The sequence below is a fragment of the Silurus meridionalis genome, chromosome 13 (assembly GCF_014805685.1).
Source record: "Silurus meridionalis isolate SWU-2019-XX chromosome 13, ASM1480568v1, whole genome shotgun sequence".
Lineage (NCBI taxonomy): Eukaryota > Metazoa > Chordata > Actinopteri > Siluriformes > Siluridae > Silurus > Silurus meridionalis.
The window spans coordinates 22,964,635-23,250,596 of record NC_060896.1 but is presented as its reverse complement, the minus strand read 5'-3'; the positions used below and the strand labels follow the sequence as shown (position 1 = coordinate 23,250,596).

The 285,962-nt window shown below is 38.5% G+C and overlaps 9 protein-coding genes and 1 long non-coding RNA gene across 17 annotated transcripts; 6 read left to right on the top strand and 4 right to left on the bottom strand.

Annotated features, from left to right (window-relative positions):
- Window positions 1–9,646: 9,646 nt before the first annotated feature.
- capn12 (calpain 12) lies at window positions 9,647–31,102 on the top strand. Of its 4 annotated transcripts, none has more exons than XM_046864741.1 (22): window positions 9,647–9,663; window positions 10,595–10,849; window positions 11,402–11,471; window positions 13,037–13,155; window positions 17,314–17,447; window positions 17,903–18,074; window positions 19,786–19,869; window positions 19,984–20,069; window positions 20,202–20,279; window positions 21,001–21,170; window positions 21,339–21,592; window positions 22,237–22,248; window positions 22,335–22,543; window positions 23,936–23,972; window positions 24,061–24,135; window positions 24,228–24,273; window positions 25,381–25,442; window positions 26,245–26,313; window positions 26,625–26,703; window positions 26,899–27,015; window positions 27,808–27,860; window positions 30,437–31,102. In XM_046864741.1, exons 2-22 carry the CDS (start codon window positions 10,652–10,654, stop codon window positions 30,461–30,463), a joined length of 2,151 nt encoding a protein of 716 aa, XP_046720697.1. In that variant the 5' UTR covers window positions 9,647–9,663; window positions 10,595–10,651; the 3' UTR covers window positions 30,464–31,102. The 4 variants fall into 4 exon arrangements, with proteins under 4 accessions (XP_046720697.1, XP_046720696.1, XP_046720695.1 ...); XM_046864740.1 differs by lacking the exon at window positions 9,647–9,663 and adding an exon at window positions 9,794–9,873; XM_046864739.1 differs by lacking the exon at window positions 9,647–9,663 and having other exon boundaries at window positions 10,464–10,849.
- A 15,840-nt stretch (window positions 31,103–46,942) lies between these two features.
- Window positions 46,943–50,599, bottom strand: LOC124395861. The gene is made up of 3 exons (XR_006927689.1): window positions 50,273–50,599; window positions 50,059–50,182; window positions 46,943–47,392 (listed from the first exon to the last, which is right to left on the bottom strand). It is a non-coding gene; the product is annotated as an uncharacterized LOC124395861 (long non-coding RNA).
- A 1,488-nt stretch (window positions 50,600–52,087) lies between these two features.
- Window positions 52,088–58,573, top strand: fosb (FBJ murine osteosarcoma viral oncogene homolog B). 2 transcript variants are annotated; one of them, XM_046864478.1, is made up of 6 exons: window positions 52,088–52,386; window positions 52,537–52,724; window positions 54,070–54,402; window positions 54,534–54,641; window positions 55,473–55,814; window positions 55,954–56,157. In XM_046864478.1, exons 1-6 carry the CDS (start codon window positions 52,323–52,325, stop codon window positions 56,017–56,019), a joined length of 1,101 nt encoding a protein of 366 aa, XP_046720434.1. In that variant the 5' UTR covers window positions 52,088–52,322; the 3' UTR covers window positions 56,020–56,157. The 2 variants fall into 2 exon arrangements, with proteins under 2 accessions (XP_046720434.1, XP_046720433.1); XM_046864477.1 differs by having other exon boundaries at window positions 52,089–52,386; window positions 55,473–58,573.
- Window positions 58,574–63,943: 5,370 nt separating this feature from the next.
- Window positions 63,944–72,022, top strand: c13h19orf47 (chromosome 13 C19orf47 homolog). 3 transcript variants are annotated; one of them, XM_046865282.1, is made up of 8 exons: window positions 63,944–64,020; window positions 66,651–66,738; window positions 66,932–67,046; window positions 67,616–67,697; window positions 68,671–68,784; window positions 68,982–69,128; window positions 69,283–69,365; window positions 69,896–72,022. In XM_046865282.1, exons 1-8 carry the CDS (start codon window positions 64,002–64,004, stop codon window positions 70,448–70,450), a joined length of 1,203 nt encoding a protein of 400 aa, XP_046721238.1. In that variant the 5' UTR covers window positions 63,944–64,001; the 3' UTR covers window positions 70,451–72,022. The 3 variants fall into 3 exon arrangements, with proteins under 3 accessions (XP_046721238.1, XP_046721237.1, XP_046721236.1); XM_046865281.1 differs by having other exon boundaries at window positions 68,647–68,784; window positions 69,899–72,022; XM_046865280.1 differs by having other exon boundaries at window positions 68,647–68,784.
- A 3,169-nt stretch (window positions 72,023–75,191) lies between these two features.
- Window positions 75,192–107,020, top strand: ttc9b (tetratricopeptide repeat domain 9B). The gene is made up of 3 exons (XM_046863823.1): window positions 75,192–76,059; window positions 102,861–103,043; window positions 104,320–107,020. The coding sequence occupies exons 1-3, from the start codon at window positions 75,606–75,608 to the stop codon at window positions 104,412–104,414; spliced, it is 732 nt and encodes a 243-aa protein (XP_046719779.1). The 5' UTR covers window positions 75,192–75,605; the 3' UTR covers window positions 104,415–107,020.
- Window positions 107,021–111,592: 4,572 nt separating this feature from the next.
- map3k10 (mitogen-activated protein kinase kinase kinase 10) lies at window positions 111,593–151,892 on the bottom strand. The gene is given in 12 exon segments (XM_046864601.1): window positions 111,593–114,291; window positions 116,567–116,869; window positions 116,872–117,094; window positions 118,275–118,501; window positions 119,643–119,752; window positions 119,873–120,011; window positions 120,216–120,338; window positions 120,438–120,684; window positions 121,426–121,601; window positions 121,937–122,085; window positions 122,505–122,685; window positions 149,665–151,892. Coding segments are annotated over 12 exon segments (3,150 nt in total). The 5' UTR covers window positions 150,542–151,892; the 3' UTR covers window positions 111,593–113,896.
- Window positions 151,893–158,069: 6,177 nt separating this feature from the next.
- On the top strand, window positions 158,070–255,007 carry sipa1l3 (signal-induced proliferation-associated 1 like 3). Its single transcript, XM_046864314.1, has 22 exons — window positions 158,070–158,238; window positions 189,252–189,332; window positions 212,257–213,817; window positions 217,253–217,383; window positions 220,474–220,662; window positions 222,452–222,626; window positions 223,599–223,702; window positions 227,924–228,081; window positions 228,297–228,882; window positions 229,890–230,164; window positions 240,529–240,762; window positions 241,976–242,137; window positions 244,607–244,728; window positions 245,084–245,196; window positions 246,184–246,641; window positions 246,813–247,034; window positions 247,681–247,843; window positions 248,181–248,370; window positions 248,495–248,644; window positions 248,906–249,032; window positions 250,101–250,182; window positions 250,282–255,007. Exons 3-22 carry the CDS (start codon window positions 212,479–212,481, stop codon window positions 250,423–250,425), a joined length of 5,124 nt encoding a protein of 1,707 aa, XP_046720270.1. The 5' UTR covers window positions 158,070–158,238; window positions 189,252–189,332; window positions 212,257–212,478; the 3' UTR covers window positions 250,426–255,007.
- A 1,500-nt stretch (window positions 255,008–256,507) lies between these two features.
- Window positions 256,508–263,986, top strand: qpctla (glutaminyl-peptide cyclotransferase-like a). Its single transcript, XM_046864956.1, has 7 exons — window positions 256,508–257,266; window positions 257,519–257,665; window positions 259,628–259,921; window positions 261,156–261,317; window positions 261,403–261,502; window positions 262,117–262,233; window positions 263,211–263,986. The coding sequence occupies exons 1-7, from the start codon at window positions 257,030–257,032 to the stop codon at window positions 263,354–263,356; spliced, it is 1,203 nt and encodes a 400-aa protein (XP_046720912.1). The 5' UTR covers window positions 256,508–257,029; the 3' UTR covers window positions 263,357–263,986.
- A 933-nt stretch (window positions 263,987–264,919) lies between these two features.
- Window positions 264,920–268,849, bottom strand: six9 (SIX homeobox 9). The gene is made up of 4 exons (XM_046864957.1): window positions 268,598–268,849; window positions 267,956–268,377; window positions 266,760–266,923; window positions 264,920–265,724 (listed from the first exon to the last, which is right to left on the bottom strand). Exons 2-4 carry the CDS (start codon window positions 268,364–268,366, stop codon window positions 265,529–265,531), a joined length of 771 nt encoding a protein of 256 aa, XP_046720913.1. The 5' UTR covers window positions 268,367–268,377; window positions 268,598–268,849; the 3' UTR covers window positions 264,920–265,528.
- A 2,123-nt stretch (window positions 268,850–270,972) lies between these two features.
- Window positions 270,973–282,737, bottom strand: six5 (SIX homeobox 5). 2 transcript variants are annotated; one of them, XM_046864729.1, is made up of 3 exons: window positions 280,913–282,737; window positions 275,691–277,171; window positions 270,973–275,530 (listed from the first exon to the last, which is right to left on the bottom strand). In XM_046864729.1, the coding sequence occupies exons 1-3, from the start codon at window positions 281,605–281,607 to the stop codon at window positions 274,836–274,838; spliced, it is 2,871 nt and encodes a 956-aa protein (XP_046720685.1). In that variant the 5' UTR covers window positions 281,608–282,737; the 3' UTR covers window positions 270,973–274,835. The 2 variants fall into 2 exon arrangements, with proteins under 2 accessions (XP_046720685.1, XP_046720686.1); XM_046864730.1 differs by having other exon boundaries at window positions 270,973–275,512.
- Window positions 282,738–285,962: the final 3,225 nt, after the last annotated feature.

Below are 285,962 nucleotides of genomic sequence, written 5' to 3'. Positions count from 1 at the left end.
TTTTCTCGATGGAAACATTTGTTGCCCTAAAACTTACATGCCATTCAGCGTTAATGGAGCCTGATTGAAGCTGCTTTTCAACATACCACCAGAGATGAGGCTTTTTGAACTGAGCACTGAAAACAAGCCAGATAGTCCCTCTCCTCTTTAGTACAGAGGACGTGGTGTGTAAGGTTTCCAAAAAGAAATTAAAATTCAGATTGGTCTGACCACTGAACAATTTTCGACTTTGCCTCAGTACATTTAAAATGATTCCTCTTTGCATCAGAATCAGAATTAGAATCAGGTTTATTGGCCAAGTGTGTTGACACACACAAGGAATTTGGTTCCAGCTGTTTGTTACTCTCAAAAGTACAGACATAAATAAAAACCTATAGAAGACAAAACAGACACGACAAGACAAAAACAGACTATACAAGACAATACAGACAATATAAGACAGTATATACAGTGTGGGTAATAAATAGGGATACAGACCAGTAATGTACATAAAGTGTGGGAGTGCATGGTAGTGCAAATGACAGTATTGTGTGCCAGGTATGATGAGAGAGTTTACTATAAAATTTTGTCATTTGCATGATAGATATTTAACCTGCATTTGTGGGTGACATGGCAAACTGTGTATACAGATTTCTGGAGGTGTTAATGAGCCCATGCAGTGATTTGCATTACAGAATTATAACTGTATTAAAAGAGGGGCTGAAGATCACAGGCATCCAATAATTGAATTTCACCCTTGTCTACTGTACACACAGAAAATTGTTCTGAAATTGATGAAGCTCTTTAATACCCAATTTTCTTACTGACCTGTTGACTAATTAACCTAATTAGTTGTGAAATGTTTTTCCAAATGTTTAATTTTAATAGCACCTGCTTTTTTTCAGACTTTTGTTGCCCTGTCCCAGACTCCTTGAGACATGTTGTGGCCATCAAATTCGAAATCACCTTTTTCCCCCTGTTTTTCCTCAGTTTAGTTTGTTATATTATGAATAAAATATGTTTTTAAGAAATTTGCATTGCATATTTTACACAGCATCCCAACTTTTTTGCATTCAGGGTGGTATATACTCCAACAGGTGTTTTTGCTATTTAATATATTTACAGTGCAATATCTACCAAAGATATACACTACTGCTTAACATTCTAAATGAAATAATATGCATTTAGGAGCATAAAATATATATAAAAATTGGTTGAAAATAAAACCAAATTCAGACTGATATTCAGCATTATTCATTCAGCAGATAGTCACCATTATTAAACTAAAGCTATAGAGCCATACCAAAGACCTTAGACAATAAACAACCTTGTGAATAATATAGAATAGAATAGAATAGAATAGAATAGAATAGAATAGAATAGAATAGAATAGAATAGCCTTTATTTGTCACATATACTGTACATTGCAGCAGGGTGAAATTCTTCTCTTGGCATATCCAAGTTTTTTTAAAACCTGGGTTCGGAGTGCAGGGTCCGCCATGATACAGCATTCCTGAAAAAGAAAGGGTTAAGGGCATTGCTAAAGGGCCCAAGAGTGGCAGCAAGCTTCCAATCAGTAACCCAGCGCCTTAACCACTGAGCAACCACTCCCTACAATACATATGTAATAAAATGTTTCTAGAGAAACAAGATGTTTCAGACAAAAGTCTTTCAGCTCAGCAAGCAAAGTTCTTCTGCAGCTGTAGCGTAGTGTACACACTTAATGTATTCACCTTCAAACTTTCAGATTGTCTCTGATTCTTTAAAAAAGAATTTTCCTCCTAAAAACAATTCAGACCCTTTCAATTCATTGCTAAAGCACAACTGGCAGTAATTACAGTCTTTTTGATTCTGATGCTCTAAACTTGGCACACCTGCAGGTCCTCTTTGCAGGACCCTCCACACCTCCACAAAATATTCAACTGGGTTAAGGCCAAGCTCTGTCTAGACCACTCAAGGATCTTCACAAACAATTCATGAAGCCTCTCCTGCCTTGTCCTCCTTGTGTGTTTCAACCGTATAACTTTGGACCTATGTTTAGCTCACCTTTTTCTACAAATTTGACTGTGTTATGATCTATTTATGTAACACTAACCACTCAGACCAAAGAGTTCAAACACACATTATGTGCTACATTAGAAATGTAGTTAAGAGAAGATAATACCTCATAAACTTCCCTTAGTTTATATATATACTATTACAATACCTTAGTTCCACTTTTTAAATTAGTCCTACGTAAGTAAAAGTGGATTTGTATATTCAGATCACTCTTCAGTGATCAGAATGATCATCTGGTTCTTCCTGGCCACTTTATTAAACAAACCAAACCCAGCGTGTGTTAATTGTCCTCTAGGGCTTCATCAGTGTCAGTCTGCAACCACAACACCAGTTTTTTTGTTGTTGTTTTGTTTGGTGGACTGTTCTTTGACCCAGCAGTAACTATGAATGCCAACAGTGCTCCTGCAAAAGACACACTAACATGTCTGCTAAAAAAAAGATGCACCATGAAATTAGAAAAGAAAATAATCTTGGTAGTGTTTGTTGTGCAATTGTCCCTTTCCACTGGTAGACAGAGTAGAAAGGGGCTACACAGTGACCTGCTGAATGAAACTGAGAGAAAAAGAGAGATTCATTTTCAAATTTTAACTTTTACAATCCACAATCCAACTGATCTTTAATATGTTCAGAGAATAGAATGAGATGTGATCGCTGGCAGAAAAAGAGTATTAATTCATTTAGAGGTCAAGATGGGAGGTTACTGTGGTGTGACCAAACCAGAATCCCAGGATTGTGGGAAAGGATGTCTGGACAGGGTGCTGGTGCGAGTTACAATAATGGCCGTCTCCTTTGTAATGGGACAAAACCACCATGACAGCATCTTCAAACCAAACCCCCCACATCCTAACCCACCCCACCCTGTTTCCATCTAATGATAGTGCTGCTCTATGATCCCTATAGCTCATTAACAAGCAGGCTTTTTAATGAGCTTTCAGCCTGGACTGGGGGAGGCTGAGTAGCAGGGACCATATGTAGCTCTCACCCCGATGCCCAATTATCACTGCGTCAGAAGAGCTACAGAGGGGGAGGCGTTGGGCAAGCACCAAACCGTGTCATTTATACATCTCCAGTTTAGCCAAATTCCTTTCACTGGTTCTCTTCAGGGGAGGGAGAATTACAGGTGAGCATCCTGGGACCTGCACCACTCTTACTTCCCCATCAACACCCTCCATCCCCATGCACACACACACACACACACACACACTAATACAGTTCGTTGAAAGCCGCACAGTTCATACAACACCATTTGGTGACCACACAGACCTAATTACATAATGTAATGTGAGAATGTGAAAATGGAGATAGCCCCTGGTGGGGCTTCCAAACCTTCCCAGGTGCCCTTTGTCTCGGGCTGAGCGGCATCTCAACGCCATTACTGACTACAGAGCTCAGCAAAGCTGAGACTGGCCAGTCTCACTTTAACTAATCTGAAGACCGCACCTCTCAGCCCTGAGCTGCCCTGACTAACCTACAGGTGCGTGCGTGCGTGTGTGTGTGTGTGTGTGTGTGTGTGAGTGTATGTGTTTGTGGACTTTGAGCAACATGCCTGCGAGTGACTACACAGTCCACAGGCCTTTGTTTGATCCGTCGGGTGAGGCCTCCGCAGGTGTACAGGTCACATTAACACACACACTGTTGTCGTCTGAATGTCAAGAGAATGTCTGGAAGCAGTGATGTTTGAACAACTTGATGCTTTTTAGTCTGGTTTTCTGACTTGAAATTATCCCAAGCTTAGGACAAAAGCATAATTTCCTAAATCAGCAGGCCAAAAAGTATTCAAGATTCTTATTTTAAAGACCATATTTATATATGTGATTATATACAGAGCATGTTAAAAGTTTTGTCAAAAAGTTTTTTTAGAGGGTTTTTGTTTATATACTACGTATATTATGTAACAGTTAAGTATTAAGTATGTCATTTATATGGAATGTAGATTTACTCTGACAAAACTAGATAGACTTTATAGACAAATCTATAAATGTAGAGATGTGAAACTTTTTTTATAACATTGAAATACTTTGCCGTGCCTCTTGTAAAACCTTTTAAATGTGTTCTTTATTAGTTGGACTTTTCTTACTGGCCTTGTAATTCAGTTCATCATATATCATAGTGTAATAGTATTTAGGTGCATTAACTGGGCAGAAAATTCCCCTTATTGACACTCCAGCTGACTGTTTGCTCTCCAAATAACATTTACAGAGCTTGCACGCATGCGTATGGTTATTGTCTTTTTTATTGAAGTAGATTCCAATTAGACGGAATTACATGAAGTATGGAATGGTGGCCTAATGTGACAGTTGAATAAAATAGATTCCATATAAACAAAAGAAACATGCGTCTTTCAAAAACACTAAAAGACTAGAACTTAGTAGTGTATATACATATTTAAACTTAATATTTAAAAACATATTTTTCAGACAATAAAATATCCCTTGAAATTCTACTAATTGTTTTGTATAACATACACGTTATATTAGCATACATATTGTAAAGGGAATGAAACATTTTATGAGAGAATTTATACTCTGATACTCTGATGTAGTAGATTTATATAATGCTTACATTTAAAAACAAATACAGCCACATTACAAAAAGAAAGTCTTAGCAAGTGAAAGGATTTTAAATATATCTAGTACTTTTATAAGACTCATGAATTGAGTATGTATGATTCTAAAACATTTTTTATACATTTTTATTAATATTATGTTTAGAAATTTCTAATAGTTAAATTTTTTTTTTTTATGGTCTAGAAACAGATTTAATGTTAAATCTACTTAATTTTTATTCCGTAATAAAAAATTATATATACATTGGGCACAATTCAATATATTTTCACCTTTTCTGTGCAGTCCTTTGTTTTCAGTTAAGTAAAAACAAGGGCAAAGGTCAACAAGTCAGCTGGCTTAAGGTCATAATGCTCAACAAACTTCAAAGATTGACTCATTAATTTACCTACATGTAAATATGTTCAGCACAGACAATAAGAACTACACATTTAACAATGTTGGTTTAAAAGAAAAAAACATGTACGATAAGGCTTATTTATTTGTTAATCTTTCGTAACAGCTTTATCTAAGTTGGGCCATTGTGGATCCAAGTGGTTCTGCCAAATTTAGCATGAGTTCACAACAAATTATTATAATCGATAAAGTCATTTATTGTTGCTTATAATGTGTAATTCAATCCAACGACACAGAAGAGATGGGTTCCTTCATGGCATCTTGTTCATTTCTTGCTTGATTTCTGTATACTTTTGTTAGATGTGTGTTATGAGTAAACATAAAGTGAACTAAATCACAAATCAAGGTTGAGCCATTAGCAAAATAGCTCTATAGGTTTAAACAGGATTTTTATTAACGAGTGCAATTTCACTTAATATTGTTATAAAGACCATATCTTTTGGCAATTGCATACGTTTTACATACAGTATAAATTATTTCCTCTTACAAATAGATATTATACTCTTAAGATTCTACATAACAACAGATGGCCTATAGGCTGTATACCTATATGGTAGGTGTACTAGATGAAACAGCAGCACGGTGTATACTAGGTGATTATCATGGTTCATCTGTGCCCACATTGGCAATTTGGATACAAATAATAATTCTTTCTGTAATTAAACTATAGCTGACCTACTGCTGCTGAGCTCAACTTACTCAAACCATTTCGATAACAAATATCGCACACAATGACATGGAGGTTCCATCAAATCAGTATTTGTGTGTAATTAAGGGTTCGAAATTATTAAGTTACAAGAAAGCTTGCGCTCAGATCTGCATGCACAGCACTTTCTGGGGACTCGACAAATGTGACGGATGATCTTTAACGAGCTTTCAGAGATGAAATGCACACTCCGATTTATGTGCTTACATTATAAAAAAAAGAAAGAAATTAACCATTCCTAATTGCGAAAAGAAGCTTGGATGTTCGTTGTTTGTTTTGTCGTCCCTTTTTGTTCTCCTGTGACAGAGGCTGAAGAAGGTGCAATAGACGAGAAGAAACACTGGAAAGAGGACGAAGAACATGTTAATGTGCTAAACCACAGAACGGTTCTTTAGTGCTTTTTTTTTTTTTTTTCTTTTTTATCCTTCATCCCAAAACCTGAAATCCCACCCTGGTTCTTTACCCGGACCACAGAGAGAAATCTGAAGCCTAAAATTACCCCCCTTCTCCCCACGGGAGGAAAACACAAAGGTCCAGCTGCCTTACACTGGACTACACATAGACAACTATGCCACAGAGGTGTAGAGATGAAGGCAGATCTGGGTTTATACAATGATTCATTCTTACCACAGATGACAGGGCGATGTGGGTTAAACCTGTTGTGGCTTGCACTCCAAGATGCATGCATTCCTAGGGGGCTGTGCATGGTGTGGTCAAACGCTACGCCGCTTTGTGGAGATCTCCATGAGGACCTTGTAACTGAAAATTCACTAGATCTTAGATTTGAAACTGGAGCTGTACCACAAAAGAGGCACAATCCCGGAGATTTGTGATTAACAACGGATCGATGTTTTGAGACCATGACATGTTTGCATATTCATGAACTTCTCCAAGTCCTTGACACACATCCTGCTTCCCTGCCGACACCAACTTGTTTTCTCACCAACTAAAAATCATGGTTTCGCTAGCTATTCGTGCTGCCAGATATATCGCTGCAAAGGTGAGAACAAGCATTTGCACCTCCACAAAACTGCCACAGATAAAAAAAAAACAACTGGAGCCAGCACCGAACACATACCCGAAATTGATAAAAATGTCTAAATGAAACCCTCACACCTTTACACACTCGCCACGCACCTTGGCTTGAGGTGTTACTCCTTTACAACTGCAACAAAAAAGAACTGTTATCCTGCAGAGAGGACGTGACAAAAACAACAAAATATGTTCGCACAGCATATGGTGCCCTCCAAATCTATCATCACACACACACACTCACACACACATACACACATAACTCACTCGAGGTTCCCAGCAATGGATGGACAGACTGGTTCAACTGGCCTTGTCTCAATACAGAGCAGGCAGACCGCAGTTATGCCCACATGCCATGACCTGCCCTATAGCACTAACCGGCACTGGTGAGTTATAGCTCTCCACGTTGCAGGAAGGAAGCAGTGTTTTTTCAGTAGGGGGCCTCTCTTATGTGGGACAACAGAACTGGATAAACTGGCATTAAATCTTGTTCGGCTGTCACACTACTATAACCTTGTGGTAGATTTTTTTAATTTATACTCATATTAATTACTACTACAACACAATCAACACCTTTTTTTTTAACCTTTCACTTATCTTTGAATAAACTTAATACTTATATATATAATCTAGGACCAACTCTTCCGTCAGGAACATAAAAGGTATTTTCAGATGCTGACATCAGATATGAGGTCACGAACAGCTTCTTTGAACCTCCAACTATGCAAATGTCCAACTATTTATTTTCTTTATGCTTTGATGAATTCTATACATTTTCGTCACACCTTGACTTCTATTATGCATTGTATAGTGGTGTTCAGAATGTGTTTTTTTTAACATGAATACATTTACTGATCATTTTAATGGCCTTCAAATCCTGCAATTTCCTACCTCAGTGATGTACTTAGACCACATTCTGCTTCGGCTTCTGCTTCCGGGTCTATAAGATTCAGTCATTCCAAAAACCTGACTAAGACTGAAGAGTTACAGTGCCTTTACAATCACTACCCCAAGGATTTGTAATAACTTAAAGCTTTTACATTAGATCTTTTTTGCTTTTTTTGATCAATACATATTTTTGGTTATATAAAGTATATACATATGACTTGTTATATAAGATGTACAGCACTTTGGTTTAAACATACATACTTACAAATGCTACCTACATACTTAAATACCCCCTGAACAGTAAACTACTTTATATGCCCAAACCATCAGACCCATATAAGCTTTTGAACTCCCTAATCAAAATTACGTCCCTCATTACTTTTCTAAAAACCTCCACTTTTCTGGTAAGACTTTCTAAAAGATTTTTAGAGCATGGCTTTGGAGATTTACTCCTTCATCCTCAAGAGTATTTGAGAGGTCAGGCATTGATGGCAGGCGAGGAAGCCTGAGGTGTTCCAGTTCATCCCAAAGGTGTTCACTGGGGTTGAGGTCAGGGCTCTGTGCAGGCAACTTCATGTCCTCATGGCACTGACTTTCTGCACACGGTGGAACAGTTTTAAGCCAAATGCAGTGAAAAGAAATTATAATGCTGTAGTATAAAAACCATTTTATAAAAGTGTGTGCTTTGACACTTGCAACAGTTTGGGAACGTGCATATGTAGGTGTGATGGTCAGGCCTCCATAAACTTTCAGGGTACGTACTGTATGTCTTTCAAGAATTTTGCGCTTATGACAGGGTCATAACATAACACAGCTGTTAACATTAGTATAGTAGTGAAAACATTAAGAACATCCAGAGCTGACGTATTTCATATTAATACTGTAGCAATATCAAAGATAAATGTAATAATAAGTGTATAATAAAGAGAGTATTGTGATCTAACATATACCAATTATACTATCATAGTAAAATCAGGATAGAATCCAAGAAAATGATGAATGTTCATAAGGGGGACATATCACTCATATTGTATTTGTGGACATCAACAGGTGTAGCATGTGACAACGCATCGTATGAGCGTTCCTGAATCTGACAGTTCTTCCACCTGCATTGTAAAAAGTGCCATATAATGTGTTATGAATTCAAATGAATTAAATTAAATATTTTGTTATGCATGGATTTTTATTTTTGTACATTTAATTAACACAATTATTATTATAAACCGTATAATATAATCAGTTTAACAGTTGAAACCACTATGACTCTGACCGACTTCTGCAAGTTTTCGCTAAGTTAAAGTCTAAACCATGCAGTGAAAGTCTAAACTGTGCATTTTCATGGACAAACGGTGCGATATAAGTCCATAGAAACGGTGTGGAAAAACCTAGCAACACCACCTCAATTTGTCTGGACTTATTTACTTAATAATAATTAAAATAGCGGAGATATTTCCCCATTCCTTTCTGCGTGCAAGTGAAATAGCAAGGAACAAAGAGGTCGGAGGAAAAAGGAGTGTGATGTGATGGTCAAACAAGCAAGACCAGTAGGTTTCCATTTAGTATTTGACCTCCATTCACCTTTAACTGGCCTGGGAACATGCAGGTGCTAATTGATGCTGGTGTGATTGGCCCTAGCAAAAGGGTCATGAGGTCATTGTGGTAGTGGAGTCCTGAAGGAGTGTCAGGGGTGGTTCAACGACCTTTGTCGTCCTGCTGCACAATTCCCTGAGTAATCCCTTAATTCAAAAGACCAAACAGAGATAATAGAGAACAATAATAGAGTTCAATTGGGACGATTAGAAGCGTTTAGATCTGTCTCCCAATTACACAAGTGTGTCCTTGAAGACTCAAACTGCCAGGACAAACTCTCGTCAATCAATCCAATTAATTACATTCAATTAACCGTGGTCGGGCTTGAAGACCTATCATTGTCCCCTAAGTATCTGACACAGAGTCTAGTCATTCAGTTAAATAATTTAGCTCCACACTGTGCAGTCTTTGACTTTAGGAAGTCTCTAAGGGATTTTGGTTGTTTGGTTGGTGAGTGTTTTCTTCTTGATCTTAGCTCACGTCTGTGTTTTTACTTAAATATATTCTGTATTTAATCAACAATCAAGAAATATTACATATTTTATTTTCACAAACCAGGGTACCGTACAGTGGACGGGATGATGCCGATTGTAACTGTGTGCTGCCATCTAGTTGTGAAATTGGGTCATAATCCGTCCAGTGCAGAAGTGCCAGTGCAAGGTCTTGGACATCTGCTCGGAAGGGTTAAATCCCAACACTGATAAGCTGTCTGTCATTGCTGGGCCCTTCAGCAAGGCCCTTAATCTTTAAATAATAAGTTGTATAAATGAGATAATTTAGAAAAATGTTTTTTGGAAATGTTTGTTTTGTTGCTAGAGCTTTTGTAACAAACCCTTCTGCATTTAAAGTAAATATGATAAAAAAAAATGTATGTATATATATATATATATATATATATATATATATATATATATATATATATATATATATATATATATATATACTGCTCATTTACAGTTTCTGTGCAGCAACAGAAACAGTAACAGTAAGTAACAATAAGTCTTGGGTATTCTGAATATTTCTGTCCAATCAGTCAAAATAATAGCTATTAATAGACTACTACTACTATAATCATAATAAAAATAATAACAATATATTATACATAAGAACTATAATTAATTTGTTCATTTGTTTTGCATGCTTCATTATGACGAGGGTTACTAGATGCAAGTTTTTTAAAGTCACAGAAACAATTCAGAGGTGATGTAAAAAAGAACTGCATGAGAAATTGACTGAATGTACCGGAGCGCTTTCAGCACTTTTTTTGCGCTCTATTGCCGCATTTTAGTATCAGGAATGCGCAGAGCTGGGCGGACACCAAGGGCAGGGTGGGACACTAAAACTTTCTACAAACTTCTCCCCCTTACTCACATTTACCCAGAACTTTGCGCTTCACTGGGAAATCCTCACCTGTAGCTGACTGAGCTCCTGCTGAAACATGTCGGACAGCACATCCGACCCGGGCTCCATTACCAATCCGAAGAAGTTTAAGAATCAGGACTTCTTTTCTCTGCTTGATGAATGTCTCAAATCCGGCAAGCTGTTCGTGGATCCGAGCTTTAGTGCCGATCAGAACTCTATTGGCATGCCGGCAGATCCAGACCCCAAACTGGCCATCAAGTGGCTGAGACCCAAGGTATATATTGTAATATTATATAATATATTATATTATCAAATATTATATTATATTGTTCTTGTATCAGTGTGTGTGTGTGGATGTGGGTATATATATATATATATATATATATATATATATATATATATATATATATATATATATATATATATATATATATACACACACACACACACACACACACACACACACACATATACATATAGTGCATACTGGGTCTCTGTGCTGATTCTATACAACCTTTTGCTGTTTAGTAAACCCATAAAACATATATAACTCAGGCGAATTCAAGAAGGAACTAGTGTTGGGTAAGGGTGAACTCTGATTGGCCAAATTATACCACATGCTCCACATCTGGGTGCGCAGGGAATCATATATATCCACTGATTCGTATAAATATATATACTGGTTATACTGTACATACAATGCAATACATACAATACAATATATACATTGATTCTGTTTTGTTTGCTGTAGTGCCTGTATTCATCTAGGAAAAATATATACCTAGTTCATATATTGCTTGACATTTTATTATTTTTACTCACACAGGAAATCAGCAGCAATGCTGTCTTTGTGGAAGGAACCACAGGCACTACTGATATCTGCCAGGGCCAGCTGGGTAAGTCACTGCCCAAGTTCTCGTGATTTTAAACTTAAGTCTAATGGGATAAGGCTTGGTCACATCTTAGGAAGGAAAACACCACTAAAGATTGGCCTTTGGGCATGAGCACAATCAGAGAGACATCTGCCCAGGCGAGAATCTCATATCTAGTCTTCCTCTTATCATGCAGATTTTCTCTCATCCTTTTCTCTCGCTGCCGTTCTCATTTTTTCCTCTCCTCATCTTTGCTTGATCCCTGTTATAATGTTTAATATCCCATTCCCGTATACACCCTCTAGCTGTGAGGCTTATGCAGGTCTCCAGCTTCCTTCTGAAGACACCCCGCTGAGAGCTGTAAAACAGAGCCTGCCTCAGGGCCTTCACATCAAAACTAGAAAGGAGGGGAGGCAGAGAGGGATGGTTTGGCATGCATATGCTCCCTTCCCTCCTCCCATTTCAACTTTAACAATTATTTTGCCCTCTTTTCTCTTTCTCTCACTTACTCATCCCCCCACTCGCACTCACTCGGTCTGCTTTTGATTGCTGGTAAACACGCAAGCTCTGGAAATCTTACAGAATATTTGCGGCATTCCCCCTTTTGAACAATGACAACTGTTATATGTAGAGGAAGTTGTTGCCAGTCAGTACAATTCATCTTCAGATGTACAAAACACACACACTTTCTACCTCAAGTATCAATAAAGCACCCATTCTCAAACACTCACATCAAGAGGATAGCGGAAAAAAACGTTCGAAATAGGTTATTGATAACATCTCAGGACACAATATGTTAAGTAAACATTAATCAGTATGGATATGCAGAGAAATTGTAAAAAATGAACAAGTGAACAGAAGAAAATCAAAAAGTAAATACACTAAGCATGCATTTGGTTCAAAATACAAATAGTACAAGTTGTGTGTGCTTTGTTTAAATAAAGCAGCTGGCCAACTGTGATAGCTATATGACAGTACTGTAACTGGGTGGATTCATGCATGCAGGCTGGTGTCATTATGTATAGTTTTGCTTGATAATCTTGGACAATGCAATGTCAATCATAAATGCTTATTAGGATTTCAGGTCATGCCCAGACAGTTCTATCATCCCTCTGATGCCATATGGCATCTTAATGCTTATATCCAATAAATTAGAGTAATTGTGGATATACTGTGTGGTGTATGTGTGCATGTTTGTGCAACAAAATAGAAAAAGTGTGCAAAATGTTCAGACAAATTGAAAAGGCATTTCTGGGTAAAAGTGTAAAAAATAGGGGGTAGTTGAGTAACAATTCTGGAGGAAACCTGGTGTTATTTAGTTAAACAGTTGACCATCTTTAAACCCTTCTAGGCAGATAAACAGCTGTTTACTGTTACACAGGAATGTTGATGTGTGTCCTTATGTGTGTCTGTGTGTGTGTGTGTGTGTGTGTGTGTGTGTGTGTGTGTGTGTGTGTGTGTGTAAACCCATCACAGACTTTGTAATATTTGTTGTAAACCATAACTAATATTTGCTGTAATTTTTATAGCAGTAAATTGTGATGGGCTTTTTTCATGCTAATGTTCATTTAGCTGCATGTGTTCTTTAGGTAACTGCTGGCTGCTTGCTGCTCTTTCCTGTCTCACTATGCATCCAACTCTGTTTGAGAAAGTGGTCCCATCAGAACAAACCATGGACGCGTCCTATGCTGGAATCTTCCGTTTCAGGGTAAGGCAGACAAATGCAAATTGCGACAAGAGATTCACTGACCAGACAAGTCAAGTGGACGTCCATAAATTCAGACGTTGCTGTTTATTAGCATATGAATATACAGGGAGAAAATGAATGAATGGAATCGTAGACTGCGAGTGTGTCAAAAGTCAGGCATTTACATAAAGGATCTCATTTGTGAGCTGGAGTGGGGATTGAGGTTAATTTTTCATGTGTGCGTGTGAGATTTAGACAGGGGTGCTAATAAGCATTATCTGGCTCTTCTTCCTAAGGGACTGGATAATGCTTGCGGGGATTGTTCCAGATACCGCTTTACTCCCCCCCTGAACATCCCATCATCTCATGCTGACACACATCCCCCTACCCCCATCAACACACATCCCTCACATGCTATCATTATTCATTCAGAGGCAGTCTTAAATATGGCATTGTTGTGTTATTCCTGTGTTTGACACAAGCCCTGCACTTCCATCCAGGTAGTTCAGACTTTTTGACATGTTTACTTAAATAAGTGCTTTAGGGCAAGGTGGGGGGAAAACCGTAAAAAGTGCATTCTGCTCCTCATTATTGCAGCCACAACAACTGACTTCCTAAATAAAACAGTATGTTGATGTAACTGAGCTGCCTTCTGCAATAAGAAAGCAGCTGGTGATACACTTTAAAGGCCTGAAATGCGCATTTACACAGTTTCTCCTTACAACAAATATACACTGTATTGTAAGAATTGGGTCACCTTGTCATAAGTAGGGTATGTGTTTTTTGAGCATAACATTCCACATTTAGTCCCAATTGCTCTTATAAATCCTTCCACTCTTCTGGAAAGCTGTTTCACAAAATTTTAGAGTGTGTTTATGGATTTTTGTGTTCATCATCCACAAGGGTATTACGAAAGGCACTGATGTAGGTGAGGAGCCCTGGGGTGCAGTCAGCGTTCCAATTCATCCCAAAGGTGTTCAGTAGGAATGGGATGAGAGCTTTATAGCAGGCCATTCAAGATCTTCAAGTTCAAGTAAATGCTAAATTTTATAAAGACGTCCTATACATTTGAGTGCCCCCAGCTTTGTGGTAACAGTTTGGAAAATAACCACATATTGCTGGAAAGGTCAAGTGACCCAATACTTTTGGCAATATAGTGTATTTCATGTATTTCATTATGTTCTGTGTCTGACATTTGCTTAAAGTTTGGATTAAACCCATTCAATTGACCAGGGATATTTACGCAACTGAAACCAAATGTAAAAATCTACAGATCTCTTGGCTTTTCTACTCCTAGACCTCACATTGAGAGAATATAGTTAAGTAATTAAAACCTGACCCCAAATCTGTTTTCTGTAAGTACAGACCTAAATATTTACATACATACCTTAAACAATAGTATATGGGTCCGAATGGAAAAATTGAACTATATCCAAGTGCTATAATTTGCATATCTTTAGGACAAAAATATATATATATATATATATATATATATATATATATATATATATATATATATATATATATAAAGTATAGTGTAAGGCTACTCCATCACAAACAATCTGTAATCACATGTGCTCTTTATAACTGCCTTTAATATTTAAGATATTTCTGTTCATTTTTGTCTTGCTCGTTTAGATTGTTGTCATTGAAAAACATACCATTTTTTAAGTACAGACCTAAATATTTACATACATACCTTAAACAATAGTATATGGGTCCGAATGGAAAAATTGAACTATATCCAAGTGCTATAATTTGCATATCTTTAGGACGAAAAAAAAAAAAAAAAAAAATATATATATATATATATATATATATATATATATATATATATATATATATATATATATATATATATATATATATATATATATAAAGTATAGTGTAAGGCTACTCCATCACAAACAATCTGTAATCACATGTGCTCTTTATAACTGCCTTTAATATTTAAGATATTTCTGTTCATTTTTGTCTTGCTCCGTTTAGATTGTTGTCATTGAAAAACATACCATTTTTTATATACTGAAATAATAAGAATAAACAACAACAACAATAATAATAACAATGATAACAGTTATTATTATTGTTGTTTTTATTGCTTTTTTGTTTTAGTTTTTTTTTTGTTAAATGTTATTTTATTGCACACACTAATTGGTGAGGAGTGACGGAGCTTTGAAGGTATTAGGTTATTAGTCATTTTTGTATTTCCAGTACATATGTGCTATTATTTAAGAACTGGATGTGGCTTAAAGTATAATTTCCTAAAGGTTTTTAAGTGAGCTAGTCCTTCATTACTCAACTGAACAAACTTGTTTTCAGTAGTAGTGCCAAAAAACGTTATAAATGATTTTTGCATAAGTTCGTAAGGCAGGTCTGAGAGACAGATGTAATGTTTGCTGTTGTCTTTAACAGAGCACAACTTATATTATTGATATAGTGATGTTTTCTGGTACCAGACATTTGATTTAGGAGTCTACTGTTAATGTCAGTTTACCACCACAGGAAGTTTGCTATTCTATTAGAGGAACAAAACACTTGAGGACATGCTCATATCAGAAAATATTCAGGTTATATTGGTTCATTAATAATAATACGGTTTCATGTCACGCCACAGTACAAAAACAATCCATGACTATTTTTCTACATCAGCATTCTCACGGGTGTGTTAATCTTTAATCTTGGCATTTGTGGATGCATTTTTACAGGTATTCTTGTGTAAACTGTGGATGCTCTTTGAAAATAACAGTTAAACTTCAAAGCATAGTTGAGCCCATGGTGGGTCATAAAGTTGAGGGAGAAAATGCAGGGAAGACCTGAGTCCCTCTTATTATGTTTTTGGTTTACTGGTGAGAGAGAGAAAGAGAGAAGGAAAGAAAGATAAAAGGAGGGTTAAAAAAAGGTGCATGTCTGTTGTGCATGGTATTAGGGCATGATGATTTAAGCGTTCTGACATGTAGCCATACCTCAAGGGCATGAATGCACAGATGCAGCCAGCAACATTCATACCCATCAACAGGTCAGCACAAGCCAAGCAATTCCATAGACTTTTAAGTGACAACCTCCACTGGCCTGCACAGAAAACTAGTGGATGGAGTGCTGACAACAAGAAACAAATGCACAGCTTAGGAGTTTTATACAGCTAAAATACATCAAGTTAAACACAAAAGATGGCCTTTTCAAAGAAGATGAGATATGGTATAGAACTGCATTATTAAAAAAAGGAAGTGTGATAATATATAGGAGTAAATTATGTAATGTATGTATTAATATTAATAAAACTACTGTTACTGCAAAATGCACCGAATAAATTGGTTCTTTGACATTATATATATACACCGACCAGGCATAACATTAGGACCACCTGCCTAATATTGTGTTCAGTCCTGACCCATCAAGAATTAACATCATTAACTTCTTCAGCAGTTTGAGCTACAGAAGCTTGTCTGTTGGATCTTACCAAACGGACAAGCCTTCGCCCCCACGTGCATCAATAAACCTCGACCGCACACGACCCTGTCGCCGGTTCACCACTGTTCCATCCTTGGACCACTTTTGATAGATACTGAGCACTGCAGACCAGGAACAGCACACAAGAGCTGCAGTTTTAGAGATGCTCTCACCCTAAATGATCTTAGGCAGTCTTCTGAATCTTCTTCGCATTCCCAGTGTGATTTCTTTCTGAATTTTGGTTACATGCTGGTAGCTGAACTGAAATTTCCCTCATGTGTGGATTAGCATGTGATTGCATGAGTATGTGTATGATGTCCTGTGATGGATTGGCATCTCTTGCAGGCTGTTTTTTCCTCCTTGTGCCCTATGTTCCTGGGAAAGGCTCCAGATTCACTGTGATTCTGATGAGCCGATCCAGGCATTTTTAAGTGTAATCCAATGCTAGTATGAACAGAAGCATAATTGCCTGATTAGAGTGCCTGATTTATATCAATTCCTTGCTTTCAGTTTTTAATATAAGTCTTTTAAACACAAATGGTGCTATAGAAAGTGTTCAAAAACAGTGCATCATTAGAGTTCCAATTAAATTCATAGTTTGATATTAGAAATGGAATTAGTCCTGCTATTAACCCAATTATCTAAATTATCCGATAATCTCTCTCTCTTTCTCTCTCTCTCTCTCTCTCTCTCTCTCTCTCTCTCTCTCTCTCTCTCTCTCTCTCATAGTTCTGGCAGTATGGTGAGTGGGTGGAGGTGGTGGTGGATGACAGGTTGCCCGTGCGAGGAGGCCGTCTGCTTTTCAGCTACTCACGCACTAAGAATGAGTTCTGGAGTGCCCTGGTGGAGAAGGCTTACGCCAAGTCAGTGGCAGCATATGTGTGTCTGACTGTGTGCGAGTGTGTAAGATAGAAGGGCACCAATGACATGGCTTCCTGAAGCTCTAAAACCACTTTTACAATTTAATTGAGTGTAAACAAATGACTGTTGAGGTTGTACCCGGTGTCTATGTGTCATCAAAGAGCAGACCAAGTCGAAATGTGTGTAATCGGAATCAGTTTGTAGATTCAGATATATCCAGATAGAAAAAAATATATAGGAACTGCATTTTTAATTTAAAAAAATTTTTAAAAAAAATACAAAAAAGCCTACATTTTACTTTAAAAACTTTTTAGTTATCAAAGCATTAACTAGCTGCATTAATAATTATTTACAGTATGCCCTCACTAATATAGTTATAGAAATATAGAGTAACTGTGTGTGTGTGTGTGTGTGTGTGTGTGTGTGTGTGTGTGTGTGTGTGTGTGTGTGTGTGTAGGTTGATTGGGTCCTATAGCAGTCTAAAGGGAGGCAATATATCTGAGGGGATGGAAGACTTTACAGGCGGCATTGCTTACACTCGTCCTGTTTCCTCTCGCACACCTCCCGTCTTGTGGAGGACTCTTACTGCGGCACTGTCTAGAGGTAGCCTGCTCAGCTGCTTCATACAGGTAAACATGTGCATACACACACACACACACGCACACACACACACACACACACACACACACACATGTTCCTGTCAAGGTATCTTTTTTACATTGTCTCTGGGAGTTTTTCCATGTTTATCTTCATTATTGTTAATATTCATGACTTGCTTCATTATCATTATCTAAATCTGCATCCGTATTTTTATTTTTATTTTTAAATGGGCTCAACAAACTAAATTGAATAAAAAATGTAGGATTATAGGAAGATATTTTATAGGAAGTATTAATACACCTGACCTTTCCAGCCTTATGTGGTTCTTCACCAAACTGTTACAACAAAGTTGGAGGCGTACTATTTTCTAGGATGTCTGTGAAGGTCGGTAGCATTAATTATTTCCGTTACTTGGACTAAGAGACATAAACCTGTTTCATCATGACAGTGCCACTGTGCACAAAGCCAGCTCCAGGAAGATATGCTTTACATGGGTTGAAGTGGGAGAACTTGAGTGCCCTGCTATAGAGCTCTGACCTCAACTCTATTAAACACCTTTGGGATGAATTGTAACACTGCACCCCAGGCCTTCTCACCTCACCTACATCAGATCCTTCTGTTACTAACAGAATCAGCTGAATCGGCAAAAGTCTCCACAAGCACACTCCAAAATCCAGTGGAAGAGTGGAGGATTTTATAACATCAAATGGGGCTAAACATTGTTCAAAAAGCACAAATCTTATGGTCAGGTGTCCACAAACTTTCTGTCTATTTAGTGTATTTATGGAAATGGTTTGAAGTATTTTTTTTTTGCTTTAACCTAATCTATGAATAAACATTTTACCAAGTGACCTCACTGGGTTAGAAACAGTAGCATTTTATCTACTGAAGCTGGACCCACGCTCTTCCTTGTAGTATATTTTTAGTTTATGTATAATTAGTATTATTATTTACTATAAAATAATGTCTTAAGTGTGATGATTATACATTCAGTTTCCCCATTTAATTTCATTTTAACCGTTAGCTACGTCAACATTGTAGCTTCAGTGCAAAGACACCAAACATGTGCTGATCAACTACAAGGAGAACGAAAGGTGTAAATCTTATCACAATCTGAACTGCAATTGATTGTGATGTACATGCTTTGTTACATAGCAGATGATTTCTAAGTAATCATTAATGATAAGAAATGTTAATGCCATACAATATTCAATTTGTATATAAAGGCAGTGTTTTCAGTTTGGCTAAGAGTTCAAATGCAAATTCAAATTTTAATTGTCACACATTCATACAGAGTACGACATGCAGTGAAATGCTTTATAAGACTGTCCAACATTTAAACATGAAAAATAAATAGTATATAGGGATAAAACAATATGGATAAATATGGATTTATTTTATGGATAAAATAAAATAAAGTAAATAAATAAAAAAGTATAAAGTATAGATGTTTACTAGTTTAGTCACAATCCCGATTGACTACCTGCTGATACACTTGAACAGCTCAGCATCCAAAGATTCAAATATTCTACTAATACCAAAAGCATGATTGTTAATTGAGCTGAGTCTCTTAATGGAAATGTAACTCCAGTGTTTACTCTCTTCATGCCTTCTTCCTCGTCTACTACTCTTTCTTCTCTACTTTTGCTTCTTGGATTGTCCATATTTCTCATAATTTCCTATTGTTTGAAATTCATGTCATGTCATTCGTTTGCGACGATGCATATTGTTTGCTTGCAGGCCAACAATGTGAAAGAGATCGGCAGCGTGACTCCAGAGGGGCTGGTCAAAGGTCATGCCTATGCCATCACCGCCACAGATAAGGTAAGACATCAAGCAGCCTACAGTCATGTAGCAATGTTTCACAATATTTTAAGATGATAAGTTATAACTTGTTTGTATGTTTGTGTGTATGTGTATGTGTGTGTATGTGTCTAGGTGCAAAAAAAAGATGAAGAGGTGTTACTTGTGAGACTGAGAAACCCCTGGGGATTTGTGGAGTTCTGTGGACCGTGGAGTGACAGGTGAAAAATGGCTCAGTTCTCATTTCAGTGCTAAAAATGATGCTCCCCTAACTGTCGCTAACTCTGCTGTGTGTGTGTGTGTGTGTGTGTGTGTGTGTGTGTGTGTGTGTGTGTGTGTGTGTGTGTGGACAGGTGTAAAGACTGGGATGGCATAGACAGTGCCGAGAAGGCCAGAATCAAATTGAAAATTGAAGAAGATGGAGAATTTTGGTATAAAAACATCAACAGTACACATCTGTACATCACCATTTCCCACAAAATGTTCCACGTCAAATACACACATAACAGTGATGTAGATTTTTTTTTTTACTTTTGGCTCGGCGGATTTTTGCGGACATTCTAATGATTGAAGGGATTGTGAGTACAGATTTTAAAACCACCGCAACTATTGATGGGATAGCATTCTCCTTTGTTAGTCACTAATGCATGGGTTTGTGTAGCAGTTTCCTTCAAGTGTGTTACACTGCACTGTGATGCAGCATGAGCAGTAGATTGCTTGGAGAAAACGTGTGGTAACAGTTACCTTCTGCTGCAAAGTTGTCATTTAATGGGGAAAGCTGACTGAGGTAATAGGAATTGCCACATGACAAAAATGAGGAAGAAAATGGGCAGAATAAACAATACTAAATAGCATTAGCAGTTATTAGCTCATTAGGTAAAAAGTGTTTAGAAAAAAATATATAGTAATATGGTGTAACATTCTGTAAGGAGGCATTAAGTGGCTTGCTAAAAGATTTTTCTCCCAGGAAAGCCCAGGGATGGACTAAAAATTAGTGTTTTTGTGTCATAAACTATATATGCATATATACAGCTGACCTAAGCTATATATTATTTGCATTTAATATTACATTAGGTGTAGACTCTCGACTGTGTGTGTGTGTGTGTGTGTGTGTGTGTGTGTGTGTGTGTGTGTGTGTGTTTGTGCACATAGGATTGGGGTGGAAGACTTTTGCAAGCTGTTTGACACAGTGGAGTTGTGTAGTGTGGATCCTGACTGTGATGCTGGAGAGGAAGATAATGCCACCCCCTCCTGGTCCTTGACCTCCCACAAGGGGTCCTGGGTGCCCATGTGCTCTGCTGGGGGCAGCCGCAAAAGTCCTCGTAAGTTTGTGTGGAGTGTGTGGTAATGATATTATAATGTACCAAGTACCATAGACAACGAACGGGATTCATGAATGACTTTGTGAACATCACTTTTTTTTTCTTTTTTATCTTTATGGGTTTTTTTATAATAATTTTTGTTAAATTGTTGTTAAATATTTCTAACAGGGACTTTCTGGAAGAACCCCCAGTTCCACTTAATTCTGTCGCAGCAGGACCTAGAGGACGTGGAGATCGACGAAGATGAGCAGGATGCCGGAGATGATGATGATGATGTCAGCAACTCGACTCAGTCAAAGAGCTCTGTGGATAAGCAAAAAGAGAAGATGAAGAAATGCACAGTGCTGATAGAGCTGCTGCAGAAAAACCGTCGCATGCAGAACAAAGTCAACTTTCTTTATATTGGCTACCACATCTACAAAGTGAGAACCTGATGCACTGTTACACATCATAGGCTTGACATTAGCAAAAGTTTAAAGGTGAAGTAGTCAATATTTAGCATTTTTTACTAATATGTATGAAGTGGAAATACATGTCTGAAAACCAAAAAATTGGAAACTTGCCTTTGTATCTGGAATGATTATTTGGTTTTTGGATTAGCTTCTTGTCAAACCCACCCCAATTTCCCTTCCCCTCTTCATAGGTCATCATGGGAAAGTTACATTTATATAGAATACAGTATATAGAGTATGTATACATATGGCTTTAAAATAGTTAAATGCCTAATTATGCTTGAAAGTGACAATGTGGTGGTCCCAGCTATCTCTAAATTGCACCATAATCTAGAAATTGAGCCTGTGAAGAACAAATTGTTAAAATGTTCACTACCCAAATCCTTTATTTTAAGTCCTAAGTGGCATTGTATTGAATAATATAACCAAAAAAGTTATCACATTTTACAAAAATCTATAAATTTTGTATTATTGCTGAAATATACCATAAACCACTTCATGATAGTGTACTAATGTGTGTTGTAATAATAATATTAAAACTGAGAAACACATGAGCCCAATCTTTTCTTTCTGTCTCCCTGTCTTTCTCTGTGAACTTCCTGTTTGTCTTTTAGGTGCCCCCTGAGGTGAGTATTGCTTTATTGCTATATGTCTGATCGGTTGTAACTGCATAAGCATTAAACACAGCCCACTACTCTATCTATCTCAATAGCTGCAGGACAGCACTGGTTCTTTCAGTCAGGCATTTTTTGATGCTAACCCAGTGGTGGGCCGTTCTGGGAAGTATCGTAGCATGCGGGCTGTGTGGAGGAAGGTGCACTTGGACCCGGGGCACTACATCATTGTGGCATCCACACAGAGGCCCAACCAGCCTGGGGAGTTTTTCCTCCGCATCTACGCCAAGAACGGCAACACACTGGGGTATGCTGGAGTGTTGTACATAGCGAGGGGGGAGAGGAAATAACACCTGCATGGTATTTCATACAAGTTTTCAAGTTTTAAGTAGTGAAATAAAATGAGGATTTTTTTGCCTTTTATAACCTCTTTTATAGTCTTTTATAACCTCGAGCGCTGAAATTACAGATGCAAACCTATAAATGCCTATAAATGTTTTTTCTATTCTTTCTGACTTACTTTAACTTTACAGTAAATTTCACTTACGTTTTATCCATACCATTATTTGTTTAATTTTTTTCTCTTCATAACCTTTCATGTAGCATACAACATAACTAGCAATCAATCATTTACACTGACTTTCAGTTTTTTACATTGAGTTTTTGGTTTTTAATCTTTCTAGATGCTTTTAGCTAAATGTATCCTTGTAAACTCTAAACTTTCAGTAACTATTCAGTAACTATATTAAAACTCACACCGAATGTATGTACTTACAAGAATGTGGAAACATCCTGGCCCACTAATGGAGCCTGTTTAAAAGGAATTTATTGACTGTAAAGCATTTGCACTTTAGTGAAATTTCCTTTCATTGTTACATGATCTTAGTTTCTCCCCCCAATTTGGTCACCTGTAGATTCCCATCCATCAGCCTGCTCTCGCTCTCCAACAGGTCTCTGCTGGGAAAAGAGAAAGCGTACAAGTTTGCAAACCGAGCACATGGATTTGAGCTTTTGCCCAGAGGGTTTCTGCCCTCTTCTACAGACATATATAAGTGTGATTGGCTATAGTTGCTGTGATTGACAGCGGAGAGAGAAAGTATGCAGTATAAGAAAGTATCTCTAAGTATAAGAATAAAGTAGAATAAACAGTATAAGAAAGTATGGACACAGACAGATGTTGCTCCTTTTTGTTTCCTTTTTTCATGGTTTCAAGAATATGTTTTCCATATGCTGTCTTCCATTGTTATTTTGACCTTTTCTATTATGCAATTTCTCTGTTTCTTGTCTTTTCCAATTTTATAATATTAATATCACAACTTAAGGAGTTTTATCCATTTTCATATACGTACCTTTCTCCATTTTTATTCTTTCTAAAATTTCTATTTTGTGCATATAAAATATATTTGTGCATCTTGGCTTTTTAATTTCTCCCAAGAGAATCTGCGCTTTTTTGGGCACCCATCCTTGATAATAGGACCAGCACATTTCTGTAAATTGTAATGCATAGAAATCATGAAATAATTAGTTTGTTGCATCTCACAACTTTACCCTTGTAGTCAGGTGTGTTATAGACTGAACGATATTAAAAATCCAAATGCAGAATAATTATTATAATAATGATTGCAAATTACAGACCTCTGTATTAACTCATTATATCCACCTGACTAGAAACAAGAACTTTCTTCTCCCTCTGTCCCAGGGTTCGTGAGATCACCTGCCCTACTGCTATCACCACGGTGAGTATGAGTGTGCTGCTAATCGAGATAAACACAGCTAGAACAGTCTCACTAGTGTCCCATTAACATGTAAATGTCTGTCCTGAAGACTGTCATGTCAAGTCCTCCATCACCTGAGGATCAGATATTGGTGCAGAAGTGGTTTGATGAGGAAGCTGAACTGGTAAGTGTTAGTGCAGACAGAATTTACATAATGAATTGATGATACAACATGGTGCATATAAAAGCTTTCACTGATGTCGTTTCTCTCCTCAGGATGACAAATTAAATGCGTTGGGGTTCATGAAGTTGCTCAACACAGGTTTGAGAATTAGAATTCTAATGTATATCAAATGCAAACATCAAAGTTCATTTTTGATTGTTTTACTTTTTTGTGTACACGTACATCACTGCCCAAAACATGATGTGCAATACACTTGCTTATATTGTGAAGTATTTGAGACAAAGATCATTCATTTTTATTTTAGATCACTTTGCAGAAAATTATAAATATGTATACAGTAAATATTCAATCATTCATCTTCAGTAATCTCTTTATCCTGGTCAGGGTTTTGGAAAATCCAGAGCATATCCTGGGATCGCCAGGTGTGAGATACAGCAACATTTACATTTATGTTATTTGGTAGACACCCTTATCTATATATTTTACAATAATACGAGGAATATTAATGATGTTTCATTCTAAACTCATAATAATATACAATAATATAATATTTTGTTGTTCCTGCTCACTCTTTTCATGCCCTGCACTTTATTTGGAAACCGGCTATTGCAGCTATCCCATGTGATATGTTCCTGCATCCAGATGAGGCAGAAACATCTGCACAGGAATTTTGGCCTATTGGGAATATATAATACTTTTTTGAAATCATAATGAAACAGAAAAATAATATTATTCACCAGTTCTGCACATTTATAAAATAATGTTTTGTCCCTAGAACAGTGTAAACAGCTATATTTACACTTATATTTCTTTCTTTCTTTCTTTCTTTCTTTCTTTCTTTCTTTCTTTCTTTCTTTCTTTATTTATTTATTTATTACTCCCAGATATTGTTAAAACCTCATAGGCCCAAAAACATACAAGCCTGTAAATAATGTCTAATATCGAGGTATAAAACGCTCTATGGCTGCAATAAATGAATATTCAATGCTCTATGTTGACTACTTGATTTTTAGAAGGCATATATGGATATACGTTCTGGGGGTGTCTGTGGATTTCATTTTCATGGATACAAAAAACGCGTCTGTGCCAATAATGGCCACCAGGTGGCGGCGTTGATCAGACCGAGTGCTGGATATGTGCGTGATCCTGGTTCATGGACTGAAACAACCTCATGTCGCCTTATTATAAGCACATGTTCACCACAGCACTGTGGTGTTCTTCTCACTGTTTCTCTTTATGCCGCAGTGCTGGAGAAGGACTACCATATTCCTCTGGAGACCTGCCGACAGCTCATTTTCACACAAGATGTATCCTTCCATCTGAAAGTATCTTCTCTTTCATTCCACTACATTTCATCCCCTTTTCCCCTCCAATTTAGTGCTACGTATGCAAAGTGTGTGTGCAGCTTTTATTTGCTTTCTTCATTTTCTTATGTTCATTTATTCATTTTCCATTTGTGTTAAGTTTGAAGTTTCATTCTTTTTCCATGTTTTCAATCTTTACTTCATTCTTTCTTCCATTTACGTTTCTTGTAATGTCTTATTCTTAAGCGAGTGTTTTCTTTCGTTCTTTCTCTCTCTATTTTGTCATTTTGTATTCTTTCTTTCCTTCCTCCAAATTTCACCTTTCTTTCTTTCTTTCTTTCTTTCTTTCTTTCTTTCTTTCTTTCTTTCTTTCTTTCTTTCTTTTTTCATTCTTTCTTTCTTTCTCTCTCTCTCTTTCTTTCTTTCTTTCTTTCTCTCTTTCATTCTTTCTTTCTTTCTTTCTTTCTTTCTTTCTCTTTCATTCTTTCTTTCTTTCTCTTTCATTCTTTCTTTCTTTCTCTCTTTCTTTCTTTCTTTCTTTCTTTCTTTCTTTCTTTCTTTCTTTCTTTCTTTCTTTCTTTCTTTCTCTCTTATTCTCTTTCATTCTTTCTTTCTTTCTCTCTTTCTCTCTTTCTCTCTTTCAATCTTTCTTTCTTTTTTTTTTCTTTCTTTCTTTCTTTTCCAACCCCTATTTCTTCTTTCCTTTTTTTATTTGTTTCTACTGTATGTCCTTTTTGCCCTTCCTCCTTGATGTGTTTTACTCTTCGCCCCTGCTGGTTAGTTTCCTAAATATGAATGCGAGTAGACTGGAGGTCGAGGCAGGCTGAGTCGTGATCAGGCCAATAATCTCCTCTCATCTCTGCGCAGTCTGCAGGTACCTGAGTCTTCTCTCCTAAACTGATTTGCTATGGTAACGCAAACATCATAAATAGCAGAAATACCACATATGACGCTGGAATAGTTTTGGGGGGAAATTGCTCTCATTTTTCTGTCTCCCTGTCCTCTCAATGAACTGAATGATTTCAGGGCTTAATAAAGTATGTTTGGCTAATCCACACTCCCAGCCTGCTGTTCTGCACAGCTGGAAAGCAGAGATCTAGCGTGTAGCGAATGGCTTACATTCCATTCCTGTGGCTTCTCTGTTTACTGGAGATGTAAATATCCATTTCTGAAACTTTTTTCTAGTCAATCTTTCTTGAGTATGACGAGGATTCATCTGGAAATATGAATCCTTTCGAGTTCAGTCAAGCTCTTAATGCAGCAGGTATGTCTCCCAACACACACACACACACACACACACACAAACACACAGATGCACAGAAACACCTGTACAGGACCCAAGAGAAAACCACAGATTAACATAACATGAATTACCACTTTTCCCCTACTCTCTCTCTCTCTCTCTCTCTCTCTCTCTCTCTCTCTCTCTCTCTCTCTCTCTCTCTTCCCCCTCTCTCAGGTGTGCAGTGTGATAATAACATACTACACCTGCTATGGGAGCGCTTCGGCTCGGGGGAGCAGCAGCTACCTTTCTACATTTTCGTGTCGTGTGTTACCAGACTGCAAGTCCTCTTTGGTAAGCATCTTCATTTCTGCAGAACCCCCACATGGATTACACAATCCAAACACACACACACACACACACACAAACAGACTGTAACATTTAGCAGTTAGATCAGATACATACGGTACATAAGCTCATTTACAGACATACTTTAAAGTATCACAAAACGTAAAAAAGCTTAAGCAGAATAAAATGCGCATTCATTTTAATATGTGAACACGTAACACGTATTATCGAGTCTTAAGTGTTGTAGTTTTACTAAAGTATATGTTTTGATATGCTGGAATTACATTGGTATAAACATGTGCCATTTGAAATCCTTGATGCAGAGAAAAAAATTATTCTATAGCACCCAAAAAATAGAAAAAAAAACAATCAGGCTGAATTCTAAACGACTTCCACGTGCAGTATATAAGGAATAAAATATGACACGGTTATTCGGTGTAATGCATTTCCATAATGTCACACTTTTTATCTGTTTATAGTTATATGTTATGGAACTTCCTTGATACAAGTTCCAGTTCCTGTTATTACGTAGATCAGAGCAGTTAGAAACAGGTGTTACCAAAACACAGTTTGTCGTGTAACCGAATGCTGTCGAAATGTTCAACTGGTTTGTGTGGATCAGATCACAGATATCTAAGCGTTGTATTTTTTTGTGTTAATGCATTTTTGGGGATTAGATTACAGCATTAATGTAACAGGATGAGGGTAGCATTTACGTCATTAGCACAGTGATATACCGGTGTTAAGATGTTAATTAGTGGTATCGAAGGAGTTTGACTGTCACACACTTCCCCGCAGCTCTGTTTGACTCAGAAAGCAGCCTGGAGGTGAAGAGCAGAGGCATAAACACGGTAAGATGGAATTCCTCTTCAGCTAATCTCTTCTGTTTCTGATACCCTGGTGCCTCAGGGACTGGAGAAATTAAATCTAGACTTTTGTAGTTGTTGTGCAGTCTCTTATTGGTCGCTCATGTTTAACATTAATTAAAATTAATTGTAGAGGTAGTAGCACAGTGGTTAAGGCTCTGGGTTTCTGATCGGAAGGTGGCCCTAGAAGCCCTAGTATCGCCAAGCTGCCACTCTTGGGGCCCTTGGGCAAGGCCCTTAACTCTCTGTGATCCAGGGGTGCTGTACTGTAACATGGCTGACCCTGCACTTTGACCCCAGTTCCTAAAACCACTGGGATATCAGAAGACAGAATTTCACTGTGCTGTAAAGTACATGTGTATATGAAACAGTATTAAAATAAAAATGAGGGAATACGCCACAAGAGGATCATTTTATTGATTTTATTGCGGTGGATTAGCCACAACGTAAAGCAGAACACCTAAAAACCCCCATTATGATAAATGTGTTTAATGTATTATTAATGATATTTGCAATAAACACTTCTCCTACTATGCAATCTAGTTTGTTAGCAGTGAGCTTTTGTTGCGAAGCAACATAACAGGTAAAGATAAGGGCATTAAATGTGCTGAAAGAAATGGCTTAAGTGGAATTTGCTTGAACGTTTTAAAACCTAGTCCATTAACGGATTTCAGTTCTGTAAAGCTGCTTTGTGTGTTCATTGTGAAAAGCTGTACAAATAAACTTGAACTGAACTGAACATACACTTAGATCCTAGAACCAAAACACTCAGTTTAAAGCTCTTTTTTAATTATATATCGAGTGCGCATGGGAAGAGTTTTCTTAAATACATAGTATCTATATAGCTAATAATTAAAATTGTGATTATATTTATAGCTACACTTTATGAACAGTAGTTTTGGGACACCTGACCTTCCAGCTATATGTGGTTCTTTCTCAAACTGAAACCAGAGTTGGAGGCATACAATTGTATAGAATGTATTTGGGTGTGGTAGATTTTTCCTGCACTTGAACTAGAAGACCCAAACCTGTTCCAGCTTGACAATGCCTCAGTGCACAAAGCCTGCTCCCAAATCTCCCAAATCTCCACAAGCACACTCCAACATCTACTGGAACACCTTCCCAGAAGAGTGGAGGTTATATAACAGGAAATATGGAATACATTTGGAAAGGAATATTTAAAAAGCACAAATAAGAATCTTATAGTCTAATTTCCATATGATGTCTTTATATTTGGTTGGAAAATGTTATAGAAAAGTGAGAAATTATACTTTGTGAAAGTTTTAAGGGCAACAATTGTGTCAAAGCATAAAAGTATGTATGTGTCGTATTATGTATGTCATAACTTTTTAAAATGTGTAAAAAGATTGTTTTGAAGTTTTTAAAAGAGTTTTTTGTTTTGCCAGAAAGCTTTACTAACCCAATGAAATTTGATAATTAATTAGTATCAGAAGTGTCCTGCATCATTTATCATCATGTACATAACTAATATTTAATATTTATTTAATATATTACCTAGAATTGGGCTTCCTGCCTAGCCACTTTATGTTAGCTGTTAAAATCACTGCTAGCATATCTAAACAAGCTTCTTCTTATTATTATTATTATTACCGCAATATTTTTTCTGATTAGTTACAGTTGATATCTTCTAGAATGGCAAGAGACACCTATTAATATCTGAGTGCACCAAACACCAAGGGGTTCATCATTGAGTTCCACTATGCAGTCTGGTGTCTGATCCATATTTAGACACATACAGAAATCTATAGTGCTAACTGCATTGTGCAGCAAGAGAAAGCAACTGAAGAATACAGATTAGAGCATGTCTACATAAAAGGGTTTTTCTAAGTTCATGAATCTGACCGGATGCTAAACGGAGTACATTTGAGTTCTCTGCGGGTCTAAATAAAAATGTAATTAGTAAATGTTCTGGTTTGAAATGTAAAATATACATGTATTCAGCGTATTCACTTATACTCAAGTAAAGTATAAACATTACAACATGATACATAAGAAGCGTACTAATTATATAAGTATTTTTCACCTCTCTGTGATGTATGTAGTGAATAACAGTGGAGGACAGTTGTAACCCCACACATACCCGAGACCACAAGCATAACCCTACTCTTCTCAGGAGAGTAAAAGTTCTTATTGCATGCCTGTAACAATAGAAAGCTTGAAAAGGTGGGCTGTACATAAGAATAGAACATTGCATTTCAGAAATTATTGAAATATAGTTTTCATAGGTACAAAAACGAGTATTTATTTAAGTAGAAATGTAAAAGAGAGTACTTTCAGGAAGAAAAATTCTGGGAACTTGTTCTTTTTCTCAAGAAAAGAACAACCACTTTACTTTAACCAATACTGGTGAATATTTTTTACAGGTTTATTTATTTATTTATTCTTATAACCTAGGGTTAGGGTTAGCCTAGATCTTAGAAATCCTTGTTTTGGGTCCAATTCAGAGCTGATACTGGTATTAACTCTGATCCATTTTGAAGCTGCTGGTTATTAATAGCTGTACGCTGTGTAACGGTTTGTGTCTCTGGCCTTTTCTACAGTGGCTGCTCAGGCTGCTGGCTGTGTGAGCACGCTCAGATGTGACACCTCAGCAGGACAGACCTGTACGGCCAGGACTATACAGACGTCATCCACCTGGACCCGCGTTATTTCTCTCTCACACCCACTCTCGCGATTTCATTTCATTTACATCACACTCTCCCTGGGCCTCGTTCGGATCGCTTCCACCCACTCATCCACCCGTCCCCACTGTCACGCAGGTCATATGGGTCGTTCCTGATTATGGTCCAGACACACGTGCTCTGCCTATGTGTTTTAAAATAGCAAGCATTATAACCACTATACTGAATATACTATATTTTGTGTTAATCATACAACCATATTTTGGATGATCTATCTTACGTAATATCTACCAGTTATATTTAGTGTATTTGATTGATAAAAATTGTATTCTAACCAGTCTAATTTTGAACATTCTCTGTTGTTGATTCATGTATATGCTACACACCCATAAAGGCCAGAAGTTACAGATTGTTCTTTATTAACGAAAATACTTAACAGTTGCAGCTATAATTCCAGTACAATGTACAGTATAGACCTGGATTAGTAATGTAATTATATAAAAACGATGAATATAGTAAATTGATTATAAATGTACCAGTGTGAAGCACATGAATTTAAATATCCATAAGGGTTTGTTAGCGCTTCCAAGTTGTGCCATGTCTTTTTTTTTTTTTTTATCAAATGCTGAAGTTACCAAAAAAACAAAATACAAACCAATGCATCCCAAAAGGTACCTGGAATTAGTGTCAGATAATATAAATTTTTTGGTGAACATTCATCAAATATATTAAGAATTAAACACATTATATTACAATACCATCATTAGTTCAACCAAAATGTCTTATTCTATAGTCAAAAATCCAAATTTATTATGAGAATCTAAGACTGAAAATTGTGGGTTGCCTCATCTTGTCCTTTTAGTCTTCCTTCCAGTTGGCATGGGAATCAATGATCTTCCAAATAAATCTAAGCATCCATATATAAACATGGATGTTTCTTATCATAGTGGATGCGTATACATACCTCCACACACACACACACACACACACACACACACACACACTCTCACACACACACTCACACACACACACACTCTCACACACACACTCACACACACACAGGGCTAGGGGAGTGAGAGAGACTGCTGGTATTAAAAGCGATGTCTCAGCAGCGCTGCACGCATCGCCTCTATTCTTGTCGCTCTGACGCCATGCACCGCGTCATCACGCCATCGCTCACTCCTCCGCTACGTTCTCCCTCTCTCCCTCCCTCCATCTCTCTCTAGTAACTGGCTTGGTCTGCTGCCTCCTCCCCTTGTTCCCTTTCCATGCTCTTGTGCTCTCTCTCTCTCTCTCTCTCACTCTCTCGCTCACTCACACACAGCCACACATGCTCACTCACACACTTTTCATACACTCTCATCCTTTTTCCTGAAACCCTATTTTTAGATGTGTATTAATGCAGGATGGAGCAGAGGTTGCCCCCGGCAACAGGCCAAGCATTTCTGGCAAGGAACACCTGTCAATCTGCAAACAGCTGTCTCAATCTTGATATCTTCTCTTCCTAATGTACCATTAGCTCAGGGCTCTTTTGAGTCTCTGGGCGTCTGTAGTTTTGTGCATGTGGATCTTCCTCTCCTCTGCCTGGCTCTCTCTGGCTTTCTCCCGCTCTCTCCGTCTGTGTCTAGCTATGCACTCCACAGTTGTCAGGCCACACACAGGGGAACTTCCTGTCATCTCCCGGGACATATACTTCCCACAGAGCAAGATCAAATTCGCTCTAATTCGTGGTCATACCATCACACTTATGCCCCAGCAGAGTCTGTATAAACAGCATGGATCAGACAATTGTCTCTCTCTCTTTTTCCCTCTTTCACACACAGATGCACAGACACACACACACACACACACACACACACACACACACACATATACGCTCACCTACCTGCAGACATTTCACCACAACCACTCTGACTTTCCACATAACCTTTAGGTGACCTTGATAAATTGTCAGATATAACAGTTTTATGCCATGTGTTTCTTTAATAAAAAAAATCTTCTAAAATACTCAATGCATTCTAAATGTATTCGAGCTACCACTAATGAATCAGACTGGTTTAGTTAATTCCAGCCTGATGATGGAAAATGTTGGCCTTCAGCAGATGATGTGAATCAGTCTGTCGCAAAACACTGAAATGAGAGCATTTCCAGTTATGTAGTCCATGCCCACCCTGAAACACATTAAATACTGGTGCTAATCTGTTGGTCTGTGCTGTATTTTCATTATTTCATTATTAAAGGTTGTGTGACTGCGCAGAAGTCACAAGTGGGCACTGTTATTTCTTCTAAAGTTACATTGGCCTTTCAAATCTCAGTTATAATGAATAATGTATGGGGTTCTTAAAAACCCCATAAAACAAAAGAGCAAAAAGCTTATTTTCTCATTTACCATTTTCCACTGATCTTTACTATTGTATTAATAAGGAAATCTGAAACAGGCATAGCAGGGACAGTGCAGGATGGATATCTGAATGTTTGGATTTGTATTAGAGGTTACCAGGTTACTATTGTTAACAAGCTAAGGAAGCTAAGGCTTAGCATTAGCACCTGGTTCAATATTATCTGTGTAAGACCAATTTGTAACCACAAGAGTCCTTAGCAGCTAATATCAACAATCAACACACATTTCCCTCAAAAAGGCATATTTAGGCTCGTTAGTAGCATTAGCATATCAATAAAAGGATCTCTGTATCAACATAAAAATCACAGAACTATATTGTTGTCGAAATTAACTGAAATCAATCTAAATGAAGTCTTTAAGCTTTGGACCTCTAAAAGATAGACCCCCTTCATGAGTCTGATGTTTGTTTGAGGTGATACCAAGGAAACTTATTGATTAAAGTGACTGTGTGATGGTTTAGTCATAGAATGTTACTATTTAGCTAAATAACCTTCAAACCTCCATCATCACTACATTCAAGGGAACATGATCATTGTGAAAATTTATTTATTGACTTATTGACAGTTTTTTCTTAATAGAAACCATCATTTTATGTTCTCTTTGTTGCAGTTAGCCTGGCTGTTGCATGAAAGATGGAAAGAGAAACGTAATTAAAGTAGTTTAAATCTTTTGCATTAATCATAGCCTGAGCTCCTGAGTAATTCATCTGTATCCCAGATGTCTGTTCTAACCGTTACAGAAGTTGCTACTGGCCTTTCACATAGCGTGATGAAGCTTCTTCTGAAGTATGTGCAGACTGCATTGTATGTCATATACTGAATGTCGTGTACGGCAAAACGCCAAATCAAGAATCACGAAATCTTAATTAATTTGAAATGTGACCATTTTCCTCCAAACTAGACTGGAGTTTCTGTGGTGTTCACTGATTCACGTTCTGGGGGGGAATAAATAGATTCCTCCAAACCACCTCCCTCCATCTGTGTCCTCCTTGTCCCCCTCTCATCCTCCTGTCCTTCCACCCACTCCGTTTTCCCCCTTTATCATAGCCGTTGCTGGGCCGCAGTGACATGGCACAGCGCCTGTTCCTGCCAGCGAGAGTAATTCGGCGCTGTTCCACCGGGGGTGGCTCCAGGAATAGAGCCAGATTTGTAGTGCAGTGTGTGGGGGTGTATTCATCAGCCTTGAAGGGAGGGAAAGGGGGGGGGACTGTGGAAGTCATACATCCAGAGGGACCAGAAGCTAAGGAGGAGGGGGAAAGTTGTGTAAAGAATCTGCCAAGATGCAAATATAGCTCGGGCTGGCATGTCGATGTTGATGAACACAATACTAGTCAAGTCTTCTGCAGGGTGTATTTAAAGATGCAATGCTTAATGTATTTACAAGAATGCTAATTGCCTGAATTTTTTTCCCCCACAACGAATGCCCAAAATGCACTGCGACGCCTCTACGCTCCGTAAACTTGCATCACACTCAGAGCTATTTACCAGTCAGCGCAGTCAATCAAACCCATGGCAGTTTTCTATAAATGACCTCTTTCATTAGAGGGTGTATGGGAGTCAGTGCTTACGAACGAGAACAACAATATGGGTAAAATGTCAGCATATTGGGTGTGAAGGCATCACTTACTGACTAATGCATCACTCAAATTCAATTTGACTGCTTGCCCCCACACTGAATGTTCAGCTGCATTAGTGAACATTTTACGTCAACTCTGTAACTACCCTGGAATTAGACTACCTATAACAATTATTCAAGTTCCCATGTTCATACTAGACATTTACATTTACATTTGTGGCATTTAGCAGATACCCTTGTCCAGAGCGACATGTAAAAATGCTTTGAGTCTCTAGCAATGAATAAATCTACACTGGTAAGCGAGATTACAAACAACAGATAAATCAGCCTATACTACTACAATTGTTTTTTAAACAACTCACACTTGGAAAGTGTTAGTTTAAGTGTTCCAGGAAGAGGTAAATCTTCACCCGTCGCTTAAGGATAGCCAGGGACTCTGCTGTTGGGACATTTAGGGGAAGTTCGTTCCACAACCTGAGAGAAGGTGATACCAGTCAAGCAGGGATGGAGTGTATAATGTTAATCATACACAAGGTCAAAAGACACACATAATTTAAAGTATAAAACATTAAAGATTTGTGTAGGTCTTTTTTCAGTATGAAATGTTAGCTAGTAAGTTTGTGTGCTTCAAGGCAATAGCAAAATCTACTTTTTGAAGATTCAATGTCTCTCTACTACCAAAATGGATCAGCAATGTTCTTGTCAGATTTTCTGTCCAAACAAATGCTCGGCAAGGCATGTGTCCTGCCCAAAACATTGCCGGTATAACTGTCAAACACGGCTAAGACCAGGGTGTGAGGTAAAGTTAAATGCTGTTGACTATTATAAAAGAGGGAGAAACCACTTCTTGTGTCCTGCCTTGACTTCCTGTTACAGTAGAAATTATGTCAACACATCAGATAATGCTGCATATTCCAAGACACTTCACAAGGATTTTAAGCTAATGATCGTGGCTGTTTCTGGTTTATTCACACCTGCCCTTAGATGTTCAGGTAATTCTGCTGCATATGTTACCTAACAAAGATGTGTGACTGAGTTCATTCTCCAAAACACCAATAAATATATTTGTAGCCATTCCATTTTTGATGTAGTTTCTGGCTCACATTATGTCAGTCATACCAAACAATACAAATCATTTCTGTACTGCATGATATATGTTATACTGTGGTATAATTAGGCCAATATATATATATATATATATATATATATATATATATTGTTTGTTTTCAGTCTGATCTCTTTATTATCTCAAATACAAATTAAAAAGATTATTGGCAGCCAATATGAAAAGGAGCACATATTGGAATATAAAAATAATTACACATGCACTCAGTAATTTGTGTGGCTCAAATGTACTAGGATTTTGTATAGTTTTATTTCCACATGTTCAAATTGTAGAATTAATTTTAATAAATCACTAAAATTCTTCCGGTAATATGGTCCACTCCTGGTGCACAGAACACTAACCTTCTTTACAGGCTTGTGTGTGGACTTCATTAAATTTCCAAACAGTATATATATATATATATATATATATATATATATATATATATATATATATATATATATATATATATATTTTTTTTTTTTTTAATGATGTGATAAACAGGATCTAAAGAATCTAAACTGTGCCATTCTACAGCTGTGATATTTGGACTCTTTATTCTTTCTTTCTTTGTGTGGGAAATACACTACTCCTGGGATCAACTACTAGCAAGTGTCCAAGTATTTTACAGAAGTGCTGCTTTTGTATTCATTTTTTATCTCCATTACCTGATTTTGGAAATGTCAACAACCATCATTATCTTTTTAGTCAGAAGATCTTTTGTTTTCCTGTGGTAATGGATGACACGAGATTTAAAGTGTGGGAAACGTTGGCTCTATGAATTTCTAGAATTCATCACAATGAGATGCAGGGCACTGTGGACAAGATGCACAAGCCAGAGGAAACCTACATAAACATAGAGAAAACATGTGTAGCTCCACACAGACAGAAACCTGAGCTCAAAATCGAATGAAAGATGTTAGAGCTGTAAGGAGGGGATGCTACCTGCTGCACTACAATGCCACCCACCTCTGATGTTCGAACCAGGTAGCACATCACAATGAAAAGCAACAATAGTAAACTGTAGATTAAAAGCAATTAAAAAAGCAATAATCTTGCTACAAGATAATCTTTTTACATATTTTTTAAAAGTAAAATTGTTATTTTAAAAGCAATTATAGTAAATTAAAAAAAAGAAAGATAAACAGTTTTCCTACTGATGGATTTAGTGTTTGTGTTTATTTTATTAGAGAATCCTTTCTCTTCATCTTAATAATAGGTGCCAATAATTGAGGAGGGAATTGTGTATGGTGCAGTGCCAGTGAATTATATGCTGTGCTATATCCTATGATGAATCAGACTGGCACCACAGGTGTGTTGCTCATTAATGAAGTGTTAGAAACACATCGGCAGCCAATCATCTAGTCACGATTCTGTGTGCCATAAGGATGAATGCTAATATTTAGACGCTGTAACAAGAACTGTAAGAATGACGTCAAAGGATTAGAATCAGGTCTAAAATTACGGTTTAATATTTGTACAATTCAGATAAAGTATGTTGTTATAAAGTAATACAGTTATTGTATTTATTCTATTTATATTATATATTTTTCCATATTGTAAGATCCGCAATTATTATAATTTATAATTATATATGATTATTATTATTATTTAATTATTTTTATTAGTAATGTAGTTCAAGTTTGTGATTATTTTATTCACTCATTGATTTATTCATTTAGTGTTTGGTTGTGGTCAGGGATATGGTGGAAAAAGGGGATATGGTAGAAAAACAGGTCACAAAGCATTCATTATGGACAAATATTCAAACCAAGTGGCAATGTAGAACCTACTGATTTGTTTTGCGAGCTGGGAAAAAAACCTAACAGCATGGGAAACCTCAATCAAACAGTTACCCGATCATAATAGTACAGGCTACATTGATTTTTGCATACATAGTGACAAAAATATTTAATAATTGAATAATTAAATTATTCATTGAGAATTAAAATCTAGATAGCATAAACCTTGACCTAAATATGAATGAAATTAGTCACTATTTGAACTGTATAGACCAAAAAGCCAAAAGCTTCACTCAAAATCGTGTCTGTACTTTAGTTTTTGTCAGGCTGTGACCTGACTTGGATCTTTGTAGTGTATAAAACGCAGAACTTCCCATTATGATGTGCTCTTTTGTGGCCTACCTGCAAGATGAATCCACTCAAGCAGTCGGATCCAACCTGACACTCACATTTAGCTCTACAGATGCCTTTACTAGTAGTATATATATATATATATATATATATATATATATATATATATATATATATATATATATATATATATAATACGACTTTTCCACAGGCCACCCCAAAGCATTTCAAAGCATTTCAATGTAATTTAAGCAGTGCTCAAACCGCATCCAGTTCTTTAGTAATGTCTTAGTAAAGACACAGACTTGCTGATGTGGTTCAGGACACAGCATGATTTAATTAACAAAATGTTATAGTACATAAGCTGAAAAAAAGCTGAACATTGTAACATTATTGAGCGCAGCCATTTTGGACAACCAGAATAACAATTTCCTCAACTTTTTTCAGTGTTGTATCCAGTCCACCTTCTGCTTTGCAAATCTCAAAGTTGGACTTCCCTACTATTTTACATATCAGTTGCATGCAGTTTTTCCTAGAGAGGGTTGCTTTGGCAACAGGACGAGTCAATCCAAACATGTTTAACCCCAACCACAGATTTCCAGCTTCTCATGGGGAATATTCAGATATTCCCAAACCAACTGTGGGATATAATCCTTCTGACATTTGTATGAGGACTGCTGCAGAGTCTATGTTCAGTTGTGTACATTCCTGGAGCTTGCCTCAACCCTCTATTGGCTGGTCTTAATTCACATGAGAGGCAGCTACAGTATACCCCAAGGCTCTTCTGGACTTCATTATTTTAGTCTCTAACCACAGTTTGTAATCAGTTCATTCCATTCAAAATGAAAAAAGTAGACTGATCAATAAACAAAGAAACTGTTTCTCCTTTCCCATCTCTCAGACTGTTTCCAAGACTGTTGATCCTTTCATTTATCAATTGCTCTCTCTTTCATATCCTTATAAATAAGATCCCCTAAGTTTAAATGAGCATATTCACTAGATCTACATAAATAGGTATTACTTATGCAGCCTAATGTAACTTGAAATTTAGGTTATGTGCTGCCAGAAAAAAATTGTAGTGTGCCACATAGTCATTGCTTATCAGCTGCTGGACATATGTGGACATCCTATTTCTTATCAATGTTCTTTGGAATGAGATGTTTTCAAAAAACATTGGCATTAAAATCAAGTAACTCCTCCTTCGCTAATGTAATAGCCTCAACTCTCCTAGGGTGGCTTTCCACTAGATTTTGGTCCATTCACCCAAAAAAGCAAGAGGTTTGCAGTGAGGTTTACAGTGATGTCAGGCAAGAATGTCTTCCATAAACTCTGTGAGGTGAACTGGCAGTCAGGTGCCGCTTAGTTTCAGTAAAAAGAAAATTTCAATCTGGACAATTGTTTAAATATATTTTTAATTCTAGTTCTCATTTAGATAAATGTAAGACGAATATAGCAATGATGTAAAGTAAGAGTAGGCTCAGGACGTCATTGATGTGCTACTGTAGAGTGAACTCTATATGAACTGGTAAGTCACTAGTAGGAAGTTAAAATGTTAATTATAATGTTGATGGTTGATGGTTTTCAGTTTTCTAAATGGGTAGAAGAAAAGACAAGCACAACAGGAACCACAAGAAAGTGTTGATGAAGAGGTAGACAGGTAAGGCAATTTGTTTTCTGCATGATGTCCACCTCTCCATCTTTCCCTTCCACCTGTTCCATCTCCCTTTCTCATGCAATTCTCTCACATCCTCCTCCAGGAAAATTGGGCAAGCGTTGCATAAGCGCTGAAGGAATGGTGGGGTGACGGACGTGGATAACTGAAGAGAAGGTGGGGGTTGAGGCAGAGTGGAAATTGATGGAAATGCAAAGAGGAGGATGGGAAAGCATGCCCTTTCTCCCCCTCATTCTCCCTCTCTGGTGCTGTCTGGCATGCGTCCTGCTGAAAGTAGGCTATGTTTGACGCGCTTGAGGGTAAGGCTGAGTCATAATACGGCACTGAATACTAAACCCACTGATTGCATTGGACTAAGGTTTTAGCCGGCATCATTGCAATATCTTGCATGATACAATATCAGTCCATCATCATCATCTTCTCCAAATGATGGAGTGCCAGTGATGGCAGGATTAGTAGAGACAATTGCGGGCGGTGCTGAATAATAAACTCGGTATGACGTTTTATTCCCAGTAATGCCAAAAGTATGTTTGGTATCCAACAATGATTCATTTTATTTCCTTAAAAATTGTTTAGATTGAAGAATGTGGAATTCAGTGCTCTCTTTGACAATGCAGGCCAATATCATAGTCCTGCACAATTTCCTGTTTCTCTGTTACTTCCTGAAACTCTTGGACGATGACGTTCCTGAAGGGAAAAAAAGGGCATAATGGAGAAGTAAAAGCACACGTCACTGCATATGAACTTAACTGTAATCAATGAAACCTTTAATATTATTTTGATAATGATTAGTTACAATCAGTTTTTTATTTCTTACAGAAGCTTGTTTTGCTGTGGTGTAATGACAGTCAAATAAATGCAAAGCCTAAAAATTCTGCTTGCAAATTTCTTATAGTTTGGGGTAATGGAATGATATTAAAAAGACGTTTTTTAAGTCATTAATATCAAGATGGATGCCTTAATGTTGAAATTTAAATGAAAATCAGCTTTTTAAGCAAAGTGGAAGATAAGAAATATCAGTAGCGTGGACACAAACTAGAACCTTGCCTACCTTTGCAGCTACATGGCAGTAGAAATATGTACAAAATACAGCAACCCAGTACCCAATGACTTACGACTTGTATAAAAACACTTGCATCTTGGAAGCACCACACTGTCAGTCTTACATATTTTTTTAGCACAAGCGCTGTTCACGATTTGTTTATGTTGCCAGGGAGATGCACTAGTAATGAGGTTGTTTTGGTTCTCTATTCAAATTTTTATTACCTTATAGGCACTTGCTCCCCTGTCCTGAACACCTTTCACCTTCATTCTGACTCACACATGTCTAGCTCTTCTTTATCCCTTGTTTTGCCTTTTGTCAACAATTCCATTGGTACTGTTGAGAGTTAATTAAAAGCATAATTTGATTTAAAGAACATGATTTGAATTAAGGAACTGGAGGACATGGTGACAAATTACATAGCTCAAATTATTCCAAGGTACAGAGAAAGAAAGACTGCATTAGTGCATTTGCTACTGTGAGCTACTTAATTCAAATATCCAAAACATTCTTTGCATGCTAGTTTTTTCTTGCTAGCTTACCAACTTGATTAGCTCACATTTCATTAAACACATCAAATAATAGGATGACTAAACTATGTCAATGTCACAATTAATGTATAAGAAAAATGGGAAGAAAACCAAAAAGATTTTGTTACTGTGGTATACTTGGCATGTCTTACTGATGCTGCTACAGAATTTATTTAATCATATATGCATATTCCTGACCTATAAATACTTGATGATTAAATTTAATACCACTTATAGTAAATGCACATCCTTTCATTCTGCATTATAAAATAAACAATATGGTAAATTGTTCTAATTGTACTGAAACACTTTCAGTCTCAAGCTGTGGCAATATGTGTGTATGAGTGATGTGTAGTGATGCACAAGTATTTGTACTTTTTCCAGAGTATTTTTTTATTTGAGCAACCTTTACTTCAGTACATTTCAATGCATAATATATCATACTTTTACTCCATTACATTTCAGAAAAAAGCATGCCGTTTCTTGCGACTTTGAAGTGTACACATAAATTGCGTTAAATGAGCACCTGTCACAAAACCACAAGCATTTCACATTTCTCATGTGAGTCTCCGTGGAATAAACATACTCCCACTGTGTTCCTGTAACAATAGAAATCTCTCTTCTATAAGGGTATGATTTTTTAGGAGAAAAGAAAACTGAATTGCATAAATAGTGAAAATATAGTTCCTATAAAGTGCCTTCACTTGTAATACTTAAGTCAATTCAAAAGACAAAACCTTTGTACTATTATTCAGATAGAAATATAAAAGTATATTTAATTTAGTAATATTTAAGCCAGGGATTTAGGTTCACTTAAACTAAATAGGGAGACTTAATTTATCAATGTATGTGATTGTACAAGTCACAGGATAAAATGGACAAAAATGATAATATTTTAAATGTATTTAAATGTACAGTACAAAATAGAAAGGGAATGATTCAACAGTTCTATGTACAGTTATATGATTGTATGATGGCAAATTAAATGGAAAAACCTTAACCACTTCTTACATTGTTTATATAAGCCAGAGCCATTACAATACAAGTATTTTGGGAAAATCCATGTTTATTACCTCCATTGGTCATTAAAAAGTGCTGAGCTGTCTTACGTCTGTTTTCCCTTATCGTCTTTTACACCATTGTAAGAATCACTTCGACACCCGGTCTCCAACTTCCAGTAGCTTCCTTAGAATTAAAACAGTCATGGGGTTATGTGTCTGGCCACAAAAAAAAAGTATGGATGATTCGAGAAGCACGACTGTCTGCTATGTGACCATACTTCAGCCAAATATCTCAGTTTTCCACACATTCCAGACCAGGAGCAGACACACATGGTGAGCCAGTGAATGAGACAGCATAAGAGGCAAAGCAGTGACCTCATGCTCCTGGACATGCCAGATGTTTCCAGACACGACCAAGTGTTTCCCCACTTATGAGTAACCCGAGAGACTAGAAGATTATCGAGGAAGAGAACACACAGGCGCTCTGACACACTGACTTAGTTTTAGTACAGGGAGAAGACTGCAAGTTCAGAAACTCGAGTGGAACTAATTAATAATATTTTTTTTTTCACAATACTGTTGAATAATTCATTTGGTTGGTCTGCTATTGTTTGCAATGTAATAAAAAATGCAATACACCTCATTTATAGTTTATCTAATATTATAGTATCTAAATCTAATAGTATCTCATTTTTTTTCCATCAGTGGCTTCATTAAAAATTCTGGCTTCAACATGAGAATTTAATATAGTGTCTCCTTCTTCAGTGTTATACCATGTGCAATTTGTTTGAACATTTATTTAAGAACAATAATATTATTATATAAAATTTGTTTAAATATTATGCAAATTTGTTCAAAAACTTTACATGAACTATTGTTGACTCATTTTCTTAATATTAATGCTCAAGATAAAACTGTGTCAGGAGGTAATACTATACATAAAAGCACATACTGTAATCTAATCTAGTCATAAACAATATTGTTTTGTTTTTTACTACAGACAAATGTAAACTCTTTGATATAGTGAAATTTGATCTAAGGAAATGTTTATGTAACATTTATAAAAGGAGTCTCAGTTTCACCACTTTGCAGCAGTAAATTTCCCACCATGGAAAAGCCCTCGAGACAAAGGCACTTTCCAGGTTCTGTGTACCACACGAATTATCTATAATGAGAGAAAAAAAAGAGAGACCAGTGAGGGAACGACTGCACCACACAACCTCACACAACCACACATCTCCCATCCTTGTTTTTCTATACAGTGCATGTTAAAAGTTCAGAAATGCCTGGTCTTTGATTGTTTTTGAGAGACACGTGTATATACCTTTTGTTTATATGCAACAAAGAAGGTAAATTAGCAGTAGGAAGATGAACAGTGGCCAAGCAAATATATAAATTATAAATATACAGATGTTAAAACTTATTTTAATTGAACAAACAAGTATGCATTACACTTTATATGAATTATACTGAAATACTTTGGCATGCCTCTTGTAAAATTTGCCAAAGATGTTCTTCGCTAGTTGGAGATTTCTTTCTGACCTTATGATCCAGTTCATCCCAGAGCAGTTCATTAGGATTTGGGTGCGGTGACTGGGCAGGCCATTTTATTATAAATAACACTCCAGCTGACTGTTTGTAGTCTAAATAACACTTATAGACTTTGGGCATATGCTTATGATCATTGACTTGTTATATGGAGAATTTGGTTCCAATTAGCCGCAGTTAAGAAGTATGGATTGGTAGCCATGATGGTTTCACCTACCAGTATTCCTTTCACCCGGAATAAGTCTACAACCTTCCTAAATCCAGAACAACCCTAAACCAATAGGGTTTCATGTCTGACTGTGGGTGTGAGGCAGTCTGCTAAAATCTTTCCTCCTGTTCTCACTCGTACATTTGTTCTTCCGCTAGACCCAAAAATGTCAAACTTGGACTCATCTGTCTACAGAACTTTCTTCTAGTCATTCAATGTCCAATTCTTGTGTGCTTTTGCCTTTTACTAAGTTTGTTGCATATATAAATCGGAGCATTCATGCGTCTCAAAAAGACTAGATGTTTCCGATTTTTTGACAGAAACTATATCGACACACCACATAGATTATTAATCCCTACATAATTTGCTGTAGTTAATTTATTTCTCTATAGGTTAGGGTCAGTTTCTGAAAGAAACAGTATGCTGATGATGTGCAGTACTAATTTGTAATTACGATTACACAATGCTATTGGACATTATCAGAAGTTCTTTTATGGATTAAACGATTGCCATGTTGACGTCAGTGAATTACAGTCTATTAATTTCGAATTTCCTGGGTGTGACAAAGGAGCAGTTGTTATAACAGCAGTTACTAAGAGTAGTTACGTGTGTGTATTTGCAGTAGCTCTAATCACTCGGATTGAGACTCTAGAATATAGCTTAACATAGACTCGCTGGCAATCATGCTGGCACCTAAGGAAGAAAAAGCACTTAATGTTTGGTAATAAAAGGTTGTCGGTTTATGTATATGCTTAGTTTGTGTGTGTGTGTGTGTGTGTGTGTGTGTGTGTGTGTGTGTGTGTGTGTGTGTGTGTGTGTGTGTGTGTGGTTTGATTACGTCACTTCAGGATTATTGTAGCAAAAGTAGTAAAATATACACAAAGGTATTCTAAAGGATTATATTACTGCTTCAATCTATGCTCATTTCATTTGCAATAAGTACTTGACTACATTTCCTGAGTATTTTGCTTAACACTGCACAGAGGCTTTCTGATTTGATGAAGATCAGCTCGTATGTAAACTTACTGCAATACTTTTGTTTATTTGTGCAAAAGGCTGTCTCTGATGTGCCAGTAGAGTACAGCAGGACTGTACAAACAAAGCCAGAATAAACAGGAGGTAGGACGGCATACAGCCAATTTTACTTCAGTATCAGCACGCTTGGACTCTGTGCAGCTTTGTGTGTCTGTGTTGCACACAGCGCTGTCCTGAAAGTCAAAAAGTGTGTGCAGGTTTACATACCAGAAGTGAAGAGTGACAAAAAAGTTGACAGAACAAAAATGTCCTTTTCTAATATCCAAGTTCCTTTTGGATGCATTTTATGTTTGTGCTGATAGGAAGTTTGAAAGCTGTGGTTATGTAATGGCGTCTGTGTGAGCAGCCAACAGGGGTGTTTCCAGAGCAGAGCTGTAGTAGGATGGGCCTGACTGTTGCCTGGTTACAAATATTTTGGGCAGGGGAAATGGGCAAACAAGTCCTGCCTCCCCAGGAAATGGGCCACTCTTGTGACTGCTGCAGGGGGCTCGGGTCTCACCGACACCACAGAACAAAACAGGAAAACTGAGAGAATGCAGTAAACAAAACCTGCTGTTTGGGTTTAAACATGCTCGTTCTTGTGAAATTACAGACACACATAGTTGCAACTTTCTGCTGCTGCAAATATGTGTGTAAATGAAAAAAGCTTAAATAAAATAGCTGAAAGTACAAACATTAAAACATTGATATGAGTTAATGAAATAGATTTAGATACATATGATTTCAGTGAAAGATATATATATATATATATATATATATATATATATATATATATATATATATATATATATATATATATATATATATATATATATAAAGCTTATATTAAATATTACATTAGATATGTATAGGTATGTATTGTTGATAAGCATTGGTCACATGTTGATCCTTTTTATGTCTAGATTTTCAATGTTTTCGAGCACTAATTAAAGTCAGACTTCAAGAAGCTGAACTTGATTTGCAGTTACATGAGAACGCCTGCATACAAAGAAACCAAAAGGACGTTTGACATTAACACAAATGTTTTCTTTACATCATGAAAACGAACTTGCCAGTAAATCATTTATTAGTAAATTAGTAGCGAAATGTAAAAATAAGCTTTTGTTCCACTTCTACTCCTATCGTTGTCTCTGCACTTTTCACTGTTGGATATATTATTCATCTACAGTAACCGGTTTATCCTGGTTGGGACTGCGGTGGATCCGGAGTCTACGCTGGGAACAATGAGTGAAACCCTGAAGCACGTTCTGGGTGGGACACCGGTTTACCGCAAGACACCATACCATGCACAAACACACACATATCCATCCACACACTCACACCTAGGAGCAGTTTAGCGTAATCAATTTATGTACTGGCATGTTTGAGGGAGATGGGAGGAAACCGGAGAATCTGGAGGAAATTTGATATCTTTGTCAGCCATTCTGTAAAAGGTCATTCATTTATTTTCTCTTTCGAGTCATGTGAAAACTGTTTACATAATCCTATTGACTTTTAGTTTCACTGCTCATGGCACCCTTTTTACACCTTGAAAAATCTTTTTTTTTTTTAATCGACTGAAAAAATGTACTTGTCAATGTATTAACAAATGGCAAACCCTTTGATCTTGAAGAAATACATAACTGCTGACTTAAGCAAGGTTATTATTTGTTAAAGTGTGTTTATAATCCCTATTGAATCCTACCTGAATATTATCAAATATATAAAGTTACATCTAAACCAGATTAGCAGATGAAGAGCCTTTAATAATAGATCATTAAATACAAAAAAATTCTTACATTTTACTTGTTTGATCAATCAGCATCACCTGAGTGAGTGTAGAAAAATACAACACATTTTTAGTTTCATTTACACCTCATGTTGCATGATTTTTTTTTGCCATCTACCTATTGGTGGCTTTCAGAGGAGAGTTGTGGTGATTTTTTTGAAAATTTTCATGTGAAATAAAAAAAACTCTTCCAGAGATTTGTCATCAGCCATGCTTAGTTGCAGTGGCACTTAATCAGTCGCTGGTAAACACGTCTCAATGCAATACAATCCAACCTGTGATGTGTAATTTCTGTCTGTGAGAGGAAAATCATAGTGTAAGCCCAGTTTAAGTTGCTGTAATGCTAAAACCAGGGTTATAAAAAAAATATATATATATATATATATATATATATATATATATATATATATATATATATATATATATATATACAATGTGCTCCTATATTTTTCACACTTTAGCTTTAGTCTCCATTTGTTAAAACAACCTCCACTCTTCTGGGAAGATGGTCTACTAGATGTTGGAGTGTGCTTGTTGAAATGTATGCTAATTCAAGATACAGGGTTGGTAGTAAAGCCAGTAAGGGGCATGAAGACAGTTTCTAATTCATCCCAGAGGTGTTTAATAGGGTTGAGGTCAGAACTCTATATCAGGCTAGTCAAGATCTTCCGCTCCTTCTAAACTTCAAGGAGATTAGATAGATCCTCTCCACACAGTCTCACCCCACATCGTCACATATCGACGTTGCCTCGGATGGCGTACACATCCGACGCAGAAGGGAGCCCCTTTGCTTCGCTTTTCAACGTAGATGGCCGTCCTGTACACTTCAATGCAAATCCCTCATCTTCGGATTAGGGTTAGGGTTAGGGTTTGGGTTGGGGTTAGGGTCCGGGTCATCTTCGGATTTGGGTTAGGGTTAGATTAGATAGATAGATAGATAGATAGATAGATAGATAGATAGATAGATAGATAGATAGATAGATAGATAGATAGATAGATAGATAGATAGATAGATAGACAGACAGACAGACAGACAGACAGACAGACAGACAGACAGACAGACAGACAGACAGACAGACAGTGTTCAGTATGATAGAATTGTACTCAAAGCGAATTTTAACTGCTCTAATACAAGATTCACACATTTGTATGCTCCTGTCAAGCAGACAAAAACTTTGCATGGCTATACTACATACAGCTGTTATCACTGATGGTGTACTAACTTTAGTTGCCAGCTATTTAGACAATAATGGCTGTATGTTGAGTTATTTTTAGAGGACAGTAAATCTATACTGCTATACAAGCTGCACAATGACTACTCTAAAATATATTCAAGTTTCATTTCCTTGGTATTGTCCCTTGAGAAGATACTATAATGGACGCTAAAATGTGAGGGGTGTGGTGACGTTTGTGAGATACTGTATTCAAGCATGTATCGAAATCAGTCAACCTGTAATAAGCAGATACAGTTACAATAGTGGTACCTTTCAAAATATACTTTTCCACCCAAACTATAAGGTTTCAAACACCTGACCCTTTGGTTTTTACATGTGACTTTACACTAGATTTTGGTACATGGGAATTTGTGCTCGTTCAGCAACTCAGGCATTAGTGAGATCAGGTACCGCTGTCAAGTAAGTAAGCCTGGGATGAACTCAATGTTCCAATACACCCCAAATATGTTGTCAGGGTTCTGTGCAGGACACTCTGAGGTTTTTCAGTCCAACCTTGGGGTCTCATGTGCACAAGAACATCATTATGCAGGAGCAGGTTCAGGCATCTTAGTTCCAAAAGAAATTGTAAAGAAACTTTTTATACAGCTGTGCCTTTCTGACTTTGTGGCAGGTTTGGGGTGTGATGTTCAGGTGTGCAGAGACGTTTAGGCCTTTTGTTTACTTTCAGTCTATTACATTTAGTGGTGTGTAATTATCTTTGCTTGCATTGTATGCAATTTTTTAATACACAGCAATTTAGTGCTTAACTCAGTGCTTTAGTCTAAAAGCAGGAGATTTATTTATTTCACTATTACTGAAGTATAACACAGACACTGTAACTTGTGTGTAATTTCATCTGATTAGATGTTTTGGTGTTAATGAGGTCCACTATATCTGTATTAAATAGTTGTACCATAAATCACTGATACGTGTCCACCGAGCACTAAAAGAAGAGACCTTTCTGCTCATTATTATTATTATGAAATAAATGTTTGCAAAATAAAAAATAAAGAATTTTTTCATTGTATATTTCCCCCCATACCTCTCTGTACCTGAAGCATTTACTGAGTTCAGATTTTACATTTCCCACAGTAATAAGAAAAAGGGACTTATTTTAGTTATTGTTGAATACTTATCAGTGATTTATGGAACAGATATTTCAGACAGATATGGTAAAGCTGCTTTGGGGTCATGTGCATTGTTAAAAGAGCGATACAAATAAAAGAAATCATACTGAATTTAACTTTATTGCATTGTGTGAAGTTGTCAATACACGAATAGCTGCAGGTCAGTGCTTCGAAATAAATAAAAAAAACTAAAACATCCCATACTGAACTCAATGTTCAATCTGAAATTAAAGCAAAAGATCAGCGTTTTCTTGCACAAATATGTGATTAATATATAATATGATCTAAACCAGATCACTTTTTAGCAGTAAGCAGACCAGTTCAGCCTCCAGGAGAACGCTTTCCAAGTAGTGCAAAGGTTAAAGCGTGCTAAAAATCCAGTTAGCTATAAAAAAACATCTAGTAATGCATTCATTTCAAATTACTAACTATTACTAAATACTTTCTATAAAAAAAAATAAAAATAAGAAAGAAAAAGAAAAAGATCCGCGTTCGGTTCGCGAAAATACTCGCGAAGACGAGGCGACAAGAGGTTCCGTGTCTGCCAATCCCTCCTGTGGCGCAGTGCCCAATAACTCATTGCTCCCTTTGCAAGCGCACTACACAGGGCGCGACAAGCAACGGGCCTCCGCCGCCATGTTTAGTGCACTACGTAACACTGGTGAGCTCCGTTCGGGTGCTGTCGACGCGCGACGCTGTTTTGTGTGTGTGTGTGTGTGTGTGTGTGTGTGTGTGTGTGTGTGTGTGTGTTGCGCGCACGCGCGGCCCAGGGGTTGCCACGGGACACGGTTGCCGCGCAACGAAAACAAAAAAAGCCTAACTCGTCATGACGTCGTGGCGTCAGACGTGCCGGAACGGCGTTTCCATGACGACGTACACCGCCTGAACATACACATGTGCAGATTTCTGGGTTGTAAGGAGCAGCACATGGGGACTCATGGTGCACTTACTATGGATATAAATGAATGAATGAATGAATGAATGAATGAATGAATAAATAAATAAATAAATAAATAAATAAATAAATAGGCGCATAAAATGCGAAAATATTTATGGAGCTTCATTTTATTTTATTGTAGAACTGCACTTGGATGGACCAAAATAAATTAAACGCATTTTGTATTATATTTTGTATGGTACTCGAAGCCTCGACCTTCTAATCAGTAGTACAGAAGATCTATCTTTATAATGAACAATATAATATGAAGAGCATCTGAGAAACCTTCGTACTGCTGTCTCAGATCCTCCTGCTTCCTCTGCATCACACATAAGGATCTATGATGCGCTTTTATGTTCTGACGTAGCCCCAGGTCGGCAGATCTTCACCATCGGTGAGGGTTTTGTGGCTAATTGTGCGGAGAGAGAGATATTCCTGGTGAAAGTCATGCACGTCGTTGTTAGTCATGCTGGTTAGAGTAGTGGAGATCTTCTCCTACCTGCCGCTGGACAGAACAGTACGTTCCCCGGCCGTGACGTCATCCTGCTGACTAATTGTTGTCGTCCTCAGTGTTGACATTTTCGTTCAGCCTCGTATTTTCTTTCGACTCACAAAAGAGCTCTCCTGTAATTTCCTCTTGCTTTCTATCCCCCCTCTCTCCTGCTTCCCATTTCCGATCCCAGGCAACTCACGTGGTCGAGCAGCACAGGGGGGCAAAGTATGAATGAAACTTTCTATTCATTTCTGAAGTGCTGCACATGGCTTCCTGTACACGCAAACAAAAGGAGCATTGTGGATTTCCGGCATGTTCGGCTTTTGTTAGGTCATAAATGTCTGTATTCAGTGTAGGCTGATGTAAGAAGTTATAATGATGATGAGGAAGGATGATAAGGAGGAGGTCCTTCTTGATGATGCGTTATGATGGAGACTATGATAATATCTGGTTCGAGTTCTCCTTTGACTGCATCCCAATAATCATCATTAATATTATTGTAATTATTATTAATGATAAAAATGAAGATAATAAGTATGAGGTCCTCCGTGATGATGAATTATGACGGTCATTATAAGAATGATGATCTGGTTCCAGATCTCCTTTAACTGCATAATCATCATCGTTGTCATTATTATTATTATTATTATTATTATTATTATTATTATTATTATTATTATTATTATTATTATTATTTTGTTGTTATTGTTATTGTTGTTGGTGTTTTTATTATTATTGTTGTTGTTATTATTATTGTTATTGTTGTTGTTAATGATCATAGTAAAGATGATGATATATGTTACCATTATCAGCATCACCATTTCATTTCAGGGTTTCTGTTTGTTGTTTATTTTGTTGCAGTAAAAGTTATTTATTTTCCCAGGACAGTTAGAAAACCACGTCTGGCTCTAATATTACACCATCAGGGAAGTTTATAATGGAGAGTTTGTGTTCATCTAAAGCACATTTCCACAAGCCCTTCTGTCACCTGCATGACAAACCATATAGCCCTGCTCTGTGTGTGTGTGTGTGTATGTATATATATATATATATATATATATATATATATATATATATATATATATATATATATATATATATATATATATATATCCTAATATATTTCGTTTTCTTCTGTGTTTTTTTGCAGTGAACATTTGCATGATGTGACTCTATATCTTTTTATGTTTTTTTTATATTTGTAAGACACCATGTGAATAAAAAAGCAAGAATTATTATTATCATAAATACCTAGTAATTATTAGTTAAGTATTATCATAAATACCCATCATAAAACACAGTGTTGTATTTAATGCAGTTGCTTATATAATAGATATTTTTTCATGACAAACCTGGTCATATATGTGTATGCAATCTTCATATATATATATATATATATATATATATATATATATATATACTTGTTTAATATATGTATATATATTTGTTTGCTTGACAAACACCTTCCGTGGCAACAGATATCATACAAGCAATAAAAAAAATAACATACATGCCGAAACCTTTTTATTTTTTTTCTTTGACGCATTTGCGCCCAGAGATAAGTCTAATAGTGTCTTTCCCTCTCGTCTCTATTTTTAAAAAGAATACATGCAATCAAAAATATCTCCTGTGGAAGCTATAGTAAACTGCTATTCTCGACAGTGCGCTTTTTTTTTAATCTGCGGGTGAGGGAATCCCTACACGTCATCGCCTAGGATACCAAAAAACAAAAACACCGCTCCATGAACCATATATGGGCACGTACGTCAGCGGAACTCCAGTGAGGGGCGGAGACAGAACTCTACTTTACAAAGCGAATTCAGATGGCTGCGCTCAGAGGACGAGAGACGCCGGCTTCCGAACACTGCTCATTACCGCTGAGAAGAACATCTTCCGAGGACATCTCTTCACGTTTCATGGATTTATAAAAATGCACGCCTCGAAATAAAGGAACCTTAACCGGATTTATTTATTTGGCTCTCGGACTTTCTCCGCTTTGGAGTTGTAAACTTGTTATTTTTTTCCTTCTCCTGCGCAGAACTGGATTGCCATCTTCATGCAACTTTTTTGGAAAGACACGAAAAGCTTCTTGACTGACTCTCCGAGTAAATCTTGTTACGGTAAGGCGCTGAAATCATGTCATGATGTATAACCGTGTACAGAGTTTTGAGGGATCTCTGTTGCATGCGTTCACGCTAAAGTGCATTGTAATGATGAGGCTCAGAACGCATAAATATTCAGAACGCATAAATGTTCTCCCTGCGCGCCAGGTGACGTGCCATTTTCGCCGGGAGCGAGCGCTTTCTCGTTTCCGCTCGGCTCGGCCGGGGAGATGTTCCAGGGGTTCCCCGGAGACCCGGACAGCGGCTCCCGTGGAAGTTCCTCTCCGTCGGTCGAATCTCAGTACCTGTCTTCGGTGGACTCCTTTGGGAGCCCCTCCGCCACCACTGCACCACAAGTAAGTCCTTTGAGTTTCCTTAATGCATGCATGACCTGGCATTGTGCTCGGTGCTCGCTATGGAACCGTACGAGAAAAAAAAAAAAAAAAAATATATATATATATATATATATATATATATATATATATATATATATATATATATATATATATATATATATATATATATATACATTATATTATTATACATTATTATATTTAATATAATATACAATATATATAATATATATATATATGGGAAGAAACTTTGCTCTCAGAATGTAGTCCGAGTGCAATGAAGTCTGGTAGCAGTGCGCGCGCGCGCGTGCGCGTGCGCCAACACGCGGCTCCCTGGATTACAGCGGTGGAACCTCTTCTACGTGCCCGAGCTAAGCCCCGCCCCCTCGCTCCGCTCTCCGGATCCCTCCTCGTCGCTCTGGCCTCGACGTGACGTCAATGCGTTCTATTTTGGAGTGTTACGTCGCGTTGCTAAGAGGAGCACTGAAGGGAGGCGGAGGGAGGGGGAGTGACGGCGGAGGCGGGCCGTGACAGAGAGGGGGCGGGGCTGTCGGAGGGCCGGAGCGCGCTGATTGGCTGACGCTCGCGGAATCTCTTGCTTGACACGCCGCCGCGTGGATGAATATTAAACGAGCCCGCCCCGAAATTGGCGCGCGCGCGCGCTCGGGAGGTGCCTGGGCTCCGGGCATCACCGACAGCCTCCGCTTCTAAATAAAGAAGCGAGACGGCACAGATTGTGCGTCCTGAATCTAATAATAATTATTAGAATGCTATTATAATAGAATTCTAAAGATAACACACTACGCGAAATATTAAACCAATAAAATAATAAATATTAATGAACGTTTAATAAAACAGCCTGTAGCTAATTCACCAAAATCTAAAGACACTATCCTTATTGCTCGTATGTTTATAGCATATACAGCACTGCATTGGGCACAAGTTTTTTATATTAAATAATATTAATATTAAAACCTGTTCCTTAACAGCCATGATATAGAGCAGTAATAACATTGTAATAACAGCATTGCAATAACATTATTATTTGATAGGACATGGGCTGTACTCTTTAACATAATTTTAATAGTCAATAAAATATATATTTTTATATGTTGTGCATTAATGTACATTATCGGCTGAAGCTCGTTTTCTTTGTTGCAAATTTCTTAAGACAATTCTTTGATTTCATTTTCTTGTCTTGTCTATAAACTAGGCAAACATTTTGCATTCATCAGGCTGGTCATAGTGTATAGGGAACTCCATTATGTGTAGAAGTGTTCATTTAAACCTATTTAATGGAACAGTGCTTAATCTAGATCACACTAATCCTGATCCTAATGTTTCCTAGGAGTGTGTATCTGCCACTGGAGGTGTAGGAGTGGGTGGCGGGCTAGTAAGCAGCGCTCCAGGGGTGGACATGCCTGGTTCCTTTGTTCCTACAGTGACTGCCATCACCACAAGTCAGGACCTGCAGTGGATGGTGCAACCCACCCTCATCTCCTCTGTGGCACCCGGACAGAGTGGTACAGGTACGACCACAATGACCCAGTCGGTGGCCCTGGACCCATACGACATGCCAGGGCCAAGCTTCTCCTCTGGCTCGGGCTTTACCCCTCCCAGCTCGGACACTCCAGGTCCAGTGCGCCAGTCACGGAGCCGCAGGCGTACACGTGACGAAACGGTAAGCAGGTTGAACTGAACGGTTTGTATTCATCTAGGATTTTATTTTCGCTTCTTGTGCATGTGTGGATACCATTTTTTAATACACATATGCAAATATTGAACCTGCTATCTTTTATCCATTTTTTCCAGCTGACCCCAGAGGAGGAAGAGAAGAGGCGTGTGAGGAGAGAGAGAAATAAACTGGCTGCCGCGAAGTGCCGCAATCGACGGCGTGAGCTTACAGACAGGCTGCAGTCGGTGAGCATAAAATAAATCATAACTTTATTTGACCATATCCATCGTGTAAGTAAACTTGGTCAGAGTGAGAGTGGTAGCTCAGTGGTTAAGGTGCTAGGTTACTGATTGAAAGGTTTGGGGTTGAAGCCCTGGTATCTCCAAGCTGCCACTCTTGGGCCCTTGAGCAAGGCCCTTAACCCTCTGCGCTTTGACCCCAGCTTCCGAACAAGTTGGGATATGCAAAAATAATAATTTCACTGTTCTGTTATGTGTATGTGACAAATTAAGGCTATTCTTTTTAGATATACAAGCATTATCTTAATCACAGCATGGTAAGTGTTATGGTGATGTAGTATGTGACCTATAATAATGGTTATTATTCATGCAATTATTCAGTTCAATTCTCACTCTGTTGATTTGTACCTAATGCTCAAGCTGAGCATCCTTTAAACGTTTTTAGTGCTTTGACTTTATGGTATAGAGCTATAAAGAATAATTTATCATTTCAATAAAATACTTCATAATTTAATAATCACACAACCTTGTGTCACTATCTGGTTGAGTTCACTTTTCAATCCGGATTCTTTAAAGGTTTTATCCTTGTTTTTATTCCTCTCAAGATTTTCTGTCACCTCTGGTGTATTAAGGATATAAATCTACATCCAGATTCGTGTTTTTAAAAGAACAAAATTTGTTGAACTGAATTATATGAGGAAAGTTACACAGATATTATACATCTGCTCCAGTATCTAATAAAGCATTTTGACCAAAATAAAATTACGATTTTACACACACAAAAAAATAGATCTGTTTTTCAGTGTCTCTCACTCTCACTCGTCTTCATTTTTCCAGGAAACCGACATACTGGAGGAGGAGAAGGCTGAGCTCGAGGCTGAGATCTCAGAGCTGCAGAAGGAGAAGGAGCGCCTGGAGTTTGTTCTCATCACCCATCAGCCGAGCTGCAAAATCCCTTACCAGGAGGAGCAGCAACAGACATCAGCGCCTCCTCCGCTTCCATCTTCTTCTGTGTCAGTGGTGGGCTTGACTGTAAAGGAGGACTCGTTCTACCTGCCTCCACCTTACTCTTCCCACCATCACCACCACCACCACCAGCAGCACCACCACCAGCAGCCAGCGCCGCAGCAGCAGCCAGCGCCACAGCAGCAGCAGCAGCAGCAAGAGATGATGCAGGAGGTAGCCTTTTCTAGTTCTTTCTATGGGCCGAGCCAGCCGGCGCCGGGTGGCCCGTGCCTTGTCGCCGACTGTGGCGGTAACCCTGACGCTGGCAGCCACAACCCCTCATACACATCTTCATTTGTGTTCACCTACCCAGAGGGAGCCTGCGGTGCCAGTGCTAACCAGCGAACCAGCAGCAGCGAGCAATCCTCTGACTCCATGAACTCCCCTCACTTCTCGCACTCTGAATGCCCTGACCTCTCCTTTCCTCTATTGCCCTTTTTCATACACACATACAAACACACACACACACCGCAATCATTCAGTTCACTAGCATGCGCAGCACAGTAAATGTGCTTAGCCTCTTTGCCAATTTTCGAGACCATTTGTTATTGCATATCTACGTTTTACATTTATATTTATTGCAAAAAAAGATCTGACAGTCTCATCACTCCAGCTGAATGGTTTTTGCACTGGTTGCATATGTAGTATCAAAATGAGTCAGCACCTGTGACAAACCCCATCACACACGCACTTATGACACCTAATAATGCACTTAGGTATATTCATCTCCTCCTGCCCTCTCTCTTTCTCTTTCTCTCTCTTTTTCTCTCTCTCTTGGTTTCTTTTTTTCTCATTTCTCACCTGTTGCTTTTACTCACTGCTGGTGTTTGAGCTCTTTTTTCCTCTTTTCATGCTGATCCTCTGCACAATGTATTTGTCTGAGCTGAAAAAAGGGACTGTGGCTTTAGTATTTTTCATAGGCAAAAACCCGTAATCCACCCACGTCTGCACACATCATCCTCCATCTAATCCTTTGCTTCCTTCTCTATCGTTGTGCCGGGACTTTTAAATAATGAGGGACATCATTTCGATCAACAGTCAATCAATCAATCAATCAGTCAATCAAATCAATATCTATCTCTTTTTCTTGTCTCCTGCATCGTCCATCTGCCCATCTGTTTCTCCTCTCTTCTGTCTCTATGTGCCTCTGGTATTCTGTGAAGCCTTCAGCCCCTGAGAGCCCATTGGACCCTGAAAGCCCGTGGAACCTTGATTGATGGCCGGGCCACCCCAGCACCACAGACAAGCCCCCTTTTTCCCTCCAGCATGGACCGACTGCCACACTGCACAGAAGAAACCAGGATTAAAAAAGAGAAAAAGAAAAAGAAAAGAAACCAGGCAAATGTACCAGCTACAGCACACAGTTCAAAACCAGGAGTGAATGGCATTTCATAGCAGGCATTGTGTTCCGTTTTGCTTTTTTGAAGATCTGGAAATTGACCTGATAGACATAGAAAAGGTCTTGGAAGGTCTATGCTTTAGGAGAAGCTTTTAGAGATAGATATATTTTCATGCCCTGGAGTAAGGAAAAGCAAAAAAAAAAAAAGCCACACGAAAAACGAGCACTTAATTAGTGTCCTGCCAAATGCCATTTCTTTACCGTTATCTTCTACAGACCATTTTTTACAACCCTATGCCAACTCCCTTTATCAAAGACTGTTTTCAGTGGCTTTTCGTCTGTTTCTATCCGCAATAGTATTAGCTTTGACCTGGAAAAAAAGTGGCTTAAACGAACGTTACATGTTGAAAAACTGATCTTATTGTGAGTGGCACAGTTTTTTATTTCAGTCAGTGCTTATTACAGTTTGTTACATAGTATAGTTAAAACGCCTTTTAAAATGTTATTAACCTCTTTAGAGTTTGGGCTAAAAGGCCTCTTTGTGGCTGGATGTTGTCTTTGGGTAACAGTTCAGCAGGCAATTGTGAAAGAGCATCACTGAAGCTGCTTCTCCAGTTTATTCCTTTTTTTAACTTGGTGAGAAAGCACAACTGTGGGTCAAGACAGATCAAGGAAGACAAAAAGGAGTCGTGAAAAAGTTTTTTCCTGTGAATTTGTTAAATATCATTTTTTATATATTTTTTTTAGTTGAGGATATATATATATATATATATATATATATATATATATATATATATATATATATATATAATTCTTTTTTTCTTTTTTCGTTATGCTTTTCTCTCGCTTTTTGACTGTGTCGTTGCTGCCAAATGGAGGAACCTTGTGGAGCTTTGCTCCTTTTTACTCTGTTACTGTTGTCTTATTGTAATAAGTATTGTTATTCTTTTTTTATTGTTATCTTACATTTGGCAACTAAAAAGACATGTTGTGCACTATGAACCTTTTATATGTCCTATAAAGTAACCTAAAATGCTCTATATTATGTATGCATATATATAAATATATAAATATATATATACATATTCACTGTGTATATATATATGTACAATGATTGTAATGTATGAATGTGCAGAAATGTAAAATGGTTATTTTTGTTAATGAAGAAAAAAAAGAGGGTGAGCTTGGTGTGGCTGGTTTTGGTTTAAACATAGATATTTTTCTAAAAGAACAAAAAAGTATATTATGATATACAATAATAGCCCGCCTTTCCTTCAATATGAGAAGCATTGTCACTGCCTTTGCTCTATTGCTGTGTATTTATATGTTCTATATATAAAAACACATGATATGTATGATGAGTGTATTCTGTGGTGCATATAATGGTCGATATGTATCATGGGTTTCTAGAGGTGAAACTGTGCTTTTTGCTTTTTATTTTATTTTTTTTATTTTTTGTTCTTTGTCAGTGTGAGGTTGGTCCCACAGTCGTCTCTCAGCCATAACAACCCCTGTGGACAAAACACACTGGATAGCAATTAAATAAAAAACAAATATAAGAAGAAAAAAAAACCAATAAAACCAAGTGAAGATATGAAATGTCTCAATGTGCAGAAATTCCTATTGGAAGGTTGTGGTTTGAGCAATATGAAGAAATATTCCAGGAATATTTCTGGATTGTTTTCAACATTCCAGTGTGTACTGTCCAATGTGAAGTTGCAAACACATGCACACATGTATATGCTTTTTTTCACCCTCATATGTGCAACATTTTAAACAAGCCGGATAGAAGATCAGGGATGATCTTGATACAGAGTTTACAAAGCAGCTGTTTAATGTTCTCTTTATTTGTGCATTCTATTTTATAGAATGTATCTCAGAAAAAATGTGAGGCTTTCAATACTGCACCATAATGCATGATGATACCGAGATCATCTTCGACTGGCTCTGTGATTAAAACTTTCAGTTTGTAAACGGACATAAAAGCACTTTCTAATGTAGAAAGTGAGATTTTAGCATTCATTTAGCACAGGTATTTTTTTGTGTATGTGTGATGACCAGGATGGACAGAAATTGCACAAAATGTCAAACACAGGCACAGTGTGTAAAAGTAACGAGCTTGAAGTTTAACATTAGCTCAGAAAATACAGATTGCGTCCTCTGTGATGTCTCAAGGGTACGAGACGTCGCGCTACTGCATGCAGAACTTTGAAATCTGCTGCCATTGGTGCTCATAGTATGCTGTTGGTGCTTTTGTTATTCTTAAGCCAAAATATAGTGTTACTGTATCCGTTACTAGACGCGACACAACACTAATATGGGTATTGCATTGGGAATGGAGCATGGTGGGGATTCAGATATTCAGATAGATATGCAGATGAAATTCAGAAGCCAACATTGCTGCAGTGATTGTTTTTGGTGGTTAGTTCTTTTTATGCATTTTGAATGCAATATAGATTTTGAGATTGATTATCTGGGCAACACTGGCATGTAGCACAACGGCTAAGCTGCAAAAAAATTGCTTTTTGTAATGTTTAATAGTGTCATGATGTGGGTGAATTCAAGGCTTTGCCTTAGTGGATATGTTCTCATCGATGAAGCTTTATGTCTCTTTGATTTCCTGATCTGCCTTTGTCAAATCCACAATGGTCTTTTTTAAAATAATGCCAACAAATCCAAACATACAATAGTGATTACTCTTATTAAAGCAGAAAAACAATATGCATTTAATTATGTCTCTATTAGTCACATCGACAAAGCACTTCGGATGAATTCAAACCAGCCCCTTATTGATATTTGTACATCTATGTGTATTTTAGTGACAGAAAATGTGTGTTGGAAATGTATTTGGACTGAACTGGTTGGCATATTTTAGGTTCAGGGATGCTAGTTCTGTAGTACAGAACATTTTATCCCCCTCACATGACCACCAGTCCTGGCCTTTGAGCAATTCGTATGATCTCGTGTGTATCTTTTTCAGTGTCAGTGGCTCTTGGGGGCTGTAACAGCATACTCCTTATATTTATCTTTCTCAATTTCTATTACTATCTCACTATCTTATTAGCCCTTTACAAATAAAATTGAGAAGGACTTTTTACTTCGTTGCATAGGCTGTGAACCCTGAGTGTGATAAAATGTCTGGATCTCTTCGTATGACCATCATTTCTTGTTTTTCATTTGTTAGTTTTTTTTTAAGTGGCATTAAAATAAACTGAAGCATATTGAATATTGTATCTCTGGGGGTTTATTTAACATGTCTTAAAGATTGTTAACTGTGACTGTATTCCTATGAAAGAGTGATGAAATCAGCCACACGTAGATACATTTTCACCTTTAATCATTCATTTATTATCAAACAGAAAACCAAGTTATATACATGATTATTAGACTTATATCAGACAGACAGACAGACAGACAGACAGACAGACTGAAAGACAGATAAAAATATATCTATATAAAGATCTATACATGTAAAAGAAAAATATGAATATGTGCGAGATGTTTGCTCAGCACAATTTATGTCAAGAAATATGTGTGTGTGTGTGTGTGTGTGTGTGTGTGTGTGTGTGTGTGTGTGTGCGTGTGTGTGTGTGTACATTCGAGATGTGTACATTGCATTACAACAGTACCCAAGAGAAAACACAGTGCAGATAAGATCAACTAGGATATGCTACAATTATATAGAAATATAATGCTATGATTATATAGAGATAATAGATAATGCAGAGTGAAGAAGAACTGCATGATGATTACAATAGCAAAATCTGGAGAGACCCCAAGCCTTGTGCTGCAAATGTGACTTTGCAATTAACATTATTACTGTTATTATAGCCTATTTTATTAGCTCTTTTATGTGCTTTTCTCATTGGCTAGCACTTTAATCATATATAACCATGGTGGAATTCGATTCTGTTTAAGCATACACAATCATTTCTAGCACTCTCTTGACATTTATTGGCTTCCCCTTGATCCCTAGCTTCTCAGTAGGGGTAACAGATACAGTAGTGTTGATAATAGGAAGTGTCATTATCTAACATCATGGGGTCTGTGCTGTATATCCAGGAGATCCCTGACTGTATTGTTTTCATTGGTTATTTTCAGACAATGGAATTACTATTAACTAGTATCAGTGTTTTCTCAGTTTATTATTATAGCTGTTAAACTATAAGGTCACTTGAAAGCAATTACTCAAACTGCAGTACATAAAATATGTAATGTTAACATAAACTACAATTTAAATACAACTGAGAAGTGATGTATATGTGATACACACTATGTAATAACAGAAAGTCCAGGAATTATAAGTTTATAATGACATGATTAAATGTTCGTGATAGTAAATATTCTGATCTTAAGATGTGATCATAAAGAGGGTTTTTAGAACATCTTTAAACGATCATCTTTTAAAGCGCCTGATCTTTTCAATGTTGCATGCCGAATTGGAATATGCTGACATTGTCATTTACAAAGTATACAATAATTAGGAAAATCTAATCTAGACTTTTATTTTTAGATTATTGCCTGTGTATTCAGTTCTTAGATTTGCATATGGCATTTACACAATTGAATTTAGGCAGCAAATTTTTTTTGTTTTTTTTTTTATATTTTGTATTTTTTATGTTGTATTGCATTAGGTTGAATCAAATTTAGTAAGTGATGTGGTAAAGCCTGTTTTTATTTTATGCATTCAATTAATTTAATCCTCTACTTATTGCAAAGGTACATTCAACATTTCAATGATTTCAATTCCTTTTCACAAATGTGTTAATTTTTTATTTTATTAATACTATTTTAATTGCTCAGATGATTTAATAGCAGTCGATTAACTCCCATCTTAACCGATCAATCTAAAATGATGTTATATATTAAATATATATTATATATGAAATAGGTAAGTTTCTAGCACAGATCTCTTGTGATGCTAGTATTGCAGAAATCTGATTGTGGAGGTAATAAACAGTCTGAAAGCCATTTATCTTAAGTGTTGACCAATAATTAATAATATTTCCGTCCGGTCTCTGTATTGTTGTATAATTTGAAACTGAGATGGCATAAAGGTATAATCTAAAATGTCCTTAAAATGATGCCAAAATGATCTAAATTCAAAATGTATTCCCAGATAATCCTATGGAGGGATTCCTCCTATTTCCAACTTCACCAGAAAATGAGCAGCTACTATAAAGTGGAAAACTGTATGTCCATTGTGTCCTTTTAGTGGCTGGCATCTCATTCTGACTGTATGTCTGAGTCACACTCAGTGTTACTGGGTTAAGCTCCAGATCCACCACGGCAATGAATGAATGAATAAATAAATGGTATAGTTAATTGTGTAAGTGGTTATCTGGAGCAGGAAATTTAGATGAAGGAAACTTTTTCCGAATCTACGAGCTGGTGAGAAACTATTAAAGAAGATTGAATATTTGAGATTGTACTGCACCCTAGTGGTACAAAAGAAAATTACACGCGCACCAAATCAAAGTCTGTGATTTGAGAAAATTAATTATAAACGGTATTAGTTTATTTCCATATATAGGTGCTAGGAAATTCACTACGTGTCCACTTTTTTAGAACCATCCACCGTTATTTACATGTTAACCAGTTCTCTTTTTTGTTCATATTACCTTGTTTCATCAAACACTTGTGATCTAAATCAATCTAAAGCCAAATCAGAGAAAAATGTAAGCTGTGTGTGCCAATTTAAATGTAATTAGTAACAGTGGATAATGTGATTCCAGAGTATAGAACCCTATAGAACTCTACATTACACCGCTAAAGCACTGATGGCCCACTGATGCTTTACTGATTCCAGTAAATGAAGTAAAACCAGTAATAATACATGCAGTTTTGGTCCACTCTGTATTGTCCGTATCATTCAGACAATCGGGATAACTGTATACTGTAAATTCAAAGAATTTCCTTGACACCTTAATATCATCAAGGACTCCTCACATTCCAGTCACAGACTGTTCAACCTCCTTCCATCAAGAAGGAAATACAGGAACACACTGTATGAACCAGAACCAGCAAGATCAAAGGCAGCTTTTTCCATTCCTCCTCACCCTACTGAACTCCAAACTACACCATTATTACACGGATGGCTCATTTTTAATTTACTGATTCTACTGACAATAATCATCATGCAATTGTGCTCCACTATGTACATTCTATATAATTTCTGGATAATTATATCTGTATATAATATTTGTGTTTATATATATGAGATCATCTTCATATCTATATATAATCTGTATATACACTGTGTATAACTTTGTGCAGTTGTACATACAATGTACATATTCTATATTCTAATTCATATATGCCACAATCTTTACACAAAGTGTGCCTTACACACATCCTGCACTAATATAACTTCATATACATGGGCATACATGGCTCATAAACCTTTTATCACAAGTCAAATTAAAGAACTCCATTTCAAAATTGGTCATAGATATTACCCATGTGACCTTCTTTCGAGCAGATTTTATTAAAGTGTTTCTTCTTTTTCTGTTTTTTGTAATACGATGAATGATCCATTCTTCTTCTCTTTCTTCTTTTTTTGCTATTTTTTATTCACCAAGTTCTTTTTATTAGATTTGCATTTAAAGGATCTTAATTTTGATTATACTGTTGTATTACTTTGTCACTGGTTAAATTTCTATTCTATTAATTTCTAATCTATTAATTTTAATTACAATTAAATCCGAAATCCCGTTAAATTAAACCTTAGAAACTCAAAGACCTCAAGAACTTATTTATTACTTATATAATTATTATTCTTAAATCCATTGTAAGCAACCTTACTTTTTTAAATAATGACAAAAGTGTACTTTTCTATGTCTTTGTATTATCTGCATGTATATCCTTTTTTTCTTTCTTTATATCTTGTAAATATAAATATTGTTTTTGTTGTTTAATTTTAAATAAAGCGGGAAAAACAGCTTTCACAGTTCGAAAATCCACCGGACGTTACGTCATTGTAGTTCCGCTTTGTCTTTTTTTCCCCATTTCCTACAGAAAAAATGGCGTCTGTAACAACAGGTGAGACAAAAAAGGGTTTCTCCGTCTATTCCTGAGTCTTGGTTACATTTTTAGATGTTTTTTTTTAACTTCGTTAAGGTTTTTATGTGTTTTCTATTTCATTACGTCGGTACCATACGATATTATCATGTTTAATGCAGTGTTTTCATCCAAAAAGGCGTGCTAGGATAAGCTAATCGGCTAACAAGCTAGGTAACATATATATGCATATGGCAAATATACACAAAACAAATCAAGTTGCAGATATTATAACGACACGTTTATTATTGTACTATGTTAAACTACAGGGTACTAGTTAGTTAGGCTAGTTATAGTTGCGTTTTATTAGTGGAAAAAAAACGAACCCGGCGAACTCGGGCCCTTTCATCGATCATGGCACGTGCAGTTTGATTTTAATATTATAATGAATAACACGGCATAACCGTATGAATCATAATAAACACTTCTCTAGGTTGTATTTATTTCTCCACGTACTGTGGAACAAAAAAAAAATTAATGAAACCGATGCCGAGTCCTGACTAGCTCATCACTTCCTATATAAGGTCACTACATAGGGTGTGAAATCGATATAACTGGATCTTTCCTTGATATAAAAGCAATCCGGGTCATGTTTCATGTCATAAACACGTGATATAAACAGCTATTCGGTTGTCCTGTTAGTTCTTGCTTGCTTGTATGATGTAAAACTAATGAAGTTTGGTGTGATCATGGCCAATAGTTTATAAATAACTCCCAGCTGCTCCTGAACATCAGATACTGTTCTGTATGGCTCACTGTGGCCTACATGCAGCTTTTCTACATCTCATAGGAAACCTAGTTCTGTACAAGTTCAACAAAATCACAGCTCGTTTTAATAATGCAGGGCGGTGGTGTAGATAATGATCTGAAATTGACACACTTAAACCACCAGGCATGAGCAAGGACAGAGGAAATGTGAGAACACCAACGTTCAAATAAAATTTTATTTGTCACATACATACAGAGTACGACATGCAGTGAAATGCTTTTTACGATGGTCCGGCATGAGGGAATAGGATGAGGAGAAAAATAAACAAGAAAGACATTCAAAACAAGAAAGAAAAAAAAGGCAGATAGAGTATCAACCATATAAAAATATATAAATATATATATATATATATATGTATGTATATATATATATATATATATGAGAAAAAAAGTGTATATACAAGTGTATACACTGTTTTTACAGTGTGTGTGAATTATTCAGAGAATAACCTGCTTAACTATGAAATGAACATGGCTAAAAGAAATTTTATTTTTCTTACTTTCTGGACGCCTCCTGTAGGACTAATATTGTTGTAATAAAAAATATAGCCAATCAGAATTATTATTATTCTTTAATATAAACACAAGCTTGACATCATGTCAGCAAAATTTAGCAAACTGTGGTGTAACAGTAGCAGCACTGATGCTCACAACTGATTCACTTTTGTATTACATTCTACTACGGGTGTAACAGTACACAGGGTTCATGGTTTTGTACATACCTTGGATTCTGTCATGGATCTGTTCAATTTTGTTACAGTTAAACAAAATTGTTTGTTTTTATTTTTAATTAATGCAGTTTATTATTAACATTTGTGAGCATCAACAGTTTACATTTCAAATTTCATTACAAATAATTTTCAATAAAATGTCTCTCTGGTAAAATATCTAAAATATCTTATAGATTTTATAAGATAGAATAAATCAAATTAATGCAATACAGTTTTCCTATTATATTGATTACATTTATCACTCAGTTAAATTGGCACAAATAAAATGTATGAAATAAATAAAAAATTTACTAGTTTACATTTGTTAGACCTTATTTGGGTAATAAAGATGTTTTTACATTTAATATAAAATTTTCTAAAGATATGATATATTTAACGGTTTTATTTATTTCAGCATACTTTTACAAATGTTTTCATTCCTTCCATCCTTCCATGGATTTGTCAGGATTTAGTTTTTTTTTTTTAAGAGAAATATTTGAAGCTGTTCATAAAATGCTAAAGAATACATATCGGTTGTTTTGGCAATAAAGAAAGTGGCCGCAATTTCAAGTATGCTCAAAACAACGCACTACAAATCGTATTTCTGGTACAGAGTGAGTGGCCACAGTGACCCTAGTTTCTTTTTTTCTTTCTTTCTTTTTTTAACCCCTGGCATTATTGTTGTATTTTATTTAAAAACAAAAAACAGTGATGCTGCACTTAAAGTTCAAGGCAGAGACTAAACAAACATGCGGTCTGCCATTTAATACGTTTGTGAGGGAACTCAGATGTTCCGGATGTAAAAAAGATTGCATCTGTTACACGTGCACCGAACCAAAAGCCCTGTACCGAAACGTTTCGGTACGAATTCGTGTACCTTACATTCTACCCATGAATGATTTATATTCGGTTACATAATTTTTGTTGTAGGGTTAGTGAACGACATGGAAAATATAAAATACACTTAAATGATGGTCCATGATCCATGTGAGCACTCGTGTTCCAGCTTTGCTTATCAGTATATTTGGCCTCCAGTTAGGCAGAGATTTCTCATTTTCTATACTACTTTTTGACAGTATACTAGGTTGTATTGCAGTTTTTGTAACCTCTTTTTTTTTTTCTTTCTCCCCACAGCCACATCTGAGTGGATCCAGTTTTTCAAAGATGCAGGAATCCCACCGGGTATGGCTGCCACCTATGCCATGTCTTTTGTAGACAACAGGTAAAACCATAGGCATGGCAGAGACACAAATCAAATGATTGGAGGCTAAATTGTGTAATATGAAGCTGTCTGATATCATTCATTCAATATTAGTCTTGCGGTTCATAGAACAGAAATAATTCTCACAGCATTCAGAACAATGTACCGGCCCCTTTTAGAGTTCCTTTTTATTAGGTGTCTGTGTGTTGTGCAGAATTCAGAAGACCATGCTGATGGATCTCAGTAAGGACATCATGATAGACCTGGGTATCACAGTCATTGGAGATATCATTGCCATCCTCAAACACGCCAAGCACGTCTACAGACAGGTGAGTAAGGAGTCTGTGATTGATGATTGGAACCAGATGATCTTTGCAGTTATTGTTTGGAGATCACCATGATCATGACATATTGGCCTAGATAGGGATTACCCATAATGATCAGAAAATAATTGGGTTAGCCGCTTTCTTGCTTCATTGGCATTTTAATAACAATTTCAACTTGACTTATTTGATATATAAAGCTTTTTAGATATCTTTAAAAAGGAAAAAAAACAACAACAATGAGACAGCATATGGCACACTCACTGAAGATAATTTCATGCATCTATGCAACCCGTCAATCATGTGGATGCTTTTCTGTTTACCACGGTTGTAAAGAGTGGTTATTGAATTTGCTGTAAGCTAGAGGTTGACTGATAGTAGATTTTTGCCTAAACCTAGTTTGGATCGTACTCGCGGATAAGGAATTAATCAACCGTTTTTTTTTTAATGGATACAGGATAAAAAAAAAAATGTAACACATAAAAGTAAGAAAACAGAACTGACTCCTGAATTAAATCATGGTTTAAATGTTGTGAATGAGAGGTAACGCTTTCCCCACGTGTCGCTTGGTTTAGGATATGTGCAAAATGGCCACCGAAGCGATTTCTTCTGGCCAGACCAGCGTTCAGGCTGAGCTGAGGCGCACTGCCAATACTCGTGAGTATATCATCTACTCCGATGATCATCTCTTATAAAATAAATTTTTTTGTAATATAAAGTAAATACAGATTTATTCTTTATGTTGTAGCCTAAAGACAATTATTGGGAGGGGGGGGGTGTTTAAGTGTCTATACACTATGTGGAGCAAAGAAAAAATGTGTGCTTTTTGAACATGCAGTTTCACATTTTAGTCCTAAATTTCTGTTATAACAACTTCCACTGTTCAGGCTAGATGCTAATGCTGGGACAGGTTTGGGTTAGTTACATTTATTGCCACGGCATCCAAAGATGCTCAACCCTATACACTTGTGTGTCACCGACTTTGTGGTAACCATTCAGGGGAATAACCATATATGGCTGGAAAAGTTAGACGTCTCACTATTTTTGTCTCTATTGTATATATCAAAAAGAGAGCTGATTGTGTTTATGAAACCACTAGAGTTTTTGTCATTTGTGTCATTATTTCTTACCTTGGTCATGAAGAAGAAAATTATTTTGACATTTTTTGTTTTTAGCTTTTAATCTTGATCATTTTAATATTGTTACAGAGTAAATGTTGGAACCCCACAGACACTGCTTAGATACTTACATTTGCAGTTGTTAATCAAATAAAATGTGATGTACAGTTAATTCTGTAGAGGAAGGTGATTTAAACTAGTGTCCATTGGCCTTTGGACTACTTAAGTGTTAACTGTTAATAAGAGAACAATTAATTGGTCAGTTTACAAAATGTTTTATAAAAAGTGATTTCAAATTAAAAGACTTTTATTTTAAAATGAATACAAATGTAATAACTAGTCTTCTGTGTCCCTTTGGGTTTTGGGTTCTCTTTGTTAATAATAATTTTCTGGGTTCTGAGTTCCTTTTTTGTTTGCATGTTTTCACGGTTACATAACTGTACATTTCTTTTCCTGTTATATTGGAACACAATGGTCCCGAATTATAGTTCAGTACTCCTTTTCCTGTTCAGCTGCCACACGTATGATCGCCAATGCCTTGAGTCGAGATTCCCCACCGAGTACGCCTGCACGTCGCCCTGACAACCGGCTCTCTGTGACCATCTCCAACAAGGGCTCCAAAACGGGTATGGCACGCCATCCGTTAGCAGCTCGTCTCTTGTTCGCTCTGCCATCACCATGTCACTGGGTGTTATCTTACTGTAAATGTTTATTTCTCAGCGAACATGCCTGTTACAGGCGCAGACATCTGGTCTGTGCCCACACCTCGTGGTTTTTCACACTTTTATTTTTTTCCCTCCTTTTCTCTCCCTTGTTCTTTCAGTTCCCAGTCAGCCTTCACAAGAGGGGAACGGATCGTCAGGGAAACGCCGGCGAGTGACTTCAGAGATGGAAGGGAAGTACGTCATCAGCATGCCAAAGGGCACCACAGCTCGAAGCCGTCGACTTCTGGCCCAGCAGGCCAAGAAAGGTTAAGGATCACACTGCTGTCATCACCATTTTTATTATTACTATTAAGTTTTCCATTTGCTTTAATGCAGTCGTTATTAATGTCATCTCAAAAATTGGTCTCTTTTTAAGTTTGTGTTCTGCATTTCTAATTTATAGTTCTCTTGTGTTTATAGTTACAGCCAAGAGTTTAAAACGTACTTCTGTGTTCGAGAGACTCGGCTCAGAGTCTAAGACAGACATTGCAGCCGCCAGTAAGGTGAGGCTTGTAAAATATTAGGTAAAAAATTTATTTTTACACCTGCCAGGTGTAACATTATGGCATTATAACATTATGACCAGTGAAGTTTTGCCAAATTGTGATGTCTAGATGACTGGGTCAGGGCATCTCCAAAACTGCAGCTCTTGTGGGCTGTTCCTGGTCTGCAGTGGTCAATATGTATCAAAAGTGGTCCAAAGAAGGAACAGTGGTGAACCAGACTACAGGATCATGGGCTCATTGATGCGCATGGGGAGTGAAGGCTGGTCCGTGTAGTCCGATCCAAAAGATCAGCTCCTGTAGCTAAAAATGTTGAAGTAATGATGTTAATGCCCAATGTGTCAGGACTATTTTGGCAGCAAAAGGGGGACCAACACAATATTAGGCAGGTGGTCATAATGTTATGCCTGATCAGTGGCCATAAAGTTGTTTCTGGTCTTTGTATTTAATATTTAAAATAATTTTTATTTGTTTTATTAGGTCTTAGTTACATTTTTGCTTAATTTTTTGTCTCCATGCCCTTCCTGCAGCAGGTAACAGGTGTGTTCAGCCGTCTAGGCAAAGGGAACGAAGATGACGATGCAGATGTGGAAATGGCAGAAGGTTCTACTGTTGTCGAAGACGAGGACAGTGAAGGCGAAGGCTCTGTGCTTCAGTATGCCGGCGTCCTGAAACGGCCCCTTCCACCTTCTAAAAAGAAAGAGCCCATCACTCAAAAAGCGAAACCTGCCACGCTGTATCGTCTAGGCAAGAAAATTAAACTCCCTCTGCCAGAGAGCACTCCTTCTGCTGTTCCATCCTCTACCTCTTCTGGCCAGGAGGGGGCGCCAAAACGGAGAATACTAAGGAGGCTGGGTAAAGCTCCCACAGCCAGCCCTGCCCCGGCATCTTCTTCCAGCTTAAGATCCAGCCAATCAACAGAGACTCAGGATAGTCACGTGACCAGCAGCAAGAGCAAGGCGAGCTCTGCTCTGGCCAGCCCTAAAGTGAGCAGCAGTACAGGGACAGGCAGGGACTCTCACGGGGCTCAGATGGACGCTACCACAGTCAGTGTGTTCAAAAGACTTGGGGCCAAGAAGGTCTAATGCCCACAAACCTGCACCTGAACACATTGGGTGGACTTGAAAGACTTGAAATTTGAGATTGCATTGTTGGGAAGGAAACCTGATTTTAATTATTTACCTTTCTACAAAATAAGGTACCTTGGAAGACCTTTTTTTTTAATGCTGCTGGATTGCTGAAAATATCTCGGGTGTTGAATATCTTCAATTCACCCACTTCAACATGCCTCACTTCCAATACTGAAAACAAGAACGATGTACTCTGATCTCCACTTAACTCTCCACTGACCTTCCCTTATTCATACCATGTAGGCATTAAAATGCAGTATATGTATATAAAAGTGCACACCGTACCTCATACAGTCTCTGTCAACACCCCCTGACCTCAGTTGTTACTTTAAAGCCCTCCGTTTTCCTTCTTCTGAGTTAAGCCATTTCAAGTGCTCAGATGTAATGAGTGAGCAAAGTGTCATCTCCCCCTGCTGGGAAATGGGATAATGTTGCTAGGCAACACACATGGTGATGGACCCTAGAGTGGAGTTGTTTATCACTAATGTTTTTGTTTTTAAAAAGAAAAAAAAAAAACCAACCAACTTTTTGGTTTGAAATATACCAGCAACTACTGACCACACTATTGTCCCAGGCATACACATTTTTTTACCTGCTCCCTCTCAACCTGTCAACTGGTTTTTATATAATAATTTTGTTTATATTAATGTCTTCAAAGTATACCTTTTATTACACAGGTTTAAAGCAGGGGAAAGAAAAAGTATGCTTTATTTTTAAAGTGGTTGTATTTGCAATTTATTGACCATAAAATGGGAATGGGAAACAAAACAGTATTCCTTTTTTTTTTCTTTGAGACTTTGAATTGACCAGCTGGACTTCTCGAGCTACTATCAGGCACCCTAATAACTATTAGACATTTTTACATCAGTTTGTTAATATAAACCTGTGGTTTTCCCTCAAGCAAGAAAAACTTATAAAGAAAATGCAATCAGGGAAACAAAAATGTAATAGCATCTTATACATTTATATAAAAGCTAGTTTAAAACATTTGTTTTTATCTTTGCTGTGGATCATTGATGAAGCCAAGGTGGTGTGGCCTGGACTGCTGAGGCAGTTGGTGCCCCTGCGCTCTTGAAGGACACTCAAGGTTTTTTACTTCAAACCTGACAAGCCGTGACTTAATGGAGCAGAAACATAGACGCCATCAGTAGTTCAGATTGGAATTGTGATTGGTAGAAGTGCACAGAAAAGAGGATCTGTACACGATTCAAAGCATAAAGCTCATCAGTAAGTAGGCATGGGTGAAGTGTGACATCTGAAGCTAACCTAATGATGTTACCTAATGGTGGTGGCAGCAGAAAGAATTCAGAAGTCTACAGATAATTCTGTCTGCCAGTTTCCAGAGAAATGCATTCAGTCTAATTGGAAGGAACTTTTAATGATTGCAAAAAAAAAAAAAAGTTGTGATAACTGTTTCAGTTTTGGTTACTGTTGCTTGTGACAACTCGGGTCTCATGGGAAATTCCTGCTTATGTCTGTGCCAAGCTTACAAACTGAATAACAACCAAACATTCAACTACTTACAAATCTTTGTGTTTTTGAGTGGTTAATTTATAGGACACTGGTCATATCTGAAATAACTAACAGTATAGATATCACAACTATAAACCAAACACATTTTTTTAATGTAATTTATAACCCTGTGTTCCCCTTTAGAACAATTCCAACCTATAAGCTTTTATTAAATAGTTGTTTTTTTCACATTTACATTAAAAACACAATTTATTGAAGTTTGAAGGTTATTTTAAGCAACTTGATAACTTTGAGGAGTATTTTTGTCGTATTAGCAGTTTCATCATGTCTCAGAAATACTTTGGAAATACTTTTCATCAATCAATGCAGCAGTCATTAAAAAAAAAATCATTCTATAGGAAACTAAAGATTTAATTATATTGAAGCATGTACCTGATTATGAATGTCCTGATGGTAGCTTAGGGCAGTGATTATACAGTGATTGCATTACAGTACATTTGAAAATTCTATTCAGTTCTGGCCCACATTACTTTACAAAAACATTGTTGATTGAAAAAAAATCAAATGACAAAGTAATGAAATGAAGGTGTGGCTGTTCACTGTTGTGTGTTTTCTAGATGTCACTAATGAAGAGCAATACAATTAGTGCTTTCTTATTTTTTCCAATGGTGTGATTGTGTTAGGGGCAGAATATTCTCCTGATATAAAATAAACTTACATTCTCCTTTTATGCAGGCTTCACACCCTAACCGTATACAATTAAGTTTACCTTTTTTTTCCCCGAATAGATCTGCTTGTGAGATCTTACTTCTTTAGGGTCTTAGATCATGTGTTTCAAATAGGTCACTAGCTTCTCTGTCTAGATTTAATCAGACCTCTAGCCACTTTATCTTTAACACAATAACAAGTCCCCTTTAAAATGGCAATCAAGATAATGTCCTTTCTGAAATAAAAGGTGTTGTATTTAATAAATACCCAGTACAGTGGAACCTCAATACTCACAGCCTCGATAGTTCGCAACTTTTCTTTTGGAACCGGATTAAGAGTAACTCGTGAAAAATCTGATAGTTCAGAGTAACATTTCAAAACTGTTTGTAATCAATTATATCAAATGTTCGAAAAATTTTAATAATTGTATTATTCATTTAAAGTAGTAAAACATTAATGATAAGTGATTCACAATTTTTGTTGAGTACATTACATGTGCAATTCCCCTTAAAAAAGGAAGCGTCAAAACCTTGTGATTTTTTGCGAGAGGTAATAGAACGTGACCCCCCATGAGTATCAATGTTGCATTTGTATATTGTTGTACACATAAATAATGTATGGTTATGTCCAAAAAAGTAAGAAATACTAAAGTGAAAGGAATTCATATAATACTTACAGGGGTCCTGGCATGCAAAAAAAAAAATTTCAAAGCAGAATCAGTCAAGTTATAAAACTGGCAGTAACTGGTAGTCAACATCACTGCTCTATTATGAAAATAAATGATAAGATCAGGAGCCTCTGCTTACATGTCAATAACCAATGGGTTTTCCAGACCCCACTTTAAAGACCTGGGCTTTAGAAAACCATTGTCCAATTTTTTTATTTTTTATTTTGTATTCCCTTGGAGCCAACATTCAATCAATTTCACAATCCATAAATCCGGTAAAACCTCATAAACCATGGCCTGGTCACCACTATGAAAGTACCACCAAGCCATTGGTCATCCATTATCAACTATTAAACCATTAGGAGCTTATAGTCTTATATCACAATTTATGACATAGCATCCTGTTTCCAATAGGGTCTGACCTAATGACTACTTATCCACATTCATACAAAATAACATCATGAGAATAGTCCATATCTGTGCTTTTAGGTTGCCCTTACATGTAATTACACTCTGGTGATTATTATCATTGAAGCATGAAAAATGAACATTGCATTTCCCATGGAGGAAGCAGGTGTTCCATTTTTATTCCACCAAATCAGAAATCTAGGTTGGTGTAATATGCAACCGGACGTATAATAATTGTGGGCAATTTGGCATAGGTTTTTTTGGATAGTAAGAGGAAACCAGAGAACTCAGTGGAAACCTATATATAGTATCCCAAGCTCATAGCTGCTGGGTTGGGCTGCACCAATGTGCTGCCATTATTATTAATAATAAAAAGAAGAAGGTCTTATTGGTGTGGCCATGCTTTATGCTAAGGTGGCACTGACCTCTTCTTTGCTACACCTATTTACTTGTCTTTTTTATTTATTTTGCACAAGTGGTTAATCCAAAATGTGATCACGATGACCCATTCAAACACTTGATAATTTAGGTCCTGCTGTGAGGTAAGAAGTATTTTTTGTCATATTAGCACTTTTATTATAGTTCATTAACCATAAGTTCTTCAATCAGTGCATTTATCTGATTATAAATGTCCTGAGTGTAGCTTAGGGCAGTAATTAGACAGTGATTGCATTTCAGTGCGGCATGGATTTGTTACAGTGAAGAAAGTACACGATCTGGCATAACATTATAACCACTTGTCTAATATTGTGTTGGTTCCCCTTTTGCTGCCAAAACAGTCCTGATCCATCGAGCATCAACATCATTAACTTCTTCAGCGATTTGAGCTACAGAAGCTCGTCTGTTGGATCGGACCACATGGGCCAGCCTTCACTCCCCTCATGCATCAATGAGCCTGGCCGCCCATGACCCTCTCACCGGTTCATCATTTTTGATAGATACTGACCACTGCAGACCAGAAACACCACACAAAAGCTGCAGTTTTGGAGATGCTCTGACCCAGTCGTCTAGCCATCACAAATTGGCAAAACGTCACTGGTCATAATGTTATAATGCCATAATGTTACACCTGGTTGGTGTAAAAATACATATTTTACATAATAATTACAATCCTCACCTCACTGGCAGCTGCAATGTCTGTCTTAGACTCAATCTCTAAACCAGTCTTTAACTTTTAAAATGTTCACAGGTGCCATGATAAGATAATCAGTGTTATTCACTTCACTGGTCATAATGTTATTATGCCATAATGTTTTGCCTGATCGGGGTAAATTGCAATGCATTAGAGAATTTGATTCAGTTCTGGACCAATTTCCTTAAAAAAAAATTGGTGATTTTTAGAAGTCAATAATGAAGAGCAATACAATTTGTTCTTTTTTTATTGCTTCTAATTATGTGATTGTGTATGGGACAGAAAATTCTCCATGCTAATATAAGATCAACTTAAGGCTCCTGTGATCGTGATGCAGCATCAGCAGCTTTCTCGCAGCTCGTGCTCTTTCGTTCCCATGATACCACACGGCTTAAGGTGTCTCTGATCGTGGTGCTGAAGCTGCGTGTACCAGAGAGAGAGAGAGAGAGAGAGACACGAAAAAAGGGCTGAGCTCAGTTCACGCATGAGGCATCCGTGCGTCCCTCCTCCTCTTCATCCTGCTCTTCCTCCACAGCATCATAACGAGAAAATAGTCCAGGGAAACCGCACGAGTCAGAAGAAAAAGGGAAAAAAATCTCTGGCTTGTTTTCCCCCTGTTTAAAATTCCCTTTGTTGTGTCTGGTGACTGTTTAATCCTCATTTCTTTGGATTTTGCTTTTGTTTTGTGCGACCTCGGCGTATCTCAGTGCACCGCGTCCTTTATGCACAGCACGCTTCTCCAGCCTGTAAAGCGGAGCCAGGCCGCGGGTGGAGACGGAGGCCTTGGCGGCGGTGGTGGTGGTGGAGGAGGAGGAAGAGGAGGCGCAGGAGGAGGTTGTTGTGCAACTGCTGCTGTTGCTGGAGGAGGAGGCGGTGGACCCGGAGCACGAAACGCGGAGATGGAAGCCAAAATCCAAAAGGCGATCGATTTCAAGCTGGAGGGTCACCGCTGCTACAAGGAGAAGAAATTCCGCGAGGCAATCGGCAAGTACCACCGCGCGCTGCTGCAGCTGAAAGGCGTGCAGGTGGCGGCGGGCGGCGGCGGCGGTGTTGGAGGAGGAGGAGGAGTTGGAGGAGATGTGGAGCTCCTGAACCGGGCCACCAGCGAACAGCTTTCCGAGGAACAGCGGCGCGCTGTCAGGAGCACCGAGATCGAGTGCTATGACAGCCTGACAGGTCGGTCCCTGAAAAGATCCATTGCTGGTGCTGATGCTGGGGCATTGGGATCCATAGTTACGGGTTAAAACATTAGCTCAGGATTTGGTAAAATAATGGGAATTATGTAGGATGGATAATAAACACATTTATGGGTGCAATATCCTATGTCCATGTCCTGATGCTCAGACCTGGTGCCCGCCTCCCCGCAAAACAGGGAAATGAGAGAAAAAGCTTTCCAAAGGGTCATAATAATTGCATATAGCACCCACTTAGATAGATAGATAAAAAGATAGAGAGATAGGGAGATAGAGATGACTTTGGTGTTTTGTAGCCTGGAGCATCCCTGGTGGTCTCCCAGCTTCATGGCGTTTTGTGGTCAACACTTCTGGTTCCAGGAACAATGAGGATAGCAGTGCACTTTGTGTGCCAGTGTCTCCTTTGCTTTGCCAATGTGCCTTCCCTGTCATTTCTCATCTGCTAACATTCCTTTGTTCATCATCTTGCATGTAAACAAACCTCATGTGAACCCACCAGTAGAAGGGTTGTGAACGCCTGTTAGGTGGATGCAAACGAGCAGAAAGATGCTTAGCTGAATTCAGCTTTATGTTGATCATCCTAATGATTGACTTTAAGAAGGAAACATTGCATCAGTCCACCATGCTGGTTTGAAATGCTCTTGAAACAAAATCGGAGCAGATTCGGGTCATTTGGTGTATAGTCTATAGTGCTGTCAGGTTATGGTTGATTGCATGTGGACTATAAGGTGTTGGATTCCTGCATGCTCAAAAAGTATATTTTTCAGGTTGTGATACTGTCGGCGTCAGCAGTCGTGCTCGGGTGGAGTGGTCACCGATGATGATGTATGTCGGGGGAAGGGAGGGGGGGGTTGATAGAATAGCCTGCTGTTAGTCCTGCCAGACCGAGTCAATACAGATGTTGCTCTTGTTGGTGTTTGTGGAAGAAAAGAAAAGAAAAGAAAAGAAAAGAAAAGAAAAGAAAAACATTCAAAGCTGTTTGTTGTGGTGAAAGGACCAGTTTTCTTTTCGTATTGTTTGACCTAAACCAGACAGCAACGTTTGAAGTAAGAAAGCATCTAGTAGTACTAATGAAACACATTGAGTGTGAGGCAAAGTGATTATACTGAGATGCACCCATGAAATCTACATTAAACCCTGAACTGCAAAACACAAAGGTGATTAGTTCAGAAGTGAAATACAAAAAAAAATGGATGATCTTTGTAATGAAATGACGATGAGTTCCACAATAGTAAATGAAACATTAAAACTCGTTCACTGTTGTTCTTTTGTTCAGACTGGACTGTACTAAATGATAAATGGTCTATCTGCAACCCTTATTAAAACACAGTCTCAGGAGGAAACGAGGCTTGGAAGAGTTTGTAACTGGGTTACTGGTAAATTTTCAGACTTTTCTGATTGAGTACATTACAAGTTTTTCAGGGTCTATCATTAATCAGGCTCCAAGCCTTTTCAGACATCACTCAGAAGTTAAATAGGAGCTGATGAAATATGTATATCTTTCAGAGGAGTTTTATAATTGTGTTATCAAGTGAGTTAGTTAGTATTTTGTAGTGGAAGTTATGCTGATACAATTCCTGTGAGGTTTTTAATAATCAAATTAAGACATTATTACAAAAAAGCGCATTTATTCACTTTATTTCAAAGAGTTTCATAATAATAAAGAGATCTTATCTATGTAGAACCCTGAAACAAGGTGTTTTTGTATTAGAACTGTCCTCAAAGAACACGTGAGGAACTCTGCATCTCTTCAGCAGAGTGTTTTCCTATTCTAGAGTGTCCCAAATAAAAAGAACTAGTTTTTTATCAGCTGAACTAGCAGCTCTCAAAATGCCCTCTCTGAAAATACTCCTACGCAGACACAGCATGATCAAAACAAAGAAAAATGCATAGTGTTCTAAAATCTTTTTAAAATCACCAATAAAAGGCATTAATAACAAGTGATTTTTGCAGCAGAGCAGCACTGAAGTGATTTCTTCCACACCAATGTTAGCATGAAGAGTTTGCTGGAGTGAGGAGATAATAATATACATTTATATGTCACCATTGACTTTTTTCTCATGTAATGATAAAGAGACTGATGTGGATGATGCTGATAATCAGTCAGAAAAAGGAGGGGTGTTTTTTCCAATGGGGGGATTAAAAATGAATGTAACATAGGTGGGGCATATTTCTGTGAAATTGAAATGACCTGTTTAAGGGGAAGTTGCAGTTCACTGGTTAAGATGTTGGACTTCTGATCAGAAGGTTGTGAGTTCAAATCTTAGCACCACCAAGCTGCCACTGCAGGCCAATTGAGCAAGGTCATGTACACTCAGTAGCTCAGCAGTGTAAATGTGTACATTTTTTTAAGATCTTTTGGTTAAGATACATGCAAAAGAAAAACATCATTTCTTCTTTCGGCTGCTCCCATTGGGGTCGCCACAGCGGATCATCCGTCTCCATACCCCCCTGTCCTCTACATCTGCCTCTTTCACTCCAACTACCTGCATGTCTTCCCTCACCACATCCACAAACCTCCTCCTTGGTCTTCCTCTTTTCCTCCTTCCTGGTGACTCCATCCTCAGCATTCTCCTACTGATATACCCCATGTCCCTTCTCTGCACATGTCCAAACCATCTCAATCTCGCCTCCCTCACCTTGTCTCCAAAATGTCCTACATGCGCTGTCCCTCTAATAGTAGTTAAAAAAAAGATTCAGCAACTTATATTTTAAATCAACAACAGACCCAAATGTCAAATATCTACCAGTAGCTGCCCAAAGCTTTTATATTAAAGCCAAACACTCAATTATTAGCCATGAATCCTTTTAATACAATTTTACTAAATGACTGAAATCGAAATGTTATAGTTTTCTTGTGCGATCCTCATATCAGTGGAACACATCAGAACAGCTGGTTAGGCTAGTGAAAATAAATTGGAAGTTAATTGAGGGCTTGTGGCAGCCAGATCTCTTGAAGTTGGCTGTCTGGTGGCCTGGCAAAGCATACGCATAATATTTTCTATATCAGGAATGAATGACTAGCAGAGGGGGGGTTGTTTGGTGCAGTAACATTTTGGATATCTGTTGCATCAGCAGCATCGAAACTAATTGGAACCTCTTGCATATTACTGACATGGATAAACAGGTTTATTCGTTATTTCTGTACACTGCAAATATTTTATAGTTGAACTGTCAAGTCTAGTGTGTGTATGTGTATATATCCAGGACAGGAAATGGCTGCAGGAAGAGTGGGCTTATCATGCATGCATTTTTCGCTGATGCAGAAAATCGTCAGCGTTTCATGGATTGCGATTCTGCTGCGATGGTGAAGATGATTTTCTATTGTATTCCTATAATAAACCAGAATGATCACTCGACTCCTCTGTGATGAGCATTTTCTCTGCTAGGTTCCTTCAATGAAGCCAGAGGAGTCTGTTCATTACATGGAGACTTTTGTAATTGGCAGAGTGTGTAGATTTTTGTCACAATTTTTCTATGATTTTTACAATTCTTGGTTCTGCTGGGTAATTATGAGAAACTGGATTAAACAGGATTTAAGATATAGACATGTTCTAAGCCTCCTCTCTCTCTCTCTCTCTCTCTCTCTCTCTCTCTCTCTCTCTCTCTTTCTCCCTCTCTCACTCTCTCTATTTTTCTTTCTCTCTTTCCCTTTCCCTCTGGAGAGAGCAGATAGCATTATATATTTCCTCTCAAGAAGAGAGCCTTATCAACATCCCAGGAGCCAATCATAGGAAAGCAAAAAAAAAAAAAAATCAAACCCCATTATGCTTTAAAAAAAATTTGTGCTGTGAGTGTGATGAACTGATGAATGGGGTTGGGGAGTGGGGGAGGTGAAGATCTCACATGGTCCCCAAGCTGTGCTGCTTGTGAGAGTGGTAAAGGCAGCTGGTGCCAGGTCCGCAGATGGTAGAGCATCTCTGTGCGGTTCTACTGAGAACAGACCCTACTGTACAGTACTGTATTATAACATAACAGCACCATACACCACAGAGACAGAAGAAATAATAGCATTGAGTGTCAGAAGGAAGCAGAATTCTGAATTAGACAGAATTAGACATTTAATACTTAAATGTTTTTTGTTGTGTAAGTATTCTGTAATTTAATTGTAATTATTGAAAATGAAATTCTGCTGATATAACAATTGTAGTAATAATTTTTTTTTTACAAATAATGTATTATTAATGTATTATTATCATTATATATATATATATATATATATATATATATATATATATATATATATATATATATATATATATATATATACACAAAAATAAGCCTTTTTAAATTTGCCTATCCTTAAATGATAATTATTTTTTCCTTTTTAAAAAAAATGAAACCACATCCAACATACAGTTAGGCCAAATCCCAATTCCCTAAACTTTAATAGCCAATAGAGCTTCTTTTTCTATTTCTGTTCATTTCTATTATTTTATATGTAATTATTTTATTATATTACATGTTTTTATTGAATTAATTAAGACATACATATAACACATATTATAATATGTATATAAAGATATACCCTAAGCTGGAAATATAGTTATTATTAACAGTAATCCACTTACAATTCCATGTGATTTTCTGTGCATAAACATTATACCATTTAAAATAGTATAGGTTCGGCTGCCAAAAATGAAGATGCTTGTAATTCCTCTAGCTTTGTGAGTGATTTATCATTATTACATTATTTTTATTTTTTTAATAAAGGAAATTGCCACCAAGGCCAAAAAATGCTGGCAAAGCAGCACAGGGAGCTGTCATCAAAGAAAAGGAAATTTTGGCTTAAAGGGTGGAAACAATAGAAAAGCTATCTGATGGGAGAGTGAAACATCCAGACATAGAATTAAGTTGCATAGATGTCTCTACATGCAGAATGTTGGCATTTATTATTGCCATCCTGTTCAGAAGCGTAGCATTTAACCTGACACATTCATATTCTGAGATCGTTCATACGCCATTTGATCATTAAAATGTTTTAAATGGAGGTTTAGTGATGGTTGATGTAATTGTGAGCTCTTTTCTCAGGCAAGGTGACTGCACCGGCTTGTGATGCTGAGTCATTTAGAGTATGCTGGTGGGCGAACATGAACACATCCTGTGCATTAGTTTTTGATGTTCCCTTAAGGCCAGTATGGATTAATCCATTACATTATAGAAAAGGATTTAGACAAAAATATAACTAGATATTGTACATGTGAGATTTAGAATAAATCATATATTCATACTCAACATACACAAAAGCCCGACCACCCACTTTGTACTTGTAAATTTATTTTCTTACTACAATAAATAAACTACTTAACAGACTGCCTGCATTTGTTTGCTGATAATGCTGTATTTATATATATATATATATATATATATATATATATATATATATATATATATATATATATATATAATTTTCATTTTCTGCTCCGAACTGATGGCTTTCCTCTTCTTTTTTTCACTACCAGCAGGAGACATACTTGGGTGCTTTTTAAGACATGTTTTTATAACTAAAATTGCTGTTTAAAACCGTAAGAAACAGAAAAAAAAATGCACACTAACACTGAGACAACTTTACTCCGTCGACCGCTAGCGAAAGTGAGGCATCCAACGTATCGTACATCAGACGCTGCTGCCTGTGCCTGTTACACGAAATATAAAATATTTTAAATCTTTTGTCGTATCGTCATTGTAAGATTGAAAAATAGCAATTCGAACCATCGTAACTCGGGGACCATCTGTAGATTGTTCTCTTCTGCTTTTTATTTATAGTCAAGCCTTTTCTTATATACGTGTCTGGAACTCCCTTTTCAGTTTTTAAAACTTTCCTCTGATTTCTTAGTGTTGAGCTGACTAAGTAATAAAATAAACATGATCTAGTAGTAACAGAATTTTTTTTTTGTAGTAACCGACATCTAGAATGATACAATTTTCATATTACATTTTCCATATTCCTACTAGAGATTCCCTGTTGTAAAGAAATCCATTTAGAGACAGCCCTTTGTAAAAGGATGTAAAATACTGGTAAATTCAAAACACAGATATAAACTCATAAAAAATCAAAAAGAAAATTATATTTGTTATCTACTTGACTTGACTTGTCTTGACCAACTAGGAAGCCAATTCACAGAAAGGCTCCTGCAGAAATAAATAGTAACAGTGCTTGGTTATATACTCAAAGTTCTGTTTAGTGTAGAAATGCCAAAAGTTTCCTCACTTTATTCTAGAAGTTACATCAGTGTTTCTCTAGGAAAGTTGCCCATAGTCAGAGTTGGGTTATGCAGCTGCTTAATAAATTGTGAAAAGCTATTTGCTTATTTTTTATAGCCCTTTTGATACTGTCTGTCTTTTCACCAGTTTGAGAGGTGATCCAGAGCATAATCAGATACAAAACACATGTTTACTAGCTGTAAAAAAAAAAAATGTACTTCAGGTTTAAGCAGAGGTATATTTTACACCTGAAGTCAAATCCTTCATCTGCTATACACAAAAAAAGACATTGTCATAGATAACTGCTCTCAGGGCAACGGTCTAGGCCAGGGGTCACCAACGTGGTGCCCTCAAGGACCACAGGAGTAGCCCGCCGGCCTTTTCTAAAAATAGCTGTTTCCTACTTTGTTAAATCATTGATTTTTATGAGGAATCATTAACATGATCTGTTTCTTCACATAGATGAATATTATTAATTATTAATAATAACATATAATAAAACGTAAATTGAGCAAATTTGTTATTTCAGATCAAACTGAAAACTGTGTGTATCAAACTGGTAGCCCTTCACATTAATCGGTACCCAAGAAGTAGCTCTCAGTTTCAAAAAGGTTAGTGACCCCTGGTCTAGGCCTTCATTGCCTTTTGTTATTTGCTCTCAGGGTGCATTTTCTGAAATTTGGTTAGTAACAGTAAATAGTAAAATGTGTTTCATGAATTGATTTGTGGTAGTGTTATTGATGTAGCCACCATTTTCAGCATTAATCTTGCAAATATTTAACATATAATCAAATTTAACATAATAATAATCTGAGCTGCATGAGTTCAAAATGACCCTGCCTCAATGCTTCAGGATCCAGTGCTTCTTATTTACAGTACAGTGATCTGAGAGCTGATGCTTTTGTGATAAAGAAAGAAAGTGCGTAAAGACACTGACATCTGCACTAGCACAGCGCCAGATACGTGCTGGGGGAATTAGCTATTAGCAGATTAAGCAAATAAATTATTTGAATGTGATGTCACTTATAGAAGGTCTACGGTTGAGAGATTTCAGTTTAGATTAGATTTGTAGATACTTGGTGCACTTGAATGCTATTTCTCTTTTAACTAAGGTGTTGGCCACCGTGACCAAGAGAGCTGCCAAGAACTGTCACCATAGTAAATACACTCTTGTTGAGCTGTAAGAAACTTCTGCCATTAAAGAATGGATGGGAAAGAAAAAGTAAATTATCACTTATTCCAGTCATATAAAGACAGGGAAATCCATATTTCATTTTCACAGGAGTCTTTTGAAGATAATAGGTGAAAAGATCCTTATAAGTTTTTGTCAATGGGACCTCAAAAAAGTAAAGTCAAGTTTATTTCTATAGCACTTTTCACAACAGACATTGTCTCAAAGCAGCTTTAAAGAAAAACAGTCAAGGTGAATGGTGTGCATTTATCCCTGATGAGCAGCCGTGGCGACTGGCAAGAAAAAACTCCCTTAGATGTTATGAGGAAGAAACCTTGAGAGGAACCAGACTTAAAAGGGGAACCCATCCTCATTTGGGTGACATCAAGAGTTTGATCATAAATTTTTCAACAATACAGAACACTGGAGAGTGAGAACTAACATAAGTACAGGAGTATAAGATTATAAGTAATGTTCTTTCTACAGTCTTAAACAGTCTTTATGGTTATAAAACTAGGAGCTACTGAGCTCAACATTTGTGATCATCACAGATCGAGCACCAGCTTCTCCATGCCAGAGCCTTTAAACACTCCAGGAGGTCCAATGTCAAAAAATGCCAATTGGCACTGGTACGTCTCTAGATGGTACGGGATGTTTGCGAGTTCGGCATCTACTTCTTCAAAGGTCCATAATCTTCATGAGGTGGGACGTGACTGGAGCTGGCCAAACCTCAGGATGCCTCGGGATGAGGAGAGAAAAAGAAGCAGTAGAGAGAAATTAGCGTAACTGCTGTTCATGATATAAACAAGCACAAGTTAGTGTAAAAAGATAGTGTAGTTCAGTGATACACTAGACCTTAGGTTCCGCACTTGTCTAAAGTCACTTGTTTCTGTAAAAAGATGGCACCAAGATGCACTGTGATCTGAATGTAAGTTCTGGGCAATGCTCTGCTGGGATTTATGTGGATTTTACTTTGACACATACCACCTCCATAAACATTGCTGCAAACCAAGTACACTCTTTCAAAGTATTCTTTATTGGCATTGGCCCGAACCCACACTGTAAAAAGTGTTCCTGAATGGTTTGAGGAACAAGACAAAATGTTATGCTGTTTTGGCATAAAGGGAACCTACACAATTTTTTTGCAGGTAGTTTTAAAGTTATGGCTAATCAATGGATATTGAAAATGACAAAAAGCAGATTGTTGCTCCTATTTCCTAGCACGTATTTGTCTAAAGCAGAATTTTGGCACTACAGTACATTATAGTGTTATACAGATAGATTTTGTATCCCATCTTTTATTCTTGAAATTAAGACACTTTGTGCACCACTAGGGACCTAACTGAGGAAAAATAATATTCTTTTTCCTGGAGGGAATATGGGTCAGATATTATTTCTTTTCCACTTATATGCAAAAGCAGATTGAAAAGAGGCCAGGAATAGTTTAAAATAGAGTAACAGCCAAACTATTAATTGGATAACGTTAGAGAGGGTAGTATTATATTTTTAGCCTTTCTTCCCAGATACATTGCATCCTGTAAAGAAGAAAGGGGAAAGGAACCTCCTAGCCATAGTTTTCTGACCAGTATTTTAATGCATACAGTATGATTATCTAAAATGGGTCAAAAATGGAGGAAAGCTCAAACAGAACCGTTCTGCAAAAGATGCAGAAAAATGACTGGATAGGCTAATTGTAATCAACAGTTGATCTGTTTTTCTAGCCCAAAGATTAAATACAGTAGACCCTGATTGTTGGCCAAAGAAAGCAGTGCCATTACTGTAATTCAAATTCACAACCTCACAAAGATAAGGTTAATTGCATGCTATAGAGACAGTTGTTTGTCCTGATTGATTGGATGTTTTCTTCGGTTTTACAGAGCTGTGCAATACGAGTATGAGAAGAACTTCTCCTAATATTGCTATTTTCTTATTTAAAAACCCTGACTGCCTATTAAATTTGTTTGTTATTGATATCCTTAATTTTATTTTTTAGAATGTATTAAATGAATAAAAAGTATCATCCCTCTATCTTTGTGTAATTTGAAGACATTCTTGCTTCACCACATTCTTGTGTTTGTTGGCATTCTGTGGAGCTTCCACTGGATGTCTTGCAATGTTGTGTGTAGGTGTTCCTCTTGTATTTTAGGCTCCGGTGCTTTTGCTGCCTGTTTCTAGGCAGGCGAGTCAAATGAGAAACAGCCTGCTTCTCCCCCTTCATTAACATCAACACCTCAGGTCAGCAGCACAACATGTTTCCCACCAAGTGAAAGCCTGCTTTTATTCCTCTGCCACATTATCCAAGATTTTAGATCTCATGTCAATCAGAAAATGTCATTTCTAATGATCATTTGAAAGAAAATGTAATAATAATTAAAAAAAATAAAGAAAATCTAAACTATCAGCTGTAATCAGATTCTATCTGTGGTCTCTTGAGAGACATGCCAGCAGACAAAGGAGACTTTAAAAGCATGTGATGGTGGGTTATACAAAAGGATGTACAGTATTTATGATTAAATATAAAATAGTATTTTGACATTTGTATTTGATATGGTTGATGAAAATGGCTTCATATTTTGTATCAAAATACTTTAGTGTTTTGTATTTTTGTAGTTTAATAATAGTGTAAAATTATTTGTAAGGAGTCTATTTGATGACATAAAAATGCAGCCTCTGATTGGTTCCTACTTAGTAGCTTGCCCAGACTTGTTAAAATCATAACAGAAAATGTATCCATATGGAAGAAGAGGGTTATGGTAAGAAACGCGCAGGCTTTCAGCTTTCAAATTGTTAATTTAATAATTGTTAAAATGCCAAAAAGTTTTTTTTTTAACTTCCAAATGTGGTGATTGATAAATAAATATTTGATTGCAGAATATTGTACTCTAATTGAAGTAGCTATTTAGTAGGATCATGATTTTGCAATCCATTGGCACATAACATATTATTATATTTATGATTTACAATGAAATGATCATATAGTTAGAAACTGCTAGCTATGAATACAGGTGCCATCAGTTGCCTTCTTATGAATGACATGTTTGTCATTGAGTCAGTGTTGCTGAGGCAAAGTAGCCCTTTCGTTACCAAACACCAAGTTATTTAATTAGGATACAATTATGAGTCATTTGCCAAGTGTTAAATAATAAACTGTTTTTTACTTTTAAACTAACCTTCATCTAAGGCATAACAGGTATATGTATGTGAATATTTAATATGTTAACTGGTTTCATATGTTAGATTTATGGCATGACTCAGCCAGAGAAAAATCTGTTGCTATCAAACATTGTTTACTTAACCAACTGAGTCAGTGTCATGCTGAAGGAACAGATAATAGAAATAGGCCAATTGATGGAAGGTTTGTGAAGAAATTTCATGCTCCCTTGTAAAAGTATTTAATAGTATTTTTAAACTAAATAAATACAGTAGTTTTTTTATACATGGTGTGGCTGCTGTATTTTGAAGTTTATATAAGTTTGATACACTTAAATTTAAGGTATTTTGTATTTTATTTTAAAATACATTTTGATGTATCTTTGCCCAACCCTGGTTATACAAGTGTTGCTTTACTGAGAGTGATTTTGGAAGAAAAAAGGTTCTGCCTTGCATAATTCCTTCGAATATAGACGCTGCCAAATATAGTCTTGTACTTTCCAATAGTGTTCATGTTCAGAAAAATAGAAAACTCCTCTTTTTCTTGGAGTAGTGTCCTTATCATTTTTTAAACAATAGTGCATATTTTTCAGCCAGACTTCTTGTAGCTCTAACACGATTTCAAGCTACATACTTTGACCATTTTCAGAGTAAAGCTTAATATATACACTTTGGACACTTTTCTAGCAAAACAAAACGTACATAGGGTATATGGTTAAAGCTAAAATGTATAAAGCAGCATTAATATTTCATTGGAAAGAAAGGATTAAATCAGAACTAACAGTTTAAGCAACATATATTACATCTGCATCTGCAAGAATTTACTTTCATTAAGGACAGCATTTGTAATTAAAATGGTCAAAGTCATAGCACAGTGTTTCTCTCAGGAAACTGCACCAAGTACTGACTAAGGCTAACAATCAAGTTATCTTGTATACAGCATAATATAAAGGCAGCTTGATTATGGAAACAAGACAAAATTGTCAAAAATATCAACATTTCCCTCAGAAGTCAACTATTAAGAAGAAAGCGCTGAAATGGGACTGCACTTATACTTAGCATAGATTGCGACCAGTCTTTATTTGTACTTCTTAGCATGAGACAATGTGTAATTTTCTTGACACACAGATAACATGTCCCCATTTCAGCATATCAGTAGTCCGATCCAAAGTGGACAAACACAAACAGGGGATTCTGAATGTGCTACATATACAATGCAATCTGATGTTTTCCTATGACTCAAAGTAAAGTCAGTTTGAGTGTGTAAATCTTGCACTCATGTAGATTCAGCAAGTCTGTATCCAAGGGAAGCATTACTGGAAGTCTCCCTTTTATTAAAACCTCTAATACTAAGTTCTTGCCATCCTTGCAAACATCTTAGTAAGAACTTTCGTTCCAAATACACACATATGCCCAGTAGTCAAGAAATTTTCAGCAGGGATTAAAGATACTTAGCCATGCCATGATTGAATTTGAAGGATTAGCTTGGTATGCAACTGCTTAGTTGGATTATTTATTTTGTTAGGTACTATTGGAAAGTGGTATTCACAGATAAACAGCATTTTGGTTAATCATGGAGCTAGCTGGTTATGTAGTTAACAAAGATGGCAAGTTAACCTAGCTGGAGTACAGCTATATTTTGCATGTTACAAGGCTATGATGAATGTTTCTGTTGGACTATCACTAACTTAGTCTGTTGTGTTGGGAACTGTTGTCAGTGACGCTGCAACTGAAAGCTTTGCTCAGCCATCTTTGTTATTGATCCCATAAACTATAAAACCACAAAGTAATGCTGGGTTTATCCCTTACTCCATCAAAATGGCAATTTGACTCCTGTTCATTTGTAATCTAGCCTTGCATGGAAAATAACTGGCAAACAAGTGATGGCTACCTCTTTGTTTCCGGAATGGGTAATATAGCCAGACCGTGCTGAAATGTTTTTTAGTTGCTGATTACATGCCTAAGGGTAGAAACCAGAGACATTTCCATTTCACAGAAAATCCAGATCTGGATGTGAGGATGTAAGGACATTTTTTTATATGAAGTGTTCTTAAATTTGCTTACAGAAGCCCAATTGGGAATTTGCTCAGCCTCACTATGCTCCTCTCTGCCTAACCCTGTATCAGAGTTTGGTGCATGGATATAACAAGCCCCACATGGTTTGATTAGTTCAGAGACACAAGTGTCTTCTCAGGCTGTCTGTGGCAGTCATGGCTGTGCTGTCAACAATGTCTTTGCTTGTAGCAGTGATTGGGACTGGAGTCTGAGTCACAGCCTAATGAATAATGTAGCAGGGGGCTGTTGATCAGCCTGATCTGTTCGAGGGAGTGTGTTCGAGGGAGCTGTGGGTAGGCAGTCGAAGGGATACCCCATTAATATTTCATCCATCCCTCTTGAAACATGACTGGAGTCTGCTTCTGTGGCTGCACGAGCCCTGCTCTCTACAAGCCGATCTGACTGAGTAATCTAGCGCTGTTTCACTATCACAGCGATCCCTGCTGCCCTACGGGTAATCCATGCAGATAGGGTTGATGTGACGCTGATTTCCAGGGACGATAAGCATTGGTGCTGGTAATAAGCACTATATGCCATCCGGGCGGTGTAATTACTGTGCAGTAAGCAAAACACCTGCTTTTTCTTTTCTTGTGCGAAGGCAAGCTAACAGATCGAGAGATACATTCTCAGAAATGCATAACTGATCACACAAAAGCATCCGTGAAAGTCAGAACATGACAAGCAAGCCACGCTGCGATAATTGCACAACGGCTGCATAATAAGCACCCTGGGTGGAGTGTCTTATTCGTTTAGGTGCCAGTTTTAGTCGAAAAGAAGTGTGAACTATAATTGCAAGCTTCAGAAACACATTCACCCACACTGTGTTGTGTTACTTGCTTTTGGATGGACTTCCATGAATCGTTATACTGCTATATCTATACGTTAATAGTTTCTCCTGTAAAAATTGTATTCAAATAAATGTAGAAAATGTTTGTGACACTGAAGATTAATTTAAATAATGACATCATTAAACTAACATATAATAAAACTAGTAAATTCAAGAAATATGAATAGTTTCTAACTAGAAGCTATTTCTTGCCTAATCCGAAGTGTGTGGGTGTGTCAGATCCCATACTGATTAACAGTTTTGCTGACAATGTAAACAGCTTGTGAACAGTGTACATGGGAATGACAGAAAGGTGCTTCCAAGTGCCTTTGTTTTTACATGAGTCATGAATGCTGCATGGTGTTTCGTTGCATTTTGTACATATGTCTATTGCCATGGTTCTCACAGAAAGCATCGTTTGGCAGTAAATGGCTTATTAACTATTTAGGCTATTTTTACTGGCAAGATCAGATAAATTTTATCAACTTTTAGACACTGTAGGCATGTCCTCTCAGTGTTCCCACATTCAGACATAGCTTTTTACTATATAGATCATGATTTTGTTCAGTCCTACTGATTCCAACAGTATATACAAAATACTCTATAAACTAGTTTATATTAAATTATATATATTCTAACAAGATTCAGTTCCTACTTTTTTACTCATGCGCAGGCATATTAAAGGTTGGAAGCAGGAAAGCCCCATGTTTTCTTCTGATATTGGGGTAAAAAGAAAACAAGCATTTAAACAAACAACCATTTCTGATTGGTATTTTCATAGGTCTGGTGTTACCTCGATCAAATCTTCTCAATACCCAATTCTACAGTAAACCAGAGAAATAAAAATTGAAGAACAATAATTCTTTCTAATAGGTACAGAAGTCAAATTTCTTTCATTGGCTAGTATTTTTTTTTTACTAAAAACATCAGGGACAGCGACTGAACAGGCATGAAAGAATTAAGGGAAAAGATTAGGATCAATATATATGTATGTATATTTTCATAATAGTACAGTATAACTAAAATATTGCCCTCATTTCACCATAATTTTTGCCAGGAAGATGTTCAATGTGATTAATTGTTCAATATGAACTGTTCTGTAAATGTTGAGACACCAGGCCACTGATCACGCTGGTGTGAATCTTTTCACTCCTACAGTATTTCACCCAGTGTTGGAGATGTGATTGGTTAGCCGTGCTGCATCCATTCGTGTGCAGTTATGGGAAAGCTGAGTCATGCAACCTGTCGACTGTCCACATAAAAACAAACATGCTGATGTGGTTCAGTATTCAGCGAGTGCAGAAAGGAGAAAGTAGATGCGAGGGAAAAAGAGGAAGACAGCATGGTGTGATTAAATATGGAAAAATATTACAATGGATTTGGGATGAATGTCAAGAGATGGTGTTGCTATGCAGTTCTGCAGCAGCTTCAGTGCTGGAGTTGTTTGGCAGCGTGTGACTACGACCTTAGCCATGGTTCACTCGTTGAGTTTAGACTTCTTATATGCACTTACAGAGTAAGGAGGAGATTAAAATGGTTTTACAGTAAGTAGAGGGAAAAGAAGAGATAATTTTTAATATAAAGATCCTAAATAAAAAAAAAGGATTTAAGGCATCCAAAGGTGTTTGACATATAGATGGAGAGATCAAGACAGAGAAAGAAAGACATTTGAATTGGCTTTGTCTACAACTGCAGGCAATTCCTTGTGACTCGGGATTCTCGCAATGTCCTTCAAGGCGCAGTGAACTGAGTGACAGCGCATTAGCGACATGGTTCCGAACGCAGCACAGAAACTGCCACTCGGCACAAAGGAAAGAAATGTTTAAATTATATATGCGGTCACAGCAGTGTCCTTGTGACTCTTTCTGACTTACTGAGCTACTGTTGTTTAGCTTCCTGCCTACAGTGCAGGTCATGTTGTTGTGATTGGATTTTGAAAACATCAGAAGCAAAGTGTCATGGGCTCCTGTCTTTTGCATTCTGGGTGACATGGTGATGACGTTTACTGGCTTGGATACGAGACGATGTTCAGAAATCATGCTAGGACACAAAAATAGCAGTGAATAGCATCAGACAGTCAGGGTCAGTGACTACAAATACACACTACAAATCTCCCACATCCACCACAGACAGAAATTACGTAGCAAATATTGATTTTTTTTCTTATGTTCTTAGTTGCTTGTTTTTTTATACTTGTTTGAGTTGGTCTCCAGGACAAGAAAATCATTTATAAATGAATACACAGATATAATGTAATTCATTAGAAACATCCTACAATCTATATGAGATTATTGTTGTGTCTGGCATGTGTCTTTTAATGTGTCTGATAAATATTGCATTGTATTCTGTACTTTATGTTTATTGTTCTATTCATGGCTTATGAATCTTTTTTATATCATTTAGGAATGTTATGTGATGCAATGCCTCATGAGATTTTTGCTCTATTGGTTCAAAAGAACAGTGATGAGGCTGTTTTTCTAGAATCTGGGGCAGCCATTTTGTGAATTTTACACGACTGATTCAGAATGATTAAAACATTTATTCTTAAGAGGTTTATGATTAAGTTTTAGTGAGAATTTGGCACTTTTATTGTTAAAAAGTTTATTAGGTCTTAAGAATTTTAAAGAAACCATAACATTTTGTGATTTGCAATCCATCATGACCCAGACCAGGATACATTTTTCTCTATTTACAGCTTATCAGTGTTTTTAGTACTATTGCAATTCACCTCACAGGTAACAGAGAGCTCTAAGATATTCATTAACTGTAAAAAGTCCTCTCACTTAAGACTCTCAAAAAGAATGCTAAGCACCAACCAAACCAAAAGACATTTGCTGTACGTGTCTTCTTCTTCTTCTTTTGGCTGCTCCTGTTAGGGGTCGCCACAGCAGATCATCCATGTCCATACTACCCTGTCCTATACATCTGCCTTTTTCAAACCAGCCACCTGCATGTCTTCCCTCACCACATCCATAAACCTCCTCCTTGGCCTTCCTCTTTTACTCCTGCCTGGCGGCTCCATCCTCAGCATTCTTCTACCAGTATACCAAATGTCCCTCCTCTGCACATGGCCAAACTATCTCAGTCGTGCCTTTCTCATCTTGTCTCCAAAACAACCTACATGCACGGTCCCTCTAATAAAAGCATTTCTAATCCTGTCCACACTCCGTCTCCATTCCTCAGGCATCCTATCCCCTTCTAAAATTTCGTTAAATAATTTTGTTAAAAACTTCACTGCCATCTCTCCTAAACATCTCCACGCTTCTACTGGTATGTCATCTAGTCCAACCAAATTCCCACTCTTTATCCTTTTAATACAATTCATCCTTTCCATCTGCATCCTTTATTGTTCTAACTTGTACCGCATCCTTCCCAGCTCGGTCTCTCTGCCTGGCCAATCAGTACAAATCCTTTTCTCCTTCCTTAGTGTCCAACTTTTCATACAGCGCCTTATATGCATTTTCCTTTGCTTTTGCCACATCCCTCTTTACCTGCTGCCGTATCTCCTTGTACACCTGCCTACTTTTCTCATCTCTCTGCCGATCCCAATTCTGTTTCGTCAACCTCTTTCTCCTTATGCTCCCCTGCACTTCCTCATCCCACCACCACTTCTCTATCATGTCTCCCTATGCTCCTCCCTTTTCTTACAATATGTATTTACCGCTGCCATTTCCATCCTTTTTTAGAAAATCTACCACCATCTGCCCTTCAAAATTCCTCTCCTTAAGGCCATACCTACCATTATCTCCTCATCATGGTTCCCTTCACCAACATGTCCATTAAAGTGTGCCCCAATCACCAATCTTTCATTCCTAGGTACAATCTCCACCACTTTCTCTAACTCACTAAAGAATATTTCCGCTTCTGGAGCATAGGCACTGATGACATTTATCATCACCCCTTCAACTTCCAGCTTCACATTCATCACCCTATCAGAAACTCTCTTCACCTTCACTACACTCTTACTGTACTCTTCCTTCAGAATCACCCCTACACCATTTCTCTTTCCATCCACACCATGATAGAAAAGTTTAAACCCACCTCCAATGTTCCTGGTCTTACTCCTCTTCCACTTGGTCTCCTGTTACACACAACATGTCTACCATTCTCTGCTCCATCAAATTAGCTACCTCTCTCCCTTTACTAGTAATAGTGCAAACATTTAAAGTACCAACCCTAACTTCCACTCTCAAACACTTCTCCTTTCCCTGCTGTCTCTGTAGATGTCTTCCTCCTCTCCTTCTCCTCCTTCAGCCAACAGTAGTTCAATTTCCGCCCGTACCCTGTTGGCTAACAATACCTGTGGCGGTCGTTGGTAACCTGGGCCTCGACCGATTCAGTATGGAATTTAGGTTTGTAATCTGCGTATTTGATTTGGCACATTTTACGTTTGATACCCTTCCTAACGAAATCCTCCTCACTCATCCAGGCTTTAGACCAGCACTAAGAGTGCACTGGCTTGTACAACCCTAATGGCTTGGTTGTGTACATGTGTAAAAAAACAAAACAAATCATAAAAACTACAACAGACTAATAAGAATATAGTAAAAGTACCAGACACAGAGAGCATGGAGATGGAGGGCAGGTGTGGGAAATGGAAGGACATGTAAAATATAGCATAGCCCAGAAGGGTGAAGAAGGGCACAATGGGAGCAGAGACGTCAGGAAGAATGATGGGACTTTGCATCGGCCATTAAGCTCCCGGAGAACGAATTACTGCCTGAGTGACAGCAAGGTGATCAGTGACGCCTTACACTGGCTTTAAATTAGCTCCTTTAACACTCCGGGTGCAGGACCTGTCAGAGAAAAAAGGAGTCACGAAGCAGGATTGGGCATGAGGAAAAAGCAAGCGAGATGAGGGCGGAGAAAGAGCAGTTATGGGACAGCGACAGGGCAGTGTTGTCAAGTGAAGATGGATGTTATAGGACCAGGGCATTTACAATCGATTACCCAGGAGGTCTTACTCTCTCAACTGCCTTGCCATTTGTACCGAGCATTCCTGTATCTATTCTGCTGTCTTTATCTGTTATCTTGCTTCGTCTCTGTGCGTCCTATTTAGCTTCTCCAGGCACCTGATACATCATGCTGGCTGTAGGGGGAAAGATTTTGCACAACATTGGCACTGTTCCTGCAGTGGGAGTAGTCATCAACCTGTTTGATTTATCTAGCAGTGAAAGAGAGAGAAATAAAGTTCTCAGGTTGGCTGTTCACCCTAATAGCTAGCTGTCTTGCAGTGTAGTGCAACAAAATAGGCTGTTTGCAAAAACTGTGCCAGAAAAATGGCAGCCAAGTTAGTTTGCCTGGTCCTTCCCTATCCCTTTTGCTACATCTATGGAAATTAGGAGTTTCTTAAGCATTCTTTAAAAGGTTAGTGGATTTAGGTTTTATAAGAAGTTCTGTTTAAAACCTATACAGAAAAGGAAGTGGTCTTTTGTAGATTTCTGGGTAAGAACATACCATTTCCCTAATTTGTGCTATTTATTGCAAATACCTTTAACAGTACAGCGATATAATACATGTAAGTGCTGTTCTTTTCTATCTCACTGTTTAGTTAAATAGTTTTTCAACATGCTAATGATAGCACTATTCTGTTTTTTTTTTGCTGCTTCTGTTTTTGTCATGCTTCCAGACTACTGCCACTCCTTGTTTTTTGTAGAATTATATACTGGCATGCAGATACAGAAAAACTGAATGTCTACAATCAATTATTTGGGGTGGTTGGTTTTGGTTTAGCACTAGTTTGATGTTGGCTTTGTGTGTCAAGGTCAGGGATGTTTCTGAACCTTTTGGTGCCAATATTGTTCCATTTTATATCTATCCTAGTAACAATCATGGTGCTCACCATGCATAAGCACTTATGTCATCCAGACATTGTTGTAGATTAAGAGGTTTTTGTCTAATCCATTGATGAAGGAACATGATGTAAGGAAATCCCAAGCATCTGCTGCCATTTAACTGCTTCTGCACCTTAAGAGAACTTTTAAGACCTCAGCTTATATGTTTTAAGCGCAGTAAGAAAGATGGTTACTCCCAACTTTATTCCCACTAGACTTTAAATGTATCGATGTATCATCCTCATAAAGTTAGACCACTTCTAGATTTCTCATCTTAGTCTTGTTTTGTAATCTTGGCCAGAGCTTTAGATGAAAGTGCAGTAGACCCATTAATGTGTGGCCCCCGATGCCATCATTATTTCACTCAGCGCACACTTAAGTGCAATTCCCTGTATCTGCATTGTGACACCCTATCCATTTATGTAATAACTTAGTCTGTTGCAGCATATTTGTGAATGTGGTAAAAGTTTGTGCACATGCACCAAGGCTTGGGTGGAGCGAGCGAGGTCCAGAGAGAATGACGGAGAAAAAATCATAACAATAAGAGTTAGATCCATTAGGCATTTATGGTTTGTAACCTAATACAGAAGAAGCTCAGCAGGATCTGGGGAGCTTAAAGCGGCAGGAAAAAAAAGAGAAAGAAAGTGATGCGAGGACGAGATTGAATCTGACAAGCGTTTACTGTTTCACCAGGCCCATGTAGATCCAACTGGGGGTCATGACAGGACATGAATATCTGAGACAGGGTCATGAAGATGAAAATGCGCAGGATGAGCTCAGCTGCAGTGCACTGGACCCCTGAACTGGGCTTGCAAATGGAAAATTCATGTTACATTTACAGTTAAGTTATCCAAAATGACTATTTGAAAATATAATTTAACCATCCAAAATTACAATGCACAGTCACCACTAAAAACTACTGTACATATAAGCAGTGATGCAGGTGAAAAGAAAAGAAAATTATGGAAAATAAAAGAGTACATTAAAAGGATAAAGAAAATGCCAGAGGGCACAATGCAGTTATGTGGGAGGAGTAGAGCTGTGAAAAAAAAACTATAATTACGTTAACTTGTGTGATTTAATAATCCGACTAATAGTTGAATTGGAATAAAAAAAGTAATACACAAATCTAAAGAATCTAATGAAATTGATGAAATGAAGTTTTTCCTCTCAGTTGTTGTTGAAATTTCTATTTACATATCTTTTAGAGTTGTACTGTATGATGCTTCCCGCCTCATGCTCTCAATTGGAATGTGCTCCAGACCAACATTGATCCTGACCAGGATAAAGCTGAACTTACTAAAGCAGAATGAATGAATAAATAAATGATCCACAATATAGAAATAAATAATACCGGAATACAAGAATAAACTGTGATGCATTGATTAATTGTTTTACAATTTAACTGTTTATATGATTTTGGTAAAATGCTAAATTTTTCATATTGAAATGAATAAAATTTCTTGTAAAAGCAGAGTAAAACCTCCCTCACGTCATCAGTGTAGTCATTTTGTAGCCCCATCCACATTCACTGTGCCATGGTTGGGAAGGGATTTGTATCACATAATTAAATTAAGCTTATTTTCAGTTGACTCTCTTTAATGACTCATTACCAATAATAAGTAGCATCTTCTTCTATTCGTAATCACTTCATCTGGCCGTCCATATTTCACCCAGATTTTGATTTGAGCATTTCATTAGTGACACGGGGATCTATTTGACTGCATAAGCCTTTCTAGTACATAATTAGCAGCCTGTTATGAGACATAAATTTATAAATGCAATTCTGCAATGTGCATTACAAATTATAAATGCAAAAATATCTGTTGTTTTAACACAAATAATATCTACTGTGTAAAGACTTTAGACTGAAATTTCTTTCATTTCAAGTGCACTATGTTTCACAGATAGCTTTAAGATGACTTCATTTGATTTATATATAGATTTATATGAGTATATTTCTACCTCACATTGTTCTCAGGATAAGCTTCAGATCCACCTATACCCTGACCAGGATGAAGTGGTTATTGAAAATGAGTGAATGAATAAATTAATGAATGATTTCTGACCACAGGACTGGTTTTGACAGAAATTAAATCTATAAAGATGCAAGAGAAAGGTATTTAGTTTTAATTGCAAATGCGAATTAATAAATGCAAATGCAGAGTAGGTTTGGGACTGTATTAACAAAATTAGTTTGCAAACCCAGGAAGTCATTCGCAAAACAGTCAGGAAATAATAGCAGCCAGTTCAAGATCCAAACATGAGAAATTTAAAAATACTCAGTGCCGGGGAAGCTGTGAATCGGTCATATGGTTGGCTGTCTGATGTGGGAAAGATGATGAATTGTTTTCCTTTGTTGTCACTGCTCATGTTTGTATCATTTTTACAACCTTTGTTTTGTCATTTTTTTGCCATTCAATGTACTTGCAATTTTACATTATTTCTGGTCACTCAGTTCTGCACTTTGTGAATAAATTGAAGGTGTGTAGTGTATTTTGGGTTGATTATATGCTGTATTTCTATATTGGAATATGAAATGTTTTCCTCAACCTGTTACATCTGGATATTACAGCTGTTTCAGCCCAGAGGGCAGATGTTTCTTTTTGAAGTAGTTTTAAATGACTACACCCAACTGCTTTTAGATTAGTAATCAGTGATCTCAGCCAGGCTGAGAGAAGAGGTGACCATCTGTGAGTAACAGTATGGTTTTCTGCTGAGGAAGAGCACTATGGATGCAATATATGTTTTGAGTTTGTTGATGGTGAAGTATAGAGAATGTCATAAGAAGCTGATTTGTGTTTGTGGATTTGGAGAAATCGTATGACAGGGTGCCGAGAGAGAAGTTGTGGTATTGTATGAGAAAGTCAGGTGTGTCAGAGAAGTATGTGAGGTTGATGCAGGATATGTATGAGGACAGCGTGACAGCAGTGAAGTGTGCAGTAGGAACAACAGACTGGTTCAAGGTGGAAGTGGGATTGCATTAAGAATCGGCTCTGAGCCCTTTCCTGTTTGCAGTGGTAATGAACAGGTCGACGGACGAGGTCAGACAGGAGTCTCCATGGACTATGATGCTTGAGGGCTGAGAAGAGCTTGGAGAGCTGGAGGTATGTGCTGGAGAGAAGGAGAGTGTGTTAGAGAAGTGAAGAAAAGAGTGCAGGAGTGGGTGGAGAAGAGTGGCAGGAGTGATTTGAAATGGAAAGAGATTCTGCAAGAGGGAAAGGGAAAGTTTATAGGACTGTGGTGAGACCTGCGATGTTGTATGGTTTAAAGACAGTGGCATTGAGTAAAAAGAGCAGAGCTGAAGATGTTGAGGTTTTCATTGGGAGTAACGAGGATGGACATGATTAGAAACGAGTGTATTAGAGCGACTGCGCATTTAGGAAGTTTTGGAGACAAAAAAGCGATAGTTTGGACATGTGCAGAGGAGGGACATGGGTTATATCGGTAGGAGAATGCTGAGGATTGAGTAACCAGGAAGAAGGAAAAGAGGAAGGCCAAGGAGGAGGTTTATAGATGTGGTGAGGAAAGACATACAGGGAATTGGTTTAAAAGAGGCAGATGTAGAGGACATTGTGGTATGGAGACGAATGATCCGCTGTGGCGACACCTAATGGGAGAAGCCGGAAGAAGAAGATTCGTGATCTCCCGTGTGAATGCTGTTCTCTTTATCTCTCTTTTTCCATTTCTCTTTATCTCTCTCTATCACTTTCTCTGGCTTTGTTGCTGTCTGAGTGTCAGCAGCAGATGGAGAGATAGTTTGAGGACTGAGAGCGGAATGAAGGGAGGAAGGAAGGAAGGGAGGAAGGAAGAGAGAGAGTGGCACCATGTGGTGGTCAGTCAGCTATGCTGTCCTCTGCGCACTGCACATTTACGCACATTAACCTTGGCCAGGGTCAGACCTTTGCCAGTCTGCCAGGCACTCGGTCGGAACCGGTGACTCACTAAAGGGAACGCTGCCTTTTACTGAAACACCACTCATCTAAATGCTAATAAACACCAGATCGGAATCTCCACCACAAAAGAATCTCACACTAGAAGTGTTCATTTAAAAATTGGATAATCCAGACCAATCAATACTTCAATCAGTAAATCAGAATGGAGTACATTTAGGCCATTAAATCCATTTTGGCTGAAAAAATGTTTAAGTGGTGAGATTCATTCAGTTCAGTTCAGATAACAATGATGCTCACACAAAATATTGACACTTTGGACAGTTTTGACATGCACACAGGGTGTGCTGAATTTTGTTGCCAGCTATTTTGACAATAATGGCTGTATGTTGAGTTATTTTTAGAGGACAGTAAAATTGTTCTGCTATACAAACTGCACATTAACTACACTAAAATATATTCAAGTTTCATTCCTTTAGTATTGTCACTTGTGAAGATATGCTACAATGGTTGCTGAAATGTGAGGGGTTCACTCACTTTTGTGAGATACTGTAAATATATTATTGTGTAATGGTACACAAAAGTCATACCTCAGTTTTTTTAGTCACGGTTCGGTTCAATTTCGATATGGTTAAGGGGATGAAATGCAAAACAAAAAAATTGCTTGTCGTTTTTTATTAACACGGTTTATTATTATTAACATTTGTGAACATTAGCAGTTTATATTTTGACAACAATTTCAAATAAAATGCCTGCTTGGTTAAATATTATATAAACTAATATTTTATAATATTTTATAAAAAGTTTAGTGAGCTCTCCCTTCACCCAGACTCAACGCGTTACAACGGCTTGTATCTAAACAGTAGCCGACCAAGTAAGTCATAGTTCACCTCCTTCCTTTTACAACTATTTCTCTCAGGAGTTTATCTTTTGGCATCGTCGTGCGTTTAAAAAAAATGTTTTTTCTCCCAATGCCGTGCAGCTCAGAACACAGGTGAGGTGCGTTTTTTTCGTTTCCGTTCGGAAATTTCATTGGTCTAATGTTATGTCGCTCAGTTTTTTGGCTTGAAGTTTGTGAAACCGGGAAAAACCCAGGAAAAATACATAAATTAGCCGCGTCGTTGTTTAAGCCGCAGGGTTCAAAGCGTAGGAAAAAAGTAGCGGCTTATAGTCCGAAAAATACGGTAAGTGTGTGTGTTTTACATTTAATATACAATTTTCTAAAGATATGTTCTACTTAACTGTTTCCTTATTTCAGCATACTTTAACAAATGTCTTCATTCATTCACTCCCTCGATATGTGGAATTGTCAGGATTGTCTTCTTTTAAGAGAAAGTCTTGAAGATGGACATAAAATGCTAAAGAATCCATAGCGCTAGCGTTAGCAGCTAGCCACGTTTCTGACAGAACTCAGATTTTATCTATGTTCCACAAATAAAATGCGTTGCATTTGGTACCGAAAGCCCTGTACCGAAAAAACTTACACGTCAGTAAAAAATTCATTACAATTTCAGAATAAAATTAGATTACAAAACCATACAGATTTCCCACTACAACACGTTCAATTAAATCCTACAACACATATAATTCCACCGGTTCACTTTGGTGACACAGGACAGAGTACAAACCCCGATTAATTTGCAGTGCAGATGTTCTTTCAGGGTCCAATGCGTCTAATTTTACCCTTTCACACAGCTATTAATTAGCTGTACCATTTTTCTTTTCATGCTGAAGACCTCTAATGTTTTATTCATTCAACTTGGAAATAGAGGAGGAAATGGGATTTCAGCTGTCGAGTATTTAAAAAGAAAAAAAAAAAATGACCTTGGATGCTTTCCACCAGCTTTTATTAAACTGCGGAATTCAGATATAGATATATTTTACATTTATATAATATGTTCAGTGAAACTGATAATAATGCTGTGAAAAGGGCAGGATAGTTTACTACACATCACTGATTAACAAAGTTTAGTAATCATGAAACAATTACGAATTATGAGTCCAACCCAATACTTATTTGTTTGGTGGAACCTTAATGGTTTGGGGTGTTTTAGCAAAGTGAAGGTTGGAGACCAATTCTGGGTGAAAGGATGAGCAAACATACAGCTGGAGTGTTATCTATCATGGAATGACCTGCACAGTCACCGCACCTAAATCCGATTGAGCTGCTCTGAGATCAACTGAATCAATAGTTCCGAAAATCTTTAACTAACAAACACCTTTGTAAATAATAATAATAATAAAAAAAAAAACAGTTTACCAAGAGGGTGTGTAAAGCTGTTATTCATGCCAAGAGAGGATTTTATTTATTTATATTTAATGAAAATCAAGTTTTAAATCAAGTTTTAAATGCACATTTATATATATATATATATATATATATATATATATATATATATATATATATATATATATATATATATCTCTTAAAGAATTAAAGAAATATTGACTATATGGACAAAAGTTTGTGGACATCTGGCTATAAGAGTATGTGCTTTTTAAGTATTCTATTCGACATTTGTTTCCCTTTTGTTGTTCTACTAGATTTTGTGTGCTTGTTGGACATTTGTGCTCATTCATTCAGCCACAAGAGTGTTAATCAAGTCAGGTTCTGATGTAGGGTGAGGAGGCCTGGTGTAGCATCAGTGATTCAAATCATTTCAAAAATGCTCAGTAGGTTTGAGGTCAGAGCTCTATAGCCCACCGTCTCAAGATCTTCCACTCCAACCCACTGAAATCATATTTTTTCCTGAATCTGGCTTTGGGTTTGGCTCTCCTAGTTCAAATGAAGGGAAAATGTCATGCTACCACACCGAATATGTCCTATACATGTGTGACTTCAACTTTGTTGTAACAGGTTGGGAAAGAACTTCAGTTAACACCATAATGAGGGAAAAATGTGATCATTTTTGTTGATGGCTGGGTTGAGCATTTCAGAAACTGGTGATCTCCTCACTGGTGAACTGGTGAACTCATTGAACATATGACAACTTAAGTCTACATTAGTTTTCAGTCCTGTCACCCAAGAAAAGGAATCTAAGATTATACTAGAGACAGACTTAAATATTCGAAAAAACGAAAACTGGGCTTTCATTTGTAGCAGTTGTAAATGAACAAATATTAATATTCTTCTCTGAAAGAAAGGGCAGATGTACTTGCAGATAAAACACTTGGCTCCAGTCTCTGTTGCTCATCTCACGAAAGCTAAAAGGTGCAATTAGATCTTCATGCTGGGATAATGAACATATCTGCAGTCTGATTGAAGCAGAGAACATCTCAAGCCTTCCTTATAAATAATGACTGCTGTAAAAAAAAACTAAACAAAAAAAACACTTAGTGTCAAAATGTTTAGCTATTTAGCTGGTCTTATACATCTATTATTTTTTAGCTGCACTTGATCCCATTTTAAATTCTTTTTTTAAAGATGAGATTTGATTACGCAATTATGATATTGTACTTTATAGTCTGGCGTTTTCTATACATCCATTCCATTTTCTCTCTTCTCTCTCTCTCTCTCTCTCTCTCTCTCTCTCTCTCTCTCTCTCTTTGTATATTATACTTTACCTTTTCTTTTGCAAATTTTATCCAGGAAATGAATGGTTTCGAAGTGTCATTCACACCACATTGCTCCTTCTCTCTATCTCTCCATAGCGTGTCTGCTCCAGTCAGAGCTGGTGAATTACGAAAGAGTGAAGGAGTATTGCTTGAAAGTCCTTGGACATCAGCAGGACCATTTCAAAGCCATGTACCGTGCCGGCATCGCCTTCTACCACCTGGGAGACTACGACTGCGCTTTGCGCTACCTCCGTGATGCCAAGAGCCGTGAACCCACAGGTAGGCCTATTTTTGAGGTGCAGCTGATTCGTTTACTGTTTAGAATAACTGAGAATTAATAATCATGTTCTCTTACGTGTAGAAAATATTGACAATTTGGAATAAGTAATGCATGCACTGTGCATAGATAAGTGATAACATTGTATGCTGTAAGGATAAGATGAAGAAGCCAATTTAATTTAATTTAATTTAAATGCATGCACGGCTTCACAGATGTTGCGTAATTGACCAGAAGGATCAAATATACATTTTTAAGGTGTTATCTTATGTTCTCTTATTGTTCCCTTTCCAAAATCAAACAAGGACTAAACGCTTAATGCAGATAAATACAAAAATACTACGTAATACTATATTCTATAATATAAATACATTTATAATTAAAATACTCTCCATCTACACTGCCGTTTTTCAAATGTTTTCCAAAAATCTCTCGTAACACTAGAATGTCTGAAAACAGCTCTATACTGCACTTTCATCTGCATCATCCATCAAATGTTTATATACTTCGAATTGTTGCAAGTGAACGTTCCATCTTCTTTGAAATAATGCAATCTGATAGTTGTAAAAAAAGTAACATGAATTTTTATAAATGAAACTGGAATGCAGGCACAACAACTGCACGACAAAATTGCAAAAAACATTGTTCACTATCTTGTGATTTTTAATTGAAAATGTCATATGACAGCATCACACCAGAAAAACTAAATATACACTATTGTTTTTGAATAGCTCTGTTGTCTCAGTCCACACTACAGCATGTAAACTGTATTTTCAGATTTATCCAGTTGGTAGAGAACGATTTTTTTTTAAAAGCTCGGCTTTCGATGGACAAAGTTTCCAAAACCAAAACATAGAGAAAACATGTTTATAGATTTATCCAGATTAATGTGGATTGATTGATCAGAAATTGAACAGAACTTAACATATATAAATTATGTTTGAAACAATAACATTGCTAATCATTTTATAATGTTAAACATTTACCCTGTAAATGTTTTTGGTGTACATTTTTTACCTAGATAGATAGATAGATAGATAGATAGATAGATAGATAGATAGATAGATAGATAGATGGATGGATGGATGGATGGATGGATGGATGGATGGATGGATGGATGGATGGATGGATGGATAGATAGATAGATAGATAGATAGATAGATAGATAGATAGATAGATAGATAGATAGATAGATAGATAGATAGATAGAAAAAAGTTCACAAAACATGAAAGAAATCTATGCAGTACCTTTTTTCTTTTTTTTTCTCCCTGTTGCAGACACAAACGTGTTGCGATACATCCAGCTGACGGAGATGAAGATGAGTAAGAGCGGTCAGCAAATGCGGGAAAATAACAAGGAGGCTTTGGGTTAATTGCTACCCATTCCTCTGTTCATTTGGCCATCCTCTCCACTGACCTCTCCCTCCTTTTCCCGCTGCACCCCTCGTACTATGGACTATCAGGACCCCTGTACTGTGCTGTTTAGTGAAGACGAACTGCTTTTTGGCACAGAAGCCCCTTGACTCGCCCTCCCGCTCTGAATCCTCTCTCTGTCCCTTTAAAACCAAACCGTCCCGGTGCTTTCAGTTTCCCAGGTACTGACTGACAAATCAAATAGGGAAGAAAAGAAAACCGTCAATGCAACAAGAATCACTGGAAGTCTGTAGGATAGAAAAAATCTTTCTAATCGGGGAGGTGAAAGAGCAGTGAAGTGTAGCTATAGAGAGGTGGAGGTGTGTTACTGTGTGGCTACCATTTTTAACTATAAAAGAGCACACATATCAAAGCCACAGTGCTGCGCCAGAACAAATGCTAAATAGGGCCTAGAATCAAGCGGATGATCTTTGAACTCAAGCGCAATCCATCGCACACCTCCTTCTTCCTAGCCGTAGGGAGCAGGAGAGAAAATGCAATTCCGTCTCGACGGATACTACTGATCTCTTTGCCTGCGTTTTTTTATTTACTCCCGGTTGCGTTTTTTTTTTCTTTCTCTGTAATTTCTCTTTCTCAATTTGGCTGTATCGAATACTTTTTTAACTGTTTCAATATTCAATTCAAGGGCTAATTCTGAGGTTCGTAATTCGTCCTTTTTTATTTCAAGCACATTTTTTTTTTCTTTCCGTTCGCTGCCTGTTGTACAATAGTAGCATTTGTTTGAGCAAATTTGAATTTGTGATGTTGTGGATTATTTTTTTTTTGTCTTTCTCAAAGAAACAAAAAGCATACCTTGAAGTTAACAGATGTTTTGTGAACCTGTGTCATTGCTCTCCTTTAGGTCATGGCAGAACGTCAGACCACGCCCCCTTTCTTTGATTGAACCTTGACAGTATTTCTGAACGTGACAAATCCTACAGAGTTTTCTAGCCAGCGTTAAAATACAGACTTGCTCGTATGCTCCATGCTTTATGTAGTCCCATCTGTACTCCTGTGTGCCATTTGATCAGAAAAAGCCACCGATAATGTTTTGTCCTGATTTGTCCACTTTAATATAGCTATTTCTGTAAATTGGCTTTCTCTATCACTTCAAATGTCAAATTTGAGCAAAGAAAAAAACATCCTGAAAGATCGCAGTGGCTTTAGCAAGGCTTTATATTTAATCCAGATTTGATCATTTTCACCGTCCTCACACTTAAAATTACACAAGCTGAACGCATCCATAGATCATCTTAAGCTCTGTTTTTTATTCTCTCTGCAAACAAACTGCTATTTGCTGTAAAATCACAAATAACATGCGTGTTAATATGGAGGAACTTCTTAGTGCCATCACTCCCAGTTTCCAGTTTGTATTAGGAACCAGTCAAGACATTAATGTGTCTGACCTGATACAAGAGATATAATGGTGTCAACGTGACTCTAGGGGACGCCGAGCATGAATTTAGCCCAGGATCGAATTTGTTGAGGTGTAGAGCATCGAGACTCTGAGATATAAAGCTAGGACGTGATCAGAACGATTGCTTTCAGCTCGGCACAAAGTGACCCGAGTAACACAACTCTCGCTTGCTTTCCCAACAGCTCCCTGACTCTGCAGCTTTTCTAGATTTCTCTGTATCATGTTTGCCACCCTGAATTTTTTATGCCTTTACTTAGTTATTTATTTATTTTTATTTGCCAATGATTCAATTTTTTATGTAACGGGCAAAGATGATAGCGATGCATCAGTGGAGTCTGGGTTATTAGCTCTGTTAAACGTGTCTCTTCTGTCCCCGTGTGCTGGCTGTCCTTTTGGTAATGCGGTTTTGACACAGGATTGTGTGATTGTTGTCTCCTGACAGCATCATAAGCACAAGCTAAGAGGTCGGTCAGACGAAAGTGAAGCAGTTAGCCGTGCTCGTTTTCTTTGATGTCACTTGAGGTAGGTGTTTGTTGAATGTTCAAATAGATATGTGTGGTTTAAAGACAGATGTACAACAAAAAAAATTAACAATGGTTGTGGAGAGCTTTACATTACGAAAATGTTTTATCGATATATGAGAAAGAATATTAAAATGAGAATATGGAAAATATATATATTTAAAGATCAAAAGGGGGGCAATTTGTATTTGTGTATATGTTTAAAAAAAATCTGTTTATTGCCTTTTTTCTGTGATGTCAAATCTTTGGTCTTGTCTAAATCGCAGTACAAGGGTTTGGGGGTATGACCTTTGACCTCCCAAGTTGGAATCTAATAATTAAAAGGGTTTGGTTATAATATTAATAATAAAGAAGGAATTGGTTGGAAGGGGTGAGGGTACCCTGCAGACCTGAACACAATTAAACAACTCATTGGTCTCTTTTTTTCTTTCATTCGTCTGTTCTAGAGAGAGCGATTCTGACCTTCTGTTTGTTCTGGTCCTTATCACACCGTCTTGCTGGTTCATGTTTTTTGCCCCCTCAGCTAGAGAGAGTCTCATAAAAGACCTGAGAACTGGTTACATTTACCTGCAAGCCCAGGAATGCACTATTGATATGTATTTGAAGACAAATAAACTTTAGAAAAATAGAACGAGCGTCTCGTCTGGTTTTTGTTTTATTCCCACACCTGCTGCTAAAATGTGAAACCTGGAATGGTTCAAATCAGTGCGGCAGATTTGCTCCTTTACACAATTATAAATGTACCAAATACCACCTCCATACTCTTTTTCTCAGGAGCTGGATGTGAGAAAGCTTATTTTGGATGTGAAAGTTGTGAACATCTTAAAATGCCTCCAACAGCATACCTACACTCCATAACCTGTGCGCCCACACCAGATCAATACAGCAACAGGGAAAAAAAAAAAATTCATCTGGCAAAATAAAAATTATTTTGCTTCAGGAGAAAAACATAATGTAACTTTGGATGTTATATGATGCTCCAAGTTCATTGTGCTAATTTTGGTATTATTATTATTATTATTATTATTATTATTATTAATTTAATTCAATTTCCCCTGACATCTCATGAGCCATAATATGCACAAATTAAATTGAAAAATTGAAATAATAATAATAACAAAACAACAACAATAATAGAAAACCCTGCATAATTATAATAGTGATGCGTTTCATGAACCACTAATATCATTAATATTTATTGTTGTTGTTGTTTTGTTATTATTGTTATTATTATTATTTCAATTCATTCAACTCATTATGTGTATAAGAGAACAAAGAAAAAGAACATGAACAACATCCCCACTGTCAAACATGGAGGAAGAAAATTATTTGGGTACAAGAAGACTTCACCACATGAATGGGGCCATGCACTGTAGAATCTTTTGGCCTCAGCCAGAACACTGAAGATGGGTCATGAATGGGTCATGACAATGACATTGACCCAAAAACATATGGCCAAGGCAACAATCTGATGGTATTGTAGCCCATTAAATCCTTGTGCAGGTCTACATTCTTATCCATGATGTCCTTTGACAGCGATTTGGTCTTTCTAATGGTGGTGGAGAAGGTTTGAATGGAAGATGTTGATTCTGTGATTGGTGTCCAATCACAGTGTTTTATAATGAGTTGATATTAGGAGTACTTTCTTAAAGGGACAGGACTAATTTGGGTCTGTGGGAGTCAAAATTGTTGTTAATTTGGTACGGGATTAAACACTTATTTCACTCGATCAAATACAAATTAATTCATTTGCTTTCTTTAATTTTTATATATATATATATATATATATATATATATATATATATATATATATATATATATATATATATTCTCGGTTAAAATAAACCTACCACACAAATTCTAGTCTGTTTATTTCTGTGTAAGGGGTGAACTCACAAAATCAGCAGGGGATCAAATCCTTATTTCCCCCCTTGTATTTAGGGATAAATTCATTGGGATAAACACATTAGGGACACATTAATACATAAAATACATACATTAAAATGTATACTCTAAATCTATTTATTGTGACAGTGTTGACCATTAAAAGATCTATACAAATAAAACATAAGTGGATTGAATTTATATCATTATTATAACTGTTCAAAGGGCAGAATTAATAACTTTTAAGAGGCAGGATCAATAAAGTTCGAAGGGCAGGATCAATAACATTCAAAGGGCAGGATCAATAATGTTCCAATATCTGTCAGAAAGGAAGTAATAAAAGGAGATAAAATTGCAAAGTATATAACAATCTGATAAAAAAAAAAAAAGAAGCTTGACTAAATATTGCAAAGGTGCTGGACCTAAGCAGCAGTTATGTATATGGATGAGGAAATTGTTTGGTAAAAGGGAATCGGTAAACATCAGACGACCCTGGTGACTCTGACCTCTGGTGGACAACATCCAAATGCTCTCATGACTAAAGCAATGGTAAGTCAAAACTCTAAGTACATGCAGTATGTATATAAAAACACTATATGGAGAAAAGTGACCACCTGGACACCTGAACATGTGCTTTTTGAAGATCCTATTACACATTTAGTCTCATTTTGCCTTTATAATATCCTCCACTTTTTCGTGAAGATCTTCCAGTAGATTTTGGATTGTGCTTGTGGAGATGTCTGCTCATTCAGCCACAGGGGGAACTAATGTACCAGACAGGGTTCCAGTTTATTCTAAAGATGTTTCATAGGGTTAAGGTCAGAGTTTTACAGAAGGCCACTTAAGATCTTCCACTCCAACCAATGTGAAGCATACCTTCATAGAGATCTTTGTGCACAGGGGTTTTGTCAAGCGAAACAGGTTCAAGCGGAAGGAAAATTAACCACATTCAAAGACATTCTATACATTTGTCCAACTTTCTGGTGAAGAACCACATATGGCTGGAAAAGTCAGGTGTTCCAATACTTTTATTCATATAGTGTATTTCATGCACCATGATGATTTACAGCAACATAAAGAGAAAGCTGTAAGGAAAGGTAATTAACTTTCCAAAATATAGTGGTATACAGTTATTGCTTTAGAAATGACTGAACAATAAAGTGTACGCTTATTCAATGACATTTTCTGTGAATTAATAAAAGGAAGAGTAAATAATAAGAAGATATAGCCCAAAGGAATGAACGGAAAGTTTCCCCAATGGCTGCATTGACTTCTGTTCAAGAATATGAAAGATTATTAGAGCAAATATAATTGTAGGGTACATCAGAAGATAGGACTCATTAGTGCTGCTGCATCTCACACAAGATGTGTACAAGACGTTTTTTTTTTTTTTTTTAAATCTGTGATTTCGGTAAACACCGGCATAATATTTTAACACTGAGATTTGCGAAAGCTCACCTGGAGAGGTGAAAGGAATGCCCAATTACTAAGCTGTGAGGAGGCTTTCATTTGAGCACAAGCTGCAGCTTGATAATTGGGCATATTCACAGGAGATTCTAAGTACAAGAAACCCTCCAAAAACGTTCCTTTCAGGACTTTGTATCATTATTGATAACATCCTCCTGAACACATTAACCAGGTCTCAGATGATTTAACATATTAATTGTTGAAGATTGTGAGCCTGCGAGCCTATTCATCCCCTTATTCAGACATTACTTGCTTTTTCTTTAGTCCCTTCCTCTCTCTCTCATGGGGTAATTATGAGTCTGTCACTTCTGACTGCTCTTATTAATGGTTCCTACTGCTTTGAAAGCAGACCAAAACAGGGGTGGGTCAGAGAATAGGATGCAAAATTATATTTATATATATATATATATAAAACACAACGCTCTTAGGTGATTGAACGGGTTTTGATAATACATTTGGACTACAAATGCCACAATTTCTTACTATAAACACGTCTATAATCATGCATCGTCTGTGCCAGTACTGCCATGTCCACCATATTTCCTTCCGTTCTTCCATTCTTTTCTTCACTGTGGCTTTTTATAGCATTGCCATGGAAGTGAAGTGGAGTTGCTAGGTAACTGAGTGGCGTCTGAAAGTGCTGGAGTGGCGGCTGCTTTCACACATGCGAGCAGCGGAGCAGAACACAGCTATGCATGTGTATGGGTATGTGGGGAGGGCTGCATGTACAGTAATGATGGAATGCTATTGTTCTTTTTTTTTAACCATCATGTCTAAATTGAGGTGGTTTATTTTACCCCAGAATGACACAATATGCTTCTTAGAGAGATTTTTGTGAAATAAATTATATTTGTATGCTTTTTGAACATCCTGTTAATTAATTATCAATTATTTATTTTCTCAATTTGCTGTTATAATAACTGGAACGATGTTCCACTAGATAGAGTGTGCTTGTGAAGATTTGTGCTCATTCAGACACAAGGGTCAGGTTCAGATGTAGGTGAGGAGGCCTGGGGTGCATTCAGCATTTCAATTCATCCCAAAGGTTGGTCAGTAGGGTTGGGGTCAGAACTTTATTGCAGGCCGCTCAAGATCTTCTACTCCAATCCATGTTAACCATGTGCTCACTTTGCAAACAGGGGCCATTGGGTTTAGGTCTCCTAGATGAAGTGAAGGGGACAATTTAATGCCCAAGCATACATAGACATTTATATTTTGCATTTTTTTTCTTGGCAAATTTGCACATCCACAATTTGTTTTCATTTTAAATCCCCAGGAAAACAGCAATGCATGGGAAATGCAGCTGTAGCTGCAGTGAAAGGAGAATTGTTAAACTGTGTTAATCGGATTTCTTGCTTTTGTTATGGCATTTATTCTCATTGTATGAGAAACCTGTCTGTGATGCAGCGCTCTGTAATACTGTGTTTCTTTATAATATGATGGTTTTTATAGCGTTGCGTATTAATGGCGGTATTAAAAGGTGGATTGATTGAGGTAGGCACTACGAAAGCCTAGGTGTAAAATACACGGTCCACCACTGAGATATTGTGTTATTGTGTTTTATATTGTAACATCATGGCGTTTTGTTCTGGTTGTGAATTTGGCGACATCAAGTGGAAAAACTTGGTATTCTCTTTTTCACATGATGTTTCAAATGTGTGAAAAATCCTTCTAATCAATTCTTTAATCATGTACAGAGAAAAAAGCACTTATTAATCTACAAAAATCCTACCTAACAACCAAAATGTAAAATGATTATTAACATAAATATATATATATATGGGAGCTGTAATGATTTGACTGATGTTTGCTGCAGGAATCACACAGTGAAAGAAAAGGGCTGATAATTAAACATAATCCATCAATTCAATCATAACAGTAATTTTAATAAATACTCTTAGTTCTTTTCACACAGAAAGTACGGGACGGCATTGTGTCTCATTTCTCCACAGAGTCACCCCATACAAATTATAACAATAAGAACAGTCAAACACACGCACACACACACGCACACACATCCACACTTGCCGGCAGACAGTGGAAAAAATACTGTCGATTACCAGGATGAACCTTCGAGCATGAAAGCGTACAATATCACGTCATAAACACAAGGTTAAGGGTCTCCTTGTTCAGAACGGAATGTCATCACGCATTCTTCTCTTTGTGTCTGATTACAGTGGTATTTCATAAAGCATAAAAAAGAAAGAAAAAAAAACCGCCACACACTGCATCTCACAGTTCATTCCTTTCTCTCAGACCAGTGTGCAGGTGAAGGAAGATCTTCCATGGTCCCATTTGAAGAGGTAAACAAGTGTAAATGTCAGATGTATACTGTGTACACGTTACGGTACAGAACTTGCTTTGTATTTTATTGCGAACGGACGGAGACCCTCACTCGACCATTAAAAGTCCTTCCCTTCCTCCAGGCTCACAATATTCCTGTTTTACCGTGGAAGTGAGAGTGTGTTTAAGCCGGAAACAGCTGAGGACACCATTTCTCAAACACCTATGACACATTCTCTCAGAAAGACATGCACACACTCTTGCTTACATACAAACACAGGCAATATGGACTGTACATCGGGATTTGCAGTCAAACAAGGCCTTCACATTAAAACGTGCTCCTGCTTTCTGATTAGGTTCTGCAGGCAGCGTGAGATGGTCTATCTTCTCCTCAAAAACAGAAGGATAGAATAATATGCTGAGATCATATGCTACCATATTTTCTGGACTATAAGACCCACATCATTCTGTAGTTTAAGTGCAATATAGCCAGGCGGTAATGTCTTTATTTTGGGTGTAAATGTGTATGTAATTGCTATAACTTGCTTGTGTTCTTCGGACTCAGAAGTCCACCCTGAAACATGTCTTAACCATGCTTTAAATACGCACATGAAAAGCTTTCTGGACAACTTATGTGCAGCTGATTTTTTATCTGCTTCACTGAGGGAGTGAAATATTACAGAAACATTTAGGATTTGGATTTTTGAAAAACACAAAAAAGGGTAAATAATATATAACGGACTAATAAATGAACCTACAGTAAATATCAGTGAACATGGATGTTTTAGTCGTGTTATTAGCTTGATACTGAAAAACAGCCATTACAGCTTGTGTCATACAATGTAGAATATTTTTTCCTGAGGTTGTGAATGAATAGCATTAGATTTTTCTTTCCTTCACAGCTATTTGATTATATACAATATGGAATCCCTTTGTGGTGCAGCATTTTCAATGTACGCCGAGGCATGTTCAAGATGTCAGCATAAAACATTGCCATGTACAGATGGTCCCAGAGTTTTCGATCTTGCGATGACGATGAGAATATGACCGAATGGTAAAGATATTTTAAGATTTGCACGGCAGGCAAATGTAGCCGCTAACCTTTACTTGTGAGCGACACTCGTTTACGTGCCCACTGCCACATACTGTACATATATATACTGTAAAGCTTATAGAGTACTGTAAATTGCTGTTTTGCTTAATTATGTACTGTACTTTGTTATATTATTAACAAATTACAGTATACTACCCCATACTGATCACCATTCTTTAAGATTCCCTAAAGGTCGGGTAGGCCATATCTTAACTTACAATATTTTTATGTTACAATGGGGCCATTGGAACGCATTTCTATCATCTGAACGAGGTAACACTAATGGGATAAAAGCTAAGAAGCAAATTATTACATTTTTTTTTTCTATCATAATTGAAGGAGGCTTGTCTCCGAATCATGAGCAACTTATTGTCCAGAAAATACAGTATCAAAGAAATGGCTTTGCAAATGCAATTCATCACATAAATTTTACCTGGGTATATAAAAAAAGAGAGTTTTATTGAACAATCTATAGAGGGAATGATGCAAGCAGTAGGACTTGACCTTTACTTTTATGGAACTCATAAAAGTGCTGCAGCTCTAAGACTGTGGTTCACTGCGGTGGCTATGAAAAATAATCCACAGTCCTCCGAGTGATTTTTTTTTAGTACTTCTTACACTCACACTGTGAGGGGACAGTCATGGTTTCTGGGATGCCCTGTCTACAAACAGCCTCCATGAGAAATGCAGGTCAATGCTAGGTGTTTCATAACTCTTTTGCATCTAGGGGATATGCTGGCGAGGCAGCCCTGGTTATATTGGAGGCTTCCTGGCATTTTATAAGAATTGCTGGCCACACAATGTGGCTTGTGAGTGCTGCCCACAGAGAGGCACCGTGCTGTCCTGGCTCTGCCCTTCCATGTCCATGTCCAATAGAGTTTGGCGGCCAGCGGTGGCTCCTGCACTGACCCCGCTGTCGCCAGAGCCTAGTGGACTGTCACAGCTGCTCCCCGGAGATGAGCTGAGAGTCCGGGAGAGTGACGAGAACTTCCATGGGTCTGGGCGAGCTCGGGCCGGGGTGGGGCGAGGACGGGGGGCAAACTCCAATGTTTTGGGCCGCTCAAGGGTCCCGGTCTGGGATTCTGAAGGAGGAGGAGGTTTACGCCGATGCACTACAGGGTAGACTGTGGATGGGTCCGGGAGACGAGGGATATCAAGACTGTCACGAGAACCTGAGGGAAAACATAAAATATCACAGCTGACTACAACGTGAGCAAAACCAGGACATTCGCGATAAAGTATTTTAATAACTTATTGTAAAGTCAGAAAGAAAAAGAAAGAAAGAAAGAAAGAAACGAACAAAGAAACTAAGAAAAAAAGTACCGGAGTACTTTCTAGTAACACTGCATTACATCTAAGGTTGCAAACATCCAGGAATTTCACAAAACTGCAGGTTATCTAATAAGAGGGAACTTAAATGTAGATGAAAAAATCTTGCAGGAAAATCTTGGTGAAAACAACCAGATATAATTTAGTTTCTTCCCTGAACATTCATCAATCACATGCACACAACACTGCAGAGCGACTAAGGCCACACACCCCCTACATGCACTGTGCATTCCTCCATAACAAAACACAGGTTATTCCTGAATCCTGCACACAAAATAATGTCAGAAATGTCCATCTTGGCATGTGTTTATTTAATTTCCATAAATTACATACATTTCTGTTTAAAATTCCCTGTGTGCTGTGTGTAAGCTTCGGTGCAACAAAAATTATACAGTTGCAAAAATAAATACACTGACTGAGCAGACATTTGGGTGAGGTAATAAAAAAAAACCTGGGGGGTCAAATCAAAATGAAAAAGTCCCATAAAAAGAATTTGTATTAGTGTGCATGCATGTCAGCTTATGACCAAACTATATATCATCCATCTCAACAAGTGATTTTTTTCCTGCTCCTCAAAATCAAACACAGGGAGGAGGAGCTTTAAACCAGAAAAACACCTAGCAGCTAGTATCTGGAGTTTCTCCTACTGGACTAACTTTTTCTTTTTTTGCACAATTTGTTTTGACAAATGCACAACTGTCACTTTAACACTGGAATCTCAATATTAGCGCATGAACACTTAAATCTGTGAAAATACCCATCCCTTTCTGTCTTATTCTTGTATATATATTTTATAGTATATATATTTCTCTATATATATTTCTATTAGGGCTGACAAATGAACACGTTAAAAACGTGTTAACACAAATTCATTTTAACGGCACTAATTTTATTAACGCGAGATTGAACCAGTGCGCATTTCCGTTTGACAATTTGTATTTGAAAAAAAAATAAAAAAAATAAATTTTGTGTCGCGTTAAATTTCGCCTCTTTTATATATATATATATATATATATATATATATATATATATATATATATATATATATATATATATATAAAAGAGGCGAAATTTAACGCGACACACATTTATTCACAAAATCTTTAATTTAACAGATCTAAACTATAAACCCGAAACTGAAAAATCCGGCAATTAAAACCGTCCGTGTGGAAACATAGCAAAAGTTCAGTTTGATGTCCTGATGATTTACGTCTATTAAAACAGCATAATTAGATTATTTTTACCAACTGCCCTGCGATCAGAAAATGTAAACGGGCTTGTGTAAGTAAATTGCTCAGTGCAAAGAAAAAGAAGTAATGGGAACCTGGTATTTCTGTGTTCTTTTTTTATTGTGTCTAATTGAACAAGTTCTTTGGAAAACATCTATGACCTTTGAAACATGTCTTGATTTCGTGCTCTATGTTGAGTATGGTTACATAAATAATAAACATACATTTGCATTAAGCAGTCATACATGCCCATGATTAATAAAGCTTTAATCGACATTTAAGTATTAATTGAAGGTACATAAAGAACAAATGTAAAAAATGTGCAATTAAGTTGTGATTAATCGTATACGATTAATCACAACTTAATTGCACTTTTTAATTATATATATATATATATATATATATATATATATATATATATATATATATATATATATATATATATATATATATATATATATATATATACATATATATATATATATATATATATATATATATATATATATATATATATATATATATATATATATATATATATATATATATATATATATATATATATATATATATATATATATATATATATATATATATAATTAAAAAGTATATACATATACACACACACACATATTTCATATTTATTTTTAATTATTTATTTTTAATTATCAAATATTAATTTGATTTATGTTTCTATATGATGAAGATTATATACAATTACCCAAATTTCCCATCAATTCCCATAAATTCACTTAAATTCACTTAAATTCCTGGTAAGTTTCCAATTTGGAATATTTCCCAAATTCCCCAGATGAATTCTCATGGAAGTTTTCTGCCCCTCTGCAACCCTCGTTACATCCCAAGTACACACAGATTCCTGCTGACCCACCTGTGTATGCTGTGGTAGTGGGTGTGTCTGGCGGAATTGGCATGCTGCCATCTGAAGGCGTACGTCGGTGCCCTGTCACTGTTTGTGCACGAGGTCTGATGGCACCGTCAGACGGTGTGCGTCTGTGTCCACGGTTCACAGCCATGGTGGCGGAGACATGGGTTGGAGTGAGCGACTGGTTCGGCTCCCGTTTAAAACTCTCTGCTCGCAGGTCCAGCAGGGGGTTTAAAGTGGGAGCTGGACAAGGCATTGCGCTGCTCGGACTTGGCACAAGATCGTCTGGGTCCGAGGGCAGCAGGGACTTGTGGAGTTGCAGTCGGAAAGGGAGGACAGGGACAGGAGTGTGACAGATGGAGACGGGTCCAGGCAGGGCAGCACAGATTCATGATGATGGCGGCTGTGGGACAAGGACAGGGACAGCGTACGGCTTGGGGGAGAAGTGCTGCGTCGGAATCGACCTGTGCGCTGAAACAGACCTTCTTTCTTTTTTCGCTGTTCCTCACGTGCATCCTGTTCGTCCTGGTTTACCTGTACACACACACACACACACACACACACACACACAAAATCATGCTATATATATTATAACAAATGATATTGGTACTATTTATAAGAATTATCTATTAGCTTTAATATTGATATCATACAGGGTGGCCAAATGGGAATAACCAAATTAAAAGTCAATATGCTGATCTGAAAAATCTAAGCCAAGTCCAGAAAAAAATGTGAAGAGTACATGCTTTAAAAAAAAAAAAATGTATTATTTGTAGTTTTATACGTTATATCATTGGTTACTGGCTTTTTTGGACAAGCCTGTATTTTCATAAGAAAATGGATAACAAATAAATACACAACTTAAAGCACAGACTGGAGTCTTTGGGACTTTACTACAATACATCCTCTTATACTGTGATATTTATGTAGTAATTGAGGCAATAATCAAGGCAGGAGTGTTGCTTAAAATGTATACAGTTTTTACTAATAGTCAATAAATAAACATTTGATGAATTGGCTTAAATGTGTTTTGGAAATGAGAAAGACTAACATAATAATATATTGTAAAACCGTAATGATTTTAAAAGAAGATTACACATCTTGTTACTTTATTGACTTTCAAATTAAATTTTATTTAATTTGAATAATTGGGACATTGTCCCAAAGCGTCTTTACAGAATTAAACAGCATGCAACTATACATTTCAGCAGTTGGTATAATATATAAACCTTGGGAGGATCCCGTCCCAAATGGAAATCTTTCCACTCATAACAGTGAAACTGTGCTTCACAAACGTCACTACACACGAGTCTGTATGAATTCACTGAAAAACTGGGTGTCAGTTATCTACTTTTTGGCATAATACAGGCTTTCTTGTCATTTCCTGTCAGCTACATTAGCTTTCAAACTCTGAGCTGATATCAGCAAGTTGACAACACCTCCAGTCTCACTGTGCCAGTATTGATCACTAATAAAGATGCAGAATACTTCCATCGCTTCAGCTCAAGATCTGCATTTGGGATTGTTTGCCTGTAGTGCAATCATTATACTGTATTTAATTCATTCATTCATCCATTCATCTTTGTAATTAATACTTCTTTTAAAATGCACACAAGAAAAAATAAAGCTTACTAAAATTTAAAGTTTAAAATTTAATTGATCAAACTATTAAACCCTTTAAAGCAGAGATCTGTGTTGTCTAAACCATCTTTACCTGCAATCGTCCCAGCTGGAGCAGGTCTGAGCCGAAGCCCACGGCAGCCAAGATGGAGGCACAGCCTAGCAATACTATGTCACTCTTCTTTCTCTGATTACAGCGCCGCAAAGAATCCTGGGAACCCACTCCAGGTCCTACGCCCATCCACATATGGCTGGCATCCTCCGTCGCCCCATTGCTACTGCCCTCTGGAGCCAATCGTTCCTCGAGCTCACACTGTTCCTCTACAGAGACACAGACATGAGAATTAGACCTAATTCCTACAGGAAATAAATCCTGGAGTATTCATATAGTATAGAGAAGTATATATATTAATTATAAATCTTGTTATAATATAGAATCTTCACAGCACACATTAAACAAAGATCTTTATTTCTAGTCTGTTATGAAGACAATTGTATCATTGATAAAAAGAAATGTATATGTACGAAAAACTGTTGTATAAAGCCTTTACTGTGGTGTACCCTGTGTCTATACCAATATTGGGTTCAACATGGACTTAATAAAAAATTCCCTTTTTTTTATTCTAGTCATAATCACACCATAGAGGGGTAAAAAATAGAGCAAAAATTAGAGCTGCTAAATAAAATGATAAACTGTTACCTGACTTCGGTTTATTAGAACTTATTAGAACAATCAAGGCCACCTGAACATCTCTTACATGTGCATTTATAAGAGCCTGATGTAAAATGGTGGTGTGATCAAGCCCGATATACAGCCAAGTTACTGTTATTACCTCAAAGATGATTTCATCTCCAAAAACAGCACCCCCCCAAAGTGTTTTATTCCTCTTCTGTTGTGCAACTGTTGCAAAAACAAGGTACACTATACAGTATAGATAAAGGTTTGTGGACACCTGGCCATAAGATTTGTACGTGTTTATTGAACATCCTATTCAATAGTTTGTCCCCTTTTGCTGGTATAATAACTTCCACTCTTCTTATAAGAATGTTCCACTAGATTTTGGAGTGCAATGGAGATTTGTGCTCATTCAGCCACTAGAGTGTTAGTAAAGTCAGGTAAAGGTGTTCAAAAGGTTTGAGGTGAGATGTCTATAGCAGGTCATGCAAGATCTTCTACTCCAACCCATGTAGACCATATATCTTCATGGAGATCACTTTGTGCACAGAGGAATTATCATGATGGAACAGGTTTGGGCTTAAGCCAAGTTCAAGAAAATTTAAAATTTTATGTATGACAGCAAAGACTCAAATGCTAAATAAAGCTTCTTAGTGATAACTTCTCCATACCAACTATTACCCATCCATTTTCAAGTTTATTTCTGCAGAGCACCCACCATAAAAATCTCTAAGTTGTTACTATTGAAACAAAAATGCATGTGCATTAACCGAAGCTCTAACTCACCCATCTCATTAAGACTAGAGAAGCCACCAGGTATTGGGACATGTTTAGGGGATTTTCCCAGATTAGGAGCACTGGAAGACCACACTTTCCCCTCTCCAAGTGACTTTAACCTGCAACCAAAATGCCATTTATATATAAGTCTATGTGAAGCATTTATTACATTTATAAATGTGTTCTCTCAAAATGAGTCCATAATTCATCTGCCATTTAGTATGTATTAGGCTGTGCACCTCTCTTCTCCTCCAACACGCTCGCGCTGATGAGTGGAGCTGGGACCCCAGGTACGGCCCTTCTTTTTCGTCACTGCCAGGTCTTCTTTCTTACACACTGCTGTACGCCCCCAAGTGTTCCTCCCATCATTTGGGGTTACTATGGTAAAATATAAAGTATTAAAATTTATATCAAATATTTTAATATTTAATTGTAGCTTGAACAGAAGCAGTAGACTTCTAACTGAACTAGAATAGAAGTACACCAGAAGAACTAACATCCGAAACCATCAACTCCAAAATCTAGTATTAGGTAATGATGTAATCGATTTAAAAAAGTGTGTCTGCTATAAACCAAACTCACATCGAATGGCTCTGAGACGAGGTATAACACCTGGACTAGCTGGTGGAGTGGTGCTCTCACTGCCTTGACTTTTCCTCTTATCCACACTGGGAGAGGCCTGCACGGTGATCTTATGTTCAAAATCTACACATGAGAAAAGATTTTTTTATATTATATATTTCAAATATAAAACATAAATTGACTCTTTATTAAACATTTTATTGTATTTTCGATTCAACCCACCAGAGGGCAGGCTGATGCAGTTGCTATCTCGGCCCAGTTTAAGGAGCCGGCTCTTCTTGAAATGGCCCTTGCGCTTTTTGACGTGTGGTTTCTCCTGGTACATCTGATGGATAATGATGTTTAGCTCTCTCTCCACGATGTCAATCTCCCTCTCAGCTAACTCTTGCTCGCGTCTCTTCAATAGCTCCTCTTGCGTCCTCTGTTCCTCTGCAGCCCGAGCCAGCTCCTCCTCCCAGGAACGCAGCTCCTGTTGTGTATTTCAAAGCGCATATAAGAATAATCACCATGCAGCAGGATTAGGATTAAAATAGTCATATAGTTTTATGGTGGTCTCATTTATAAAAAATAATGGTACATGAGGGAGAGTGTGTAAACTGGGAAGTGAAAATGAGATTAGCAATTAAGCAAGCTGATTTATTCAATTGTTTTATGTTCTACTATTAACTCCAGAGTCATTAAATAGTTACTTACTGGATACTTGGATATTGGAGAAAACTAGAATCCAAATCTACACTATACACAAATTAGACATATATCTTTTTATACAGTTACAAAGGATAGTTATTGGCACCTTTAATACGTTTTCTCTTCTACAAGATATAGTCTTTAGCTTTTGCTGCTAAAACAGTCATGACCCTGTCGCTGGTTCACCACTGTTCCTTCTTTGAACCATTTTTGATAGATACTGACCACTGCAGACCGGGAACAGCCCACAAGAGCTGCAGTTTTAGACCCAGTCATCTAGACATCACAATTTTGTCCTTTTCAAACTCACTCAAGTCTTTACGTTTGCCCAATTTTCCTGCTTCTAACACATCAAATTTACGAACAAAATGTTCACTTGCTGCCTGATAAATCCCTCCCACTAACAGGTGCCATAATGAAGAGATAATCAGTGTTATTCACTTCACCTGTCATAAAGTTATAATGTCATAACGTCATGCCTGATCTGTGTATATTTACTTTATAGAGTGCCAACATGTTTTACCTTCTCTTTGGCCCTCAGCTCATCAAACATCTGCTGGATCTCCAGCCTCCAGTCCTCCTGTAGGGAATGGAAAGACTCCAGTGGCATTTGGAACATGGAAGATTGCTCAATGGCCAGCAACCTCCTCAGTATATTAGTAAAAGTGGGGCGACTGTGAGGATTTGGGCTCCAGCATTCTGGAAGAAAGAAAAGAAACAGAATAGCGTGAATTAAAGGGGGTAAAAAAACAATGTTGAAATTCATTGTATCAGGTCAATAGTACAGGAACGTGGTAGCACTACCAGCGTAAAGGTAATTGGATTATCGGATTATATTCTAGCAAAGCACTTTAGATTAACCAATAAAAGAATAGGAAAGGAAAGACTGGTGTAACTCAATTCCATTATAGTGCAGTTCTTATGAGGGTAAGCTTCATGAAGCTGTCTGTGTATACACAGTGTGTGTGTGTGTGTGTGTGTGTGTGTGTGTGTGTGTGTGTGTGTGTGTGTGTGTGTGTGTGTGTCAGTCATACCTCCTAACAGTTGAGCAAAGGCCTCAGGGCAGGTGGAAGGAACAGGGAGGGTCAGTTTGTTCATGGCAACTCCATAGGCCACAGCCAAGGCGTCAATCTCCCGATACGGCACCTCACCGGTCAGCAACTCCCACAGCAGTACACCAAAACTAATGTGACAGAAAGTTATACTCAAACATGGGTGTCTATTCACAGTGCACATTTTAGCATTATCCTCAGTGCAACTGCTAATTATGAATTAAATGTGTTTGTGTCTGGCAGTTTTCCTTCACTGGTTTGCAATGTATTACTTAACAGCCCTAACACCCATTTAATCTCATTAAGTGGTTGCTAATCAGCTAAAGGGTTGTGGAAAACACCTAAAAGTGGAGTGTAGGACTTCTTCAGTGCTGCAGGCCATTGGTACAGAGCTGCTTCAGTACTACTGGCAACTACCTCAGGTTAAATTAGATACACTAGAACTGAGATGCGTTATAGTGTTAAACTGTTTCAGAGTAATAACTGTTGATTTCTTAGTATAACATAACTTAACTAAAAGCTCGACTTCTTCTTCCGACTCTCGTCTTACCTCCACACATCGCTACTTTTAGAGAAGAGCGACAGTTTTATGACCTCTGGAGCCATCCAGGCATAGGTGCCTGCCGCACTCATCTTAGTGGTGCGATGCCACTCCCGTGCCAGTCCAAAGTCTGTGATCTTTAGTGTCTTTTCATTCAGGTCCTCCCTATCCACTGGCTCCAGAATCAGAACTGAAAGAGGGACAGGAAAAAACATGCAATGAGAGAACTATAATGAAAAAGAGAAAACTTTATATTAAAGAAAACACTTTATTTTCGCCCCAGCATTTGTCTTGTTGGCAAAACACACTGAATCTTTAATTTGCTCATCGAATATTCTTCTTGAGTAATGTGTGTGTAAAATATCCCTGAAGTGCAACAAGGTCTCCCATCCAGCCACATGGTGAAACATTTGCATGTTTAACCACATACACACTGACTGCCTCCATATGGATCCAGGTAAAATAGTTTTCACAACACAACAATAGATTTAACACAATGAAGTATGAAGTACAGCATGTACTCTATGCTCTTCGTGTTTGTGGAAAATAATCAGGTTATATCATAGTTTACAGTGACATGGTTTGTATTATGGGATAGACCTAATGGCATATTTTTTTGTTAAATTTATAAAAGCATGCTTTCAAAGTGAGAAATGATTATTAGCATAACATTCACAAACTTTCATTATCTGGACAGAAGTATTGAGACACCTGACTTTTTTCTCTCATATAGTGTTCTTCCCTAAATTGTTAGCACAAAGTTGGAGGCACACAACTAAATAGGATGTTTTTAAATGTGGTTGTATTACCGTATTTTCCGGACTATAAGCCGCTACTTTTTCCCACTCTTTAAACCACGCGGCTTAAACAGATCACGGCTAATTTATGGATTTTTCCTGGGTTTTTCCCGTTTTTACAAGCTTCAAGCCAAAAAACTGAGCCCCATAACATTAGACCAATGAAATTGCCGAACGAGTTCAGGTGAACCAATGAAACTCTTTATATTAAATCAGACGCGCTCCCACTGAATCGGGCCGCACCACATCATAAATATGGATGATGTACCTTTGACGTTTGACCTGCTGCTCACTCGGACTGTCAACAGGAAATGCGAATCATTCGTCACGCTGAAAACAACCGGGCATGAAAAAACGCACTTAACCTGTGTTCTGAGCTGCACAGCATCGGGAGAAAAGCTTCACCGATGGTGATGTAAAGAGAAACTCTCAAGAGAAATTGTTGTGAAAGGAAGGAGGAAGACAGTGAACAATGACTTTCTTGGTAGGCTACTGTTTAGATACAAGCCGTGTAACAGGCACTGTCTTTCGTTAAAGCCTGTGTAAAGTTTATTAGTTTCAATGTAGGCACCTGCGGCTTATAGACAGGTGCGGCGTATTTATGTTCAAAATAAAAATCTTTGTCAAATTCAGTGGGTGCGGCTTATATTTGGGTGTGCTTAATAGTCCAGAAATTACGGTACATTTTCCATTAAATCCATTAAGATATAGAACTCTACCTGTCCTGTCTACCTGCCTAGATCAGTACTTGACTTTACTTTACACCCTTTGGGTGAATGAGCAAAAATCTACACAAGCACACTCCAAAATGTACTGGAACAACTGCCCAGAAGAGTGGAGGTTAGTAAGCACACTGGGATAATGTATAATCCAAACCCACACTATGGCATCATAACACCTGACACGCATATACATATATACACATATACAAATAATAGGCATATATATATATATATATATATATATATATATATATATATATATATATATATATATATATATATATATACACTTCTTTTATTCATATAAACACTTTAATAATCTTCCTTATACACACTCAAAATACAGTCATTCACCTTATCTACAATTGCCCCTAATTGACTCCTCTTGAACTTGGTATCCACATTTTGATAACACAGAAATTAATACCTTTATCTTTGCAGATGTGATCAGACATTTAATAAGAGTACAATGTCTCAATAACAATAACCACTGAACTACACACCCTCTACACATGACCATTGCTGGATCCCAATACACAAGGCATTCTCAGTGACTGTGTTGCTGGCTTAAACGTGTAGGTATAAACTAATAGGAAAAGATTTATGCATTTAAAAGGTATACCTATGTATTTCTGTAAAGCTTCATTGTTTAAAGAGCTATACAAACAAAACTGAATTGAATTAAATCAAATTATATGCTGTAATGTTTCCTATTGAAACTATCATGATGCAGTTTTACAATACAAGCAACCTGATTAGCATGATTGTAACTGACCTAAACACAGAAAGCTGTTTTATTGCTTGTTAACATCACATGAGTGCATCGTGTCATGAATTGCGCAAACACAAAGGTACTGATGACCATAAAACAATGAAGAGCAGCACGCAAGAGAAACATGATGCACATGAGAAATCTTCTGTGTGCACCAAGACAATTGTTTATCAGGGCGATCGCAAATCAATCAACAATCGCCAATCAGTGTGTAATTTACAATTTTTTTACCGAACACTACACTCGTTCAGATTAACAACTCTCAAACTCTGTAAAAGTATTTAAAAACCATAACACAATAAAACATAGAACTCGGTAATAGGTTATAGGTAATTTAATAGTATGAAGATTTACTTTGACCAAGCAAATATATAAATGTGCAGATGTTAAACTTTAAATTTTAATTGAAAAATACTCCCTTAGCATCAATAAAAGTTTTGGCATCTGGAAAAATTTTTTCTCCAACTTACTATCCCTCTTGTAAAACGTATCCACATTACATATGTAACCATGGTTCCCAGGGGGCACGAGTCGCTGTATCAACAAATTTTTTGATAACTCTTCCGCATTGTCCACGCTCTAAATCAAGTGTGTAATCAGTCAAATTCATAGAACGGCATCACCGGTGGGGTGATGTCACAAACAGGAAGCTAGAAAAAGTTTTTGGAGTGAAGCAGGCGCTAGCTTCTGAAAATTGAAGGACGTGCCACAGAGATGCCTGAAGTGTGGCATGTAGAGTCTCGTTCCTTCGGGGAACCTGGAGACGTCCCCTTAAGGAACTCGAGCTGCGTCAACAATGCTTTGGGAGTGAGTGTTCAATAACGCCAGACTGACCAGTCCCTGCTAAGCATGGAAGAGCCAGGAAATTGAAATGGCCAGGAGAAACACAGTCTTAACTGTGAGGAACCTCCAAGGCACCTCGGCCAATGGCTCAAATGGAGGCTCCGATAGGTCCGCCAGAATGACGTCCAAGTCCCACGCAGGAACTCTAGGTCGTGCTGGAGGCCTCAGCCTGATATGCCGGGGCATGATACACCGCAATGGCGGACATGAACACTTCTAGGGTGGAGCCAACCCTTAGACAGCTCTGGGTGGGGGTGGACTATTGTGCCCCCTGCCTGAGAAAGAACATATCTCCTGAGAGGAATCTCCCAGGGAGGGTGTTTAAGAAGGGCTACTATGTCTGCGAACCATGGTTTGCCTGGCCCCTGTGGGGCCACCAGCTGGAGATGGACTCCATCCTGGCGCACAAGATGTTAAATATGGAATGGAAGCCATGTTGGTTCATTATATTGCTCCAAAACCTTAAACCATTAAGCTTCCAACCCCTATGTCTGAATGTGGGTGTAAGGCAGTCTGCTGACATCTCTCCTGTTCTCCATCTTAGAAAAATACTTTTGTTAGCTAAAGAAATGTCCAGTTTGGACGCATCTATCCACAGAATTTAATTTCACTGTCCAATACTTGGGTGCTTTGTCTTTTACCTAGTTAGTTACATAGAAATAAACCATGTGTCCCAAAAAGAAAAAAGCCTAGGTGTTTCCAAACTTTATACAAAAATACATGTCCTTATACTTCCACTCAGTCCAAAGAAATGGTATTTAAAGGTCAGTTTCAATATAAATGCATAGGTGGTGAGTGGCTATTACACGGTTTTCATAAAAATAGTAGAGAGATATTGACAATGATGAGTAGTAGCAGATTTATTGATCCTTGTGTGTGTATTAAAAAAAAGTGTATGCATGATATTGTCTCTGAGAGTGTGATAATCTCTTACCCTAATCGACAAAACATTTTCCATTTTCAGGGCGTTCAGGGCTAGGTTAAAGCCTTCCTCATAGGAAAATGCTGAGGAGGTTCTTGGTGTGGACAAAGGTACGATGTCTGACCATACAAATATTTGACTGTCAATTAGTGGTGCTTGGTGTGTCGTGTGCTCCATTTAATTCAGCTTATGCCGACTATTTTGTTATTTTATCATTACTGGGATAGGGCTCTGGTAGATTTAGATTTTGGAAGTAGATTTTGTGGTTTGTATGCTGAGGACAGTGAGCAAGAGAAAGAGTATGAAAATTGCTGATGGAACAGAAGTCAAAACTCTGTCTGATTCTTTGTGTCTCCACTTCCTCGTGTATTTTCGTGTGTGTGCATGCAGCATGTAAAAAAGATTTTTGTAGCATCAATACTCGTCTGAGCTGCTCAGAGAAGTGTAGGGAGTGGCTGTGTGCCTTTCCCATATCGTCCCTGCATATGCAAAAGACACAGAGAAACATAGCAATGGCCTTATTTGACTGACTAGATTTCAGTGCAGCAGATAGAGGAAACATTTTCTGTGCATTGAGTATATATTAATGATTCTCACTCATAGATTCTACATAACCTGGCCTTACCTAACCTGGTGTTAATTATCACTGGTAGATAAAATAAGGCTCTTAGAAGTCGCAATGAGGTTTAATGGCATTGCAAAAGTAAAAAAATAAGGATGTAAATGTATGTTTTTATTGCAGAGATTGCATACAAGAATATTTGTGAAAACTAAACCTATTTATGCATTTCATTGCCATATTACATCAAAATACAAATACAAATATATAAATAAAAAAAATCACAAATAAAGAGTTGTCCACGTTCTGAATCACGTGTGTAATTCATCCAGTGGATAGCGTGGCGCTACCGGTGGGGTGATGTCATGAACAGGAAGCTATAAAAAGTGCATGGAGTGAAGCCAATGCTAGCTTCTGTAAGTAGAAGGAAGTGCTGCAGGGATGCCGGCAGTGTGGCATGGAGATGCATCGTCTTGTTCCCTTAGGGCTGTAGACGTTTCCTTTCAGGAACTCGAGCTGCGTCAACAACACTTTGGGAACGAGGAGGAGGAGTGCAAGTAGCGATGCTCTGTTTCTGTACCTCCCGCTAATGAGAGGTGCTGGGTTGTGCTTGGGGCTGCGCCCGCCGAGCAGCCCCACGAGAGCAACAATGGAGGAACCGCTGAAACGGCGCAGACTGTTTCTTGGCCTCCTGAAAAGGGGCTTTCAGCAGTACGGCCATGTCCCTACCGCCATGGTGTGCTTGACCCACTGAGGCGTAAGCCTTACCCACCAGCGCCGACTTATTACGCATGGGCTTGATGGGCAATGTCGGGGTCTTAAGAAACAATGCAACACCTGGGGAAAAATAGCTAGCCAACGTCTCTTTAAACCTAGGCATCGACCCATAACCACGTTCTTTCAATCCCATTACATTGGAGTACAACGCTGCCTTGAGACTAAAGAGGCGGGCTGAATACAGTTTTGCCCAGGACCTCGGTGTGCATGTCCAGAAAGAATGGTAGGCCCCGACATGCAGGTTGTGATGTGGGTTGCAGGAAGCATTCGTCAAGCTTGCTGGAACGACAGATGTAGTTTGGCAACGGCGAGAGTCACAACCTCCATGAGCTCTTCCACTTCCGACTCGCAAACGCCCCCCCCTTCAGATGAAGAGAGGCAGAGCTATATGCTCTTGTCGCATGGGGAAGAAACCGCCGCAAGGCGTGCTTCCAAAGCATGCGAGTGAGTGCTGGACCTGGCAGGAGAGGCAGGAAAAAAGGACAAGCCCGTCTTGAAGCCCTCTACGAGGTCCAATTGCGAGCCCCAGGAAATCCGACTCAGCCAGAGCGGAGCCAGAACCGCAAGGATCAGGGGCACCCTCCTTGAAGAATGCCCACCGGAAGCAAAGCGTCCGCATGGACATGCCAGCACAATGTGCACAGTCAGATCCCTCGAGAACCGACTTAGCCGCTCCGCTCCCAGGCAAGCCATACAAAGGAGCCACAGACGGAAGGTGTGTTTTGACTATTTGTTCGCCTTTGACAGACAATTGACATAGAAAACACACAGAGCGCTTCCTTAAACAAACAGAAGCTAGCCTCGGCTTTACTCCATGTGCTTCCTGGTTGTGATGTCACCGCACCGGTGACACCGCGCTTTCCATTGGACAGATTTCACACATGATTCAGAGCGTGGACACCTGGGAAGCGTTCCCAAAGCGTTGTTGACGCAGCTTGAGTTCCTGAAAGGGAACCATGTTGTCCAGGATACAGTATAAGCGATACTGCAGCACCCACAACAACAAACAAGACATTATACAGTAAATTGGCAGTGAGACACGGAAACTTAAAATAGTGAAGGCAAGGCGAACAAGACAAAGTTTAAAGCTGAGGCTGATGGGTAGTGTAGTTCTACACTAATTACTAATACTTTGTTACTGGTATCAGTACATTACTTCACTATTTATTTTTCTGACAATTTTTTACTTTCACTCATTACTTTTTTTTACAAATATCTATATTTTCTACTTCTTACATTTTCAAACCAAACTTTAAAAAAAATATTTTTCTTCTCACTGCATGCCATTTCCAGACTATCGTCCTATTTCTTGTCATTCCATGACTTTTTAAATCTACCACTGGTGTATCATTTCCTGGTCCTCACACACCACAGACGTAGGCTAGTTTACAAAGCTAACAACAAGCGGGGCAGAAAGCAACAAAAAGTCTTGGGTTATTATGGATGAGAAAGAGGGAGTCAGCGATGTAAACATGACTGAGAACAGAGACATTCCCAATCACCTGATCTTCATCATCATCATCATCATCATCATCGTTGCTCTGCTTGTGTTCAATATGGTGGTTGTGTTCAGCCTGGATACATTAATTGGAGAACAAAATTAAAAATTATTTTGTGTGTCTGTATATATATATATATATATATATATATATATATATATATATATATATATATATATATATATGATTACCATTTACCCATTTACCAGCCTGACACTAAAACAGGTAGTTGTAGTAGTAGTTACTTTTTACTTAAGTACATGTCAGAGCCCAAACGTCACTTTAACTTGAGTGAAAACGTGTAGTCAGTACTTCAACATTTACCAGTCTTTTAAAACATAAGTATCTGTACTTCTACTTAAGCGAAGGATATGTGTACTTTTGCCATCTCTGTCTACACCCACTATGACACATTGATGTTATTGTTATTAGGCTATTGCCGCTATAATGTTAACAAGTCACATAAATAGTATAGGTGTACATTTCTTGTAAAATAAATTATTCAAATAAATAATACATCAATAAATCAATAATATTTAAAATAAATCAATCAAAAGCTTGAAATAAAAAATGTCAACATCAAGCTTGTTGAAAATGTAATACAAGTAGTTATAATACTATAGTACTAGTGTTATATTAGATGTTTAAAAATGTATTGATTTCATATTTAGAAGTATAGTTATTAACTATAATATAAAATAATAAATAAAAATGTACAATTCAATTATAAATAGCAGTTATTCTATTTAAAAACCATTTAGCTGACAGAAAATGCTAAATACTGTATTTGAATAGTGAAAAGTAATTCCTGAAATAAATCTGAGCTACAATCATAAGAGCTCATGTATTCAGGGTTGTTTTATTAAAAGAAGAAGCTTAATGATTAGGTTTTAAAGCCAGTTTGTCAACATAGGACATATAATGAATGTTAAAGAATCCTTTTTACACTAATTGTATCCAGGAATCACTTAATGGTGGACCAAACCATAAACCATAAACCATACAATAGCTATTTGCATATGCTAGCTATAGCTATTGTTAAAAAAAAAAAACATAAATACACAATTGCTTTTAGGTTAATGGTCTAGACAAAATATGCAGGACATAGTATGAATAATTGACATCTTTTGGGTACATTTACATGTGATGTAAATTGGGTGGGAACATTACCTTGTAAAGCTAAGGCTGCTGGTCCTCTGAGCTAAGTTACTGAACAAACACTGACTAGCAAAGTGTGAAGCGAAATTATATAGCGCAGTAGTAGTTTAAGGTAAGAAAATATAATGTGTGCAGTTCTGCACAAGTGGTGTGTATGTAAAAATATGTATAGTATATATATAATTACAATACAAACTGGCTGACTTGCAACTTTTTACTAGATTACCTGTGTGCTAAGCTAGCTTTGTATGTGTTTGTATATATGTACATGTGTGTGTGTGTGTGTGTGTGTGTGTGTGTGTGTGTGTGTGTGTGTGTGTGTGTGTGTATGTGTGCGAGGGCCTTGGCTATGTGCACTCTAACCTCTAACACAATGAAAAAAACTGAAGAATGGAAAATGACTACTGACATTCATAATAATCCATTGTTATGGCCTCCACTCTCCTTTTCTATTTCAGTGCTTCTGTGCCTGTGAGGGACAGCTGTCCCCGCAAGGCTCTATGTGTGTGTGTGTGTTTGTGTTTGTGTTTGTGTTTGTGTGAGAGAGACAGAGAGCGAGAGAGAGAGAGAAAGAGAGAACAAGGAAACAGGGTTATATGTATGTGAGTTAGAGAAAGCAGGGAAAGAGAGTGAGGGAAAAAAACAGTATCATTGAGAAGAGAATGAGATGGAAAGTGTGCACAGAAAGTGAGGGTGTGTCACTAATGAGTGTGTTTGATCTAACACACCTTTGTTTTGCCTCTTGTCTTCTGTATATGCATACATATGTGTGTGTGTGTGTGTGTGTGTGTGTGTGTGTGTGTGTGTGTGTGTGTGTGTGTGTGAATGTGTTTACGAGTGAGATTGTGTGTTCAGAAGGATATTTGAGCTCATAGTCACACAGGTTTGTCCAGTCTGCCATCACAACTCACATCTAACAGCTTATATACCATGCCCACTTGGCCACCGTGTACAGTATGTGCCACCTGAAGCCATGATCCTGTAATATATTCACTTTTAAGTACCCTTGGTTATCAGGTGTATGCTACTGTTTAAGCAAGAGAGCTATAACCTGTGTTATCTGAGGTGCTGTCACTGATCTATTGGCCAGTTAGAGGTAAAAGAAATCATAATAATTCATTAGGTTGTCCTGTCAGCTGTTTGCAATCAGAGCTTTGTGATCTGCAAGCTGGTTTATATCTAGTTTTAAACTGTGCAATTTTAACTGAACTCTGTGACAAATTGTACAATTATTATTTTCCATTTATTATTTTGCCATCTAGTTCAGCTTAAACTTTGTTGAAGTCCATTAAATTATACTTTGCCAATTGCCAATGCCATATATTTACCTGTCTGTAAGTTTTGCATTATCTAAAGGGTTCTTGCTTTTAGTGGCTTTTATAATAGCCTCAAATTTTTGCACCGCTCAAATTATACACTATATGGAGAAAATTTGTGTACCATAAGATTGGTATTTGCTTTCTTGAACATCCCATTTCACATTTAGTCCCGATTTGTGCTCATTTAGCCACAAGTAATGTCAGGAACTGATGTAGGATGAGGAGGCCTGAGGTGCAGTCAGAGTTCAAATTCATCCCAAAGGTGTTCAATAGGGTGAGCTCAGAGCTCTATAGCAGGCCATTTAAGACCTTCCACTCCATCCTATGCTAACCATATCTTCCTGGAGCTGGCTTTTTGCACAGGGACATTGTCAAGCTGGAACATGTTTGAGTCTCCTAGTTCAAATGTAAAAGGTAAAATTTCACTTTGTGGTAAAAGTTTGGGGAAGAACCACATATGGCTGGAAAAGTCACATGTCCCAATACTTGTGTCTATATAGTGTACATTTATTGCCAATTAGCATAAAGCTAGTCGGTCAGTAAAACCTCAATAAAGAAAATGACCATTTATTTCCACATAAAGACACAAGTGTGATTTTGTGAACAAAGTCTTGACCTTTCCCGTTCTATATACAGCGATTTATTTAATAAAACATACCATACATTTTAGAACAAGAGTTTGTTTAGCACTACAGTGTCACTTTACCCTCGACTCATTTGCCTAGCTCTTATTTTTATTAAAATTCTATTAAAACCTACAGTTATATAGAGTTATAATCAAAATCAGTGATCTCATAGTAAGAGCTTTTTAAACATAGTTTTTTCAGTGTAGGGTACATTAGATTTGCATAATGATTATAATATTTGAAAGACATTTCAATTACTAGCAGTGGTTCATTATGTTTATATTTCATTTTCTACATCATTTGCACATGCAGTAAGTGTAACTGCTTTGTCATGTTGTTTAAAAAATGCTCCAGGGCACAATGAGAGCAGTTGCTGCGCTGAATCAGTTCCCTGGCTCCTGCAGAGATCCTACTAATGCACACAACCCCTATACCGCTGAGTGGTGCATCTTTAATCTAGGGCTTTTACTAACAAAGACAAAAAAAAAAAGAGTTCTGGGCATCCATCTCTGTGTGACATAAAAGCAAAGTTTCACCAAAAAGAAGTCATGTTAGAAAAGTGCAGACAACAAGCATGGCTCTGAGCCAGTAAGCTTGACACAGCAAGCTGGGTGGGACTTATTTTGGTCCAATGACTGTGTAAGTTCTCCTCCCTGTCCTCAGCAGTCTCTGGGAGGCTATACCTCTCCTTCATCACCATGCCCTGCAGACAATCCCTCTCATCCCCCTCCCCTCCTGTTCGCTCCTCATTTTTCCTCTATCTTACTTTCCCTCCCTCCATTCCAGTTTGCTGAGGAATCCTCTCTCATACTGCAGCAAAAGAGGAGAGAAACAAGAACATGAGAGAGGGAGGAGAGAGAGAGAGAGAGAGAGAGAGAGAGAGAGAGAGAGAGAGAGAGAGAGAGAAAGGGCAAAGATGCAAAGAAAGGGAGGAAATAGGGCATGCATTACTACTGAATTTGCCTGCATGCGTGTGTTTTTTGCTTTCATGCATTGCATTTTGCTTGGTACATTTTAGCATGCATGTTATAAAAAAGCAGAAAGAAAAAGAGCATATGCATCTTGCTGATGATCTCAGTTTTTAATCTAATCTACATTTAGGTCACATTGGATAACCATTATAAATATAATATAATAAATATCAATAATATAACAAATATATATAAATTATTATTATTATTTTTATTATTATTTTTTTTTTTTTACTGAGGTCAAGTTATACATTGTCATTATACATTGGTTGTTTTTTATCAACCTAAGGTTATGGGTATTTTCAGGCATAAGGTACAATATATGCCCAAATGTTTATGGACAGATGACCATCACACCAAAATGCTGTTCTTCAAACTGCTTCCACAAAATTGAAAGCATTTGGAAGAACATTGAGTATACTAAACAGAGCCCAGATTTCAACCCCTGATTTCAACAACTTTGATATGTTCTGCATGTTGATGAATGACAAAAGGTTTCTGGCTTCTATGTCACCTCATATTTATATTCTGGTTAAATAGGAAGTCATTGTTGACAGCTTACAAGCTCCTACATACTTAGGAAAAACATTAATTGAAATATTCTTCTTCTGTAACCTTTTGCTTAGAATGATTTCTAAAGAAAGCAATATTTGTGCCACATGTTGCTCTGTTAAAACTATTTTTTAATAAGATCTAATAAGACACAGTATATAGGCGTAAGTAATGCCTGCATAATTTGATTATTTTTTGAGCATAAACACTGATTAAAGGCTTATTTCATCCCACTGTGAGAATACAGCATTAATTAACCTAATACATTATAAAAACATTTTTCATAGCCAAGTCATTTCACCCATCTTTATCAAGAGTGTCAATAATTCTGGAGATGAATTTAAAAGTCTTCTGTATATATTGTATGCAAGATATATTTTAAAAACGGTTCCTTTAACTGGGAATAGATAAAGACATGGTGAACAAGACATGGTATGTGCAATGTAATTCTAAGGGCAATTTGTCAACTCTGCCCATAAGGGTTTATGCACATATATTCTTCAGCCAAAAGCATTTTTAAATAAATCTCCAGGCTTTAAATACAAATCGTTATATTTTAAACAGTTACTGACATTATTCTTAAAACAACTACCCCTAGATTTTCCATACATTTCATGTAATACAACAAACAAATACGAACAGAGGCCAGGTTATCTTTCCTGCCTTTACTTTAAATATTTCCTGTCCTCACAATTAACTTCTTGTTATCACACTGACAGCTCTACAGCTAATTAACCAGGTCTGCCTGTTTTATAACACAGGGCAAAGACTTTCAGGGAAGACTGCTGCAGATCAGTGTAATTATGTTTTTACTCCAGTACATTTATTTTCCTTTTGTTTGTTTTTTCAAACAAAGTGTGGTAAAACAAATGAAATCTAATGTTCCTGAACAGTATATGGACAAAATAATTGGAACTTGACTTTTCTAGCTATTTGTGGGTGTTTTCCCAAACTATTACCATGTTGGAGGGAACCACTGGTTTTCTTGGGGTGTAATAGCATTAATATATATAAATATATAGTGAGTCCCCGACCTACAAACGCCCGATTTACAAATTTTTGCAGATACAAACAACGCAAAAAACACAAGAAAAAAAAAAACTAAGAAAAGCCAAATATATTCGGGAAAACTTTCAAAATCCGCGCACACTATTCAGATTTGACAACGCTGCAAACAGGGGAGAAGAAGAAGAAGAACACCTAGCAGGCATGCATCGTGGGACCAAGACATGTAAGTCACACTCTTCTCGACTTAATAATCGACTTACCAACACTTTTCCGGTCCTTATCTATTTCATAAGTCGGGGACTAACTGTATATATATCTCATCTATATATCTCTTGAGATGTCAAAACTCTGGACTTCTAGTAGTTCCTAGAATAGCAAAGTCCACTAAAGGTGATAGAGCATTCCCACATTTAGCTCTTAAACTTTGGAATAGTCTTCCTGACAGTGTTCGGGGCTCAGACACACTCTCCTAGTTTAAGTGCAGATTAAAAACGTATCTTTTTAGCAAAGCCTACACATAACACACATCACATCATAACCTTGTGCTCCAGAACATCTGATCACATACACATTATTAACTTGTGCTGTTAATATCATGAACAGCAGCTACGCTAATTCCTCCCCACTGCTTCTCTTTCTCTACCCATCCTGGGGCATCCTGAGGTTGCTCCAGCCCCAGTCACGTCCCACCTTATAAAGATTGTGGACCTTTAAAGAAGTGGATTCTGACCCCGCAAAAATCCCGAACCATCTAGAGACGTACCAGTGCCAATTGGAGTTTTGACATTGGACCTCTTTGAGTGTTTAAAGGCTCTGGCATGGAGAAGCTGGTGTTGGATCTATGATGATCACAAATGTTGAGATATTTTATGAGATTATGATCTTACACTCCAGTGCTTATGTGAGTTCTCACTTTCCAGTGTTCTGTATTGTTTAAAGATTTATAATCACACTCTTGATGTCACCCAAATGAGGATGGGTTCCCCTTTTGAGTCTGGTTCCTCTCAAGGTTTCTTCCTCATAACATCTAAGGGAGTGTTTCCTTGCCACAGTCGCCATGGCTGCTCATCAGGGATAAATACACACCATTCACCTTTACTGTTAAATCTGTAAAGCTGCTTTGGGTCAATGTCTGTTGTGAAAAGCGCTATAGAAATAAACCTGACTTGATATATACACTGTATACTGTATACTGCATATACACATATTAGACAGAAAGAAATGGTTCTTCGGTATACCAGTTTGAACTAGCACCTTGGAAACAATGACCCTACCTACACCCACAGTTATTATTTTTTGTACCTGCCTGTATTATTTTCTAAAAAAACTTGGCTGGATCCATTTCCCAAAATATAAACAAACTAGTCTTTAAATTCAACATGACCCTGTGACAAAACAGTCACTGAAGATGATCGAATGCACAAATAAAATAAATGCGTCACTCGGAAAAGTATAAGCAGCGTATACATTCCATTGTTAGCTATATATCTGAAACAGTATTAAAAAACGCTGAAATAAATCTCTTTTAAACGTATTCAAAAAATTCGCATACACCTTTATTCGTTTGTCTTTTGTTGTTGGAAAAACTTCCCTTTCTACCCTCTCCAGCTCTTTGTGGTCTGATGAGTTGCCTTCAGCTAAAACATTTACATATATGCAAGTGACTGTATAAACTGAAACAGGGAATCTGCTACAGAAGCCGGGCTGGGTCATGCTTGGAAAAGTGAATTCGCTGAACTTCGCCTAAGTTTTGTACCTGGTTTAGTATTTTTCAAGCACTTGGTTCAGTCTGGTGAAATGTGTCACAGCCTGTGAGTTTATAGACCTCTGCTATAGATAATATTAATAAAGGTACTTATTTTTATGTTTGGTGGCATGAGCTATAATAAATATTCTACAAATATTTAATATTTATATATCATGTTTATTGTACTGGATATGGCTAGATCTTGGTGTATACAGTTCCTTGAAGCTAGACCTCTGATTGACACTTACTTAAGCTTTTATCTACTGCCCAAATTCATCTCTACTTCACAAAGGTTCTTGTACAATTCGGTTAAACATTTATTCTTGCATGGTCATTACTGTCGTCACATTTTGTACAACATTTACTGTGTTATCACACGTAAATCGTAGGCTGCATTAGACTACATATCAGGTGCACACTCTGCTGAAGTTAGTATGCTCCAAACACACATTGTTGAAGCTATTTGGAATGCAAACCACCAAGCAGGAACTGAAGGGAAATTTGCCTGGGCAGAGGACAGAGACGAGTGCACTCTGTGCCTCTGTGTCAGTGATCCCTACTCCAAGCTTGCGTTTCTTAGACTTGTATGCTTTTTAAAACACTACATACTTACTACAGATATACCCAAAAATGTCTCAAGAGCATTTGATCTACATCGATTCAGAATGAAATTAGGTTAAATAGTGTAAAAATACATTAAAAATAATGACTATTTATACATGCTAACAGCATACTGACTGATCGACTGCTCATGAGATAAGTAGGAGATTGTGAAACGTTTATTTCAGGCCAATTTCTGTTTCATGTGCCTGTCCTCAGGGTTAAAAGCTAAAGGGCTGGTGTGTCTGAGTCAGACAGGAAACAGTCCAAATCTGCTCTACAAGGAGAATGTCACCTGAAGCAAAGGTAAATATATAACAATAGAGAGTTACACAGAGTCAGTATGTGCCCCAATCCTGCAAACCCATGACCTGACACAGCTCAAAAGCTAGCTGTTTTGTTGCCCAGACATGTTAGTGTTTATCAAATATAAGTAAAAAGATACAAAAGAAATTCATGGAAATTCATGTCAAGTGAAATGGGTTCCTATACACTTTACACTATTTGCCTTGTATACATTTGGACATAATGTGGTTTCTTAAGGACACTGATGCAATACATAACAGTACACATGGACACTGTAAACACTCTACAGTGCGAGACAATTGCAAGGCAATACTCCGAACAATGAAACACATAGAACATGGACTGTAAAACTAGTGAGTAGTGTAGCAGCAAATAGTGAGTAACAAAGTCAATTGCATTTTCTTCATTCTTTATTCAGTTTTTGTTTCTGCATCACTAATCTATTTAATTCCTTAAACTGCATCAACAAAAATTAGCTTTTAATTGAAAAAGCCCACAGCGATTATAATTCTCTAATCTATAGAGGACACTTTTATGTACCAAAATATATTTTTTTAATATTATAATATAAAAAGATTAATTTATTTATATAAAATACTGCATTGGGCATCTGTTAAATGTCATAAATGTAAATGTTATAGACAGCATACATCATACTGTGTCCTAGTGTGAATGGCTTCACTACAGACCTGAATATGTTCACACCGCTGGTACTTAGCTTGAGAACAAACCCAAACATTAAATCTTAATACACTAAACACATCTTGATGTTCAATTACAACATAGTTCAAAGTGTGAAAAGGCAAAACTGCCTTTGTACAGTTTATGCTTTTAACAAGGTAAACACACAAGACTGGCTGCAGCTAAGGATGAAGTAGGCAACCATACAAACAATGTCAAACACAGCGACACAGGAAATGAGAGAGAACTATTAGAAGTATATAAACATTTCTCTCAGATATAGTGGCAAATCACGCTAAATGACTAAAACTGCACTATTATCACACTTAGCACCATTTGCTATCTGAACATTCATATGTGGAAATGTCAGTACTGCTTTACAACAGTTTAGCAATATCACCTGTGCATTCATAGCTAATAAAAGACAAAAAGAATGTTTATCTTTTTACTCATAATTTCCTCAGAAGCACAGTGACCAGAACTCGATTGCCCCCAATTGCACTCTGTTTTTTTATGTAGCATTATCTTTCAATATTGTATTTATGTATACAAGTTACAATTATTTAATTTTATTCAGCTATTTTTATTTTCTTTTTATTCCCTCTATCTAAGTCTAAACATAGCATAGCAAGCAAGTAGCATTAATAAAAATGGGTAGTACATTTTTGTTAGTAAATAACTAAATAACTAGAAGTAGTTGTAAAAGTTGTGAGATGACAATAGGCTTTTGACAACCCCAAAGCGCTGCACACACACACACACATACACACACACACACACACAGTATGTGTTTAAGGGTTGAGATTGTTTTATAAGGACAATGAATGCTTCATATAAATTCAATCCTTCATGTCACTGGGCCAGTGTTAGCATGGCTGAGTGTGTGCATGTGTGAGTGTGCTGGTAGTGGTAGCACATTTACAGAAGACTGTAGTGCCAGGGCACACGATGTAGCAGTGTCCTGATTCCAGCTGGCTAGGAACAATACGCCTCTCACTACCCGCGTGCCATTCTTCTCAGGATCACTCACCCGGGATCGACAGTGCTGTGCCATGCTGACTCGCTGGTGTGTATGTGTGTGAGTGTGTGTGTGTGTGTGTGTGTGTGTGTGTGTGTGTGTGTGTGTGTGTGTGTAAAGCTGTGGTGGCTTTTTTGTGTTTGTATCACTGTCTTTGTCCATGTGTGTGTATTTATGCATTTTTGTGTTAAGAAGTTAATGACTGGCCTTTGTGTTTGTCCTGTGATTGTCACTATAATTAGTTGAGCACCACAGAATGTACGTGTATATTAAAGATGATGTATGAGTTTTTGGTGACATGAAGTAGGTTAAGGACAGTGTGTGTGTGTGTGTGTGTGTGTGTGTGTGTGTGTGTGTGCTGTGAGGGTGTGGATAAGGTCTCTGTTTACAATGTGTTACCAATGTTTCTCTCTCAGTCGTCATGTGAGCTTGAGATCAAACCTTGGACTCCAGCAAGCCTGCTTTGGTTACTCTTTAATAAACACTTGGAGTTTAAGCCATGGCTGTGGTAAAATCCAATTGGTTCTGTTGCACACCTTTGTTAAATTCTACCGGGTATTATGGATGAAATAGGAAGCAAGTGGTGTCGTTTTTCACGGTCATCTTGGTGTCAAACATGGTTCACTAGCTGCTGCTTCTGGCCAAATGACTTATTGCTTTATTGATCTGTGTGGTGGTCACTGTAATAACTGGTAGACACAAGCGTTAGATACTGTGTGTGTGTGTGTGTGTGTGTTTATATATATATATATATATATATATATATATATATATATATATATATATATATATATATATATATATTTGTGTGTGTGTGTGTGTGTGTGTGTATAAAACATTTAAAATACATTTTCGAGTTTTCATGCTCTATGTAGAGTTTGGTTTTACTAATAATATATATATATATATATATATATATATATATATATATATATATATATATATATATATATACCAGTTAAAGATTATCCTTTTTTTTTATCAGGACCAAAAATGCTAATATGCTTTAGTGGTTTTTTATGGTTTTAGTATCTCAAACCAATCTGGTTGCCATTTTCCACTGACCTCAACTTATCAAAATGGCATTTCCACCCACAGAACTGTTTTCTTTTCCACACCATTCAGTGCAAACTCTAGAGACTGTTCTGTGTAAAAATCCCTGGAGAGCTGCCGTTTCTAAAATACTCAAACCAACAACTGGTACCAAAAACTCTGTCACATTTAAAGTCACAGAGATGCAATTTCTTCATTATTCTGTTTGGTGTGAACATCAGATCTGAAGCATTTCAGCTCAATATGCAATATTTTTTTGCACAACTACTAAGTTGTTGAGTAGATAGCACATAAATAACCTATGGAAACATTATTGCCATGTGACCTATGAATGAATAAACACACCCAGAAGACCTACAATAAGTTCTTATGATTAATTAAAGGTCAAATATTGTTTTCAAATGGCAAATATATGGTGATAACCATCATGAAGACAATCCTATTTCAGGAATATTATCATGATAGGATAAGATTTCTGAGCTTTATTATCATGTGAATCTTTAAGATGTTGTCATGTACATGCACAAGCTCACACATACGTGTGTGGGAGTATTTCAGTCTGGCTGTGTTCATTTAAGACGAAAGAGTCATTCTCATCCTTTATTTCCGCCCAGTCCTAAATTTGTATTTACACACAAATAATAAAGAGTAAATAGATCTTGTGTCCTGTGTTACTGGGGAAAGCAGCAGTAGCACCTGCTGACCCACATGTCCTCATTCCCACAGGGTCGGCGAAACCAAATACCTCGAAACAACTTTGGTTTATCAGAGCGTCAGTGCACGCATCAGTGAGAGCTGATGGTGAGTCACTGATTTTAGCTACAGTGCAAACAATCATCTGGCCTTTTTACAACCAGCTCTGTCTGAAAAGAAACCTCATCACTGGCTTTGAATAATCTCACACCAAGAAACGATTGCATTTAGTTACTTATTAATAGTGCACTTAGACGACAAGCAATTGAGACGAATTCTCAGCACTGTGTAAGCAATAAAAGCAGGTTGTAAGCATTAAGGTAAAAGTGTCATTGCCAAGGACAAACACTTCATCAACATGAGTGGCATTATAATGGTTATAACTGTGCAAAAGAGTCTGGCATCCTATAAAATTATCCACACAATTTTATTTCTTTTTGACGTAAGACTCTGTCTTTATTATAAAAGGTATGAGCAAAGTAGAAATATAACTAAATACGAATATTTTATTTGGAATAAGCATGACAAATGTTGTCTAAAACAGATCTGAATAGGAGGAACACTAGGATAGCTTGCTAGATAGGTTTCCAGGGTGTGTGATGGAGACTAAAGTTGTGCATGGGAACTAGGATCGCAGGTTTATACTTTCAAATGAGCACAAGCAGGTATGAAGCAACTGGGACAATGTTTCCAAATTTTAGCCACACCTACATTAATTGCCACAATACAACATATACCCCATACCCGACACCAAAACAAACAGCATATAACTCACACTAGCATACAACACATAACCCACACTAGCATACAACACACAACCCACAATAGCATACAACACATTACCCACACTATCATTCAACATGTAACCCACACTAGCATACAACACACAACCCACAATAGCATACAACACATTACCCACACTATCATACAACATGTAACCCACACTAGAATACAACACACAACCCACAATAGCATACAACACAAAACCCACACTAGCGTACAACTCGTAACCCACACTAGAATTCAACACATCACCCACTCTAACATACAACATGTAAACCACACTAGCATACAACACGTAACCCACACTAGAATACAACACAAAACCCACACTAGCATACAACTCGTAACCCACACTAGAATACAACACATCACCCACACTAACATACAACATGTAAACCACACTAGCATACAACACATTACCCACACTATCATACAACACATAACCCACACTAGAATACAACACATAACCCACACTAGCATACAACACGTAACCCACACTAGCATACAACACGTAACCCACACTAGAATACAACACGTAACCATCACTAGCATACAACAGATAACCCACACTAGCATACAACCGATAACCCACACTAGCATACAACAGATAACCCACACTAGCATACAACAGATAACCCACGCTAGTGTTCAACATATAACACACACTAGAATGCAACACGTAACCCACACTACCATACAGCACTTAAGCCACACTAGCATACAACATGTAACCCACAATTGAATACAATATGTAACCCGCACTAGAATACAACACATAACCATCACTAGCATACAACAGATAACCCACACTAGCATACAACAGATAACCCACACTAGCATACAACAGATAACCCACACTAGTGTTCAACATATAACACACACTAGAATGCGACACGTAACCCACACTAGCATACAGCACTTAATCCAAACTAGAATACAATATGTAACCCGCACTAACATACAACGGATAACCCACACTAGCACACAACATGCAACCATACAACACGTAACCCACACTGGAATACAACACGTAACCCCCACAAGTATACAACACATAATCCACACTAACATACAACATGTAACCCACATTAGAATGCAACACGTAACCCACACTAGCATTCAACACATAATCCACACTAGCATACGACACGTAACACACACAACGCATACTAGCATACAAGAAAGTGTGCCTATGCATTTTTTATGAGCATGGACAATATTTCACACAATAATGTGGTAAAGTAACAAAAAATCAAAACTTTCTATGAAATGATATATGAGCTTGTTTGACTTGTGTGACAATAAAACAGCACAGAAGCATTTCCAATGTGGCTACCGAGTGTAATGTATTTACTAAAAAGGGATAGGAACATAATAAAGCCTAGCTGTAAATGCACCACTAGTGTAATCTGACCAAAGTCAGTCCATAAGCCAATTATACAGCATCAGAGCAGCTGTTTTCTCTTTATCACGACTTAATTTTCTTGTGATCACGACATAACAAACATCGTTGCTTGTGATCGGTACTTAATTTTTCTGTGCATTTGGCATAACACATGATCACAAGAAAACACAAGAAAACAAATAAAGATTATAATGCAAGGCCTTTTAAGACTCCCGTAGGATACAGTAACTGCACTTGTCTCACAAAATCTCAAACAAGGTTTCTTTAATAAAAAACACAGCACCCCTGGTCATTTTCTTTATACATATCTGCATTTTTTTTTTTTGGTAAATATGTTTGCCTAATGTCCATAGACAAGCTATTTGTTTTGCAGCACAGAGCTGCATATTCATATCAAGGTCACATATATATGCTATATTATGTAAGTATGTTCTTCTAAGTATTTAGCATCAGTGCAATACTTTAAATGGACATGTTAAGAGGATGGTTCTTAGCTCTTAGCCATGTCATTTTTCTATCATTTTATTTTATTTTATCAACATAAATATTCATTATTTGTATATTTGAATACAGTGTCACTTTGTGTATAGACACACCCCATGGTCACCTCTAGCCCAGTGACCGCATTGCCTTTGTAAATCACTGACCCTGAAGTCTTTTCACTCTCAGAAACTCACCCACACCCACGCACAATTTACACACATCCCTTGATCTGTTTGGTCTTCTATTGGTACAAGGTCCACTCCATGTAGCTCACATTCTCTTCATCTATAGGTCAATTTCTCCTTCCCTTCCCCCAGCTGGTGGAGCGACTGCTGTCATTATGAGCCCGGTTCTGCGATAAAGCTGGCATTATTGCTCTGCTGCTATTGCCAGCCTCAGGATGTATACTTCACTCGTTCGCTTGCTCTCGTCTGCTCTGTCCCTCTCATATTGCTATGTACCTGCTAAATCTTTACCTGAGGCATGCGTGCTTGTGGTTCAGACCAAGCTTATTAAACTGGAATCCTAACACCTCCAGTCGTACCAATCCAGCTGTCCCTGCTGGAACACACCTTTAGGTTTAGTGACATTTAAGGACACTTGGAAGCACTGGTGGACTAATAAATAATTGTGATATACAAGGTTTAATGATTTATAGACCTGAAAATTATGACAAATTGTTTGGATTTAAAATTGCGATTTGATCATGTCAAAATAATGTTATTTACTTGTAAGAAAATATTGCTTTAACACTGAGGCTAGGAGCAGGTCTGCAGGCTGAAAAAAGCCCAGCTGATGATAGAATTCAGAAGAGCATCAGAACCTCAGGCCACACTGAGAGCAGGATCTCAGAAACTGGACAGTTAAAGATTAGGAAACGATCACCTGGTCTTTTTCTCATCGTCAGCTACCCAGGTTCAATCAATAAATGTACACTGTAGCCATTGATTTCTGTTCTTATATTACAGAAACGAGAAGTAGAACCCACTGTGTTTTTTCGCTGTCTTGCCACATGTACTGCCCATCCCTCTCATGGATTGGCATACTATGCTTTCTAAAATGCTTTTCTGCTCAAGAAGACTGTAAGGAGTTGTTATTTTTATTTCTTTAACCTTCTCCTAGGACTGCTATCATAAAAAATAAAAATAAACTTTTTTTTTGCCCCAGAACTGCAACTCAATGATGGTTCTGTTTTTGTTTTTTGGAAAAAATATAACATCCATTTAAAATCACAAATATTGGAGATCCTTATAATTATTAGACCCTTATAATAACAATCAAGCTCCAGAACTATTTAATATAAATGATACCAAATCTGCAAATGTTCTGTATTTTCTTTAAAACGACAATTAAAACACTCAAACCTGTAAACAGTAACGTTTAAGCAATTTTTTCTTACTTAGAAATCCCTTATCTGAATCAAATATTGGAATCAAAGAAAGCACTCAACTCAATTTAAACCATGTAACCTTTTGTTTCATAGCAACACCATGATAGCATATGTTTTTTAAATCGAACTGCATAAATAGCATAATATTTTTAAATCGATCTGATTTTAATAGCAAAATGATATTTACAATTTCTTGAAAATAGTCATACAACATCTTTCTATGCTTTGGGGTCTCCCTGGTCCTTGTGAACATATAGTAGTCTAAATAAGACTAATAGAAAGAAACAAATAAAAACATTTTCCTTTCCTGTTTCTCCCCAGTGATTTCTTTTAAACACTTATATTACAGTAATTATTATTTAATGTGATCTCGTATTGTAATTAAGTTATAAATTATTATAAAAAAAAACTTTGGTGTCATGTTTTATTTACACTAGAAACTATCTGATTTATATTTGGGGATTTTAGGTTTTTAACACAATATAAATATTGCTTTCTTGACATGACATGACAAAATCATGTTCTCTAGATTAAGACATTAATCCAAAACAACAGGTGAATTTAAGTACAGTGCAAGTAAACTGTCAAGTTTGTTTTAATAGTTAAACAATGTTTAAAATGGTAAACTCTGATCTGAATAAAAGAACAGGGTTTAGACTGAATTCTGCACCCCTGTTGACATAAGCATGTGTCTGACAACAGTATACAGGTCACGTGCACTGGCCACTGGCTGTCACTCCTACTGGATTCTGGTAACCGTCTGCCTCAGGAGTGTATCGTGGAACGTGATCAGGTAGTGTAGCATTACCCGGCGCTGAGTCACCTCTTGAATTGATCTGACCGAAGTGGACGCTTTTGTTTTTGGTAGTTTTGTTTTGGGACTGAAATGTGGCGTGAGTTCACCCCAGGATGTGACATGGAGTGACCAGCGTGGCACAGCCTATCAGATCACAAAAGGCCTAGTGACATCACGCAAAAGGAGGCCACGATAATCAGATTATCCTAGTTCCACCGAGCAGGTTTTTCGAGTGTGTAAAAATTTGCCACCACAGGCAACATTTACAAACTCTCGTTTTCATTCGACCGCCTTTGCCTTGGGGTGCACCGTGAATAATAAGGAGCAGCTGAGTCATTATGCGGCATTGTATCAAATTGGCATATTATCATAAGCGGAGTGTTGCGGCCTGCATGACTCATTGTTTGCAGAGGTGACAGGTGACGCTGATGAACGACCCACGATTCTATTTACATTCTTACATTTTCACACAATTGCATGCGGTGAAGCTTGATTTAAAGAAGCAACACAACTACCACATTCCTACTCTTGAGAAGGGTTTAAGCAGAGGGGTTGATTACTGTGTAACATTTGCCGGGTTTGCTGGGAAGAGGCTGCGGGGCTTGGGTTCATCCTGCATCACCTTGGTGGCTTTGCCAACTGCGGCTGAAGTTTGAAGAGGATATCTGAGCTCTAAGCACCTGGATAATGAGCCGAAGTAATTCTATACTCTCAGGCTAATGTCTGACACCTCACCACCACCACTACCACCACCACCAACTCATACAAACAGGGGCAATGTAAACGAGCATCTTATTCGTCCCCGAGCCCCCCTCTTGAAGGTGATGAGGATTACTGGGCTTTGTTAAGCTTTTTGGCTTTAAAACAGCAAGCCATGGTTTGAGAGCTCTAACTGTAAAACCATACCCTATGTTTCCCTTCAACAAAATACACGCATATGTATATGTTTGAGCGTGTGTGTGTGTATGTGTGTGTGTGTGTGTGTGTGTGTGTGTGTGTGTGTGCGCTTGTGTGTGTGTGAACACACCAACATCTACAAGTATGTTTTTTAAACACCAAGTAGCACGATGGACAAAAAATAGCCCACAGCAGAACAAGATGACAGCAGGAAGTAGGAGAAGGCAAAGAAAATGTCCCCGATGCATCAAAACATTCTGTATGCTTAGTGCATCGATGTCACAAGTATCTTTATCTCTGTATCTGCTTAGTCCTCCTGATATATGCAGATGAAAAATGCCAACACTGTCAGCACAGTCTGTGAGCTCTGGTTTTGACAGTTTCTCAACCTCAGCTACATCATTCAAGCAAATAATAAAGGGCATGGGACTGTTTTTAAATCCCACTGACACAAATGTAGCTGGTTCTACAATATTATAAATACATTATATGGACAAATGTATTGAGACACTGACTTTCCATCCATATGTGCTTCTTCTCCAAACTGTTAGCATTAGCATTTAACTGTAGCATTTCATTTCCCCTTTACTAGTAGACCCAAACCAGTTCCTGTAGGACCATGCCTCTGTGCAAAGGCCAACTCAAAGAAGATATGGTGTACATGGTGTAGAGCTCTGAACACCTTTGGGAAGATTTGGAATGCTGACTGCACCCCAGGCCTCCTCAACCTACATCAGTATTTGACTTTACTAACACCCTTGTGGCTGAATGAGCACAAATCTCCACAAGCCCACTCCAAAATCTAACAGTGGTGGTTATTAGAACAGCAAACAGGGTTTCTGCAGGTTTCATGACATTAAATGTAAGACTTTTAAGACTTTTTTAAGACCATTAAGAGTAAAATGTATGCCTATATCACAACATCAAAAGCATACACATATATATTGTTAGCAACTGGCCTTAACCAAACCCTAAATAAATTTTTTCCAAGACAAATATCACTAAACTTGCACTTCCCCATAGCTGAAAAATAAAATCTGTTTTTCATCTGTGGTACGGTCCAATAGAGAGATAATAACATTATATTTAGACTAGTGAAATAAAGAACATTAGAAAACAACAACAAAAAAAACATTCTAAAGTGCTGCTGGAGCATTTCAATGAGCAATAGATACAGTGTTACATGGACATCAGGAAAACTAAGACCTGCTTAAACTATTTAAGACCTGCAGAAACCCTGAGTAAACAGGGACTCAGTATGGAATGGGATGTTCAAAAAAGCATATACCAATCTCTAAACGTCCTAAAATATATATTTTCTATGGTGCCATGATGACCTAATAATTTTGGTTTCCACTAAAGATTAATATTCATGAACGTGCTTAATTGATCCTACAAGATTCATAAACTTTCTTTTGGCTTCTCCCGTTAGGGGTCGCCACAGCGGACCATCCACATGTTTGATTTGGCACATGTTTTTATGCTGGATTCCCTTCCTAACGCAACCCTCCCTATTTATCCGGGCTTGGGACCGGCACTAAGGCTTGTGCAACCTTAATGGCTGGGGTTGGTTCCCTGACCGGGGATCAAACCCGGGCCGCAGTGGTGAGAGCGCCGCATCCTAACCACTAGACCACCAGGGAACCCTATCCAACAAGATTCATATCTAACCAAAAACACAAGGCCGCATGAAAGTAAAATACACCTTCTAGTCTTTCCAGATGCTTCGTAAACATTTCTGGAAAGCATTCTAAAGAAAAATCCAAAATAGTCTGCCTCTATATAATATCTGTGAGCTTGTATTACATATATAATTCACAATGTGGGATACTGCATATAATAATATACACATACTATATTTTCTTAATATTAATAAAGAAAATTAGCATATTGACACACCCACTTGACTTATCACTGTGCACATTTGACTTCTCTCACTTATCATCTCTGTATATTACAGGTGCTTTAGAATAATAGAGTCTGGCCAATTTGGAAGGTCACCAGGATCTATTTGAAGGCACTAAGTTAAAGCAATCCCATAATTGTATTCAATTCCCCTAAGTCTATCATTTATGGTGGACAGAGCTATGACTATGATTGAGGAAAATGAACACAAATATAAACAAACAATATTTCATAATAGCATTTCATATTTTAGCTAGCTAATGAAAACACAAACTCACAGCAAACTAAAAATCAGCTAAAAAGTTTCCCAGCTAGCTAGTTATCTTAGCACTTAAAATTGAAGAAAACGATTGTTCCTAACACTAACCCTATTTAGCCCAAAAGGTGAATTGAGAATGTGATACCGTGCAAGGTTCCTGTTAAATCGATAGTTAGCTCAATTCGTTGTGATTAGGTTGCTAGCTCAACATAAGTATACATGCGATACCTGGACCTCATGTTTCAATTTTAGAGATGTAACTCAGTTTATTAGGAAAGCATTAACTCACAAAGTGTTCACTTGCTTAGAGCATTGCATCATAAAAGGCAATCTTCCCTTCAACATTTGTAATGATTCACTTTTCCTTGGACTGGTGCATTTTTAAAGTGCAATATCCAGAAATAAGTCGTCCCGCTGGAGATTTCAAAGGGCATGTAGCCCATACAAATGAATCAACACACCTGCAACTATGACAAAGCAGGAAATAGGTTAAATTTCACTGTATGAGTCAATAAGAAAGGAATTTATCATGCAACAATGTATTTATGAGTGACCTCTCGATAGTGCCCTGTAGCGATTAAGATCATTTTAGTGCCTTGGTGCTCTGAATCTGTAAAAGTGTACTTACTGTTACTGGACTTCAGATCTCTGTGGATTACGGGCACGAAGGTCTGGTTGTGCAGGTAGTCCATGCCAGTAGCAATCTGCACTGCCCAATTAACCAGGACCCGGGGAGGAACCTTCTTCCCTGCAAGTGCCCGGTTTAGTGCCCCACCACGAGCATATTCCATTACTAGGCAAAGATTTGGCTCTTTTAAACAGACACCCTTGAGTGCAATGATGTTGGGGTGCCTGAGCATCCAGAAGAGTCGTGCTTCCTGCCTTACACTCTCCGCTGTGGCACTGATGTCCTCATCAGGGTCCTGGCGTGCTGCTTTAACAGCCACCTCATCATTCCTCCATAGGCCTTTATACACTTTTCCAAAACCTCCTGCTCCTATAACCTCGTCCAAGCACAGCTCTGAGAAGTCGATCTCCAGGGGACTCCCACCACCCACCAGTAAACCTCCAGTGGGCAGTGTGGTGTCACTACGTGTCACATAGTTGCTTGGAAAGATCCCCACCTTGTCTTGGATCTTACCAGTCCACCAGCCCTCATCTCCAGAAACCTTTGAATCCTTGGAAAGCACCTCTAGCAAATCCCCACGTTTTAGGGTCAACTCCTCCTCTGTGGCCGCTTCATAGTCAAACACGGCCGTCCAGTAAGGGTTGGAGGCTCCGTGATGCTGGTGGATGTGAGAATCAGGGGAGCTAACCGAAGAAGAGAGGGTGGAGGAGTTCCAGCTGCTGCCGTTCTCCGTATGAGTGAGGCAGGGAGTCTGATTCGCATTTGGGAGCACGGTGAAAGGGGGTGGTGCTCCACAAGAATCTCCACATTCAGTGCAGGGTAGTGGGGTGCCATTTCCTCCACTACCCATACCGCTGAGTGTCGAATTTGGGTCCATTTCCAAATAAGCTGCTTCAGCGGTGCGGTTTCAACAGCTGGGGGAGAACCTTGGTCAACTCATGCATAAAATCCATGCAGAACACATCAACCAGTTCTGGCCAGTTAGGAACTGGAGGAATGTGTTAAGTCAGCTGAAGTGCCAAAGCACCACTCTTAAATGGTGAAAATCTTTTTAGCAGAATTATCTTCTCCTTCCACTAGCATCTATTAAGGCACATTAAAACAGCTGTCTGGGAACAGTCAACTATTAATAGTCATTTGTTTTGAGTCTAAGAAACGGCTAGTAAAATGTCAAAATGATCATCTAGCAGATCGGGTGCTTCGTTCAGCACCTAGGATAAATGAAAACAGTGGAGCATCATCACAGGGCCTGCATCTCTCTCATCCTTTTCATCATCATATACGTCTGTAGGCTGACATGATAAGACCTGCATTCCTGTCCTTCATTCTGTTCGTACACACCTGCCCCGAGCAACCGAGGTATCCGATTTTATGTCTAATCTTACTACGACTATTTCAGACCGGGTTCAGCGCCTTCTTCTTCCATCATATTTAAAAAAAGTCATTCTAGTGGGCAGCATTTTAAAGGATTTTGTTTGGATATCCACATTTAATTATTTACCTGTCCGATCTATGAAAATGAGTTGCTTCAAGGCAGGTAGAGCATCATGAATTTTTTTTTTCCGACCCTCCAGATTCCAACTCCACCTTGTTTATCTTGCATATGAATTGCATAGATGCCTGCATAGAGCGTGTCCTCTTTTTCTCCGTGGCATTGCTGTCCTTGTTGTCACCATGCAGGCGTTTCTAAGGAGGAATATCCCGCTTATAGAGAAGCAGACACTTGGGCTATTAATATCGCTCGAATGTGAAATTATTGCGCTTCGGATTCCTGGGTCGAGGATGATGAAATCTGATCTGATGCTGATACAGAAACGGCGAACAGACACATCTTGCCACCATCTTATAATAATAATAATAATAATAATAATAATAATAATAATAATATTAAATTGACCTCCTGGTTTTTTTGTTTTGCTATTTTTTATATTTGTAATCCACTGTCCACGGGTCAAAATCCTGTTTTCTTTTCCATCATATCCCTGTTTGATGTTGCTTGGTTGCCTTTACAGTCCATCATCAGTACAGCAGTCTGGGGTGTGACATTATGACGCTTCATTCTGCATTCCTGCACCGAACCCAGTTTGGTTTCCTCTTCTGCACTCTGCCCCGGTTCGATCCGAAAGCCTTCCGGTGGTATTTCTCAACCTGTCAAATCCAACCCGTGTATTCGGCGTCCATGGATCGGACTGTCAGGCTCAAGCTGACTTGGTATCCAGATACACCGGCTGAACAGGGGAAAGGGGGTGGAGAAGTCCAGTGCATTATGGGAAGTGGAGTTTATTCTTTAAGAACAGCGCTCTCAATGGTTTTTTTTTTTTGCGTCACGTACCAGTTTTTCCTACTACACGAATACGAATTTACCATGAACTGAATAACATGAATAACATGGGACCTTAATTTTTGGATGCTTAAAAAATGCACCTGAAAAGCAGGATTTTTTTAAACTACAAAAAGCCAATAAAATGCAAATAAAATAAAAATGAAAAGGTTTGTATTTTTCCTGTGAGGCCCGGTACCAAATAATCCATGGTACCGGTCCGTGGCCTAGTACCATGTACACCAAACATTATCACATCATGACTATTCATGAAGTGAATAACACTGATTATCTCTTTATCATGGCACCTGTTAATGTGTGGGATTTATTAGGCAGCAAGTGAACATTTTGTCCTCAAAGTTGATGTGTTAGAAGCAGGAAAAATGGGAGAGTGTAAGGATTTGAGCGAGTTTGACCAGGACCAAATTGTGATGTCTAGACAACTGGACAAAACTGCAGTGGTCAGCATCTATCAAAAGTGCTCCAAGGAAGGAACAGTGGTGAACCAGATCCAGGTCATGGGCAAATTTGATGCACGTGAGGAGTGAAGGCTGGTCCGTGTGGTCCGATCCAACAGATGACCTCCTGTAGCTCAAAATGCTGAAGAAGTTAATGTTGTTAATGCTCAATGGGTCAGGACTGTTTTAGCAGCAGAAGGGGGACCAACACAATATAAGGCAGGCGGCCATAATGTTATGCCTGATCAGTGGAGATACAGTTATGCCTGGTCAGCGTATACACGTATATATATATAAAAATTTCAATCTAATTCTGATGATGATGATGATGATAATAATAATAATAAAATAATAATAATAATAATAATAATAATAATAATAATAATAATGTTTATGTATGTGTTGATCCAAGCTGCCACTGCTGGGCCCCTGAGAAAGGCCCTTATTTGTTTAACGGTGTTAACTGCTCAGATTGGATCATTCTCATATATAGTAAGAATATTATTTTGCTTTAGAAAATATATTATACATGTAGATATTCTAAGCTATTCCTGTTTTTCCTTACATTCGAATGAAGTGTGAATGGTTTTCTAGTAAATTAACTGGGTTTAAAAACCCTAATTAGGCCGTCAATGCCAACTAGCAGCCCATGTGTACTGCAAATTGGTAGTGGTGGCGGTTTGGGCCACTGATGTCACAGATTGTTTCTTTTTTAAGACAATGAACAGCTTAGATGCTGATTACCTTGATATAAATAGCCCATGAACCACAAAGATTGAGACTGGTCTGGGGTGCCGGTGGGACTGCTTCTATTATGACGTGTGTTCTTGTTTGGATGTTTATCATATAAGAATAGTGCAATGCTAATAGGAAAGAAGTGTGTTTGTGGTTGCTCAGTGCAATAATAATAACTCTGTCAGATTGTCCAGTTGCCTCACTTTTCATGTACGTATTCTGTCTGCTCAAGAGCATCAGCAGCAGTGAACTTGCACTGTAGCAGCCTGTTCGTATTTAATAATTTATTCTCATGAATGTTGACTTTACTGTCTGTGCAAATAATCTACCTGTTACAACAAGCTTACTCACATTCTACAGGAACTACTGAGCAACACAACAATACTGGTTGCAGTTTTCATGAAATAATGCAAAAAAATTAATCTTTACTATGAACAAATCTGGGAATCTAAACCTCAGCTAATACTGCCCCCTTGTGACACCAGACTAACAGCTATTATGGATGGAGTAGGTTGCAAGACAGATATTCATATATTAAGTATACAATTAATGAATTTCCAATCTCATTGAAATATACTGTATGAAATCTGTAGCAGCAGTAAAACAATTTGGCAGAAAGAAAGTCAGACTACAATGATACAGTTATAAAAGTTATGGCACATGTTTAATTATTCAACCTAAATTGCCCAAGATATTAATCTTGTATAAGTGTAGCATGAAAATATATAACTATACTATATCATTTATAGCTATACTGTATCATGGACCAGATCTTTAACACTCAAAGGGACGAGTTATGTAGTTTCCTGGCCACAGAGAAAAATGATCTCCTGTGGCACTCTGTGGTGAGATAATTTCAGCTTGTTGCCATCAAACTATATAACTCCTCCCTCTGAGTGTTAACACAGAATTATTACTTTTTGGCTTTTGAGAAACCTCTGGAATTAAACATGCAGCATGCTTTAGTTCCTGTTTTTAATCGATATGTATATCTTGAGGAGAGATGTTTGCTGAAGGAAATCTTAGCTGCTTTTACAGTGGATTTCCTGTTTTTCTAAGCAGACTCACAGTAAACATCTTCTGGTTGAATACTGTAGTTGACCTTGTGTGATATAATGCCCTTACTCAGATGTTATAAATTAAAACTGATCTTTTCCACAGTCAACATCAAAGCAACCAGGATGGAATTTAGATCAAATAGCTTATTTTTCTTTCTTTACCAGCTACTGGTTTTGCGCTACCTCCTGAAACTGTTCTGTTTCTAAACCTTTTTGTATTACAGTATCTCTAGCTAAGCTCCAACAACTTGATAATCCTATCATCCAAACCGGCTATTAATTTGCTTTCTTCTGCTTTCCGGATGCTTTTTGAGAACATAATTATGATGCATAATTGTCCTATTACATCTTGAGTCATTTATTTGTCCGTGTTCGAAATTTAATTGCAGTTATTTCATTAATTATAGCAAATTTATGAATTAAGCTCTCCTTGCTGCCTCGGTCTGTTTGTCCGTATATTGTTTTGCTTTTTTTTCTCTGAGGATATTTCTGGTTCTTGTGTTGACCAAGGATTTAATAACATCCTTCAAGACACAAGTTGTATTATTTGGAGGAGGGTAACAAAATAGGATTTTGGAATATAACTGAAACATATTGCGAGATAATAAAATAACTGCTGCTAAAGTAGGTAAAGAATGCAAAGCACCAATAAATGCAAGGCATTTTTTTATAGTAACTACTATTAATATAGTAACTAACTAGCTGGTATGAAAGAGTCAGATTTATTTAAATGCTGTTATTTAACAAATAAAATGTTCCAAAGCACTCTGTAAGGAGATGCATGGTGCATATTATTTAAATATCATTTATGAAAGGAGTCTTCGGTGTGTTTGTGTGTGTGTGTGTGTGTGTGTGTGTGTGTGTGTGTGTGTGTGTGTGTGTGTGTGTGTGTGTGTATGTGTGTAAAAAATGTTTATACAGAGCCTGTCAAAAGTTTGGAAATCTGTTGTTTACATGTAACAAACTAGGTCATTAAGCAGTAGGAAGATTTACATTGACCAAACAAATATAAAAATGTACAGATGTTAAACTTTATTTCATTAAAAAATCGTCCCTTAGCATAAATAACAACTTTACACAGTTTAAAACTTGACAAAGGTGTCCTGCACTAGTTGGAGATTTCGATCTGACTATGCGATGCAGTTAATCCCAAAGCAGTTCATTATGAGTCAGGTGCAATGACTGGGAAGGAAATTCCATGAAAGATAAAAGTTTAATTCGACAGATATATCTTTAATCATAAAAAAAAGCAATAAACAACAATTAGAATGGCAAAACAAAGCAAACCCATGGAAAACATTTAGAGCGAAATAAAACTTTCGTGTGCCTATTGACTACATTAATAACTCCATTCTTCTTCTTCTTCCTCCTTGGTCTTCCTCTTTTCCTCCTTCCTGGTGGCTCCATCCTCAGCATTTTCCTACCGATATACCACATGTCCCTCCTCTGCACATGTCCAAACCATCTCAATCTCACCTCCCTCACCTTGTCTCCAAAACATCCTACATGCGCTGTCCCTCTAATAAACTCATTTCTAATCCTGTCCATCGTCATCCCAACAGAAACCTCAACATCTTCAGCTCTGCTACCTCCAGCTCCACCTCCTGTCTTTTCATCAATGCCACTGTCTCTAATCCATACAACATCGCAGGTCTCACCACAGTCCTATAAACTTTCCCTTTCACTCTCGCAGATACTCTTCTATCACAAATCACTCTTGCTATCACTCTTCTCCACCCACTCCACCCTGCCTGCACTCTTTTCTTCACTTCTCTAACACACTATCCATTACTTGACTACATTAATAACTTTGCTGAGTGGAATTTCATTCTGGGTCTATAGACAAAGGGACGAGCTATACGTTAAAATAATTCTCACAACACACACACACACAAACACCATTTTAAAAACTCTTTAAACACTTTTTTACGGTAAAAATAAGCTTGTAATGACCTTATATAACATGAAGCCCCAGGCATTTCATTTCTGAGACAGTCACTCTAATGCTGTACCACCAGGCTGTACTCTACACCACACTAACATCTTCAGTAGAGGGGAAAATCCTGTTTGGGATACACACGTTATCAGCCCAATGTATCTGGTTGTACTGAGCAATAAAAAGTTAAACCATGAATCCATGAAATTACAGTAAAACTATTGCTATGCCTACCAATACTATATTAACTATGGCAATGGCAATTAATAACGATTGGAAAATGCTGTTGGTTGGTGGTACTGAAGACTTTTTTCCTTTAAAATAATATGATGGTAAAAGTGGTTGTAATTTAAACATACAAGGGTGGCAGTTATTCCTATATTATTATTATTATTATTATTATGAATAATAATTATTTTGTTGTTGTTACATTTGTTCTTATTGTTGGTTAATATTTCTTTGTTGTGTTTTGATGTTGTGATGATGATGGTGATAATGATGTGATGATGATTATTATTTCTATTGTTTTTATGGTTGTTGTTGGTGGAGGGTGTGAATACTTTCTCTTTTTTTTTACTAAAGACAGTATTTTATATATTGTGATTTTTTGTGAACCCTGTTTTAAATGTATTATTATTAAATATTATCATTATTATTATTATTATTATTATTATTATTATTATTATTATTGTTGGTGCTGTTTTGTGCTAATAAATATTTTATACAAATATTATAGTAAGTGGGTTTTTTTAAGTACACTTTGCACATACTACTGTGACAGTTATTCCTATATTATAATCATTGTTAATATAATTTTTTTTAATTGTAATTATTATTATTATTATTATTATTATTATTATTATTATTATTACTATTTGTAAGAATTGGAAATATATTATTTAGAATATAATAACATTGATAATAATAATAACAATACAATAACAATACAGTTATTATTATTATTGTCACTGGCATTTTTGATAAAAATACTTAATACTGAAAGCATTATCTGTGTTGTGATATTAACTGATATGACTTTCTTTCTACTTGCTTTCTTTCTATATTCTTTATATCAGAAGAGAGCTATTCTAATCCAATAATGCGTATAAACTTTGCTTTGTGACTGTAACTGTGTTCAGACTTTGTCTCAAAATACACATAATATATTATGTTTTATATTATTATAAATTATTCCTGAAATTGTTTACAAATTGTGGGGAAAATGATATTATATTATAGACATATATTTAACTTTTTGTTTATTAAAGAAAAATAAGAGATATCTAGTGTGAACCGTGTGAATAGGTTATAGGCTCTGATGACAGATGAAAATATATGATATGATGAATATGATGAAGTCTAATGATGAATATGATGATGATATGATGAATATGATGAAGTCTAATGATGAATATGATGATGATATGATGAATATGATGAAGTCTAATGATGAATATGATGATGATATGATGAATATGATGAAGTCTAATGATGAATATGATGATGATATGATGAATATGATGAAGTCTAATGATGAATATGATGATGATATGATGAATATGATGAAGTCTAATGATGAATATGATGATGATATGATGAATATGATGAAGTCTAATAATGTGTTATTGAACAGAATCGGTCCTACCACACAAATCAATCCCACACTATAACTACCACTTGCAAACAAACGCAAATAAATCAAATTAGCAAATAAAAAAATAGTTTAATTCAGGAAAACGAGAGGTGGAGAGATATATAAGATGATGTGGAAGAAGTGCCTGGTGAACGCGGTCACGCTTTTCAATTAGCGTTATGTTTGCTGGCGTGCGCATGCGCGGCGCACTCGCGCGCGCGTGTGAGTGTGCGCGCGTGCGGTTTCGGTTAGCTGGGAGGGAGAGCCGGGAGGAGAGGGAGAGAGAGAGAGAGAGAGAGAGAGAAAGACGGAGAGCCACTCGTAGCTCACTGCTGAGCGAGAAACGACCATTTACATGTCGGATTGTGGTTCATTTAAAAGAAAAGTCTCGACTCTCGACACGGGATTGGAACTGTTCCTTGAACCCACCAAAGGTAAGAACCGTAGCATTTCGAGCGAATTGTCCGGTGTTCAGTTAAGTGTTTCATCAACAAATGCTAAATGAAAGCAAAGCTCCCGCTTAGCTCTTGGGCTCGTTTCATTTCCTACTATATTATACATATACTATTTATACTATTTATATATAGTATACTGCACTACACACCATTCCTGAGCCTCCACACCGGACACTGTACAGGGTTGAAAAGTCAGTATTCCATACCCGGTGCTGCACACTAACCCCTGGGATAACTACAGAGCCATTAGGGGTTCTGTATCAGTCCATATTAAACTATTTTTTTCCTTTTCGGACAAATTCCTTTTCTATTTTCTCAAACATGGGGGTGCTCTTTATTATGGGCTATTAACCAACCTACACATGGTGTAACTTTAGCGACGATTCAAGAAAACCGTCCGCATTAAAACCCTGGGTCGTTCCTGGTGACTTAGTGCGCATGCGTACGAGCAGGAAGCATGCCGAAGCTACAGTGTGTGTGTGTGTGTGTGTGTGTTTTCTTACCTGCCCTGGTGGCCTACTCCCTATTTCCCAGCCCACATGCAAATGCATTATGGGGGAAAGGGAAAGCATGATTGGTATTCGGACATGGCTTCAGAATGACCAAGATATATATATATATATATATATATATATATATATATATATATATATATATATATATATATATATAGTAGATAAGCCTCTGAGTTGCTGATTGAAAGGTTGGTGGTTTAAGCTCAGGTATTGCCAAACTGACGATCTTGGGGCCCCAGAGAAAGGCCCTCAACCCTCAATGCTCAATGGGCATGTTTCATGGATGACACTGCACTCTGACCCCAGCTCTTAACATATCTAGGATATGCGAAGAAAGAATTTCACTGGTTTTGGTCTAATGTAGCTATTGCTAATTCCAAGCCAAAACACTGATCTTGGAATCTTCATACTGAGCACCTGTTAGTTCATGCAACGGGAATTTCAATCATATTTGTCCATTGTTGCTATAGGGAGTCATTTGGGTTGTGTTTATGTGCATAAAAAAAGGGGTCCTGCACAAATAAACTCCTCAAAATGGCATGACTTTACTGCAACGGACGTCTGTAATCTACCGATTTTTTTAATAACTTTATCCTAGTTGGGGTTGTGGTGGATCTGGAATCTTTCCCAGGATTTCTTGGGGTGAAGCTGGAATTCCACACGGTGGATGGGAAGCTGGTTTATTGCAGGACACCATACACGTATTCGCACACTAGTTTGAACAGTGTGGTCATTTTATATATGTAGATGTGGGAGAAAAGCGGAGAACCTTGAACAAACCTGCGTCCAGGCAGGACATGTGAAATTCGAGATTGTGTTTGTGACCTAATTGTACTTGTTGGCCATTATAGAGCAAGCTGGGTGTGTGTAGTGTGGGGTTAAGTGACATTGGCTTTCATAATATGAGTAACTCATCCTAGGGCATACAGGAAATATCCTGCTAAATATGAAAATAAGCCTTTAATGATTCTTTGGAAGCTTCCTTCTTGAGCCTAATGTGATAATCACGATAATAGATTCAAGATGAGTGATTTTGTTGAGTCCATTAAGATTTAAAATTCATAGCATGCACATTTAGAAGAGCACCATTGCATCAGACATGTTTCCAAACAGAATTATAGGATTGCCCTTATTCTAAAAGAGTGCATGTAGTGCTCTTCTATAAGCTGTCCAAAACAGAATATTGCAAACAGCTGTTCACGTGCTGTTTTCCAGACGATTACAGGAGCACACGCACTACCCTGTTCACTCACTCTAACGCAGAATGGCCTGGGTCGTTTTAATATTAACGATTATTGACGCGAACGCCAGAACGCGCACACGGCGTGATTTGCTGGTGTCGTTAACAACCCAGCGAGAGCAGCGTTCACTTCATTGCCCCTGAAGGAAACGACATTACAAGGATACAATGTCGGTTTGTGAGGATTTGAATGCTGTAGTTAATCTGAATAACTGCTTCCAGGTGTTTGGCCCTCGTTTTTAGTTACAGTAGCTGGTGTGCGAGGAATGTTGCTTTTTGGATTGTCATTTGCAAAGGCTACTTGTTGAACACGTGTGCCATTTTTTGGCCAGGACCGTGCGTGTCGGGTCGGCGAAACGTTTGCTTCAGAACGATTTCAGTATCAGATTTGCTTCTTGTGTTGTAAACTCTTGATGACTTACCAACAAAGGCACTTGACAAACTTATTACATTTAGAAAATATAATAATAATCATATACATGTTAGTATCCTGTGTACTTCATTACCAAATTAGCTCTACATTATTCCATGAGAACTAACCCATGAAAGACCATTCTGTTATATGATAGTAAAGCATGCAGGGGTTTGAGAAAAAAGTTTATCGCAGCAATATTTGCTGTTTTACTTTTCTGTGCTGATAAACGATAGAAAACCCGCTGACTTATAAAGCACTTACCAAGTCACCTTCCATTAATGCTAAGTAAATGCTAAGTAAATGTAACCACATCAGTGATTATACAGATTATTTGTTTTTAAACATTTTAACAATTTGAAATCCGTTTTTATTAATTTTGGATTATGCGGAGCGTCTGCCGTACTTGTGTATGAGCTGTTATAACAATAATAATAACGCACTACGACGTAGTATATATGTATATGTATATACTAATACTTTAATATTATATTTAATATATATAATATTAATAATATTTAATATATAACTAAAACTTATTAACGTTTCTGCTGGAACTACTTTCCAAACTGGGGTTTTATACCAGAAATAAAACACACCTTCCAATCAGTTTCAGTTATTGTGGTCTAAATGACATCTGCTACTACTTTTTTAAACCAGATTCTGGTGTCTGAAACACGGCAGCAGACTGAAGTTTTTACTGAATTGTGCAACTCAAGAAGATTCTAGTGGATTTTTTCAGTCTGGATGTATTTACCCCTTTAGACGAAAAAGAACAATGAGGTCGAACAGATATCTGTGTCGATTTGCATGGTCCGCTTCCTTTGAACACCGAACACACAAAAGACCGCCACAATGTTGACTCAGTCCGTTAGCACACATGCACTAATGGAGTATCGTAACGCCCTGGAGGCCGCAGGGGATAATTGTGAGGGGAAGTGGACGAGGGCGTGTTAAAAAATAGCTCTGCGCCTTGCGTTTGTTGTTTTTGTTTGCAGCTGATGATAAGTTGACCTGTTGATCTCTACCTTGTCGCAGTCACATGCTGATTTGATGCATTTTAATGGCCATATAAAGATGTAGATTGATTGATTGGTACAATAAAGGGATAAAGGTTGGTGTGACTCATTTATTGTGTAAAAAAAAAATTATGTGCGCTTGGGTCATTTCCGTTTATTGGACTTCCTACGTGAGATCAAATTTGAGGAATCAAGTGTCTATGTGGAGTGCAACAAAATGCGGAAGTAGAGGGTGTAGAGGCTGTTTAATGGGGAAGATACAGGAATACAGTCAGAGGCGTTCATGAGCAGAGCTGTTACAGTGTCATTGTGGACGATCGGACACATCACTGACTTAACACTAACCACAAATTTCTGTTTGATACCGGCTACAATTTATTTTCCAGTTCCTCAATCCAGCGCTTCTCGTTCATGACTATTACTTCTCAGAATTGTAGGTTGGATTTGATACTCCATTCTTCTTAACTAGTAAAATATGCAACAGCAACCTGCTGTATGTAAATCTGTGCTGAAAACGATTCACACTTTGCTTATGTATAAATCCTTCAAATATTGAACACACAAAGAACAAAATTTATTTGGATTTGCACAATTTGTTTCCCCGCAGCAATGTTTTTTCCGGCTTGTAACGCCAACATGAAAAAAGTTGACTTTGTAAGAGATTTTATGCCAAACTTTTGTCCATATAATGAACTTAATGCGGCTCCTGTTGCCATGTCAATAACAGCTTGAGAAAATCTAGCTACTATAGTTAATACCACTTATTGCTTACTGATTGCTTAATTAGTCCCTCTGACGTTTACTATCAGCATGTCGGATGTCACATCAATGTCTTCGCCTAGTCTTAGACATACACAATGGTATCTTCTAAGGCTGCAACTAACGATTATTTTGATAATCGATTAATCAGACGATCGACTTTTCTCGATTAATCGGGTTAAAATACACGTTTTAAATTTGATATTTTGCTCTCTGAAAATCACAACAGTGACTAAAATGTGATAGTTTACTGCTGCTGTTATCTGCTGCTTTCAGATTTAGTGTTTGTTCGCACCGTTTTGATCGAATCCATCACTATGTCTCGAGCGAGCTGATTGCGCAACCAGATGCTCGCCACTGTCCCGAAGTTAGCAAACAAACAGTTTACACAATAGCATTTCATTGACCTATACCTTTTTCACATGATGAGGAAATACAGTTTTTCATAAACGTGCTGATGTTTCGCCTTTATCCGTGACTTTGGACGCACACTTTTTCCTGCTGCCAGTTGACCCAGTACTCTCTGCCATTTTGCAAGCGGCAGTGTTATGTTGGCATCACGTTAACCTGTAACTTAAGCAGCCCAACTAATTGATACTCGCATTCGTTGACAACTAATTTCATTATTGATTATTATGATTATTATTATCTATTTTATCGATTAGTTGTTGCAGCCCTAGTACTTTCTTCTGCATTATGGTTAATAAATCAGAATGAAAGAATGCACTTTTTAAAAATCGATTCCTCCGAACAATCCCCGGAATCACTCTTCTCAAAACCAAAACCAAATGATGCTATTTTTATAACCCCTCATAAAACATATAAATCTTATCTTATAAAACTGATTTGAACTCTATTCCACATACCAAGCTATAGAGGCAGCATTTTCCACCAGTGGCAGACTGAAGGCAGATATCTGTGGCTCTCTGTCCCGCAGTCTCCCGGCCTGTTAGACCGGAGTAAATATAGCCTGTTTGGTTTGAGCCGGAGGATAAACACATGTTGAATAGGCGCGCTCGCCACAAGAGTGCCCAGACCAGGAGTTCCTTCCTTAGAAAGGGGGAGAGAGAGGGAGCGAGAGAGAGAGAGAGAGAGAGAGAGAGAGAGAGAGAGAGAGAGAGACTGACTAAGAGTGCTTTCCTCATAGACAGACCCTTAGACCACAGGTTTGAGAGATTTATCACGCTTGAAACATTTTATTGTCCTTAGTTCACTTCCTCCACCTTGTAGTAATCCATACTGCCTGCATATGTGAGAACGTCTGGAAAGCCTTCTCACAAGTCTCGAAACCAGCCACAATTAAAAAATAAAAATAAAAATAGTTATTTACAAAAAACAGTTTTTAGGCAAAAGGAATTAATTTAACAAACTCTGTGAAACTGGTCTGTCTGTCTGTGTAAATATGTCTGGGGTAGGGTTTGGGTTGTCTGGATTGTCGGATGTCAGTATGTCTACGCTGGTTATCATCCTAAAAAATCCAGAAGTTAAAGTTAAAAACTGTTTTGATGACCCAATTAAATGACAATTAGTGACAAGGAATGTAATCAGCAGAAGTGACTAAACAAATCAGTGACTTTTTCAGAGCTCAGTGGAGCAATGTCGAGGTAATGAGACAGAGACTGGTGTGCGTGATGCTGAGAACTTTTTTTATTATAGACTTCTATTAAATTCTTCAAAATCTTGCAGTAATGTAATTTCCTCTAAATAGCTTAGGTTGTAATTGTAACATATTTCATTGGAATTGGAATGAACGAGCTATAAGTCCAATTTCCTTTGCGACATAATCCGATTTGAAAACACCACATTACTCGCGGGTTAAAATACACGAGTCGTTGTAGTTTGTAACTCGATACACAGTCAAAAAGGTCACACGAAGTCGAAAACGTGTGGCGCGAAGGCCTTTCCCAGGTTTTTAGTTCATATTTCTCATGTCTCTCAGTAGCAGCTATTTGCAGGTCACCCGGTTAAACTTTTACACAATGTAATTGCACATTAACCAGAGCCGTATTTGCATTGCCGCCTGCCCCCTACCCGACTTTCCTACAGCATACTAGCGCCGATCAGAACGCGCAACAGGCACAACGCGCTCGTCGTTGTAGGCTGCACATGAAAGAACATTGATCAGAGTAACAGGAAGCCACTTGCGCACCTGTCTAAGTTCAGCTGTTCCACCTGTTCTTTCACAGCCACCACCAGAACCTGTGAGACCTGTCCGACGGGAGCACGCGATGGAAGACAGGTGCTTTACTCAAGCCGGTCTGGCCCATAAAACACGTCAGAGGCAAAAACAATGGTGGTGTTATACAGAAAATGTGCACTTTTTCTGAAGAAAAAAAAAAGGAAATGAACTTGCATTTTTAGAGCTGGGAATGAAAAGTCTGGTAGGTCAGAACGGAATAGATTCGCTCATAAGCAACAACCAATAAATGTTTGCCTTTGGTTTTAAGATTTTTTATCAGTTTGAACGAACAATAGCTTTGATACTAAGGAACAAATTACATACACTATAGAAAAAAGTTTGTGATACCTGATTTGTATCTTTTGTAATTATTTTTTTTTTTTTACATTGCATTCCACATTTAATTCCCATTTGTTCTTATAGTAACCTTCACTCTTCTGGGAAGATGTTCCACTAGTCTCTAGGGTGTTAGTAAAGGAGGCCTGGGGCACAGTCAGCGTTCCAATTGATCCCAAAGGTGTTCAATAGGGTTGAGGTCAAAGCTTCATAGAAATTTTTATTGAATCTTTATAGAAATAATCTTCCAGTCCAACCCTTGTAAAACATATTTTCACGGAGCTGGCTTTGTACACAGAGATATTGTCATGCTGATACAGGTTTGGGGCTCCTAGTTCCAGCGAAGGGGAAATTTAATGCTACATCTATACAATTGTACTTTCTTACATATTTGTGGTAACAGTTTGGGGAAGAACTAAATATGGCTGGAAAAGTCAGGTGCCCCAATACTAGTGTCCATATATTGTACTTCTGATCTATTTGGAGTTACATTTAATGTAACATCTATTCCTGTGTTTGGTTAGTCACTGAACAGAAGATTGCCCACCAACTTCTTTTTTTATTTTCCTTTATTGAAGTCTTGCCATGTTTATGGGAAACCAGGAAGTCCAAAGACATCTGTCCTAAAGACTCAATAACTTATAGCTTTACTTGAGAACTGCTCAAGTGCTGGAACTGGAGACTTCTAAAAAAGGACATTTTTATTGGTACCTGTGTAAGTTATTTCTACATAATCTATAATGTTAAATTATGGCCAATAATGTGTAAATTAATATTAACATATAAACCTATTATTTAAAATGGTAATAATATCAAGTCTGATTCCTTTATTTCATCAGCTTATATTGATTCAAAACAGGTTTTGTTCTAACACACTCAGAGTATTTTATATCCTGCTTCCTGTTTGTTCCATTGTCCATTTATAGTGAGTTGAGAATTGAGAAGTGATTTGAGTTTTGAAAAATCCAAACACAAACGGCTACTTTAGAAGTTCAGTGAGCAGATGGAAGATTTTAAAGCTATGAGTAAGATCCTATCAAATAAATAAAAGTCGCTATAGCTCAGAGAAGGAAAAGAAGCGTAACCGAATATGAAGAGAGTAATTGATTCTCACTTATCAAATGGCTCTCAGTTTACTCTGCTTAATGAGCTCTGATATTTTGGCCCGCACACTTGTGGAACAAGTCCATCTCCGAACCCAGGGGAGTTTCCATTTCACAACTCAGCGTTCATCAGGAATTTCCTATTGATCCGGCAGCGTGATTTAAAGATCTTGTCCAGAGGAGCCGCGGTCGCTCAGAGGAAGCCCAGAGAGCACTGACGGGAATCCTCAACGGCAAGCAACGCCAAACAGGAAACAAATGATGATGAATGCACAGTGAGTCTTTTTACATGAGTCACTCACTCATAGATAGACCCATGCAGCCCCTGTGGTGTCACATCAGAGCAGACAATTGCACTTTATAGGCAGCGTTTAGAGGGATGTGAAGCAGAGCTGAGTCAGAGCGGAAATGAAGATGGAGAGAGTGATGGAGGAGTAGTGCTGACTTTTTCAGCATTTGGGGAAGCTGAGCAGGAAATAAATAAAGTGTGATGACAAGTTTGTGAATAGCGTTCACTGAGAAGAGACCAAGCATATCCTGTCAGGGAGAGTGTGTCAGTGGATAATCTAAAAAATGATGGAAATATAATGATCAGATGAAGATGGCTTCTGTCTGAGTCTGGTTCCTATCTAGGCTTCTTCCTCATAAAGCAACCACTGGCTCCCACATTAGGAATTCATTCATGAGGATAAATTTATTAATTAATCCCAGATTTAGTCCTGATCTATCAAGCATTAACAGCATTAACTTCTTCAGCAGATTGAGCTATAGGAGCTCATCTGTTGGATCGGACCACACGGGCCAGCCTTCACTCCTCGTGTGCATCAATGAGCCTCGGCCGCTCATGACCCAGTCGCCGGTTCATCACTGTTCCTTCTTTGGACCACTTTTAATAGATACTGACCACTGCAGCCTGAGAACATCCCACAAGTGGTGCAGTTTTGGAGTTGCTCTGATCCAGTCGTCTAGACATCACAATTTTTGCATTTTTTTTGCTTTTTTACACATAAACTTTGAGAACAAAATGTTCACTTGTTGCCCAATAAATTCCCCCCTCTAACAGGTGCCATGATAAAGAGATAATCAGTGTTATTCACTTCACCGGTCATAATGTCATGCCTGGTCAGTGTAGTGTAACATCGAGTTGCTAGCGTTTTCCATCAAATGTGTTGTAGTCTAATTAAAAGGGACATACAGCTCTTGTTTTCTGTTTTTTTATCCATTCCGAGTCATTTTTATTTTGTCATAGGTCTGTCATAAGAAGACATGGAGAACTCATGTGTGTTATCATATGTCTGAAATTCAAGATTTTATCGGGATTATTCTGTGCAGTGTGTCAAGTAATCACTCTGAAAGACAGCTGTAATCACACAGTGTGGTACAGGCTCAAGACATCGGATGGATTTTTTGCGCTTTCCCATTAATTCATTTCATTACACCGAGTCTCTACAGAATCACAATGAGGCTGCGTGAGCAGTCCTGCTTCTGAGACGAATGAGCTAATGAATCACATGGCGCGAATTTCCTGTGTGTCGTGGGTGTGTGGAACTATGTCAAATATTTCCTTTGGAATGTTTTGTGAGCAGTGGGTTTTTTCTTAAATTACCATCTAAACTCTGGTATTATCACAGGACTGCATGGCGAGAGGGGACTGAGCGGTGACTGTTAATAATCAGCGCTCGTTTCTTAATTCCGTCATAATGCAGCTGAATCACATGACTCATGCGCATTTTCTTTTGTCTTGTTCATCATTACAGAGACAGATTTCAGCTTAGTCTCAAGAGCAGAGGGAACAAAGAACCTAATTCAGTGTTGAGAAAAGTTTATTTACTGTAGATCACTATCATTTCTGTGCTGAGCTTATTACAGTAGGGAGACGTGAATTGGACAGAGGAGTCAAACATTTTGAACGATTTTAAGGTTTTTAGGATGTTTTTTTATGTTTTGTAGCATTTATATATTCTGTTTAATTATTTCATATAAATAGATTACAATTAATGTTGTAGCATGTATACATATTTTATAATAATTTTATAGATTATATAGATTATATAGAATCTTGTAACATGCATATATTCTTATTAATTATTTTATAAAATGGATTATAGCCCTGATATATTCTTATTAATTATTTTATAAATAGATTCAAATTGTAGATTTTTCATTTTAAATTCATCAAAGTTGTTATTATTCATAATTTAGGGGAAACAAATCTTTTTTTTTTTGTTTGTTTGCTTTAAATCATGACTGCATCCAGCTTGTGCATGTTTATTTATTTATTTTTAAATACATTGATAAAATGTATTTTTGGTATCAGGTCTCGCTCAGTTATGGGGAGGGAAACAGCAAGTGAAAAATAGGTCAAGAAGAAGCTTAGTTTGTTTGTTTATTTATTTGTTTATTTATGTATATAAGGACATTTTATAATGCCCTGCAGTATATAAGGAAGTAAAAGAAATACTTGAATTAATTAATTGAATGTTAATTACTGAGTGAGTAAACTAGAATTATTCCCACTCCACCACGTTTTGGAATTTTACGTCAGTTTGATGTTATTATCAGAACGCAGGTTTTGATTGGATCGTCTAGTGTCGTTTAATCCGAGCCCTTTATTAATTATTTATTTGTCGCTTAATTTATTAATTCGAATAAAACAGCTTCATAAAACGGCTGGTTATTACGGTGTGTGTGTGTGTGTGTGTGTGTGTGTGTGTGTGTGTGTGAGTTGTCTGAATCATCTTTAGAACCACGTTTTACTGAGGATTGATTTTGAAGAGCTTCACATTCTCCTTCATGAAAGTGTTGGCCTGAGAGCTCGGAGCACCGCCGCTTCACTCCAGCTCGACTTTCTCTTATTCTTTTGCACCCACCCACCCACCCACTTCTTCTCTCTTTCACTCACTCACTCACTCACTCACTCACTCACTCACTCACTCACTCACACACACACACACACACACACACACACACACACACACACACACACACACACAAACACTTGCATAGCCTACACATATTCCCACTCATTTCTACGAGCTGTACGGATTCTCACGACTTTCCTACAAGCTTGCAGAGGAGTGCAGCTCAAAGCTCCTCAAAGATCAAAGCGCTTTGTGTTTATTTCAACCCTCGTCCGACTTTTTCTCTCCCACTTTTCCCTACAGCAGCAAAATCAGTAGTGTTAAGAAAATGTTGGTGCTGCCCAAAGCTACAATTTTTACTCTTTTTATTTAAAGCTGGCTTCATTCTTAAAGCCTTTAAATTTTCCCTTCACTTGAACCAGACCTGTTCCAGCATAACAATGCACCTGTAGAAAATCAAGCTCCCAAAAATATAGTTTACATGGGTTAAAGTGGAAGGTCTTGAGTGGCCTGCTAAATAGCGCTGACTTCAACCTTACTGAACATTTTTGGGATGAATTAAAACACTGCACCCCAACCCTCCTCACCCAGACATTATTAACACCCTTGTAGCTGAATGAGCACAATGCCCTACAAGTACACTTCAAAATATAGTGGAACATCTTCCCAAAAGAGTGGAGGTTACTATAACAGCGAATGGGGACTACAAAGAAATTACACTACGTATTTAAGGGGTACAGAGTCAGTCCATTAGCACCTCATCCATATGAGCAAGAGAGTTTACGCGGGTGTAAAGGGTAATAAACAGATGGGCCGGGCGGCAGTAGTTCCCACAGCGGCCCACACAAAGCTGCAGATTGTTTCCGAGCACCAGCTTTTGGCTTTCATGTGGCCGCTCGTGCCAAGAGCAACGGGGCCTGTTCTCCCTCTTTCCCCTCGCCACTCTTGCAGACTGGAATGCTTCACACAGGAAGGCATGAGTGTAGGGATGTCTGTGTTTTTTTTCTTTGTGTTGTACTCCAGAATCTCAGTTCTACATCTGTAGCCTCATTGTTTTATTTCTAATTGAGTAAATCATGTGGTCGTTTCTTCAATGCACTTTTTTTCCCCTGTCAGCGCGGCTTGTTTTGTTCGACGAGACGAAAAGATTCATTGACTCGGTGCAACAGGGCGTAGAAAATAATGCAAGGTCTACTTTAAATAGCTCAGAATCCCTTTTATAGGGTGTGTGTCCATGAAAGAGAGAGAAATGTTAATTGCTTAAGAGTGTGTAAAGGGGCTAGTGCAGTGCTGGGCGGATTAGTTTACTCGTGTTTGTTTATATCATCATGTGTTTGTCTCCGGGATTATCTGGTGTGTGTGTCTGTGGGGAATTTAAGGCCAGCGTTAGTGTTGTCGCACACATGCACTGAGTTATACTATGTGCCGTGGATATTAGGAGCAAACGGCTCCCTGAGGGAAGTTAAGACTGGACTAGCGAAGGAAGTGGAATGTCGTCTCAGAAAAACAGAGAAGCTCTTATCATCATGGGAGAAAGAAAGATACAGATTTATGGTTCAGAGATGGACGGGTAAAAACAATCTCAATTCAAATTACAAATAGGGGGAAATACACTAAGGGAGGAAAACATTTAAATGGCATGGCAACAAGTTATCGTATGCCATAGTGCCATTAAAAGTGTGAAGAACGAAAAAGAAAGACTGCTTAGAGGCCATGAGATCATGACTAAATAACCTGACACTGTAGGGACAAAAGTATTGAGACACCTGACTTTTCCAGTCATATGTGGTTCTTTCCCAAACTGTTACCTCAAAGTTGGAGACACAATTGTATAAAGACATTTTTGGATGCAGTAACTTTAAATTCTGCTTTCACTGGATCTGAGAGACCAACGCATGTTCCAACATAACAAGGCCCCTGTGCACAAAGCCAGCTCCAAATATCTGCTTTACATGGGTTGGAGTGAAAGATCTTGAGTGGCCTCCTATAGAGCTCTGACCTCCAGCCTATTGAGCAGGTTTGAGATGAATTGGAACACTGAATACACCCCAGCTACATCAGTATTCGACTTTACCAACTCCCTTGTGAATGAATAAGCACAAATCTCCACAAACCCACTCCAAAACTGAACGGAGCATCTTCCTAGAAGAGTAGAGGTTATTATTACAGCAAATGGGGACTAAATGTGAAATGGGGTGTTCAAAAAGCACATTCTTATGTTCAGGTGTCCACAAACTTTTGTCCATATAGTGTATAAATGGATAAGAAGTCTGATGTTATTTCACGCATACAAAATCATTTACAGATTTTGGTTGTTGTAAAAGAGGAATCATAAACTGCTGTTATTGAAAAAATGATTCCGCTTCATGCCACAGCATTGTCGCTCGTTTGCCAGCATGCCACCAAGTGTTCCGTTATAATGAACGATTTCATCAAAATCGAGGTAGAGCTTGCTCAAAGTGCAAATGAAAATTAAACAGACAATTATAGCGATAGAAACGAATAGCAGTAATTAAACAGGATAAGTGTAAATCATGCAATTAGAAAGCTGATAATAGAGGAATTAGGTCTCTTTGTGCTCCAGAATCTCATCTGCAGGGTGTCTAGGATTCTCCTGCGATATTTAGCACATTTTAATCTATTTTTATCCATGTAGAATTTGAATGTTTGGAAGGAAACGTTCAGAATGTTTAAAACACTAATGCTTCTGTAGAAGTTTCTCTTCATGTTTAAAACCTTTGCGTTAACGAACTTTGAAAAGCACAAAATCGCTCAAGAAAAATGCGCCGAAACCTCGACATCTGTAACGAGTTAACCGGGTCAGAAATAAGTAGCTGACGTTAAAAATCAATTTTTTTATTACTTATTGATCCATCTCGCTCCCTTTAGAGAAAAACCCATGTTTTTTTTTTCTCTTTTAACATTTTTTATTTTGTAATAAACTATTTAAGGTTGTGAGCATGGCGCATTACACGTAATGATTTCAAGCACAAAAGCGCAGTTGTTCTGCGACATTGACGCCACCCCTATCCCAGCTCACTTCATGTTTTCCTTTCTTTTAGTTCCTACTGTCTCATCTCTATAAGACATCTTTCTCTTCATATCCCATCCTGGCCCCTCTTGCTTTCCCACCCTGCCTTTTCCTACTTAGATCCTATCACTCTGCCCGGTTACACCTTTGGATCTGATTCCCAGAAAGAGAGAACATTTAGTGGAAAGCTTTCTCTGTGTGTGTGAGAGAGAGAGAGAACGAGAGAGAGAGAGAGAGAGAGAGAGAAAGAAAGAAAAAGAGAGGGATGGTGGTTTGGCACAGAAACGTGAACCCACACAGGAACCAGACCAAACCCAAGAAAGTTTTTCATTTTTTTTTTCAAACCCAAAGCATTTCCATACGCGCAGAGACTCCTTCTGTTCGCCAAGAATTACTGACTTCATTAATGTAATAATAAAAAGATGGTGATAGCCATAAACGAAAAAAAAAAAATCCCTCACCATTACCAGAAAACCTAAATGCTAGTTTCAGCAAGCAGTGATCTATTTGCTAAATATACCATAAAGATAAAATATTTCAGGCGGAGTAATTACACAGTGCGGGGAGAATAAATCAGGAGCACGAGACAAGCAGGTTACGTGTCTTGGTGATTAGTTTTTTATTTGTAGCTTCCTGTTGATACAGCTGGAACAAGTGGTTGACTTTTTCTTCAATCCCCACCATTATGTGGAAAAAACCTTAAATATAATTCACTTAACAGTGGTCCAACGTCCCTCAGTGCCGTAAATACAGAATAGCTCAAATCCCACCGCCTGCCACACTACACACACTGTTACCACACAGTTGCAGGAGGCACACAATTGTATAGGACGTGTTCGGATGAGGAAGCATTACATTTTCTTTTCATTTGAACCAAAATACCCAAAGCTGTTCCAGCATGACGATGACTTTGTGCACAAAACCAGTAAAGAAATGGTTTAAATGGTTTAGAGTGGAAGATTCTGCTATAGATCTCTGACCTCAACCCTTTTGAACACCTTTGGGATGAATAAGAATGCTAACTGCACCCCAGACCTCCTCACTTCATCTACATCAGTACCTGACTTTACTTATATCCTCGTGGTTGAATGAGTACAACTCTCCACAAGCACGCTCAAAATCTAGTGGAACTTCTTCACAGAAGAGTGGGGGTTATTATAACAGCAAATTGGGGCTAAAAGGTGGAATGGGATGTGAAAAAAAGCACATATGCATCACAAGTGTCCACATGCTCTTGTTCAATTAGTGTATAATGAAATAAAAGGCTAGACATAGAATAGGCTAAAATAGTATATTTTACATTCATTGTGAGAACACGACATCTTCTGCCCGAGACTTTTCCAAATGCTGGCATGTTGCTAGAAACTGTTTTGAAAAAGAAGACACTTCAATGCAAACATAGTTATTTCAGTTCTTCGATTCTTAAAGCAATGATTGGAAGCTTACAGTATCATTTTTAAATTCATGAGATTAGCAGTTTGGTATTTAGCACTGCCACAGAGTCTGATACGATACAATAATATTTTAATTATGATTTATTGATTATTCTGATCATTTGCAAGCCCTCTATAGAACTACTGAGTCTTATACACTTTTTTGGCAACGAATCTGCAACAGTACAGCACAACGGTTTAGTATTCTCCAGTATGTATGTGATCAACTTTCCACAGAATTTGGGAGTGGATAAGATGTTGGACTTCTAATCGCAAGGTCATGGGTTCAAGTCTCAGCATCACCAAGCTGCCACTGCTGGGCCCTTTAGCAAGGCCCTTAAACCTCAGTTGTTCAGCTGTATAACTGAGATAACTGTAAGTCTCTCTGGATAAGAATGCCATAAATGTAAATCTAGGCATACCATCAGTTCCTGAAGGAGCAATTATTTTTTTTAAATAAAATATTTATAGGCAAATCACCTATTTACATCACCTCAGCATCATTTATTTTGTCCAAATCAGTTCTCAGTCCTTTGCAATAGTATTTAATCTGCCAACCTGCTGGTCTTCGTTTTTATATTACATTAGCTACCACTTTTTAGCCTGGCTGTTTGGGTTTGCAGGCGAGCAACACACGAGATTTGGCAGCCCTTTTCTGCTTTCTTTAAATACTAAATTGTGTATACACACTGTAGCCAAGATGTAAAACAGCTTTACTCGCTTCAACAGATTGTAATGTCTGTCGAGGAACTGTGTTTTCTCTAATTCGCTTCGGACTGACGGTTGCTTTCATTCGGCTCAGCGTTTCTACTTCATCTGATCGGGAAGATAAAATAAACACTACTTGGGGAAAGAAAGATGGTGGATATTGAACTATAAACCGCAGGACAAGTCTTGGCCGATCGAGCAGGACTGGAGTAAGGGGAACATTGTGAAAATTTGATTTCTGGTGTGCATGTCAGGTCCTGTCAGAGTCAGGTGGTGTCTTTGTTTGCTGTGCGGTTGAGGCAGTCGCACACATCCTGAAGAAAGACTGTCAGGGAGGGGGGTTTATATTAAACCTGACGAGTTCGGTGTGTCCTGACCTGCGTACGGAAGCCTGAATTTGTACGCAACAGTTCTACACACATACACACAAACAGAGGAGTGTTTTTAAACCAGGCTCCCTGGTCTCCATCTGACAGGAGTGTTCAGTTCGCCAGAGGGACTCGTCTAACCCCAAACCCTTGTCTTTCCTTAGGGCCATGTTCTCGACAGCTTTTCTTCTTGCTCCAGCACCGTCAATAAAAAAAAAATAAATAAAAAAAAAGTTTTACTCAGTGTTAGATATACGGCAGACTTAAATAGGCGCAGGTCAGAAAGCGCAGTGAAAATTGTTGCCTCGTCACACCCGCAGTTAATTCGACATCAGCTCTAAATCCTCCTTTTTGGCAGGCAGGTTTATTACTTCTTTTAGCACAGCAGTGTAAAGAGAAACCACCTATAGCAACCACTGTCAAAACAGTCCCCCTGTCTTCAGTCTGGCTGTGTTGCCTGCACATTACTGGCACTATTGGGGAGAAAACGATACACCACATGATTCGGGCATGACAGCAGACAGCAGATTGATGATACTGTAGATCTGCTGAATTGTCATGCGGCTACACGATTAGAAGTATTGGGATACAATGGTGCTCTCGAGTAAAAGCACCTTTTTTATTTAATCTAAAGTATTGATAAATTAGATATAGTATAAAAATCGGTAGTGTTGCAGCTTTCTTTCTATGTTTAACTCTCAATATATTCCTAGTTGTATTTCATGTACACATGATAAGAAGTCTGTTTTTTCAATAAATATAAGTCATAACACACTTTGCCCCCCAGGAGCACTGGAAAACACTGAGGGGAGAAAATTAGAAGTAGAAATGTAATCACTCAGCATTGTGGGTAAATTCTGCCTTTGACAATTCCTCAGCCTCAGCTAAATCACCCCACATTAATATTGCTTCCAACTAGCTGTTTTTTCTTCTTTTAAATCCTGCACATACAGTTTTTTTGTTTGTACAAAATTCACAGTATTTCCCAAAATCGAAAGAAACTAGCAGCCTACTTTAAATCACCACAGTCCTGACCAGGTAGTTACTAAGGATGAATGGGCCTTGTAATGATTCATGCTACTCCATATAAAATAAACCTCTGATTTTTTATTTGTTTAAATTTTTGTTGGATACCAGACCCAGTGCACACCTCTGGTCGGTACCAGCAGGTGACATCTGATTCATGTATGTCATGTTTATCTTGGGGCTCCAACAAAAAAACAACAACTAGTGAACCCCACAGTGTGTTATGAGGAGATTGCAAGCTTTAATGCTGATAATACCAGAGCCTTTTTTCTGGGTAGGATGAATGAAAAGCTGTCACTCATTGGTCAATCATACATGCATTAGCCAATCATGGGCATTTGTGAGCAGATAGTGCGGCAGTAATCCTCGAACATGCTTTAGTGAATCTTGCTTTTGGCAACTAATGCCTGGACACACCTAACCATGGACACTCCTCCTGTGACACCGCCGCTGTAAGCCTCTTCAGTCAGCGAGTTATATCACTGCTACAGACCTTTGATCAGGAGTGTGTTTAATAGGAGACTTAACATGCTGTAATGTATGGAAAACAGATGGTGGAAGCAGGGGGTTGTTAGGAAGAGGCCACTCTGGTTTAAACACTCCTCGTCTTGATTTAAGGCAAATCTTCGGCGTGTTTAACTAGCCATGTGGGAGCACAAGCATGCACCCGGTCACCCATCTCTTTTCTTCATGTCTTTTCATCTCACAAGAAAAAGTTGGTTCTTCCTCCATTCTCCCTATTTTACCATTTTTGTTTCCACCTGAACATGCACAAACACATTGTCTTGATCCTGTACTATATGCCTCTACCTTTCTTTCATGGACTGAAAGGCTTTGAAAAGCCAGACACACCTTCCTCCTTTATGTGCTTTAATAAACACAGGACGACCTTTGTTAAAGCAAACGAGCAGACAGAAAGCCTTTACTTTCACCACCGATCAGGAGCCAGCATTGTCCACCCAAAGACCTGCATTTCACCCGGATATCTGATCAGCTTATGGAGTCCACGTCCTTCACCTCGATCACCTGGGAGAACAACGACTACAGCCATGTTTGATGTCCTTTGTGTTGTTTTCTTCTGTTGAAAAGAAAGCATGAATACAGCAGGGGAATTCCTGAAGGCCTCGCAGAACCACTTGACATGAACTTCCTACATTCTATTTCCAGGCTGTCTATAGACTGATCCACATTGTAATATCAAACATTTTAACTTCAAAAAAGGCTTTAATATCACCAAGCTAATGCTTTGATGCATCTAATATGCAAAAAAGGTTACATCATGACATTTAAATGTCTTATAGAGATAAATTCCAAGCATATTATACATTATTAATGCTTTTGCTATGCAGTGACTCAAGAAGAACTGTTGCATCTAGAGCTAAAACGATTTCGAATACAAAAAAGAATAAATAATTTGCCTCAATGCCTTTGTCTAGTCCATTTAACTACACACAGAGCAGTGTGTTTTCCCACAGATCATTATTACTGATGCACCAACCACTAAACGATGGATAGGAAAACACAGAAGATGCTGCAGAATAAAAAACGGAGGAAGAGGGAGAAAACAGCGAGGCGCGAGGAGAAGATTCAGGCCAAAAAAAATGACAAAGTTTGGGATCATTGCAAACTAAAACATAAAGAAAACATCTAACAGTGTGCTTTCTTTTTTTTTTTTTTTTAAGAAATTTGAAATTTATATTTCTATTTTTAAAATGTATATATTTGTATCTGCATTTTTTACTTTTTATGGCAGTTAAATTAACTAAATTGGTTTTCACAGATGTTCTTGTATGCAATTTTAGCCAAAACTGTAGATTAAAAAAAAAAAAGGAAACAAATTACTATTTTCTTTTGTATATTTAGTATTGCTCTTTAATAAAGAAAACGTACCAATCGTAATCGGTAGAATACCCAATTACTGAAATAATCAATAGCTGCAGCCCTAGTTGCATCTTGAATAAACACTAACAGTATATTAAAGAAACACATTTCTGTGCCTTTACTGGTAGCTTAAGCACTTTGTGTTTTTTAGCTTGATGACTATAGCTGCTGAACTCGCATGTTTTTGGGAGACCTTGACCTTGAAGTTCCAAATGATCAGCGCTTCATTTGACCCCCTGCTTAATATTGTGTTGGTTCCCCTTTTGCTGCTGAAACAGTTCTGACCCGTCGAGCAGTAACAACATTTTGAGCAATTTGAGCTACAGAACATCCCTACTTCGCTCCCCACGTGCATCAATGAGCCTTGGCTACCCATGACCCTGTCACCGGTTCACCACTGTTTCCGCACTGTTTAGACCACTTTTGATAGACACTGACCACTGCAGATTGAGAACATTCCACAAGAGCTGCAGTTTTGGAGATGCTCTGACCCAGCTGTCTAGACATCACAATTTGGTCCTTGTCAACTCGCTCAAATCCTGACACTTGCCCATTTTTTCTGCTTCTAACACATCAACTTTGAGGACAAAATGTTCAGTTGCTGCCTAATAAATCCCACCCAATAACAGGTACCATGATGAAGAGATATTTAGTGTTATTTACTTCAACGGTAAATGGTTATCAAGTTATGCCTGATCGGTGCACATTTGGCAAAAGGTAATTTCCAGAATATAATGTTTGTGTGTCCAATCTTATCCACAAAGGCCAGACTGAGTGTAGGTTTTCATTCCAATTAAGCAAGAGCCACTCCTGATTCCACCTGTTTAATCAGTTCAATCAGGCATGGCTCAAATGAAAACCCACACCACCTCACATGCATTTGCGCTGTCAACACGAAATTATGAGATCAAAGCAGATAGCATTCTCTTATTCTACCTGTCAATCACAGCGCTGCTAGCCAATCACAGGCATCTCTGAGCACGGATGAAGAAAAAAGTAGTGCATAATGCTTCTGTCGAAAAACACAAAAATATGTTATCTAGATCTTCTCGGAAGATGCACGTGTAAGCCTTTATTCTGTCTGGTTGGTAGATGCTTGTATGATAGGATAAAAGAGAGTTAGAAAGAAGGTGGGAATCGTCCAAGACCAAATTAGGGAGAAACCGGTGAAGAAGGTACAGCATTGTGTGAGGAAAAGTTTCTCAAAAGTCTCAGTTCTAATGGAGGCTTTTTATTTTTCGGACATGTAGCACACCGCCTCTTGCACTCTTCCTCATCCTGACCTACTTAGCATTGCTGAGAGGTTTTTTGCTGTGTGGCCTTGGCAGATAACAATGTAGCGCTGTGTCCTCGGTGCTGCGTGAGAAACGGGGGTGTGTTACAGGATTCCTTAGCCAGATTGAGTTCAACAGGTTAGAAATGTGCAGTGAACACTCACCAGTTTGTTTCTGGCCGTTTCTCCAGCATTGGAAAAGCTTTGATAGGAAGAAAACCAGTTGAGTTTGACTTGGAATGGGCTATTTACCAAAAAAAAAAGGCATTACAAATAAAAATAATCAGGATGTATTGAGCTGGAAGGGGAAATAACATGTCCCTCCCATGTTATGATACTATACTAACATGGCGGTTTTGATAAAGCTCAGTCCTTAGCTACATGGTCTTTGCATTTTCATTCACTTGAACAATGTGTTTCTAAACAAAGATGACCACACCACACTTGAGGCCATCTGAGCAAGGTATCTTCATCCATATCCAAGGTTCTTTCCCCCGAGTAATTGATTTACTTTTTATTTGTTGAAACTTCTGCCTTTTTCTCATTGATTAAGCTTCTGCACTGGTTCTTGTCTCGATGAAAACATGTTAAATGTTTGATTTGGGGGTCTTGTACTGTATATAAAGTCATGTCTGTTGCATTGTGAAGAAACAAAAAACAGAATAGGTATTTTGCATGAGTCTTGTGGTGAATAGAGCATTAGAGAACTAGGGAGGGGGAAAAAGGAGTAGCCCCAGCCGGTCAGAAAGAAACCACAACAGCCAGGATCAAGTAAGTGTGTGTGACCACTCAAGAGTCCCATATACACTGCGGTATATCTGCTTCCAGTCACGTCACAAAAGAGCCCTTTGATGCTCAGGCAATGCAGGCCTGGCTCAACAGGACGTGTGTGTGTGTTTGTGTGTGTGTTTGTGTGTGTGTGTGTGTGTGTGTGTGTGTGTGTGTGTGTGTGTGTGTGTGTGCTCGCGCACTTTAACCCACTCCAGCACTTGAGTTCCTGCCAGACTCTGAGTGCGTTTAATCCCTCTTTCCCCCCAGCCTTAATACTTAGTGTGTGCATGTTTTGGTGTGTGTCTGAGAGTGTGAATAGGAGTGTAAATGTGGCACATTTGTGTTAGCACCTTCAATGACCATTTCCTGACTGTAAAATGTCCTCCAATGGTGGCTGTTTGGTGTCTGAAGTTGTCTTTGAGTACAGCCAGGATTGCTGAGTCAGATACTGAGAAAGTCAGCCTGTATGTTTTCCTTCATTCTTTTTTTTATAGAGGTATTGGAACAGCCAAGGGGACTTCCATTACATGACCCTTTATTTACAGTGCTACAGAATTTGGGAAAGTTCAGGTGATGGATCGGGTACAAACGAAATCCACACAGCGATAGACAGACAGACAGACAGACAGACAGACAGGCTGACTATAATCTGGGATATAAAATGAATTATACTCTTAGAGCTGGTTTAATTACACCCAGGAGTTTAATTTGTGAAGCTGTAGCTAATAAATGTATTAGTTTAATAATAATTATAATATTTTTAATAATTACAATGATTTGAAGTTTTTCAAATCGAATGTAGAAATATATTGCATTGGAACTGGAACCACGTAATATGGTATCAGTGGTAACATTTCAATGATACCATACAAAGTTGTTGCCCAAGATGGCTGCCTCTATAATGTCTAAGACGTTCTACTATATGGTCATTAAATTTCATTCACGTTAATGGCTTTGAATCAGACCACGGTGTGTTTTTGAACAAAGCAGTCACACTCGGACTGAAACAACCACTCCGAGACCATCTGAACGAGGTTCGAGGTGGTTTCCATCCCTTTCCAAGTGAACATTTTTCATGCAGCATGTGGGTGGAATGAACTTCCTGCTGATTTGAAGAGATTGGAAAACCCTTAGTTTTATTCTCAAAGAAACTGTTGTGTGCAAAACAGCCTTTTCTCTTCTGATACTGTAGCAAGTACTGATACTCGTCCACTAAGCACTTTACAAGTGTTCTATTTAATACAAAAAAAATATCTTTTATATTGTATATGTAATAAAAATAAAAGAAACAACCGCTTTGAAAAAAAATTCAGTTCTAAAATATACAGAATATGGACCAAAGTATGTGCTTTTTGAACATCCCATTCCACATTTAGTCCATTTGCATTTATAATAACCCCCGCCCTTCTAGGAAGATGTTTCACTAAATTTTGAAGTGTGCTTGTAGAGATTTGTGCTCATTTAGCCACAAGGATCTTATTAAGGTCGCATACTGATGTGGTGTGACGAGGTTTGGTGTGCAGTCAGCAATCCAATTCATCCCAAAAGTAGGCAATAGGGTTGAGGTCAGCACTCTATAGCAGGAGATCTTCCACTCCAACCTATGTAAAGTATACCTTCAAGGCATTGGCTTTGTTCACAGGAGCATTGTCTTGCTGGAACAGGTTTGAGTCTTCTAGTTCAAGTAAAGGGAAAATTTAATGCTTCTGCTTCCAAACACATCCTATGCAATCGTGTGCCTTCACTATTTGTGGTAACAGTTTGGGAAGAAACACATACAGCTGAAAAAGTCAGGTGTCCCAATACTTTCGAATACTTGTGTACTTATAGTCCATTTAATGTCTTTCCAAATCCAGTTCATGTGTTGATTGTTATCTATTGCTATCAGGATCTGATATCTGACATTTAGTGTTTTGTTCTGATTGTTTCTGTGTTTTTTAAGCTCAGCTGCAGGAAGTGAATCAAACAATGTTTTGCATATTTTAGGCTCCAGCATGATTCTGTAGATACAAGACGTTACCCTGAGCCCCGAGACACGGATTGAACCAATTGACCAAGATATAGAGCTGCTAAAAAGGTCAGACTGGCAATATTACAGACCTCAGTAAAGTAATTGTGAAGTGTGAAGGCAGAATATGGCTTAAGAATGAACTGTATCAAAATCGCTTGAATTGCAATTTTGAAAACACTTTTATGTGTGTAAAAGTAGTAAAGGGTGGTAGCTTAGTGGTTAAGGCATTGGAACTGAAGGTCCCAAGTTCAAATCCCAGCACCACAAAGCTGCCACTGCTGGGCCCTTAAACAAGGCCCTTAACCTCTTAACTGCTCAGTTGTAAGTTGCTCTGGATAAGGGGGTCTGCCAATTCCCCGAAATGAAATATGATTAAATGTTTTGTGCTGGAGACACTTTTCGTTACATTAGAAGTCGTCAGTAGTAGTGAATCGTCCAGTGCACGAATAAAAACCGCTGATCGACTGCAACCTGATTCGAATCCAAAAAGCGAACCGCCGTGGAACAATTCTCATTTCTGACCACACTTTAATCCTCTGGAACCCTTCTATGCTGCATGGTGTTTGTCTGCATCTGGCAGTGTTGTGGTCTGAACGTCAGGTTGAATTACCGACTTGGTGTCTTGGCACTGGAAAAACAAGGTCAGGACATCCTTTTTTCCTCCTTTCTTCCTCTTGCTTCCTCGCTGCCTCTCCTTTAGCAACCCCACAAGGCCAAACTGGCTGTGAATAACTACCAGATCTCTAACTAACCTGAGCTGCATTTTGGAAAGGAGAAGAGAAAGAAGGACAGAAGTAAAAAGCAGAAGAAAATGGAGGTTTTATTAACACTCAGCACACTCGGATACGGTTTGCGTTGAAGCTGTGCCGAAGCGAAAGTGTGTTAATTGAATTCACCATGACCTCTGGACATTTGTATTTAACTCTAAATGACAGGCGAGATTTTACGGTAGCTCCTGAATGTCACGTTGTAAAAGAGCTGTGAGAAGTGCAATAACATAAAGCGATGAGAGTGTAGTGACAGGCACGAGGAGAGCTGAGTGACTGTGACTAATTTCTTTCATACAGCAGTCATGGGGCAAGAAAGCATCACTACTGGTCCATACGTCTCTGACTTCATGAGTTGAACCCTGTGTTTTTCTTAATGAACGTATTTTATTCTTCTTCCTTTCGGTTTACCCTACACTCACACTAGCACAACAAAAGCAACAGCAAACATTTTAAATTGCTATATATATTACACTCTATGGACTTTTCCATCCATATTTAAGATTCAAGATTTGTATTTGTCACATAGTTATATGCAGAATACTCACCCTGGGCCTCCTCACCCTAGATCAGTACCTGATTTAACTAAGTGGCTGAATGAGCACAAATCTCCACAAGCACACATGTCTAATGGAACAGATTTTCCCTCTAGTTACAAACTTACACCATATGTTTACTGTTTCACCCCTACCAACTACAGTTGAATTGACTACTCACATAAAAGCACCCATGTCAAGATACCGTGACTCGTTTATGTTCAATCCGGATGTTTAGTTGTTCACCTTTAAGAGAGCAGGAGGTCTTCATAGTGATATCTTTGGTCATTTGCCTGGAGCTGTGGAGGAATACAGCTGGCATGGCGATGGATATTCCAGCAAGAGCAGACTGTACACCATCTGGGTCCAGTGTCCTCTATTATGACCAGAATTACTCAGCACAATGAACCCTACTGTCATGAACAACTTTATTATAGTAATAATAATAATAATAATAATAACAATAATTATAATTATAATTATTATTATTCTAAATGTATTTATCGGCCATTGTGCACCTTTTTACACACACTTCCGAACTTGTGCTTGCCTGCTATAGTATGAGATCTTGTCTCATTGTGTCTTACAATTATTGTTGTGGAATTTCAGGAATGCCGGCGAAACATTCCTCCTGATATTGTACAACAGTGTATAGCAGCTGTGAATAATCTTTCCCTCAAGTCCTTTTATTCTTTCCAGACCTTGTCATGTAAAGCAAAAATAAGAAAGAAAGCCGTCTATTTTGATACTGTTATCTCACTATTATGTTGCTTGGAATACTAAAAAAGAGATTGTATTAATAGTTCATGTAATGCAGCATAGGGTGGGAATTTGAACGGTGCACCATTCCCACTTATATGAATAAAAATGAATCAAACATTGTTTTTTTTTTGCATAATCACCAGTAGGCTGCAAATTGTTGATCTGTGGTTCATAGGTTCCCAACATGGTTTCAACTAATGCTCTGATAACCCGCCCTTTCTGAGCTGAGGAATGTGATAGAGAAGGGAACACACTAGGCTGGGAACTTGTCCTCTGGTTGATAGACAGCAGTTTGTATAAGCAGCCCAAGCTTGCTATTTGTCCACTTGTTGCGCATCATTTCCTCCAGGAAGTTGTTTTTTTCGTCACCCATTATCACATACTTCTCCATCTCAAACAATATTTCATATTTTCAGCCTTTTTCTTTCGAATTCGCAGGACAGACTTTCTAAAGAACTGCTCTCATTAGGCTCAGTGATCCCATGACACCGGGGTGAAGTGGTGTGTTCGCTGGGAACGATCTGGAATGTTCTCCATCATTAACAGCGGTTCATTTAGTTTAGGCATTTAGGCATTTTTCCCTCACAATTTTGTAATCCCAACTGCTGACATAAGTGTTGTTTATATCAGAGCTTTGTATCAGAGCTCCAGATCTGTATCAGGAATTCTGGGTTGTGTTTGGAAGAGAACGTCGAATCGGATTGCTCCGGGCTTTACTGTATTATAGCTAAGGATTGGGTGAATACTTTAGATCAGCCCGGGTACGGAAACAAAAGATGGAGAATCTTTGTGTGCATTATACATTTTCACACCTTAATTTCTTTTATTATAGAGAACTGCAGCAACATACATGTGTATTATAGCTGACAATAAACCAAATGTTTACCAGACTAGTGAAAACAAGACCACATTCAGTAGATGTTCCATGCCAGCTAAACATATTCATCATGTCTAACTTGTGATTTCACACAGACAAGCTCAGTCTCATGTACAATTTTTCTCACTCATTGTGATAGATAGATAGATAGATAGATAGATAGATAGATAGATAGATAGATAGATAGATAGATAGATAGATACAACTTTATTGTCATTGCATTGTACAGGTACACAGCAACGAAATGCAGTTTGGCATCTACCAGAAGTGCAAAATGTAGCAGTTGTGCAAAAAGTGCAGATAAATGATGACGTGATGACGTGATGTGATGACGTGATGACGTGTTGATCAACATGAACCCTAACATTACATTCAAAAGAATTTACTAATCTAGACAATCTAGAAAACTTACACAAAACAGACCTTTTGGCTGGTCCACATTAATCTTTTTACATAATATGACACAAAATCTAGTTACACTGTTTCTAATATTCTTTTGTAAAATTAACAAATGAATTTCAAGATTCCAAGTTGCAACAATTACATTGTTGCATTTGAGTTTAGTTTTTTTAAAATGAGAATCTGTATCATTTATGTGTATTATATTAGAGGTGTAATTGTAGAAATGGTGTGTTTTTTATATATTTTTATAATTTTCTTTATAATATCTAAATATAAAGATATATTCTATTTAACTGTTTATTTTAGATGACTTTAACAATCATCTTTCATTCATTCACTCCCTCAATATCCCTCAAAAGTTGTCCAAAGAATGAACAGTGGTGAACCGGCGGCAACAGGGTCATGGGCGGCCGAGGCTTATTGATGCACGTGGGGAGCGAAGGCCGGCGTGTGGTCCAATCCAACAGATGAGATCCAGTAGCTCAAATTGCTGAAGAAATGAATGATGTTAATGCTGGAAGGGTCAGAACTTTTTTCGACAGCAAAAAGGGGACTTTACACAGTCAGGCGATATATAGGAAGCCCTTTATTAAAACCTCTTTTAAATGTCATGTGTTTAAAACAAAATGTCTGTGTCGAACTCGTTCACAGAAAACAGTCGGTTGTTTGTTGCATTTTTGCTCGCTAGTGTGTGCGTAGTGTAAGACTTAATCTCTTTTTAATGTCTTGCATTGTTAGAGTGTCGCGCGAGCTCCACTACAAGTGCACACTATACACACAGACAGTTGGGAGTCTGCCTGCTCCCAGTCAATATTTGCCTTTGTAAGTTTCTGCCTTCTGGCATGGGAACAAACGACCAATGGATGGCTGGCTAGCAGAGAACGAGTGCAGGCGGGGGGAGGGAGGGTGATCCGGTCTCGCCCTTTCTTCCAAACAGAGCTTTCATTACAACAGCCTCATTTTCCCAGCCTTCGTTGAATAAATCAGAATGGTAATTGTTGAAAATTTGCTGTGGTGTAAAAGAAGAAGGGACAGGGCATCAATCATGATCTGAATGCTAACAGGAAGTTCAGTTGATTCTTTTTCCTGTACATGCCAAAAATGTTACATATGTTATTTTTAGAGTATGTTCATTTATAACATTTTTTTTCCATCTGTAGAAAAATGTGTTGATCTTTCTAGAGCAACAGTTTTGGTCCATCTTAGTCACGATAGGTGAGGGTTGTAGATGGTTTAGGACAAGGCCACCCAGCAGGCCCGCCGTTCTCCCGGCTTTTCCCCTCCGTCCATCTGGCGCTCCGTGAACAAGAGAGGAAGAGGGGAAAGACTGCGGTTACAGCATAGCTCTCAAAGAGTTGCTGAGTCTCATAAATGTATGGGTTTTAGGGACGCTTTGAAGTGTGCTGCTCGTGCCTTGTGGATCTACTCTGCGGTAAACGACTCCTTCCCTCATGCTCATGTTACTCCGGGTAGAAACTGCGAGGACCAAGAGAGCTGCTCCCTGTGCCAGAGCCAGCTAGCCTTAGCCTGGTTCTGTCATCCACATCCTAGTCTAACGCACAGCTTCGGTTTGTCACATAGGGGACCGGGCCTTGCTTCATTCGGATCGTGTCCTAAATGTCACGCTATATTCAAAAGACCAATGACACAAATGATTAGATGTTAAGGTTCAGAAGTGCAGAAGGGTTCACTAGTCATTTTATTTGGAACATGTCCCAAATTCCAAACTGTAGTTTGAGATTGTAGAATGTGCTGATACCTTTTATGGAAAATAGATTTTTACCTTTTATGGACATTTTTAACTTTTATAAAGTCTTTTTTTTTCTGAAAGTAGTCATCTTTTGAGTCAGATTCTTATATTATTATTCTAATTGGCTGATTAACCCATTTTGTGTTACCAAGCAAGTGAAATCAGCATAATGTAATGTAATGTAATATAATATAATATTACAATTGCAATATACATTTTACAATAATTTAATAGCTGATTCTTGGCACTTTTTGTGTGATAATGAGTAACTGTATGAAGTGATACAAATGTACATATTTTTAGCCCCCATATCTTGATGTTTGTGATCATTCTAAATGCAATTTTATAGACTGATTAATGCAGTAAAAGAACACACTAAATGTGCACGTGTCTATTCTACTAGACTTTGTCACGTGATGTATGCACGCACTCTGATGGTGAGTTTTGTTTGGGTTTTGCGATGTACTCAATAATGTCAAATCGCACACATTGTTACAATGACAATTACGATATTGTCGTAAAAGATTTATATCCTACACCCCTACTTGAGAGTGTACACTTGTTACTAATTCGGAACACACCCTAGCTCAGACTTTAAGATTGTATAGTGTATACTACTTTAGTGCTGATCTTTCCAGTGCACACTGATGGACCTTTCTTTTAAGACTGTGTAATTTAGATGAATTTGGTGTTGGACTGTAAGACTGTATTAAATGGATGAATTCAGAGCTGATTACTATAGTAGACACTTGTTACCCATTTGGAACCTGACCAAGGCCAGACCTGTGTATTAAGTTCATATAAAATGGACGAATTCTGTTTTGATCTTTGTCACGTACATTTGTTAAGTCATTTGGAACGCGTCCTAAATCAAACATTGCTTCTTTAGATAAAATGACAGCCATTTGCGGAAGCAGTAGAATTGTCAACTGTTTCGTTCGATCGTGTCTAAGCAAATGATGTCACAGTTGTGTGTAGTATTTCATTACAGAAAGTGTGTATTGCGATAATGCTTCAGAAATTGTCATGCCCTTAAGGCGCTTTTCTTCTTCTCTGACTATTTTAAGTTGTTTTCCCCATTTGATTTTATAGTCATCCGGAACCAGACGTAACATGGGGCACCCACAATATACTACTATCATTTACAGACTCGTTCTGACCGTCTCTCAGCGTGTCAGCTCGAGCCGACTTAGCAAAAGTGCACGCTTGGCTTACGACCAAATCAACCAGCATGCAGGGACGCATCGTACACATACAGAAGTCATTGTGTCCTATACATGTCGATGCACGTACACGCACAGCTCGGCAGCAGACAAGCGTATAAATAATTCACTCGGAGCCAGTGATTGTAGCTTATTGTTTTCAGTGTGTTACCGATCCCCCTGCTGCCTCGTGTTGAGGACTAAGCAAGGCAGAACGAACACTCATAATGCATGAAACAATTCATAATCGACGTATGTTATTCTTATCTGCCCCAGTACTGCTGAATTCTCTGGTTGTTACATTTCCATTAAAGCAGGTCTGATTGTAATTCCTGCTGAAAGCATAGGTTCATTTGAGCTTCGGAAGGAGTCTCTAGTATCAGTGCTTTAAACTCAAGCAAATGTTGCTGGAAAACTGACCATAAGTTTGGTATGTTCTTTTTGAACATCCAGCTTCACATTTATTTCTCATTTGCTTTTCAAGCCTTCAATTTTTTGGGAAGATGTTTCACTAGATTTTGGAGTGTGCGTGTGAAGATTTGTGCTCATTCAGCTACAAGTGCTTTTGTAAAATCAGGTATGATGTAGGTGAGGTGACGAGTCCTGGGGTGCTGTCAGCATTGCAAATCATCCCACTAGGATTGTGGTCAGAGCTCTGTAGTAGGCCATTAAAGATGATTCACTCCAACCCATGTAAAATATATCTTCATAGAGCTGGATTTATGCACATGGGGCATTGTAATGCTGGAACAGGTTTAAATCTCCTAGTTTGTTTAATGCTTGTGTAAAGGTTGCCATGTTGTTTCCAGCGAGAAACCGAGGAGAGCACAGATTGGCATTTTGGCATATTGACTTATGAACGGCGGTGCTTCCTGTGACTGTGCGTGCAGCCTTATGCTGCCATGTCTCGCAATTTTTTGATACCACCATCAACCGAGTCTGAAACCAGGTCAAGGCCACGTGGAATGAATCGCTGTCGCATTGAATGAAGCCATAGGGATTTATTTAGTACGGAGTTTCAGGCTTGTTATTAAACACCAGTTAAACCAGGTCAATTTTGACTCACGTTATTGTTTTCCTCTATAATCAGCGTTCTCACAGATAAAGGTCGCTTCATCTGAAACAGCACTTTGCCCGTGCAGGTGTTATCAGGACAGGGAATTAATTAAGTAGCTGATCACTACTAGGATTTGAACCGCACACGTAGTGGTACGCTTTCTCAAAGTAGATCAGCAGCATGTGCACTTTCCAACTTTAGCTTTTTCTCACTCCCTCGTTCTTTCATACTTTCTCTTTTTCATCTCAACATTTATTTTCTCCCGCTCTGTTTCTTCCCACACTCGCTCCCTCGCCTCGTGTTCAGGTAGTTATTAAGGCCATGGTTGCATACCAGCTGATCCCAAAAGCCACAAACGGGGCAGGGGAAATAAGAGGAAGGGGCGTCAGGAATGCTGTGAATTTGAATGTTATTCTGGGTTATACTGTAGATGTTTTCTCTTACTTTTCTGACATGTCCCTCTTTGCCCCTTTCTCTCTCTCTCTCTCTCTCTCTCTCTCTCTCTCTCTCTCTCTCTCTCTCTCTCTCGCTCTCTGTCTTTCTCTCTGTCTCATCCAGCTGTCATAATAACACATAGCTCAGCTGGATTGTATTTTTTGTCCACTGACCAACACGCAGTATAATCAGCTCTGCACATTTGGCCCTCCATATTTACAATTATTCAGCTTTCTGATGAATCGACTCGAGCTAAATGCTTTCTCTTTCTTTTTCAGATCAACGTTTGAGAAGCACAGACGTGTTCCGCAGCCATGAGGCAAACTGGACTAAGCGATCACTGAGTTTTCTAAGGACTTGTACGTATTTAAATATTTATATTAAAAGTCATATGTCAAATGTCGAGAAAAAGAGGCATTACACAGGGTTTCCGCAAACGTCTTAAATTTAAAAATCGCAATTTTAGGCCTTAGAAAGTCTTAAATTCACTGCTCTAGGTCTTAAATATTTTTAAAGTGCTCCTAATTTGACACCCATGTGACACTACATCTAATGCTTACTGAAATGGTCCTGCAGCACTTTTAGAATATTTTATTGTTTATATGTTTTTGTGGTGTTTTCGTTCTTTTTTAGTCCATATATAATTAGTTGTCGTCTACAAATGATGCCACAGCCAATCAGCCTTCTTTTATTATAGCAAATCTTTCTTGAATTGTACCACAGGCGTAAAACGGATTTCATTTTTCAGCTATAGGGAAGTGCAAGTTTAGTGATACTGGGTTTATAAAAATAATGCATAAATATCCTGTTTAGTTGATTTATTCTTTTAGTGATTTATTTATTTTTTTTTTTTGGACTGGTCATTTTTTACAATCCAGAAGTTGGGAGTTCAAATGGCTGGACAAATATTAGTGGCTTGTACATAATGTGGCGATACCAGTTTCTTCAGATCATAGGCATTTGCATCATTAATCTACATAGTATGGACAAAAGTTTGACAACCTTGTATGTGCTTTTTAAAAATCTCCTTCCACATTAAGTCCCTATTTGTTGTTCTGATATTTTCCTCCATTCTTCCGTGAAGATGTTGCACTAGATTTTCGAGTGTGTTTGTGGAGATTTGTGCTCATTCAGCCACAAGGGTGTTAGGAAAGTTAGGATGGGGTGCAGTCAGTGTTCCAGTTCATCCCAAAGGAGCTCAATAGGGTTGAGGTCAGAGCTCAAGATCGTCCACAGTAAAGTATATCTTCATGGAGCCTGCTTTGTTCACAGGGGCATTATCATGCTGGAACAAGTTCGTGTCAAATTGAAGGAAGAAGTCAAAGTTACCACATCGAAATATTTTTTTTTTGTACTTCAAAGATAATTTTGTACTTCAAAATTTATGGTAACAGTTTGACGAATACAGAGTAGCCATTATTTGTCACATATACATTACAGCAAAGTGAAATTCTTCGCATATACCACCTTGTTTGTAAGCTGGGGTCAGAGCGCAGGGTCAGCCTTGATGTAGCGCCCCTGGAGCACAGAGCTTTGATCAAGACCCCAAGAGGGGCCGCTTGGCGATACTGGGCTTGAACTCCATAACCTTCCGATCAGTAACCCAGCACCTTAACCATTGAGCTACCAAGCAAGATATGCTTTACTGAACCACATGGCTAGAGAAGTCAGGTGCTCTATTACTTTTGTCCAAAAAGTGTAGCTAATCAGTCAGGCACATCACAGAGCTCAGTTTACCTTTTCCTTTAAAAAGTGAGTAAAAACACTACTATACTTGTGCTTTTTACTTTTATCATGGTAGATAGTAGATTTTAGCTCGCTTCATTAGTTACCTTGGATGGAAAAGGGCTGTAGTGATGAAGAGCAAGCTTTACTTCCTGCGTCAATGTAAGTAGAAGATATTTTATTAATTCCATATATCAGTTATTTGTTTGGGCATCATGAATGACTTACAGTGGATGATCATAAGGAGCAATGTTATTTGTCACTCACACAGCATTTCAATGGTTTTTGCAGCTAATGAACTCCTCATCCACTGATTTATGGCTAAGATGTTTTATTATGGTTGCTTGTGTTGTAACATGTCAAGGTCGCCACCATTTTGTGTCGTCACTGTTTAGATGCATCCCTATGGGTTGCATAGTAAGTAAGTGAGGCACAAACCGAGTTGGTCGAAGTTGCAGTGTTCCTGATGCTTTTTCATAGATATTCACAAAGCGTTTTCAGCAAAGTCATTCTATACTTCAGCTGGTAATTTATTGAGCGCCAGTTCCGTGTTCTCCACGCTCGGGTAATATCCGCCAAAGCTTTGTTTACATTTTTCCTGACCGGTTTAGCGAGTACGTTTGCAGCACGCACCTCAGCCAGTGCTGTTTTTTTTGTTTGTTTTTTTTTTTGTGGTTTTTTTTTTTTTTTTTCCATATTATTACGCGCACCATGAAACCAAACCAAATATCAATTTGCGCTCTGATTCAGACTTGGCAAACTGACTAATAGGTGTTAAAGCATTCTGAATCATCATGCTCTCAGCTCTCACCATGCCAAGTCGCTAAATAATCCTGGAGAATTGCTCGTGGTTTCTGACAGGACGCCATGCCAAAATTTACTAGGACAATTCTTCTGCAGCACAGAGTGTCCCTGTGGCTAATCGCTTTTCAGTGGAATTGCATGTTACAAGTGATTCAAATTATAATTGGGTGTTTTTACTCTGTAAATTATTGTTCACATTACACTCGCAGCTTTGGTGTAAAACTTTTAAACATAAACACCGACTCCATTTGAAGAAAGTTTTTATTAAGGACGAAAGTATTGGGACACCTAAGTTTTCCAGCTATATGTTGTTCCCAAAATGGTAACGCAAAGCTAGAGGCACACATTATTTCTTTCGGCTTCTCCCATTAGGGGTCGCCACAGCGGACTATCCGCATGTTTGATTTGGCACGTTTTTACGCTGGATGCCCTTCCTAATGCAACCCTCCCCATTTATCCGGGCTTGAGATCGGCACTAAGGCTTGTGCAACCCTAATGGCTGGGGTTGGTTCCCTGACCAGGGATCGACCCTGGGCCGCACCGGTGAGAGCGCCGCATCCTAACCACTAGACCACCAGGGAACCTTAGAGGAACACAACTGTATAAGGATATATTTGGATTTTTCCTGAACTAGGAGACCCAAACCTGTTCCAGCATGACAATGCCCCTGTGCACAAAGTGAGCTCCAAGATACACTATACGGACAAAAGTGTTGGAACACCTGAGTTTTCCTACCATATGTGGCACTTCTCCAAACTGTTATCACAAAGTTGGCGGCACACAATTGTATTGGATCTCTTTGGATGCGGTATAATAAAATGTTGCATTCATTTGAACTTGGAAACCCAAACCCCTTTTAGCATTACAATGCCCCTGTGCATAAAGCCAGCTTCATGAAGATTTGGTTTACATGGTTTGGAGAGGAAGATCTTGATTGACCTGCTATAGAGCTCTGATTTTAAACCCTATTGAACACCATTGCACACCAGGCCTCCTCACCTCACCTACAACAGTACCTGAATTTACTAACACCTTTGAACACAGATCTCCACAAGCACACTCCAAAACCTAGTGGAACAACTTCCTAGAAGATTGGAGGTTATTATAATAGCAAATTGGGACTGAATGTGGACTGCGATGTTCAAAAAGCACATATGAATCTTATGGTCAGGTGTCCACAAACTTATGTCCATATAGTGTACATTACAGCTATGAAATGGACAGGAGGATAACATTGATGACTGCAGTTGAATAAAGTGTATCAATTTTATTTTATGGTAACAGCGAGTGTATTTTGTATATATACCCTATACAGAGATACAAGAAGATTTTGTTATGGATTTATTTTTTGTTTTCTGTTTTTATGGGCAGTTAATACCGCGAGGTCTCGGCTGATCCCAACTCATAACGTCAAACCGCTGAGCTAGCACCTCCATAATGTGCTTAATTGTGCACACATCATGCCTCTGTAGCACGCGAGGGTATCTATAATCCTCTGCAATTCTTCACCCCAGTGTTTTCTCTATCACGCTCTAGGATTCTGTTTGTAATGGTCTTCCTCACAAAGCTCCAATCAGATCATGTAATACGGAGCCTACGCGGAGAACCCAGCACGCATAATACAGATATTATCAGCCCGAAGACGGGCATTCATTCAGTGCCACAACAGCCCACAGATTTCAAAGCGCTATAGAAAACAGAAAGAGAAGAGGACGGAGCATCAGACACCCTTTGTGCGAGCGTACATTAATGTCTCTTTCTCGGCTTTTTATGTCGCCCCGCCCCGTTCCTCTACCTCTGTTTGACCCCGACCGTAGTAGGGTGTTGCTGCGTGTGAGTCTGGACGGTTCTGGACTGTGTTTTGCATTCGCTGGGAAAATGTATTATAGACGACAGGACGGGGAGGGGGAGGCTTCGTTCCTGTCCACTTTACTTATGAGTTATAAGCACTTTATCTGCTTTATCTCTTCTTAGATAATTACTGCCTGCCAGGCTATTAGCCAGAGCTAGTAAGGGCAGATTAATGCAAAATAAACTATATGGAAAGAATTAGTGGGTCACAATGTTACACAGCATCGCAATTGTTGGCCATGTTGATATACAGTACATTCTTCTGCGCTTGTGATATACACTTTATAGCCTAAAGTTTGCGGACACTTGATCATAAGATGAGCTTTTTAAATATCCCAGTATATCCTAGTGCCTTTTTCCTGTCATAATAACCTCCACTCTTCTGGGAAGATGTTCCACTAGATTTTGTGGAGATTTGTGCTCATTTAGTCACAAGGGTGTTAGTAAAGTCAGGTTCTGATGTAGTTTGAGGAGGACTGGGGTAAAGTCAGCGTTCCCATTCATTCTAGCAGGCCTCTTAAGATCTTTTACTCCAACCAAATGTAAAGCATATCTTCATGTAGCTGGCTTTGTCCACAGGGGCATTGTCATGCTGGAACAGGTTTGGGTCTCATAATTCAAGTAAAGGAAAAATTTAAGGCTGTCTCATCTAAAGACATCATGTACAATTTGATGCCTTCAACTTTGAGGTAACAGTGTAGAAGAACCACATTTGGCTGGAAAAGTCAGGTGTCCTATTTCTTTTGTCTCTATAGTACAAGTACAAGTAAATGAGAAAGAAAAGATAGAATAAGAAACAAATGTCTGCTTCTGTTTTAAGAACAGTAATGGAATCATCACTTCCTAACCAATTAAATTTTGGAAGTCTTCATCATGTGTTTATGTTCATATAAGTTTGAATCTCTTCACGTGTCTCTTAGGCTACATCTAGACTAATCCGGCCAAATTTGAAAATGCCGTTTTCGTCTAAAAACGATCTGCGTCCACTCTTTCGTTCCCCAAACGTTGATCATTCACACTGATCCAATTACATTTATGGCAATCGGCAGATGCCCTTATCCAGAGCGACTTACAACTGAGCAGGGGAGTGTTAAGCAGTGGTAGCTTGGTGGTGGTGGGATTTGAACTTGTGACCTTCCGATCCAAAGTCCAATGCCTTAAGCACTGAGCTACTACCTCCCAACAGCTAAAAATGATTTAGTTACATATACATGTACTGCGCATGTGCGTTTATTTACGTTTCGGCTCTTTGAAAGGTTGCGGCAATGACTAAAAACGTGTCACCGTTTCGAAAGCCTCAGTTTCCACAGTCGACATTTTCAAATGTATCCACTTTGGGGAGCGTGGATAAAGGCGACGTGAAAATGCCACCTTGGTGTGGACGGAGGGCTAAATGGAGAGAGAAATATGCGCTTTCAAACGAAAACAGATTAGTGTAGACATGGCCTTAATCCTTGTGCACACATTTATTAAATCCTTGATTATTCACATTTCTTTTTATTTGGACCTAAAACAAGGGAGTAACTGCAGGGACAATAAGAAGGAGCGCCACCCAGCAAAGTCCTCCTCCACCGCTCCTTGTGCGGAGGCATCCAATCCCTCATGTCATTCTCTTTATCAGAAGTGTCATCACCCCTCGTTAGATTGCCACCGGGACTCTCTGGTTACAGGAAGAGCCTGTGAAGTTCAGGACCCCCTGTAGTTTGTCTCTCATCCTGTTTGCTCGTAACGTCAAGAAAATATACATTCGCTCACAAAAGAACGACCTCCATCGAGCCAGTAGGGAGCCCATTTAGCTAGCGTGTGCTTTCTTGTGTTTCCCGGCTTCCTAAACCCAGCTGATTCTCACAGCCTAAATGAAACAGGAAAGCTCAGCATGCAGGAGGCGCTTCTCTTCAAATCGAGTGCGGCCTCGAACCCCTCAACCTTCCAGTACAATACTCTTCACTAACGGTTCAATTTAGCATGGCCCATGCTGACAGTTTGCTGAGTGACTTCATTTAATACATTTAGAACTGCACACATCTCAGTGCTGTACATGACTCACACGTGTGTGTGTGTGTGTGTGTGTGTGTGTGTGTGTGTGTGTGTGTGTGTGTGTGTGTGTGTGTGTGTGGTGACTCCGGACCACAGCTGTAGATCTATAACCCACTCCCGCAGGCTGTCATGGTTACTCAGCTCCCTGCAGGGGAGTGTAGATCTGAGGATGTTCAGGGAGGAGAAAAAAGGGAGGCACAGGAGATTTTAAACAGAGATGTCCAGACAGATTTGCGCACTGAATCTTGCCATGATTCAGGATCACAAAATCTTTTTTTTGCATAGTGCTTTTAAACATGGATATTTTCCCAAAACAGCTTTATGGATATAAATTTAAACGTCAGAAATTATTCCCTATATCTTTATCCCTAATGAGTGAACTAGTGGTGAAAGCAGCAAGGAAAAACTCTCTTGAGATAGTATGAGGAGGAGACCTTGAGAGGAACCAGACTCAAAGGGAACCGATTCTCATGTGGGTAACACCAAATGTCTATTATAGTTCCATCATTAGTGAGGTTATTAGAGGTCGGCAAAACCGATTAATCAGCACCAGTAGTTGATTGCTGGAACTATGGCTATCAGCAAAAATCCATACCGATAGTTTTTGGTCCGCTGTTGTTATGAGAGCAGCCTCTAGAGGTGCTGTTTGTTTTTATACATGAGACTGCGCACTGCACAGATCGCGCTGTATTTTATTAATAATTGATTAATTATATAAGTATTAATTAATATATTCATATTTATGTTTTTATGTACACATTTTCATGATTCAGCTCTTTTCTTTTCTTTTCTTTTTTATGTTCGTAATAAGGTTTTGTACTATTTTACATGGAGTGTTTTGGAGTGGTTTTTTTTAATCTAGTGTCCATTAAAATAAATGTAAATAAGTGTAAATAAAATAATCAGTTTAATTATTCGATTACCGACAAGTACGATTCAACCTAGCTATCGTTATCGGTCAAATCCATCTGTTAAGCTGTAGAGGTTATCAGCTGTTCACTGATTGACACTTGAACGCAAACTTCTTTGTGAAAATTGTAATTGGAAAGTGTTTTCATAAATACAGTCCAATTCCATCTTTATGGTTCTTGAGTTAAACTTTTTATTTCCAATAAAAAATTCAATCCAATTAGATTTTATCTTCTACCTTTTCTTAACTTTAACTTAAGTTGTCCCATTTTAAACAAGAACCTCAGTATTGTGGTACGCCATTATTTCATAATTCCAATAGAAACGTGTTAGACCCTGTACAAAAATTTTTTTTTATTTTATTTTTTTTGTTTTTATACTAAGGATCAGCTGGTCAATCTAAATGAAATAATGTCCTGATCAGGTGGGATAGATTTCACTGAACACTGCGGTTATCAAGTGAGATGCTTTTAATATTTGTCTGAAAATGTGACGAAAGATTTTAATAGAAGAAAAATGAAAGTATTTGTGTATATTCTAATACACTCCCATGCAAAAAAAAAAGAAAATGGACCAAGCCCGAACTTGGAATGGATTTAAGAAAACAAATCGTTTGCCAGAAAATAAACAAGAATGAAACAAATGTGTTTTTGAGACTATTTCATCAGCTGATTTGTGGAAAAGCTAGAAACAGGGACGTTCAAATTAAGATAATGGTTCAAATGTTTGATGTCAAATTCAACACACAAGAAACAAACCCATGTCCGGATGTACTCACTTTTCCAGAAATATCTTCTGGGATTTTCTTTATTTTCTTGTAAAGATGAGCCATTATGCGGTTATGTGCCAGGATTGATAGGGCAGGGAGAGATCTCCAGGATTTGTTTAATTCCAGGTCATTTTCTGATTAATGATTTGGTTATTAAGAACATTAAAAGCTTTTGCTATTTTTTGCCCATGTTCATTCTGTCCAAATGCGTCCATTTCGTTGTCCTATACCAACGTAATACGTGACCTCAGCACATAGAATCTTAAAAAAAAAAAACCTTTTATCCGATTCATCTTAGCTTCGCTTGTCTGTGCTTGCCAAACAGATAAAGCCATGCTAAACTTCCACTCACGGAATGTCTTCAGACACAAAGCATGAATGGGGGTTTTGATAAAGATGAAGAAAAAGAAACAATGTGTGGTGTATCAGTGCTGCTTCACTACGCAAGGATCTCCATAAAGTGTTGTAGCTACTAACTAACATTTTTTTATAGTCCCATCTTTAGTTTTGCAAGTAATGAGCTTGTTACTGAGATAATCCAAAAAGTTTGATACTGGAGACTAACAGCATTTCTAGCAGCGCCTTGTTCTGATTTTTCCCTGAAATCATTTAATGTATTGTTGCTTCCTGTTCAAGGTCATGTGTGGTACCATAGAATGATGGGATAGTTTACACAATCTCAGCAGTGATGTTCAAAATCTGTAACAGGAACTGCATTTTCTTCATTGCCACTGCCAACAAGCAGTTCCAAACCCTTAAAACACAGCCCTCCATTATGGGTGCCTTTGCTCCGGGCACTCGATTGTACCCTAATAGTTACAATACAAGAGTAGTAATTCAGTACTTCACAGAAAGTACTGGTTTTGTCCAGTTTGTCAGAGGACCCTACTTTCATGGAACTGGTTACAATTAGTAAGTGTTGTAATCGGTTGCTTTGCAAAAACTCTGCCAAATGACATGCAAGAGCAGCAACCCATGGCTTAAGGTTTTTTTTCTCTGTATAATTTTTTTAATGTTCTGGACAATTAAAACTTTAACAGCGATGATTTATAATGGGAAATCGTCAGTAGGAAATCTATATGGCACAAACCTTGAGCACCGCGAGAGCTCTGAGTAAGCAACGCTGTACACGGTCCACGTTAGACAGGAAAAGATTGCGATGTCTGGCTGAAGATTTGAAGCTCACAGCTGGAGGAAGTGGCTTGCATTCTTTCTGGAGGTCAAGCAGGGAACTTGTGAAGATTGTGTAACTTTGGTTTGAGCGCACGTTAGAGAGTCAGATTCACTCAAACATTCCAGTCTGGTCAGCAAAGCGGCTTTTTAACAAAGTCGTTATCGCAAGGTCATGCTAGTTTTTTTTCTTCCATAAATAAATGCATCAAAAGAAAATCCTTGTTTATTCTGTACATCGAATGGAATCATTCAGCTAGAATGCTCTATTTGTCCTTGTTCGCTTATACCTCCTGACTTTCGAAATCTTCAGGTCAACTTTTATCACTCGTTGTGGGGATGTAGCAGCATTCATACTGCGTGAATCCCCCCAGACAAGGTACTTAGATCCTGCTTCCTCACAAAACTACACTCAGAAGCTTCTAATCATGTGGTAGTCATGATAAAGTGTGAGCAACTGTCCATGTGTCCACGTCTTTTGTGCACTTTATTTTTAATGCATTTTAAAGAAAATATGTTAAGAAACGATTGGTTGGAGCAAAAATCGTCTGTTCTGCAAAGAGAACAGGAGGTATATTTTTATACAGCGCATCATCAGGAATTATGCCGTGTTTTTTTTGCTTGTTTTTCTTAAAAACAAACCTAATCATTTCTAATCATTTTCCTAGCGTGTGTGTGTGTGTGTTAACTCTATTAACATCCAGTGCAAATCTAAGGAAGCAAATGACAAACACCAAAAATGACTTGCCTGACGGGCTGTTTTGTCATGTTTTGTAGAACTACGAGATACGATGGTTTGACTTGTAATTTCTTGGTCTTATGATGACTATAGCAGTATGACAAAATGCACAGACAAGAGAGCTGCACGAGCAGATCTAATAACAACTCATTTGCTCGCATTAAACACTCCTGTAGCGTATGTGTGTGGTTCCGAAAGCATGTCAGTATGCTGGTGTGGCTGACAATAATCTAATCTTGAACCTGCCTGACGCCAGCCTACATGTGTGTGTGCGTGTGTGCGTGTGTGTGTGCGTGTGTGTGTGTGTGTGTGTGTGTGTGTGTGTGTGTGTGTGTGTGTGTGCGGGGACATCTTTGTTAAAGGCAGAGTGAGTCATATGGTATAGTACAGGCTTTGTCAGATCCGTCATGCCTCAGAGATGAGCTAAGAGCCTTCAATCCATGTAGACGCGTATTGAAGCGATGCTCCACTGTATTTGTCGTCTTGTGGACTGTGAGCTACAGTATGGAAGACAATGTCTGGAATGTGTAGTGTGTGTGTGTGTGTGTGTGTGTGTGTGTGTGTGTGTGTGTGTCCTCATCTCTTTACTAAGATATTACCTGCCGGGGGACTCGTTTATCAAAGCTGAGGTCAAACTCGGAAAGCGATTTATATCCCTTCTTATAAAAGCGCTACTGTTGCCAAATCATTGCATCAGAAGCATTATTTTTCCCAAATTGGCCACATGCTTATGATTTCATATAAAAGCACAAGAACTGAGATTATTTTATCATGTATATTTGATATGTTAGAACGTGTACTTGGTTTTGTTTTGCTTTGATATTTATAAAGGATTTTGCATTACATGCTCAATAAAATGCTCAATCGACATTTTTATTTTTTGTAAATTCTAGCCAGGTTTCTTTCCCTGCATAGACCCCTCCTAATGCACACAAGAGCAAGCCCCTTAGAGCATTTTATTTCAGGAATCTGGCTTAGTACTACATCCCTTATTAGCATATAAGAGAAAAGCAAGTAAAACCATCCTCCTGGGTTTTCCTGCAGTGACTTAATGCTTACACACACACACACACACACACACACACACACACACACACACACACACACACACAACTTAGTTCTCCCTCCACTCAGTCTGTATTAGGGTATAATTTGTCAACAAGGTAACCAATCAGGCTTAAGAATCTGTCACATGGCATTGCATTATTGGATCAAGCCACCATTTTGGAAGGGCAAGGTTTTTTGTGTGCATGCTACTAGACATGCATGATACACACAATGACATTTGTTGCGCTTCCAGACTCGTTCTACTTAAAAGAGAGGATTTTTTTATCACAGGCAACTTCAGAAATATTCCAACCAATGTTATATCGACAAAAAGCATCTTATTGACTGTTTGTATCTGTGTGGTCCTTGGGATCTGGCTCCTTCTACTGTCTGTTCATGCTCGTAGGTCACAAGTCTCTCGTGATGCTTGAAGTTTATATCTCGAGGGCGTGTTTAATGGGACTGATAGGCACAGAGGGTTTATCTTCTTTAATGGGACAGATAGGCACAGAGGGTTTACCTTCTTTACTGAGACTGATGGGCACTGGGGCAACACCCCCTTTACTGGGATTTATTGAGTCAGAGTGCATACCTTTGACTGGTGGGCACTCATAGGCACATCTTTTAATGTGCCTGATGGGCACAGGGGGCATACCTCCTTTAATGGGATGACAGATACAGAGACCACACCTCCTTAACTGAGACTGGCAGGCACAAAGGCCACACCTCCGTGACTGAGACTGACAGGCATAGAGGTCATACCACTTTCACTGAGAGTGACAGGCATAGACGTCATGCCTCATTTATTGAGACTGCCCAGGCATTTTTCCCTCAGAATGACAGACACAGAGGCCACATTTTCTTCACTGTGACTTACAAACAAGCAGGCCATGCCTCCTGCGCTGAGACTGACAGGCACAGGAACGATGCTTCTACTTCAGTCTAGCAATTTGAACACTGTTTAGTTGTCTGTGAGCAATTTTTAATGACCACATTTCCCCGCGTTTAATTACGGCCTGTTCTCGGTGTCATGGTGATCCGTCTTATTTTTTCCGGAATGCACCTAAGCTACATTGCACACACATGCACTCAAAATGAGTCACTTGCCTCAGACAGCTGCTCGATTTAACCAATCGGTTAATAGCCACGTGTTTACATGTGCACATGTATGAGATGCCATGTGAGCCACAGGTTGTTTTTTTGGTCATTCTGACAGCTCCAGTTCCTCAGTGGTATTGATCTCATGAGTCTATCGGGTTTGCGAGTTTATTTAACATTGGTGACTGTTAGCCAAAATAAACAGCTGTTCATGCAGTTGTTGTGATATCATGCGCTAGAATGAGATTTTCTTTTTACTCGAACTAAGAGATGGAAACCTGTTCCAGCATGATGATGTCCCTGCACACAAAACCAGCTCCAGCTCCAGTGGAAGATCTTCTGCTATAAAGCTCTGATTCCACCACATTGAACATATTTTGTCTCGTGTTCTTAATCTTTTGCACTTTTTAAGGAAACGACTTAACAGCTAGTTAGTTCAATTTGTTTATAATTTCATAATAGCTAGCATCGATATCTGCTGGTTGCCAGGCAACAGTGTTCTCGCAGCATTTTGGGAAGGCACACGTGCATGCGCGTGTGTGTGCATGCTTGTGTGTGTGTGTGTGTGTGTGTGTGTGTGTGTGTGTGTGTGTGTGTGTGTGTGTGTAAGAGAGAGAAAAATACCTCAGCATCCCTGTACTTTGCCCTGGGCTTGCTGAGTCAGGGCATCCTTGGTAAAAAAAAATGTCGTGTTGCTATGGCGATGGAATTTTAGCTTATGTGATCTGTACAGTGGGCAAAGTCATCACACACACACACACACACACACACACACACACACACACACACAGAGTTGTACACAGATAGACATAGACACTCGGATGTACATGCTAATGTTATTGCGCACATGCACACACACACACACACACACACACACACACACACACACACACACACACACACACACACACGATATGATGAAGCATGACTTGTACGGAGCAACTAGAACTGAATTGATAAGTAATGATGGAGTGCGAAACAGAGAACGGCATCCTTGCCTCCACTCATGTGTGTGTGTGTGTGTGTGTGTGTGTGTGTGCACGTGTGTGTGTAAGAAAGAGAGATGGTGGCACACAATCAATATTCGCCTCCATTGCACACAGCACAGTCTAATCTTTTCCGCATGTACGAGTTGCCATGTGTAAGGAATGAGCTCTCGGTGTGTGTGTGTGCGTGCGTGCGTGCGTGCGTGCGTGCGTGTGCATGTGTGCGTGAGGAAGAGAGAAACCGGTTAGCTTGGCATTTTGAGTACACGCAGACAAAAACAGCAGCTGTCAGCTCACACTTATCAAATTTACTGCGACTCTATTGTCTAATGACACAGTGCAGAGGTGCCTGAAGGCACACACACACACACACACACACACACACACATACACACACAAAGTGTCATTATTCAGCATAGGAACGTTATTTCGCACCAGTATGTGCTCCATAAACTCAGAAATGCCTTCTAAACATTTTCCAGTGTCTCTGTCTCTCTTTCTCTCTCTCTCTCTCTCTCTCTCTCTCTCTCTCTTTCTGTGGCTGCGTTTCTAATTGAATCACACCTTAAGGTAGAAAGCCGAAGATTAAATTTAAACAGTCTCCCCCTCTTTAAAGATTTGTTTGAGGAGCAGAAGGACATTGCAGAGCTCAAACAGCACCACACGCCACCCCGAAGCCGGACCTTCGTTCTTATAAAGCACTATTCAGATCGGATTAGTGTTGCACAGGGAAGAGGGGTAATGTAATTACTCAGCCCTGTCCCAATCCATCATGTAAGTAATAAAGGACAAATCGAACTAACAAATCAGGTTTGTATTGAAATGAGGTGTTTGTGTGTGTTTAGTACACATGGGGTGTTTGGTGGAAAGTACATCATGAAGCTCCTCCGTAAAGCCCATTATAATCATACAGACACTGTAGAACACACTCGAGCTGCAGCTGAGACGTGATTTAGTTGTTAATGTTTTATCTTTCTCTTTTACCTTCTCTCTCATTCTCCCTGTCTTTCTCACTCTCTCAATTTCTCTCTTGTTTTCTCTCTCTCTCTCTCTCTCTCTCTCTCTCTCTCTCTCTCTCTCTTTCTGTGTATTGGTGTTTACCCTGGCGGATGTCACTCATGGTGGCTAAAGGCACACTAACGTCCTCGATCTTGCTGTTCCACCACAGCGTTTCTATGGCAACCAATAATCCTTTTTTTTTTTTTTTTTTTTTTTTTACATCAAAACACTGGTAGAAAGTAAACGGTACAGATTTGGTGATTATGCAGGCGATTCAGTTGCTCGAGAGGAGCTGATGAGTTGCTCCTGTGTGTCAAGCCGAGCTTCTAATCTCCACCCCCACACACTGGGGCAGCACTTCCTGCAGCTCACCTGCACTCTAATTATGGCCACATTTACAGGAAATTCATCCTACCTGAAGAAGTGACAAAAACAAAAGAGAAAATATGGGCTAACGAGCAACACGCACAGGACTCAGCATCAAAAGAAGGCTATAATACTGGTTCTGGTGGTGGATGTGTACCAAACTGAAACGTCTTTCACTGGCAGTAAAGCAGCTTCGAATCATCATATAACATTAGGTGTATATTATATATATTTTTACATTACAGTTTATACACTATATGGACAAAAGTGTTGGGACATTTTACTTTCCAAACTGTATTTGGTAAGGGGTAGACATGCAGGTATTTGGTTAGAAGGAGGCAGATGTAGAGGACAGGGGGGGTATGGAGACGGATGATCCGCCGTGGTGACCCCTAACTGTAGCAACCAAAAGATGAAGAAGAAGAGGAAGGGTATGCTTTATATTGGTTGAGTGAAAGATCTTGAGTTTCCCACCATAGAGCTCTGACCGCCACCCTGTTGAATACCCTTTGGATGAAACGGAACGCTGAATGCACACCAGGCCTCTTCACTTCATCTAAATCACTATCTGACTTTGTGTCTGAATGAGCACAAATTCCCAAAAGCACACTCTAAAAATCTAGTGGAACATCTTCCTAGAAGATTGGAGGTTATTATAACAGCAAATGGGGACTAACTGTGGAATGGGATGTTCAAAAATCACATATAAATCTTAAAAGCAGGTGCCCACAAACGTTGGTCTATTTAGTGTATTATGTATGACGTGGTAAAACAGTGATAAGGGCTCAGTTCTCAATTCCGCTCTTGTGTGTTGTTGCGGGTGATCTGCGTGTTCCAGGCGTGACGCGTCTCAACCTGCAGGCGAGATGTTTGTGTTTAGATGACGAGCTGCTGTTTCAGGTTCCAACACTTCCGAAGACAGAAAACACCCTCCTTGTTTTTAGCTGATCGTATCTGGGGTTTTTTGTTTGTTTTGTTTTGTTTTCTGACAACTACAGCGAGGAACAGTGCATGGAGTAAAATATGGCTTGGCAATAAAGAACAAACCAGCGAAATTCGGAAGAGGGAGCCCAAAGAGCAGGTTAGGTCAGCAGCTTCTGAGCTAATATAAAGAAGAAGAGATTGTGTATGAGTGTGTATAGTGTGTATATGAGATTCCAATACAGGTATCTGCACCAGAGATTTCTGCTGTTATTGCAGAGAGCCGTTCTCTTTTGCACATACTGCATGTTGCCCCCCGATGAGATACGAGTCGGCACGTAGCATTTACAGAGATCCTGTGCTTGCGATATGAATTGCAGTGTATTAAAAATCCATCGGCGAACCCCTGCTGTGACGTGTTATTTATACACGCACACAGTAAAATCCTTGCCGCTCGGTCCCAGGGTTGGTTTGCATATTGCAAATGCCTTTCTGTAGTATCAGTGTTTAAAAGGTTTGTTTGTAGAGATCTGGAGTTATGGAGCCCAGAAGGGTGCCAAAATTATATAAAACGCATTCATTTCTCTACAGCTGTCGAGTCGGTGTGCAAATGGGTCTCAAATGGAAGGTGCCCACTGGTCCATTTGAAACACATCCACAGGGTGAACGTTCTTACTAACGAATCCTAACAATGATCCATGCTGACACTAAAGCGATTAGCCCAGTGCTACATATGTTGTGTGTTAAAGGTCAGGGGTGGTGAGTGATTCGTTCTGCCAGATGTGACAGTAATGACATTCATACCATTAGAAAAGAGCAGGAAAAAGAAGTGCTGTATCAGAGCACTGATCCCAAGCACTTACTGACGACTTTTTACTTACTGAGTCGACTCTCTAGTTCAGAAAGTTATAAAAAAAATAAATAAATAAGGCATGCCTCATACGACTCACCGCAGCATCGCCATACGTCAAACATATGCCGTGTCAAACGTCTCTGTGGCAGATTTTCCCAGTTTCAGCCAGAATTTTATTTGATGTAATCGCAGACATGGTCAGAGTAGCACCAGTTAGTGCCATTAGTCTCTTTAATACCACCTCGTATAAGATCTGTTAATATCACACACATTTGTGGCATATGATGCACTATATGGACAAAAGTATTGAAACTTTTTCAAACTTTTACCACACAGTTGGATGCACAAGCATTACATTTTCCTTTCACACAACCTAGAAAAGTGAAAAATCTTGAGAGGAGAGGAGGGGAAGATCTCGAGTGGCCTGCTATAGAGCTCAGACCTGGAACACTGACTGCACCCTAGGCGTCCTCACCCAGAGTTGCTGAATGAGCACAAATCACTCTGAAAATTAGTGGAGCATCTAAGAAAAGTGGGGGTTATTATCAAAACAAATGGGGATTAATGTAATGGGATGTGTCCACAAACTTGTCCATGTAGTGTACATTAGACGATCCACAGCGGATCACATGAAGTGTTAAATGCTTAATCGGGTTTACAGAGAATTGTTACATATCAAAGAAAACAATATTCCAGGCTTTCTGCTCTATAGGGACGTCTCCAGTGCTTATGTAGGATGTAGTATGTATTCTGTACAATGGGACGAAGATTGCAGGCATATTTTTAACCTCGTCTTTGACAGTATTCATGATCATTAGTAAGTTTGTAACCCATAACCTATACTAATGCTGCATCAAAATTCACCTTTTGCTCTTAAAGGAGTAGAATTATCGCGTCTCAAATCGTAGTATGTTGAAACGCATATCGGGTATATGAGGTTTACACAGAAGTTCAACTATTTTAGGCTTTTTTTTTTCCCCAGCTAATATTACCCACAACTCCTTGTGTGATAGAATGAATGAAGAAAATTGTTGGTACATACCACTTGCATGCTTGTTTGCTACACTTTTAAACATGCACACTTTTTCTTTGCTGAGAAGATTTTCTGCACGTAGAATGAGTAGTCGATTTGGGCACAAGATAAGGGCGGACAAAAAGGTAATAAACTCGAAGAAACGTACTCGGATCTGTGCTTGGTTTCGGTTAGATGCGGTCATAATGTTATGCCCTATTGATGCATATAAGTTGGAAAGGGATGCATTATATAGGTATTATCCCGGCAAACCTTTTCACAGTCTCGTGTGCATTTCGGAGACAACTCATAAACTCGTAAAGTCTCTGTTAAAGGGATGTGACTTTTAGACAGTGTTTGACTGCAAACAGAACTAATTAAGCTCACTTCTGTTTTGCCAACAAGGCTTGCAAGATTGTAGATGAACTGACTTTTCTTACCACCCTATTTGTTTAACTGGCTCCTTATATGGTTGATGAAAAATCGTCTCTACAGCATGTATGTTAAAAAATATATATTAATTAAGTATTCATTTCAAATCCGAACAACGTCGACCCTCCACCATCTGGTCCTTGAGCAAGTTATGAATAAAAACGTCACGCCAAACGAGCAAGATTTGGCGGAAAACGTGATGTCGTTATTATCTTATTTCGATGTTTTTTTAGATGTGGTTTCCAAGACTGACACACACACACACACACACACACACACACACACACATTACCCGGGGTGATTCCTGCATGTGTTTTTATAATAAAAAAACTGCAATCCAAACACGGAAAAAAGGTCGTTAACATTGGCACACACACACACACACACACACACACCCAGTTAGCATCGTCATGCCTTTTGTCTTGGTTTAGATCCAGCCTCGGATGTCACCTTAAGACACGGAAAACGATTTTGTTTGTGGAAGATTGCGTGCATATTGTATCAAATGCTGCAAGCTCATGCAGACTGATCTGCTTTACCTCAGCTGCAAGTTTGAGGCGATTTCGATAAACAAAGACAGCTGCAAGCACCAGGAGCATCACAAACTGCAAGACAGGAAATGTACAAAACATACAGGCAGGTGCTTGATTGACAGCTCAGCAGGTAATTGTGTGTGTGTGTGTGTGTGTGTGTGTGTGTGTGTGTGTGTGTGTGTGTGTGTGTGTGTGTGTGTGTGTGTGTGTGTGTGTGTACGTAAAATTCCCTGGCTCTAGATCATGTACACATACTCATTCTCTCTGAAGGTGTTGAAAAGTATAAGGAAAAAAATGAGGGAGAGACTTAAAAGGAAAGAAAAACAAGCCAGCTGTAAACAAAGATCACCGGATAACAAAAGCTGATTATTACTATCATATGAGTGATGAGGTGTTTGTTTATCGTGTGTGTGTGTGTGTGTGTAAGGAGAAAGGTGGAGTGCTAAGCGTGTCATCACATCATCAAATGAACTCATCATCTCTAAGCTGCTAGCTATCAGTCATGACTAAGAAGATGTAATTGCCATCATTATGGCTGACTCGTGCATGCTGCGTGTGGTCGCAGGTTAGAGTAATGAAGAGTACGTGAAGGACTATTTTGAAGTGTCTTTCATGTCTTAAAGAATGGTGATCAGTATCAGGTAGTATACTGTACTTTGTTAATAATTTACACATATGATTTAGCAAACAGAGCAATTTACACTATGGTAATGTATAATCTGTACAGTATATATGTATGTGGCAGCACGTGGATGAGCGCCGGTTTGCGAGTGGAGCGCGGAGCATGCCAGCATGCCCAGTTTCCCTGCCGTGCGAAACGTACGATATTTTTTACAGTTTTGTTGTATCGCAATCGTCATAGTAATATAAAAAAATCTTAAGTAGAACATTGTGACTATAGGGACCATCTGTATACGTCCTCTATGTTGTAGATTTACTAGACACATATTGTTGAATCTAAAGCAAATCGTGTGTACGGTACAGCATAACTCTTGACTGTGTGAACTGCCAATCTGATTTGACATCACTTGCTGAAGGGTCCCCCTAAGTTTTGAAGAAGGAATTCCGTGTTGGAATATTTTTTTTTTTTCTTTTCAGTGAAATGAATGAAATGAATTGGAGTTACAAGTTTTAGTCGAACACTGCACGAAATAAAAAGTCCGTCTGGTTGTCCAACATGGCTGGTGGTTTACTAAACAAACGTTGCGTGTGCACTTTTGCCGGGACGTGGTGCTGCTGCACACCTTTCACACCTTACTGCTTTGTGAATAAATATGGGGCGGGTTATTGCTGTGTGAAAATGTATTTCTTAGCATTAACGCATAATGTTATAATTTGAGTCCTCGGATTGTTTTTGTACTGCTTCTGTAACACACCCGTTAAACACAACACAATATCGCTGCAGTGATAGCAGTGGAAGATTATCCGTACGATTTTGAACGTACTACTGATTTACTATTTAATATTTAGACCAATCACAGACAGAGGGAGGGGCTAAATATGTATTTGTTGTGTTGAAATTTTTTTGTTTACGGCACCAGACATGTTTTGGCTGTTTTGTTTTTCTCTCACTACATTTGTGCTACATAAAATAAATCAGCACTCGCAGTCAAGTTCCTCAAATGCTGAATGAAGAGGGAGTCGGAGCGAGTGTGAGAAATAAGGAAAGAGAAAGAAGCCTTTCTTCCTCTCCGTGCAGCTGTTGTTGTAATGTGGCGCGACAGAAGCCAAATCCAGGAGGAAGGGCTTTGTGCTTTCTTCCCCTGGCTGACCTTGCCGGAGGTCACAGTCCCCCTCGACAGAGATAACGAGGCATCTCCGCCTCCTTCCTCGCCTCTCTGCCGGCCTTGAGTGTGAGCGATTGCCTAAAACACACTGCCTGTTGCTGGCAGACGCATAACTCACAGCAATAAAAAAAAAAAACTCAGTGAGCTTCGCAGCAGTGGCTCTCTTAAGTGTAATCAATTGACCTGGTGTCATTCAGATCTCTTTCATGAGTAAATGTAGCTGAAATTCTGCAAGTGACTGTATATGGTTTATAAAGAGTTGGCTCTTGACCAGCTGATGAATGTGTTTAAAAATGCAGTGGCTGTTAAAACAGGGGTTGGGGGGAGACACCTTCAGCTGTCACTTTCTTATACGAGTGTGATTAGACACCATCAGTTACGGTATTCATTGCAATGGCTTAAAATATATCCAGACTTTATTTAATGAGATTTGTATGTCCCCATTTGCTCTTATAATAAGCTCCACTTTTCTGGGAAGATGTTCCACTAGATTTTGGAGTGTGCCTGTGGAGATTTGTGCTCATTCAGCCGCAAGGTGTTAGTAAAGTCAGGTACTGATGTACAGTAGGGAGAGGTGAGGAGGCCTGGGGAGGCGTCAGCGTTCTAATTAGGGTTGCAAAATTCCAGGAATTATTAAGACTTTACACTTTCCATGGGAATGAACAGGAATTAATGAGAATAAACTGGGAATTTACAAATTTGCAGGTTAGCCAATAACAGGGAACTTTAATTTAGTTAAAACAATCAAATGCAATTTCTACCTACAATCACATGCACACAGCACACAAATTAAATCCTGCAAAAAATGAATGTCCAGGTAAATTACATAAATATTACATATTTATAAAACTTTCTTGCGCTGTGTTTAAGATATTAAGCAACAAAATTAGACTAACTGTTAACAAAAATTTCATTTTATTTTTACATCTGTATTTGTTTGCATGCATGTCATCTTATGACCAAACAAAATGTGATTATTTATATACATGATACAGTTAATATAAATTTCCCCAAAGTTCTAATTAATCCCAATAAATTCCTGTTAAGTTTCCAAAATGGAATATTTCCAAAATTCAACAGATGATGTTCCCATGGAATGTTGTTGGAAATTTTACACCCCTTTCCAACCCTAGTTCTAATTCATCCCACAGGTGTTCAGTAGGGTTGAGTTCAGAGCTCAATAGCAGGCCACTCAAGATCTTTTACCCATGTGAACTACATCTTAATGGAGCTGGCTTTGTGCACAGGGGTATTGTCATGCTGGAACAGGTTTGGGTCTCCTAGTTCAAGTTGAAGGAAGAATTTCATGCTACTGCATCCAAAGATATTATATACTATTATGTGCCTCCTTGAAGTAACGGGAAGAACCACATATGGTAGGACATTTTCTATGCTTTTGTCCATATGGGTGTCCATATGAGTTTATATGCAATATATGGGTTTGCTAATTGAGGTTAAATTTTAATTATGAAGTAAATCATTATTTAAACAGGTTAAATTATATAAAAAATATTTACAGCTTGATTGAATGCAAAATGATTTTTAATTTATTAAAAAACTCTGAATTATCAATATGGACATTGCATTCGTTTGTTATGACTATGGCCAGGCTGCAACAACTGTGTGTGTGAAGTGAGCACGTGTACTGTGAGGACTGAAATAGCTTCGTCACCGGATAGTTTAAACCTGCTTCTGTGGCTCCTGGCATGTTTTTCTCAGTAGTGTGGCTTTCTGTCTTTTTCTCTTCCTCCTCAATCCAAAGCCTTATGCTGAGAGCTTATCAGATAAACGCATGGCACATAGATGAAGAGAGCAAAAAAGACGAAAGGGGAAAAAAAAGGTTAAGTAGAAGGAACAGGCGATGCCGAGTTGAGCTTTTTATAGCAGCGGCGATGTGCTGAAGCCTGATCCCGTCTGACTTCAATATTAAAGCCTGTCACTGTGACTCAGATTCTCTCTTCCTCCCTCCCTCCCTCGCTCTGTCTCTCGCACAGGCTTTTACCTCCTATATAACAACTCTCTGAATTTCCTTCGCTCTGTTTTCTGATCGTGAAAGCAGAAGAAATTCTTTTTCTATCCCCTTTTGCTCCACATAAATCATCACAGCACCTCTGGGTCTCTGAATTATGCCCAATGCAGGGGACTTTTATAGTAATAATGGTCTTAGGTGGTTCAACATCTGCAGAGATTTGCAGCTGTATCAGGCTTTTACATTTACCGCTCTACTAATCTGGAGTTTAGATTATGTTTAGTAACCACTAGGTGCTTCGGCATGTTGATCATCACCCGTCCTGTCGCCATCAGTTACACGAGTTACGGGTCACTTTTCACATGGTCCTAAATCCGTCAGCACCTTTCACATACCTCACCAGCCTGACAAGACCAGCGCACATTCTCTTCGCTTCGGAAAGCAGCTGGCCAAGGAAAAGCCCCCGCCGAGCCCCCGCCGAGCCACTACACAGCCTCAACACTCCACTTTAAACATTTCTTGCACCTGTGTGACAAACAGCGCAAAGCCGAAACACAGCCACCTTTTTTGTTTCAATGTGAGGTTTTCAAGAGATAGACTGGACCATGTGACTTTTTTTCTTCTTTTTTTTCTTTCTTTTTTCTTTTTTTTTTTTTTTACTGCAATTACTGATATGTGTGCCAGGAGAGAGGAAAAGAGAGATTAGCATAAAAGCACAAGACAAAAATCTGCCTTCGAAATCCTTCCCCTTCCATTTTTAGCTTCAGTCTTTCTTTCTCTTTTTTTGTTTTTTTTGTCAAAAATTAGATCTTCCTACTGATGATTTAAAAGCTTAGAGACATTTTGAAAATGGCATATGTAAAGTAAATTAATTCTTAAATCCCCATTGTGGAAAAATGGTAATGTTATGAGCAGAGTATAAAATGGTTCAAATTGCCTATTTAAGCCTATATTTAGCTTTAGCTTGCAGAGGAGGGACATGGGGTATATCGGTAGAAGAAAGATGAGGATGGAGCAGAAGGAAAAGAGGAAGACCAAGGAGGAGGTTTATAGATGTGGTGAGGGAAGACATGAAGGCAGTTGGCTTGAAAGAGGCAGATGTAGAGGACAGGGGGGTATAGAGACGGATGATCTGCTGTGGCGACCCCTAACAGGAGCAAGATTTAGCTTTATTTTAACTATATTTAAGTCCACTTTCAGCTGACTCTTATGTAAAGTTTGTGTTCGCAGACATTATGGATGTTTCACAGAATTCTGTGTTGTTTTTATTTTGCAGGTCTGTGCCAGAAGGGAACACTACATCACTCTGACTCGTCAACGTCTATCAGGGGAGGCGTGGTCCTTTCCCACTGAAACAACATGTGCATAGGAAGCAGAGGACAAAGCCAGCGTGTGGAGCTCCTGCTCGCTCCTCTCAGCTCGGGATGCACTCTTTGCTACAGCTTTTCCTGTTCTCCCCTTTGCCCCATCCTACAGCCCTGATATTGCACTGGGCGCCATGAACGTGTACAGAGACCCCGGCCCCCTGTCTCAGTCCCTTCCCCCGGTTCATCTACGTCTGCCGCTCCACAATGGCCACACCTCTCCGGCGGAGGCCAACTTATCTCGCGTCTCCGTGCCCAAGATGGGCGTACGGGCTCGCATTGCCGAATGGCCTCCAAGGAGGGTGCAGTCCCGAGAATCGCTGCTGGAAAATGGCCAGGGTGTGAATCCAGAGAGCAGTAACGGAGAGGAGGGGTTTAATCGAGGGGATATGGCGAGGGTGCCACTACTAGGGCCCAGCAAAGATGCAGAGTTTCGAGAGGGAAGGGCTCTCAGGGAAGTCCCAGGTTCCCCTGCACGATTCCGGGTCCCGGGATTCGCTCCACTGACGCAGCGATCGACAAGTGAAATCACGCTGAGTGAACAGGATGAAACTGAAGTGGAAGGCCGTCTGTTCCGGGTCTACGGCAGTACGTCATCCATCAACGTCCAAGCCGTTCCCGAGGAGAGCTTCTTTGACATGCTCAGTCAGTTCCAGCAGGAGATGCCGGACCAGCGCAGTGCTGCCCCTGCCAGGCTGGGAGAACTTTTGCGAGCCGAATTCTCGCTCAACTCATCGCCATCTCCGGCCCCCTCCATACCTCGCTCGGAAGACCGCCCCGAGAGCCGGGTGCGCAAAAAGAGTGGCGGCACAGAATCATCCCTTGGGACCTCTTCCCTGTTTCGGAAGCTACGCAATGCCAATAAGGGGGATTCCGAAGCGTCCGCCGAGGACGCACGACAGTCTGAAACTTCCCTCAAACTTTGGCTGTGTGTTCGCAGCTTTGCGCACTACGACGCCCAAAGCCTTATGTTTGACCTACACGAGGCAGCCGCCAAGCGCAGCTACGCAGCTCAGAGACGTAACACGGCCACAGGGGCATCCTCAGCGTCTGCCACATCCTCGGCCGTCTCGTTGGCTGTGACTCGCGCTCTGGCTCTGGGCGGAGCCGAACCCACCTTTCCTAGTACGGATGATTTAAGTTTTTTAATGGAGGGATCTACCTTGGCCACAGAAGCCTTGGATTTGGCAGGACCAGACAGCTTAAACTCAGGTCCTCAGCAACAGCTACTGCTTACCTGCCCCAACTTCCTGAACGAGACCGGGAGTTACGGCGAGCGCAACGTGAGCTTCCTGAGCTCGTGGGCGGAGCGCGGAGAGGCCAGGCTGCGTATGCGCTGTACTAACGCCAGTGTGGCTGTGTTGGAGATTCGCCAAGAAGAGCAGGCCACACGCATGGACAGACTGCAGCATCACTGCATAGAGCATGTGGATCTGGGAGCCCGATATTACCGTGAATACTTCCACGAGAAAGGTATAATGTACATCCTGTTTCTACATGTTCACATAGACATTCATATTATAGCAATCTTTATCTAAAAAAACCCTCTTGGTAATTTACACGGGAAACATTTACAGTTAATTGCATCAGAGTTTGGCTCACACCTTCTAGCTGAGTGTTAAATGATTCTGGTTTCAAAGTGACTGCCAGAACTGTTTTCAGTAAAGTGTCACATAAAGACACTTAAATGTCTTTTTGAGGTTATTAACCATAGGTGTAACGGCACACAAAGTTCACAGTTTCGTACGTTTCTCTATTTTTCAAGTCATGGTTCAGTACAATTTCACTAATATTAGGGGGGAAGAAATGCAAAACATTAAATTGCTTGTATTACAATGGGTACATAACATTTTATTTTGTTTTACTTTGAGCTGTTCCCATCACAAGCTATTATAACTTTTTTTTTTTTTTTTTTTTAGTTAGCAGTACGTACCAGCAACCTGCAGTCACACTCACAGTTGCAGCTTTACCCCAAACTTAGACATACATCTGCCTTCCAAATGTTAATCCATCTGCGGAATCTTAAATGCCAGCGCTGTAAACGTCTCCAACCGCACGCTCCAAAAATAACTTAATTGTAACTGTTTAACAAAATTAGCTGAAACCTTGCAGATAGCGAGTTCTTCAAAAGTCATGCGAGCTGAAGAGACAATGGGCAGGGCACTAGAAATAAGCGGCATCTCTGCTTTTACGACATTTCCTCTTTTGCTAGGGCTGTGACATTTACACTGGCATGTCAGGTGTAAACATTTACTTTGAGTTGTCAGGTGTGGACATTTACATGGATATGACAGGAGTGGACATTTCTACTGGCATGTCATGTGTTGACATTTATATTGACATGCCAGGTGTGGACATTTACAAGGATATGACAGGAATAGACATTTATATTGACATGCCAGGTGTCTACATTTAAGTTGACATGTCAGGTGTATACATTTATTTGACAGGAATGGACATTTATATTGACATGTCAGGTGTGGACATTTACATTTATTTACGGAGAAATGGACATTTATATTAAAATGCCAGGTGTGGACATTTATATTGACATGCCAGGTGTGGACATTTACATTAATTTGTCAGAAATGGACATTTATATTGACATGCCAGGTGTGGACATTTATATTGACATGCCAGGTGTGGACATTTACATTTATTTGTCAGAAATGGACATTTATATTGACATGCTAGGTGTGGACATTTATATTGACATGCCAGGTGTAGACATTTACATTTATTTGGTCAGAAATGGACATTTATATTGACATGCTAGGTGTGGACATTTACATTTATTTGACAGAAATGGACATTTATATAAAATGCCAGGTGTGGACATTTATATTAAAATGCCAGGTGTGGACATTTATATTGACATGCCAGGTGTGGACATTTACATTTATTTGACAGAAATGGACATGTATATTGACATGTCAGGTGTGGACATTTATATAAACTTTCCAGCTGTGGACATCGACATGCCAGATGTCTACATTTAAGGTGACATGCCAGGTGTGGACATTTACATGGATATGACAGGAATAGACATTTATATTGACATTTCAGGTGTGGACATTTATACTGACGTCATAAAAAAAAAAAAAAAAGAAACCTGATGCATTTGGCCACTTCTTTTTTTGTTGCAACTGAAATATTCCTCCGAGAGATTTAAAGTGGATCAAAGATTGCTGAAAGTAGGAACAGCAGAAACGCTGTGTATTCAATATCAATATTACTACGCCATAAATCCACAGGGAAATGATATGATTATTAATCTTTCATATAGTTCGCTCTCATGATCTTTATTTAATGACGGCAGGTAGCCACACCTGGTAAGCAATGTTTCATAGTGTTAATAATTGTACAGTTAAAGGGTGTGTGTGTATGCATGTGTGTTTGGCTTGCGATTGCATGCGTGTGCCAGGCACGCAGCAGTCCTGCCCTGTCTAGACAATCGCAGTCTGAGGAGCGCTGCGTCCTTCGTGCCCTTGATTAAATGAAGTATTTCATATCCGTTCGCTCATCTCCGCTTTTCCGATGTTTCATCCAAAACTCCAGAAGCCATATCCTGAACTCGAACCATGGGCTGACAGATGTCTCAGTGCCGACATTTAAGACGGCGGGAACGAAATCCCAGTCTGCCGCAGCGGTCGGTGACAAATGACACACTCGCTGGAGGAAAGCGTGTCGAACGAACGTGCTCTCTCTCTCTCTCTCTCTCTCTCTCTCTCTCTCTCTCTCTCTCTCTCTCTCTCTCTCTCTCTCTCTCTCTCTCTCTCTCTCTCTCTCTCCAGATCTGCCACATAATGTTTGTGCGTGAGACTATTTAAGGTCACTATATCCGTGCGCTCTCGTGTCGAGTGCTTTGTCAACAGTGCCGCATTGCCCTGGAATGCTCTTAAGGTCTGCAGTGAAAAAGCCGTCCGCCTATTTTAAACAAGCAGTATGTTAATGCCACTCCACCGAACATGACCTTCTCAAGTTTAGTCAATTTGGACTAATCTCTTTTCTTTACCCTCTGTGTCCTTTCCTTCATCTCGTGTTTACCGTGTTCTCTGGACCGTAAGTGGCTTCAGAGTATAAGGTGCCCCTCCTTAAGTAAAAACAGCTGAAATGATTGAATATTTTCACTCCATGGCATTTATGTCCCGGCGCAACAGGGCATGAGGTTTTAGGAATATAATTAACAATAAGGTGGTGTGATTTGGGCCAGCTCAAAGCTGAGACACAATTTCCTATAGCAAAACTATGTCCCAAAGTGTTTATTCCTAATATATTACTGTAAATATCACCGCACCAATAAATAAATCTTTTTTTTCTTTCATGACACATCGTTCTTTTAATCTAAGTATAGGTATTTTTAATGTTGTGGAAAGTCCACTAGACAAGTTAGTTCCTGTTATCACTTACATCATTTTGTCAACATTTTGTCAGGTTTTTTTTTTTTTTTCTTTTTTACATCGACATGTCAACTGTGGACATTTACATAAACGGTCAGATGTGGACACTTGTGTTGCCTTTTTCTATTCGTTTTTTCCATTAAGATTAAGAATCAACAAGTTCCAGAATGTCTAAATGTCCTTTGTCCTAAAGACACAATGGAAAACTTCCTGATATTGACACTCCTTCTATACATTTTTTTCAAGTTGTTCAAGTTCAAGTTGTTGCTCTTTAATTGATAACATTAGAACAATATGGTTTCAAATGTAGCTTTAAGTACACTATAAAATAATGAACACCATCTAACCAATCAGATTTAAGAAATCGACAGCGATGTGGTATAAAAAGATTTGCACTAGATGCGGCAGGGTATTGTTTATAAAGTATTAAGTTGCTCTTTCTCACCCCTTTTTTTCCTTTCGTTCTCTCTCTCTCTCTCTCTCTCTCTCTGCCTCTTTCTCACTCTAGAGCACTGGAACTATTTTGGAACGGATGAGAAGTTGGGGCCCGTGGCTCTGAGCATCCGCAGAGAGAAACTGGACGACACCAAAGACCTGAAGGACCAATACCAATACCGCCTCATCTTCCGTACCAGTGAGGTGTGTATCAAAACGGCAGTGTGTGTTATTTGGCTTGCTCTCTTTCACCACCGGAGTCTAAACTCAAGTCGTTTGCCTGTGTTTGTTATCACAGACACTGTACTCTGAGTTCTCTCAGCGCTGCACACACCACATCAACACCTGTAACTTCACTGCATCTCATCATGTTACATTCTTATAGCAATATCATTTCCATAATCTTTTCCTGACGGTGGTCATGGTGAGAAGGTCAAAAATACATTACTAAAACACAAGCTCTTGTTTCAGCTATTGATCTTTTGAAATTAAAGAATTTTTTTTCTTTAACAAATCTTCATAATGTGTATACAGGGTTGCAAAGGGGCGAAATCTTTCGTTTAATTTTCGGAATTTTTTCCCCCTGAAGCTTTCCATGGGCACTTCCATGGGAACTGCAAAAATAATACAGATTTTAGAAAATGACATTTTCGTCAGTATAATTTTGTTGCACAGTAGCTTACACACAGCACAAGGAAGTTTTGAACATAAATATCTGTAATATCTTTGTCATTTTACCTGAATACACGTGCGGGATTCAAGAAATGATCTGTGTTATGTTATGGAGGAATGCACGGTGCCTGTAGGGGGTGTGGCCTCAGTAGCCCTGCAGTAAGTGTGCACGTGAGTGATGGATGTGCAGTGAAGAAATGCAACTCAAATTACATGAAATCCCGTTGTTTTAACCAAAAATATACTGCACGATTTTAAATTCCCACTTCATTCCCATGTTTCCAGTCCTAGAAATTCGGAAATTTTGCAACCCTCTGTGTATAGCTGTTCCATTGCTCGCGTTCCTGAAGGAATTCTTCTTGCAATGTCCTTTTAAGCTCAATAAAATGAATCATTAGTCATTCATTTCCTTGTTTTGCAGCCAAAGTGAATTCCACTATTAGCAGCCGGGGGTGGCACATCGCTATCCAATCCCACTCAGCTAATTTAGAGTCAGATCAGCAGCGCAAGCCGAGACGTTCGCTGTAACAGCAAAGACATGTACAGCATTAGGCAAACAGCCTGATTTTTTATTTAGCTCACTCTTTTTTGTAGAGCAGTTGAGAGCTAAGGGTCTTGCTTGCTTATTTTTGCATTGAGATGGAGAGAACTATGGAAATTAGCTTTAACTATAAAAAAATTACTATTGCTAAAATATTGATCAAGTATAATTAAAAGTGAGAAGTTTTGCAACCCACAGTACACACACAATGCCTGGGCTCATCTATCAGCTTTGTGTGTGTGTGTGTGCGTGTGCATGTGTGTTTGATTCTCCTCTGTGTTGCTAAAACTCAATTGTATTGTCGTTCCTGTTTACTGGAACTCAAAAAAATAAGTTTTATCTGAAACACAGCTCAGGACTTCCCTAACGTAGCAACGCGGCTTTCACATCGAGACGGAGGTCAATCCGGAGCCTGAGTAGTGTTACATAATGAGTGTGTGCGCGCGTATGCGTGTGTGTGAACCGAAGCCGCTGCATTGTGCGGACCGGGTGAACGTGATGCATCCAGGCAGCCATGTAATCCGGCTAAACCCAGCAGAGCAATGCAGCGCCAGTACAACTCAGCATTTTCTCACACTCCCCGTTATTTGGCACAAAACGCAGCTAGCACCCGTCACATAAGCATCTGACACATAAATAGCCGCAATGTCATTCAATACACAGTAACACGCGGCTAGAATGTTGCTGTAAGAAAATGAACTGTTGCTAATGAATATAATGTACAGCTTATTATATATTCATATAATGCGTAATACAATGTATAAGTATGTAAAAGTTCACCCAAAGCATATATAGCTAATAAATCGCTGCTTGAAAAGCTTATCACACCAGACCTGAGGTTCGGAATGTGGGATAACCCACGTGACTTGCTCGAATCACCAGCGCTCGGTTTTTAGAGCCTCACACGCTCATTCACACGACCGCAGCAGAGTGAATGAAAAAGGAGCGAGGCCCAAGAGATTTGTGTGAATATCGTGCGCGAAGTGTTCTGTCACATCCCGACCAAGCTCGTGTGGGGAAACGATGCCACACTGTGGAGGCTGAAACTATCAGCTTACCATCTGTTGAGGCCACGTCTCATGCGTAGGCCTGCAACTCAATATAGTGCGATTAATATATTTAACATTCCAGTAGGTCATCTTCTTTTTTTCTCTCGGCTTCACATAATGGCCCTGAAATAGCTTCTGTTTTCTTTTTTCTCTCCGTCTGTAATTTGTCTACCTTTCATTTTCACTTCACTTCGTACACATCCATGTCTTCAGCACCAGCCATATTATACATGATTATATTATACTGTTTACATGCTGTTTTGCACCTCTTGATTGCTGCTACTGCTGTTTTTGCACAACATGGTGCTCATGTTTACAAGTAGACTTTTGTTCACAGTTCTCTCTGTTGCACATTGTACTGTATAACATATTATATTATACAGTAGTTTTACTATCCGGCGCTATTTTGTGTTTTGTGTATCTGTCGCACTGTTTGTTTGAACTGTCTTTGTCCTGCAGTTTGCACTTTATGTGGCAAGGACGAATTACTTTAGGCCTTAGCTCTGTGTTCTGTTACGTAGCTCTATGTTGTGTGATGTCTATATGTTGTTTCATGGAGCACCAGGGTTCTGGAGAAACGTTGTCTCATTTCACTGTGTACTGCAGGGCTCCAGACAAAAAAAATCGATTAAGCAGCCTTTGGCTCCTATGAGAAAAACAACAGGCATCAAATTATATTTTTAAGTGCCACACAAGAATGAAATAAAAAAATGTAAAACGCTTACTTCAAGTCATCCTGTCATGTGTAAATCTGCCATCATTTTACAGCATGGCCTGGGAACGATCATATAGGCGGTGTTAAATTTTATTTTTAGCTCTTTCAGCACACATGCATCCCTGTTTAATACGTCAATATTTATGTGATAGACCATTTTAGTAGCAGTCTGAAGCCCTGTACTGCGTCAGCTATACAGTATATGGTTGAAATGACAATAAAAGCTTTTCGACTTGATTTTCACTGTCTTGCTTTCCATATATTCACATATATTTAGTTTTGTTTATTTATTTTTTTATTTATATTTTCTGCTCCAGATGGTGACACTAAGAGGCTCCGTCCTGGAGGACGCGGTGCCCTCCACCTCGAAACCCGGGACAGTGCGGGGTCTTCCCCTGAAGGAGGTGCTGGAGTTTGTGCTGCCTGAGCTGAGCATATCGTGTCTGCGCTTAGCTCTCAGCACCCCCAAAGTCACAGAGCAGCTGCTCAAACTGGACGAGCAAGGCGTGAGTCATCGCTCCGAGCAAACCACAGGGGAATTCCTTTAACGAGAACAAGTTCTCACGTAACTGCAAGACCAGCGTCACAAGCCAGCTCCAGTTTGGGGTCAAGTTAGCAAGATAACTGGGAGAGTCTGCTTTGTGAAAGAGCTGCTGAATGTTTAGTTATTCAAAGAATGAAGGGGATTAAAGATTGGTTGATTTATTTTTTTTTTGGCTTTAAAATAATAACGATCCAGAAATTGCTTGAAAATGAACTTCAATAGTACATCTTTTCTACAAGGCATAACATGAGGCATTATAATAGTATGACTGGTGAAGTGGTGGGATATATTCAGCAGCAAGAGAGACCTGATCGGTTTATCTTTAACCTAAGTACCCTAGTGTTCCATTTCGTACCTTGAATTGTTTCCAAATCTACACTATATTTCAGTTCTCAGGCAAAAGATACACATTAAAGATGTGCTATTTGGCACCAGTTACTTTTACAGTTTTTCTCAGTTGCTTTGGAGCATTTCTTAAACCATCTTTTATATTTGCAAACCAGTAAGTGCATTTCTCAAAGCAATTTATACAAACGGCACCACACATTGGATCTTCTCTTCGCTTCTCGCTGTTTTCTCACCGTTCCTACATTTTTTTCATTCTGTGTTTACCTGTCCAGAGCACTCCAGAGTTTAGCAGGTGGTGCGTCAGTAATATTGGTCCCCAGGGAAATACAGTGCTCCCTGTGTAGTTAAATGGCCTAAACGAAACACGGAGGCAAGTAATTTGCTCGAGTTACTTAAGGAATTGTTTCGGCCCTAGTTTGAATTACAATGATTAAACATGCACAAGGCTGAATTTCTTCTGTATGGCAAATATGTTTATTTTGCACAGATATGCACAAATGTATTTATTCGATTGCATATTTAATTTATATTGATTACAAGAGACCGGGCAGGATTCACACTTTTACTGTACTGCACTAGTGTCCGTTCGTTTCCTGGTTGTTCATTCACTGTCAGAAATTGTAATTATGTACCAAAGCGTTGGCAATTTGATCAAAGCCACAAAAATTGTGTGGAGGTTGAACAAGAAGTTTTAAGAATTTTATTTTTGATCTGAGAAACGCTCGAAAGCAACTGAGAAAAACTGTAATTCACACTTTATTTTGCGTGACCTGTGAATTCATCACCACAACCTTGTAAGCCAATGAAACAAAAATTGAAAAATTTGAGGATGTTGGCTTTTTTTTTTTTTTTTTAAGACTGCTGCTTGGAGCACATCTGGAGAAAAAAAATGAATTGCTGTCTCTTCCATCATGCATATTTATACCGGGCTGTCTGCTAGGATTTATTCTTTTAGAAATAATGGCACCTCTGAGTTTTACATGATTTCACAGTAGTAGACTGAATCCCAGAAGCTTGTTATTCTTTAAACTATATACACACATTACGTAGGTTATGTATGATAAAATGGGATTGTACAGGTTCTGTAAGGTGAAGTATTCCCACTTGCATGCCATATGTTTTTTATTTAGAAGGAGAACAGCATTAAAAGATGTGAGACGGCATAAAACCCAAACATTTAGGAAGCTTACATTTTGCTAATTACGAATATAAGGTGTTTAATTACAAATATAAGGTGGGGAAAATAGTAGAAAGGGTTATAAGAGATCACCGCAAAATACTATCAAATATATAAAAATCTGTACATATTTTGGAAGGGAAGAAGCAGCAGAGTTAATCCTGACAGTTCCTAATAGATAACCGTTCCAGTTCTCTCATTAATGTCCCGTTTCTGTGCACTGTAGCTAAGCCAGAAGCATAAGGTGGGCATCTTGCTGTGTCGAGCAGACCAGAGCACTGAAGAGGAGATGTACAACAACGAGGAGGCCACGCCAGCCTTCACAGCATTTCTGGAGCTGCTAGGGGACACAGTGTGTTTAAAGGGCTTCAATAAGTACGCTGCCCAACTGGACACGAAGAGTAAGTGTAACTTTCCCTCTTTCGCTAATTCTATTCTCTTTCTTTAACACACACACACATACACACACACACACACAAATGTATTTTATTACAAAAAAGAAGACAAAAACACACTGATACAAAGCACTGATACTGGAGACTCCTTCCATAAATGTTTAACACATTCCTTATTCCGACATTTTACAAATTGCTTATTGAAAACGTAATTATATCATCGATTACACTATTTTTTATTGGTTAAATCCTTTTCCGCCTTTTTTATTATTAGTTTTAGATAATGTTGGTCATCTTCTTTACAAGTGCCGGTGAATTATCTGTTAATATAGAAATGATAATGTGTGTGAACAAACGCCGTATAGAGGAACTGTTTTGTCTTTTTTGTTTTTATGTATATGAACCAAACCACATCCAGGTCTTCAATAACACCACCCAGCCTTTGTCAGTGAGGTTGAATGCGAGTTATACAGTGTATCAAACAAATATACATGTACAATATTTTAGATTGATAATGACCTCGACTTTATAATGACCTCAGGTCATGTTCCACTAGATTTTGGAGTGTGTGTTGTGAATGGTACTCAGACGGATTTAATAAAATATGTGATCTATGGGGAACTGTAAGTTTAGTGATACTTGACTTGAAAAATATTAATTTGGGATTTCGGTTATGGCCAGTTGCTACCAACGTATTTGCGTATGTGTTTCTGATGTGATATAGGTCTTAAATTTCATTCTTAATGCTCCTCAAATGGTCTTAAAAAGTCTTAAATTTGACTTGGTGAAACCTGCAGAAACCCTAATAGACAGAAGGATAGACAGACAGATAGAAAGGTAATGATTGATTGTTAGTTTATTTATGAGATAGAAAACCTTATCATTGCCATTATAAATATGTATCCTTTTAATCTCTTAATCATCGTGTCTTTTGGCCTTTGTCTCATACAATTGTGTGTTTGTGTTGTGTTTGCACAGCGGACTCCACTGGGACACACTCCTTGTACACCGTCTACCAGGACTATGAGATCATGTTTCACGTATCTACAATGCTTCCGTACATGCCAAACAACCCCCAGCAGGTAGATAACACGCCCAACACACACACACTTGAACCGGCAGGTCCTGACACCCATGTTTTTTTTCCAGTGAGACTCCTTATAGAAGTTAGGCTTTCTTATAAACTCTTTCCTTTTACAAATACTCTTCTGTGTTTGTTTATTTCTTCAGCGTTTTTTTTTTTTTTTTTTCTTCTTTATCTGATGTACAGTTACTCAGTCAAGCCGAGTTTCTGTCAGTCTGCTTTCAGTTTCTGCGTTTGTGGGTTTGTTTTGTAAAGGCTCATTGTTCACTCTGCATTCTTTCCGCTTGCTATTTTCTCTCGCTCTGTGTGTGTGTCGCTCTTTCCTCTCCACTGTGGATCGTCGTTCTGTAATACTTTACATGTTCACATGACAGTAATCCAGCATGGATGCGCCATCTGCTGTACGAGCAGCTATGCACGCACTTGTGTGTGTGTGTTTGTGTGTGTTTGTGTGTGTGTGTGTGTGTGTGCGTGCGTGTAAAACCAAATCAAAAGTGTAAAATATGGATGCTGGACCTACAAAAAAATAAATGAATAGAAATGAAGAATATTTAGATAAAGAGACAGATAATACTGGTGATATGTACATCTATTCTCTGTTTTCTGAGGTCTGCAGAGGGCAGTGTTCATCTACCCCGAGCTGTGTGTCCTAGTTAGTCTGCTTTTTTTTTTTCTCCTGTCTGTCTCTCTTTCTGTCACGAGGGACGAGAAAGGAGAGATTTAGGGAGCTATGGATGCCTCAGGGTCGTACTCATGGAGAATAGCCTCAGGCACTGTTAGTCTCTCTGGACACATCAAACAGACGAGCTGCTAGATCAGCTATTTTACTGAACAAGAGGATGTGTGTGTGAGAGAGAGAGTAATTTATTAGAGTAATCTCATTACTAGATGAAATGATCAGCATCCTTTATGAGCCAAAATGAGCCTGAAATTTTTTTGAAGTACTGGATTTAAGAGCAGTTGGGACCCTCCTGTAATGTCTATCCAGGTTTAGAGAGGCTTGGGGGTGGACTTTCAGACACTCCATAATGCATTTTCAATTAATTTATACTAGATGTTTAAAAAAAAAACAAAAAAACAGTGAAACTAAAGTGTATATGTAGAATTATTTGGATTTTTTTTCCACGTCTATGTACTTTATAGTCTGTATTATATAATTATCTGACTGTATATCTTATTGTTGAAAGCAACATATAAATTATATGGACACATGACCAAAAGATTCAATGTGATTTTTTTAACATCCCGTTCCTAATGTAGTCCCTATTTGCTGTTATAATATCCGCCACTCTTCTGGGAAGATGTTTTTGGAGTGAGCTTGTGGAGATTTGTGCTCATATAGCCACAAGGTGTTACTACAGTTAGGTACTGATGTACAGCAGGCCATTCAAGATGATCTACTCCAACCCAAATAAACCATGTCTTCATGGAGCTGGCTTTGTGCCCAGGTACATTGTCATGCTAGAACAGGTTTGGGTTTCCTAGTTTAAATGAGGGGGAAATTGAATGCTACAAACATATAAAGGCATAATATATAAAATTTTGTACCTCTGACTTTGTGGTAATAATTTGGGGAGGCCTTACACATGGCTGAAAAAGTCAGGTGCCCCAATAGTTTTGTCCAAATAGTCTTTCTATTGCTGAATCAGAACCTCTTGGCAGAGACAGTCAGTAATTCATAATACAGTCTTAACCCTAATCTTTCCCATGAAGCAAATCGGCCTTAAAAGCATCACTGATTCCTCAATCAGATTTTTATTTTTGTAACAAAATGTTATGAAAGTGTTTTTTTAACAGTGATCTCTTTTCTTCCTCATCCTTCTCACATTTTTTAAGTACAGTGCTCATGGATCTCTAGCAAAAAAAATCTAAAAGTGTTTCTTTTAGCCCTAATTCTGCTTAATGGTATTTTGACTGTTTGTTTTTTAGTTTTGTTTAGGGTTTTTTTTTTGTTTTTTTTTTTTTTTTTTCTTTTATTTACATTTAGGACATTTGGCAGACAGTCTTATTCAGGGTAACGTTGATTTATCTCATTCATACAAATGATCAGCTATGGGGTTAAGGGCCTTGCTCACGGTTTCAGGAGTGGTACTTCTGTGTTTTAACTAGAGGTCGAACGATAGTGAATTTTATCGATACCGATTAATAACCGTTTAATTAATTGATTAATTTTTTCCTATCCTGGATAAAAAACAAACAAAACCTTCATGTAAAATAGTGCTGAACTTTATTCCAAAAAAAAAGACCAGTACTGAATCATGGTAATAAATACTAAAGGTAATAAATATGAATATAATAATTAATATAAATATATAATGAATAAATTGTAAATAATAAATAAAATATAGTGCTCTCTGTGCAGCATGCAGTCTCATGTAAAAACAAGCAGCAACGTGGCATCAGTGATTCGCCTCTAGAGGCCGCTCTCGTAATGACAACGGACCGGAAGCCGGAAAAACTATCGGTATGGATTTTTTGATGATAGCCGATTAATCAGTCGACCTCCAGTCTTAACCACTAAGCTACCACCTTCCATAAGTGATGTCAAAGGGATTATAATGTGTGTATAACACCCACTTGTACGTATAACGCAGGAAAACAGCAGCAGTGTTTTTGTGGCCTAAGAGCAAATACAAATAATAAGCATGAATTTATTTTTAAACACATATATTTTAGAGTGAAGAAATATATCTCATGCATGTATTTTAGAGAGAATATACTATATATTATAAAAAATTATATATTTCTTATGACCTACAGTATGGATTATTATTTGAATGGAAATTATAAATGTTTTGTGTAATGCTTACTTTCTGGAGTAATTTTTGCTAAAGGAAGCCAATAATTACGGAAGCCACCGTATTTTCGTCTCTGTGCACAAGGTCTAAGCTGGCTTATATAACTGATACTTGCAGTGCTGCAGTGTAAATGGGTGGGTGGCCTCTTTCATGATGTCTCAGCATGAAGGCATGTCACTCACACTCTCACACACACATTCAAGGAAATTGCATGGCCTGTTAATAGCTCTGAATAATGCACAAATCCCTCATGGCTTTCCACACAGAATTTACACAGCAACACTCACAAATTCTATTGTACAAACGTTTCATATCCACAAGGTGGCACTTGGACCTCAAGTACGCCATCAATCGGCGTCAGGGGTAGAACGCTGAACATACATCAGATTAACTTCCTACAACATCAATGTGAATATAATGCAGGAAGAATGCAATGAAAATAAACAGGTCATGAGATGAGAACGCAAGATTTAAACCGATCAGCCATAACATTGAAACCACTGACCGGTAAAGTGAATAACATTGATTATCTCAGTAAAGTGCCACCTGAGGGGCGGGAAGTTATGTGTTCGGGTCAGGACATCTGCAGGTCCTGGGGGTGCAGTGGTTTGCATACCAAAAGACACCATTATCCTGAGATACCTCCATTTATCTCATTCATACAACTGAGCAGTTAAGGGGTTGAGGGGGATTTGAACTCATGAGCTTCAAATCCAAACTTCAATGTCTAAACAACTAAAGCTACCAACTTAACTGAATATGTGTAAAAATGTAAAATCTTAAATTGTAAATAATTATTTTTGTTTTTTTCTAATAATGTCATTCTGTTTTAGGTTTTAAATACAAGTGATAATTGCAAATTATTGTTCATTAAATTAACATTAAATTAAATCATTTTGACAGTTAATAATGAGGTTATTTTTAAAGCATTCAATAAAATGACCACAAAAATATACACTTTTGGTTAAATTGGCAGATACTACCCTAGAGCATAGGCCCATGATGAACTTGACCATATGTTCAGTTATTTTTGATTGAGTAGTGGATGTCCTTCATCCTACTGTACCTGCATGTGGTTCTTCTACCACAGAGTCTTATTCACTTTCTGTCTCTATTTGGCACCTAGCTGAGTCTCACCTTAGGTGATAGGGTTTATATGTGATGACGTTTGTCTTTGCCTGCCTTGAAATGACCTTTTATTCTTTATTTTTTTCAGTTAATCGCGCATCTTTTTCTTTTCTCATCTTCCTGTTCCCTTTTTTGTGTGCCTAGATTTTTAGATTGTCTCCAGGTTGCATCATCCGCACAGTTGTGATTTTTTCCCTCCCTCTCCCCTCCTTTCCTCCTTCTGTCCTTCTCTCTCTCTCTCTCTCTCTCTCTCTCTGTGTGTGTCTCTCTGACTCTCTCTTTATTCCTCTCAGCTCCTCAGGAAGAGGCATATAGGAAATGATATAGTGACCATCATCTTCCAGGAGCCTGGCGCTCTGCCGTTCACGCCCCAGAACATCCGATCTCACTTCCAGCATGTCTTTGTGATTGTGCGCGTTCACAACCCCTGTTCCGAGAACACCTGCTACAGGTACACATTCCCTCTCCTTGTACAGTAGTGCTGCCAGTTACCATAGCAACCCTGGCCTGACAGCAGTTGCCGTGGATACTACATGTTAACCTAGCAGTGCATTTCTAAACCACATTACAATCGTGTCCGTTCACCATCGGAGGCACTAGACGTTAATAGAAGTCACCAGTTCATTTACATCACAGGCCGATGGTTTCTTTCCTTCATCTCCATAGTGTTGCAGTGACGCGCATGAAGGACGTGCCCCCGTTCGGACCGCCTCTGCCTCCCACCGGCGTGACCTTCCGCGACCCCGCCTCATTCCGATCCTTCCTCTTGGCCAAGATCATCAACGCCGAGACCGCCGCGCACAAATCAGAGAAGTTCCACACCATGGCCGCTCGCACGCGGCAGGGCTACCTGCGAGACCTGGCTGAGAACTGCGCCAGCGGCACGCCGCTCGACACCAGCGGCAAGCTCAACAACCTCATCTCGCTAGCCGCCAAGCGGCGCGAGAGGGTACGGGCACGCCCAGGGGCGGAGCTCGGTGCTGCTGGAGCCGTGGCCTGGCGGGTCGTGGCTCAGGATTTCAGCAGGGGCGGAGGAGAGCTTCCGTGCGTGCTGGCCATCTCTACTGAGTACGTTGTGCTAGCCGACTGCTCCACAAAAGAGGTGGTGTTCAACTGCTTCTGTGCCGACGTCATCGGCTGGACGGCCGAGAGGCTAAATTTAAAGCTCTTCTATGGCAGAGGGGACCACGTGGCGCTGCGTGTCCCTGAGGGCGGCGCCCAGGACATCAGGGAGGTGGTGCAGAGGCTGAAGGTACAAGAAGCAACAATACAACTATGATTGTGTCTAGATGTTATGTTCAGGATGGGATATATAACAAAACCAAATTGGTCTAACAGACCAATTGCTAAAGAAGTTAATGCTGTTAATGCTTGATGGGTCAGGACTGTTTTAGCAGCAAAAGGGGGAACAACCAATATTAGGCAGGTGGTCATAATGTTATGCCTGATCCGTGTATATCATTAATACTATAGAAGCACTATAATGGTTTAGACCACAGCACTACTGTGACTATGATTGCTCAGAATGTGTTGATAGATTTTTTAATAACAGCAGTGCCAGGAATAATTCATATAAAAGCACTCATCCACTATTTCTATAGTAACAAAAACCTGTAGGGTGGATGTTGTACATAATCTAAGGCATTTCAGAAAAGTATCTTGCTCCAGGTTCAAATAAAAATATTTTATGAAATATAAAGGTTGACACGAAGGAGGTGTAATGTTTATGTAACATCCATGAAAGGAGTTAACGCTTAGTAACAGTCAGTTTTCCAATAAAAGCGGGTCTTCAGGTCCTGCCAGTTTCTCTGTTAACTTCAAAACAGAGAGACGAGTGTTTGAATTTACCACAGCATAAGTGATAACAAAAGCAAACCTGTTTTTGCAGATATTCCACAATAATTAATGTATCTAGGAACATATAAAAAGGAAATTAAACATTGTAATTAATGGCTGTGGTATAAGAGGAATAAAACACTTCAGAATGTGCAGCTGTACATCAAGTCAAATCCATCACCGTTGTGTTGTTAATCCTTAAATAATAAAGCTGTTGTTAAAGCAATCACATTTGTTACGTTTGTATAAAGATCTAGTGATTAATAATTGACTGACAGCCACACATTGGCCATTGATAAACAGAAATGCCACTATGCCTCATTTCTACTAATCACCAGTCTATGTTACGCAGTCACACTCATACTGTACTTGGTCATTGTTTTGTACCTGTTATGTAATCGTACTGCTTTATTTCTTCCTCAGACGCTGACAGTCGGCTGTGAGACGGTGGACATGACGCTGAGACGGAACGGTCTGGGTCAGCTGGGTTTCCACGTGCGCTTGGACGGCACCGTTTCCGAGGTGGAGGAGTACGGCTTCGCCTGGCAGGCAGGCCTTCGTCAGGGCAGTCGATTGGTCGAGATCTGCAAGGTCGCCGCGGTGACGCTCACGCACGACCAGATGATCGACCTGTTGCGCACATCTGTCACCGTGAAAGTGGTCATAATCCCACCGTTCGAGGAAGGAGGAGCACGCAGGTGAGCCAAATCATACATCTTTCAGTTCATTCCTGCTGCAAAACAAAATAATGTTGCAAATTCCATCCGATTTTTTTCTTTTTTTTTATTGGTTTTTAACCAGTCAGTTATGTGACTCCAGGTTTGGCTTCATGTTTCACATATGACCAGCCCCTAACATCTGGCTATTCATTGTGTCTGATTTTTTTTATGCTGTAACTTCTGTCTTTTGAAAGCAATTCTTATTATTCTTTATTTTACAATATGTTTTAGTCTTCTCCAGCACCAGCATGACAGTGTGAATTCAGATTTCATCCATAAGCCTACCTAACACATTGGAATCTTAGAATGCCTATACAGAAAGGTTTGCTGAGCAATAAAGGCTCATTAAGCACAACTTGCACGAAACAGCAAATCTTTTGCCCGGCATATGAGCGGCAGCAGAATCCAGCACCGGCAAAGCGGTCTGCATCTGCTTTCTGCTTTCTGCTTTCCTCTCTCTCCTCCGAGACATGTTCTCATTTCGGTGATGATCAATACTAAGATTCTTGGCAGGCGAGGCTGCTGTTGCTCTTGCTGCTGTTGCTCGTTTCTGCCGGATGTTTTTCTGCACCGACAACGCAGTTGGCTCACTCCCTCTCAGCTGGGTTCATTTATCCACACTTCCGTCAGCGATTGGCATTTCGTACGCTATTGATGAGCGCACCGTGGTTTTTCCTCTGCCGCATATATATACAATAGATCTGACATTACCGAGCAAATAACTTTTCTCCCAGTCCGCTTCTGCTTTATGTAACTCGCACATAGCAGATTTGGAGACAGTAGGCAGACACTTCAGTTCTCAGGGTAGCAATGAGTGGGAGTGTTGGAGAGAATAGGAAGAGGAGCTGCGAGTGTGTGAAAAGAAGAGAAGAAAAAGTGGATAACTGTTTAAGAAAGTGCAGAAATGTTTATTCTTTTATATCTATATTCTGTTCTATAGAGGTGGTGAACAAGCGGTTGTTCACCATTTTCCCTGGCAGATCTTTTCTATTTTTTTGGACTCCTTGATATGACTAGTTCGTTGGTCATATCTGTGTGTGAAAAGTTCAAATCTCAGCAACACCAAACTGCCCCTGTCGATTCCCTTGAGCAAGACCTTTAGCCAGCACGTTCTCGGTTGAATCCTCTCTCATAGTTGTAAGTCGCTTTGAACGAAAAAGGGTCATGCAATTGTGATGTAAACAATAGACGTCATATAAACAGTGATAAGCAATTATAAGGAACATGTCCATTGTAAAAAACGCTATGCAAATAAAAATGAATTGAATTGAATAGAAGGGCTATACAGGAGACAACCGAAAACAACACTGCTGTTTATATTAATCTTTTTCTTGAATTGTATTTTACGTTTGTCTCCTGAGCCCCTGAATTTTAACCTTTTAATGCACATGCTTCAGTCTTGTAAGCCAATCGATTCAAGGCAGGACCACGAGCGTTTGGGCCAGAATCATTTAGACACCCGCTCATCAAACCTGCGTGTGGTTTTTCTTCAAACTCATGCTACGAATTTGGAAGCGTACATGTTTTCTTCCAAATGTCTCTGAACACTTTAGAATTGACAGATCTCTTTCCCTAGAACTAGGAGACCTAGATCCTATCCACTATGACAATGCTCCATTGAAAAAAATTAATTCCATGCAGTTTTGTGACCAGGTTTCCCAAGGTTGTAGTGGAAGATCTCAATTGGCCTGCACTTGAACCCAGTTGAACCCCTTTGGGATGAATTGGTATGGTGAGTGCACAATAGGTGTTGACCTGACCGTTTTTCCACGTAGTGGGTGAATCCCCAAACCACATTGCCAAATCTGGTGGAACTCCTTTCCAGAAGAGTGAAAGCCGTTACAGCAGCGTAGAAGCAAATAGCATGGGGATGGTCAACAAGCACATACAGTTGTCACCATCAGGTGGCCACATATACTATATGAAGAAAAGTATTGGGACGCTTGATCTTTCCTGCCATGTGGTTCTTCTCCAAACTGGTACCACAAAGCTGGAGACGCCCAGTTGTATTGGGTGTCTTTAGATGCGGTATGATAAAATGTTGTGTTTACTCGAATTTGGAAACCTAAACCCGTTCCAGCATGGTAATTAGATTAGATTAGATTAAAAAAGATTCAACTTTATTGTCATTGTGCAGGGTACATGTACGGAGCCAATGAAATGCAGAAATGCCCCTGTGCAAAAAGCGAGCTCCATTAAGATTTGCTTTACATGGTTTGGAGAGGAAGATCTTTAGTGGCCTGCTATAGAGCTCTGATTCTCAACCCTACTGAACACCAATGGGATGGATGTGTAAACACTGGCTGCACCCCAGGCCTCCTCACCTCAACTACATCAGTACCTGACTTTACTAACACCCTTGCGGCTGATGAACACAAATGTCCACAAGCACGCTCTAAAATCTAGTCCCAAAAGATTGAAGGGGATTATAAGAGCAAATTGGGACTACAGTAATCCCCCGTTGTGGTGGTTACGTGTCAAAACCGGCCCACGATAAACAAAACCGCTAATAAACGGACGCCACCCCAAAAATGCTATTTTATGTATACAGTACTGTATTAACATTTTACTTCATATTATAATAATAATTAAATTTTTTATTGATAAATGTAATTATTTCAACATAAAACTCCATAAAAAAAATTCCCTATAAGTTTTTTGGTCTATCGTGCTATCCGCAAGAGACGGGGAAAAATCAGCCGATCAGTTATGTGGCAAATGCAATTCCGTGATAAACCGGGGAGAGTCGAACCGCAGTAAAGCGTAGGATTACTGTAAATGTGGAATGTGATGCTCAAAAAGCACAAACCATACGTCTGACCAGGTGTCCCCAAACCTTTGGCAATATAGTGTACTTTTGGCTGTACAATGCATCATAGTGCTTCTGTATTCTTATATCTGATTAATCAGAAGGTCTTGTCATTTTTTATAAAAAGCTGCTTCAACAGTAGTTCCAGCTACAGGGCTACAAGTTGATATGGTGTTTTTTTGTGATTAGATGGTGCTTCTTTATTTGATCGTTTTGAATGGAGTCTCCAAGGTTAGTGCTTCGTATCAGTCAAAGCTGTCTTTAGGATGGAGTGCTTTGTGTTTTTTTTTTTTGTCACAGTAAACAAACTGCATTTTTGTTCTTAACAGTGAGTGGGAGAAAAAAAAGTAAGGCACTGAACGGAAGGACAGTTTTTACCATTACGCCATCATCGTAAAGCAGAAGCTTTCCACGTACTGTACTTTGATTTGATTCGATGCAAGCTTCAGATTTTGATAGTAGGCGGGGCCTGAAGACTGAATGCAGGGATTTTACAAGGGGTGTTCAAGGTTTACAGGTATAAAAATAGATGCATAGCGTGGCGATACTGCACACAGTAAGTGGTTAGTGTGTCCTATTACTGATAGATGGCACACGTCATGGGCCAGTCCAGAGACCGCTAAACAAGACGGTACACAACAGTGTTCGTGCATGCGTGGAACAGCGTGTGGTGATGAAATTTCTTATGAACAAAAACGTAAAACCCCTGGATATCTACAGAAGACTTCAAGCACAGAACGGTGATGAGACGCCCAGCTGCAGTAAAACATTTAAATGGTGTAAACGTTTAAAAAACGGCGGTACAGCCATCAATCGCCGTCGTGGTGGTTCCCTGATGACGAAGTGAAGCAGGCTGTCCTAGGATGGTTCAGGTGTGCTGACAAGTCTTAGCAGGCATTAGTTAAACATTGGTTTTAAGGAGGCAGGGAAGTATACAGTAATGCATAAATGCAGTTTCTACTCCTTGATTTGTTCTTTTATCTTGAAACTTAAATGTCTCGGTTTAACATGAACGCCCTTCGTATTTTAGCGATTTGGATGATACTACTGTTCCAATTGGATTTACAGATTTCGATGAATAAATAGAGAATGATTCACGTATTTACTTTTTAACATTTTTTAAGAGTGTGTGATAAGTAAAGTAAATTATACAATACTAACCTGGTGTCTGGAAGCTCAATTTGCGGCTTAGGTAACGACACAAGCTTCAAGTACGAGTTACCAAAAAAACGGCAAACGCAAAGTTCTCGGCAGAACGACTAGGCTTTTTGGGATAAGTGGGGAAATTGGGTGTATTAAACTTCTGGCCGCGCTGCCGCTTCAACCCACAAATACACACGTGCTCATTCAGACAGCTTGTCTCGTGTGAATGTTCTGATCCAGAGTGCGGATGTGCTGTGGTGTGTGTAGCAGCTCTTAAGGCATGTAATCACTGCTGCGTTTTGCTAAAGGGGCTCCTCAAGCCCCTAATTACTCAGCAACAGCTTCGACACTGCACTCAGGAGCCATATGGAGCTTTTGTGGCAGTTTAATTACACAACTACTTAAAAAAAAAAAATAATAAAAAAAAACACTGCCTTTTCCTGTCTCCACTGGTAAAGTGCTTCTGAAATAAAAACTAGAATTTATGAATGATTAGTTCCATCTAAGGAATAATTCACAGCTTGGTGTGCCTTAACACAATTTTAGTGCACGACCTAAAGGCAAAGAACCACCAGATGCAACCAGAAATATAAATATCTGACAGATGACTGTCCAATTTGTGAGCATGTTTTTTTTTTTTTTTTTATTGTATTATTATTACTGTTAGGGTGGAACGTCTTCTCTGAGCGTTTTTTGGTCATTTGATTTCCAGTTTCAGATTTTTGCATGTGTAAGCGGGAAAGCAGTATGTAATATACGTTTAGAAACACAGGAAAAGAGCGCACTGGATTTGTAGACATAAATGGATAAAAATTTCGCCCATGTACACGACACAATTGTTGGCATTATATTGTGTCACTGGAAAATGATTGTCCGGTTGGTAAAAGTAATTCAAGGTTGGATCACAATACAGAATAATGCGGTTGAGTCACGTGATGCGCTGTCATGTGTAATTCCTTATTATGAGAGGATTCTATAACAAGTAAAAGATTATTTAGCTGAAGTATAGCCATTTTTTGAGCTTTGAACTGAATTTTTTGCTTGATCGGAGTGGTTGTTTCATGCATCCAGAAAGAAACGAATGTGTCTGTCCATCTATTCTGAAGCTAAACAGTTCTTGAGCAGTAAAAATACCCATGTTGTGCATTTGTATCTTTCTTGGCTCCCTTTTCGTCTCCTGTGGATCCAAGTGCTGTTCCTACTCCTCTTTCTCTCACACCTCTCCCTCGTTCACGTTTTCTCTTTCTCTTTCTTTTTCACACCTCAGCGTCTCTCACCAACATATCTCCTCTCTCTCTCTCTCTCTCTCTCTCTCTCCTGCTTGTCTTTTTGTGGATATGTTGTCTGTAAAATCCATTCACTTCATTTATTGATATGCAGGTTTATTTGTCATCCCCCCCTCCTTTTTTCCTCTCTTTCTCTTTCCCTCTCTCATTGTCTCATACGCTCTGTCTCTCAGGAGAAACATACTGAAGCGGGAAAATTAGGAAGAAATTAATTTGTTGTAAAATTGCAAGGCGATTAAAACTGCACAACGCGCATTCGGGAAAGTGTCGCGTCGCGTCGCGTCGCCGCCTATAAGCGCGCGCGTAGATGTAAATGAGGAAGCTGTGGTGAACCTGCAAATACTAAACGTGTCCGGACACCTTCTCAGCACGAAAGAGAAGTAGGTGGGTGTTCGAACGAGCCCACCCCCTCCTCTTTCACATCCCTCCCACAACAAAAAAAAAAGGTCTCTCCATCTTCGAGTGTATTTTCATACCGTAGCCGGAGGGAGAGAAAGAGCAGAGAAGCCTCGCGCGCGCGTTCGTGCGTCGCGGATGTTAGAAGACGAGCCGGTTAGAAGACGAGCGCGATGGCACCGCCTCAGAGATCCGACACAGCCTGCTGTACACGGAGAGGTTAGTTCACACTTCCAGACTGTGCCAGAGAGACGAACGCTACCCAAAAATAGTGAGTGAGCGAGCGACCAAACAAAAGACAATAACAGCCACAGTGATCAGAGCGATAAGGATGCAGACATGGATGAATAGATATAATCTCAAATGAGGAGGAATTTGTCTTGCTTTGTGGCGGTCTATTAAAAAAGAAAAGGTACGGGCTTATGCTTTTTTTTTGTTTGTTTCAGCGCCTCGTGCGTGCTGTGTTGTGGTTATGATGGGAGTGCTCAGGGATTTATCTCACAACAAAGATGGGTTTGAAATATGATCTGGGTCTGTTATGAAACTTTGCGATGAGTAATAATATCACAGCAGTTCCTACAACAACAACAACAAAAAAAAAACACACATACACACACACACACACACACAAATGAAAGGGATAGTGGGGACGTGACCATCACAATTCCCCTTGTTTAAAGAATTTTTTTTTTAATTAATGCATAATATGTAATAATATATCATGCATAATTAGACATAAATGAACAAAGAATCATATACTTCTCTACACATTGTGCCTTACACACATCCTGCACTAATATACCAATATAACCTCTCAACATTTGTTTATTTTATATATATATATATATATGATCAGGATCATAATGACCAGTGAAGTGAATAACACTGATTATCTCATCATGGCACCTGTTAGGATTAATTAGGCAGCAAGTGAACATTTGGTCCTCAAAGTCGATGTGTTAGAAGCAGGAAAAATGTGCAAGTGTAAGGATTTGAGTGAGTTTGATGAGGGCCAAATTGTGATGTCTAGACGACTGGGTCAGAGCATCTCCAAAACTGCAGCTCTTGTGGTCTGTTCCCGATCTGCAGTGCTCAGTATCTATCAAAAGTGGTCGAAGGAAGGAACAGTGGTGAACCGGACACAGGGTCATGGGCGGCCGAGGCTCATTGATGCACGTGGGGAGCGAAGGCTGGTCCGTGTGGTCCGATCCCAAAGAGCTTCTGTAGATCAAATTGCTGGGAAAGTTAATGCTGTTAGAACTGTTTCGGCAGCAAAAGCTGAACCAACACAATATTAGGCAGGTGGTCATAATATTATGCCTGATTGTTTTTGTTGTACTTACTCAACAGCCCATGCACATTTTACACTGCCCATAGTTTTAATATGTATTTGCTCTACATATATATACATATACATTACATACTGTACACAATCTATCTGTAGTCAGACTAATAAAGAGTAATATCTCTCTCTCTCTCACTCATTCTCTTAATTATTTAAATAATTAGTGACATTAGCAAATTATGGCCATCTGTGAGCTCATATATGCAGAAGAGGGTAGAAAGCAGAAATATCTCATGGTTCTCTGTATTGCAGCATGAGCAGCAGTTTAAAAAGATGCAGAGGTTGCCATCATGTGTCGCAGAGGAAATATGTTAGCCTTCAACATCCACAGTCAGTAGCTGGTGTATAGTAAGTGAGAGTTTATTAGTAAAAAAAAAAATAGCCAGAGTAGGAGGGAAAATACTGTGTGTAAGTGTTAAGGCCTTTAAACGGAATCTTTATCTGTGCAAAGCTACTTTGAGACATGTCTATTGTAAAAAAGTGCTATACAAATAAAATTGAATTGAATTAAACTATTAAGGTGCCAAATCATTTTCAAGAACAAGCCTTTACTAGTTGGCTTAGATTTTGCCCCGTGCCAGTGATTAGACTGTTTTCTTTTAGAAGGAAGTATTTATTGTCAAACTTTGTGCAAACAGAAAGAGAGGAGTTTTTGGTTGACACTAAGACCATGTTTTGTAACAGGAATGGCCCAGACAAGATTTAATACAAATGGTTATAAATCGGAGCCAAATCCAAGCCACATTTGGAGACTGGACTCATGTAAATTAAGTGTCCACATCTATGATTCAGATTATTATTTTTTGCCTCTTGCTACTGTGTTGAAAAAAAAGATTATTATATAAAAAAAAAAAATTATATAAATCCTGCCCAAACTGTTGACCACTGCGTAAAGCAGAGTTTCTGAAGGGAAATTTTTTTTTATTCATTTGCCTGATGACAAAGCTAAGAGGGAGAGGACATGGGAAAGCATACAGTAAATCATTTAAAAAAAAAAATCGAGGTGAACTCTGCTTTGTAAGATTACAGACCTTGGTCAATAGAATCCAAAGCTGTATCATGTGATCAGTTGCTCTGCATGATACTGAAAACGTTTTCTTCATTCCAGTGCTGAAGCGCTGATCATCAAGTAAGATTTGCACAGTTTATAATTTGCAAAGATCATATATGTATATGCCGTATATGCATTGTGTATAATGTGTAAGAGTTCTCTGTAGGGGCAGATTCCTGAAGCGTGAGTTTCACCGCCTGTGACAAATGAGGATTCATGACATCTGTCAAACCTGCTCATAAAGCAACACATGCACAAGTGCCGTGTCGAAAAGCTCAGAGCGCACGCAGAAATGTCATACGGATTTCTCCTCTCGTTCTTTGCTTTCCCCTTTCCATCTATTCTCCTGCTTCTTATAATAAGATCTTAGAAATGAAGGCTGATGGAATGTGGATGTGTTTCTGGCTCTGTAATTGGTGGAAGGATGCCATGTGATTCTCAGGAAGGTGAATTGAAATGCAGTCGGTAGGAGGGAAACACTATTACAGTTTTATTGTAATCTTCAATTAGTGCTTCACGTTGACTTGAATTTGTTTACCTGTAGTTCGTTTGACATTGTTTTCTATTTGGCTAAACTGAATGTAAAAATGTTATGATGTGCGATAGAAAAATAATTCATGCTGGGGTGGTGTGATGAGCCAATAGAAACCTCTAATAAAGTCTATTTATCCGGCCTCATAGCCTCAAGCACATTTTGAAATAATTTCGAACACATCCAGATTTTTATTTTTAATGTTGTGGAACGCTTGCGAAACAAATTGGGTTTTTTGTTTGTTTGTTTTTTAATTTTCGTTGACGTTCATAACGATAGGAAAAAGTAAAGAAACACTTTTACCTCTGATTATTACAATATGCAATATAGTGTGTGTGTGTGTGCTTGCTGTACTTGATTTACAGGTAACATCACACACACAAACACACATTTCAGAGATGCTTTACTGATCACTGGTCAGGTTAAATGTGTTTATTAGCAGAGGAGGAGTTCAAGGTATGTCCTGTGGGGGTCAGCGTGTTGGATTTCCCATGGACACGAAACAGCTAACAGCAGGTGAACCTTAAGCGACCCCTGTGCATACAGTGCTGATGTTGCAGGCATCTTAAGCGAGCACGAGTAAGCGAAGGAAGAGTTTTACATTTCTTCTGGTCATCACAATGTGATATACAGTAAGACTAGCTGAAAAGAAATGCAGGTCACAGTAGCTTTAAAGAGAGGCTGGTAATGGACTCGTTGTCTCGAAAGTGTTAGTGTGCTACTTAAGCAGGATTACTCCACACAATTTCTGTACATTTCCTAAATTATAGCTTAGTGCTCAAACACTGTGCCTGGGAGTCTTATGGAGCATTCTGAGAGAGGTCTTAAAGCCATAGTTATGTTAAAATCGATAAAAACGGTTATAAACAGCAGATGATATGTGTTGTCAGTGATTTGCTAAATCATGTTGGTGTTCATGGCTGAAGCTTCTGTTTCACAAGAGCAGCTCCTTGTTTGTAGGCATTCCTAAATGATGACATGGCACACATCCAAAAAGCACTGCTTTGCACCATTTGAGTGTTTATATGAAATGAAGGTACCAAACAGTAAAACAATGATCTAAGGGATGATCCTAATTTTGCAAACCTGCATGCCAAAAATTCTCCCTATACAAGATTCATCAGTCGATCTCCAGTTCAGTGGAAATGTTGTTTGAAAGCAAATGTTCGGTTACTAGCTCCTTTTGACAAACGAGCTCTTGGGTCTGGGTGTGGACTCGAGTATACAGGCTGAATACAAGTCTGAAAGTGCCCTTAGTTCAGAATTGCATTACTGTTAACTATTTATTTTTTTACTGAAAAAGAAAAGAAACTGTACATTCCACTAAAGTTTTTAGCATTTAATGTGAAACTTACTCACGTAATTACTCTAAAGCCTCCTAAGATGAATTTTCCTAAGTTCGTTAAGCAAGGGTGTTTAGTAATGAAGTAAATGTAATTCAATACTGTACTTAAGTAGGTTTTTTGCATATCTGTACTTTACTGAAGTATTTGCATTTGGGGAGACTTTTACTTAAACTTCACTACATTTCAATGTCCAATATTTTACTTTTTACTCACCTACATTTTGCAAAATCAGTCATTCCTTTTTATTTATCAGTGGATAAAAACGTAACTGTTCAAACACACATTAATTTTACTCATTAATATCATTCTATTAATAGATTGGTGTGGATTTTTTTTCACATAAACTTGAGTTGATGATTCTTGTGACAAAAATTATAATAGGAACATTATAGCTTAATAAATCATAGTACTTTGGGTATTTGCACGTGTGTATAGGGGCTGCACAGAGGAATACGAGATGAAGACCCAGGAGCAGAAAGGCGATGCGGAGCCGATGGCAGCGAGTTACCGTTCCACCCAGCGGGGTCCTGCGTGGCGTTGGGACAGTCCCCCTGCTGCGCCATCAGCACAGCGCTGGACTCCTGTGGGGCCTCCGTCAGCTTCCGGCCGCACACACAAGGGCCTGGTGCCCGTCCCATACAGAGAGCCACAACTCATTCCCACTAAAAGGTAAAACATTTGCGATAGAATTCCACATTCCGTGTGTGTTTGAATACCGTAGCTCACTTTCCCTTTTTTTCCTATTTTGTAAGGTTACAACCTGGAACATTTTATTTATTTGTGTCAATCAGTTTCAGGACTTAATATGTCATTGATCAACACAAATTAGTCTGTAATATTGAAGTAAAATAATAAATTCCATATAGTTTGCTAAATTATCTACAGAAGTTGTGATTGTGTAAGTATTTGCCTCCGTTAGTGTTGGTGAAAGTGTAAAGTGTGTGAGAACTTACTTATACAAACAGCACCCTGAAGATCAAGGAGGTCCAATTAGTTCATTATTTAAAAGTGGAAAACATATAGTAAAGATATGTGCATAGGGATGCAGCTAGATCCCACTCAAACCATTACAAGTGAACTAATCTGTAACCCTGAGAGACCTGGGACTAACAAATATCACATCCATTAGCAAGATTCAGATGATATCTTGCTCTGTCCCTGTGGAGCATTTAAACACAGCTCATAGCTGAAAAGTCGGCTAAATAAGATGCTTACTTGTGTTTTTATTTCTCTGTATTAGGGGTGTAACAGTACACATATTCATATCAAATTTGTCTTAAAAGGAGAAAATCCTGACAATTCCGCCAATCAAGGAAACTTAAGAATGAATGAAGGATGGAGGTAATGAGGAAATTTGTTAAAGTATGAGGAAATAATTCGAACAGTTACGTTAAGTATTATTGCATTCAACTTGCAAACTAGTTTGTCATTACTTTACATTAGCTGCAATTTTTAGTCTAGCCAGTTATGCTTCTATGTAAGTAAAAACTTGAATTGATCATTTGTTCTCCTCTTAAGCTGTGTCTAAGATAAGTTTTTTTATGTAGTTTTATTAGTTAATGGCTATTCTGCTACAATTGTATAAAACATATACTGACTTGCTGAAAGCCAAAGTCCTGAAAGAATTCTGTAACGCTATTTGTACTTGAAAGATTTGTGTACACACTATATATACAGGTAAGGTGTTTATATATGATGAAAGGTATAGAAAGGATCCAGTGTCTTCTAGTCTATCCATTACCTTGTTGTCTTCTATGTGTAATGGCAGATGATGGGAAACAGACAGTGATTTATCTGATTTTTGGAAATGCTCTGAACATTTGAATAAAAATAAAACAAATAAATGTGTGTCTCACCACTAAGAATGTCTGTCCTCCCTCAGGCCTGTCAGTTACCCTGAAAACCACTACAGTGTGTCTCCAGCAGGGGCAGATCGGAGTCTGCCCTACCGCAACCCCTCAGCCAGTTTCTCCACCCCGGGATCAAGTCTCAGCCCTGCAACCCTGAGTGGCCCATTTGTCCGCTACAAACCCTCTCCAGACAGGCAAGTTCCTTTCCCAACTATGAAAAAAAAATTACTTAATTATTTTACCCAAAATATTCATTCAGTGTCCATGAATCATAATGATGATATGAATGAAGATATAATTGAATTCAGCAAGGTTGAGTCAATGTAAAGGGTTTGTAATGATTATATTTAAAAGGTAAAATGTAGTTATAGTGGGATTTTACAGGCACATACAAATAGTGATGTAGATTTTATAGCTTTAATGAACGCTTTAAGACGGGGGGCTCCCCAAACTTTTTATTCTGTGATAGCTACATAATCTTTCCTTTCTTTAAGGGGGGGGCCGTCTGACTATAACAGAAAAATACATGGGCTGGAGTGACTATAAGTATTATTATGGAGATTGATCATTTTAAATGTGTTTATTATGCCTCCTAGTGCTAAATTAGTTTATTATTTTGTTATGCACCATACAGACAAATGCGCATTACTTTTCAAGAGACACATAACCTTTTAAAAGAGGATTATTACTATTATAATATATTTTTTTATTAAATTATATTAAATATATTCATTAATAATAAAATTTTTAAGATTAATGAATTATAAATATAATATAGCACTCTCCGTGCAGCACGCCAACTTTTGTGTAAAAACAAACAGCACGTTGACAGTGATTTGCCCCTAGAGGCCGCTCTCTTAATGAAAGTGAAAGCTGGAAAAACTATTGGATGGACGGATTTTTGCCAATAGTAGATTAACCATCGGTATCTTGACCTGAATTATTAGGGACAATTTTTTTTTCATGTAAAGCCAGCCGTTATTACAAATGCAGATATTAGTAAAACATGTATTTAAAATAAAAGTTTCTAAATGTCTTTAGCATTGTTCAGAGAGCCGTTCCAAATGTGGGGGCAGGACTGTATTCAGTTAGCAGGCTGTAGTTTGGGGGCCAAGCTACTCATCTCAAACACACACACAGGTGGTTATTGTTGTAGATAGGTTTTACTGTGGGTGATGACTTTTGCGTATATCTTTGGAACTGGAACACAAATTGCAGCCCACCATGGAATTACCCGAATATTTATTGCAGATGATTGGACTAGTGATGTGATCTTTCACTGAACTCCATTAATAAATACACACATTCTATGATGAGTAACACATGACTTTGTTTGATTCGGATCGTTGGGCTAATAGAGGCAGTTTTCTGTAGGAAAAGTTACTAATGAAACTGAAGCCAAACCGGTAGTGAGGTGTGTGGGTGTGAGGAGTGTGTAAAGCATGCCAGGGCACACACACAGCTGATTAATCCTTCAGACTTGTAACCTTATCATCACATGTATATATGTGTTGGTGTGTGGGGGTGTTTTGGGAGGTCAAGGCATGTACAGACATATCTGCGCTTTACTGATTCGTGTGTGTGTGAGAGTGTGTGTGTACCTATTGTAAATTGCCCTGTTGAACCGGAGTAACACGTTTTTTAATGATCTAAATGCAGTCAGTGTGTGACTCAGTTTATGAATTACACCCTTTATAGTTTTTTTTGTTTTGTTCTTTTTTTAGGGATGTGTCACTGTTTATCAGGGGATTTCTTTCAGACGTTATTGCTTTATTGTTAGTATTGTTTTCTTTTGTTCATGTATTATATAACCATATTGAACAATTAGCATACATTTTGGCTTCTTTTTTTTTGCACACATAGCATTCTTCTTCTTATTTACCGAAAGAGCTCCACAGGAGAGTAATGCAGCGTGTACTTCTGACCCAGATTTCAGTCTGCTAAAATGATCTTTTGTCCTCTCGTTTTTGTCATTTGAACATGGCAGCTTGCTTATATATCTTATACCTGAATGGGTTGAAAGAGTGTTCCTCAAGCAGAATGAACTCGAGTTGAATAGAGATTAGGCTTTTAGTTCAAACTCACTCAGACTTCTTTATTTCCTTGGAGGACCTTTTCAATGTAGTTAATTAATGTGATGTTACTCCTGAACTCCTAAAACTTTTGGCTCAGTGGGAATTTGTTTCCCATTACAATATAAACATCTGGATTTACTGAGCATGCACAGCATTAAGGCATCACACACTCACGTTAGGAGAAACAAGAAACACTGCTTCGTGTAAACACGTGGCCTTGATGAGCGTGTTTGCTAGACTCTTTGCATTAGATCAAAACCATGAAGATTCCTGATGTGTGTGTAAGGCTTTTGTTCCCTCTAGCTGCAAATGTGAATTTTGACCCACACACCAGCTGAACACTGACTCAGATTCACAGTTAACTCTCTGAACGTGAGTGTGTGTTTGTGATTTAAATTTTAACACAAGTATATATTCTGGTTATGGTCTTTAAACACTAAAAAACAAAAATTGCATGTTCTTATTTGTTCTTATGTCATGTATATGGCTGGATTTTATTTAAATGATTGTATATAGAGTTGAATGAAAGGGATACATGAATGTACCTGCAACACTTGTGTAATTTTACGTGTGTACATGTGCGTGCAGGTCCGGCTTGACCCAGCGCTCTCTCCAGCCGTACGACGCTAATTTGACCCTCGATGGATCCAGTGGAGATTCTTCATCCGGCTTCACCAGCCAGGAGAGCACTATGGAGCGCAGCAAAACAGGTACACACCCGAGTTCTTCCATCAGGGGGCTTGTTCTGCACTCCGGTGGTGAAATGGCAGGACTGCAGCTATTTGAATTGCTTTGTTCATACAGATTTTTACCAAAGAAAATGTTATGGCTTATTTCTCATCTACTGCATGATTGACTGTCTAAGTAGGCAAATGTTGTTTTCTGTTTGGTGTTATTTGGTTTCACACAGTACACAAGAATTGCATCCAGTGAATGGCATCATGCTGATTCATTCATTTTGAATTTGTCTGTAATAAAATTAAAAAAAACTAAAAAACAAAAAAAAAACCTAATGCTTATTTGTGATCTGTGTTAATCTTGTCCATGTGTGTGTATGTGTCACAGATCCCACGTGGCATGTTTCAGTCCCGTCTCGGACTGCATCTGGGGGTGGAGCTCAGAGGCGACAGGCTCGCCAAGATTTACAAGGGAAGGACTCTCCAAACCGACACTCAAAGGTGAGAGGTCTTTTTTTTTTTTTTTTTGTTAGCATAGAAAGCACACCCTGTTTCAAATCACCATGATATGTAATAATGGATCCCTTTTTCCTTTTCGCTGCAGTCATGTCTGTCAGATATCTGAACAAAAATGAACAGTGTATAGTTTATATGATCGATTGATTGGCCGGCCGATTAATCATGCTGATTTTTGCAATTTTTTTTATAAATCGTCATCGGATGATGCAAATTAGGCCAATTATTAGGCAGACGCATCCGACACACAAACCGTGCGTGCATGTTCTGCGTTTGTGGATTCCCTCTTTACTCCATCGTTGTTTGCTTTCGTTGGTTCCTTTTGTTTTGCTTATTCGCTAAGATCAACAGCCAATCGGAGTTCTCTTTCTCGCTAACGAGCTCCACATTCGATTAGACATGCAGAATCTGCCGAAAAACAACTGACACCATCCGACCAGCATCAATGGAAAAATTAAAGCCGACCGATTATCAAAAACTACCCAACATTGCCAAACAGCCGACCAACAGCTTGGTGTGTACCGGGCTTTAAGTTCTTATATGTTTCATTTGGAGAGAGAATGAGAACAAGATTTGGAGAGAGAATGAGAAGAGAACGTGCGTAATTTTTCGGAACGGTATTGTTAGAGAGCTTTCAACCAGCTGCAGTTTAGGTTACAGGTAGGCTCAGGTACCAAAACCTGCTAACAAGTGCACTGATTGGAGAAGCTTACAGTGTGTGTATTGTTCAAAAAATATTTCATTTTACAGTTTTTGTATCACTTCTTCATAATCAACTGTTTAATTAACTTTTTAATTTAATAAAATAAAAAGGGGGTTGGGAAAAAAAACGGCATCATATATTGTTCATCGGCTGCCCCGATTTCCAAATATCGGCAAGAGGAAAACTTATATCTGTTAATCTCTAGGATAGTTAAACATTACTAGCTAATAAGTGATTCAACTCTTTCTCAATACATGTCTCTCTTTCAGGGTGAGACACAGTACTCCAGCCACTCCAGCAGTAACACCCTGTCCAGTAACGCCTCCAGCAGCCACAGTGACGAACGCTGGTTTGACACGATGAGCGCTGCCACCTCTGGTGCCCTCAGCGACCCCTGTGACCCATGTGATTCCCTTGACCCCGACCCCATGGGGAAAGGAGGCTCTAGCGACAGTGGCATCGACGCTTCCACTCTGTACCCGCCAGCCTCGAGCAGCAAATCGAGCAAAGTGAGCCGGAGTCACGCAGGGACACCCCATAAGAGTCTTCACTCTTCGGCCACGTGCGCCGGCCTGCACGAGCTATCGGCCCCTACAGCCAGAGTGGGGGAGGGGCTTCGGCGAGAGTCATCGCCCATCATTAATGCTTCAGCCAGTCAGAGCAAGAGTTACCGCACACGCACATTCCCTCCTCCTGGCTCAAGCAACGCTGACAGCTTCAAACCCAGGTGAGCAAGAAGAAGCGATCGGTTCTTACGTTACTATAACACAGAGACACACTAATTTATATTTCTGTCATTTCATATAAACAGTGCTTTTTAGGTTGGAGGTGAAAGAATATAGTTGTTCAAAAAGTCTGAAATGTGTATATATATGTGTGTGTGTGTGTGTGTGTATAGAGCCTGCTTCACCCCTCAAGGCTTCAAGACCCCAGCTGTGCCTGATAAGTCCCGGGCTTTCCGAGCCTTAACGGCCACACCCACTTCAGGTTCAGCTCAGCTGTCCACCTCTGCCCCCAAATCTTCATATGTTAAGAACAAGCAGGGTGCACGGCAGCAGGAGGAAAGCAGTGCCGCTACGATGACCTCAACTTCCAGCAGCATAGACGGCAACAGCAGCAAGTATGTGTGTGCCTGTGTGTCGGCAAGAATCTGGCTATACAATTTGTATCATGAAACGTATTGATGCGATACGATATTTCGCGTTTCATTGCAATACTGTAAGCAAGGCGATATATTGGAATATTTTGTAATATAGGAATAGGATATAATTTTAGGAAATCTGTCATTCAAAACACACCACCATATGCAAAATTAATTATTTAACCAGAACACAGTGGGATCTGCATTTTCATTCATTACATCTGAAATTACACTGCAATCTTTAACCCCTTAAACCAATCCAAACCAATCAAGTGTTTTGCACACAATTAGTATCATTGAATCTAACTTGGTGATTTTTAATTAATTACGAGAGTAAGAGTAAGAAATACATTTGTTCTATAAAGTTAGAAAATGCAGTCAGGCATTCTGCCATGAATTTTGAATGAATTTTTATTTTTTTTATATCGATATTGTGTTTTTGAGAATTGAGACAGTATCGCCAGACGAAATATAGCAATATTAACATTCCTTTGGTGTGTATATATTTGTTTTATGTTGTGGGGGAGTATCACTTTTTTATTGTTCACCATTTAGTTGTGGTCGGTTATTTATGTGTGTGTGTGTGTGTGTGTGTGTGTGTGTGTGTGTGTGTGTGTGTGTGCAGGCAGGTGGACTTGAACAGTAAGAACGTTTTCGGTCAGCCACGTCTGAGAGCCTCTCTGAGGGACCTGCGTTCTCCTCGCCGCCCGGCACAAAAGAGCACTATCGAGGACGACTTGAAGAAGCTCATCATCATGGACACACCAGCTGACACCCCACAAGACTGTGTAAGCACACACAAACACACACACACACACACACACACACACACACACATGAAAATGATGCACTTAATTGAACTACAAAGTAAAGCAGGATTTAAATTAATCCTGTGTCACTGAAAGAATACCTGTCTGCTTTCTCACTTGCAGGCAAAACCACACATTCACACAAACACACACACATAAAGATACGATGTGAACACACAAATTCACACAAGCTAACAACACATAGTCCTTAGGGCACCACAATACAACTGCTTAAAACCACACCGATTTACAAGAAACAACACATTTATATCACTGTTTTGTGTGTGTGTGTGTGTGTGTGTGTGTGTGTGTGTAGTCACCTCGGAAGACCCTTCAGCGGACCTTCTCAGACGAGAGTTTATGTAGTGGACGGAGAGACTCAAGCTTTGCCAGCACACCGCTTTTTGATGGACAGGCACCGAATAGCGACCTGCTCTTCACCAGCACACTGCCCACCCGTCGCCATGGCAGCAGCACCAACCATGGCATCCTTTTGCCCAAGAAAGGTGCAGACAGCATTGCAAAATTAAATGCTTGTAATGCATGAAATGTATTTATTTGCATTATGCAGCCAGAGAGTTATGATAACGTAGGAACATAATCGGGTTCTAATTTCAACGTGTGCTTCAGTGCCAATGTCTGCATCGGAACTGTCTCTGACGGAGGTGAGGGATAAAGTGCCCCCTATGCGAAGACTTGACCCCGGCCTCATGCCCCTTCCTGACACAGCAAGCGGTCTCGAGTGGTCGAGTCTCGTCAACGCTGCCAAGGCCTACGAAGGTGAGAAACAAAATATCCCTGATTTATTTTTTTTTTTTATGATTGTATTTTTTTAATTACCATGGACATGCTGCCAGCTGCATGCAGGACGAGGGTACAAAATATTCACCTGGAGTTTCATTGTGTAGCTGAAATCTGGAAAACTGAAATCTTCCATCTGGTAGTTTAGCAATATGGCAGCTGTTTAGGTTTCCATCTTTTAGAATGTTAGAATATGAGACAAAAATTATCAATGACCCAAACTTGTATGTGTTTTCACAGTACAAAGAGCAGTTTCTCTCTTCTCGCTGTCTGAGCCTCATGTTGGAGGAGCTGAACTGAGACCTCGACTAAGTCCAGTTCCTTTTCATACACCACAGACCCCTCGCACTACACCCACTTTCAACAGGTAATGAGGCACTTAAGGCCTGGAGTGTCCATAGAATGACTTTTTAAATGTGTATATGCCAAAATGTATGCAAATATTTACCTTAACATGGAAAAATTAAGTTATAAAGCTTTAACACATTTTCAATTTAAATTGAAGATTGAAGAAATGTTCTGTATTAGTTTACTGTTGTCAGAAAATAAACCCCACATCTGCGGCATGTGTTTGCTATAAATAATGCAATAAAAATCATTGTGGGTTTTTTTATGTCTACAAAAAAATATTTACAACAGATAATAGCAGATGAGTTTTTTATTGTTATAAAAAAAATAAAAATAAAGTATAGATAATATTGGCAGTTTATTATCTAATAATAATTATTTAATAATAATTATACTTTCATATTTACATTCACATTTATTTAATGGTTTGTGTTTGACAAATGCAAATGTGTACAGACAGTCCGAGTTACAATAGTTCCACTTAACAATTTTTCGATCTTACAATGATGATAGCGATACGAAACATTTGTATATTTGTATATGCAATTAAAACATTTGTACATACAATTAAAAATTAACATTTACATTTTCATACAATACGTAGAAACACCAGGATGTACGCATCTCCCACCTTGTGAGACGCCTCACTCTCACCAGCAGTCGACATTGTTCAGTTGTCTCGGTTTTAAAGAGCATGTTTTTTTAGCGTTTTAAAGTTCAGGCGATTACCTCTTTTTTTTTTTTGGTGTCACTGAAACAGAGTGCACCCTTCAGCTGCTAATCAGTGCTCGTCCACACACCCACTGCCGATCCACACACCCATTAATGATACTGTAAATTGCTCTTTTTTGCTATATTATATACTGTAATTTGTTAAATTATTAACAGATTACTATACTCTACTAATCACCATTCTTAAAGACTCATGGGTAGGCAAGGCCATGTCTCGACTTTTTCAAATATAATTAATAATTATTGTTGTTAATGTTACTATTTTAAGCACTACTGCTGATTGCAGCCAGATTTTAAAAAGTGGAAAGTTTCATATCTTGAGTTCTGACTGGTTTTCTGTCTGTCTGTTTGTTAGTGATGAGGTCCCTGGAAACCTGTCAGGCCGATTGTACCACCTGGAGGTCATGTTGAAGCAGTTGAATAATGATCTGGAGAAGGTAAGCACTCTCAATACTCACACAGCTATCACATTTTGCTTGATATTAGAGTCACTGTATTAATTCCTCTCTCTCTTTCTCTCACTCTCTTTCCCTAAGGAAAAGCAGGATAAGGTTGTTTTGCTGGCTGAGATGGCTCATCTGAGGGAGAACAACCAGCGTCTTCAGGAGGAGTCGCTCTCTGCTAGCGAGCAGCTCCGCAAGTTCAGCCAGATCCTCTCCTCCACATCCGAAAGGAAGTGAAGTCTCACTCTATCTATGAGGAGAGAAAGCTAAAACCAGAGGCTGCAGTTAGAACATGGAGCTTATGGATGACTTCCATAGCCGAGCTGCTCACTCACAGCATGATGCCCACACTGCCCTTCAATTCACCTCTGACACCAACCATCAAGACTGAACACTGAGACTGAGAAGGATAAGCGAGGAGAGCAGGACACATTTGATTTATTTTGGGACTTTGGATATTAAACTGGAAGAGGCACAGACATAGGCATGTCTATTTTATTTTTTAGAACTCATGCCAAGCGAGTCCCAATGCCTTGTGGGAGCATCATGAATACATTCTTTTCACAGCTTAGTTTTCCGACTATTGCTTTATTTTTGTAAACAGACAAGTCTTACCAGATACTGCGGACACCAAACTTGAGCCAGTTGAACTAAGAGATCGTACAGCTTTGCGTTCAGAGAGGCCTATTACTGTACATGCAGCTCTTTAGCCAAAAAGACAGGGGACGGCGGTCCTGCGCTGAGACTACACTTCCCAGCATGCAGCAGTACGCACTGTAGAGCGTGCCAAGGGTGAAACATGGTACCGTAGTTTCAATTTGAGGTACAAAACAACTGCTGAACTGACCCACAGGGTTTACATACACTGATTTACAGGTACATGGAATGCAAAAGATCAAGATATTGGTATTTACCCAACACATCAGGGTGCTACCTGGACGGTATGTGACCCTCTGCGTAAACATCGTAGCTGGTCTTAAGCGAACGGTTCAGTGGAAGTCGATCAGCCAGTTTGTGTTCGAACTTTTCACGAATGTTAATCTGAAGCTAAAATCGTTTCCATAAACACACACACTTCTTCATGAACACGTTAAGGTTCAGATCAAGGGTTTTGTCCAGGGGTTTGTCCAAGGGTTTTAGTTACAATCACAGTCCAAAATGGTACTGCTTTATCATGTGTGTAACAACAAAAATCTTTTCAAAAGACATTAGGCTATATGAGGACAACCTACTGGAAAATTGTGATTCTGGTTCTCTGGTAGGTTGCCCTTATATAGCTTGATGTCTTTTGAAAAGATTTCTGTAAGTGATGCTATACAGTGATCTAAAAAAATGTATTCCATGGTTTTACATATCAGGACATAATAAAAATGAGCATTAAAATTGGGTAAATACAACCTCAGATGAACAACCATGACATATTAAACCTTGTCATTTACAAAGATCTGGTGGTGTCCACCTAAGATTGTATTTTACCTGATTCTATAAATACCAGGTTATTTTTATGTCCTGACGCGTAAAACCTTAGAATTGAACGAGGGTGTACTTTCATTTTCACAAGACAGTGTATGACCTTGTAAGTAAAAATGAACAGGTCTTAGAATTAGGAAAAATACATGACATATTACACCTTGCCATTATTTATTTGACAAAAAATGTGTATCTGAGCTAGTATTTTTCCTCATTTTAAGACCTGATCAGTACCAAATGATTTTTATGATGTCCTGATAGGAAAAAAAACAATTCAAAGAGGGTTTATTTTTATTTTCACAAGACTGTGTATAAACCTAAGCCATAGCACGGTTAAAAACTTCTGATTGGTCACACATTTTGATATTAATGCTCCCCTTTTAATACATTATGGTTTATATTGTAACAGTTCATTGACGGACCTGTTTGACATTCCCCAAGATAAACGTAACTTTAAAAAGTACAAAATATCATTGTTTAATTAAAGAAAATTTTTATTTGAAAAATTTAATCATTGCTTGATTGCTGTGTGGGCAATTCAATGAACCGCATATCATAGCATAGTTGTTTTTCTATAACAGTAAATTATTGTGTTTTTATATTTTACATGAAGACTCATTTACTTTTGCCAGTTCCCAAGTATAAAGTCAGCGGTCACAAAGCAGCGGAAAGTTTTTTTTTTTTTTTTTTTGCCCCCTTCTACATACATGAGCTCACAGATGCTCGTGATTGTGTAGTGTCTCACCCCGATAGCAGGATCAGTTTTGCACAGTCGGAATCCCAGGTTACATTTGCAACGTGTTTATGGAAACTATTTTGAGTGAAAAAGTCTGAATTCTAGGTCAAACACATTAAATATCTCTTCGGCTGATCGGATTAACTTTCACTGAAGCATTCTTTTAATTCCAGTCATATCTAAAAATATCATGACATCGTGTAGTGCAGGTCCTGGTCACACAGTGTTGCTTTCCACGTTCTTCAGATGCCATCTTTCCTCACCCCGTGGTTACTGAGTATAGACAGAGTCAGTCCTTCACGCAATATCTCCTCAATGTGTACTGTTTCTCGACGACCAGACGTGATTGTGAAAAAAAACTAATCAGTTGGCCCGTCTCATTCCTCATTGTTCTGCAGGACAAACACGGAGACCAATCTCTTCTTCAAGCATCACCGCCACTACTGTTAAACAGATTTTCTGTAAAACACAGGACCAAGTAGAGCGACTGCTTCAAGAACTGTGATGCTCATCTGATGTTCTCCTTCCTTTTTTTTCTCCAATGCTTTGGCATTGCACTGTGTGTAAATTTCGGCTCCTTCGTTGAATCGAGACACTGTATGTCTGTATGCAAGAGAGACACAGCAGCGCCTGCGCTTGTTCAGCACGGCGCCTTCCACACAATATATTTTTCTATTTACCTCTCAGTTTTAGGTGTATCAGGTGACACGACTGTTGGCTGTTTTTAAAAACCAATGCATGGGTTACTTATTCTGATTTGTTCTTCCCTTGCACTGTAAAAAGTTCAGTCGCTCTTCATCTGGCGTTTTTTTTTTTATATAGTGACCGTAAAGGAACTGGCGAGCAGATTTTGTTCAAGAGCAGTTGCTCATTAGCGCTCTCTGTAGGTACTCCGTATTTGTGAGCTTTAATATGGCATACTGGAACGACTCAATCCCGACTGTCCCTTTACTCTGGTCTAACTGGAAAACATCATCTCGTAGAATCCATCTCAGGACCAACAAATTCACCCTCTACGGCCTGAACTATTTATTCTATTTATTTGTCCGTCAGCCAGAGGGTGGCGTTATGTTTCATAACTGATGTGAGTTAGAACACACTCTTACACACACACACACACACACACACACACACACACACACTTTAGGCAAGTGCTGTTTAAAGACTGGCAAATAATCGTACAACAGTTCAAGGAAAAATTCACCCCGAAAGCCTAATTAATCGAAGCTTTATTTTTTCGAATAAAATTCAGAGTTGCCTTTTTTGATTTTATTTTTTTATTATTGTCCTTGTTTGCTACATTTAGCACAATGCCATTTAAATAGCTGTTGATTAAAAGAGATTAAGCCCTAACTTTATACATTTATCCGGCTTTAGTACTTTAGTACTTTCATTTTTTGGCTCAGACAGATCGTCCTCGCCCGATCATAGATCAACAATTATTCCAATCAAGCCTTTACTATATCAAATGTGTCCTATAGCTGAATTGCATTCTGGGACTTTTTGAGTCCTACCTTTCCACTATTACTTTTACCTTGTGTTTCTCATCAATAGGATGTTGTACATGTCTGGAAAAATGTTGACTAATGAACGAAGCTCTTGCCCCCTTTTTTTGTTTTTCAGAGCCAATAGCACAATGTGAACCTACTCTGTGTGTGCTGAGGTTTTATTTTTCCTTCCATGCCATATTAAGTGCACAAGCAATAATAATGTCTCCCTATTAAATTAGTGGTCACCCTGTCACTTCTCACAGAAATAACATGAATCCAGCACGGCTCATCAGATCAGCACCAGAATTAGATAGATTTCAATTGCAACATATTTTTTCTTGTGTTTCAGGGTGGAGGTTTCTGTTGAATCCAAGACCTTTTTAAAATGCAATTGTGATTTCGGTGTTCTTTTTGAATGCATTATTAGATTTCTTACCCAAATAGAATGTAGAAATATGACAGAGCCTGTATCTTGTAAAATTCCCCTTCATCAGTGCGCATTGTCCTACTTTATCATTGCTAAACGCCAACATCAGGTCATCCTTTCCCCACCAGCATGTGTGTGTGTGTGTGTGTGCTACTTCTACACATACACACTTATGGCCTCATGTAGAGCTCTCCGTGTTGAATATACGCACCATCAGCTGTCTTAATTTTTCTGTTCAAGGGTGCAGGTGGAGGTGTTTTTAGATTATTTTCAGTTTTAAGCTGAATACGAGTGATCTACAGCTAGCTGAACTTGTGCACACGAATCAATCTTTAAACTATAGTCCAGCTGTATAAGTTGTTGTGTATGTGTAAAAATCTGGATTATTTATTTTGGATTTTCTGTTTTCTCTTGACACATCAGCCATTTTTCTGTGAAAAAAAAGAAAGAAATATTGGTTGATTTTTGTTTAAGTAAATATGATGTTTGATTCCTGATTACATGTTTTTGTTTTTGTACAATGCTTTTTTTTATTTTTATTTTTTTAATTTTCTTCTTCTATGCTGCCCTTCTTGGTTTGCTTTATCTCAAATCTCCTGGGTACCTCATTGATGAGTGTACATTTAATACGTGTAAATTATGTTTTCAATATTTTATAAAAAAAAATTATATATATTAAAAAGATTTCTGATTGAACCGGTTTTCATGTAAGTGAACATTTACGTGAACATTACAGTGCACTGCATAAGGGGACCTGAGCAGAGACTTTTTCAAGGGTTTTGTTTTGACAAGATTCTTCTTCTTTCGGCTGTTCCCATTAGAGGTCTCCACGGTGGACCATCCGTCTCCACGCCCCCCCTGTCCTCTACATCTGCCTCTTTCACCCCAACCACCTGCATGTCTTCCCTCACCACATCCATAAACCTCCTCCTTGGTCTTCCTTTTTAACTCCTTCCTGGTGGCTCCATCCGCCACATTCTCCTACCGATATAACTCATGTCCCTCCTCTGCACATGTCCAAACCATCTCAATCTCGCCTCCCTCACCTTGTCTCCAAAACGTCCTACATGCGCTGTCCCTCTAATAAACTTGTTTCTAATTCTGTTCATCCTCGTCACTCCCAACGAAAACCTCAACATCTTCAGCTCCACCTCCTGTCTTTTAGTCAATGCCACTGTCTCTAAACCATACAACATCACAGGTCTCACCACAGTCCTATAAACTTTCCCTTTCACTCTTGCAGATACTCTTCTATCACAAATCACTCCTGCTATCACTTTTCTTCACCCACTCCACCCTGCCGGCACACTTTTCATCTCTTCTCTAACACGCTCTCCATTACTTTACACTGTTGACCCCAGGTACCTGAACTTCTCCACCTCTTCTCCCTGCAACCACACCACTCCACTGCCCTCCCTCTCATTCACACACATGTACTCTGTGTACTCTGTGTTTGTTTTGACAAGAATAACAGGGGTTAATATATTTTTTTACGAAAAATAAATAAAAAAGTATTTAAATACATATATATCCAAATCTTTACGTCATATTTATTGATAATATTTCATGCTAATCTAATTCTCAAGCTAGCTAATTCCCTTAGAGGGCGTGCATGTCACGTGACCAGTATATTTTCCAACGTTTTATTCAGCACCTATAAAAAGACTCTGTAAATGTTTAACATCTAACATAAATATTTTATATATTTATATTAATAACCATTTCGGGCTTGCCGGGGCGGATTATAAAAACCGCTTCTCACTACACGTTTTATCCTTATTTTTATTTTATTTTCACTTATAATAGTTAATAGTGTTGTGTATACACAGCAACATATGTATTTTCTATCACTTAACCTACCTATTAACCCATCCCTTTATAATCAGTGTGTAGTTTTATATTATTATAAATCTATCTAACTATATCATTACGATGGCAACAAATCAATAATAATTAAACGTTAGAGCCGCCAGAGGGCGCCATATTTCTGTTTGATAGGACTTGTTGAAAATGTGCCTTTTATTCATTGTATATGGTTCTGGAGGGAGAAGAAACTAAATAGACAAATACAAACCTTAAAAAATAGTCCATACAAAAAAATTATAAAATATATAAATAAGAATAAAATAATAAAATCATGAATTGCAACGTTTACTTCCGCCTTCTGAGATCACGTGACCAGTAGGGGCTCAACCTCACACTGGAATTGAAACCCGGAAGTGTAGAGCAGGCTGTTAGATGGAGTTCTACAGGCAGGAAAGCTAATGTCAAACAACTGTTTACTTGTTTATTTTATCTTGGGTAATATGCGGAATTAAACTCGTGTTTTTTATCTGCGTTTATCGATTTTAGTTAAAAGAGAAAACATGAATGAAACGCTAAAGTGAGTGTGTGTGTCCTTCTGTAAGACTGGGAACTGTGCAGCTGGAGAACACAGCGGTCAAAGTTCACAGCTGTTTGCTGTTAAAATCTAAAAAAAAAAATAACTGTTTTTTTCTTCTCTGGTGTCATGTGTGATTTATCATGGCCGTTTTGGAGGCGTTCATTGGAACGGGTTAGTGTGCAGCTTTCTAATGCCACGTCTACTGTAGTGTGACTGTGTGGTGTTCAGTGGTGCAGGCGCGTGCACTATAATACACAATAATATCATAACACACACACACATCTTCCATCTCGGTTTCATTTCCGACACATCTGAAAACCACCGACAGGAAAAAGATGGCAAAAAGTAGCCGGAGGATCCGATCTGCCCCGGTGAACCCCGTGCGCGTCTCCGTGTCCGGTTGCGCGCCACCGCGTGTGTTTGGTGCTCGGTCTTTCCGGCTGTGGCTGTGGCGCGCGCTGCCGGTGATCCTGATCGTGATGATGATAATGCTGATCTTAGGCTCTTACCTGTACAGTTACCCCGAGATCAATGACAGCCCAAAATACAGCTCGGACCTGCTCAAGGACAAGGTAAGCGTGTTTCTGTATGTTTCCCTCAATTCATGTTTATTTGCAGAGCTCTTTTAACAATGCACATTGTCCCAAAGCATAAACTGATGACCAGTGAAGTGAATAACACTGATAATCTCTTCATCATGGCACCTGAAAGTGTGTGGGATGAGAGGAAACCCATGCAAACCTCATTCTTTGTGCATCATTAGTTACATTTGTGCAACGAGGCACTAAAAAAAGAATAGAAACATTATCTTCTCATCTGTGTAGTTCTCCCACAAGCCCGGGAAGTTATCTTTGGCTCAGGTGCACCAGTTTGCTGCTCAGGTGGATGGTGCCCGGCTATGGGAGACCCATTTGCGGCCCATGCTGATCGAGAGGGTACCAGGTACAGCAGGCAGCAAAGCTGTACTTCAGGTGATACACAAACACCTTTCCTAATATTTTTCCATATAAATTCCCATCTGCATTCACCAGCTTCATGTTTTATCTTTAATACTTCATCTACAAATCCACACCCACATCAGCACCTCCTGAGCACCCCTGCTCACAATCCTCCACTGAAACCAGCACACCACCTTCATTGACTGTGACGGCAGGCCACGTGAGAAGACAGCTGGAGAAACTCAACCAAAACCAGGCTGCAGGTCAAGTCTTGTGCTGCTCAGCTTGTAGGTACCCTACAATACATCTTCAACCTGAGTCTGATGCAGGAGAAAATATTGGTGCTATGGAAAACATCCTGTGTAGTACCAGTACCTAGGAAGACTTTCCTTTCTGGCCTTAACAACTTCAGACCCATCGCACTGATGTCACGTCATAAAGGTGTTATAGCACCTAGTTTAGGACCACTGCTTAAACCTTCTCTGGACCCACTACAATTTATCTACCAGCCTCATGTGGGTGTGGATGGTGCGGTCATCTACTCGTTGCAGCGTGCTCACTCTCTTCTCGAAAGGAAGTTGGAAGTAGTGGTAATGTGAGGATCATGTTTTTTTGATCCCTTCATACAATACAACCATTTCTACTGAGTGAGAAACTGCTCAGGATGGGTGTCAGCACGTCCATTATGTCCTGGATAGCTATCTGTTAGATAGACCCCAGTTTGTAAGGTTGGGGAATTCCCGGTCCGATTTTGTGGTCAGTAACACAGGAGCACCTCAAGAGACTGTCCTTTCTTCATTTCTCATCCTGTTCACTCTGTACACCACCTCAGTCCTGCCATCTGCAGAAGCTCTCTGATGACTTTGCAGTGGTTGGATGTATTAGGGATGGACAGGAGTCAGAGTACAGAGGACTTCTGGACAGCTTTGTGGAGTGGTGAACCAGGAACCATATGCTCCTAAACATTGTTAAAACCAAGGAGATGGTAGTGGAATTTAGAAAGAGTAAAACTGTGATTAAAGCCATTACCATCATGGGTGAGGAGCTTGGGGTTGAGGACAACAAGTTGCTTGGTTGTTCACTTAAACAGCTGGAGGACCAACACAAGGGGTTGAGCAGACTCTATTTCCTGAGGAAGCTTCTATTCTTTAATATATGCACCAGGATGCTGGAGAATTTTTAGCAGTCTGTTGTTGCAAAAGCACTTTATAGCGCTGTGGTCTACTGGCGGGAGCAGCATCAGTGCCAGGGATGCAGGCAAAATCAAAAAATCATCCGTAAGGTCGAATACATAATCTGACACAAACTGGACAGATTGGAGACAGTGAGGGTGAACACTGAACAAACTCCAGTCAATTATGGAAAAACCATTCAACCCACTACATGATCCCATACAGAGGGCAGCGGAGTTAATTCGCCAGCAGACTGATTCAGCTTCGCTGTCACAAAGAACGGTTCGAGAAATCATTCCTACCATATGCCATTGCACTGTAGAAGGACTCGCCTCTAAACTAAAATATATGCACATCCCATAATTTACTGTCACGTCACACACACATACATACACTGATATTTTGCGCATTTCATTCTTTTTTTTTCTTTCTTTTGTTTTTTTTATGTAAACAGATACACTACTGTTTGTGTAACCTGCTGCTGCTGCTGTAACACAAGTCCTAGTCCATGTCTTAGTCCTATTAATTTATACATAGTTATGAGCCACAACTCCAGGCAAAGTTCTCCCCACCTTCAGCATTCTGCGTATTATTGACACTGAGAGTGTGATGTGCACCACAAAAAATCTCAGATCTTCTTTATATATTTTCTGCAGTCTAGTATTTCATTCATGACCCAAATTGCAATTGTAAATCCAAATCTCCCCATAAATTCTGTAAACTGAGAGCATATGAAACATAAAAGATCTAAGAGGACATTTAGGATTGCAGAAGTAAGTCACACTAACAGCTGTTCTTTCCTGGTTCTCTAATGTTTCTCCAGCACATCGTCTCTCAGCTGCATTCCCTTTCTGCAGGCTGGACTGTAGAGGAGGACTCATTCCAGTCGTCTACTCCTCTAGGACCTGTGACCTTCAGCAACGTGCTGGCTGTGCTTGACCCCTCTGCCCCCCGCAGACTGCTTCTGGCCTGCCACCACGACTCCAAAATCTTACCTCGAGACCCCAAAAACCCTCAACAGGTGTTTATTGGAGCCAGTGACTCAGCCGTGCCCTGTGCAATGCTGCTGGAGCTGGCATCAGCGCTGGACACGCAGCTTAAAGCTCAGAAACAGAAGGTAAACACTTACAGGATGTCATCATATTAATAGTGAACACTCACATAGCAAGCTCATGTCTGTATATATGAGAAATATTTTTATATTGTCTTAATATTGCGTTATCCAGTCATGGAGGTACCGTGGCCACACCTTAATATCTGTCTTATTTATGGGGTTGTGGCCTCTGTGGTTTGTTAGTTTGTTAGTTTCACCAGGAAAAATTCAATTCAAATAAAAGTGATGTGGCCTCTGTTAATGTCTGATAGCTCCAATAATAGTGGAGTGGTCTCTTGATCTTTTAGTTTAAAAAAAAAGGCGTAGCTTCTGGGTCTATCAGTTGAAATAAAAGGCGTGGCCTCTGGGTCTATCAGTTCCAATAAAAGAGGCGTGGCCTCCGGATCCATAAATTCCATTAAAAGAGACGTGATCTCTGGCTCGTTTAGTTCTAAAAAAGAGGCATGGGCTCTGGTTCTGTAAATTTTAATAAAAGAGGCGTGGCCTCTGGGTCTGTAAATACCAATAAAAGAGATGTGGCCTCTGGGTCTGTTAGTTGCAGTAAAAGAGGCGTGGCCTCTAGTCTGGTAGTTGCAATAAAAGAGGCGTGGCCTCTGGGTTTGTTGGTTTTAATAAACAAGGCGTGGCCTATTGGTCTGTCAGTTGCAGTTACAGAGGCGTGGCCTATTGGTCTATTGGTTGCAGTTAAAGAGGCGTGGCTTCTGGGTCTGTTGTTTTCAGGGAAAGACGTGTGGTTTTTGGGTTGGTTAGTTAGTTCCATTAAAAGGTGTGGCATCTTTATAAATTCCAGTGAAAGAGGTGTGGTTTTAAATTAATGAGGCGAGGCTTCTGTCTGTTAAGCCTAATAAAGCAGCTGTGTCTTATGGGTTTGTTAGATTCAGTTAAAGCGAGGTGTGCCTCCACAGATAAAAAGCAGAAGCGTGGACTGTGTGTGTTCTGTACAACTTTTAAGCATGCTGTTTATTTAAGTGTCTTTCCTTCTGGAGAGAACACACGACAATAGTGGCCTTGTGGACAAGAAAAATGTTTCACACATAGTTCTGGTATAAGAATGGCCACATTTAACTACAGTAATTCTACAGTCAGAAGAGAATCCTGTGTGTTTACTCTGAACTCACACAGATAAGCATGTTGGTTATGCAAACAGCACTGTGCTGAGTATGACTGCATGAGTGCTCAACTAAATTCCCTTTTCCTCTATTCACTCTCGTCTTCACCCCACCTTCTGCTCCTGCAGGGGTCTGCAGTGACGCTGCAGCTCGTTTTTTTCGACGGAGAGGAGGCGTTTGAGGAATGGACTGATACAGACTCTCTGTACGGCTCACGTCATCTTGCTGAGCTCATGGCCCACACAGCTCATCCTCCAGGCTCAACACACACCACACAGCTGCAGGCAGTGGTGAGGTCACAACCCTCGTGTGGAATATTTCCTACACAGTATTTCATGTTTTTGACAGGAATACATGCATTATGTCTTGTTTCAGGATCTGTTCGTGCTCCTGGACTTACTAGGAGCTGCAGAGCCGCTCATTGTCAATCATTTCGATAACACCACACGCTGGTTCGACCGTCTGATCGCTGCAGGTCAGCAGATTTTCATTCCCCACTCATTCCCTCCTGCTTTATAAACTCATTAATCAAATACAGAAGGATTGATCAGCGCTGCATTTTAGTGCTTTTGCGAGCCCAAAATAAATAAAAAATTCTTGAAAAGCAAAACCCTGCTGATAAGCAATGCAGTGTGGGTTTTGCATTTCAGTGTGGAACATTTTTCACATGCTATTAATGTGTATTGGGTTTAATTCTTTTTTACTTTTGTGCATAAAACAGTACAGCGTGTGCAGTGAAATGCAGCGTCGAGAAATGCAGCTTTGCTTTTCACTGTTGCGTGCAGACCATTCCATTGATAAAAATCTGTTTTTATGCCTCAGTAACTGGTGTGATCACTTTTCACTCTGGCATGGAATCTTTGGTGATATGCAGCACTGATTTTCAAAGCGGTTCTGAATAAAGTAATGACACTGTGACATAAACTGTATAAATAACGTTTTGTAAAGCAGACACAATATAAGGGCGAAGCAAAAACAAGAACATGCCGAAAACGGCCTTTTCCATCCATCTGTCGTTCAGAACCTTGGTTTGCATTTTTATTTATTTAAAAGTAATATATATGTTATGAGTTTTTCTCACTGTTTTAGAGAAGAGGCTGCATCGCCAGGGCTTGCTGACATCTCACCATTCAAACCAAAACTACTTCAGGAAAGATGTTTATCTGCTACCAGTGCAGGATGACCATGTCCCATTTTTACTTCGAGGTGAGGGACACCCCCCAACACACACACACACAAACTCACACCCATGTGTATTGCTATGCTATTACAATTAAAAAAGACACTGAAAAAGACTAAAATAGTAAAAATTTTAAAAGTATTTGTGTTGCTGGAATAAAAGCTATTATAGTATTCTGCACATTTTATCCTCCATGCTTATGGGTCGAGTTCATTTCATTCATCAAATAACAAATGAATGCTTTTAGCAGTTGCAGTGCCGTCTCCTCTGTTCTCTGAGCAGGGGGGGAGGGGGTTATTGACTTTAAAGGAACGATCCACATAACGTTAGATTAGATGTATTTTCTTGTCACATATACATTACAGCACATTGAAATTCTTGCTTCAAAGCTCCCAGCATGTTAGGAAGCTGGCGACAGAACACAGGGTCAGCTCTGATGGAGCAATGAGGGTTAAGGGCCTTGTTCAAGGGCCCAATAGTGTCAGCTTTATCTTTTTTTAGCAACTATCTAGCCAGCTAACTGTTTTCCTTTTTAAAATATAGCAAACTGTGTAGCCATTATTATAGATTTAACAAGGAGACTGTCTCTTTGTTCTTTTAGGTAAATCAAAAAATTGCTTGTTGGACGTAGGAAATTCCGAAATATTAGTTTTAGACAAAAGCTTCATACAGGCCAGTCGTGGCACTGCTCGGTTCGAACAATTCAGATGTGACGGGAAAAAAAGGAATCAAAATGAGGGAAAGAAATCTCAGGAGACACAGAATGAAAAGGGATTTCATCAAACTAGTGTTCTGTCTGTCTGCAAATCATTACAAACACTTTTATATGTGCTGAAATTGTGAAATTAAGAATAAAAGTGTTCCGATTGAAGATGATGCGATTCCTGGTGGTGAGATTATCCACTAAAGCAAAGATTGGAAAAGACTTCAGAGTACCATCCACACAGCAGATAGTGAGGTCTTTTTTTTAAACATTCTTAAACATGTGCATGCCATCCTGCAGGTGTTCCAATCCTGCACCTGATCGCAACCCCGTTCCCTTCATTCTGGCACACTCTGCAGGACACGGAGGAGAACATGCACCGGCCCACGGTTGAGAACCTCACCAAGATCCTAGTCATCTTCCTGGCTGAATACCTGCATCTCTGAGCCGACTCAGATTCTCAAACACACATACATATGGATTTACCTTCTATCTGTTACCTACTGGAAGATAGCGATGATACATAACCTCTTGGTCACATACAGACACAACATCAGCTGTGGAAGTGTGGTACGATTATTTTAATTAAATATATTATATATGTCTGTTTCCTCTTTCTGCTGAAACAAGAGCCATAAACACACACACAGTGGCAGCTGATTCACTCAGTTTCCACACTGAAATGAAGACATTCAGCCAAAGACTGTTATGAGCCTGTTCATTTGACTTACTGCGTAAGTCTGAGCCATGAGCCTGCTAACCTGTTGCACGTACAGTGCAGGGTAGATCTGAATGTATGTTAATAATAAACATTTTGTTATTAAGCTTTTCAGCAGGACCTGTGACTGACCTCATATTTTAATTTAGGTGAAATCTGAATATTTTGAACACCAGATTTTACCAAAATCTGCGTACTAATAGACCATGTGCTGTCGCCTGTGCCTAATCTGGAATGCATGTTTCTGCTTAAATCGATCTTCTGCAACTGCATCATACTGACTTTCTTTGAGCAGCTATAGTCAAATAATCCACCTAAATAAATTGCAATAAAACATCTATGTCTTATTTTCTCTGTATTTGCTGTCATGGTCATTCCTTTGTCCTGTAATCTCACTTTAAATGCTTAAATACGTTCTTAAATCATACCCATAGTTAAGCATCACCACCTCATACACTATATAGCAAAAGTGTTTGGACACCTGACCATAAGATTTGTATTTGCTGTTAGAACATGTTTGTTAGTAGACATTTTGCAGAAACTGTAGCATTATGGTAGCAACAGTAACTGAGCAAAAAGCTGTTAAAGTTGATTCAGTAAAGTTGATCTGTTTAGTCTATTTTTGGTGCTTCATTGGAAAAAGAATGGGCGAATTTTATACAGAGGTCCAATGATTTTACTGTATTTTTGAATACAAATACAGAATAATGTTCTTTTTTTGCTTTCTATAGTGAAAAGAGTATATAGGGCCATATCCTCTTTTTTTTAACTACAGTAGCCACATTCACAAATTTCCATTAATCTGAGAAAGCTATAGTATTTCTATATTTATTATTATTATTATTATTATTATTATTATTATTATTATTATGCACAAATGACTAGGAAAATTTGACCATCTGTCTGAAGCCATTGTTTAGCCTTAAAACTCTGCCCACTTAAAATTGCTACCATAATACTACAGTTTCTGCTAGATTTCTACAATGTTAGCACAAATGCATTTGAACTTTTCATACATTTCCTTTAACTACTGAAATAGCGTAGCTGAACACTGACTATTGTAAGAAGAAGAAAATTGAGAAAGAAGAACTAAATAAAATTGGCATCTGATTCACTGCTAAAGTGAAAGATTACATGTTGTAATTTCTACTCTGGTAACATGCTAGTCCATGTAACATGATCTGATTTATATTCCTGGAGGAGCTGTGAGGATAATGGTGTAAATAATGAGATTGGATCCTGTGATTATATTTAAATGAAGACAGAGAACATTTAACCTGTATTTGCTAAATTTACAAAAATATACATTAGGTAGCATACTCTGCTTGTTAGCTAGCTGGCAGCTAAGACTAGCGCTGTGGGTTAGAGTTAGGGTCAAATTTCTTGAGAAATTGCATTTAAATGTCATGAAAAACGTAGTATTTTGAAAACCATAATCCCACAATGATATATCAAAGACAACTGTAAAGACAATAAAATGATTTTTTTTTTTTACATTTTACAAAACATTTTTTTTACTTTAAAAAACAACAAAATGGTGCATAAGTAAAAGTAACCGAGGAAACAAAAAAAACTTGTACATCAGTTTGTTGCAGAATTGCACCACGTGCTTGCAGGCAAAAATGTTTTACAGTCTTGTAATATAAAGTGAATATTGTTTGTAACAAAATTAAGCTTAAAATACAAGCAGATAAGGAACATGTTAAAAATTTGGATTTCTTGTAGCATAAAGACATTTTCTTTCTATTCTCTTGATAAGGCGAGTACAGTGTTTTCATTACAGACTAATCAGATCATCAAGGACGTTGAGCTTCTCACTGGGGGGCAGTAACTGTCTTATCCACGTTTATTCTCCAGCTCAAATAAATGTGTTGAGTTTGCACTGAAGGCTCAGGTCGCATCAGTAGTGAAAGTAGTGTGCAGCTCCCAGGTGCCGGAGAGGTGGAGGTTGAGATGCGGAGAGCTGCGTACAGGGAAGCAGTTCTGCTCTCGAGCTCGGGCTCTGTGGAGGTGAAAGGTCATCGTCAGACCTGTGGAGTGAACGTCTAGCTGTACCATCTGAGTTCAAGCAGTCTGGCACAGCATCCTCCATTTGTCTAAGAAAGAAAGAGAACAAAGGGAGTCAGAATATATTGGAATATATATATATATATCCAAAAACATCCAAAGCCATGATTGGTGTCCAGAGGTGGGAAGTAATTAAGTAGAAATACTTTGTTGCTTTGTTTTTCTGGTATCATTAATTGACATCACTACTCATTTTACCTTCACATTTTATTTTTTTACACAAATATCTGTACTTTCTACTCTGCTCGTTATTTTGTTTAGACAGGATCAATATTTGTTCTTCTCACTGCGCTGTTTTCAGTCCATCAACCTATTTCTTGTCATTTCCTGGCTCTCACACATCACAGATTTAGAGCTAAGGTGGATGAGACAGAGGGAGTCAGTGATGTAAACATGACTGAGAACAGAGACACTTCTGATCACCTGATCATCATCATCTTTGCTCTGTTTGTGTTCTATATGGTGGATGTTCATCCTGGATACATTAATTATGCAACAAAATGTGAAATACTTTTGTATTAATATATTAATATGACATGAGGTCCAGTTACCAGCGTGACACTAAAACAGGTAGTAATAATATCTACTTTTTACTTAAGTACATGTCAGAGCCCAAACTTCTTTACTTTAATTTAGCTTCACTCAAAATATTTTTGAGAAACACACCATCATATTTTGCTCTCTTCACTTAAAGCATTTTTTAATAAAGATTTCATAATATAGCATAGAAAACTATTTACCAATTCATAGTGAAAGTGCATTAATGATTTAAATCACCTCCAGTAAAATGAAATATTACTGAGAAACACATTTTGCTCTCTTCACTTCATACAAATATCATCATTAAACCACACTATAAATATTTTTTTTTTATTCATGATTTTATTATATAGCATAATAAAATTTACCAATTCAAGGTGAAAGTGCATTCATGATTTGGACCACCTCTAGTTTTATAGTACAATTCCTAGGTTAAGATTCTGCCTATGGGTCTACATTTTCAAAGGGAAAATTGTGTAACTGTTTCCTTTATGATATTAGAAATGACGAACACGTTCCCTCACCCTTTGCGTCCCTGAGCAGCTCTGTCCCTCTGACGGCGGTTCTTGAACCAATTGCTGACCTGAGTGGCTGTGAGTCCGGTCACTGTGGCTAACTCCCTCTTCTCTCTCGGTGACGGGTAAGGCTTCCGGCAGTACCACTCTCTCAGCACACACCGTGACTTCTCCTGCAAATACAACATTCACTCCACATTCAGCACAGTGGCCACTGATCTTACACTTTTATATGCTTGAAAGGGTGTGGTTGCATAGAGGGTTTTGTATACTTGTTTATCAGTCAGAGTAAAAAAGCTCTGACCATTAACAGTTTAGAAAAAACTTTTACATTAGTACACGATTTTTTACACGATTACAGATTTTATCATTTACATTATAATAGAACATAACTATAATGGTGAGTGTTTAGACTGGCCATGATTTAAATGAAATTGTAGGTCTTATGCAAAACTCTGAGTAAATAAAAGCCCAAAATGCTAAATATTAAGTATTCAATAGTCTTAACAACAAATCATTGCTCAGGATAATAAGCACAAATAAACCATATAGTTAAAGTAATTAATATCTTATAGATTTCTTGACATGTTTAACCCGTGTTTAGGAACATGCAGACACATTTGTTGTTTCATTCACTGTTCAGTGTATAGCTGTAAAAATGTTGCAAACCCGGACGTGTTGAAATTCACATTACATTTGAAACATTATCATGATTTTACCTGTATGTAAGACGACGATATAAGTGAATCTCCCTGTTTCTTGCTTTTCCTGCAATCATTTTTCTGCAGTTGTTATTTTTGTTAAATTCTTGTTTTTGTTTTTGATCATTCATTTATTCTTACGAGTACTAGAAGTGTAAAAATGGCTATTTTAGACTTGACCCATATTTATTTGACTCAGTAGTGTATATATTTGAGACAGTTATAAACATTAATTAACAACTGCTCTTAGACCTCCAGTATAAATCAGTCAACTGATTTATTATAATTATTATTATTCTTGTCCATGATGATCAACACACACAGAATACAGATACAGGTATAGTAAAAGAGATAACTGCTGGGGAGGTCCTTTAATATCATTACTCAGTTGTAGTCTAGTGTTAGCAGAAGTTGTCCCACTTGCTGTACCTTCATCACTTCTGTCATATATAAATATCTTTATATGAATTTATATGATGGTATTAGCAGATCAAGCCTTTCTACCTTAAAGCAGTAGCTGGTCTCTTCCCCATCCCAGATAGTTCGAGGCAGGGGGAACTTGCGCCGTACACGGTATTTGCCCACTGCTCCAAGAGGGCGCCCTCGCTGCAGCTCGGCCTCAAGGTAGCGCGCCCGGAGCCAGAGCTGCTGGAGAAGCGAGTGACTGCGTGGAGAGAACATGTTGCCCTCGATAAGAGTGTAGAGCTCGCTGAACCGGCACTGATGGAAGGCCACAGCCGCCTTTGCCTTCAACACGCTCTCCACTGTGTGCTGTGGGCCCAGGTACGAGGACGAAGAGCATGTGGAGAGAGAAGGTACAGAACGAAGGAAAGACGATAAACGGTCGATGCATCCGCTCTGAAGCAGAACCTCACACACACACGCCACCTGATCCTGGGAAAACCCCAACGCCATAGTGAGGTGTTCTGGAAGAGAGAGTTGATTTTATGTAGTTCAGCAGATTTAAAAAAATTCTAATAATAAAGAGTTCATTAGAATTAATTTCAATATTGGACATAACATTTGAGTATATCACAGTATCATTTTAAGAATTATTAGTAATATGTTCCTTACTATCCTGAACTTTTTCTACATTAATACAACTATGAAATACAATCAAAGTTCTGAACTGTTTTTGGAATTTACCTTCTCTCTGGATGGCCTTCAGTTCAAGAGAAAAGTACTGCTCGCATTGTAATCCTTTGTGTATCTCATTAAAACTGCTGCCAAGCTGAAAAACTGTGAATGCATCCAAGCGTACGAGGATTCACACACTTATACCTGTTCTTTCCTGAGCAGATCCGCCCACAATAAAGTACACACAGGTAACCGGAGCCCATGTGGGTTAAGAAAACACTGACAAGCACTAACACACATTTTGCATTGAGTCATGCATGCACAAAACAAAACAAACCTGCTAACCTGGGGCCTTGCTGAGATCTTAAATAGTGAGAGGCATATCGAAAATAAACACATTTTCATTTGAATGCATTCCAATTTCCAACTCAAATGAGGGTACCAACGTTTAAGCCGATTTGGTTAGTGATGACTCCTGCATGGCATGCATGTAATAAACGCCAGAGTGCTGAACATCATTTGCCTCCAAATGTGTACCTGAAAAAATGCACCAAGAAAGCAGATGTGACAATCCTTTAAAAAAGCTGATTAACCAAAACACACAGACCTCCATATATTTAAGAAGCACAGTTGGCAAAAATTCATAAAAATAGAGAAAAAAAATTATATCTATATATATATATATATATATATATAGTTTCACTTGTGTGTGTGTATATATATATATATATATATATATATATATATATATATATATATATATACACACATATATATATATAATTTTCTTTTTCTATTTTTATGGATTTTTTGCCACACATACACACCCATACACACACACACACACAAGTAAAACTATTTAATGTCATGTGAAACAATCTTCCTGTAAATATATGCACAAACACACCACCTGATATATATATGGGTAGTTCAAGTAGTCCTATTCTTGTCACGCAAAATTATTAAGAGCAAATTTCCTGCTGCTTTTTTTGTGCAGGACTGCAAACTTAATATTTTATATATAATATTCTAATAAATCTATGTTGTATGGATTAGAGACAGTGGCATTAAATAAAAGACAGGAGGTGGAGCTGGAGGTAGCAGAGCTGAAGATGTTGATGTTTTCGTTGGGAGTGATGAGGATGGACAGGATTAGAAATGAGTTTATTAGAGGGACAGCGCATGTAGGATGTTTTGGAGACAAGGTGAGGGAGGTGAGATTAAGATGGTTTGGACATGTGCAGAGAAGGGACATGGGGTATATCAGTAGGAGAATGCTGAGGATGGAGCCACCAGGAAGGAGGAAAAGAGGAAAGCCACGGAGGAGGTTTATGGATGTGGTGAGGAAAGACGTGCAGGTGGTTGGGGTGAAAGAAGCAGATGTAAAGGACAGGGGGTATGGAGACGGATGGTCCGCTGTGGCGACCTCTAATGGGAGCAGCCGAAAGAAGATGATCTAATTAAATTATTTATAACAAATTTTTGTAGACACCTGACCATAAGATTCAAGTGTGCTTTATGAACACCCCATTCTACACTTAATCCCAATTTGCTGTTATAATAACCTGCATTCTGATAGGAAGATGTTCCATTAAAGTTTGAAGTGTACTTGTGAAGATTTGCGCTCATTCAGCCAGGTGTTAGTAAAGTCTGGTAATGATGAAGAGTGAGAAGACCTGGGGTGAAGTCAGCATTATAATTTACCACAATGTCAGGTATCCCAAAAAATCTGTCCATATAGTGTATATGATGCTTTTGTTTGTGTAACTTGCTATTTTGAAGAGCATTAACACACACAGCATCCAATCAGATTTGAGAATTTGTGGTGCTGTGCTATTTATTTGTATCGCACCATACATTTAATTCTAGCTTCAGGAGTCTTTTATCTACAGGTTTAATCCAAGTACACACGCCTCAAATAAAACATATGGTCTCATTTGGATCTGAAAAACAAGTTACTTAATAAAATAAGTTCACACAGTTGGTATTCTGTTCACTACTTTGTGATCTGTGCTGATATTATTGAGTAGATTAATAACGCAATAAACTGTAGGAGTTAAAAAAAAATCATTTGACTAGCAGTGTATATTAGACTTACAATTCTGGTGCAAAATGGAGGTCTTGTATGAGTGACTATATTTTTGTGCAAGTAGCTTAGCTGTGTGTTTGGACTGTGCTCTGTCTCGCTAGTAAGACTCGTGCGTCGGGTAAAGGCATCTGACAAATAAATAAATGCAAATTCAAATGTAAATGTGAAGGCATTCATTGAAAACCACAAAATGAGACCAAACAGCTTGCATTGCAAAATATATTTAACACAATGCCAAAAAAGAATTATTAGACTGAATATAAAAAATAGAATAACTATAACAAATACAAAAAAAAAAAACTCTTTGAAAGAGAGGTTTTATCATGCTGGGAACAAAACAAAAACAAAAACAAAAAAAAGGAAAAAAAATCCCTTTAATTTTGAAGTACATTGGAAAATTCTTTGGCTTGATCAAGCTGTATGTTTTCCTTAGGATGGAGATGATTGTGGCTTTGTACATCTGATTGTACTGTAACAATTATGTTTAAATCAGCCACGATACATTTCAACATTCAATAACAGCAACAGGAAAGTTCATTTTTTTGTTGCTCATTCACACCAATGCACACGTACATACACACCACACACACACACACACACACGCACAAACAAACGTACACAAATTCCCTTTGTTTTTTACATATTGGGAAAACAACACATTGTTCAGGCACATGGAAGAAATAAAAGAAATAAGTAATACGAGCCTTTGGCATATAAATGCTACATGTCCTATTTTGTATACACGTCTAAAATACAGCTATTTCCAGAAAGTATATAGAAAATACAACAGAGCAGTTCTGATTGAATTCTGGTGATCCACCAATATCAGAATGCTGGTTTATAATTAATTAATCAGGGGTGGACAAATCGGCCCATAAGTGAAAGCACCAGTGTGCTACCCAGTTTCATCATTTTGGTTGCCAAGAAATCATTTTATATACATGAAAATGTGGGAACTACTGCAATTCCTCTCAAGTAACAAAGCATATAATGTGAGTTGCCTTTTTAATCTAGTTAAATATATTTAAAAAAATGCTTAAAATCCTTAGGATTTTGGCTAGAAGTGCTGGTGTTCTTTCAAAAAGATGATCTGATTTTCACTTGCTATAATATAATTGCAAGGCACTGGTGTGTTTAGATGGCATACAGTTCATATTAGAGGTCGACCAATTCACCGGATTTGCAAATTAATCAACACCGATAGTTGATTGTAAAACTCCATACTGATAGTTTTTCCAGGTTGCATCTGGTGTTGGAGCGGCTGAAAATGTCCAGTCATTACGTGAGCGGCCTCTAAAGGCGGCTCACTGACACAGCGTGCTTTTTGTTTATACACGCGAGACTGCGTGCTGCATGGAGATTTGTTATATAAATGATTATAATGACAATTTGATTTATTAATTAATATATTCATATTCATTCAATTTAGCACATTTTCATGGTTTAGTACATGGTGTTTTTTTTTTATGGATCAAGTATGAAGTACAGTTTTAAGTACAATCCAACCTAGCTATCGGTATCGATCAAATCCACTATCGGTCAACCTCTAGTTTAACAGTTTTTCCTTTTGTATTAATGATTCTGGATATATAGCATATTAAAATGCATTTTAACACCCAACTGAACTCTGAACCTGTTTTTTTCAGGCACCCAGACTAATGATTTGTCCACCCCTGCTAATTCTTTAAATATACACAGAAAGTAAAAGATACAGGACATTAAAAAAAGGCACATTTCAGATGTCTTTTGCGACATAACAGTACATAAAGTCTGCGGTAGTGTCACATTGTTCCTCATTTATAGCTCAACTGTGGAGAAAATGTCTTGATGTCTTCAGTAGGTCCAATGATATTACCAAAAGAAGAGTTAATAAGAGTTGATGGTTAAAATGTGCAAAATATTTGGACATGTTGGCCTACTGTAGATCAGCACCATAATTTGTGATTTCCAATTTCATTTACAGGAATGGTTTAATGACGTTTTCTATAATTGAGTCAGACAATTCCATACACGTATGCTATAGAAATAAACCTATTTATGAAACAGTTCTAGCAGAGCATTGAAAATTTGCTGACGATAACATACAACTTCAAAATAGACATTTGAGTCTAGCTTCGACCAGAATTATAAGCACACAATTATGACCTGAAAGAAAAAAAGAAAATATGCATCTTGAAAGAAATCCTACAAAATTCTCAACATAAAAAAAACCAAACATTTTAGTTGCACATAATTGGTGAACATGTAGTGTGAAAACAGAGTCACATTTGACAATGTCAGATCTATAAGATTTAGTTTTAACTGTATAGTAACTGGAGTCATCCTACAAACATGAATGCCAACTTGGCAGCACCAATTTACATTTTGCAAAAATTCAACTTAGTCATTGCATAGATATAAAAAAAAAACAAAGGAACCTTAACAATAAGCCCTTTTTCTTCCAAATAACTTGGCTAACAGTACCTTATTAGCATGTGCTACGCTGTAGTGATGGACAGGAGTGTTTGTTATATCCAAAATTAATTCTAAAAAGTAACAGGCAACTTTTTGTTGGGTCACGACATAGTGCATAAATTAAAAAGATTAAAACGTGCGGAAAACTAGTTCAGTCATTGAGTGTACACGAATGCATAAAATGTATATACAGACTGCAGAAGATTACACTGCTAAACAAGATGAGATTGCACAATAAAACATAAAATACCTGACAATAGTTTTTTGCAGATTTTTACTGTTTAAAAAAATGCTACTCTTTTCATTACGGCTAACTTCACTTCAATATCCCACACAAAGGCAACGGGTTTTCTGCCTAAAAAAAACAGGCGTAGTTTTGCGAACCATTTTCAGCAAGCCAACTAAAAGTTGAAAGCATAGTCTTTTACGCGGTCATTAAATGTGAAAAGAATAAAACCGACATGCTCGTTAAAATGTCGACGTTTGATGTATAATCACATTCCTATATCCTAGTGTCTGGCTCATAAAGAAGGCTTAATATAAGCTGGGTTCGATATTAAAGCCTGTTTTTCACCGTGTGATATCAGATGTCTAATCTGTGTATCAGATTATACCATGGATTATCCTCTAATGATTCTCTAATGTACCCATGATTTAATAAAAAAATTAATAATGATAATTGTGTCATCAATGCACACATTCTTTTAAAATAAAGGCCCTTTTATGGGCAGATTGGGTCAAATATAGAAGATCACTATGCAATTAACTTCGCAAGCTGAGATCATGAATGGCATTTCAATAGATGAGAAACCCGTTGTGCTGCATCTGTGCACAGAATCTGCTACATCACACGGTAAAAGAGATTTCTGTGGAAATCTATTTATCTGCTACAAAACGTAATAAGGTTAATCCTAATTTCAATCCAAAGAGACTTTGTCAAATCTCTAAATGTGCTTGGAGTACAAAGTGATTCGATGCTCCTAAAACAACTGAAAAGGAATGTTAAAACCATTTTCACAGTGATGGTTTAATAGCCTACTACAGGTAATATGTATCAATGTTTAGACGAATATCAGTCAAAAACTTGTAATGTTAGTATTAGGAGTAATAATAAGATCAGACTACATTTAAAGACGGCTAACTAACCAACACAATCCTGCTTTATGAGATTGAACCCTTAAGTGTGACGGTATGTTACTAGCAAAACAACATGACAAGCCGTTCTTTTTTTTTTTAATACCCCTTTAAATTACAATACCCAATTAAATGTGCTGTAAAATCCAATAGGAGAAATGGCTAAACATGTACTATATACTGAAACTGTCTTATTAAGGCTTCTGCTTATTTGCTACATTTGTTATACTTGGTGTAGGTTTGAATCTAGCATCCAACAGTTTTTTGCTGCATTGATGTATTTAGAGTATTTGATGCATATGAGTCTCATAAACTAGTTTTAAACAGATTGCATGGTGAATTCAAGCTATAATAAAAAAAAAATGCCCAAAATGTCATGTTCTATGCAACTCTGAAAATGTTTTTAATCCCCATGTCCTTTTTTACGAAGTAAAACCTTGACAGCCTAGAACTGTTTACTGTGAAGAGAAATGATCAGCAGTTTTTTTTTCCATTTTACTTCACTTTAGAAATAAACAAATCAGGAACCCAGCGTCTTCCGTGATTCTACATCGACCCATAGAAAATAGAGATTGCTGTGGGCTGAGCGTCAGGATTGTCTGAAGGCTTCCCGAAGGTTGCAAAGATCAATTACAAACCCAAATCATCATCCACAGGTACAGACTGCAGTTGGGTAAGAATCTTTGAGTCTCCATCCATCTCCTCATCGTCCAGGTGAGATTCTCGGTGTACATCATCGCTCGGAGGAGGGGTACCCAATAGCAAGGACTCCCCACCTGGTAAGCTCAATAAAGCTGGGTCCTCAGGTAGATCATTTTTACCACGTACATCAAATAGTGTGAGTCCAGATGAAGATGAAAGAGGCACCGGACTCCAAGCAGGTTGAATGAGATGGGGGCCACTGGATACACTGCTGCTGAGAGGACTGAATGACAGCATGCTTTCAGGGCTGAGGGTCTGCTGGGATGGCAGAACACTAGTCAGTGTTGGAGTCGGAGAGTCTGAGGTGTTTGGAGAGGCTCCTGGAGTAGGGTTACCCAAGGCTCCAGGCTCAGGACTACAGTATAGTGCAGATGAGCCAATTAATGGAGAAGATTGAAAGGGACGAGAGGTCTGAGCAGAAGATAAAGAAACTGGTGGATTTTGCAGTGACGTTCCTGTCAAAGCTTGTTCCATTCCACTGCCGCTGCTAGCACTTTGGCCTGGATTTTCTGGAATGGATTTGACAGGCATGCTGGTGAACTGGAAACCAGCTGGGATGGTGAGGATAAGTTTGCCATTCTGAACACTCAGGAATGGACTACCACCTGCCAAGAGGAAGTTACCTTAAAACAAGAGCAGAATGATGCAGTCAAGCCTTCTTTTATTTGGTGGAAGGACACAATTTAACAGTGTTGCCCCTGGTGTACTAACTATAGAAAACTTACATTTTCTTTCAATGCACTGTGAAATGTCTCTTGAATCTAATATGGTTCAATGTCTTACCTGGAGAAGCAGAGGGAAGTTGAATCACTCCTGAATTAAGGAGCTGGACCCCTGGAATAGCTCCAGCTGTAGGCACACTCTGAGGAGGTCCTATGGGACTTATACATATAGCTCCCTGGGGCACAGCAGCAACTGCTCCAGAGCTAGATGCTAAAATTTGAAAAGCACCTCCCGGAGTTGGGATGGAGTATGAGGGTGCTGCTGGGACTACCTGAGGAAAGGATATGGTCCCTGTAGGTGCTCCAGCAATTGGGGACACAGGCATAAGTTGAGGCAAAGGTACTAGCTGGGGCTGTCCGGTGTCCTTGGACTGCGAAACAGGAACTACTTGTGTCGGTGATGAGATGGGAATGCCTTGTGTAACCAGTGCGGTCTGTGTCTGCGGGGTGGCGGCTGAATTGGACTGGTTTGTTAACTGCAGTGTCAACCCTTGTGGAGCCTGTCCATTAGGCACCCGAGAGACAGATAAACCAGCGTTCTCCACAAGTGCAGAGGATACACTGTGAGGTTGAGTTTGTGTTAGCCTGGGCCCAAATTGTAGATTGCTGGTTGTAAACTGAGGGGTAAAACTCTGCGATAGTTGAGTGGTAATGGGGGACACTGGAACCAACTGAGGGCAGGACACTGGAGTCCCTGCTTGATGCTGTACTAATTGAGATACTGGAATACCCTGGATGGATGGTACCACCTGTGGCAAAGAAAGAACCTGAGGGCTAGAAATAGAGGATGAAGATCCTATTTGTGAAACAGAAGGTGTAGCATTTATTTGAGAACCAGCTGTTGCTACTACTACAAGCTCAGGCTGCTGGGTGGATTGTAGTGGCATTGCTGAGTTGGTAATAACCGCACCAGATGTAGTGTGAATGCCATTTTGAGTCAATGCTAATGAAGGAAGGGAGGTGTGAGTCATCAACGTGGATGAGATTGTAGAAGTGGGTATAGAGGTTGGAAACACCAGCTGGGTGCTATCTTGAGCCTTCATAGCTCCTTGAAGAGTAACGAAGTCCAACGAAGAGACGTTATGGTTGGTCGCTTTCGTTTCATCTGTCAACGAGACAGGGACTGTGCTAGTTAGGCTGGCTTGCGTTTCCACTTTGCTACTGCAGTTTTCATCTGAGACACTGTTGTTCCCACTATTCTTCGATATAACCTGGGCTCCGTTAAGTAAAAGTGGAGTGTTATTAGTTACAGGACTGAGGGTGACCGCATGTCCATCGCTTAGAGTCAGTCCATTAATGATGACACCAGTTCCAGTCCCCGATAGTAATGGGCTCCCATTGAGCAACAGGGGATGAGGACTAGTAAGGAATCCCCCTGTGTTATTGAGAATGAGCTGACCTCCAGTATTACAGGAGGTACCAGAGAGGGATATAAGTGAAGCAGATGAGCCTCCAGCCTCTTGAGCAGCAGGTTTGTCAGTTATGTCCTCCAGATCAGCCTTACTAGCCTCATCTTCAGTGCTGTGGTTTCCATCAGATTCACTAAAATAGGAATAAAACATTTATTTTAAAAATTTATCAGGCTTGAATGATCAATCTTTATCAAACAATATTCATTTTATTAACAGATCAGTGTGTTTTTAGACACACCTACTACTATAAACTTGTGACCTAGTTTCGTTTGTACTGCTTTGCATGCATTTAAATGGTTTAAATTCCTTGTTCCAAAACAACCACCCAGGTCCCAAACCAAACCTTAATACAAAATAATTCTGTATTTCTGTAGTACAGAAAGGTTCTACCCAATTCTTAACTGTAATATATGAAAATTGGAAATAGCAAATAGCCTTTGTGTAATTTGTCATGACTCTTGTAATCACCTATTTCAGGCTTACAGTGACATATCTAGCTGTTTCTAAACAATCCAGATGCTTTGTCTGTCATTTACTAAACACAGACATATTTTCTCTATAAAAACTAGAAAGTCTTAGGAAGCTGAATACACAATCTTCATGCAAGATGAACAATGACCAACTAAGAATGAATACAGAATCAGTATTCAAAACTTTCCCAAGTTATTATCTCAACCTCAATGACCCACAAAAAAACAAACCCATGCCTCAAACACCATGTAAGCTGGTAGTATACTATAAATTAGAAACAAGCCTCCAGTGAGTGGTTTACTTAGAAGTCCAGTGCATGTTTCTAATAGTGTTGTTTTGGTTCTGATAAAGAGCTTTTATGTAAAACTTTAGAATGGACTTGCATTTACTTTTTTTTTTGTTGCAACAATGGAAACTTCTTTTCTGAACTGTTTGTGTAAATTCTGAGATGTGTGTTTTTGATTTGCAGCTTTTTGTTCTAAGCGATGCCATGCTACAAAAAACTAAAGTAGGAGTTCTCCACTTATGTTCACTAAAACACTGCACTGTTGCAGTACAGAATTTTGAGAGAGCAGTGAGATGAGCATCCTTCATAACACTAGAGCTGCCGGGTCGGTTTTGCTGACGGACTACTTGACTACTAAATGCACACCGTTCACCTTAACTTTTGATTTCTGTAAAGCTGCTTTGAGACAATGTCTGTTAAGTTTATTTCTATAGCGCTTTTCACTACTTTTGAATCAGTGTAATGGGAAGACTACAGTACAATGCATTTTGCAACAGTATGCATGTTAGACTGTTTATATATAAAAAAAGAAAAGAAAAGAAGTGTATACATTTTTAAAGGGGTATAATTTGAGTACTGCACCCATTTTGTGTGGGTTTTTGTGGAAAAGCAGGCATGCTAACCATGCCAAACTAAATAAATAAGCAAATTACAGCAGTTTGTGGTTCAAGAGGCAAAAAAAATAAATAAAAAAAAATGCAAAGACTATTTGAGTTGTCCCTTATATGATTGTATTGCTGCTAAAGAAAAACACACAAAGGTCAAATTCGGAAAAGCAAAACGCAGTTTAAAAGTAGTGACCATGTGACAGCTTGATCAGGTCCCAACAACTAAGTTGTCTAAACTAGAGTTTGGAGGTCTGTTTAGAATCTCACACATACCGCAGCAGATAAAATAATACCACAAGGTCCGAGTGCAAAAGAAATTCTGTTAGTCAACTTAAGTGTCTTATTTCAGAGGAGCAACTTCCATTGAATAGTTTGTTCACTCCCCAACAGGGACACTGACAAGTGCATGTACACGGTTTTTAAAGCTCGGATAGCAAATAATAATAACATCATCATCTAATATACACATATATGGAACAACACATAATATTCAAATACGTATAAGCATAAAAATATGCTGCCTTCAAATCCTCCTGCACTGTGTGGAGTTTTGCACGTTTCCTCTAGGTTTTTTGGTGGTTGTGGAGAACGCTGGTTTATAGTGTGAACGTGTGTGTGGTGTGGACTGGCGTCCCATCCAGTGTGACTTTGCACCTTATGTTTCCGGGACCCAATGCAAGCGGCCAAGATAAAACACTTAGTGAAGACGACTGAATTAATTATTAAAAGCTACATCGCTTTTTAAAGCCATTAGCTCCATTGCAGTTTCCTCCTCCACTGCAACAACAAACACCTGCTAGGGTGCTTCCTCTGTTTATTTTGTGTCTGTGACATTCATGCAATTTATAAAGTAAAATAACTGCTTTCATTCAAATATTCTACATTTCATCAAAAAAAAAAAAATACAGCACGACGATTTCCTAGCTAGTTGGTTTGATTGCCAGTAGGGATTACAATCAGTTCGGTCCAAAAATATCAGATCTGCATCTGTTATATGGTTAAAGAGAAAACTAAAAAGCGAGAGAGGAGGGAAAATCATTTCGCAGCTCCAGCCATGTTCTCCGTCTGACCTGAATGTGCGAGATTAAAGTTCCACTCGAGTGACAGCAGTGATTATGAGCAGCTGTGGTGATCAGTGAAGTCTGGAGAGCACAATAACACTGCCTACCACAAACCTTTCTGATGGCATGGAGAAAAAACTCACTTCTATTTAACATCAAGAGCAACTATATTTTTAATTCCTGGGTGGATAGTAGAACAATTTGGAGCGAAACCTTACTATTTACAATGCAAGATTTAACAGAATATATGCTTATTATTTTAGTAGGCTGGGGTATTTAGGTTTACATTGGGCAGTTTTTAAAAGCAATAAAATACAATTAAAAAAACGCTAATATTTGTACAGGTTTAATTTTCTCTTTTTTTCCCGCACTGAAAATTTCCTAATAACAACATATACAAAATTATTGTTTTCTTTTTTTTTTTTACATTAGTAACTAGTCAACGATTAAAGCTATTTCTAATATTATTTAAAGATGCAACTTTGTTTCTAATACAATAACCAATTTTCAGAGCAGCGACAACGCAAGTCTGTCTCGACAAATAAACGTTGACTGAGACCAAAATAAAAAAAATATATATATATATATTTTTTTTTTAAATCAGGTGTCCACAAATTTTCAGAGATTTAGTATCAATCTGAAAATTTGGGAATTGGGAAAATTTGAAATATTGAAAATAAAACAGAAAAATATTTATATAATATTTTAGCTTTTAGAATCAGAGCTTGTGCTCAAATTAATTCATGCACATTTTGAAAAATTTCTTTCAAATTGAGAAATGAATTCTTTGTGAATTGCAGGTCAGATTAAAAAGTGATCATTTTTGTGGTGTAAACATGCAGTGTCTTGTCCTGAAGTCAGATCTGTAAAAGGTCTTTGAGGTTGTCACGTTTCTTTTGCCTCTGCACTGGAATTCCTGAGCAGTGTACCACAGGGAGACGTCGCCATGCTGCATGTGGGGAAACCTGAGACACTTGTGGGTGCAGAGAGCTCACATTTCACAACAAACCAACACGCTTGCAGTCAGTCGGACTTGATTTCAGGCGACTGTCTCGCTGGCGGATTAAATCCCGGCTCTAGGCGGCAACTTTTCCCCAAACTTCTCTCTCCAACTTTCCAAAAGTCGGGAAGCATTAAAAAAAATGAGAAGGGAACATCACCATACTCAGACTAGGCCTCTCTGTGCAGCTCAAATAAACACCATACATACACTAAGGTGTTGTTTCAACCGTGGAGTAAACCGGAGCTCGACCTTCTGTACAGGATCTAATCAGAGTAAATAAACCGAGCTGCTGACAGCTCCAGGTCGTGTTGATGTTTTACAGTTTTGAGGTTTGGATTTGAGAAGGTGAAGAGTATATGCTCTCTCATAAAAAAAAAAAATACATAAATATCACACACATCCTTCTGAACCTGAAACGTTCTGCAATAAGAAGAATCATTACCTCTTGCTGTTGGTACCGGATGGAGTTCTGTCTCTCTGTCGCCGGTTCTTGAACCAGTTGCTGACTTGGGTCAAAGAAAGTCCAGTAAGTTTGGCCAGGTTTTTCTTCTCGTCTGGAGTCGGGTACCGGTTCACTTTGTAACACTCTTTGAGGGCGTTGCGCGACTTTTCCTTGAAGCAGTACACCGTCTCCTCGCCGTCCCAGATGGTTTTCGGCAGGGGGAACTTTTTGCGCAGCCGGTACTTGTCCACGGCGCCCAGGCTGCGACCCCGCGACCTCTCCGCCTCCTTGTAGCGCGCTCTCAGGTAGAGGTCCTGCAGGAACCCGTGGTTACTCGGGTGGAAGTCGCGGCTCTCTAAGATGGCGTACAACTCAGTAAAGTCCTCGCGGTGGAAAGCGACCAGGGCCTGGGCCTTAAGCAGGGTCTCGTTGCCACGTAGCACGTCGGACGAAGGAGGGATGGTAGCCAGGAAGCTCCACAGGCGATCCACGTTGCCCGCCTGCAGGAGAGCCTCACACACGCAGGCGACCTGCTCACTGGAAAAGCCGAGCGCCGACTTTGGGAAGCTCTCAAACAGCCGATCAGAAACTTCTTCCGCGTCCTTCTCTTTCTTGACTCGGGCTTCGGATTGCCCGGGCTCCTCGGTGCTTCCATTCTCAGTTTGTTCTGGAGACTCCAAAGACAAGGAAGCCATTTTTAGTTGAACTTTTTTTCCCCCTCTTTCAGTTCCTCCTCCCTCCCTCTCCCGTTCCCTCAACCTAGTATATTCTCCTATACTCTGATGGACGAATCGATTGGGAGTCGGCTCTTTTTTTGGATTGAATGAGTCGTTTGCTGAAAATGGACCCTATTCGATTCTATTACATTTTACATTTATTACACACCTTAAAGCTGTGCCTCATAACATTTTCTTACCACGGACCAGTCTCAGGCAAGGCAGTGTTTCCTCGTGGTCCGGAGGGGGTCCTTGGGGTGGGGGGCGTGTACTGTCCCGAGGTATAACTTGCATATTGTATAAATATTTTACATATATGATTTATTATTAATGCAGAAATGAGTGGGCGCTTTATTTGCATAAAAATTGCGACTGAAACAAGTGTTGGCACAATTGGTCTTTTTTTTTATTTTTATAAAAGCCACACACCACTTTGGGGCCCTTGAGCAAGGCCCTTGGGACCTTGGCTGGTGTGTCATGGCTGACACTTCTGACACTACTGGGATATTCAAAGAAAGCATTTCACTGTGCTGTAATGTACATAAAAAAAATATCATTATAGCTTTCAGCTCAATCCTTCATTTATTTACATAGTAGTATTTAATTGTATAGGGGATTATCCCAAGCTATAGGTGGTTATTTTCATTGCTGTTAATGAAATCCATCAAAAAGTTCATGTGACTCATTTAAGCTGCGAATCGAATCAGTAAAACGAGTTGTAATGTCTATTCCCTGTGTTGGATTGAGGATCCATGCCAAAGATCCTGCTCAACTCTAATCAACTACAGCAGGGATGGAAGAACATATACTGTATATACTGCAGTCACAGTAATTATAGTCATGTGCTCTTTTTGCACAAATTGCTTCTAAAACAAATGTAGTTTTAACATTTAGTATATGGACAAACACACCCTGTGTCTATTGTTTTATGTTCTTTTTGCACTAAATGTTGCACAATGTGTCTGGTTAGTTTTTGTGTAGGTCTGTGTTTTTTGTTACTTTCTTGTTTATTTATGTTGTCTTATGTAGCACCTCGGTCCTGGGGAACTCTATAGTTTTGTTTCACTGTGTACTGTACTGTATATGTGTGGAAAGACAATAAAAGCCAACTTGACTTCATATTTATTCAACTGTTTAAACTGGAATAACATACATGTACTTTGAAACACTACTGCTGAATTGTATGAATTTAAATTTGTAAAATAATACATTAGCATTGAGACAGAAGCAAACGTAAAAATACAGATATTGTAGTAATAATTCACTTTAGGTAATCAAGAATACTCATTTACAGTTCACACAACTGATCTGCAAACGTTATATTTTCTGTTCTGTTCCTATGATAATTAACCAAGGATGCTAAATATTATAATAATATTCTTACAGCACTTCCTTGCTATTTTTCTAAATGTAGTGATCCATTTTAGCAATATATCATGCACTAACATCTGCAAACTACCCTGATGCAGCACAGCTTTATTCAATTATTGGGGAACAATGAATCCAACATAGTTTACATTGAAATGTCATTGCAGCAGTCCAAAAACGGTCTTAAGAAAAGCTTCTGGGTGATGCTGCAACAAGTCACTTACTCACAACACTTACTCTTAACCATATTATACAGTTTACATGCTGTTTTTTGCACTGCATTGTGTTTGTTTACATATACTCTTGGTTATAGTCTTTATAGTCCTCTTTGCACAGTACTGTATATTTAGAGTATACAGTAGGTTTACTGGTCGGCGCTATCTTGTGTTATGTACATTGTCACACACTGTCTTGTGTTGTCTGTCTGTACTATTGTCTCTCTGTCTGTACTGTTTGCACTAGGTTGCACTCAATGCAATTTATGTAACTTTATGTTATGTGTTGTATCTTTATGTTGTTTAGTGTAGCAGCAGGGTTCTGTAGGAACTTTGTTTCGTTTTTACTGTGTACCACTGTGTATAGTAGAAATGACAATAAAAGACAAGAAATGACTTGACTTGACACAGGAGTAGATCAACAGCTGAAAGATTATAATGAAAGGTGTTTTGGAATGGCCAATCCAGAATTCTAACTCTATATAATTAGTAATATAACCTAATATAAATAGTTTTCTACATTGCTACAATCACCATGTACAGTTTTATACTCAAGTCTCCTTTAGTGAACATCTGATAATCTCAACTATGTTGGAAATATAATAAATGGAGGTTCAGTGTCATGCAGATGAGGATTCCCTTTTGTGTCTGTATTTAGTATCATGGGTTGAGACAGAAGTAAACATAATAACCTGAGTAAAACTTGAAGTATTGATCATAAATATTCATCTGTCTATAGTTTACACAACTAATCTGAAAATGTTCTATTGTCTATTCTGTTCTTATGTTAAATAACCAAGGAAGCTAAACTGAACAACACCTCCAGTTGTCAAGCATCAACAAGTTTGTTACTTTCTTCATACGAATTGATGTTTCTAGCTACATAGTCAATTATCTGAAAAAAAAAAAAAGGTAACATAAAACTGAGCATTACATTTGTATGGATGAAATAGCACTTGGATTAGGGATGTGCATCTCCATAACTGAGGCGGATGCGATTTGCATCTCAAAGCATTAAAGATACATATGTATCACCCCTATAACGATGCAGTGCGATCCGATTTCGATTTGATTCAACACAATGCGATTCAATGCAATACGATGCAATGGAACAATATGATGCAATGCAATTCAATATTGTGCATATAGTTTGTTTTTATTTTTTATAAAATATATATAAATAAATATTTATGGCAACTTGTATTAGATGCCCACTGTTTTTAAATCGCTGGATAACATTGTTAACTTTTATGCAACATTTTTGTGCATTTTGTGACAGCTTTAGATTGACACAGACATTTCATACTGTAAATCCTCAACGGTTCTGGCTAGCTTGTCTAGGTCACCACTTAATGACGTTCCTCGACCTGTAATTTGGATGTTGTGCTGTGAAATGGTGAAATATTTATGTCTCAGATCACATTGTTTCTTTTAAAACATTGAAAACTGGAGAAATCTGAAAATCTGAAAAAAAAATGTATCTGCCGCTTCTGTTTTAGACATTGCATAAATAAAATGTTTCAAAATGGAGATAAGTATATACAGAACTAAACTTGGGGGGATTCAGATATTCCTACATTCCTGCACCTTTTCGGTATTTTTATAAGCCGCATAGTGATCCATGTTAGCAATACATTAAAGCACTAACATCTTCAAACCACCCTGTTGACAGCACAGATTCATTCAGTCGATGAGGGAACAGTGAATACAACATATTTGAAATTATAATGTCAGTGCAGTCCAGAAACAATCTGGGCAATTCTATAAGTCAATAACTCACAACACATGAGTAAATCAACAGCAGAGAGGAAATGAAAAGTGTTTTGCTGTGTCAAAGTCATAATCTTTACCTAATCCAACTCAAATGCTATGGCATGATCTAAAGTCAAATCATTTCAATATTGCCATTTCAGAAATATTGAGGAGGTTAGGTCCAAAATGTCTCCTCTTCATTTCACAAATCTCTTAAGCTGCTTCAGGTTCAAGGTTTGGTGGAGGTTATTGTTGCTATCGGATGTACACTTATTTTTTAAAGTCTGGAAATTTTAAGCGAAGACATTAAAAATACAACTGTTCATGTGTTATTAATTTAGCCAGGTCATTTTTTTTATAATTCCAGCTAAGATTTGTAAAAAAAAAAAAAAAATTTGGATCAAATTATATTCTAGGAGTAATGATTGCAGAAATCATACAGAATGGTTGAATTGCTGTTGGATTTTTCAGCATTCAGCACTCACTCAGAGTAATTTGCATATTTCTCTTCACCATGACCTTTTTGTTCACATCAGTTGTCTAGATATGTTGCTTGTAATGTTTTGGACATGCAACAAAAGACATGTCTCACTTATTTTCAGTTTGGTCACTGGCTTCACATTGTTTTTATTTTCCTAGGTGACATGCAGATAGCTCCTAGGGAGAACACACATTCCTCAAATTTGCATATTTTGAATACACATATGGGCATGCTGGAATGTGCTCTGGTGTTCATTTAGCATGAATGATTAACATTTTACAATGTCTTGGATATGTTGTAATGTAGTGTGCTGAAGGCAATGTTTTAGATTTGTACAATCTGGTCAAACGTGAAAAAAGTAATACATTTGTGTGTGCAAGAGTGTTAGTGCGAGTGTGTGTGTGTGTGCGTGTGTGTGGACATTTTAGTGCATTTGTGTGTGACATACAACTTTGCATGCTGGATGGGCAGGATGAGTGAAAGATTTAACATAATTCACAGGCACATGTCCACACCTG

Excerpts from the sequence above, each read along its gene's own strand:
- capn12 (XM_046864741.1), top strand. The coding sequence starts at position 10,652 with ATGTCGGACAGCACATCCGACCCGGGCTCCATTACCAATCCGAAGAAG. Across the intron at positions 17,448-17,902 it reads GTGGAGAAGGCTTACGCCAA|GTTGATTGGGTCCTATAGCA; the intron begins GTCAGTGGCAGC and ends GTGTGTGTGTAG. Across the intron at positions 20,070-20,201 it reads TGTGGACCGTGGAGTGACAG|GTGTAAAGACTGGGATGGCA; the intron begins GTGAAAAATGGC and ends GTGTGTGGACAG.
- fosb (XM_046864477.1), top strand. The coding sequence starts at position 52,323 with ATGCAACTTTTTTGGAAAGACACGAAAAGCTTCTTGACTGACTCTCCG. Across the intron at positions 54,403-54,533 it reads GGCGTACACGTGACGAAACG|CTGACCCCAGAGGAGGAAGA; the intron begins GTAAGCAGGTTG and ends CATTTTTTCCAG. Across the intron at positions 54,642-55,472 it reads TTACAGACAGGCTGCAGTCG|GAAACCGACATACTGGAGGA; the intron begins GTGAGCATAAAA and ends TCATTTTTCCAG.
- c13h19orf47 (XM_046865280.1), top strand. Across the intron at positions 66,739-66,931 it reads ATGTCTTTTGTAGACAACAG|AATTCAGAAGACCATGCTGA; the intron begins GTAAAACCATAG and ends TGTGTTGTGCAG. Across the intron at positions 68,785-68,981 it reads CAACAAGGGCTCCAAAACGG|TTCCCAGTCAGCCTTCACAA; the intron begins GTATGGCACGCC and ends TTGTTCTTTCAG.
- ttc9b (XM_046863823.1), top strand. The coding sequence starts at position 75,606 with ATGCACAGCACGCTTCTCCAGCCTGTAAAGCGGAGCCAGGCCGCGGGT. Across the intron at positions 76,060-102,860 it reads GTGCTATGACAGCCTGACAG|CGTGTCTGCTCCAGTCAGAG; the intron begins GTCGGTCCCTGA and ends ATCTCTCCATAG. Across the intron at positions 103,044-104,319 it reads CAAGAGCCGTGAACCCACAG|ACACAAACGTGTTGCGATAC; the intron begins GTAGGCCTATTT and ends TCCCTGTTGCAG.
- sipa1l3 (XM_046864314.1), top strand. The coding sequence starts at position 212,479 with ATGAACGTGTACAGAGACCCCGGCCCCCTGTCTCAGTCCCTTCCCCCG. Across the intron at positions 223,703-227,923 it reads TGCCAAACAACCCCCAGCAG|CTCCTCAGGAAGAGGCATAT; the intron begins GTAGATAACACG and ends TATTCCTCTCAG. Across the intron at positions 246,642-246,812 it reads GCTGACAGCTTCAAACCCAG|AGCCTGCTTCACCCCTCAAG; the intron begins GTGAGCAAGAAG and ends GTGTGTGTATAG.
- qpctla (XM_046864956.1), top strand. The coding sequence starts at position 257,030 with ATGGCAAAAAGTAGCCGGAGGATCCGATCTGCCCCGGTGAACCCCGTG. Across the intron at positions 257,666-259,627 it reads GCAGCAAAGCTGTACTTCAG|CACATCGTCTCTCAGCTGCA; the intron begins GTGATACACAAA and ends ATGTTTCTCCAG. Across the intron at positions 261,318-261,402 it reads CCACACAGCTGCAGGCAGTG|GATCTGTTCGTGCTCCTGGA; the intron begins GTGAGGTCACAA and ends GTCTTGTTTCAG.
- six9 (XM_046864957.1), bottom strand. The coding sequence starts at position 268,366 with ATGGCGTTGGGGTTTTCCCAGGATCAGGTGGCGTGTGTGTGTGAGGTT. Across the intron at positions 266,924-267,955 it reads AGACCAGCTACTGCTTTAAG|GAGAAGTCACGGTGTGTGCT; the intron begins GTAGAAAGGCTT and ends TTGTATTTGCAG. Across the intron at positions 265,725-266,759 it reads GCTGCTCAGGGACGCAAAGG|ACAAATGGAGGATGCTGTGC; the intron begins GTGAGGGAACGT and ends TTTCTTTCTTAG.
- six5 (XM_046864729.1), bottom strand. The coding sequence starts at position 281,607 with ATGGCTTCCTTGTCTTTGGAGTCTCCAGAACAAACTGAGAATGGAAGC. Across the intron at positions 277,172-280,912 it reads TCCGGTACCAACAGCAAGAG|TGAATCTGATGGAAACCACA; the intron begins GTAATGATTCTT and ends TTCCTATTTTAG. Across the intron at positions 275,531-275,690 it reads ACTTCCCTCTGCTTCTCCAG|GTAACTTCCTCTTGGCAGGT; the intron begins GTAAGACATTGA and ends TCTTGTTTTAAG.